This window comes from Lissotriton vulgaris, chromosome 6, assembly GCF_964263255.1.
Source record: "Lissotriton vulgaris chromosome 6, aLisVul1.2, whole genome shotgun sequence".
NCBI classification, from domain to species: Eukaryota; Metazoa; Chordata; class Amphibia; order Caudata; family Salamandridae; genus Lissotriton; species Lissotriton vulgaris.
The window spans coordinates 1234294603-1234582960 of record NC_141694.1 but is presented as its reverse complement, the minus strand read 5'-3'; the positions used below and the strand labels follow the sequence as shown (position 1 = coordinate 1234582960).

General features: G+C 45.7%; 1 protein-coding gene across 2 annotated transcripts; it reads right to left on the bottom strand.

Annotated features, from left to right (window-relative positions):
- Positions 1–68501: 68501 nt before the first annotated feature.
- LOC147708675 (E3 ubiquitin ligase TRAF3IP2-like) lies at positions 68502–288135 on the bottom strand. 2 transcript variants are annotated; one of them, XM_086925384.1, is made up of 7 exons: positions 287880–288135; positions 265780–266331; positions 195290–195378; positions 180157–180225; positions 147614–147730; positions 121448–121522; positions 68512–69211 (listed from the first exon to the last, which is right to left on the bottom strand). In XM_086925384.1, the coding sequence occupies exons 2-7, from the start codon at positions 266321–266323 to the stop codon at positions 69065–69067; spliced, it is 1041 nt and encodes a 346-aa protein (XP_086781510.1). In that variant the 5' UTR covers positions 266324–266331; positions 287880–288135; the 3' UTR covers positions 68512–69064. The 2 variants fall into 2 exon arrangements, with proteins under 2 accessions (XP_086781511.1, XP_086781510.1); XM_086925385.1 differs by lacking the exon at positions 195290–195378 and having other exon boundaries at positions 68502–69211; positions 287880–287981.
- Between the last annotated feature and the right edge of the window lie 223 nt (positions 288136–288358).

The window sequence follows — 288358 nt, the reverse complement described above, 5'->3', positions numbered from 1 at the left end:
CCATCCCCCTTAGGGGGGACATACAAGGGCGCAGCTTCACGCATAGGCATAACATGCACTTTAGAATTCTTATCTGAACCCCGAAGAGAACACTCCTTTGACTGCTCAGCGGACCCCGGCACGGACTCCTTATTCTTTTTCTGTTCTTCCCGTAACTTGGACGTCTCATCCCGCAGCTGGATCAGTTGCTTGAAAAAGGTATCGACATCTGCAAGGACAAATAAACCTTTATCCAAATTCTCACGATGAACCGACACAGCCTTAGGTTCTAAAGTCTCTGAATATTTACGAAATGTAGTAACAATTTCATCAGCAAGAGTAGTCAAAAAACACATCAATTCTCGTTCTGTCCATTTGCTCCTCTCGGCAACAATATCAGACACAGTTACATAATTTAAATTCAATTTACGAGCCCAACTACGCAAGTCCGCGGCTTTCTCCGCAGATAACCTGACACTGGACTTATCCCCTTTTCCCGACTTATCCTGTCCTTCATCATCAGAATCTGCAGTCGGAGCCGTAGGAAGAACATACGGAGGCGGTGATCGATCTAATAACGAAAAATCATCAATTTCATTATTAAGGACAGGATAAAGCGGACGACGAATAGGAAATTGACCGGTCGTTTGCAAATTACGTTCCCGTGCCTCCCTCTCTTTCTTCTCCTGCGCCTCCTTTTCCTCAAGCTGTAAAGCCTTATCCCGAGCAGCCTTGCGCTGCTCTTTGTCCGCCAAGGCAACCTCACGCTTCATACGCTCACGCACCGCTTTCTCCCACATTCGTACACAATCAAACATATCGTGTCTAGACCTGCGCTGAAACAAACATTGCTCCACAAACTGAACCTTTCGCAAATCAAACGACCCATGTAGTGGCCATTGCAACTCGGGATCGGTTCTGGTATACTTATGCCATAATTTACTGTATAGTATAGGGGGAAGGCCAAATTTTACATACATCTCACGGTTGGGAGTTCCCTCTGGAGGAGCCGGCTGAGATTCTGTTAACCTAATTATGGTACCATTTCCAAGACAGCACATCCCTCGGAGTGTGCTTAAAACAGGCATGTTCAAAAAGTATCACGAAAGCGTGATACCATATAAATGGCACTTACAGTACTTCACACAAATGTGCCGCTCAGAGTACAAAACAAAATTAGAGAAACATCTCTACATGCCTGCCTATGTGAAGTGCACTACACATATATCAAAGTTCACAAAATCAAAATGTTAGCTAACTCAAATCATAGACACAATCATAGAACTTCAGTAAGCGTCCGTAGACTACCTTACCGATCACAAATCGTAGAACTTCAGTAAGCGCCTGTAGACTACCTTACTGATCACAAATCTTACCCAATTTCAAATAGCCAGGTTCCAACTGCCAAGGTCTTTAATCGAATCAGCCAAACAGGCACTGTACAGCAACGCAGACGATCAAGATCTCAGTCGGAGACCGGCGCCACCTGGAAGGTCAGATCAGAAGGAAAGGAAGAAAACACCGTGGGTGCCAAGACTCGGGTCACTCGGTGGCAGCGTACGCGTCCATGGCGAGTTTCCAATCCTTCGTCACGACCTCTCGAGTCGCCGATGAGTCCCTTCGTGGTCGCCAATTTGTGGTATCGGGTTCCCAAGGCCTACATGCTCCGTAGATAACCCACTTACACCGAAAGAACTGTTGGCACGGAAACTGAAAAGTACAAAGGACAAGTTTATTAAGACCCCATGGGGTGGTGGTACATTCCTACAGCACCCTTCGGCAATGCAAGAAGTATCACACCGAACGTTGGTGCGAATCCTTCTTTTATACATTCTTACAGGTAATAAAAGGTAGGCGGTACGAGGTTACAGAGCTTTATGTACATATATGGTCATTTTTGGAGCACAGCCAACTCATGGGCGGGGTTACAACTCCACTGGTCAGTTTGGCGGAACATTCCTGAGGGGTGACTGGTCAGTTGGGACTGTGCATGTACAGGTTTGACCGTTACTAAAAATAGCCTGTTGCTGGGCAAACTCGAGTGGTCAGTGGTACGGACAACGGACTAAAGGGCATGCTGACCACGAGGTCGCTCATTCCCTAAAATGGCCGCCGTAACATACAAAATGGCGTTTTCTAATATGGCCAAGTTAAGGGAAATAACGTGTAGCAAAGCTAAGCGCTAACCCGGCCATTGTCAAATTACGACATGAGGAGTAGTTTACCTGGCACCAAGCGGGGTCGGGAGACACTGCCACTGTCCTGCCCTTACCACCGGTTATATTTTGTTTTATTAAAATAGGATGCCCATCCTGTATTTTTTTTTTTTTTTTTTTTTTTTTTTTTTTTGGTAGACCTTTATTGCACATTTTGAATAAACACAGCGGAGTGCCTACAACCCACTGGTAGGGCCGGCCGCAATCAGTGCATCATACAGTCACAGTGGATCTCAGTAACACACATCTTTGGTACAATTGCAGTCCCATACTGAGCTCCTGTAGGCACCATATATGTTCCAATTGCAGTGGTCAGAGCATACGATGATGTCGGCCGTATAGCCCTCATGTGATCTCGGTCTCATTTTCTGATTTTGTAGAACAAAGTCAACCGACTAACAATTCCAACACCCTCCCACCCCTCCCACTCCCGGTCTTAGTGAGCCTTACTATTGGACATACACAACGCTCAAGGTTTAGCTGTTGCAGGAAACGGCCCAGGGTGTGCGGCCATCGTAGGTAACGTATCGCTATTCTTACAGCGTATACTCGGATCCCAGCTGGGCAGCAGAAGGCAGTCTGGCCTGGTGAATCTATCACAGCAAATGTCCAGTACACATGAAGCACAACAGCACGAGCACATTGCACAACGCAGCCACCTTCACCGCTTTCGAACAACATTCAATCCGATACAAGATCATGTTCCGGTATTTCAGCAATCGTATTCCTTTCGCTATCTGAATCTTCTAGAGACAAGACATACAGCGTAAATGGAGCCCATATGTCTCGCGGGCGAGACCTCTCTGGCAGACCCTCATAATAACAGTGCAGTTGGTCTCTGCAGTAAGCCATATCCTTCAGCCATAGTTGCACGTCTGGTGCCCTCCTTCCCCCCCATCCCATAGCGACTCTCCTCTTAGCTAATTGGAGCGCCAGTACCACTAGTCGTCGTGATTGTGCTGCCACCCCAGAGGCTATACCCAACAGGCAGAGCCGCACATCAAGTTGAACCTCAACTGAAGTCATAACCGTCAGACACTCTGTTACCGCCCTCCAAAAGTCATACACTCGCGGGCAACCCCAGGCAAGATGTATAAAGTCAGCATCATCCGCACCGCATCTCACGCAACGTGCAGTAGTGCGAAGCCCACACCTCACTAGTTGAATCGGTGTGTAGTACCACTGATGCAGAAATTTATAATGTAAGAGCCGGAAGTTTCCATTTATCACATATCCTCCCGTCATGTTGCAACACTCATGCCATTCGTCATCATTAAGAGGGTCAGTAAGGCTTCTATCCCACCGTGCTCTTGCCAGGCCCGCCCCCCCTCCCTCATCCTCCTGCGCAGCCTTGTACAGTTTAGAGACCAATTTAGCCCTGTCCTTAGCTGTGTAAAGTAACTGCAATGCCCCGAGTGTTGGGGGCTCCTCTGGGTATGTTGGATACAAATCCTTTATCGCAGCCCGCAGCCGGGCATAAATAAAAGTAGGCATGCACGTGTTTGTCGATCCAGCCGTCATGGCCTGCAAAGAGAGAAACGACGCCCCGGGAAAAAGGTCCCCCATGGATTGTAATCCGGCTTCCCTCAGGACCTGCAACCCTCCGATCTCACCAGTTACTGAAATATCAGAGTGGTAGAGTAGCGGCATAGCCGGTGCATATAACGGCAGGCGGGCCGCTCTGCGACCAAGGTGTTCCCAAGCTGTCGCCGTAATCCGCACTGTGTCTATCTCTCCCTTCTCAAAAACCGAGTGTTCGTTTACTACCATGGCCCTCAGCGGATACGGCAGAACCGCACTCGCCTCAAGTGCCACGTGTGGGGTGTATGGCGGAGCATTCAACCAATAACTCGCAAAATGCGCCTGTGCGCAGAGAAAATACAGCCTCATGTCCGGCAGGGCGAACCCTCCCAGTGCATACGGTTTGGTCAGCACCTCCCAAGTCACTCTTGGTTTCTTGCCAGCCCATGTGAGAGTTATCAGGAGCGATCTGATCCTTGCAAAGAAATGCGACTTCAACAGGATAGGGATATTAATGAAAAGGTAGAGAAATTTTGGTAACACCACCATTTTAATTAAGGATATTCGGTCCGCTAGAGTCAACGGGAGTCGAGTCCAGCGCGCTACTTGATCTTCTAGTTTAGATACAGCCACACCATAGTTGGCCCGGATAACCTCCTGGCAGTCCCTGTGCACCCAGACCCCCAGATACCGAACTGACTCTGTTGCCCACTCCAGGGGGAACTCCAGCTGGGTCTGGCGGGTCGCCTCTGTGAGCGGCATGATCACAGATTTGTCCCAATTTATAGTGAGACCAGAGTGTCGACCAAACTTAATGAATTCGCGTAGGATGTTCTCCAGGTGGAGAGCCGGATCCCTAACATACAGGACCATGTCATCCGCGTACATTGACACCGCCAAAGCTCGAAGCGGGAATTTCAATGCAGCTTCAGCATATCGTTGACGCAAAATACAGGCCAGGGGTTCCATCATGATGGCAAACAGTAACGGAGACAGAGGGCACCCCTGTCTCGTTCCCCTCTGTATCGGGAACGAGGAAGATACGTGGCCGTTGACCCTGACTCTTGCCGTGGGTGCAGTATATAAGAGGGCGACGAGTGACGTGAAAAAGAACGGTACCCCCATCCGGTGCAGGACAGCCATCATGTATTTCCATGCCACCGAATCGAAGGCCTTAGCCGCGTCCAGCATGACCGCGGCTGCAGGCAGTTCAGGTTTAAGCAGGTGCAGAACGGCAAAGAGTGTCCTTAAATTATGTGTAGTGGATCTGAGTGGAATGAAACCTGATTGGTCCGGTAAGACCATGACAGGCAGCAGTAACCGTAACCGTGTGGCCAGGACTTTTGCAATTATCTTCACATCAGTGTTCATAAGTGAAAGGGGGCGGTATGAGTCACACTTATCAGGCGGTTTCCCTGGTTTAGGTAGTGCCACCAGCAGTGCCTCCCTCATGGTTGCCGGCAATTGTCCGCAGTCAAACGCTTCCTCCAACACCTGTGCCAGCTGCGGGATCAGTAAATCTGCATATGTTTTATAGAATTCGGAGGGTAAGCCATCCGTACCAGCCGCCTTACCACTAGGGAGGGCTGCTATTGCATCCCTGAATTCGGCCTCAGTTACGTGATGCATAAGGAATTCCTGCTGCCCCCTAGATAGCCATACCAAGGCTACATCTTCCAAATATTGATTCACTTCTTCCACATCCGCTGTATCCCTATGCGCATAGAGTTGCTCATAATGTTTGGAGAAGCAGGTCAGTATACCCTCTGTGCTAGTAACCACGTTCCCCTGATCCATAATTTCCTGCACTGTGCAGTGTCGTGCCCATGGCTCCCTGATCCGATCCGCCAGGCCCTTGCCTGGTCTGCCCCCTTCGCCATAATACCTAGCTGTGGCTTTCTTGGAGAGGAATTTTACCTCCTGCTCTGCCAGATCGTTATATTCGTCCACTTTCGTTCGAATGTCAGCAAGAACCGTGCCATTCACTCCCTCCTCTAGTTGCCGCTCCAGAATCAGTAACTCTCTTTCTAACCTGGTCATGGAGCCCCTAATGGACGTGAGCACCCCTGACCTCAGCCCAATGCACGCACCCCTCACCGTCACCTTGAAGGCCTCCCAGACCGTACCCATTTTGTCTACAGATCCCACGTTGTTAGTAAAAAACTCCTCAATTATCTGCCTCAGTTTCTCAGACAACACCTGGTCCGTCAGCACCCCAGAGGAAAGTCGCCAGGTGAAAGGAGTGGGGACATGAGATGGGAGCTGCAGCACCAGTGTGACGGGCGCATGATCAGAGATAGTACGAGGTAGATGGTCAACACTCACCACCCAACCACTGACATCTCGTGTCATTAGCCAGTAGTCCAATCGCGACCATGTATCATGTGCTGAGGTGTAGCAGGTGCCCTCCCGCTTAGTCGGGTTACGTAGTCTCCATACATCCAGCAGTCGCAACCCATCCATGCCCTCGCACACCGCATCCACTGCCTTCTTACGCACAGGAGTTCTGTCTTGCTTCCTATCTAGGTCTGAATCCAGAGTGACGTTCCAATCCCCCCCACATATGATAGCCGAAGGTGCAAGTGAATATAGCTTGTTCCAGAGAGTTACATAAAATTCAGGGTCATCCACATTTGGTCCATAAACATTGAGCAGAGTTACCAGTGTGCCACATAATTTACCCTGTACTATGATGTATCTACCATTCAGGTCAACGTTTTCATGCATAATTTCAAAGGGAACATTTCTCTTGATCAGGATCATCACCCCTCTTGCATAGGAAGAGTATTTCGTAGCCAGTCTCACCCCCGCCCATTGTTTGCCCACCTTTTCGGCCGCCTTACCCTGAAGGTGCGTTTCCTGAAGGAAGGCCACCTGTACGCCATGTCTATTCAAAAAGGCAAGCATTTGTCTAGTCTTTTGCGGCCTATTGAGTCCCCGCACATTCCAAGTAATGCATTTAATCTTACCCCCCCTCTCCATAACACCAATCCCGCAATCCACCCTCAATGCAATAGGCTTTCCCCGGCTTCCATCTCAGAGGCCCATCCACAGCCACCATCAGCACATAAAGGACATAAGATCCTCCACTACGAAGACCGATCCAGTACCAGAAATTCCAAGCACAGTCTAACAGCAACACAGGTCTCACTTCCCTGACCAGGTAAAAGAACAGTCCCCCAACATCCCCCAGAAACTCAGCCCCCATCCCTCCACCCACTTCAGCGTGCCCAAAATGCCAAAGCAATCCCATTGTCCCCCCTACCCCAAACCCCAACAATATCAACAACTGCATGTGGGGAGCTCCCGTCCTGGGGGGCGTAGTGGCACTCCACTCACGCCAGGTATTGACGAGAGCGTAGACCTAACATTTAGAACTACATCCCCATACCTGCAATCCTATTCCGTGAATAAAAAAGTAACAGATAATCGAGTAAACTCCAGCACATTGTTAGATTTGCTCCAGCCCGGGCCCTCAGCAAATAGATCAGAACTCATAGGCAAATGGGCGCCGCATGCGCACCGCAGCACGTGCACACAACGCTCAACGCTAGTGGCCCTCAGCCCGGCCTAGCAATGCTCACACAGGTGAAATGATCTATAAAGGGTCAGTGCCGCACAATCCACAGAGTCCCCATCAGTTAGCATGCCCCTCCGCCCACAATGTACATAGGCGCTGAGCAGGGCAAAGCAGACCCCATTGGACCCCGAGTCCCAGCAGCGATAACAGCCCAAGCAACAGTGGAGGTGGCATATCGCAGTGACTCGCAGCAAGTCCCCCTCCACAGACAACTGCACAGCTTCAGCTCAGGCGGCTTCTTCCTGCCCGCCATCGTCGTCGTCCCGACGGTCCCTCGGCCCTTTAGCTCTTCTTTTCAGTTGTTTGGCGTAGTCCATGGCCGCCTTTGGGGAGGAAAATATCTTATTGTCCGCAGGGGGCCCGATCCGCAGGCGTGCCGGATAAAGCATGGCATATGCCACGTCCTCAGTTCGCAGCATCTGCTTCACCGCAGCAAATTCTTTCCGAGCTGTCTGCACCGCCATGGTGAAGTCGGGGTAGAACTCGAGTTTGTTGCCCTGGTATTCGATAGCCCCTTTTTCCCTCGCAAGCCGAAGAATGGTATCTCGGTCCCTATAGTTTAGTATCCTGGCTACTATCGGGCGCGGTGGAGCTCCAGGCGGAGGCCGTTTGGCTAGAGAGCGATGGGCCCGCTCCACTATAAAGAGTCTGGACAGTTGATCAGCCCCGAATATATCAATAATCATACGTTCCATGAAGTCTTCCATACGACCCACATTTGTGGATTCCGGCAGGCCCGTGACCCTTACATTGTTCCTTCTGGACCTCCCTTCCAACTCCTCGTTTTTGGCCTGAATGACCGCCAACACCCTCTCCATGCTGAACACCTTAGAAGAGACTGTGGCCAGACCATCTTCCGTGGCAGAAACTCTCTGTTCCACCTCCCCCATGCGTTCGTTTTGGCGGTCGAATTGTGTCGCCATTTGATCGAGGCGGTGGTTGACAGACTCCATGGTGCCTTCAATTGATTGTAAGGTCTTTTGCATGGCCACCAGGGTGGATTCCAAGTTTGGGGCGCCCCCTACAGCCCCCCCCTGATCAGGGTCAGCAGGCGCCTGGGAAGATGTGTGCGCAGTCTTTTTATTTGCTTCAAACGTTATTTTTGGCTGAGTCCTGTCTGTCCTGCCCATGGTGGCGGTTAATTCAGCCCAAGAAGAGATGCCAAGCAGAGACGCAGCTATTTCAGGCTATGCTCACAGGTCAGGTCCAGAACACTGCCCAGTGCTATTCCCAGCCTCTTTCCGTGCACTACAGCATGGCGCTGGCAGGCTAACTGCCCTCCGTTGAAGGAAGCAGAAGTGCACCTCGTCGCAATTTCAGGCTCTCCGCAGCTTCATGTGCTACAACCAGCACAGTGTCCAATGGAGTTTAGCACAGCCCCACTACCGCGTGTACAGTCCGTACCGTCTGTGGCTTCGTTGTGTAAGGCTCCCCTCTAAGGCCAAGGTCTTCCGATCTGGTTGTCTGTCCCTGGAAATGGCGGACGCACCACAGGTCGCCAGTCCTTCAGCGCAGCTCAGGGCCCCAGCGGTTCCGCTGTACACAGGACGCTCTACCGTTACAGCCCAGGGCGATAAGAATACCCCTCAGGGTCACAGCTCCGCCATCTCCGCGCACCGTAGCTCCTCCGCCCTTCCCCCGCCAGCCCTAGCTCGCGCGGCGCGGCCCAACCATGCCCGGCGCCACCTCCGCAGCCCCGGGCTTGCGGAGTGCCCCGCCCCACTCACCAACGCCGGCAGGCCGGGTCCAGGCCGCTCCGCTGCTACTCCGGTGTCTCTCCGCTGCCGTGCTCCGCCGCCGACTCTCCTCCGCAGTCCGCCGACTCCACGCCTCCGGGACAGCTCACGCAGGAGGCAATGGTGTCCTCAGGTCGGACGGCAGCGGGGCGTCTCCTCCACGAGGTCCCCAGACCGCACTAGCGTGAACGCGGTGCAGAGCGTCCCGGCCCCCAGGGGCTCACCGAGTCACCGCAGGCGCCGGAAAAAAGCGTCGCATCCGACCCCCGATGGCAGTGAGGTTCTCTCGGCGTCTTTTCAGGGTGCAGGCATGAGAAATGTTAGGATAAATGGGCAAATATTACTAGGTCTCGACAGAGCCTCACGCAAGTGCGGCCATCTTGTCCGGCGCCCTCTAGCGCCCCCCCCGCCCATCCTGTATTACACCCCGCACAGCCCCACCTGGCGCTGTTCCACAACCGGATGCTTGAATACTATGGCACGTTGCCGCTTGCGACTTTAAGCACGGCATATGGATTATCGTTTCGATTTTCCTATTTTACTTGTGTCCAGCCTGTGTTTCATTGCCTGAGCTGCGATTTCGACTGGGCCCTTGATTTGTGTCTCTGCAAGACGGTGTCTCCTGACGTCGTTTTTAATCATCTGATGAGTCCCATAGTTGCTCACGAGGTGGTTTGTTTTGGCGGAGGGATTATGGCCATGGCAGCGATGCATGGAATAATGGGTCTTTGGAACATATTCGCAGCGGCGCAAGATTTCTTGGCACACAGCTTTATTGAGAACCCACCGAGTTGTCCTCTGATGATGCTAGAAGCTCCGGTACTTGAAGAGCACGTATGTTCTTCCCACTATTGAAGTGGATGGCTGAACTGTTTTCGGATGATGACAGTGACTTCATGCTGGAGGCTGTTGCTGCATATTTTGCATATTCAGTCCTGTCCTGAGTTAACTTCAAGACTATTAATTAATTGTCGTGTCTTTGGTTGCAGTGATTTTTTAAATTTTTTGGGAAATTATGCATGACTTTTTCGTTGCCCAGACCTATTGACTTGAGCAGAAATAAAAACTGGGTTGACGAGTTCTATTTTTTCTAAATTGACTTACAAGTGCATTTTTCATTGTATGTTTTTTAATTTGACCTGGCTCATTGTTCTTTAACTCAGTCTTCTTGATGTGCCCCGTGGCTTATCTTATCTTATCTTAGCCGTGCTCCGATCATGGGGGGATGTCATATTGTTACTGCTTACCTATATACCCTGTTAAGTTAGCATGAGCTTATTAAATTACCTTTATGCTGCTTCTGCACATGATACATAATTGTTGCTTTAGCTTTCAGCCTAGAAGAGCGTTGTGATTTATACGAGAATAATATGTTATTGCTCTGATAACATTGCTTAGCATAACGGTGTCTGTACAGTGAGTGCTGAAGCCTTGAAGGATGAGTAAACACGGTGTTATTGTAAGGTCTGATCTTCGCACTTCCCTAGACATAACATAAATGCAGCTGCTGGCAAATCTGACTTTAGGCGCGTTTTATATTGCTCTGCACAAGAACAGATAAACACACTTGATGGTGCTTCGCATGCAGAGAGCTGGTGGAAGATGATGTGAACCTCTGCCACTGAGAGATTGAGGTATGGGGTCGCCCTGCTAAGGCCCAAAGAGACCTTCTTAGATATAATATAATATGCTAGTTAGGGAGGGTGAGAATTAGGTGTTGTTAACTCCTATTCATTTCAACTTTTTAGCATGTTGTCACCTTTCGCTTTTTATGGACTAATAACTATGCTGATAACTTTGCTCGTTATAATATGTTTGCTTGTATTATCTAAGATACTGCGTTTGAGAACCCTGCATTAGTAAATAAATATTTCAAATATGCACGCGTCCTCATTTACTCCACGTTCTGTTTTGAAATGATTATATAACGAAAGAGTGTCTATGTGTTCCACGTGACCTGAGGTCTTCTAAGTTCATGTTCTGGTTTGTCTAAACATTGGGAGTTTGTTATGACCAATGAGACACTGTAGCTAGCTCGGTAAGGGGATTTTGGGTACTAAGGTGAGTTTTGGGCCATCCTAATTCACTGATGTTCCAAATCTCTATGCACAGTTCTATAGGAGAATGGAATCCCTGCTACACTCCTGCTGGCCGAGCAGGCCAGGTGGCATATGCTGGCGAGCATTGGGATCTCAAGTCCCAGTGGGCCCACCATCAAGGGGACATCTGCGACCACATTCTTAATTCAGAAGAGACTGCAAAAGATCTGCAGTAGTTGCTGGACTGCAATTGGGTCAGTGGAAGACCCCTCACTAGTTCCCATCCAGAGCTGACAGTGGTGATAGAGGACGCACTCCGCAGCGCTTAAGAGAAATGCTTAAACATTGAAAAGGTCCAGGAGGTGATCGAAGCTAAAAACGAGTACCTCAAAGCTAGATCAACAATGAACAACCTACAGATCATGGGAGTTCCAAAAACCACCAACACAGGAAATATCGAACTCTTCGTAGAGGGCCTGCTGAAGGAGGTCTTTGACAATGAGCAGTCCTCTAGCGTGCTGGCTGGTAGTAGAAAGAGCACACAGATCACAGATGGAGAGGACACCCCTGAGTCCTCTTCCGCACCCCATCATCGCACACCTTCTGAATTTTCGCAACCAAGATGTGGTGCTGCACCAGGCTAGACAACTGTAAGAGACTCGCTACCAAGGGAATGCTCTTTCTTTTTATCCAGACTTCACGGCATTGGTACAAGCTGCTTGCAGACAATACGTCCCAGTAAAGAAAAAACTGCAAAAAGAGGCATCAAGTATGTTATGTTATACCCAGCCATATTGAAAAATCGACTATATATGGGCATACAGAAAGTATGCACTACCCCTAAAGTGGCAACGGAATAAGTGAAGCAGATTACGGGGACTAAATGCCTCGTATAGGAGCAGGACTATGTGCAGAGCAAGATATTCCTGTTGGTCAACTTCATGACAGGATGAACTGTCCAAAAGCGGGGGAACTTCGAGATGGCCACACGGATCCTGTGAGAACAAAGGCCATCCCAAGGAAGATCAAAGAGGTCTGTAAGTACTGCAATGAATAGGCGGAATGCGGATGAACCAGAGCAAGAGCCGAAAGCGATAGTCCTGTGATAGACTGATACTGCAGACCGCTACACTACACACCCGCCCAACGTGATGGACTGCCTGCCTCAAAAGCAGACATTGCTGTATTAGCTCTCCAGTCACCTCCGACCACTTGGAGACTAAACGGGGCCCCTAGCTGCCCCCTAGGGAGTTCCCCTCTGAAATTGTCTGCGATATAGTCTAGTAATGCAATGTATTTGGTAAATTTGGTAGTTAGGGATGCTTTCTTTAGCATGATTGGGAGGCTGAAGTGGGAGGGTAAGTTATTGGTTTTATGTTGAATCCCACAAAAACATGACGCTTTCTCCAGTCAGACATGATAAGCAAAGCATACAGCAATACACACAGACAGGCAACTAAAGTGAATTGCTAAACCACCACAAGTTGAACCACTGCACTTGTTATTATGGAACGTGAAGGTGCTTAATAACCCCAAAAAATATTAGATAAGTGGTGGCGCACTTTGACAGGCATAAAGTGCACATAGCGTTATTACAGGAGACGCACCTCAAAGGGAAAATGACGGAAACTGCAGGGGCCAGATGGGCATGATATCGAATAGCCTCCTCCTCCTTTAACTTTGCAGGAGGGGTTATGCTGTTGATTAAAAAAGGGATCCCATTTGAGGTAATAGACTCGGAGGTTGGTGAGCATGGCCGATACATGATAGTACAAGGCGTGCTATGTGGCACAATGCTAACTATTATCAATTCCTACAGCCCAAATGTAGATGGATCTGAGTTTTATGCACACATCTTGGGCCGGTTTATGGCGTTACAAACGTCGGCGGTTCTTTGGGGAGGAGTCCTAAACCTACATCTCAATCCAAGCATGGATAGATCAGCGAAAGAGGAATCAAAGGCGAAGCAAGCAGCAAAGCTGATGCGCAATGAAATAGACAACCATGGGCTTATGGATGTGTGGAGACTCAGATGCCCGTATGGAAGGGAGGGCACCTACATTTTGACGCTCCATGACTCCTGGTCCCGCTTAGACTATTGGCTCGGGACAAGGAAGGTAAACACATGGGTGAAGAATATATGCCACTTGCTCAAAACACTCTCAGATCATGCACCAGTGATATTGACTCTGATCATTCAAACACTAATACCCAGACAGTTTCAATGGCGCTTGCACCCAATTGAGTACCTAGACTCAGTCTTCCTAGACACAGTGAGGAGAACTGTAGTGGACTACTTCGCTATAAACTCAGACAGCGATGGGACCCTCTGGGAAGCATTCAAAGCTAATAATCATGGGGTTTGTAAGGGAAAGAGCAGGGATTTTAAAAGACATCTGCACCCAGCTACAGAAGCTGGAAGACAACTTACAGAAACTGGAGTGAGAATATGAGAGGGACCCAAAAACCGCCACCCTGTCAAATATAAGAATACAGATCTCTGAAAACAAGGTGCAGGAAGAGCTCCTTAGAAGCCAGAAGTATGTTTAAATACGAGAGGTTCTCCTTGATGAATGCTTGACTACAAGAGACTCCCCGCTCAGGGATCCATTTGATCTATTTTTGTAACGAACAAGATCGTTACCAGCTTGTGGGTCCATAAGTAGGGCCATCTCACCACATGCACAGAACACCTTACCGTGTGTGCTGAAGATCACCCATTCACTCATGTGGCATCAAAACAGATTTTTCTGCCACATCATGGTTTATACTATCACGTCCTGAAGAAAGCCCCATTTAATTGTAGAGAGGCTGAAACATGTTGACCTATTTTTAGATAGAGATATAGAAGATCATTTTTATTTTCACAATATCTCACTTTGATTGTAATATGTCCTAAGGCCCTATAAATAAATCAATACTCGTTTGGGCACTTAAGAGACATTTTTAACTACACTATTGTTCTCAAGACAAGTTTTTACACTCACACATTCACTAAAATCCCGCCCGCTGTAAACGGGCGTTGTAGCACACAGCTGGGTTGCATTCGGCAGCCTAGCTGGGAACCCTATGATGAAGCATGCCACAAACCAGGTTGGTGGGTGAGGGTTCTTTTAACAACCTTAATGGTCTCCTAAACTCTTATACTTAATAACAAGTCTAAAGTTTTCCAAGGATAAACCTACAGGTCTATCCACGTTGTTGTATTTAGTTCTGATAAGGGGAAAAGGACGTACTCCTTTGTCTCCCTTGCTCTCTATCTTGTTCTTAGCAGAGCAGAAAGTGCGTCATATGTCCCGCAGACATGTGGCAAGAGCATATAGGGAGGTTCGTAGGTCAGGACGACACGTGGCTATGCCGCTGTAAGCTCCAGGGGCACAGTTTCATATCATTAAAGTGGATGAACCTAACAGAGAGTCCTGCTATGACACCCCCTCCATTGGGGCGAGATTCTCCGAGTACTATGCCCAGCTATACTACTCCAGTGAGGGTGCGGCAGAAACCAAAATCTCGCAATACCTAAATATGTGTCCATGGCGTGGCTCGAAATTCTGATCAACAGAGGTGAGTTCTCTCAGTGCACTCGTTTATCTAATACTAGCAGCCCGTCCCGACGTTGTCCAGGTATGAATTGCTGCCGGCCAGTAGTATATTGTTTTGTAGGATTTCGTTTTGATAGCATTTCTTATCTGTGACAGGCCTGTGAAACGCTACGATTCACAGTGCACTGCTGATGCACTTAAGAGTGCGCGCTCAGTAGTGTGTGAACTTGAGTTTCCCTACTTTATTTTTCCTTGCAATATTATATAGCGCAAACTCAACAACATGGCATGAGCACAATTTACATTACAGAAGAACAAATTCATTTGTGGTAGGCACGGGGAGACAAAGCGATTTGCCTGGAATCACAGGATGTTGAGCTGATGCCGAGATTCGAACGTAGCTCCCCAGCTCTAAAGTTCGCAATTCTAGAACTTGTGGCCGGAGGTGTGTCTAAAAGTGTATGTTGGTGCTGGCCATCAATGAGAGAGACCTGTGCATTTTTCAAATCGGTGGTGAAAAGATATGAGTATGTTGCTGGAGATGTGGGCCGCCATACCACCAATGTACTTACCGGGGGGAGGGTAAACACCCATTATTCTGCCACTTTCTTTCCACATACCATCACTCTGCATACTTTCATTACGAAAGTACCATGACTCCGCAATTCCATTATAACGCATGGCATTACATTTTATATGCTTTTACCACGCATACATTTACAACGAAATTCGTTGTAAATGCATGAATGGTAAAAGCATGTTTTTTTTTAATGTTTGGATAAGGTAAGTATGGGTATAGGGGTATATGTTTTGGGGTACTAAGGTATATGTTTTGGGGTGTTTGGGTATTTTAAGGGTTCAGATATAGTTTTGGGTTATGGGGTACAGGGATAGTTTTAGGGTTTAGGGATTGGTATGGGTTTTGGGGTACAGGGGTATTTTTAGGGTTCAGGGCTTGGTTTGGGTTTTGGGGTATAGGGGTATTTTTAGGGTTCAGGGGTAGGTTTGGGTTTTGGGGTACAGGGGTATTTTAAGGGTTCAGGGCTACGTTTGGGTTTTGGGGTACAGGGGTATTTTTAGGGTTCAGGGCTAGGTGTGGGTTTTGGGGTACAGGGGTATTTTAGGATTCAGGGGTAGGTTTGGGTTTTGGGGTACAGGGTTATTTTTAGGGTTCAGGGCTAGGTTTGGGTTTTGGGGTACATGGGCATTTTTAGGGTTCAGGGGTAGGTTTGGGTTTTGGGGTACAGGGGTATTTTAAGGGTTCAGGGCTAGGTTTGGGTTTTGTGGTACAGGGGTATTTTTAGGGTTCAGGGCTAGGTTTGGGTTTTGGGGTACAGGGTATATTTATAGGGTTAAGATGGGTTAGTGTTTAAGGGTGTTGGGGTATTTTAAGGAGTAAGGGTAGGTTATGATTATGGGGTGCAGGGTTTTTTAAAAGGAGCAGGGTGGACACCCGGAGCTGGAATGTAGAGAACCTGGGAAGAAAAAACAATGAAATATTGGGCACAACGTTCGCTTTTTTTCTGTAATCCCGCGCCCCGCACACGCCCACGCTCCCAGCACACGCCCACAGCACACAATATGAGACATGGCTTGAAGGGTGGAACGTACCACACGCCCACAGCGTTTGTCACGCCCCCAGCACACGCCCACAGCACAACGCAGACACGCCCACAAGGGACTACTTTGCTGGCACGGTTCTTTTACCTTTTAAATGTATATGGTGGGCATCTGCATAGCCTATGTCCTTCTGCTGCAACTGCCCTTTCCAACGCTGTATTGGGTGTTGTGATTGATGCTGTGGTTCCTGAGATTACCCGCCTCAAAGGTTTGGGCTCTCTCTTTATTATATTAGTATAGACTAGCAGCCCGTCCCGACGTTGTCCGGGTATGAATTGCTGCCAGCCAGTTGTATATTGTTTTGTAGGATTTTGTTTAGATAGCATTTCTTATCTGTGACAGGCCTGTAAAACGCTCTGATTCACAGTGCACTGATGATGCACTTAAGAGTGCGCGTTCAGTAGTGTGTGAACTCGAGTTTCCCTACTTTACTTTTCCTTGCAGTATTATATAGCGCGAACTCAACAACATGGCATGAGCACATTTTACATTACAGAAGAACACATTCATTTGTGGGAGGCACGGGGAGACAAAGCGATTTGCCTGGAATCACAGGATGTTGAGCTGATGCCGAGATTCGAACGTAGTTCCCCTGCTCTAAAGTTCGCAATTCTAGAACTTGTGGCGGGAGGTGTGTCTAAAAGTGTATGTCGGTGTTAGCCATCAATGAGAGAGACCTGTGCATTTTTCATATCGGTGGTGAAAAAATGTGAGTATGTTGCTGGAGATGTGGGCCGCCGTGCCACCAATGTACTTACCGGGGGAGGGTAAACACCCATTATTCTGCAACTTTCTTTCCGCATACTTTCAATACGAAAGTACCATGACTCCGCAATGCCATTATAACGCATGGCATTACATTGTATATGCTTTTACCACGCATACATTTACAACGAAATTCGTTGTAAATGCATGAATGGTAAAAGCATGTTTTTTTAAATGTTTGGATAAGGTAAGTATGGGTATAGGGGTATATGTTTTGGGGTACTGAGGTATATGTTTTGGGGTGTTTGGGTATTTTAAGGGTTCAGATATAGTTTTGGGTTATGGGGTACAGGGGTAGTTTTAGGTTTTAGGGATAGGTATGGGTTTTGGGGTACAGGGGTATATTTAGGGTTCAGGGCTAGGTTTGGGTTTTGGGATATAGGGGTATTTTTAGGGTTCAGGGGTAGGTTTGGGTTTTGGGGTACAGGGGTATTTTAGGGGTTCAGGACTAGGTTTGGGTTTTGGGGTACAGGGGTATTTTTAGGGTTCAGGGCTAGGTTTGGGTTTTGGGGTACAGGGGTATTTTCAGGTTCAGGGGAGGTTTTGTTTTTGGGGTACAGGGTTATTTTTATGATTCAGGGCTAGGTTTGGGTTTTGTGGTACAGGGGTATTTTTAGGGTTCAGGTCTAGGTTTGGGTTTTGGGGTATAGGGGTATTTTTAGGGTTCAGGGGTAGGTTTGGGTTTTGGGGTACAGGGGTATTTTAGGGGTTCAGGACTAGGTTTGGGTTTTGGGGTACAGGGGTATTTTTAGGGTTCAGGGCTAGGTTTGGGTTTTGGGGTACAGGGGTATTTTCGGGTTCAGGGGTAGGTTTTGTTTTTGGGGTACAGGGTTATTTTTATGGTTCAGGGCTAGGTTTGGGTTTTGGGGTACAGGGGTATTTTTAGGGTTCAGGGGTAGGTTTGGGTTTTGGGGTACAGGGGTATTTTTAGGGTTCAGGGCTAGGTTTGGGTTTTGGGGTACAGGGGTATTTTTAGGGTTCAGGGGTAGGTTTTGTTTTTGGGGTACGGGGTTATTTTTATGGTTCAGGGATAGGTTTGGGTTTTGGGGTACAGGGGTATTTTTAGGGTTCAGGGATAGGATTGGGTTTTGGGGTACAGGGTTATTTTAAGGGTTCAGGGCTAGGTTTGAGTTTTGGGATACAAGGGTATTTTAGGGTTCAGGGCTAGGTTTGGGTTTTGGGGTACAGGGGTATTTTTAGGGTTCAGGGCTAGGTTTGGGTTTTGGGGTACAGGGGTGTTTTTAGGGTTTAGGGATAGGTTTGGGTTTTGGGGTACAGGGTATATTTATAGGGTTAAGATGGGTTAGTGTTTAAGGGTGTTGGGGAATTTTAAGGAGTATGGGTGGGTTATGATTATGGGGTGCAGGGGTATTTAAAGGGAGCAGGGTGGACACCCGGAGCTGGAATGTACAGAACCTGGGAAGAAAAAACAATGAAATATTGGGCACAACGCACGCTTTTTTGTCTGTAATCCCGCGCCCCGCACACGCCCACGCCCTCAGCACATGATATGAGACATGGCATTAGGGTGGAACGTACCACACGCCCCCAGCTTTTGTCACGCCCCCAGCACACGCCCACAGCACAACGCAGACACGCCCACAAGGGACTACTTTGCTGGCACGGTTCTTTTACCTTTTAAATGTATATGGTGGGCATCTGCATAGCCTATGTCCTTCAGCTGCAACTGCCCTTTCCAACGCTGTATTGGGTGTTGTGATTGGTGCTGTGGTTCCTGAGATTACCCGCCTCAAAAGTTTGGGCTCTCTCTTTATTATATTAGTATAGATAGATATTCTTTTTATTCCTGATTAAGCTGTGTGCTACTCCATCTTCAATACAGTGTCTAGCCATGCCATGAAACGTAGTACAAATGTTTGTCAGGTTAGGCGAACCAATCCCTTGTGGATGGGTGCACTTTTTCTTTGAAACAGATTTGTTTCTCCTCAAAGGTTTAGGCAATCCTTTACCAAAAAATAATGATTTAGTAGCAATTTGTTCTGAATTTCATCATCATTGTATTGATTGCTATCTTTATTTCTTGTGATTGGTTTGCCTAACCTGACAACCATTTGTCCCTGGTGTGACTGTCAGATGGCCAGAGAGCGTATCTATCACAGCCCGTCACGGAGGAGGAGATTAAAGATATAATAAAACCGCTACCCAATAATAAAGCCCCGGGTCTAGATGGCCTAAGAGGTGAAATCTACAAGGAGTTTGCAGACCTCCTGGCCCCAAACTTGCTTAAGCTATACGCAGAGGCATATGACAGGAAAACACTCCCCTACTCACTCAGAGACCTGCTGTTGATGACAAATTTAAAGCCAAACCCCTGAACAAATGCTCTTCTTATCGGCCGATATCCCTAATTAACATAGACACCAAAATATTAGCGAAAATACTAACGACTAGGCTGCAACCACTACTTACCAATATGGTCCTGCCGGACCAGTCTGGCTTCATCCCCAATCGCTTCACAGCCCAGAACCTGTGCACCATATTTGCATTATTCTACAAATTAGACCGCTCCTTGAAGGCTGTGGCAATCTTCCTTGATGCCACGAAAGCATTTGATTCAATTGAATGGTCCTACATGTTCACCATACTACTCCGGATGACGATGCCTCCTGCCTTTCTACACAGGGTACGCTTACTATATACTTATCCGGTAGCATGTCTCAAGGTAAACGGGATCACATTTGGAGCCATACCCATACCCATACCCATAGGCACGAGACAAGGAAGTCCCTGTCACCGATCCACTTCACACTAGCATGGAACCCTTGGCTTGTGTAATACACCAGCGTTACATCACAGCAGCGCTGGGATTTAGACCCCGCCCAATAGCGTTCTCGATGTACGCAGATGATATGGTAATCTATGTCAGGGACCCGGAAATATACTTGGACCCAATCATCGGAGAATGCATATGATTTCAGTGACTGTCAAGGCTCAGTATAAATGGAGCAAAATCCTTTTTAGTGTCCCTCACCCAGTGCACACAACCCTACGTATTGGAATTCCCCTTGACGTGGCATAACAACCCAGTAAAGTCCCTGGCGATCTGGAGCCACAGGGCCTCTGATGTGGTGATACAATGCAACTTTGGCAGAATATTCTCTCAGCTCGATGAACAGGTCCGTAGATGGGCACATCTGCCACTCTCCGTGGCCGACAGAATAACCGCCACGAAAATGATAATATTGCCAAAATGTCTTTATCTATTTAACACGATCCCAATCACCATCACACAAGTGTTCTTTAAATCCCTCAACTCCCTCCTAACCACACTGATCTGGGCTGGCAAACAACCAAGAACAGCATGGGAGATGCTCACTCTCCCGTTTGCACAATGAGGATTTACAGCCCCGAACATGCGGCTCTACTATCTATGCCTCAAATGCAGTATGCACCCTACTTGGTCTCCCCCCTGGACTTCACCCTGCACCTAGCTATTGAATTTGAAGCTGCACATCCAAAACTACTCAGAGCCCTGATCCCACGGGATATTAATGTTATTGGGTTAACAGGAATCTCCACATTACACTGCAATACTAAGGCGTGGCAGCAGCTAAGTCAAAGAGCAGGCAAATCCCCACTGTTCGCGAGTTCATTACCACTGACTGTTCACCCAGCTATATCGGTCGCATCTGAACCAAAGGCGGTAAACTTACTAGCTCAGGAGAATGATGGGAGACCTGTTCCCGAATGGCCAGTTTATTGAATGGACAGTCGTGACTTAAAAGAGGACAAGGCTCTCCGCCGCTGCACTTTGTTTACCTGCGACTACTTGCCTCTATCCGTAGCTTATATTCACAATTTCTGGAAGAACCCCCAGTACTGTCAGCGCTGCAGATGCTTCTGAACATCCCAACCAGACAAGACTTGATAACTAAGTTCTATAACTCATCGCCTTGCGACAAAGTCCAGCTCAAAACCCCCCCTAGAGTCTATTGGAACGAGGTCCTAGATAATCCCCTTACACAAGCAGAGTGGGCGTTCTGCTGCACACAATCAAGGGAGCTTACCTCAAATGGGAGCCTGTGCATTATTCATTTTAAATACCTCCATCAAAAGTATTACACACCACTGTGACTCAGGAAATATGGTCTTCGAGAAGACGACAATTGCTGCAGATGTGGCTCCCCTGGGGCAGACTTCCTGCATCTGGCGTGGAGCTGCCCCGGGATATTCCATTTCTGGGAACAAGTATTGCATGTCCTCACTGAGGTGGTGGCAGAACCTGTGCACTGTACCCTGCTTACTAGGATATGTGAAAACATTGAAGCCAGCTTCCCATAAGCTCGTAGCGGTCAGTCTGCTGCTGGCTAAGTGAGGGGTTGCAAAACACAGGGGACAGCGGGCCTGTACTAAGGTGGAGATATGGTATAGAGATATTGCATACTGCAGAGACAAACTTTGCATATATGCGTTGGGCACTGCCAAATGCCTCTAGACCAAATAAATATTGGGTACCGATGACAGAGTATTTGCTTGCACTATATGGAAGCCCACCATTCACATGTAACGAATATTGCGATATATAGTGGTTAAGAAATAATGGCTCTTTTCTCTCTTCTATCTTTGTGGCTTAGGGGAAAACTGTGCTGACCATGTGGCAAGATTACAATGAATGTAATAAGATATGTGGGCAATTGTTGCTTTTTTTCTGGTCGGTAATGTGCGTTTATCTGAAATGCAATGAAACAAAAAAAAACTTCTGGCTGGGAGGCTATTCGCTTTGCGATTAAAGCCTCCCTCAATGGGAGGCTGGTTCAGGCGATCACAGACAACGCTAGCGCCTTGTGGTACTGCAACAAACAGTGTGGAGTGGGGTCATAGACTGTGCAACAAGGTTTTAGACCTCTGGTAATGGCTAGATCACCAAGGAATGTTCTTGGTGGTGAACCACGTGGCAGGTTCGTTGAATGCCAGGGCAATCAAACTCAGCCGTCAATGACTAGCGGCAGTTACAAAAAGAGGTGGTGCAAGGTCTCTTCCATGAATGTGGATAACCTTGGCTCAATCTGATTGCCACTGGCAGAAAAGCTCAATGTCAGCACTTCTGGACAGAGGAATTTACAATGCATCTCTTGCTTGGACACCCGTTCCACCTTGAGTGGTACTTGACACTCCTGTATGCTTTTCCACCAATGCCACTCCTACCCTGTGTTCTCAAGAAGATCAGGACAGTCTGGGTCTAAGTCATCCTATTGGCTCTGGATTGGGCACGGACAATATAGTGTCCAGATCACCTGGGCTTGAGCATCTGTCCTCTGATCAACCAGCCCATCCGGGGGGACGTACTGTTGCAGCAACAGGTAAGGGTTCTGCACCCAGGCATAAGCAATCTCCACCTTCATGCTTGAAGATTGAGTAGCGACAGCTGAACACCTTCCATTATCCTCCAGAAGTGGCTGATGCCATCTTAGCAGCCAGGCATCCCTCTACGAAAACTGTGTACATCTGGTGTTGGGATAAACTTGTGGCTTGGTGCAGCACATGCCTGATAGACCACCTCCAGGCCAAGTTAACTGAGATTCTGTTATTTGTTCTGTCGTTGGCCACTGTTATCTTTCTGTCCTTTCAGCCCTCTTATAGTTACCAGGTCAGCCCATTTTGTTTAAATCACCTGTTGTGATACTCTTTCTGAAAAGGCTTCAACACATGTTCCCCCGTCTTCTGTGGTCTTGCCCCAATCGGAACTCAATCTGGTCCTGACTTTTCTGCTGTTCACTCCTTTTGAGCCACTTCACAGCTGTCCCTTATGACTCCTCTTCATTAAGACTGTGTTCCTTGTCGCTATCACCTCAACATTGCGAGTCAGAGAGTTTCAAGCTGCTTGTGTAATTTCACCATGCACTACTGTTTCCAGGCCAACTGTTTCTGTGGACTTGTGTATCCTTCCTGCCTAAAGTTGTGATGCCTTTCCACGCTGTACAGTCCAACACCCTGCTGGTGCTCTGTGCTCTGCCTCACCACTCTGTGGAGGCAATCACAGGAGTGCTTGTTAACCAAATGTTTTGCATCACACACTGTGCTAAAATATAACATGTGCTTGCAAACAAAAGCTCAGCCGAGCTGTGGACAGCAATTACATTGAACACTGGTAGCTACCCCATCCTCAGATCCATCAACCGTATTTCATGTATCCTGATGCTTCAGAAGATCCTTTTAGGGCTTTCCATAACCTTTGGTAATGCTCCTTCTGGTAGAGACTCTATCTAGCTGCAGAGTCCTCACCTTTTTTAATATTCCCAAGGTATCAGATTGGATCCGGAAACTTCTTCAGCAGTACCTTGCATGCCGGAAAGCTCAGCACTGACATGGTTCCTCTCTGGAAATGACATGCAGGCCTATATAAGCGCCACTCCTGCACCCGGACGTCAATTGTTTTTAGACTGTCCATGCCGTCTAAAGCAAATTGTTTCATAGTGTGCAGATTGCTAGTCTTGGGATCTTATTAATGGATAGAGTCCAATTACAGAACGCAAAAGATGAGAGGATTGGTGAGGAATCTCCGGATAGATAGAGCCTCTCTAGAAAGAGAGATATCAAAGGTAAGTAAATTGTCCTTCTGATAGAGACTTCTAGCTGCAGATTATTCACCTTTTGAACATATACCAAAGTAGTACCTATTTGGAGGTGGGTCTGTGAATGGACCCAAACCAAAAAGTCCTGACGGACTGAGTGGGCAAAAAGCCTGTCTCGGTAAACCTGACTGTCCAGATAATTGTGCTTCCTGGACGTGTAGAAGAACGTCCATGTAGCTGCTCTGCAGATTTCTAGGGCTGGGACTTCCGTGCAGTGGCAGCAGCTTTGGCCCTGGAAGAATTAGCATGCACTCCCTCTGGAGGCTGTTTTTGTAGCCACTGTAAAGCAGATATTTATGCAGAGCACGACCAAGCAGGAGGTGATTCTTTTCTGAGCAGCCTTGCCTTTTTTTTAGTCAAGAGAACCCCACAAAGAGCTGATCATCCACTCAGTGTTCTTTGGTATGATCAGTGTAAAAGCCCAGTGCTCGTCTAGGGTCTAAGCAATGGAGTGTCTCCTCCTCCATAGAGGGGTGAGGCAGAGCACAGAAGACCAACAGGGTGTTGGACTGACCGGTGTGGAAAGGCATCACAACTTTAGGAAGGAAGGATACATGAGTTCACAGAACCAGTGTGCCTAGAAACAACGTATTGCATGGTGAAATTACACAAGCAGCTTGAAACTCTCTGACTACCGATGTCGAGGTGATAGCGACAAGGAACACAGAGGCATATTAGCAAGAACCTCGTTAACATCGCCATTTTAGCAGCAGAAAACTGCTGCTAAAACGGTGATAATGGGCTTTCTAATATGAGTTATAGAATTCCAATAGAAGCCCAGGTTAGATGTGCAGGGCATCTAACCTGGGCTTCTATTGGAATTCTATAACGCATATTAGCAAGCCCATTATCACATTTTAGCAACAGTTTCCTGCCGCTAAAACGGCGATCATTTTAACAAGGTTCTTTCTAATATGCCCCACAGTCTTAATGAAGACGAGTCATAAGGGACAGCTGTGAAGTGGCTCAAACAGAGTGTACATCAGAAAAGTCAGGACCAGATTGAGTTCCGATTGGGGCAAGACCAAAGAAGAAGGGGGGAACATGTGTTGAAGCCTTTTCAGAAAGAGTATCATAACAGGTGATTTAAACAAAAGGGGCTGACCTGGTAACTGTAAGAGGGCCGAAAGGGCAGAAAGACAACCCCTAACTTGGCCAAAACAAATCCTTGCCAGGCAACAGACAGAACAAACAACAGAATGTCAGTTAACTTGGCCTGGAGGTGGTCAATCAGGCATGTGCAGTACCAAGCCAAAAGTTTGCCCCAACAACAGATTTTCACAGTTTTCATAGAGGGATGCCTGGCTGCGAAGATGGCTTCAGCCATTTCTGGAGAAAAATGGAAGGTGTTCAGCTGTCGCTACTCAATCTTCAAGCATGAAGGTGGAGATTGCTTATGCCTGAGTGCAGAACCCTTCCCTGTTGCTGCAACAGTAGGTCCCCTCAGATGGGCTGGTTGATCAGAGGACATATACTGAAGCCCAGGAGATCTGGACACCATATTGTCCGTGCCCAATCCAGAGCCACTAGGATGACTCAGACCCAGGCTGTCCTAATCTTCTTGTGAACGCAGGACAGGAGTGGCATTGGTGGAAAAGCATACAGGAGTGTCAAGTACCACTCAAGGTGGTACGGGTGTCCGAGCAAGAGATGCATTGAAAGTTCCTCTGTCCAGAAGTGCTGACATTGAGCTTTTCTGGCGGTGGTGATCAGATTGAGACAAGGTTTTCCACATTCACGGAAGAGACCTTGCACCACCTCCTGGTGTAACTGCTGCTAGTCATTGACGGTTGGGTTTGATTGCCCTGGCATTCAAAGAACCTGCCAGGTGGTTCACCACCAAGAGTATTACTTGGTGATCCAGCCATTACCAGAGTTGCAAGACATTCTTGCACAGTCCATGACCCCACCCCACACTGTTTTTTGCAGTACCACAAGGCGCTGGCGTTATCTGTGAGCACCTGAACCAGCCTCCCAATGAGGGACCGCAGAAAGGTTTTCAACGCAAAACGAATGGCCATCAAGCCAGAAGGTTTTTTTTTGTTTAATTGTATTTCAGGTAAACGCATGTTACAGACCATTAAAAAAGCAACAATTGCCCACATATCTTATTACCTTCATTGTAATCTTCCCACATGGTCAGCACAGTTTTCCCCAAAGCTACAAAGATAGAAGAAGAGAGAAAAGAGCCATTATTTCTTAAGCACTATACATCGCAATAGTCGTTACATGTGAACGGGGGGCTTCCATGCTGAGCAAGCAAATACTCTGTCATCTGTACCCAATAATCCTTTGGTCTGGAGGCATTGGGTAGTTTCTCCGCATATATGGACAGTTGGTCTCTGCAGTATGCAATATCTCTATACCATACCTCCACCTTAGGATAAGCCCAATGCCCCCTGTATTTTACAACCCCTCACATAGCCAGCAGCAGACTGAGCGCTACGAGCTTACGGGAAGCTGGTTTCAATGTTTTCACATATCCTAGTAAGCAGGGTACTGTGTACAGGTTCTGCCACCACCTCAGTGAGGACATGCGTTACTTGTTCCCCGAAGTAGAATATCCCGGGGCAGCTCCACTGCCCCAGCGAAGCGACATTTACAGCAATTGTCGTCTTCTCGAAGACCATATTTCCTGAGTCGCAGTAGTGTGTGATACTTTGATGGAGGTATTTAAAATGAATAATACGCAGGTTCCCATTTGAGGTAAGCTCCCCTGTTTGTGTGCACCAGAACGCCCATTCTGCTTGTGTAAGGAGGTTATTTAGGACCTCGTTCCATTAGTCTCTAGGGGGATTTCTGAGCTGGACTTTGTCGGAAAACGCTGCTTTATAGAGCTTAGTAATCAAGTTCTGTCTGGTTGGGGTGGTAAGAAGCATTTGCAGCACTGACACTCCGGAAATTGTGAATATAAGCTATGGATAGAGGCAAGTAGTCGCAGTTATATAAAGTGCAATATTTAAAGAAAAAGGGGTAACCCTGTGTCCCTCAGAACCTGGGTAATTAATGGTTAATAAAACAAATGGTTCTGTCGGGTGAAAACCAAGAGTGATTTAGACAGTATTCTTAATTATGTCAGAAGAACCCCCTCTTATGACAACACAATACAATACCGAACCTCACAATTAATGACTCGAGGTCTTATTCATTTGCATTTTCATGTTTATATGAATTAAATTCATTCAGTTATTTCATGAGTACAAAAAAGACTGTCAAGGTGAATTATTGTGCAACAAAGTGACAATAGTGAATAGTGTTCCAATAGTGAGAGATTTGATATATATATACAGTGAGAGATACAAATCTATACAATCGATATATACATATATATACAGTTATTCTTTTCAGGCCATTTGTGACAATTATCTAGAGAGTTTCCACTGTTTCTTTAAGTTTTTGAGCTCCTAGATGTCAATGGCCTGGTGATGCGTGTCGACGTTTCGACCCTTCTGCGCCCGTGTCTAAGGTCGCGGCGGGTCTTTTTCAAGACAGAAGTACATTGCACAACAATCCACTCGATTAGCAGGTCATTTTGAATCGCCTGTTGGGACTGAGGCTACTTGGTCGGAATCCGCTTTCACTTAATGAGGGATTTGATCACTGGCTCGGAGTGCCCGGGGTCCGCTGCAGAACGTCAGCTTGATGGACAGAATGCAGAACAATGTCATACATTCACCCCAGTACAAAGATCTGGGCCTTGTTTCCGATCCAGGGACGGCATGGCTTGGCAGTTCGGGCTGGACTGTTCCCATGAGGCACAGGGTCAGACTGATTTGCATATGGCCATTTTTGAACTGGGGTGGTGTGAAGTGCAAAAAAAACGATGGATTTAGGCCCAGATCTCTGTACTGGGGGCGAATGTATGACATTGTTCTGCATTCTGTCCATCAACTGTGGTTTTTGCATTTGTCACCCCGAGTGGGATGGGTATGCTCAGACGTGAGTCCCATGCACTCTACACCACTGGGTTCAAGCAAGCCGGGCTGAAGACGGCTGGAATGCCAGAAACCGGTCCTCGGAAGCTTGTTTCCGGTCCAGGGAAGGCATGGCTTGGCAGTTCGGGCTGGACTGTTCCCATGAGGCACAGGGTCAGACTGATTTGCATATGGCCATGTTTGAACTGGGGTGGTGTGGAGTGCAAAAAAACGATGGATTTAGGCTCAGATCTCTGTACTGGGGTGAATGTATGACATTGTTCTGCATTCTGTCCATCTACTGTGGTTTTTGCATTTGTCACCCTGAGTGGGATGGGTATGCTCAGACGTGAGTCCCATGCTCTCCACACCACTGGATTCAAGCAAGCCGGGCTGAAGACGGCTGGAATGCCAGAAACCGGTCCTCGGAAGCTTGTTTCCGGTCCAGGGAAGGCATGGCTTGGCAGTTCGGGCTGGACTGTTCCCATGAGGCACAGGGTCAGACTGATTTGCATATGGCAATGTCTGAACTGGGGTGGTGTGGAGTGCAAAAAAAAGATGGATTTAGGCCCAGATCTCCGTACTGGGGTGAATGTATGACATTGTTCTGCATTCTGTCCATCAACTGTGGTTTTTGCATTTGTCACCCCGAGTGGGATGGGTATGCTCAGACGTGAGTCCCATGCTCTCCACACAACTGGATTCAAGCAAGTCGGGCTGAAGTCGCCTGGAATGCCAGAAACCGGTCCTCGGAAGCGTGTTTCCGGTCCAGGGAAGGCATGGCTTGGCAGTTCGGGCTGGACTGTTCGCATGAGGCGTAGGGTCAGACTGATTTGCATATGGCAATGTCTGAACTGGGGTGGTGTGGAGTGCAAAAAAACGATGGATTTAGGCCCAGATCTCTGTACTAGGGTGAATGTATGACATTGTTCTGCATTCTGTTCATCAACTGTGGTTTTTGCATTTGTCACCCCGAGTGGGATGGGTATGCTCAGACGTGAGTCTCATGGTCTCCACACCACTGGATTCAAGCAAGCCGGGCTGAAGACGGCTGGAATGACAGAAACCGGTCCTCGGAAGCTTGTTTCTGGTCCAGTGAAGGCATGGCTTGGCAGTTCGGGCTGGACTGTTCCCATGAGGCACAGGGTCAGACTGATTTGCATATGGCCATGTTTGAACTGGGGTGGTGTGGAGTGCAAAAAAACGATGGATTTAGGCTCAGATCTCTGTACTGGGGTGAATGTATGACATTGTTCTGGATTCTCTCCATCAACTGTGGTTTTTGCATTTGTCACCCCGAATGGGATGGGTATGCTCAGACGTGAGTCCCATGCTCTCCACACCACTGGATTCAAGCAAGCCGGGCTGAAGACGGCTGGAATGCCAGAAACCGGTCCTCGGAAGCTTGTTTCCGGTCCAGGGAAGGCATTGCTTGGCAGTTCGAGCTGGACTGTTCCCATGAGGTACAGGGTCAGACTGATTTGCATATGGCCATGTCTGAACTGGGGTGGTGTGGAGTGCAAAAAAAACGATGGATTTAGGCCCAGATCTCTGTACTGGGGTGAATGTATGACATTGTTCTGCATTCTGTCCATCAACTGTGGTTTTTGCATTAGTTGCATTGTATCACCACCTCAGCATCCCTGTGGCTTCCGATCACCAGGTACTTTACTGGGTTGCTATGCCACGTCAATGGGAATTCCAATTCGCTGGTTGTTGTGCATTGGATGAGGGGCACTACAAAGGAATTTGCTCAGTTTATACTGAGCCCTGACAGTCGCTCAAATCAAATGTATTCTCGGATGATTGGGTCCAAGTATATTTCCGGGTCCCTGATATAGATTACCATATCATCTGCATACATAGAGAACGCTATTGGGCGAGGTCTAAATTGCAACGCTGCTGTGGCGTGATGCTGGTGTATTACCCATGTCAAGGGTTCTATGTTAAGGTGAAGTGGATCGGTGACAGGGGCTTCCTTGTCTCGTGCTTATGGGTATGGGTATGGCTCCAAATGTGATCCGGTTTACCTGGAGACGTGCTACTGGTTAAGTATATAGTAAGCGTACCCAGTGGAGAAAGGCAGGAGGCATTCTCATCCAGAGTATTATGGTGAACATGTAGGACCATTCAATTTAATCAAATGCTTTCGTGGCATTAAGTAAGATTGCCGTGGCCTTCAAGGAGGGGTCTAATTGGTAGAAAAATGCAAGTATGATGCACAGCTTCTGGGCTGTGGAGCGATTGGGGGTGAAGCCAGACTGGTGCGGGAGGACCATATTAGTAAGTAGTGGTTGCAGGCTATTTGCTAGTATTTTCGCTAATATTATGGTGCCTATGTTAATTAGGGATATCGTCCGACATGAAGAGCATTGGTTTGGGGGTTTGTCTGGCTTTAAAATAGTCACCAACAGCACCTCTCTGAGCGAGTAGGGGAGCATTTGCCTGTCATATACCTCTGCGTATACCTTAAGCAAGTTCAGGGCCAGGAGGTCTGCAAACTCCTTGTAGATTTTGCCTGTTAGGCCTTCTAGACATGGGACTTTATTATTGGGTAGCGTGTTTATTATATCTTTAATCTCCTCCTCCATGACGGGCTGTGATAGATACTCTCTCTTGCCATCTGACAGCCACGCCAATGTCAAATGATTGTCAGGTTAGGCGAACCAATCCCTGGTGGATGGGTGCACTTTTTCTTTGAAACAGATTTGTTTCTCCTCAAAAGTTTAGGCAATGCTTTATCAAAAAATAATGCCTTAGTAGCGATTTGTTCTTAATTTCATCATCATTTTATTGTCATTGCAGGACTCTCTGTTAGGTTCATCCACCTGATATGAGACTGCGCCCATGGAGCTTACAGCGGCATAGCCAGGTGTCGTCCTGGCCTACCAACCTCCCTATATGCTCTTGCCACAAGTCTGCTGGACGTATGACGCTCTTCCTGCTCTGCTAAGAACAAGGTAGAGAGCAAGGGAGATAAGGGAGTATGTCCTCTTCCCCTTATTGCACAAGTTACTACTTGTGTAACGATATATCTGTAAGAGACATTAGTTAGTGATAGATTCCTTACCTTAGAATAACCCCAGGCATCAGACTGGATCTGGAAAGCTTTCGTCAGCAGTACCCCTGCACGTCGATAGGCGTCGTCGTACGGCTCCGCATGCGTCATTGGCGTCGTATTCGCCGAGATGAAGTCACTGGAGCTATTTAGTACATGAAGAACAGGGGGTCCCCGCAAGAGGAAAAATTAAAATAAGGTTTGGGAAAGTTATTTAAGTTATTACAACAACTTTCTCACAGTATTGCAATTTATTAACAAAACTGGATACATCCAAAATTGACATCTGTTCAAATGATCAATCAACAAGCTTAAGAGGCCCAAGGGGAAAAGGAGGAAGGAAAGGACAGGGGGTGCTCATTAGAGGAAATTACAGGAAAGTGATAGTCATATTGAGTCAGACCAATCACAACATTCAAAGGCAATTGAACATTTCAAATGTGACATCCTAAACATTGGGAGACTAAATTAGGTACAATTACAGGAAAAACATTCTCCGGTACAACCATGTCAATGGTAATGTCAGGGACTTGGAACCGGATGCCAGAAAAACCAAACAAAAGCCGTCGACGTTTCGACCCCTGTATTGTAGGTCAAGTGGATTCCTTAAATGGGGTCTTCATCAGGACTGGAAGGGTAGAACGGGCAGAGGGGAGGGGGCCAAGATCTGGAAATTAAAAGAAGGGTAGGACAAAAGTTAATTATTTAGGAGCTGAGTGTACTATAGTATCACAACCTATTTAATCACAGACGTCGAGGAACCGGCGTCAAAGTATGAATATGCGCAATTACCATGGGCAGCAGGCTACAACGTGCTCAGCTGGGGGAAATGGAGTATCCCAATCATTTGTAGAGGAATATCCAACGCGAAACCAAAGTCGCAAACTACAGAGGAATAATAAAACAGACAGAAGGAATGATAAGTAATACGTTTCTGAGGAGGAAACCAGTAGTATGGTATAAACTCTGGTACCACGCACAGCGTTCTTAAAACAGAGTTTTATGTGGTATCCCAAAGGGTGGAAAGGGGTCCAACCAGGAACTAATGTGGACCCAACAACTTTGAAAAGTACGGAACACCAGAGGAGATCAATTGAAGCTCACCTAGGTATAAGGTCACGTGGGGCCTTAAATCAGTGCAAAGCCAAGCTTATGCGTCCGGATAACCTGTATGACTTAAACAGGGAGCCGGAGTTTGAATAGAGGGGACACTGCAAACACAAAGAAAAAATACTTGATATATTAGAAAAAATAAAGGGTTTTTTTAAAAATGTAATTGGCGAGTGAAGGCCAAAGATTAGGGGACCATACTCACTAGATCAATCCAAAGTTCACAGGCTCCAAAGGAGTACTTTCAAATTAAAGGGTTGCGTACGAAGCTATAGGAAACAAATTCAAAACGACCTCAAAATCTAGTACTGGCTTTAAAGGTGTCTACAACATCACATATGACACAAAGCCACTTACTTGATCCTAAGCAGAAGTGATCAAAATATCAGGCTGGATCACGAGCTCGACGAATATTTGAGGAGCCTCGGAGCCACGATCACTATGGTAATGAAAACAAAAACAGAACAAGGGTCCGTAAGTCCGGATGCCACTAGGGCTGGAGATACTATTTGGAAAATAGCAGACTCATCTGCATGCGCAATAATGGCCAAACAAACTCACGATTAATGAGCCTGGAACAAAGACTTCCAGCGATGCAGCTCGGTGAGCCTTGGAAAACAGGTCAGAGCCTCAGAGCCACGATCACTATGATAATGGAAACAAAACGGAACAGAGGTCCGTAAGCCCGGGTGCAAATCGGGCAGGAATTACTGTTTAGAAAGTGGCAGACTCATCTGCGCTTATAGTGGTGGCGAGAACTCACGATTAATGGAACTCGGACAACGCCCTCCAGCGATGCACCTCCGTGAGCCACGGGAACAGGGTCGGATTATTCAGCCATGCACGCCATTCAACAGTGCAGCGGGAGCAGACGCGAAGTGAAACTGACACTACGCAGAGTTGAGCCTGAGAGGTCACGTGTCCCTCATATCGGAAAAAGTGAAGAAATACTTTACGCGTCCTGAAGTTCGAAATAGAGATGCTCAGGGGCAGACAAAATTTAGGGCATTATGTGGCAGTAGGTAATAGTTAAATTTTATGCACACAAACTCACAATTCCATAATAAATATAGTTACAAAGTAACCCATACTCTTGCATCTATTGCATGTTGGGAATACGGTCCGTGCAATTCTCAAAACATGAGTTTGTAAACGGATATATAATGAACCAACTAAGTTCAGCCACATTATTCATCTAAAAATAGACAGATGGATGGTAATACAGCACTCTGTAAAATTAAGCAGTCATGTAAATCCTCAGGCACTTCTCGCACAGGAGAGTGAGCCGGAAAATAAAAATAAAAGGGTGGTAATACCGCACTCTATTAAGTCAAGCAGTCATGTATATACTCGGGCACTTCTCGCACAGGAGGGTGAGCCGAGAAACAAGTTCTTAAATCTTACACAATACTAATCGCATCACAGTATTGTCAAAGAAATTAGCCTAGTGCTGCCATTTGGGACAGGCTACTATCTAGTTCATTGAGCACATTTTTGATGGTGTCCAAAAGGGACATCCATTTAGCTTCTCGTGTGTTGAGTATGGTGAGCAGGTTTCCACCCCTCCTACTCAGTGTGACTTTTTCTACAGCGAACCATCTTAGTTCGTTTACTTGATGGCCACTTTTCAACCAGTGGTCGACCAAAGGAGCCCCTGTCACTTTACATCTAAGTCTACTTCTATGTGAAGAGATCCTTGCTTTGATCTTTTGTTGTGTCTGGCCCACATATAGTAGATTACAAGGGCACCTGATAATGTAAATAACCCCTGCTGTGTTACAATTAGTATAGTGTTTGAGGTGAAATGTGCGTTGGCCATGTTGGAAACTCTTGGTTTGGATAGTTGTTTCGCAGGCAATGCATGTTCCGCATCTATAATGCCCTACTAGACTGGGTAGATTCCATAAGGTAGTAATGGAAGGTTGGCTGACTGGCTCCAAATAAGAGTGAACTACCATATCGCGAATGTTCTTAGCCCTTTTAAAAGAGTGGAGTGGTGGGTTTAAATGTCCGATTTCTTCGGCCACAAGGTGCCAATTCTTATTGATAATCCGTTTGATCTCGTTACTGCGAGTAGAGAATGTAGTCACACAGACAAGGCGATCTGTCTCCTCTTTATTTGTACATTCTGGCTTCAGTAGGATCTCCCGGGGGTTATACCAGGCCCTTTTCCGTGCCCGTTTAACCATCCGGGCAGGATAACCGCGGGTGATCAGGCGGTCACAGAGTACCTCAGATTCTTTGATGTAATCAGATCTGGTTGAACAATTTCGCCGCACCCTAAGGAATTGGCCAATAGGTAAATTGTCTTTAAGGCCTCTGGGGTGGTGGCTGCCATATTGCAGGAGGGAGTTGCGCTCTGTAGGTTTCCTGTACAACGTCGTCTGTAGATGATCTTCATTCACATATATTGTGATGTCCAGATATGGGATGCTTGCGTTACTGGATTCCATGGTGAACTGGATATTGGGATTACGCAAGTTCAACCATGAATGGAAAGCACACAGTTGTTCTTGACCACCATTCCAGATACATAGGACGTCGTCTATATATCTTACCCAAAGGGTAAGATTATTCTCAAATGGGTTGGTATTGGAAAATATAAACTGATGCTCAAAATAATCCATGTAAATGATAGCCAAGTTAGGGGCAAAAGTGGCCCCCATCGCCACTCCCTTTGTTTGCAAAAAGAAGTCATCTTGAAATATAAAGTAATTCTTCATCATAGCAATGGTAAGTAATTCAATAATGAAGTCAGTGGGCACCGCAACCGGGGCTGGTCTTTTATCCAACGCTAGGCGCATCACCTCCAATGCATCCATTTGCGGTATACTGGTGTATAATGACACTATGTCACAAGTGACCAAAAGTTCTTTTGTGGAGTCAAAGGGTCTATCATCAATCAAATTAATGGTTTGAGTGGTGTCACGTAGGTATGTTCTTGTCATGAGTGCAATGGGTTTTAAAAAGAAGTCGATATACTTGCACAGCGGTTCCAGCATAGATCCACATCCAGATACGATTGGCCTACCTGGGGGATGGGCTAAGTTCTTATGTACCTTGGGAAGTGTATATATTGTCGCTAGTCTTGGAAATTTTTTATTCCAAAATTTGAATTCTTGTTCACTCAGAAAACCTTCCTCCAAACCTTTCTGTGTAACAGTTAAGATGGTATTGGCGAGATCACGGGAGGGATCGCAGGTAAGTTTGCGATAGCTGATGCCATCATTCAGTTGTCTAAAAATCTCCTGTTTGTAAAGCTCCGGGTTTTGAATAACAATGGCGCCGCCCTTATCGGCGGGTTTTATAACCACATCTTTGTTGGCGCTGAGTCCAATGAGGGCTCTTTTTTCTGCTTTGCTGAGATTTGGTTTAGAAAACTTATGTGCATCCAAGGTTTTGTCCACTGTGCTGCTCACAATCTCTTCAAAGGCCAAAATTTTGTGGCTCATCGCGTAGGTAGGAGGGAAGAAAATGGATGGTTCCCTTAGACCAGTCGTGGATCCAGGTCTTTGGTTTGTCTGATTGCGAAAGAAAAATATGAGTCTTATTTTCCTGAAGAAACGATACAACTCCGTCTTTAGTAAAAACTTGTTAGTCGGAGAGGTCGGAACAAAGGAGAGACCTCTGCCTAGGACTTTCTCTTCCTCGTCTGTTAGATTGTAGTTTGAAATATTAATCACCGGATTGGTTTGGGGCAACCTAGGGTTGGAGGCCTCCGATGCTGGAATATTGTGAGAGGGAGAGGAGTTCACCATCGGTACGTGTTCCTGTGTGTGGATATTTCTCCGTGTACTTCGGGGCGGAAAGTTACTCGTTTCTGAGACTTGCCTCTGTTGCCCTCCCAACCTGCGGAGTTCTGTTGTTGCCCTCTCGCTTGTCCTCTGTTCCAGTTGCCACGTCCTCGAGGGGGCCGCCATTGTCCACGGCCCTGTTCTAAAAAATGAGGAGGATATTGTGGAGGATACTGTGGGTAACCGGATTCTTGTGGTGGATAGTTATAAGATGTACTGGCTCCAGGGTCACTCTCACTACCTGAGCTGTACGAGGAATCTGAGAAGGTTGTAAAGTTCCGTCTTTCACGATAACCTCCGCGGTTGCGGTTGATGAAGCGGCCCTGGTTATCTTGTTTAAAGTAGTCGGGCTGTAGGTAAGGATATACACTCTTTTTGTCGAAGTTTCTCAAGTTTCTGGCAAGCTTCTCCAATTTTTTTGTTTGGGCTGTGAGGTCAAAGTCCTTTACTGTGGTGGCCAAGGTGTCCAAAGCCTCTTTTGCATTAATGAGGGTGCTGTCCCCCAAGATTTCTGCTTTTAGATCTGCAAATTCCTTGCTGAGTGTGACAACTTGTTCAGCAGCTGTCTCCACCCCCAGCACCATCCAGTGCCGGGAGCAATTATTGGCCACGTAGCTGAAACCCTCTTTAAATTTCGGCACGTCTACAAAAATTGCGGGTTCGATCTTAATTTGTAGGCCAAACGGTATGATGTTTTCTTGTAAGTACCTCGTGAAAAGGTGTCCGTGTAGCCTAGTCCTGATCAGTTTCTTTTATAATCTCTCTAATCTAGATATTTTATCTTTCAGGGAAAAATCAATAGTTGGGACAGAGGTAGATAAAAATGTAGTGGATAAATCTGTAGTTAACTGATTAATGTATTCCTCTGTATAAGATCATAATTCACGTTCCGCCATGGTATGTAGAAATTTAATTCGAAAGAAAAACCTCGCAGGTGAGAACCTGCTCAGAATACATTACACAAAAGGGGGGTTTTACCCAGCAGTCGCGGGGACCTGGGCGCTATGTGGTACATGAAGAACAGGGGGTCCCCGCAAGAGGAAAAATTAAAATAAGGTTTGGGAAAGTTATTTAAGTTATTACAACAACTTTCTCACAGTATTGCAATTTATTAACAAAACTGGATACATCCAAAATTGACATCTGTTCAAATGATCAATCAACAAGCTTAAGAGGCCCAAGAGGAAAAGGAGGAAGGAAAGGACAGGGGGTGCTCATTAGAGGAAATTACAGGAAAGTGATAGTCATATTGAGTCAGACCAATCACAAAATTCAAAGGCAATTGAACATTTCAAATGTGACATCCTAAACATTGGGAGACTAAATTAGGTACAATTACAGGAAAAACATTCTCCGGTACAACCATGTCAATGGTAATGTCAGGGACTTGGAACTGGATGCCAGAAAAACCAAACAAAAGCCGTCGACGTTTCGACCCCTGTATTGTAGGTCAAGTGGATTCCTTAAATGGGGTCTTCATCAGGACTGGAAGGGTAGAACGGGGCAGAGGGGAGGGGGCCAAGATCTGGAAATTAAAAGAAGGGTAGGACAAAAGTTAATTATTTAGGAGCTGAGTGTACTATAGTATCACAACCTATTTAATCACAGACGTCGAGGAACCGGCGTCAAAGTATGAATATGCGCAATTACCATGGGCAGCAGGCTACAACGTGCTCAGCTGGGGGAAATGGAGTATCCCAATCAATCGTAGAGGAATATCCAACGCGAAACCAAAATCGCAAACTACAGAGGAATAATAAAACAGACAGAAGGAATGATAAGTAATAAGTTTCTGAGGAGGAAACCAGTAGTATGGTATAAACTCTGGTACCACGCAGAGCGTTCTTAAAACAGAGTTTTATGTGGTATCCCAAAGGGTGGAAAGGGGTCCAACCAGGAACTAATGTGGACCCAACAACTTTGAAAAGTACGGAACACCAGAGGAGATCAATTGAAGCTCACCTAGGTATAAGGTCACGTGGGGCCTTAAATCAGTGCAAAGCCAAGCTTATGCGTCCGGATAACCTGTATGACTTAAACAGGGAGCCGGAGTTTGAATAGAGGGGACACTGCAAACACAAAGAAAAAATACTTGATATATTAGAAAAAATAAAGGGTTTTTAAAAAAAATGTAATTGGCGAGTGAAGGCCAAAGATTAGGGGACCATACTCACTAGATCAATCCAAAGTTCACAGGCTCCAAAGGAGTACTTTCAAATTAAAGGGTTGCGTACGAAGCTATAGGAAACAAATTCAAAACGACCTCAAAATCTAGTACTGGCTTTAAAGGTGTCTACAACATCACATATGACACAAAGCCACTTACTTGATCCTAAGCAGAAGTGATCAAAATATCAGGCTGGATCACGAGCTCGACGAATATTTGAGGAGCCTCGGAGCCACGATCACTATGGTAATGAAAACAAAAACGGAACAAGGGTCCGTAAGTCCGGATGCCACTAGGGCTGGAGATACTATTTGGAAAATAGCAGACTCATCTGCATGCGCAATAATGGCCAAACAAACTCACGATTAATGAGCCTGGAACAAAGACTTCCAGCGATGCAGCTCGGTGAGCCTTTGGAAAACAGGTCAGAGCATCAGAGCCACGATCACTATGATAATGGAAACAAAACGGAACAGAGGTCCGTAAGCCCGGGTGCAAATCGGGCAGGAATTACTGTTTAGAAAGTGGCAGACTCATCTGCGCTTATAGTGGTGGCGAGAACTCACGATTAATGGAACCCGGACAACGCCCTCCAGCGATGCACCTCCGTGAGCCACGGGAACAGGGTCAGATTATTCAGCCATGCACGCCATTCAACAGTGCAGCGGGAGCAGACACGAAGTGAAACTGACACTACGCGGAGTTGAGCCTGAGAGGTCACGTGTCCCTCATATCGGAAAAAGTGAAGAAATACTTTACGCGTCCTGAAGTTCGAAATAGAGATGCTCAGGGGCAGACAAAATTTAGGGCATTATGTGGCAGTAGGTAATAGTTAAATTTTATGCACACAAACTCACAATTCCATAATAAATATAGTTACAAAGTAACCCATACTCTTGCATCTATTGCATGTTGGGAATACGGTCCGTGCAATTCTCAAAACATGAGTTTGTAAACGGATATATAATGAACCAACTAAGTTCAGCCACATTATTCATCTAAAAATAGACAGATGGATGGTAATACAGCACTCTGTAAAATTAAGCAGTCATGTAAATCCTCGGGCACTTCTCGCACAGGAGAGTGAGCCGGAAAATAAAAATAAAAGGGTGGTAATACCGCACTCTATTAAGTCAAGCAGTCATGTATATACTCGGTCACTTCTCGCACAGGAGGGTGAGCCGAGAAACAAGTTTTTAAATCTTACACAATACTAATCGCATCACAGTATTATCAAAGAAATTAGCCTAGTGCTGCCATTTGGGACAGGCTACTATCTAGTTCATTGAGCCCATTTTTGATGGTGTCCAAAAGGGACATCCATTTAGCTTCTCGTGTGTTGAGTATGGTCAGCAGGTTTCCACCCCTCCTACTCAGTGTGACTTTTTCTACAGCGAACCATCTTAGTTCGTTTACTTGATGGCCACTTTTCAACCAGTGGTCGACCAAAGGAGCCCCTGTCACTTTACATCTAAGTCTACTGGAGCTATTTAGACGTGCCCACGCGTTCTGACGTCAGTTCGGTACACAACTTTCCACGGCAGGAACGCAGAGCCATGTAAGATACTGACCACTGGTGCATAGAAACTAGGGCCCGAAAGGATGACCTTAACCCCAGTAATCAGTTCGCAGAATGGGGAGGATGGGTGGGGAGGTAAGGAATCCATCACTAACTAATGTCTCTTACAGCTATATCGTTACACAAGTAGTAACTTGTGCATCTGAAAGAGACACAATAGTGATAGATTCCTTACATTAGAATAGATACCCCAGCAATACCAACCCCGGTGGTGGGTCTGCGAATAAGTTTACACCAGAAAGCCACAGAGAACAGAACGGCCAAAGAAGCCGTCCCTCCAGACTTGACTGTCAAGGAAATAATGCTTTGTAAAGGTGTGCAGTGAAGCCCACGTGGCAGCCTGACAGATGTCCTGCAGGGCGACACCATGCCCCAATGCAGTAGTGGCTGCTGTTGCCTTGGTAGAATGGGCACGCAGCCCCACCAGAGGTTCCTTTTTAGCCATAGAATAATAGGCCTTGATACACAAGACGACCCAGCGGGAGATAGTCCTCTTGTGAACAGCCTGGCCTTTCTTGGCTACTGCGTAGCCAACAAAGAGCTGGTCATCCATCCGGAATGCTTGTGTGCGATTCAGATAAAAGAAGACCGCATTCTTTGGGTCCAGACGGTGGAGCCTCTCTTCCTCTCTGGAAGGATGCGGAGGCGGAAAGAAAGTGGACAAAGTGATAGTCTGCCCGATGTGGAAGGCAGTGACAACCTTTGGCAAGAAGGAAGGATGAGCGCGAAGTACAACCTTGTCCGGATGAACCGACAGAAAAGGAGGCTTACAAGAAAGAGCCTGAAGCTCACTCACTCTCCTGGCCGAGGTGATAGCCACCAGGAAGGCAGTTTTCAAAGTCAGAAGATGTAAGGGACAATTGTGAAGTGGCTCAAAGGGAGCGCACATGTGGTAGGTCAAAACAAGATTCAAGTCCCACTGAGGCATTATGAAAGGAACAGGAGGGAACATATGCGTAAAGCCTTTTAAGAATCTCTGTACAACAAGGGACTAGAAAAGAGAAGGCTGATCTGGAAGCCTTTGTAAGGCTAAAAGGTAGCCCTTGATAGTGCCCAGAGCAGAGCCCTGCCGGGCCAGAGAAAAAAGGAACAAAAGGACCTCAGAAAGAGGGACAGAAAGGGGATCCACAGTCTTGGCTGTGCACCATGCCACAAATGTGTTCCACCTGCAGGTGCATTCCAATTTAGTGGAGGGACGACTGGCTGCCAGAATGACATCACAGACTTCAGGAGGCAAGTCAAATGGAATCTCCACACAGAAGGTGGAGGCTGGGCAGGTTTGGGTGGAGAACCGTCCCTTGCTGCTGTGACAGAAGATCCTCCAGCAGAGTCAGTCGGATCGGGGCATCCAGGCTCATACTGAGTAGCTCGGGATACCAAACTCTTCGAGCCCAGTCCAGAGCCACAAGGATGACTTGGGCCCGGTCGCGTCTGATCTTCTTCAGAACTCTGGGCAGAAGTGGTATAGGCGGAAAGGCGTACAACAGACCGCAACTCCACTCGCGACGAAAAGGGTCGCTGAGCGAGTGCCGCCTTGAAAATTCCAAAGCACAGAACTGATGACATTGCGCGTTCTCTTTGGTCGTGAATAGATCTAGAAACATACAGAGTATTGGAGGGTCCTAGGGGAAATAGTTTATAGACAGAGAAGGTACCTTGTCCCCCAACTCATACAGCAAAAAAACACGAGAGGTACTCAAAGTCTGGGTAAGGAAAAGTGTTGGAACCTACTGGTGTCCAATGTGTGTGTTCAGATCACTCAGTTGATCTTGAACAAATGACACTATTATGTCAAAGAGGTGAAATAGAGAAGATACAAAGTCTGTGAGACTAGAAAACAGTACCCATCAGCCCACTCAAAAGTGGAGTATCGTCATCTGGGTAGTTGGAAAAAAAAGGTGTCCTATAGGCTTCTCCTCAGCGAAAGTCTGAGGTTGCCTAATCATGGACCCTTAGGTCGGGCATCCAACCCACCCACAGAAGACAGTGTGTGAGCAGACAGGGCAAAAAAGTTGCAGTGCAGAAAATAAAGACAAGAAAAGGAAAATAATCCTGGTGGTTAAAAATACCTACTTTGATGACATAAGAAAACTTTATTGGATTTGACCATCAAAGTGGTATCATTAAAAACAGTATGCTGATAGCGTGCAAGGAATTGCTATCTATCATGTGTGTTACTTGGTCTTTTTTAAAACAGTACCCATCAGCCCACTCAAAAGTGGAGTATCGTCATCTAGGTAGTTGGAAAAAAAAAGGTGTCCTATAGGCTTCTCCTCAGCGAAAGTCTGAGGTTGCCTAATCATGGACCCTTAGGTCGGGCATCCAACCCTCCCACAGAAGACAGTGTGTGAGCAGACAGGGCAAAAAAGTTGCAGTGCAGAAAATAAAGACAAGAAAAGGAAAATAATCCTGGTGGTTAAAAATACCTACTTTGATGACATAAGAAAACTTTATTGGATTTGACCATCAAAGTGGTATCATTAAAAACAGTATGCTGATAGCATGCAAGGAATTGCTATCTATCATGTGTGTTACTTGGTCGACATGTTTCAGCCTTTAACGGCTTTCTTCAGGACCTATGATATGCTACTGCAACACATACTTATCGTGAATAGCGACCAATCTCCCATGGATTCAAAGGATAAAGGTGTATCTTCTCCTGTATAAACAGTGTGGGAAACAAAAATTGAGACACAGTGTTTAAATACATACATAATGTAGTACATACCTCACACCTCAATAATGATATTAAAGTGTATCAAAATTATAATATAAACTCATCCTAAATGTGGGGAGAGAAAGCCTCACCTCGCCTGGCAACTGCTCAGCTAGGAAGGAGGCCACGCACTAGAAATAAGCGCATGAGATAGAGATTAGTTATCAAGTAACTGCTGATAACATGCGTTTCAAAAAGCAATACCATGGGGGCAGATGTGTAAGACCAGATCAGGAGAGTCAGAGACTACCAAAATCCTTCTCTGAACAGTTACAAATAGTTACAAAGGGCCAGCCAATGCCCGGGTAGTATCTAAAAGAAAAAGTATCTAAAAGAAAAAGGGACTGGGCACTACTTGTTAGCGCTGAGTCCGTGCAAAAGTAAGCATTCACATGGCTGAAGCCCTCAGAAGATGAAGCGCGAGTGGAGCGCTCAAAAAACCTACCTCTCCGTCGTTGCCTCGGGTCGAAAGACTGAGCCGAGGGGGAGGTAAAGAGCTCCCGTAGCGTGGATGTTTTTAGCAAGAAGTAGCGGACCTGAGAGAGAACTCTCCCTGAGTGCCTCGCTATTGGTTATGATGTGTAAGCCAATCAATTTCCGTGCCGGCTAAGCCAGCAGGAAATGTGCAAGTAACACACATGATAGATAGCAATTCCTTGCATGCTATCAGCATACTGTTTTTAATGATACCACTTTGATGGTCAAATCCAATAAAGTTTTCTTATGTCATCAAAGTAGGTATTTTTAACCACCAGGATTATTTTCCTTTTCTTGTCTTTATTTTCTGCACTGCAACTTTTTTGCCCTGTCTGCTCACACACTGTCTTCTGTGGGTTGGATGCCCGACCTAAGGGTCCATGATTAGGCAACCTCAGACTTTCGCTGAGGAGAAGCCTATAGGACACCTTTTTTTTCCAACTACCCAGATGACGATACTCCACTTTTGAGTGGGCTGATGGGTACTGTTTTCTAGTCTCACAGACTTTGTATCTTCTCTATTTCACCTCTTTGACATAATAGTGTCATTTGTTCAAGATCAACTGAGTGATCTGAACACACACATTGGACACCAGTAGGTTCCAACACTTTTCCTTACCCAGACTTTGAGTACCTCTCGTGTTTTTTCGTGAATAGATCTAACCAAGGCTCTGCCCACTGTTGAAAGAGACCTTGCATCACCTCAGAGTGAAGACGCCATTCATAATCCATCAGGCACTAGCAGCTGCGTTAGTCCGCCCTGGTTTTTAAAGAACCTGCCAGGTGTTGAACGGTCAAGGAAATGCAAGACGTTCCAACTATGTCTAGAGGCACAGAGCCTCCTGACATAGGGTCCACGACCCCACCCGCACTGCTTGTTGCAATACCACATGGCGGTGGTGTTGTCCATGAACACCAGCACTACCTTCCCCCTGACAGAGGGGAGGAATGCCTTCAGTGCAAGAAGAATCGCCCGAAGCTCCAGAAGGTTGATAAGGAGCTGGGACTACACCGGAGACCAGAGGACTCTGATCTCCGCCTCTCCCATGTGGCCGCTCCAACCCTGGAGGGGCGCATTTATCACCACTGTGTGCTCCAATTGGGGAAGGGAGAGTGATCTGCCGCTGACCCAATGCTGATGTGTGAGCCACCACTGCAATTGTTGTGCAGCACCCTCCGAGATCTGTACGTTATCGGATAGGTTTCCCCGATGCTGTGCCTACTGGAACTTCAGGTCCCACTGCAGAGCCCGCATATGCCACCTGGCATGGGTGGTCAGCAGGATGCAGGAGGCCATGAGTCCCAGCAGCCTCAAGGTCTTCCTGACCGAAACCCAGGACAAGGGCTAAAAGACTGGAATCATAGCCCAAATGTTCTGGACTCACTGTTCGGGAGGGTAAACCCGAAACTGTGCAGTGTCCAGAACCGCTCCAATGAAGAGGAGCTTCTGAGAGGGAATCAGGTGTGACTTCGGCACGTTGATGGAAAATCCCAGCAAATGCAGGAGGTCGGCCGTAGTCTGGAGGTGGGAGACGACTGTCTGAGGCGAGCCCGCTTTGAACAAACAGTCGTCGAGATAGGGGAAGACTGAAACCCCTGATCTGCGCAGATGAGCTGCGACTACTGCCATCACCTTCGTGAACACCTGAGGGGCGCTGGTAAGGCCAAAGGGGAGCACGGTGAACTGAAAATGCTCCGGGCCTACCGTGAATCGTAGGTAACGCCGATGGGCCAGCAGGACGGGAATATGAAAATAAGCATCCTACAGTTCCAATGCCACCATCCAGTCTTGTGGGTCGAGAGCAGACACGACCTGAGCCAGAGTGAGCATCTTGAACTTCTCCTTTCAGAGGAAGCGATTGACGTTCCGAAGGTCTACGATGGGACGTAGACCCTTGTCCTTCTTTGGAACCAAGAAGTAGTGGGAGTAACAACCACGACCTACTCATGGTTTTGGAACGCGCTCGATGACCCCCTTGGCCAAGAGGGCCACAACTTCCTGTTGGAGAAGTGCCAAATGATCCCCTGACATGCAGTGGAATTGCGGTGGCATGGTTGGGGGGGTATACTCGAAGGGGAAGGGGTAGCCCCTTCAAACAGTCTCCAGAACCCACCTGCCTGATGCAATGGTGCACCAGTGGGGAAGGTGATGACGAAGCCTGCCTCCCACTGGCATCTGGTGGGCCTGAAACATCGGACAAGGAAGCTGTGGAGGCACTGGCAGCAGGGGTGTTGGTGGACTGACCTGCACGCTGGCCCCGTGACCCGCCTCTGCAAGCCCCACTGCTGTGCTGGGACTGTTGCTGCACAGGTTTATTCTGGAAGGAACGTGTGTGCATGCCTCTTCCGGAGCTTCCAGAGCTTCGAAAGGAACGAAAGTTGGAAGTGGAAGGAGTACGTGCAGCCAAAAGGCCTAAGGACTTGGCCGTGGCCCGGGAGTCCCTAAAACACTCCAATGTGGAATCCGCCTTATCACCAAAGAGGCGGGTGCCATCGAAGGGCATTAATTAATTGTGGGTTTCTAACGCGCTAGAATCGACTCCCGAAGGAGTATCTCTGCGCAATAGACCACTGGGGAACCCGTCCTGGCTTTTCCTGTGAGATGGTCCCGACTGGGTATCTCCAAGGTGAAACCAGGCATCCCCGGCGTATGGTGGGGGGCCGTTGTGGAGATGAGGCAAGCTAATGCCCAGAGTTGCCGAGTGTGATCCCTGGTTAGAGTAGGCACCGAGGCGAGAATAATCGAGTCCGCTGACCCTGGTCCACGACCATGCCGCGTCGGGAATTGAACCCTGGTCCCGGGCCGTTCTCTGCTCCCGGGTCTGCCACCTCTAACCAGTGAGCCACACCACTCCCCATATGCCCATCAAAGTATACTGGACATCTGCAGAAAAGCCAGTCGTCCTCAACCAGGCATGACGACGTAACGCCACCGATGTGGAAATCACCCTACCCAGCGAATCAGCGTTATCAAGACCACAACGTAAAGTGATCTTGCCCGCATCTCTCTCCTCCATAAGAGCTCAGGAGAGAACTGGACACTGAGGTAGCACCTGCTCAACCGCATCCCATACAGAATGGGAATAGCGGCCCAAGAGACAGGCAGTGTTCACAGACCGCAGTCCAGAACTTGCAGAAGAATAAATCTTCTTGCCAAACTGCTCCAATTTCTTGGATTCCTTGTCTGGTGGACCAGAAGGAAACGTACTTGGAGACGCGGAGGCCTGAACCACCAAACTTTAAGGTGTGGGGTGCTGGGGGAGGAAGGCAGGGTCACCCGGAGCCGGGTGATGACGTTGACCCACACCCTTATCCACAGGAGCCCCTGTGTTGGGCCGGGACCAAGTGCCCAAAAGCACAACAGAAAGTGCCTCAGTAAATGGCAACAGCGGTTCTGTAGAAGAAGAAGCTGGCTGAAGCACTTCAGTCAGTAGGTTGGTCCTGACAGCCACTATAGGGAGCTCGAAGTCAAGGCCTCAGCCACCCTATGTAGCACCGTGAAAAAAGAACCACTCTCCTCCATAGTAGCTGAAGGGGATGGTGAACCAGGCGCCGGAGTGTAATCCAGCCCACCTGTCTCCGCCTCCTCATCCCAGTCGGAGATGGACTCGCACTGTGCTGCGAGAGGGTCTTCAAACCCTTCCCAATCCTCCCCTTCCTGGGCGAGGAAATGGGTGAATAAGAGGGTAAAAGTCCCCCATTGGCATTTGGATCGGCGCTGGAAGAAATCCCTCCGGCACCGTGCCGACGTCTGAAAAGAAGACGCGGCCAGTGTCAGCGACGCCGATGCCAGTGGGGGCCGTACCGGGTCCACCGGCAAGAACGGGGAGCCCAGGCCAGAGCCATGGAGGCCTCTGGGCGTCGACAACATCGGGGCCGGAGCTGGCGACGTTGAGGAACGCTGAACAGTGATCCCTGCGGGTCCCGAAGGCAATATGACGGGGCCGCACGGGCCGAAGATACGTGCCAATGCAGACACGAACTCTTGCAATTCGTCTGGAGTCGCCGATGGACCCAGGAAGGGTGGGTAAGCCAACACTAACTGCTCAGGCTCTGTCAGAGCCGCAGGGGCGGGCCACCTGCCACCTCAGCCGCGTCCCGCGACTGGTATGGAGATGACGAAGAGCGACAACGCTTCTTCGACTTTTTGTGCTTCACCTTATCTAACTCCAAGTGCGAAGACTTCGAATGATGGTGCTTGCTCCGCGACCGGGCCCTCGATGCAATCCTGGGTTGTTTACCAGCCCAGATAACAGTGGGCAGTTAGGGTAACAGCGACATTTAAAAAAAAGATAAAGAAATTTCAGGAGGACCATCATCTTAGTAATGGCTATACGACCAGCCAGTGACAGAGGGAGCCGGTTCCATTGGGGTCTTTTTGACTTGAGCCAGTCCACCGCACGTCCGAAGTTGGCCCTCCAAAGGTCATCCATGTCTCTGCTCAGCCAGATACCTAGATAGCGAGTAGGACCAGAAGCCCAAACGAAAGGATAGTCTGGGGTGAATGGCTTAGTGGCGTCAGTAAGGGGAAACAGGACTGACTTACTCCAGTTCACCTGGATACCGGAGTATCCACCATACCGTACTATCTTGCTTACAAGGGGACTGAGGTTTTCTTGGGGTTGGCGGACATATAACGTAATATCGTCCACGTACATGGAGACAAAAAGGGCGCGGGCCGAAAAGCCGATGCCCCTCTGAGTATGGTGTTGCCGAAGCTCGGCAGCAAGGAGCTCCATCGCGATGGCAAAGAGCATAGGGGAGAGCGGGTATCCCTGGCGGGTGCCGCGCACAGTAGGGATGGGATCAGAAATCTGTCCATTGAACTGAAGGCGGGCAGAGGGTAGAGTGTAAAGGAGCTAAATTTTATGAATGAAGATATTGCTGAAGCCGAGTCATGGTAGGAGAAAGAATAAGAAGGGCCACTCCAGGGTATCGAAGGCCTTGGTGGTGTCAAGAAGAGTTGCCACTGCGGGGAGGCTAGGGTTGATCTGATGGAGGATGGAGAATATGGTCCGAAGATTGTGGGAAGTAGCGCGTACAGGAATGAAACCGGACTGATCAGGAAGGGCAATGAGTGGCATGAAGAGGGGAGGATGCGAGGCGAGCAACTTTGCAAAGATTTTGTTGTCAGAATTAATTAGAGACAGGTGGTGGTAGGAATCATGGCATTCAGGGTTTTTGTTCGGCGTAAGGATGAGCGTTAACATAGCCTCAGGGAACGATGGTGGAAGGAGACCGCTTCCGAATGAGTCCTTATACATAGCTGGAAGATGCGGCACCAAAAGTGAAGCGAAGGTCGTATAGAACGAGACTGGGAGACCGTCTAATCCAGGGGCCTTATCGCCAGGCACACTGTTAATGGCAGAAAGTATTTCTTCTTTAGAGAAGGGCTCGTTAAGAAATTTATGATGGTAGTTTTTAAGCCATACAAGCTCGAGGGTGTCAAAGTATTGGTTGAAGACCTCACGCGAGGGGCGTGAGCCCGCGTAGTAGAGTTGCGTATAATCCGTGAAACACACCTTTATTTCCTCAGGGAAAGTGTTCCGAGTGGGGCCGCCGTCCTGAAGCGCTGTAATATATGATTAAGCATGGGCGAATTTTGCGAATTGGCAATTTGCGAATTTGCGGATTTGCGAATTGGCAATCCGCAAAATTCGCTAATTCTCGCGAATTTGCGGATTATTTTGTTTTTGCGTGTTCGCGAGGCGCTTTGCGTATTCGCGGGTGTTCGCGAGGCGCTTTGCAATTTCGCAGGGGTTTTTTTTTTGCCTGCCTAATCACTGCCATCGTCTTGTTTTTTTGCCCATCTGCCCTCTGACCACTTGTTTCTGTGCCCTTCTGCCCTCTGCCCCACTTATTTTTTGTCCCCTTCTGCCCTCTGTCCCACTTTGGTGCCCTTCTGCCCTCAGCCCCACTTAGAATGGCGCCGGCAAGCTGCCAGCGCCATTCTAAAATAGCTAGAAATAGCTTCAACAGGAAGCACTAATAGATAAAGTAAAGCAGCTGCTCCAGTTGAAGGTCAAATTAAGTTACACAATCATTAATCACCCCAAGTTTGGGGGTGATTAATGATTGTGTAACTGAATTTGAGCAGCACCTGCTTTACTTTATCTATTAGAGCTTCCTGTTGAAGCTGACTTTTGTTACTATTTTAGAATGCCTCTGGCAGCTTGCTGGCGCCATTCTAAAAGAGTTACAAAAGTCAGCTTGAACTTTTGACCCAATCCCCGTTTGCGGATTTCCTTTCGCGGATTTTGCGGGAAAGTCGCGAATCTCGCGGATTGCGAATTTACTGAAAATCTGCGAAATCCGCGAGCTGAACGGATTTTCCACCCATGCTTATATATGATGCAGCTCGGGGGGGAAGGAGGTTGGCCAGGGTCTTACCGGGCCGGTCACCCTCACCAAAACGGGGAACCTGGGCCTCTCTGCCAGGGAAAGAGAGCTCTCTATTGGCCTCCTCAGCAAAATCCAAATGTTTTTCGCGCTGGCGGGCGAGAGTATCAGATCTGGGGCGGATTGCATGGGCAGAGTCTAAGGACTTGATCTCCGATTCTAGTTTATCAAGAGTATTGCGAATGGAGCGTAGACCCCAGATTGTTTAGAAATGCATTCGCGACGAATCACAGCTTTAAAACCTTCCCACAGTGTGGAGGGCGAGTCCACAGAACCTTCATTCAATTCAAAGTAGCTGGTGATCGCGGTTTGAATTTCGTTACAGAAGACAGAGTCTCGGAGCGCATTCGAGGGAAGCCGCCAAGTAAAGGCCCACCGCGGGGAGTGAGGGAGACAAAGATTGAGCTGAACTGGTACGTGATCAGAGAGAGTACGCGCCATATGATCAGCGGAGATAAGCCAGGAGTGGACTTCTGGAGAGGTGATCCAGAGATCAAGACGGACCAGCAGCCTCGAGCACCAGTAACGCAAGTTCTCTCGCGGGCATCAGGCCGCATGTTGCACCAGGCGTCATACAGGGAGTTGTCGGCGAGTATGGACTTAAGGAGAGACGTGGAACGTGGGTGGGAGGTGTAGGGGCCGGAGTGGTCAAGGTCTGAAGAAAGTGTAACATTGAAGTCCCCCCCCCAGAGGAGTACAGCAGGGCCCAGGGACGAGATAAGGTTCCAGACATGCACGAAAAAATCTGGGTTGTCCGTGTTAGGGCCGTACACTGCCTCAATCGTCAATGGTTGGGTCAGCAAGGACCCTTGTATGATAACGTAGCGTCCTTCAGGGTCAATAAGGACCTGACTCGTGTGCCAAGGAAGCCCCTTACGTATCAGAATGGACACTACCCGAGAATAGTTGGAGCAAAAAGAGGAGTGTGATTCTACCCAGTATCGGGAATGAAGTCTGGCGGAGGTCGCAGGTAGCAGGTGGGTTTCTTGTAATAGGCAAATGTCCTTTTTGTGCCTGAGTAGGTGAGCGTGAATAAGTCGGGCTTTTGCAGTGGTCATTTAGACCGTGGATATTCCAGGTCCAATATATGGTGTCTGTCATGCTGTGTGGGTTTAGGGAAGAGAGGAGCGCAGAGTGGCGAATAAAGTCAGGAGCCAGGACTGGGGGTGCATGGCGGTGCAGGTCGCCTGGAGAAAGAGGGGGCGGAGCAGCCATGTAGGTTATGCGAAGGAGCCAACCGGCACCTGCAAATATGTATGGCTGAGCGAAATGGGGGAGCATTAATGATCGATAGAAGGATGGCAGGCGGGGCTGCACCCGGGAACACCACCTTAGGAATGGGCGCAGTGCGTTGCACAAAGGCGGTGCGGGGAGCATGTGTAACGATTATGTGATGCAAGCAGGAGGAGTACAAGAAGTCTAAATATGTAAACAATATCCCCTCGGAAGGAGACAGAAGAACCCAGAAAGCCCCCCACCCACACAAACCCACAACACGCAATGAAGTGTGGTAACATGGGTCGTACAAAATATAAGCAAAAGGCATACAGTCAGACACAAGAGCACCTCAGAAGGAGGACGCGTAACCAATAACCCTCCTACCCACCACCCACACCAACCCCCCAAACAGGTTGAGCAACCACCCACAGCCTCACCGTGGAACCACAACTTGGGGAGGGGAAGTTAATAACAGAGGTGGGAATCATCCCGTGGGGGCATGGCAGCGCACAGCGTATGCCCCTGCCAGAGAAGGCAGGGTGGCCAAGCTGAACATATCAGCAGACTTAAGAAAAACATCGCAACCTACAGGAAGAAGAACATGTGAGCCCGGCCTACTGGCGTCACAGCAGGAGGCATACAATTGGACAACCAAGGGGCAGAAATAAGAACATGTCAAATAGAAACACATGTAGCCATAGAAGAAGAGACAAATAGCCAAGAACAATCGAGATACACTTTTCAGTCGCTATCGCTAAGGTTGACTGCGTCAGAATCCTGAGAGTTAGGTGGGGTGGTATGATGGGTGCGTCCAGTTTCTTGGCGAAGGCGAGGCCACCCTTGGGGTCCGGTAAACCACAGTTTTGAGCCCTGCCTGACCCGCAGCTTGGGCGGATAAGCCAGAGAATAGGAGATCTCATGTTTTTGTAGAATGTGCATTGCGGGCAGGAATTTGCGGCGGGCAGCTTGCACCACCAGGTTGTAGTCAGGGTAGAATGACAGTGAGTTACACTGGTGCCGGACTTCACCTATTTCCCTGGCCGCCTGAAGAATTGTGCCTCGGTCCCGGAAGTTTAGAATTTTCGCAATAATCGGACGAGCTGGCAGTCCGGGGGCAGGACGAGGGCCAAGGGAGCGGTGCGCTCTTTCCACAATGAAGACCTGTGAGAGTGCATCGTCAAACAGTTCATGCAACAACTGTTCCACGTAGTCTTCCATCCGCAAAATGTTGGTGGACTCCGGCACCCCAGTGATGCGAAGGTTACTCCTACGAGACCGAGCCTCCAAATCTTTGTTCTTGGAGCGGATCAGTTAGAGGTTTTTGTCCATTTGAAGGATTTTTTCATATTCTTGAGTGGCAGCATCCTCAGCGTAGGAGACTCTTGACTCGACGTGCAGCAGGCGATTATCGTGTGAGTTCACCCTGGACGTGACCATGTCCAGGCGGGAGGATAACTGTTCTAGCTGGGTGGCGATCCCGGACACCGCAGAATTGACCTCCAACATGATGGCTTTGAGGTCATCTTCATATGCGGCAGCCATTTCCGTGGGGGCAGGCTGGGTGCTCCCGTCGACGTTGGCGCCCTCCTGGTGCATTTGTCTGCTTTGATCGAATGTGAGACGGGACAGCTATGGGGCAGCCTTACCCATGGCAACGGTCAGATGCAAGGAGCGCCAAAGGAGTGCTCAGCAGGGGCGAAGGAGCAGTGTCCAGGACAGCAGCAGCTCCGTTAAAGAATCTGTAGAGACGGGTGACAGAGCAGGTGAGGAATCCACAGGATGACCGGTCGGAGAGGCGATGAACGAAAAAGGTGTACCACCACTTCGGGAGAATGAGTCAGCAGAGGGGATCTGCGGCAGAGACCTGTCTGGGTATTTGTGTTTGAATGATCAGAGTCAATATCACTGGTGCATGATCTGAGAGTGTTTTGGGCAAGTGGCATATATTCTGCACCCATGTGTTTACCTCTACTCTTGGGCGGTAGGTATTGATAATAGTCAGCATTTGCCACATAGCAAGCCTTGTACTATCATATACGGGCCGTGCTCGCCACTCTCGGAGTCTATTACCTCAAATGGGATCCCCTTTTAAATCAACAGCATAACCCCTCTGGCATAGGTAGAGGAGCATGAGGCTATTCGATATCCTGCCCATCTAGCCCCAGCAGTTTCCGCCATTTTCCCTTTATGCCTGTTAAGGTGCACCAGCACTTGTCTAATATTTTTTGGGGTTGTTAAGCACCTACACGTTCCATGTTAATAAGCACAGTGGTTCAACTTGTGGTGGTTTAGCCATTCACTTTAGCTGCCTGTCTGTGTGTATGCCTGTCTGCTTTGCTCATCATGTCTGACAGTAGCAAGCGTCATGTTTTTGTGGGATTCAACATAAAACCAACAACATTCCCTTCCCCACTCCCACTTCAGCATCCCAATCATGCTGAAGACAGAGTCCCTAACTACCAAATTTACCCAAATACAATGCATTATTAGACTATATCGCAGTTTGAACAGACAATGTCAGAGGGGAACATCCTAGGGCCTAGAGGGACAGTTAGGGGCCCGGTTTAGCCTCCAAGAGGGCGGAGGTGACTGGGGAGCTAATACAGCAATGTCTGCTCTTGAGACCTGCAGTCCATCATGTTGGGCAGGTGTGTAGTGTGAGCGGTCTGCAGTATCAGTCTACCACAGGGCTATCGCTTTCGGCTCTTGCCCTAGTTCATCTGCATTCCGCCTACTCATTGCAGTACTTACAGACCTCTTTGATCTTCCCCGGGATGGCCTTTGTTCTCACAGGATCTGTGTGGCCATTTCGATGTTCCTCCGCTCATGGACAGTTCATCCTGTCTTGAAGTTGACCAACAGGAATTTCTTGCTCTGCATATAGTCCTCTTGCTCCTGTACGTGTCATTGGGTCCCCATAATTTGCTTCACTTATTCTGTTGCCACTTTAGGGGTAGTGCATACTTTCTGTATGCGCTTATAATCGATTTTTCAATTTGGCTGGGTATAACATAGCATACTTGATGCCTTCTTTTTGCAGTTTTTTCTTTACTGGGACGTATTCTCTGCAAGCAGCTTGAACCAATGCAGTGAAGTCTGGGTAAAAAGAAAGAGCATTCTCTTGGTAGTGAATCTCTTGCAGTTGTCTAGCCTGGTACAGCACATCTTGGTTGCGAAAATTCAGAGGGCGCGCGATGATGGGTGCGGAGGAGCACTAAGGGGTGGTCTCTCCATCAGTGATCTGTTCGCTCTTTCTACTACCAACCAGCATGCTTGAGAACTGCTCATTGTCAAGGACCTCCTTCAGCAGGCCCTCTACGAAGAGTTACATATTTCCTGTGTTGGTGGTTTCTGGAACTCCCATGATCCGGAGGTTGTTCATTGTTGATCTAGCTTTGAGGTACTCGTTTTTAGCTTGGATCACCTCCTGGACCTTTTCCATGTTTAAGCATTTCTCGTAAGGCGCTGCGGAGTGCTTCCTCTATCACAGAGATGCGCTGCTCTGTCTCCGTTATTATGGCCGACTGTTTTTCCAGTTTGGTCGCCAAATGGTCCATGCATAGGTTTAGCATATAGATCTTCCCATCAATAGGTAGTAGACTCTGCTGCATGGCTGCTAGCGTGCCGGGTTAGCGCTGGCGAGCTTTGGGATTGGGTGTCTTGCTCAGAGTCCGACATTGCATTCCTGCCGGGTTTGCCCACTCTCTTGGTCTTGAAGGAGAGTCGGGATTGCTGTTTGTCTGTTTTGCCCATGGTGAGTCTTTCTATACTCAGCAAATGAGCTTCCCAATGGAACGTGCACAGCAGTGTACGTGTTGGACCCCAGAAGTCCCCGTGCGTTGTGTTTCACTCGTCAGTCTCTGAGATGGGCCGGGTGTCCCTACCTGCAGCTGAGGCAGTGTGTGCAATGATGAGAGTCCAGTTGGGGTGGTACCAGTTTATTTGCTGTTAGCGGGTGGTAGAGTTGTGCCCTCTCTTGTTCTTTGTAGCTGCGTGTTGGTGGGGACCAGCCGATTATAGGGTGTCTGTTACTCCTCAGGTCGTTTGGGGCACATATATGGTCAGGGGGGACAGGGGAAGGCTGGGGGCTGTGTCCTAATGGAGCACTTCTCCGCAATGGGGCCCCCTAGGCAGGTACTTCTATGGGAGTTGACGGTTCATGTGCTCACAGTGCAGAGAGGTTTCATGGCTGCCCACTTTTGTGACTTGGCCTTAAGAGAGCACCCATACGCCATGGAGCTGCAGTGCGGCCTCCTACTGTAATGAGGGGGACTGGAGTGTTCAAGGCCCCTTGAGCCGCTGGTGCCCCAGGTTTTAAGCGCTCTCTGGTCCCAGGCAAGTCACGTGAGGTCCCAGAGCAGCTCAGCTGGGATCGCAAATGTTTCCTTTCCGCTCCTCATCTTGGGGCTGCTCCGCAAGCATTTCCAGACAGCTCCACCGCTAATAGCCAGAGCTGCCACTAATGATGGGAGCAGTCACTTCTTTCAGGCCGCCCACACTTGACCTGCGTTCAGGTCGTGCCTCGCTCCTCACTTCACCGGGGAACGGGCACTGCGGCCCCCGTCAACTTTTCATCAGGCTCTGCGTTCTTTCCATCTCTGCTATCTCCAAAGGGCAGCTGTCCCAGTAGCAATGGTTTTTTTGATCGCTGATCTCTTTGACCGGATTATTGGGTGGATGAAGCTCCCCGGTCTGCAGAGCCTCTTTTGGCTGCAGCCATCTTGCGTTGGGCTCTCTAGCGCCCATTCAAGCTAGAAGGTTGATGTGGAGTCAAGACTCACCAGAGGCCATAGGTCTCTGATCTCCACCTCTCCCAGATGGCCACCCCATTCCAGAAGTGATGCATCAGTCACCAATGTCAGCTCTGGGTGGGAACTAGTGAGGGGTCTGTCACTGACCCAATTGCGGTCCAACAACTACTGCAGATCTTTTGCATTCTCTTCTGAAATCTGAATGTGGTCGTAGATGTCCCCTTGATAGTGGGCCCACTGGGATTTGAGATCCCATTGCAGCACCTGCATATGCCACCTGGCCTGCTCAACCAGCAGGAGGCAGGAGGCAATCAGTCCCAACAGCCTCAGAGTCGACCTCACTGAAGTCCAGAACTGAGGCTTTAAGATTGGAATCATAAGCTGAATGACCCGGAATCTCTTTTCCAGAGAAAAGGTATGAAACTGAAAGTGTCCAGAATAGCTCAGATGAAGGAGAGTGCCTGAGAAAAAGTCAGGTGTGACTTCGGCATGTTGATATTAAACTGTAAGAATCACAAGGGGTTCTCCATAGTCTGGAGATGGCTGAAAAATACCTGGGGTGAACCTGCCTTCAACAGTCAGGTGCTTAGGTAGGGGAAGACTGGAAAAGGGAAGCACAGAAAACTGGAAATGCTCCTGACCACAATCTGTATGTTGCAACGATGTGCCGACAGGCTGTGAATATGAAAATCGGCATCCTGCAGGCCCTACGCCACCATCCAGTCTCCAGGGTCGTGGGCAGACAAGACCTGGGCCAGGGTGAGAAAGATAATGAGAGGGCCCAGGTCTTATATATGCTAAAGTCATCCGTCCTTCTTGGGCTCCAGAAAGTAGCAGGAATAATAAACATGCCCCACTTCTGGCACCAAGCAAAACCAAAGGGGATGATTGACGGAGTGTTGAACATTGCAAGCACTCACCCCCAGTCAACTGATCTGGGTTTAATCCATCATCATTCTTTAGCTCACTCGTCACCCCAGTTCAGACATGGCCATTTGCAAATCATTCTGACCCTGTGCCTCATGGGAACAGTCCAGCCCGAACTGCCAAGCCATGTCTTCCCTGGACAGGAAACAAGCATCCTGGGACCGGTTTCTAGCTAATCAGCCGTCATCGGGCAGGCTAGCTTGAATCCAGTGGCAAAGTGAGCAAGGGACTCACGTCTGGGCATACCCTGACAACTTAGGGTGAACAAAGCAAAACCAAAGGAGATGATGAACGGAGTGTTGAACATTTCAAGCACTCACCCCCAGTCAACTGATCTGGGTTTAATCCATCATCATTCTTTAGCTCACTCCGCCACCCTAGTTCAGACAAGGCTATATGCAAATCAGTCTGACCCTGTGCCTCATGGGAACAGTCCAGCCCGAACTGCCAAGCCATGTCTTCCCTGGACCAGAAACAAGCATCCTGAGACTGCTTTCTGTCTAATCAGCCGTCATCAGCCAGGCTAGCTTGAATCCAGTGGCAAAGTGAGCAAGGGACCCAACTTAGAACACAGGGTCAGACCGATTTGCATATGGCCATGTCTGAACTGGGGTGGCGGAGTGAGGTAAAGACTGATGATGGATTAAACCCAGATCAGTTGACTGGGGGTGAGGGCTTGCAATGTTCAACACTCCGTCCATCATCCCCTTTGGTTCCACTTCTGGCAGCAGCACCCTCTTGACATCCTTTTTGGGCAAAATGGCTGGCATCTCCTGCCTTAAAATAGAGATATTGTCCTCCGTCAGTCATTGGGGGGTCTATGAAAGGTGCTGTGGGGAAGAAATGAATGGGAGAGCATACCACTAGCGTAATATCTGCAGGGCCCACCTGTCCTAAGTGATTATCTGCCAACCCAGAAAGAATCATTTAATTCTGCCTTCCACCGGGTGGCTGTGCTTCATCAAGTGCCAGATAAAGAGGTTTGACAGGTGGAACTGCACGGACAATCGAGGATTGGGCACCATGTGGGCGGTGGACTCCTCGGTTTCAACTGTGAAATTGCTGGGTCCCCTTAGGGGACTGGCGGTAAGGGGTGCCTTGTTCAAAACCATAAAAGGAGCATTGGAACTGGTGCATTCGGTGAAGCGAAGAGAATGCGCAGTAGCCCTACTCTCTTTATATTGCTTGAGAGTGGAATCAGCCCATTCAAAGGGCATGTAGATCTGGGAGGACTGGACCTCCGCAGAATACTCAGTGGGTCCCAGTCATGCATGGCAGCAAATGGCAGCACTTATGCCTATAGCTTGTCCAAAGAAATCAGTGATGTCCATCGGGTCTTCCTCCTCCTCCAGTGCAGATGGAGTCGGCATAGACATCAAGAAATCTGGGGCTGACACAAGTCTTGAGGTTAGAAGCAGGGTCAACAGGAGAGCCGGAGGCAAGATGGGCTCAGAGAATCAAACTGGTGCGAGGGCGAACCTGCCAGCAGTACTCCAGATGGAGTTCCTCGAGGTTTCTATGGGCTCGGAGGTGCACCAGAGGGAGTCAGTAGGGTTTCAAAAAGCTGGGGCATGGCCGTGTGGAACTCTTTGATCTAAAGCAGGGGGCATATGGCACTGAAAACAGTGGTTGTGTTGGCACGAGTTGAGGGACTGACTCCAAAGTTGGCCGTCTTCGGGATCGAGAGGAGTGGAGCTGCCCCCAACTTCTCAGGTGAATGCGAATGGCGAGAGGGAGTAGAATCCTACCTCAACTTCTTACGTTTCTTTTTAGATGAACGTGAAGACTTGGAGTGAGACAAAGACCAGCATCTCAAGAGGCTCAGATGACTCCTTGAATGAACTTTGGATGCTGACCGCAATTTGGGGCAGCCCAGACACAGTCTTCTTATGCATGGTAAAGTAGATTTTCACCTTGCGTTCCCTGATCGCCTTCGGACTAATTGACACATACCTGATGCAGGCTTTGGAGTCGTGTCTCGACCCCAGGCAACACAAGCATACAAGGTGGAGATCTGTTACAAACATTAGTGAGAGCTTCAACAGGGCTTGAAACCTGTAGTGTTTGGGGTTGACATCCCTGGCACACTGGAAACATTTTAAGGTACAATGTCTGCGAGACCCAAAAAGGGAGATTTGACCTGCATATGGTGGTGCATATGGTGGTGCGGAAAGAAAAAGGAATTAACATCAGTGCATTGAAGTAGCACCTATATTATTTAATATCCATATGGTCCCACTGGGGCATATTGTCAGGTCATGCAGGTTCAAGATTGTGTCCTATCCCTATGACACCGTTCGTGAACTGCATGAAGAAAGTTGCTGACTGGATGACTAACAACTGCCTCCAATTGAATGGCGGAAAAACAGAGATAGCGCCAATAGGCAAGACTTAGGAGCACTGGTTGACAGACTGGTGGCCTGGTGAATTAGACCCAGCCCCTTGCTAAGAAAAGGTGGTGAAAAATCTTGGCATCAAACTGGATCAGGCTTTATCCGTGAAAGACCAGGTCAGCGCTATCTGTGGCACTTGTTTTTGCCATGAGTCTACTCAGGAAAGTCTTTCCATGGCTCCCCTATGCATCGAGAAAAATCCTAGTTCAAGCATTGAGTACGAGTAGTCCCTTTGACTATGCGCACACATTGCTAGTGGCAGCAAATGACTTACTGCTAGCCAAGCTTCAAGTTGTGCAGAACACAGCGGCTCAATTGATTTACAACCTCCCGTCATGCTGGTCCTCAGCTCTGACCTTGAAAGCCCTGCACTGGCTACTATGCCATTTTTAGGTCGAAGCCTACGTTGCAGCGCATGCGCTGCTGCAGGCAAAGAGATATTGTGAGCAGGGGATTTCAGTATGGCGTGAAGCCACACCCCTTTTTTCCATTGGCAGGCCTCTCGAAACGGAGGCCTGCTATTGGAAAAAGCTCCTGTTTAGCAGATTTGTCTGCTCTGGATCCCGCCTCTCGAGGACTCCATGACCTGCCTTACGGTAGCACGACAATATTTTTAGAAATATTGCCTTGGCAACCATGAGGCAGGTCAGGGAGTCCTGGAGGGGTGGGATTCAGTATCCTGTTCCTGCCCTTTTTTTTTTTTATAGAATGGGGAGACACACGGAGCCCCTTGCCGGTAATTCACTCTCCCCCGGAGTGGCGCCATCATGCCGGCTAAAACCTTCCCAAAAGTCTTGTGCCCCATTATGTGGGCCAGGACGTGTGTACAATGAGCGGTACGAGGAGTCAATAAAGGCGGGGGCTTACTGTGCATGTCCCGATGTGGCGTACCCCCTCCAGCCGCCGCCCTCCGGTGCCCGCTCCTCCAATGCTAGCTCCTCTCTCCTCCCCACACACATGCAGGTGCTCCGAGTCCCTCCTCCTCTCTGGATTGATCTGGTCTGGCTACCATCAGGGAGTCGGGGCCGCCCAGCCTCCAACACCACAGCCTCCTCCTCCTGGCAGTGCACGGCAGCGCCTCGCGCCGCAGGGATCCTCTGCAAGTTCCCTCGCTTTTCTCTGCGACTCGCTCCTCGTTTCTACCGGTAAGGGCCGCTCCTTGCAGGAGGAGGACCCGACCGGGAAGTGCCCCGGGACTCTCACTCCGCCACCGTAGCACGCACGACAAGGCCGCTCGTCCCCGGCCTGGAAGTGTCCCGAGAGCCCAGCTCTTCGCACAGCGCCTTCCGCATACTTTAGTATTTCTTCGCTGTTTTCCCAGGTTTGCTCACCCTTTTCTGTCCCATGCTTTACATGACTTTTCAAGGCTAGTGTGCTTGCGTTACTTTAACCTGAGGTTGACAGTCAACCAAGCTACTCAAATTATGCATCTCATCTATTATTCTTATTTTGAGTGCTAAGTCGTTAATGGTAACTAACTACAAATATAAATACAGTTCATAAAAGACGAGCTGTTGTCTAAGTACAGTGCACTGATTTTGAAATGGAAGCCAAACACGTAGCGCAGTGTTAAGCTTAGCAGGAACGTTACAAATTAATATTACATAGCGGTGACAGGTTTACTGTTTAGTAGCGGGTTTGACCTGCCAGCACACAACCTACGCCACTGATCCAAATGACCTACAATCATGACATAGCAAAATATCAGTTAATTGAATTCAAGCACTTTTTTACAATATTTGATTTAATTTTCATGTTTTTTAATATAGTACGACCCAGACCCACGAAAAGGGGCATTTAACAGAGAGAATTTTAAACAAGTATTGGCGTAGCCAATAGGTCTCGCCTTTGGGACCTTATAAGTGTTTAGCCATGCAACAGTTGATGTTACACCAAGGATATTGTGCTGCATAACTAAATACTTATAAGGTCCCAAAGGCGAGACCTATTGGCTATGCCAATGCTTGTTAAACTATGTTGTCTAGTCCTACATTAGACTCAGCCTCTACCAGCCTACACGATTGCTCAGGTCTGGAAATCGCGCTTTGCTAAGGATAGCTCATATATGCACTTCCAGATTTAATGGTAGATCCTTCTCATATCTTGCCCCACTTCACTGGAACAAGCTTCCTCTGCATATCCGGTGTGTCAGGATCGGTCCAAGTAAAAAAAAACTGCAAAAGACGTGGATGTTCGATCGGTTCTAAACTGCACTTTGCTGACTCTGAGTTGCAAAGCGCTGAAATACCCCTTCGGGTGGGAGTTGCTGCAATATAGCAAATGCCTACAACATTACGTAACATAACATATATTCTGGCATGCCATTTCCAGCGCAGAACAGCGTCAGAGTGGAGCTGTAAGGAGCCACTTTCAGGAGTGGAGAGGTACTGCTGAAACAGTTTGTGGATCTAGTCCGATGCCTGGGGAATATTCAAAAGGTGAGTTATCTGCGGCTAGAAACTCAATCAGAATGTTTGATTACAGTTTGTCATGTTCACTGCACATGCTCGTCCTATTCTGTGTAAAAAAGGAAAAGTGTTGTTCCTACATTTGTTCTAATAACTAAAAAAGAACTTTAGTTAGCAGATTCTTTTTTAATACCACTCATTCCTTAGTATACTATGTTGACACTTTAATAGTTTGAAACCTGATCAGAATACCTTCAAACCCAGACTCATGATTTGGCTCTTTTGGCAATTCTGTATTGTGTTATCCTTCCCCTCACCAAATTTACATTTTCGTACCTTTCTTTGTTTCTTCATCAGTATCAATACACTTATAAAAAACAATGTGATTTGTAAAAGATTTTCAACTGAGTCTTTAAATCGAAAGTTGTATCTGATGTTGAACCATGAAGTAATAGAATGCGCCTAATTTTATAAAAGTAGTGTCTATATTATTCCACTTATTTATTTTTCAAATATCAGTCAAAGTCTGAAAAAACAACATGTTCAATAGAGGAAAACATAATATTTAGGATAGTTGCAGGATAGACAGCTTCATGTAAACTGAATGATTTTGTTAGACAGATTTAGCGGACAGATGATTGGCCCTTCGAGAGAACAGTTAGGGTACTGGTACTAAGGGTAATATACATGTTGCTAAAACCTTCCACCATTTGCACATGGCAATACGTTTTAAAGCGAACAACATTCCATAGAAGTTTCAGCCTTGCAAATGTTCCTTCTTCAGGACTTCCACAAAAGCTTGTGGCCCATGTGATGCCCACTTCTGTGCAACCAAACCAAAGGGGACTGGTCCAAGAGACAACTCGGAACAGCAAGATGCAGCTATTTCACATAGGTGGTAAAAAGCAGGAAAAACAAAAAGAATACCTTTATTTAGTTTTGTAAAAACATATATTTATTGTAATTTAGGGTTATAGTTTAACAAAGCAATCTTAAGTTGTACATTATCTTTCAGGTCAAGAAGATCCCCAAATCACAATACCTATAAGAGAACTAGCTTTTTGGAAAATCTTTACAAGTAATATGTTATATTTCAAACCAATCTGCAGAGCCACAGAAATAGAATTACAGTAATCCTCAAAACCATTCCTGTTAGCAGTTAGGTGACACCCATTCCCACCCATACCTGTGCATCACTCAGGATGGTCTCAGGAGAGGAGGGACTCAACCAAACGCAATAGTCCTCTCTCTCCTATGCATTCAATTTCTGCGTAATGTCAAGTCTACCAAAGGTCTGGGCTTTTAAGTCATGAGTCCACAGTTCCGAATAGTAACTCCTAGTAGATTCACAAGCCGCTACATTTCTCATTTCTGTCAAAACAAATGCAAGCTTAGGGGCTTCCTTTGAATGCTTTGTGCAAAGACACAGCCCATTAAGGGCTCCCACATGGTTTGAGTCAAACCTTTACTGTTTACTTCTTGGACTTGCTTGGTGACCCTAACCCAAAATTCCTGTACTACACTCTTTGGTCTCACAAAGTACAATGTCACTCAGAGCATTAATGCCAAATAAGCCATAGTATCTACTGATAACTAGCCTTTCCATACAGTTAAGGGCTACATTGTAAGACAGATTATACACATAACAGGTGTCACAAAAAGAAAACTTTGTGCGCTGATGCCTAAGGATGATTTTGATGCACTGCAACAAAGTCAGAAAAACTTATCAGGAACTGAAAACTAGATTCGTTTTCTACAGTTCTGCAAAATAGACCAAATTAACATGAGAGAGATTTAATGTCAACATAGTAGAGGAAAGTGTGGAGATACCTAGCAGAAGGTTGAAGGAAACTGAGAAATTAATCAAAGTATGCAAGGAAGCATAGGATACAGGTTGAAACAAAAATAGAAAGACATATGCAATTTCTCCAAATATAATACTACCCATCGGAAGTTACTCTATTTTCACCTCAGGAATCTCATGTTGTGTGAAACCATTGATGGAACAAGATTCTTGTTACTGATAGATGAACATACAATGTTCACTGTACAAATAAGGGACAATGTGCAGAGAAGAGCCCACTATCAACTTCAGCTCTGAGGTGCACACTTTACCCGACCACGGACGCTTACACTACACACTGAAGAATGCTTTCTAGACAAAATAAAGCTCTGCAGAAGTATTCTTTGTAGGATTATAAAATGAGTTTGTGTTACTGGGGCATCGATTTTCCAGTCTGGGTGTGTTGAGTAATACCAGCTGGTTCCATTGTACCAAATAAATAGAACAACTCCTATGAGGCACTGATTTTGAAAATGAAAGGCCAGGACAGGAAATGTAGTGCCCATGTTACACAGAGCCCTCAGATAACTCTTCTTGTGTTTAACTCAAAATCATTTTACAATTGAGAAATAATACAATTTGTTTCACAACAGAGTACAAACTCATTCATGTTTCAATCCTGTCAGAAGAAGCCCACCTCACCATGAAAGTAAATTAAAATAACATCCAAACACCTTTGAAAAAGTAGCCTGTTAGGTAACGAGACCAGGCACAAATTTGCCTATTATATTTGACTCTTAAAGTGCTATTGCAAATGTACATTATTATTTAAATTTAAATTTAGGAAGATTAAAGATGCGCCCCAAAAATGTTTTAATTCATTTTAGGCAAAATATATTAGGTTCTACACATCAGGCTGGCCATACTCTTAGTTTAGGACTTATTTGTAGCTGGTGAATGTATCGGCTGCACTTAATGCACCCTATAAACACATTCAGCCCAGGCTGAGATATTAACCAGATGCTGTAAATACTTCCTATTTCAAGGTTTTAAATTAGAAATAAGGGTTAACATGTGGAATCAAAATACAACACACTGAATCCAGAATATTTTTTCTTTTTACCAGGCATTTTTCTCTGATAAATTTCAGAAGGTGTGACCTGCTGAAGTGTATCGGGGGAAGATTGTTGAAGTGCAGTGCTCATCACAACATCTGGAATTCTGATACCTATGCATAACCCTGTTTGTGCAGGGATAGGAATTTTCGGGCAAAGTTAGAACCAGGACCTTAATGTTGAGCCATAATTTGCCTTAGATCAATCTGTCAATAAAAACACAGGGTGCCTGGTAAATTACTGAGTATAACAGTCTTACTGAGTATAACAGCCTTCACTGGCTTAAGGTGCTCAGACTTATCTAACATAACAGGGGCTTAAAAAGCCGATGTTTATCTGCTCCAATTGATTATTCCTTATAGAAAGGATTCAGTCTCAGATTACAATTGCCTTAAATGTCCTTACACCGAGTCATCAAATCATGTTACACCTTTCTACAAAAGGAGCATGTGTTCAAACAGCCCCAAGATCCAAAAATGAAACTACCAAACATGAACGGGATATGGAGGAAATTCTTTTTTGCAGGTGACAAACCCTTTGTAAAAATGTACAAAAGATGTCTTATTAATTCAAAGAAATGGCTAAGGAGACATCCATATTGATGAGATTAGGAAAATATTTGCAGAACTTAAAGAGGCCACCAGTAAGCGATGTCACAATAGGCCTCAAAACCTAAGCTGTCAGAATCGAACAAGGATGATTCTGTAATACCTAGTGATAATGGTTGTTAGCAATGTAGCACTTGGTAAAGAGAACCTTTTTAGGTTGAGCCTAAATAGTGCATGCGCTGCTCTGCGAGGCATGCTGTATTCATGTAGGGAATTGAAGCTCTGCCCTTTCTCCACCCATATTTTTCATTGGCTTGTGTCACTGTCCGCTGTAAACTGTAGCTGTTCATTGGTCAATAGGCTCAGTAGTCTCTCCTTAGTACCGCCTTGTCTTATTTTGTAACCTCGCATGGTGAAACCCTGATACTTGTGTTGTTAATCGGTAGGCTTTAAATACAGCCTCAGAGAAAAAGGTTTCTCAAATAGGTTTGCCCTACCTGCTCTTGCAGGCAGGACATGCTCTCTCCTAAAGCTTTTAAAAAATGAATTTTATAGCACAAACGCATTTGCAATAGGTCTCCCATTTGCGAGAGTTTAAGCTTTTGCCATTGTCAATGACAATGCCTTTTATTTATCTGTTTTAAAAACAACACATTAATTGTCATTTTCAATGCCAATAGCTCAAACTCTCCTAAATGCGAGATGTATTGCATTGCAAATGCTTGTTTTCTACAGTGGATGGCCCCTTTAGAAGTGCCAAAATGGCAATCTTCCTCAAAGTATTCCCTCATTAACAATCTTCCTCTAGTTTTACGAAATAAAAAAGTAGTTTGAACCGCAGCAGAAGCTTTTAGAAAAGTGAAAATTAAATCCAAACTGTGGACTCTACTGTCAACTGTAATCTACAGAGAATTATTGAAGAAAATTTAGTCATCCCTACTTTTCTAGTCATGTAGTTTTAAAACCTGTCATTCAAAACTTTAAAAAAGTTAGTAATTTTTCATTCATTGGATCATATTTTTCCCTCTGGTTTGGTGGCCATAGGGTAAAGTGCATTATTGCTATTTTTTGGGATTCTGCATGGCTTTGTGGAACTGTGACACATTACATTTATAAGTTTTCTAGACAACAAATGTAAATGTTTTTCTTCATTACGTTTGACAAATATACAAGCCCACTGAGGGTTGACCAATTTACATCAGAATTGGGCTCTAATGTTGAGAGGGCAACCAAATGTCGCCCGCTCTGTGAGAATGACTACTAGTACTGCCCCCTCTACCAAGGATATATATGTGTGTGTGTGTATGTGCTGGTAGTAGTGGATGCATAATCAGTAGTCTGGGGACAAGCCTTAAGTGTTTCCTCGCGATAGCCAAGGAGGTTCTACACAGCAGTGTTGGAAGATCCTGTATAACCTCCGCTGACTGCTAATCTCTCTCAAACTGGGCAGAGGAAATATTGAGGAAGTGCACCGCTGCTATCCTGTGAAGAGAAGCGAACCTAGCTGACTGTGTGAGACATTTGTACGTAAGAGACCAAGGAAAACCCTGGGCTACCAGATGCACTGCTTGTGGGCTTAATGCCTTTACAAAAAATTACCTCCCAACATAGTCATATGAAGTGAGTAAATAATCACATTGTTTTTAATTCACAACATTATTTGATACTCTTCAAAAACATATTTAGAAACATTGTAGTGCCTTACTATTCACAATCAAGCACTAATTTTCTAAGTTTACTGAGAAACGTTAATAAACATTTTCAACAAATTGCATGAATTATGGAGTTGCATGAATAGATAAACTGAAATGTTTAAGCTAAGCTAAAGTGCCTGTTTCCCAATGCATTTCGGGTTCAATCGGAACCCTTCTTCAGGGGGTACACAATTTAGAAATGTACAGTAAAAAGTCTTGAGATGATGAGCTTCTGATTCAAAGTCTCTACGGGACAGTGCCTTAATAGACGCTGTTTGGCGCTGTACTCATCGGATCGTTCCTCGTGATCCACGCTATGCCCCAGTTCCGGCTCAAGTTTCTTTTCACTCATGCTTCCAACGTCCGGTTCGACGAGGAGCCTGCTGGAAAATCCTGGTTTCGACACCACTTCAATCGCAACCTCTTCCTCCGCGAGTCCGCCCAACCAGACTGGTTGGGCGGACTCGCTGGTACATTTCTAAATTGTGTATCCCCTGAAGAAGGGTTCAGATTGAACCCGAAATGCATTGGGAAACAGGCACTTTAGCTTAGCTTAAACATTCCAGTTTATCTATTCATGCAACTCCATAATTCATGCAATTTGTTGAAAATGTTTATTAACTTTTCTCAGTAAACTTAGAAAATTAGTGCTTGATTGTGAATAGTAAGGCACTACAATGTTTCTAAATATGTTTTTTGAAGAGTATCAAATAATGTTGTGAATTAAAAACAATGTGATTATTTACTCACTTCATATGACTATGTTGGGAGGTAATTTTTTGTAAAGGCATTAAGCCCACAAGCAGTGCATCTGGTAGCCCAGGGTTTTCCTTGGTCTCTTACGTACATTGTAGAACTTAGAGGGGAGGGGGCACTTTCCCTCATACCCAGAAGCACGCTAAGATTGTCAATTTATGAGAACATAAGACTATTGAAATTTAAATAGGTGTGCAGATCCACACTCTTGATGTGTGAGACATTTGACACCAATTCGCAATTCATCTACACTCTAAAGCCAGGTCCACTTCAGTGAGAGAAACAGTTGACAATAGCATGACCAAGCACGACTGACCAGGATCCACACTTTCACTCTTGGCAGCTTCCCCATCAACACCTAATAAAACACAACAAGATATAGGACCAGGAGAGACCTCATTGCCCCCAGACATCAGGAAAGGTGAGCAAGGTTCATACCAAGCCTCCTTGTAAGATGTCTGCACCTACCTCAAAAGTCATCCTCTGAGGCTGGGGAAATCCTGACTTTGACTTCTCGGCTGTCGTCATGTACCAATAACTAGATTTGGACCTAATTTTTTAAGAAACAAAAACTAATGACCCCCACATAATGGGAGTATGCTCCAATGGTGTGTCATTTAAAAGTTTTTACTCTCCCTTACAGCCATGTTTTTCATGCCAGTGAGAGTAAAATCTAGTCATTTGACCGCCCACTCTAAATCGGGCTGGAGGACCAATAGCAAAAACCTCCACCAGCTCTTACTCTTTTGGGCCGTTGGAGGAGTAGGTCAGCGATGGAATCGTAGTCTCCCATATGGACATACTTAAAGTACGCTCGTCTGTATATCAGGCGGGCGGACCTTCAGTTTGGTGGGGAGGGTTCTCCGTCGCTGTTGCATTGCAGACCCTTCTCCTCTAAACTCTTAATCAGCACTATTGTTTTCACTTGCCAAGTGTAGATGGGGATTTCACTGTTGGGGCAATTTATTGACTTCGTAGCAGGAGCATTTATTTCATAGTAGGATCACCAGGCGCACTTCAGAGCAAACACGGAAACTCCAATTGAAAATAAATCACCACTCTTTATAACCCCCAAAACCATTCCAATCAGTCTTCATAGTGACTCTTTGAAACAAACTACTGTGCTTTAGTGCTGAAGCTGCAGATCTAAGGATCCCTGAAACATCCCCCAAAGATGAAAATTATCCTTCAGGTTCAATGTTATTTCGATTTCTAGTGCGCATAGTAGATTTTAAGTCTACTTGGTATTACGTTTCTGGCCCAGAAGGTGGTAGGCCTTTCTAGTTTTCATTATTTTTCTTAATTCTACCTGTTATTATTGTCTCTATGTTTAATTAATCTTCTTGTGTTTTTAAAGTAAAGAGCTGCGTGGACATAAGCTTTACTATCCACCAGTACCTGCTATAATTTATTCCAACTGTCTAACTCTACAACGTCTTCTTGAGTATGCCTTGGTTCCTCAGCCTTACTACCTTATGAGAGTCAAGTGCTAAATGGAGTACCTGATCATCAAGTAGGACAGCGGAAGTATTGCGGCACCAGTAAATTACCTCAATTGTTGTAATTGATTTCCAGTAACCTCTGGCAGTCCTGGTGCCCCAATAAAAGGCCCTACAATAAAGTCCCTTTTCCTACAGCTCAGGATCAATTGTGTAACACTGGACATAAACCTACCTTAAGCATTATTCAAATTCACCCTCTTTTTGACATTCAGAATGCCCGGTGTGGATTACTGCATGCGTGCCAACAGCACCCAATTATTTCCGGGTCCTCTGGAGGGTATATATCATGGAAAGACCATGTCCCAACAGCACTACACTCAATTTAAGAATGAATTAACAAAAATAAATTATTCCCAAATCTTTCAATTATATAGGGGCTTAATTAGAGTAAGGAGGGGACTGGGAATCTTCCTACAGGAAAATTATTGAGGAGGAAATTTAGCAATGGATTCATATTTGGAGTTTCCTCCAGAAGTTGGTGGATCTTTGGTTCCCTCAAAACTCTAAATGAGGACCACAATTTTTAGCAAGCAAACCTAGGGAAGAAGTGTTATCTAATAAGTGTGTGGCACAAGAGTATGTGATTTAATTTTTATTTTTTAATAATATCTGAATAGTTTTATGATCTTTATGAAGGAATTTTGTTAAGAATGTAAAAGAACTGCAGGTGCTGAGGAATGATGCAGCTTGACGGGTGTCCTGGAATTCAGAGTGGTCACTCATGGAACCAATCCTAAAAAGACTACATTCACACCCTGTACAGGAGCGGTACCTAGATTCTCACTCTCATGCTTACAGCTCTATCATGGACCAGTTACTAACTATCTAACTATTATCTGGTAGTTTCAGGTGTATTCACAAAGATGACTCCTATTCTGTTAAGGTCCCAATGCTGTGCAGTCGTCTTCGCCAAAATCTGGTACTAAGAAGTTTCAGAGAGATAAAAAAAATGTACTCTTAAACACAGCATTTCGATAAATCTCCAAATTTGGTCTGCTGCCCCCTCATTCTTGTTGCATGGGTTAACTGCTTGGATGCCTGGAGATATTAATAATTTAATGCTGGATTAGATCACATCAAATCATACATATTTACCCCGGTGGTAATATGCAGTTCTCCCAAGCTCTGCCCATAGGTTCTATAATATTTATTTTCGACTGCTGCTCATATTGGCATGAATGTAAGTTTGGGCAAAGGTCCAATGGGAGGGGCAATTAGTTCCTCTTGTCTCAATAGTCTCAGTAAGATTTTATTTATGTTCTCAGGCCACATGTAAATGTGGGTGTTCCGGAGCCAAGTTGGGACGTCCTCCTGCAAACAAGAAAGAAAATAGTACATGGTCAAGTCACTTTTCTCAATGCTTCAGATTTAATATAAGCTTTTCACATGGCACACAGCTTTTTACGTTTCACAGATTAATAAATGAAGTACAATTATGTTATGATAGGAAACTGCAAATGAAAGGTAGCATCAGGCACTATGTAATAACAGACATCATGATCATGCTAACTAATCCCGGTGCTGTGACTGGAAATTATAAATGGTTATAGAAATAATTTCATATTTAAAAAGAAGAGGCGTTTCACACTCATAAACCCTTATTCTGAAAGCAATGCATGTAAGAAGCAAGCATTACCAAAACTAATAGGTCTCACCTGTAAACGACTGGCTCAGGAAATAGATTGTAGCCATGCTGTACAGTATCCAGAATGCTGTGCAGCGTGGCTTAAAAAAAAAAAGCCTTTGACTATGCCCACTGTGACATTTTGTAGGTGCACCACACATGTGCGTGCCTACAAAATGACGCAGGTGGTTTTTAGGTCTCGCGAAGCGCGTTCTCGCTGAGAGACTATAGTCGTCGGCTCAGCCGACAACGAGTGGAGACAAGAGATGGCCACGCGCGCATCATTGTCAATGGGATTTGGTCGCGCGTGTGAGTCAGTCTCCAATTCAGACTCGGAGCAGCCGATGTGCACGCTCACAGCGACGGCGTCTCGTGCGCTCCCATCACGCTTTCAGTTTCGCGGCCGACGATCCAGGGAGCTCTATGCACCACGGCCGCCGCCATGTTTCTTTAAGTTACCAGTCACAATGTCGTGAAGCTGCCGTTCTAAGACTCTCGTTTCCTGGTTATCTCCGTAAAATGAAATGGAAAACCGCTTGATATTCTTTGCAGAGAGGAAGCGCGTGCCTCAAATATGATATGAGTAAGCCTTTGTTTATAGCTTATTCATGCTTTCGGAATCCACCGGAAAGCCAAGCAAAGCTGCCCAAGGAGATATGTTATGGCGCTGGGGCTCACTTGTGCAATTAACGCCTGTCATTTAAATCTCTTACTCTATATGTGCGCTACACATCGCTAAATACAAATTAATATTTCTGTAGTTGTGAAGAGAGAGGTTGTAGCAACCATGAATGACATTGCAGTATTTTGCATGGCACTCTGTATGATTGTAGCCCAGTTCGCGAGCTCGCAGCTGAGCACAGAGTCCCCGGCCCCTTTCGACCCCCTCCCTCCCTCACTCACTTCCACTTTGCAGAAGTGGGAGTTAACAGCCTGCGGCAGGGGACGTTCCTGACTTGGCTGGTGAGTGAAGAGCCCTTACCTCAGCCAGCGCTGGGCGGGCATCAGCAGCTCTGAACCCCCGCCCCCACCTGCAGAGAGGCCTCCCCTCCTACTGCAGCCCGCTGCTTCCCATGCCTGCCCAGGCCTCACGCACTACCTGCTCCAGCCAGCGGCAGAAGGGATCCCGCCATCAGAATGGGCTCCCACACCGAAGCCATGGAGCTTAAGCATGGGCGAATTTTGCGAATTCGCGATTCGCGAATTTTCCGATTGCGAATTCACGATCCGCAAAATTCACGAATTTGAGTATTTTTTTATTTTTGCGTGTTTGCGGGGCGCTTTGCATGTTTGTGGGGCGCGTGTTCGCGGGGCGCTGTGCGTGTTCGCTGGTTTTTTTTTTCGTTTTTACTTTTTGTTCCCTTCTGCCCTCTGCCCTTCTGCCCTCTGCCCCACTCCTGTTTTATTTTAGGATGGCGCCGGCAAGCTGCCAGCGCCATCCTAAAACAGTTACTAAGTTATCAGGAAGCACTAATAGATCAAATAAAGCAGGTGCACCTGCTTAATTTTATCTATTAGTGCTTCCTGATAACTTAGTAACTGTTTAGGATGGCGCTGGCAGCTTGCTGGCGCCATCCTAAAATAGGTGCAAGCTTGAAGCTTGAACTTTTGCCCCCAGATCCGCTCGCTCGCGGATTTGCGGATTTTCGGCAAATTCGTGGGAGTTCGCGGATTGCGAATTTGCCGAAAATCTGCAAAATCCGCGAGCGGAACAGATTTTACGCTCACACTTAATGGAGCTGAACGGCAGGCACCCGGGGCGAGAGGACTTGGACTCGCCGGAGGAGGAAGAGGTACAGGGATGGAGGGAGCGGGAGCCGGGAGTGGCGGTGGACGAGATCTAGTGCACGGTGAGACAGGAGCCAGGGCGTGGGAAGAGGCATTTATTTATATGGCGAATCTCCATTTAGACATCTAATCGCATTCCCAAAGTAGCTTAGTTGTTTACAAAATCTGCCCCTTTGCCAGTGAGAGGCGGGCTCCGGCATCACAGACACTTGTGGCGGGTGGACATTGGCACACCGGCTGCGAGAAAGAAAGCTATAATGACATTCGCAGGTGAAGCACCCCCTCGCAGACACATTCCGGGCAGAGGATGGTCTGTGTGATGATGCGCGCCAGACAGTCTGTACACACAGCCGGAGCCATGCACTTGTCACCGTGCTGCCACTAAACTGCACACTCTCTGGGACGCCTGTGTGAGCGCCGTCACTCAAGCGGCAGCGGGCCCTCTGTGCCCAGCGGGCAGGACCATCTTTGTCTCGTCGTACAATGGCTGTTATTGGTTTTTTTTTCTCCGGCTGTGCACGGCAGAAGTCAGCACCTGACACACCGGTGTTTTGCCACAGATGTCTGGTATCCGCTCAGCGCGCACTTCCTGGCGGGCACGCACTTTCCTATTTTCTCATAAGTTAGAGAATGAGGCGCCCACCATGGTACGTTCCCGGCGTTGGATTTGGGCACGCACCCATCTTCCCTCACCTTCACTCAACACTTTAAAACGTTTTTGGCTTCTATGCTGTGGCTTTGAGGGCCCGGAATAAGAGAATCCTGCCTGCTCAGCTACTATTATTCATCTGGATCCGGGATTCAGTCCGGTGACAGGGAAATGTGCTAACGTTGTCCCAGCGTAGCTTGAAGAAACTGGAACAGATTCAGCAGCGACTACACAAAGTATGGGTTCACACCACCAACCTACAGTGGATGAGGAAGGTTTCTTATTTCATTTTGAGCCGGCTACAACGCAAATGCCTCACTTAAATGGCATATCTGCAATCCTCTTGTTCCTTTAGGCTAGGACCAGGCTGGTGCCTTGAACCTTGATGCCAATGTCTAGGAGGAAAGCAAAGACACTCAGCGTGCTGTCTCTTCACAAGTGCTTAAGAGACAAACTATGGTTGAGAGTCAGGGTTTTTACTTTTCCAACCCCTCTGTGTACATGTAAGAGGTATACATGCACTGTAAGACAAGGAGGGTTACGGTGTAGGTGTCTCATATCATACATGTCAGGAGGGAATGCATTAGAGAAACACAAAGTTCGGATTTAGAACGTCTGTGGGTTCCACAGAATATAGTGATTGCGATTGCCTATACTAAAATCTATATTCCTACTCAAAGCAGCCATTTTTTTGCTACCTTGTAGTAATGTGTACTGCCCTGTGTGCACGTCCCGTGTGCACTGCCCTGGATGCACCACCTCTGTGCACTGTCCTACGTGTCCTGTCCTGTGTGCACTTTCCCCACTGATAACAAAGCCTTGCTATTGTGTTCAAACTCGGGAGTGCTACTGTGGCAGGGCGATGCTCGAGTGCTTCTGTCTGTGATACTCCCTGCCCCCACAGTTGGCAACACTCCACAGGCACTTACAATATGTCCAACATACAACCACACACACACACACACAACCGCACACAAAACCACACATATAACCACACACATACAACCACAACCACACATACAACCACACCCATACAACTACAGACACACAACCACACACAACCACAACCACACACCCAAACACACACACAACCACACACACAACCACACACACCACACCCACACCACCACACCCACACCCACACCACCACACCAACACCCACACCCACAACCACACTCACAACCACACCCACAATCACACCCACAACCACACACACAACCACACATACAACCACACACAACCACAACCACAACCACACACACAAACACACACACAACACATACAACCACCCACACCACCACACCCACCCACATCACCACACCACCACACCCACACCACCACACCCACACCACCACACCCACAACCACACCCACACATACAACTAGACACATAACCACACAACCACAACGTCAGTGCACAATTTCACCAGACACAGACACCATCAGTCGTCATTGCACGCTTCCACCAGGCACAAAGCACCAGACGTCAATGCACGCTTTCACCAGGCACACACACATCACCAGCCGTCAGTGCACGTTTTCACCAGACACACCCCATCAGCCATCAGTGGACGCTTTCACCAGGCACACACCACCAGCCGTCAGTGCACACTTCCACCAGGCACACACACCACCAGCCGGCAGTGCACACTTCCACCAGGCACACACACCACCAGCCATCAGTGCACAATTTCTACAGGCACCCACACCACCAGCCATCAGTGCACACATCAATTGTTAACGCATCCACAATTAACTATTGAAGCAATCGCAGTATGACGCATTTTACTTTTAAAAATATTCATCTAAAGTGCAGCATGCCACCATTGCTACAAAAATAAATACACTTTTTTTGGCCTACAATTTATACACTTTTGTTGCAATTGGGGTTGCAATATTTAGCAGTGCCAATAGCTCAAACTTAATTAATGCAAGACCTATTGCATTGCAAATGCTTGTTCATTTTAGGTAATGATCCAAATCGGATTGATAACTAAAAATAAAATAAAATGTGCAAAGTGGGTTCAAAGGAAGCAACACAGGGATGATGGGGTAATGGCGAAGTGACACATGTGAGGGAGAACGGTGAAGCAACAGAGGGGTAGAGAGGGGGAGGGGGACCGAGAGAAACACAGGAGGGGACTTAAAATAAACAGTGGGGATGCAATAGCAACAGGGGGAGGGTGGGAGCAAAAGCAGCACAGGATTTAGGGGAAAGCAACACAGAGGGTATCGGTGGTGGATCAAACAGGTTAAAGAAATTGTGAAGAGGCAATAATCCATGGGAGGGACAAACACAAGATTGACAAGCTGGTTCAGGAATAAGAATGAGAGTGATAAGGAAAGCCTACCAATGATAATCAATGCACAGGCTTGTAGTCCCTCTTTAGGTCTCGCCTATTCTGTCCCGTGGGGATTGATAGGCGAGATTATAATAAGCAGTCCAAAAAGTCTACCTAGCTGCGGATCGCGTACAGTTCATGTGAGGCAGGCGCGTGCACATCATCGCCAGCCACATCCCACACCATGCCTCGGCATCAGGCTTCAAAGGAAGCCGCTCGCCCACCACCATTTGTCTGAACCTCGGCATCAGACTACAAAGGAATCCGCTCTCAAGCCGCTCCCCCGCCCCCCATCAGACTTCAAAGGAATGCGCTCCCGCTCCCCCGCCCCGCCACAGCAAAGTCTCAACCTTACTTTCCCATTTGGTGTACTCTAACATTGTTCTCATGATGATGTACCATGATGTTTCTGGTGTTGTGATGTGGTGGTGTGTGCAACGAACATATTGCTCCCACTCGCTTTTCTGTGAACCATCCCTTTTACGATCTGTCATAGTGCATCCCTACTCTATTGCGTCCCAAGCCGCTCCCCAGCCCCCCCTTAGAGACCTTCAAATGCACAACAATTGTCGTACTTTCACTCGCTCCCTTTCTCCTCCCACCCAGCATGTCTCTGTCTTGCTGCCCGCCCCACACCCCTCCATACCGTCACCACTGGACCCTACCCACAAGCTTTTCCAGCCTAAAGCTCCGAAGCTGCGCTGCGTTGTATTACCCACTCTATGCCAGTCCTATCGCAATTCAAATGCTTGTTTTTTTTAGGTTATGGCAGTCGCAGATGAACGGATGCCTTCAAGCATGCAGCGTCAGTTTGAGGCAAAGCTGCTGAAGGTGTGCTGCTGGCTACAGTGAAACAAAAACATCACGGAGACTTCTGTCTGCTTAGCTTGCAGAAGCAGCAGCCAAAAGCTTAAGGATTCATGTGACACCTCAGCCCTGAAGACAGTCGGGATGGAGTCAGACACAAAAGAGGGTCCAGTCCAACAACCACCAGCACTGACACTAGTTGTCACCGGGAATTATTATTGTGGGATGTATCATGGCACACAGGGAGCAGAGCACCGCTGCGTGGCTGCAGTACATTTACAAATTTTTATCATGATGACCGTCGCCCCACTGGGCGTTGTGAGAGCTAAAAGTTGTTTAATTTATAGTGCTGGAGGTGTACGCCACATTCGCCCCGCCCTGCCCCTCAAAGCGCTCTTTTTGTTGTCTTGTGTACTTGAGCATGTGTCGTGTTTCAGGTCTATGATGGGTATGCTGGCATGTCCCTAGCTCTTCAGTACATCACCACCAGCAAGGCTCCATTTAGTGGCGCTGTGCGTCTTAATCTCCATGTCTGTCCAGCTGCAGGGTTCACTGTGGCGTTACAACCAGAACTGCAAAATTTGGAATTTGAGAACAGTGATTAAATCTCGGCGTGCTCAAAATCCTGTGATTCTGGGCACATCAATTCTCCCCGTGCCTCAAGACATGAATGTGATCTTGTGTAATTTAACCGGTGCTCACGCACAGTGATCCAATTTCTTTGTGTGGAGTTTGCGCTATATAAAACTGCAATAAACGCTACTCCATCATGGTTTTACATTTGTTTTCATCTTGTTGGTTGGCCTGCTGGGGTTGCCTTCCATCCTGGCTAATCTTGCTTGTTACTTATGGAAATCGGCACAAGAGGATTTCTTGGAGTAAACTGTTTCTTATTCCTGATTGAAGTATTTACATTATTATATTTTTAAAAGTAGATTCCTTGCGTTTTTGTAGCTGATCAATTAATTACATCTTGTTTATTTCTTTTTTTGTTACCCTTTTTACATTGGACCGTAAGAAATTGGCTCTTTTGATGGGTCACCACTAGCGTTTTAGGTATATTAATAAGATAGTTGTTGAAACTGGGTAAAGTTCTGTGTATCTTTTTCCCCTCCCAATTCTTATCTTGGAAGGTTTTTCCTGATAATAGGGAGTTAAGCACCCCAATGCACTGCTTTCTTGTTGTGCTGGAAACAATACATTTGTGGAGACCCCAATCAACTCTACAACACTTCTTAAAGGAAACAATGAACTTGGCTCTCTACTGAAGACCTAATGGTGTTGAAAAGTTCCTCGCCCCCCATCCAAGGTCAGACCGACATGCAGCAGGGTATCCCTAATACCTGACTTTATCGTTTGTGCAGTGTGAATTTCCTGATGTCTCGAAGGTGCATGCTATTGTACTTCAAATGTTCCTCTGCAGAAGCGTCAGTAACACGTTAATTCTAGACATTGCTTTCCGATTATCACTGCTCGGAAGTAGTATAGCATTGTTACTAGTCAGCATTACAAACCAATTCAAGGTGCATTATGTGGCATAAATATGCGCTAGGTAGCTTTGTTTATGGGATGTTTTCATGGTATTTCTTACAGGGCACTCTTGATTAATCTAGTATAAAATTGAACACAAGTCCTCACACTTAATTTTTTTATGCTTCTGTTTATATATGTAAACTATAGTGCATATTTTGTTTTCGTCCTCACTCTATCTATCACCCTCACTCTATCTATACCCTGACTCTATCAATCTATCGCCCCTCACTCTATCAATCTATCTATCTATCTATCGCCCTCACTCTATCTATTGCTTCACTCTATCTATCGCCCTCACTCTATCACCCTTACTCTATCTATCACCCTCACTCTATCTATCGCCCTTACTCTATCTATCTATCGCCCTCACTCTATCTATCTATCGACCTCACTCTATCTATCTATCACCCTCACTCTATCTATCGCCCCACTCTATCCATCGCCCTCACTCTATCTATCTATCTAACGCCCTCTATCTATCTATCGCCCTCACTCTATCGCCCTCACTCTATCTATCTATCGCCCTCACTCTATCTATCTGTCTTTCTATCTATCGCCCTCACTCTATCTGTCTATCTATCGCACTCACTCTATCTATCGCCATCACTCTATCTATCTATCTATCTATCTATCTATCTATCTATCTATCTATCTATCTATCTATCTATCTATCTATCTATCTATCTATCTATCTATCTATCTATCTATCTATCGATCGCCCTCACTCTATCTATCTGTCTATCTATCGCCCGCCCTCTATCTATCACACTCACTCTATCTATCTATCGCATCACCACAGCATCACTCAGGTGCACCACCACAGATTCACTCAGGGGCACCACAACATCACTATGTGCTACCACAGCATCACTGAACGCCACAGCATCACTCGTTGCCACCACAACATCACTCAGCGCCACCTCAGCAATAATCTGTGCAACCATTCAACAACTGGTTCAAATATGTTCTATCAATGTTTCAAGCTTTATTACAAATGTCACAAAAAGATGTTAATATTTCAGTTCAGTTCTCGGATTTTCGTCACAATAAAATACACTGAACATAATCTTCACAAAAGTTATTTACAAAAGTTTAAGCTAATGCCATTATAAATTACAATAACTTTTATTCAAGTATTAATTATTTAAAAAAATTCAAAGCTATTGTTATTTGTAATATCAATACATCTAAGCCACGTAAATACAACACATATTGCATTACAAATGCTATATGTGTCACATTTGCGAAAGTTATAACTATTGGCATTGTAAATGACAAAGCTATTAATTTAACTATTTTCAAAACCAGCACCGAAATACAAAATTTGTCATTTACAATACCAATAGCTCAAACTTTCCTAATGCGAGACCTATTGCATTGCAAATGCTTGTTTTTCTAAGTGAGACACAATATGCCTTCCAACAGACAGCACATGCACTGTTTAGTAGGGCTTGAATTAAAACCTGTTAGACTGGGGGAATAGATTTGAAGTGGCTACAAATATCTGTCTTTAAATTAGTTTTGTTTCTTTTTATTTCATGATAGTTTACAACGTCAATAAGAGGTGCACAACGTACCTGTTCTTAGGGACCACTAATAGTCCAGGTTGTTTAGACAGATTGAGCTAAAAAAAATGTATGGGACATTTCTTCAATCAACGTGGCATTATTTGATAATTACTAAAGAGACTGAATATGCTGTAGGTCAGAGGAATTGAGACATGGGATCTCTGGACAGACTCTCTTAAAATGCATCTTAAGTCATGATCAATGGAACCAAGACTAAATGAGTTCGGGAAAAATTCTCACCAACTGCTGGAAACTCTCTGCTTAAGCCCACCTCCTAGAATTCTAACCCACCCTAAGCACCCGTAACCAATTTTAATGTCAGAATATTCGTACACAATAGTGAAAACCTCTTGATGCCATGCTCCAGATTCCACGTCAAGTAGGGTTGTGGCTGCGCCTTGCAGAATTGGACAATTTACACAAATACGTTTATGAAGTATCTGGAAAAGAACCCAGTAAGGCAATAAGGTTGTCCTTTGACCTTACCAAATGGACCACCTATTTTTAATGTAGAATTTCACTGTACATCAAGCTACAGTTATTCCATCAAGTCAAAGAGCATTTAGTTTGTGAATTATGAAAATCTGGTCATGCCAATTTGGTTGTAGAAAGAAGAAATGGCCTTTCAAGTATTCGTCAATTAAGTTTTCCATTTTAACTGATTTATATGTGGTGATTTATTTACATTACATTTACTCTTTGGTGATTTATTAGGAGCTGTGTGCCACTTCTAAGTTCCTTCAGATCTAATCTTCGCAACATTGTAATCCTGTCCAACATGCTATTGAGGAGTTACCCAGTCTTTGAAAGAATCCCCTATATGCCAAAAGTCACAAAATATGAATTTCACTACAAATGTATATTTTTCTAGGGAATATCCTTTTCCCACAAGGGGAAGAAATAGATCCCTAAAAGAGGCAGACTATTTTAGACTCTGTGTCTTCGCTAAATCCCATATGTCCTAACTAGTAGAACAGTTGCAGAAACATTCCAAATGCCATGCATTTACTTTATTTAATACACAATCTATCCAAAATAGATGTTTGTACTCAAACAGAAAAAGAAGCCAGAAAAAACAAGAAATGTGTAGCACCTCGCCCACTGAAGAGGGTAGCAATAGGAATGGAAAGACTTGCTGGAACCATGGGCAGCTGAACCCACCCTCACGATTATAGGCGATTTGAATTTTCACCTTGAAAATCACTCCGACACTGACACAAACACATTACTTTCAGATCTGGAAGCAATGGGCCTCTCACAACGAGTTTTGAACGCCACGCATATAGCTGGCCACACTTTAGATGGCCTATTTTCCAACTCTCAAGCGATCTTCTTAAAGAGTATTCTCCCTTTGGTATGGACCGACCATCACGCGATTACTTTTAACATTCAAATTGATAACAAATCTACCCATAGCACCCTATTAAACACGCCTGTCGTAATCAAAGCCTGGAAGAGCATAGACCACCAGCTTCTCAAGGCACACCTATCCGAAACTCAACCAGACGCCTCCTCAGATCCCAATCTTGCTACAGCAAATTGCTCTAATTGGCTGCATAATGCATTTATTTTGTTGGTGCCAAACAAAACACTCTCGAAAAATCATCAGTCTCCATCAGCCTCTTGGTTGTGTGAACCTCTCAGAGCCTGTGGTATTGGTTCGTATGTGTCGTGTTGTGCGCGTGGATTGTCTCGTGTGTATGATAGCGCGTGTTTGTGTGTGCACGTGTGGAGTGTGTGGAATGCATGGGTTGTGAGAATGTTGATGTCGTAGGGAAGGGAGTTGCTGAAGGAGGAGGGTTGGAGGTTGGAGTTGTGTTCGGTGCCGCTGTATTTATACTTCTTGAAATAAAGAAGTAAGGAACTGGATTTGCCTACGTTCTTCCTTTCAACACACGGTGACGAGCGGGATTCAGCGGCACTGAGCATATTTTCCTTGTGGATTTATTTTTATTTTCAAATTTTTTTTTATTTTTTTTACCACATTCGATTGACTACTAATTCAAATTGGTTATCGATTCCCAAAGAACTCTGTTAATTTCCTTAAGGCGCTCCTTAAGGTTCAACTCAAAAGAAACTCTGAAGTGGCAAAATTTTGCTAGGACCTTTTACCTTCAGTAACGTGTACGCATTGCCGTTACATCTTGCATTTTTCAAGAGGCCGACTTGACTTCATCAACGCGTGAGTAGATTGTCATCAAGGATGCGTGAGCGTACTATGACGCACGTTCATATTGCATCCTAGCAACTGGATGATGCGAAGGTCACGCCTTTGTTTTCAGGCTTCCGTAGTGTGTCATCAACGTGTGTGCATCACCACGTACTACTACGCAACGTGGCGGCCATTTTAAGTTTTGCTTAAAGGTATCCTAGCAACAAGTGCCGAGCATCTTATTAACTTTCACATTGTGTGTAGTATGGAGCTTTTATCGTCCAGTGCTTAATATATGGAAGTAAGTGCTTATTTTTCTTGATTGACTTTTCCCTGACTATTGAACATAACGTTTAATACTATTGGATTATTTGGACCTACAAGCAAATTTTTTTTTTGGGAAGGTTTGAAATAAAAACTGTGGTGAACTTTTTGCCCAAGTTGAAGTAGAACTAAGGATATAACTGGAACTTTGGTGAACTTTTTGAGCAAGAATTAAAAAAAAAAATGTATTTAAAAAAAATATATTTTGTTTATATATCAATTTTGGAGCACTTACATTGTATTTCTTTTACGTTTTTAAGATGTCTTCGATTCATCCACCGCCATTTTTCTTAGCAGAATCTGGTGAACCTCCTATTGCGTGGGATTTATGGGTTGACATGTTTGAAGCTTATGTAGAGGTTTTAGATGAAGAAGAATGTTCACAGGAAAGGAAAGTGTCTTTACTTAAACACAGACTAGGTGCAGTAGGTTTAAAAGAGTTTAAGAATTTACCTAAAATTGAGAATGCTGGCGATATGGGTGTTTATCAATGCGCAGTTAAACAAATGCAGGAAAGGGTTGGGAGGAAAATTAACGTTGTTTTGGAAAGGTTCAAGTTTTATTCGAGGGCTCAAAAAGTGGATGAGTCGATTGATCAGTATGTTTCAGTCTTGAGGGGTTTAGCTGTTACGTGTGAGTTTGAAAGTATGACATATGACCAGGTTTTACGTGACCAAATTCTTATGAAAACTAAATCTAAAAAAATTCAAGAAAAGTTATGGTCATCAGGTAGTACTTCATTAAAAAATGCCATTGAAGTGGCTAGAGGTGTAGAAATCTCGGACCAATGTATTCGTGAAGTTAGTCTAGTTCAGTCAATGTGATAAATAAGGATGACAAATCCAAGTACAAGAATGATGATAAGTCATTTAGTAATTACCCTAACAAGAAAAGTAATGAGAAAAGTTATGAAAAATGTAATGAGCAAAAGAAATTTGTATGCTATAGGTGCGGATCTAGCAACCATTTAGCAAATTATAAGTGGTGTCCTGCACTTGACAAAATATGCACCAATTGTAAAAAAAAAAGGGACATTTTACTAGAGTATGTCACAACTTTAAAGCTAAGGTCAATTGTGTCCAAGAAGATGATCAAGATGATATTTTTCACGTTGTAGGTGAAATTTCCAGTGTGCATGATGAGTCAATTAAGGGGGCGGGTAAAGTTAAAAAGCTACCATCATGTATCATCAACATAAACGGTCTGGAAGTTAAAGTAATGGTAGATTCTTGTGCATGGTATACCATTATGGGCATGGATTTATTTAAAACACTTTGGCCGAATAGATCATTATCTGAACCGGATGTACATCCTGGAAGTTATTCTGGACATAAAATAGCTTAAGAAGGTTTTATTTTCGCTAAGATTAGTTTTGGACATAATTCATGTCAAGGCAAAGTATATGTGGTTAACAAAGGTGCAACTATTTTGGGATGGCCACACATAACAGACTTGGGTATGAAAATTGATCCTAGTTTAGATTGTCCTGTTTATTCTATTCAGGATGACTGCTGTGAGATGAACAGCTATTCATTTCTTAAGGAAAAATTTCCTGATGTGTTTTCCGATGGCATCGGCAAGATGGTTGGATTTAAACATCGAATTATTCTAAGAGAAGGTGCGTGTCCCGTGAGACAAAAACTTAGGAACGTACCTATTAGTTACAGAGAGAAATTGAGTGAAATACTAAAAAAATTGTGCAAGGATGAAATTATTGAACCAGTAGAGAGTTCAGACTGGGTTTCTCCAGTGGTGATTTCCCTTAAATCCAATGGCGATTTGCGCTTATGTGTTGATTTAAGATGCCTAAATGAGGCCATTTGGGTCGATACATTTCCTCTTCCGAATCTACAAGAACTTACATCTTCTGTTGGTGGTTCCTCTTGGTTTTCCAAGATAGATTTGACAAGTGCGTATCACCAAATTGATTTGGATGAAGATTCTAAGCATTGTACTGCATTCATTACCACAGACGGAATGTTTAGATACAAAAGTATGCCGTTTGGCCTTGCAAGCACGTCTGCAGTATTTCAAAGAGAAATGTGTAGAATATTGCAAGGGATTAAAAATGCAAAGGTATTTCAAGATGATATTTTAATATATGGAAGGAATAAGGAATGTCATGATGAAAGTTTATATGCTGTCCTAGAAGCATTGAGGAGTAGTGGATTAACTATCAAAAATGAAAAGTGTGTCTTTGGAAAACCTGAAGTGGAGTATTTAGGACATGTCATATCCAAGGATGATATTCGACCAAAAATTAGTCATGTGGTGCTATTTTAGCTGTTCCTGAGCCTACAAATAAGGAACAATTAATGTCGTTCTTAGGATTAACAGAGTTTTAGTCACGTTTTATTGAAAATTATGCATCTAAAGTTGAACCATTAAGGTTATTGCTAAGAAGGGGTGTAGCATTTGCATGGGAAGAGCAACAAAAAATGTGTTTTGAAAGGGTGAAAAAAGAGATTCTTACAACACCGTGTTTGAAACCCTTCTTGCCAACTGCAGAATGTGTATTGTCTGTGGATGCGTCTGGGTATGGCATTGGTGCTGTGTTCTCTCAGCATATTAAATCAGAGAAGTGGGTAGTTGCGTATGCTTCACGCAAGTTAACAAAATCAGAACGCAATTATTCTGTAATAGAGAAGGAGTTATTGGCTGCTTCATGGGCTGCTGAGAGATTTAGGATGTATGTGTGGGGGAGGAAGTTCAAAATTTGTACTGATCATAAACCTTTGGTGAATATCTTGAGACCTGAAGGTGGGAAGAATTTAACTCCTAGGTTAGCTCGCTTAGCTTCAAAGTTGCAAATGTTCAGTTTTGACATAGAATATATTCCTGGTAAGGATAACGTGGTTGCGGATGGTCTTTCAAGATTACCAAATGTAGATTCGACAGGAACTGAAATCAACAGTGATTGCGAAATAGCTTTTACCATCAAGGATGTATTTTTGATTGATGAAAAGGATGTTAATAACATGTTATCCGAAGCGTCATGGATGTGCGAGATGGACAAGGATATTGTTTTGAAAGAGGTTAAACAATTCATAACAAATGGTTGGCCAAGAGAGTCTAACTTACGGGGTGAATGTGCTGCGTTTTGGAAAGTCAAAGAGGAATTGTGTGTTGTTAAAGATATTGTTTTAAGAGGGGACAGAATTGTGCCTCCATTTAGTTTAAGAGAGAATATTGTTGAGAAGAGTCACATGGGGCACGGTGGTATGTCCAGTACAAAAAGGAGAATTAAAGAATGGTTTTGGTGGCCAGGAGTTGATTCTATGGTGGATCGTTTAGTAAGGAATTGTAAAGTTTGTTGTACCAGCGATAAGGTGGCGAAGCCATTGAGTGTGCCTTTAACTATGGTGGAGTTACCTGAGTATCCATGGCAGAAAGTTGCTATTGATTTTATGGGTCCATTTTCAGCTTTATGGGTAAAGGATTGTTATGCCATTGTATTAGTCGATTATTATTCGAAGTGGCCTGAGGTGAGAATGGTAAATGGGATGACTACTGACGTGGTCATTGAGTTTTTAGAAGATGTGTTTTCAAGGGAAGGGGTTCCGGAAGTTCTTGTTTCGGATAATGGGCCTCAGTTTGTGTCACAAAAAACGGAAGAATTTTTAATGGTGATGGGCATCAAGCACATTAAATCATCACTATATCATCCCGAGGGTAATGGTCAAGTTGAGCGCTTCAATAGGGTGGTCAAGGAAGTGATTGAATTAGCATTGAGTGCAGGTTTACCCTGGAGGAAAGCTCTACAAGAAAGATTGACAGCATACCGTGTCACCCCGCATTCTGCTACAGGAAAAACACCTTTTGAGGTTTTGAGAGGTAGGAAACCATTCACTGGGTTAGTTCCATGGTGGTGAGGAAAAGGAATGGTAAAGTGCAGTGCAATAACAACAATATAGATAAAGAAATTAGGTCTGAGGTCAAAAAGTATCAGGATCGTAGTCAGCAGTATCATGGCGGTAGATGTAGTTGGCCGTTGGTTAAAATAGGTCAAATGGTTCGGGTAAAGAATCCTAGAATTGTGTTGAAGGGTGAAAGTCTATGGTAGAAACCCCTGAAAGTAATGAAAGTGTTTGGTAGTGCAGTAGAGTTGGAGGACGGTAGGAGATGGAATTTTCGCCAATTGAGTCTTTGCAATGGGAAGGATGGTGGGGTAGGTACACGATCTGGTGTTGATGAAGGAGTGTGTAGCGGATATATGTAAGGTGATGATTTTGGACTAATGAAGGAAGTGGTGTCAACTGGAAGTACGAGTAGTTGTAGTGTCAGATGTGACACATCTGGTCGTGATGAAATCAGGAGTAGGAGTGGTGTTAGTGATGTTATTGAATCTGGTTCCACTTGTACCAATATTGGTGTTGAAGGTGAGGCTTTACGCCGTGGTAATAGAACGAGGAAGTTGCCTGTCCGGTTTACTGATTTTAAGTTAGGGTAACTTTTTAGTTAGTGTCTTGTAAGTTGTTGAGGAGGAGGGTGTGTGGTATTGGTTCGTATGTGTTGTGTTGTGCGTGTGGATTGTCTCGTGTGTATGATAGCGCGTATTTGTGTGTGCACATGTGGAGTGTGTGGAATGCATGGGTTGTGAGAATGTTGATGTCGTAGGGAAGGGAGTTGCTGAAGGAGGAGGGTTGGAGGTTGGAGTTGTGTTCGGTGCCGCTGTATTTATACTTCATGAAATAAAGAAGTAAGGAACTGGATTTGCCTACGTTCTTCCTTTCAACAGAGCCCAGAAGAAAGTGTGCAGAAATCGTGAAAGACAATGGCATAAATTCTATATCAGTCGAGAAATTCCTTTATAAAGAAGCACTCACTAAATACAAATTAATGATTGCGCAAGAAAAAAGCAAATACTACAATGCACAGATTGACTCAGCACAAAACTCTAATAAACAGCTTTATCAAGTAGTCGCTAAACTATCAGGACAAACATCTACCTGTACCCTAGCCCCTTCACAAGCACTATGTGACTCTTTAGCGAACTATTTTTTTAAAAAGTGAATGACATTTATACTAAATTCTCATCCCAGACTAATACTATTAATCGGCCCTCAACTCATGATACTACTGATCATTCACTACTACAATTTGACAACACCACACTTGATCAGATTACTAAACTAATCTCCACTATCAAATCAGGTTCCGTCTTTGACCCTTGTCCCCCGTTTGTTCTTAAACCAGTCGCAGAATTGATAGCACCTACTCTAGCAAACATCTGTAATGCTATATTTAACTCAGGCATATATCCCACAATTTGGAAGAAAACCATCATTAAACAACTGTTAAAAAAACCTAACCTGAACTCGACTGACACAAAGAACTAGAGGCCGACAGCTAGTTTGCCTTTCCCGGCCAAAATCTTTGAAAAAGTGATCAACATTCAATTATCTAAGTATATTGAAGACCATAAATTACTAGATTAGACTCAATTTGGCTGCCGTAAGGGCCACAGAACAGAAACAGCGCTCATCAAAGCCTCTGAAGATATCAGAATCATCCTAGATCAGTTAGGGACGACTGTTCTTATATTGTTGGATCTCTCAGCAGCCTTTGACACGGTCGATCACACCACCTTGATCGACTGTGTCACAAAAATAGGCATCCAACACAAAGCTAGAGCCCTGCTAACTTCTTTTCTCACCAACCGCACACAGTCAGTAAATTTTGGCATTTTAAACTCTGCCCATTTGGCCCTCCTGTGTGGTGTTCCGCAAGGTTCATCCTTAAGTCCGACACTTTTTAACATCTAAGTATCGGACTTGACTAGAGTCATAAAAGCACAAGGGATGGGCCTTACATCGTATGCCGACGATACGCAACTAGTGCTTACCATACGCAAAGATGGTGAAAAAGTAGCAGCTAATTTTCAAATGGGTATGCTGGCCATTAGCAGTTGGATGACCAGCAACTGCCTCAAGTTGAACTCTGATAAAACAGAGGTAATGATATTCGGCAAACTGAGGTGCCGGGTTTTTAGGAACCCGGTGGTGCCAGGGGATAACACCCGAGGACCTCTGAGTTCTCCCTGTTCCGGACCACAGAAACCAAGAGTCTTCTAGGTGAAGTCAGAGATCGAGTTTGATTGGCTGCAACCAAGTAACATGTGTCCTAGAAGTACAACAGCACTCTGTGTATATTCTCAGGAGACTGTTCGTTTTTACAGAACCAGCCTTCTCCTTATATACAGAAATAACAGCTGTAGGCAAGAATTCTTGAGTTTATGATACGGCTATACACATATTTCTAAAACAAGGCAAAGAGCAAAGTCATGTCGGCCAACCCATATTTTAGATGTCCAGTTTGTGATAGATGGCCCAGCCAGGCCCAGAACTCCCATCAGATATCGATGAATCCCCAATAAAACAGGGCACCTCCTCGTCGTAAAAACTGGCCATAAACAAGGAACATGGACAGGTGTATGTGTGTAGAAAACATGGTCGGTATGTGGTGAATGGTTTATGGCATGTTATGCATTGATGCTATCTTATTCGGCCACTGGGCGAGGAGCTGCCCAAACAGGTTTGGCTGGGGGCAGTGGAGTTAGCTCGGCCGGGTCATGGAGGAGTCAGCTAAGGTGGACGTGTCCTTTCAGATCAAGCTCGGCCTTAATCAATTGACTTATATGAGGGCAAGCCATAAGATGGATGCCGTTAACAAAATGGAGTCCAAGGGTTCAGAACGGACACCACGATTTAAGGGTGTTAGCATCGCTCAATCATGACGCAAATGCATAGGGATAATATCCTAATCATTACCGGTCTGCCGACACCAAATTCGTCATGGTATGCCGACATTTTGTGACACGAGTGTTGGACCTCGGTACAGGTATTTACAGCAGGGTCCAGAATTTCGGAACCACAGACCCTCCTTTTGCCCTCATATCAGGCAATAAACTCATGCTAATCTGAGTCCAAATCTGTGTTAATGAATTCATGGAGATGCTGCTGTAGCATCATTCTGTTGCTCAATGTGTTCCTTGACACAGGCTTCCTTACACATGAAGTAGCGCAGAGGCCACATATTGCAGGAGCGCACTGCACAAACAGGCAGAACATAAACAGAATGGCTAAGATCATCCCAATGAAGATCAGGGTTTTCCATCCCCAGGCAGAGATCAGTTCCCAGAGCCACCCTAGCAGGGACCAATCCCCTTTCTCCACGTGAAGGGAATCAGAGATTTTGTGTAGCTGGGAGATGGCCTGGTACACTGTCGGTGCATTATCAGGGATGAAAATGCAGCAACTGGATTGGATCACTCTACATACACCACCACGGTCTGCAAGTATGACATCTAGGGCAACCCTGTTCTGAAGGGTCATAAGTTGATCCGACTGAAGCTCAGCTGTCAAATTGCTAAGGGCACGGCGGACTCAACTATCCTCGTCAACTGTCGAATGTTCCTGCTGTTCACCATAGGCCCCCAAAATGGCAGAAAACCCTTTGCGAAGTCCCCAAATTCTTGACCCGCAGTGTCGTCTTGACTCACGACACCCCTAACTGTCCTTGTCCGATGGTAATCTGCCCCGGCCGTGTAGGTGGGTGGCAGCAGAAACGAGATAAAACACGTGCCCGAGAAGTCAGGGGGCAACCATGTGTATGCCTTGTCGTGGCAAACGAAGTAGGTACCCGCAGCCGCTGAGAACGGAGGGGAATTTCGAGATGCAAACACATACGTTTCCGTGCATATGCTCTTTCCCAACTGTGCTTTGGGATCCCTGCCAATACCTTGCAGACATAGGTGACCTCGGTGGGGTACTATCCACACTGGGGAGTATTTCTTTGCTTTCTGGCTTTTATTCAAGGAGATCCCATATTTAGTTACGTTCCAACGACTGTATGGAGTGAGTTCATCTTTAGGGATTGTTCGATACGTGTCAATATCCCTGCTCATATTTCTTATTCTTGCCACCAGTGCCTTGTTGCTGGAATCGCTCTCTGTGGAACGGGGCGGGTATGGTTCTAGGGTGAACAGGAACATGGTCTGGAAAGCCCACAGAAAACCATAGTAACTAAATGGCAGAACGAAGTAAGGGATGCCCTTATCTGTTGTGTGTGGCATGAGTCCACATATCCAACAATTCGATGTGTTCATTATAGATTGGTGCTGGTGTAGGAGCTGGATGAATGAGTTATTTACAAATTCTAGTCTTCTGGCAGACTCGTGTTCAGGTAGAGGGTGAAAAGAATGTGGGAGGAGGTGTGGGCTGAGTGTTGTGTATAAAGGTGACTCAAAAGATGAACAGAGCATAGCCAATCAGAAACATCATTATGCTACATAACATTAAAATACATATGACTAAGAACTGTCTCCTTGCCATTATAGCGCATAGTCTCTTTTCAAAGTTCGCAGATCTAGTAGGTCTCTCTACCCTCGGAAACTCCATCCTCTGGTTGCTGCCCGCGGTGGGAGGTTGCTTCTGCCAGGGAGTGCTTTCTGTTCGGTCCGGGGTAATTCCCTCAGACCGACCAGAACCGTTGACATAAACGTCCCCAGCTGTAGCCCCCGGACTTCAACCGCGGCCCTAGCAGCAGAACCGGATGGCGGTTCGAAAAACAAAAATGAGCTAGTTCCCTGGGCGAGAGAGCTGTAAAATCAAAAATAGTTCATGGGGAAAAGGGACAATCGTATCAATATACGTTTATTTAGTTCTTTCGTCTGGCCCTCAGATTATATTGCTGTTTCCCAGGTACGGTGTGGTCTTCAAACAATGTTTCAGGTTCTGTAGTGTCCGACTGCATTGACGGTGGCACAAATCCTTGCAAAATACGATCACTCTCCTTGTCGGTACCAGTTCCTTTTAATCGTGCATCGCTGAAGGGGACAAAGCGGTGTACGGATTCAGTCTCAGAGTCAGCAATTCCCTCCTGGACCCACCGGTCATATGGAAGAGGCAGAGGGACCCGTTTACAATGGGTCCCGTGGATCCAGTTCTTCTTTCCTTCCACCCGGACGGCTGATCTAGTGGAAAGAAGGACGAGGTATGGCCCGGTCCACCTCGGCTGCTCGTTGTTAGTGCGCTGAAAATTCCGCACCAAAACCCAGGTGCCGGGTCCAATGGAGTGACCTGGATCGTCGGAGGCTGGCGGAGAGGAACTGTGAACCTGTTGGTGTAAAACACGCAATTTAGTTGTCAATTCGTGTAAATAGTCAAGCAGTACAGGGTGCTCTAACTCACTGAGCTTTCTGGGCCTCGGTACCCCCCATATATTTGCTGGGCGCCCGAACACGATTTCGTGGGGGCTAAGTCCCAGTCTAGAATGGACAATCATTCCGGTAGATAGGAGTGCTAAAGGCAAGGCGTCAGGCCACTTAAGACCTGTGCTGGCTTGGATCTTGGCCAATTTTAACTTTAACGTGCCGTTGTAGCACTCTACTAATCCTGCCGATTGGGGGTGATTTGCAGCATGGAATTTTTGGTGTATGCCTAGACATTCGCACACTCTCTTCATCACTCGTCCCACGAATTCACTTCCATTATCACTCCAGACAATTCTAGGCATACCGAATCTGGGGAAGAACTCCTTGACAAGGGCTTTGGCAGTTGACAAGGCAATGTTGTTTTTAAGGGGATATGCTTCCACCCACCTGGAGAAAGCGCAAACAACAACAAGCACGTATTTCAAATTGTTGCACCTTTCCATGTGGATGAAATCGAGCTGCAAGACCTCGAACGGATATGTTGGAGGCGCAAAATGACCAGCTGGAGTTAAGGTTCCCCTACCGGGATTGTACTTCAAACACACCATACAGTTCCTGACCAAATTCTCCGCGCATTTTGGGATGCCACTATTCTGCCATACTGGGGCCAACAGTTTACAGATTCCTTTCACACTGACGTGCGCCATTCCATGGGCCATTGTTACCACTGCAAGCACATATGCGTCAGGTAACAGCCATCGCTGATGTTCTGACAGTTCGACCCAACAACCATTCGCGTCTAATCTACCCTTGCTTCCTCTCCATTCATTCACCTCTTTCTCAGTGGCGTCAGCTTGTATAGATTTCACACTTTCAATGGTGTCTTCACACATACCCACATCGGTAATCCATCTAGCAGGACCTATAACATACATCCGACTCATTGTGTTCCTTGCAGTCTCTTTCGCAACCTCGTCGGCAAATGCATTCCCACGACCAACATCATCTTGAATCTTTCTGTGTGCACTGCATTTTACAATTGCGACTTGTAGGGGCAAGGTCAGTGACTCGAGAAGGTCGTGCACTAGCTGACCATGTTGAATTCTTGCGCCATGTGACGTCAGGAACCCACGTTCACGCCACAATCTTCCAAAACTGTGGGCCACGCCGAAGGCGTATTGGCTATCGGTATACACATTCACTCCCGTTCCTTTCGCCAACACACACGCTCTTGTAAGTGCAACTAACTCTGCTGCTTGCGCAGAGTTGTGGGGGATGCGAGCTGTCTCTACAATCGTGTGTAATGTTGTCACAGCATATGCTGCAGTCGCATCACCATTTGGCAACTTGAAACATGAACCATCAACCCATAAAGTGTCATTACATTCAGGAAGGGGAGTGTCCTGCAAGTCTACTCTCCCTTTTGTCTCTTCTTCTGTCCTAAAGCAGCAGTCATGTTTTTCAACCTCATCTGTCTCTGCCGGAATGGGTAATAACGTAGTGGGGTTGAGTGTATCACACCTCTTTATGTGTATGTGACTCGCTAACAGTGTCAGCTCATAGCTGGACAGTCGAGCGCTAGTTAAATGCTGTGTTTTCGTTCTGTTTAGTAAAATGTCTACTGCATGTGGGACCATAACGATCAGGGTATTATTCATGACTAACCCATCAGACTGTCGAATACAGACAGCTGCTGCAGCAGTGGCCCTCAAGCAACTTGGTAATGCCTTAGCTACAGGATCTAGAGTCGCTGAGAAATACGCGCATGGGCGCTGTTTGTCCCCAAGGTATTGGGTCAGGACTGATAATGCGCAACCTTCCTTGTCATGGACATATAATGTATAAGGCTTACTGTAGTCGGGGTTGCCCAACACAGGAGCCGAACATAATGCATCACGCAACTCGTGGAAACTTATCTGGAAATCTTCAGACCAGGGTATAGGATCGGGTGTGTCTTTACAGAGTAGTGCCAGCAAAGGTTTAGCCAATAGTGAGAAATTCGGTATCCACTGTCTGCAGTACGATGTAATGCCCAAGAAGGCCCGAACTTCTCTCTGTGTCCTTGGGGCACTCAATCTTGCGATTGCCTGTATTCTTTCTGGGGTCAGTCTCCTTCCCTCCTTCGATAAGATGTGACCTAAGTAGGTTACTTCTTGTCGACAAAATTGTAGTTTTGAGAGAGAGACTTTGTGTTTCATGTCACATAAATGACGCAATAACGACAATGTGGCTTTCTTGCAAATCTCTTCAGTGTCTGCAGCGATCAGTAGATCGTCCACATACTGAATGAGAGTTGCACCATCCTGCAGAACAATCGTGTCTAGTTGTGTTTTCAGAGCCTGACTGAATATAGACGGACTTTCGCAGTAGCCCTGAGGAGCGCGTTTGAAGCGGAAGCTTCGTCCTCCTAAATTGAAGCCAAAAATATCTCTGCTCTCCTCGGCAATCGGGATGCTGAAGAAGGCGTTCTTCAAATCAATCACCGAAAACCAAGTGGCTGAAGCTGGAACCATTGTCAATAAGGCAGTAATGTCGGGGACAACTGGAAACTGTGGTACAACGATCTTATTCACTTCTCTGAGATCAATCACAAATCTGTACACAGGGGGCTGTGAAGGATCGGTACGCTTCAAAACAGGCAAAATAGGACTGTTACAAATGTTGCCTGTCGTCTCTTCAATGACATCTTTCTCGATCAGATCGTAAATGATCGCTAACAGAGCTTTTTCACATTCGCTAGAGATCTTGTATTGGGGAATACGTGGCAACCTAACATTGGCTTTCAATGTTATGACATAGGGTGCTATCTCTAAACGACCTACATCATTAGAACCAGTAGCCCAAAGTATATCCGGAAGAGATGACAATTCAGTTGGAATATTTTCCTTTGACAAATACATTGGAAAAACCACTTTCTTACCAAGGGTAAGTTGTACTCCCGAAGGAGAACAGTACAAAGTTGCATATAATCTCTTTAACAAATCCAGACCTAACAAATTTTCGCCGCAACCTGTTGTAAGAATGAGGGGTGCTTCTAATTCGCATGGACCAACAGAAAGGGGCATAGGACTAGAGATCGGGTTCATAACGGGGGCGCCAGAGAAACCTACTGAAACATTCATTTCGCCAGACAAAGGTGCGCCAGGAAGTTTTGAGTGCGTAATCGAACTTTTTGTAGCACCAGTATCCAGCAGAAATGGCTCTGACACTCCTGATGTAATCACCTCAATATAAGGTCCATTCTGATCTACTGGAACTGAAACAACCATGGCTTTGTCCATGGCTGTCCTAGCAATTATTACCCTCATTCTCGTTTTCAGCGTAATAGTCATCAGCATAGTACTGAGCTGACCTGGAAGACGCATTATTCTGTTGATCAAAGCTATTCATGGAATTCTGAGGCGGAAAAGAAGTGGTATTCTGGGGGAAATTTCCACGGCCCCTACCCCTAGGAGCCTGTTGAACACCTCTACCTCTTGCACCGGAAACACCATTTAGACGTCGCGCCAAAGCTGGACAATTATTTTTGAAATGATCCTCTTCTTTGCAATATGCACATTGATTCGGGCCATACGGCAAACGCTGATGGGAAAACTCGTTTCCTTGCGCGTTTCTTGAATACTGCTGTGGTTGTTGATAATTGGGCTGACTAGGCGTGCGAGGCGGATAGGCTTGCTGGAGAAGAACTTTAGTTTTCAAATCTTTAGTCTTTTTGTCTGCCTTATCTAGTTCGTCTTTGCGCCTAATTTCGTAGTACTGGGCTGTGGCTAAAATCTGCGCTGACGTGGAAACAGCCCAAGCACTCTCTGAATCTTTCAATTTATTGCACAGCTCAGGAAGCAAATTATGTACAAACTTGTCTACAAACAATCTTTGGCCACCCTCGGTAGCCATATCCTGACCACTATGATCGACGAAAGTCTCTTCAAATCTCGTGAAAAAGTCAGACACATTCTCATCTTTCTTCTGCTTGCACGCAGATAACTTGTCCCAATTCACACGCAATTCAGGCATTAAGGTCTTCATGTACGTGGTAATTCTACCAGGAAGTTCTGCTACTAAAGGCTCAGGTTTAGAACCACCAACTTGTCTAGCATCTGTATCAGTAATATTAGCCCATGTGTCACCTAGTTCTTGATCATGATCTGTGTGACAAATTTTACTCCATAGAGGCTGCGGAACAACATTCCCAAACATGTCAACATCTGCTAAATTCATTATACATGAGCTGGCAGTCTGTGATAACTCCTTATAATACCCTGTTGGATTCTTACGTGGATCAGGTAGTGTCTGCTTGAGTGCTAAAACTTCAGATCTTTTCCAGGGGACATGTACCCATATACGCTGGAAATGTGGCAGAATTGGTGGATTTACATTCGCATCACCTTCCCTCCAAACTGGAGGAACCTCTCTCATTGGGTACTGTCGCGCCTTTTTCCTACCTGAGACGTCATCTTCGTACAATGATCTAGAGACGTTTCCCTTACTCCTATAAGATAACAAGAAATCTATTGCTTTTTTAACATCGGTACCTACAATCATACCTTCATAGAACTTAAAACGCATACGGAATAATTCCTTCATTTTGTGTTTCGGATCGTTCGTCTCCAAATCTTCACAAAGATATACACACATCTCTTCGAATACATATCTCTGAGTGGGTGCATCCCATTGACGGAAAACTTCCATAACAGACTAGACATCGTATCTTACAGTGTCAGTAACCCATTTGCGTGCTAATTCATTCAGCACTTCTCTTTCCTCGTAATCAGGCAGTTGACTACGCAATTGTCTACGTCCTGTTTTAGGCGACCCAAAGAAAGGTGAGAACAGACCAGTGACAGTACTTGCCACTCTCTGTCGAACAGAAGGAGAAGCTTGCGGAGAGGCAGATGCGCCAGAAAAGACAGGCTGATGTAAAGAGGAAGTCGAGGCAATAGCAGAGGAAGTCGAGGCAGTAGCAGAAGTAGTATCATAGTAAACAGTTGGAGCGGTAGGCAAAGTTGTAGAAGAAGTAGATGGAGTATGTAGCAAAGGCGGCGGCCCTTGAGAAGGCTGCGCCGGAGAAGTAGGAACCAGCTGAAGAGGAGCTGGTGCTTGTGCAAGAGCTGCATTTCGTGCGCCGGGGCACGATATAACAAAACGCTTCGGGGGTCCAGTAATACTCGATGTATACGGGGGTGGTGAATTCAATAAATGGGACATTAATGGATCTTTCTCGGGTGTTCCCTTCGAACCTTGTCCCTCATTTTTTTTTTTTTTAACATCATTTTTATTGCATCACCAATATAAAAGTACAGACAAGATATTCAGCAAAATGATTATGACATGGACCAGTTCAGTTGAATACATTCGTATTTCGTCCGGGGAGCACTCCCCGCTTGCGATGTGGGCTACTTCATCTCCGTCTTGGTCTCATACGTCTTACATTGTCTGACCGCTTCATTGTGCATAGAACCCTGGAATGCTTTTGTGATTTTCGCCCCTCCCCCTCCCCAGATTTCGGTACCCCAACATCCCTCCAAACCAGCTTCCTACCCGCTCTCCCCCGTGGTCGCGCTGCGCTTGAGTAACCATGTATCAGTGCCTGGTGTGTTGCAGGAGGAAGCAAACAATCGCTAAGGTGTGTTCTCCTGTATAGTGTTAGGGTCTGCTCCGGCTAGTTCGCTCTCGCCTTCCTGCCCCTCATCGTCCACATCCCTGAGCGCCTGCACCATCACCTCCCATGCAGTCGCCCTGTCCAGTGCTTTCTCATCATTCGACCTCCAGGCCATCTGGTATCGTAGGGTACTATCACACGCGGCCCATCTCAGACACTCCCCATACCATCTTTTATACGTGGGCCCCACTCTGGACTTCCAATTTCGTGTGATCTCCCGCTTGGCCAGGATAAGCCCTAAATCTATAAATTTACTTGACATCGTATTTCTAGGTGTGTGTGGGAACCAGTGAAGGATGCCAACTGCCTTGGTGTATTGGATATCCCTGTCCGTCGCCCCGTTAAGGGCCCGTCCAACTTCCTGCCAGTAGTCGCCTAAAGAGGGGCAATCCCACAGCATATGACAGAAATCCGCCCCCGCTGTATTACATCTGGGGCAAGCAGCGTCAGTCGCCCCAAAGTACTGTTGGATTTTCCCGGGTGTAAGGTAAGCCCTGTGGATAACATAGAAGTGGATTAATTGGAACCTGGCATTCCTCGAGCTCTTCCGCGCCCTCCTCAGCAGTTGGCCCCAGGTCGTGTCTGGTATCTCCACCTGGAGGTCCAGCTCCCACTTGGCCTTCAGGGCTGCCAGAGGTTGCAAGGACTCCCGCTGTATCCGCGAGTACAGGCATGTGACGGCCTTAAAGGTTCCCGCCGCCATCATGGCGTACTGGCAGGCCATCGAGGTACCTGGTTCCTGCAGCCCTTCTCCCCAGTGGGCTCGCATGGCGCCTGTGACTGCCGCGTGCAGCAGATAGTCACCCCTCGGTAGGTCAAATCTCTCCTGCAGGTCCCGAAACGGCAGCAGCACCCCATCTTCGTAGAGGTCACCCAGCACATGTACTCCCGCCTCCTCCCACCCGAGCAAGCGTGACCAGTCACCTCCATGTGGGAGGGCAGTGACCATTCCCAACGGAATTTCGGGGGCGTACATAAGGCGGACACCCGCCCGCTTACGGGCCCGGTCCCAACATAGACGGAACGTCTGCTCCTCGACCGTCAGGTCTCCCACTCGGAGTTTCTGGTGCAGCGTGATATAAGCCAGAACGTGTCGCGGGGTGCCTTCGACTCTCGCGTCCTCGGGACCTCTATAAACTCTTGCCACCTCCTGGGTAAAGGTCTGCAGCTGGGCAGCGAGGTAATATCCTTCGAAGTCCGGCACTGCCATACCTCCCTCATCTTTGGGGCGTAGCAGCGTGTCGAGCGCTATGCGTCTCCTACCCGTGCCCCACAGGAACGCTATAATCAGTGACCTCAGGCGTTTGAAAACCGAACTCGGGATCCATACCGGCAGTGTCCTAAAATAGTACAAAAGCCTGGGCAGGGCTATCATTTTAAGCAGGGAAATCCTACCAGCCAGAGAGAGCGGTAGAGTCGCCCAGAAATCCATAGATCCACGCAGGGCATTAATACTGCGAGTCACGTTGCCATCCAGCAGGTCGGACGGGGTGTGGTAAACATAAACCCCTAGATAATGTAGGCAGCGCGGCTCCCACCGGAGTTCCTGAGCAGTGAGTGGGCACGGCTCTCCCGGCCTCAGGGGAAACAGACAGGATTTAGGCCAGTTGACCCTCAGGCCCGATAACCTACCGAACTGCTCCAGTAGCCTCCGCGCCCCCTGTAGTTCGGCGCCGGCATTGGCCAAAAACATCAACAAGTCATCCGCGTAAAGGGAGATGAGGTGCGGCCTCCCCCTAAAAGGCAGCCCTGCGTAGTGGCGGCCCAGTCTGGCTACCGCAGCGAAGGGTTCCATCGCTAACGCAAACAGTAGCGGGGACAGGGAACAACCCTGTCTAGTGCCACGCCTGATCGGGTATTGTCTCGAGATAAGCGCACCCACCCGGACCCTCGCCACCGCCTCAGTATAGAGGACCTTGGTCCACTGTATATATCCGTCTCCCAACCCGAAGCGGCGCATCACCTCGTACAGGTATCCCCATTCGAGGCTGTCAAATGCCTTCTCAATGTCGATGGACAGGACAAATGGGGAGACGGAGTCTGGCCAGTCCACACCCATCAGTCTCGTGAGTCTGCGGATGTTATGAGTGGTGTTGCGTGTCGGTATGAAACCGCACTGGTCACCATGAACCAGGCTCGTCATGTGCACCAGCAATCTGTTGGCCAGAATTTTACTGAGGATTTTGTAATCCGTCGTCAACATAGATAACGGACGGTACGAGGACAGCGCCGCACCTTCTCTGCCCGGCTTCAAGAGTGGGATCATAAGGGCCTCGCACATAGAGCCCGGGAGTCGGCCCTTCTCCTGCGCCTCATTGTATACCTCGCGCAGCCGCGGAGCAAGATGCTCTAGGTATTTGCCATAAAATTCGATCGGTAGACCGTCAAGGCCCGGGGTCTTGTTTCTAGCCATCTGCTTTACAGCGCAACCTATTTCTCCGAGGGAGATTGGCCGCCCTAACTCTTCTGCCTCCGAGTCCTCCACTCGCGGCAACTCTAGCCCGTCCAAGAACTCCTCAAGCTCCTCCGTCCCTCCCGTGTCACCACTCAGATAGAGCCCCTCATAATAAGCTCGGAACTTGTTCAGGATCCCGGGTTGGGTGTGGCAAGGCTCCTCCCCTGGTTCCTGTATCCTCATGATCGGCCCTCCCCCCCGGATAGGGTTAGCAAGCCAAGCCAACATCGCCCCCGCCTTATCACCTTCCGCATGCGCCCTCGTCACGTACGCCTTGTGGTCGAAGCTACGCAGCCGCTCTAGCTCTACTGCCAGCCCCTCCCGCGCCCCGCTAAGCCCCTCCTGCAGTTCTGGGTGATTCGGGCGTCTCTTCTCAAGATCCCTCAGCCGTGTCTCAGCCTTGTCTAAGTCGTCCAACAAAGTCTTCCGTGCCCCTGCCGTGTGCCCAATACAGTGTCCCCGCACCACCACTTTGAAAGCATCCCACTCAACCGCCCTCGTGGAAGCCGAACCACTGTTCTCCTCAAAATACCTCTCGATACGGTCACTCAGGGCCTCCCTGAACAACAAGTCGTCCAGGGTGTCAGGTTGCAGGCGCCATGTTGGCACACAGTTAACAGTCACCATCCATTCCAGAGACATCAACAAGGGGTTGTGGTCCGATATCGTCCTTGCCAAGTATTCCGCCCCTCCCACCGCAGGGAGCACACATTCCGAACAAAGAAACGCATCCAGCCTCACATGTAAATCATGCAGGTGCGAGTGAAAGGAGTAATCCCTAGTGGTGGGGTGCAACGCCCTCCATGCATCCGTGAGGGCCCAGCTCTCCTGCCATTCTAATCTACGCTTGGCGATCCTATGTGCTGGGGACGCGCGTAGCGGGGGATGGGACCTATCTAGTAGCACATCCTCAACCGAGTTGAAGTCCCCCCCCAGGAGGACCGGCCCCGCCAAGTAACCCGCCAATTTGCCCGAGACGTTAGACAAGAAAGCGGGCAGGTCTACATTAGGAGCATACACATTGCAGAGCGATATCATCCTGCCTCTCAGCCTTCCTTCCACCGCCACATATCTGCCCTCTGGGTCTATCGATGACTTCGAGACTTGGAAGGGGACCCCCGCCCGTATCCAAATCAATGTCCCCCTCGCAAATGCTGAAAATGTCGTGTAGAATAACTGCCCCCTCCAGCGCCTTTGTAGAGCCGCCCCTTCCTGCTTATTTAGGTGCGTCTCCTGCAGGAACGCTATGTGAACCCCCCTACGCTTGAGGTACGCCTGAACCTTATGTCTGCGCGCCATGGACTGCATGCCCCGCACATTCCAGGTCACACATTGCAACGCTCCAGTACTAGCCATTCCCCCCTACACAACCGGACCATACAACAAAGAACAGTGTTCGCCTAATTCCCGCGACCACGGGCCCTCCCCCCCACCCTCTCCAAACAGGAAGCCAAACCCCTCCAACAACTACAACCCCTTGAGCAACCCCAACTGCTCGCAACTCCCACCCCCCCAGGACAGGCCCCCCCGCAACTGGAAGTACCCCCATCCAAACCAACACTCCCGACCACCCCTCAAGGAAAGGTGGTAATATTCGCAGTCCCCACTGCGATGACCTTAGGGGCCAGTAAGGCGCGGCTCAATGCTATAGAACCTCCAACAAATCAGCCCCGCGCGCTCCACCCCACAATCCCCACATTACAGATCCCCAAAACCTCAATCAATGTCCTTCCACTGCTGCGGGTCCATCGCCCCGGTGTCCAACCAACGAGTCCATTCCGCCAAACCAGTTCAACACGCCTCCAGTATCTCTCCCGAGGTCTGCGGCGTCACAATAGGGCCCCGGGCTCCACCAAATTCCGATTGTCCTGTCTCTGAGCCCGTTCCCGGGGCCTCCGAATCCGTGCCCTTCCCAGACTGAGTCCTGGCGGCTCTAGATAAGTCCACCACCGCCTGTAGGGCCGCCTGCCTCTCCGCCTCCGTCTGCGACATCGAGGGTTTCCCGGTCCTCCTGCGATTCTTTCTGATCCTTTGGGACTGTCTGACCGGTTTTTCCATCTTGGCCTCTTCCTCCCTGGCCTTAGCACCGTCCGTTCCTGCCTTATAAGTATCCCACCAGTCCCATGCATCCGCAGAAGTCGTAAAGAATAAAGACTTTTCGTCCACCACCACTCTTAGCTTGGCTGGAAACAACAGGGAGTACTTGATGCCTTCCTGGCGGAGCTCGCGCTTGAGGGACAAGAAGTTTGCCCGAAGTCGCTGAGTCTCAAACGTGTAGTCCGGGAACATGGTGACTCTGTTGTTTTCCACTTGAAAGGGCCCTGCTTCTCTCGCCCTCTGTAAAAGCCAGTCTCTGTCCCGGTAATGGAGCAACCTGAACACCACCGGGCGGGGAGGAAGGCCCAAGGCTGGCGGACGCGCCGGAACTCTATGTGCCCGCTCCAGGGAGAAGAAGGGGGACAGGCCTTCAGGTGCCACCTCCGTCCGCAGCCAGTTATCCAAGTAGCCCACCATGTCGTCGCCTTCAATTTTCTCCGGCAGGCCCACTAGGCGTACGTTGTTGCGCCTGTTCCTGTTTTCTGCATCCTCGGCCCTCCTTTCCAGTACCTTCAGACGGTCCATCACATCGGCCATCTGGGCCTTCACCGTTGCCTGGGCCGGGGCTAAGTCCTTAACCGTGGCCTCCACGGATTTCACCCTGTCCTTAAGTTTGTCGTGGTCGGCCTTCAGGAGGCCCAGGCCCGTTGCCACCTGAGCTATATCTTGCTGTAGGGCATCCTTTGTGGTGGCGATGGCTTCCAGGATGCGATCCTGCATCCGCTGTAGCGCCGCCTGGTCTCTCTCTGCTCCTTCCGCCGCCTCAGTGTCGGTCGCGCCATCCCCCTTCCCCTTCGGTTTCCCCATCTGGGCCGGGATGGGCGGTGGTCCTCAAATATGTTCCTGGTCGCCCTCCGAGCGTCGCCGGGCACCGTCCTCCGGCCGGGTTCGCAGGTCCAGAAATGTCACCAAGAGGCAGGAAGCACCGAGCGGTCGTGGCTCGGCCAGCGCCAGTTGCGCCTGAGATCCGGGGTTCTCGTCTCCGAGTCACTGTCGCACCGTCGTCGCCCCAATCAGGAGACTGTCCTCAACCACCGCCCAAGGGCGCGCCCAAAGGTCTACCAACACCTGGGGAGAGGCGCGACACGGCCGCCAGCACCCCTAGCGTGTCCGGGAGCGGTCTTCAGTGGGTCTCCGGGCAGATGTCTCCGTCATAAGCGATCTCATGCCATCGCCGCCATTTTGGGGTCCGCGACTTCTCGGCCGAGTTCAGCTCTGATAGTTAAGTTACTGCTGCTGGATGGCTCGGTGTCGTCTTCCGCGGGTCCCGGACCCTCCGCAGTACCGTCCAGTACCGGATAATGCCCTTTATCTCGGGGTTCGGATGAATTTCCAGGATATTTTCCGGGATCGGGCACGGAGCTCCGAGCTCACGCTGCCTACCTCCTCGGCATCCAAGCCACGCCCCCCCGAACCTTGTCCCTCATGTGGTAACATGGGGTAGCATTTATCTACCGCTAGTTTCTTACTTCTGAGCACTTGTTCACTTTCTTGCTCATCCTTATTATCCCTGTATGTGATGGCAGCTTGCACCATCGACATACCTCTTTTGTTTTTCTTTGCTAATTTTATTTCTTTCTGTTGGCTTCTTTGCGTCATAAGCGAAAAGAATCTAACATCGCCGGTCGGGCTTTTTTCTTGAACAATTTGACCTCGAGGTTATCTAAAATGTCTGAGTCAAAACTACCATATTGGGGCCATTTTAAAACACCATCCTTGCGGGTGTATTTTATCCACACTTCATTATACGTAATAGGACCAACTCCGTGCTTTATATATAACTCATATGTTGGAGTTCCAATCGGAGGAACCGGACAAGAATCCTCTAATCGGGAGTCCTTACTACAACCAAGACAAAACAAGTTTCCAAGTCTGCTAAAACCAGGCATCTTCGCTCTCTAGTCTAGCTTCAAACTTCAAAGGATTATAGATTACGATACTTCTCGTGAATACACGAGTCCTTCGGCTTTGGCGCTTGCAAGTTCCAAATCAAAGCGTATCTCAAGGATACCAAAACTAAGAATCAAACTAAGGACTGGGAGACGCTCCACTTATACTTAACTGAAGTATTGATGATCGATGACGTCACTAGAAGACTCGTCTATCGTTTCGCTCTACCAAGGATCACTGGGTCCAAAACAGGGCGATAGTCAGGGCAGCAGTCCTTCGTAGCCGTCGGGACGCGGGGAACCTCGCAGCAAAGACCTTTGGAACCACGTCGACATACAGGGGTCGCTGAAGTGGCTGGTCATCCTCTGGAATTTTCACACAAAGCTCCTCACGAACATCTGGCTTGGACCGATACCGCTTGATACCGCCCCGAGTTGGGCGCCAACTGAGGTGCCGGGTTTTTAGGAACCCGGTGGTGCCAGGGGATAACACCCGAGGACCTCTGAGTTCTCCCTGTTCCGGACCACAGAAACCAAGAATCTTCTAGGTGAAGTCAGAGATCGAGTTTTATTGGCTGCAACTAAGTAACATGTGTCCTAGAAGTACAACAGCACTCTGTGTATATTCTCAGGAGACTGTTCGTTTTTACAGAACCAGCCTTCTCCTTATATACAGAAATAACAGCTGTAGGCAAGAATTCTTGAGTTTATGATACGGCTATACACATATTTCTAAAACAAGGCAAAGAGCAAGGTCATGTCGGCCAACCCATATTTTAGATGTCCAGTTTGTGATAGATGGCCCAGCCAGGCTCAGAACTCCCATCAGATATCTATGAATCCCAAATAAAACAGGGCAGCTCCTCGTCGTAAAAACTGGCCATAAACAAGGAACATGGACAGGTGTATGTGTGTAGAAAACATGGTCGGTATGTGGTGAATGGTTTATGGCATGTTATGCATTGATGCTATCTTATTCGGCCACTGGGCGAGGAGCTGCCCAAACAGGTTTGGCTGAGGGCAGTGGAGTTAGCTCGGCCGGGTCATGGAGGAGTCAGCTAAGGTGGACGTGTCCTTTCAGATCAAGCTCGGCCTTAATCAATTGACTTATATGAGGGCAAGCCATAAGATGGATGCCGTTCACAAAATGGAGTCCAAGGGTTCAGAACGGAAACCACGATTTAAGGGTGTTAGCATCGCTCAATCATGACGCAAATGCATAGGGATAATGTCCTAATCATTACCGGTCTGCCGACACCAAATTCGTCATGGTATTCCGACATTTTGTGACACGAGTGCTGGACCTCGGTACAGGTATTTACAGCAGGGTCCAGAATTTCGGAACCACAAAACTATTCCCCATCTGGTCCTGGTGGCCTCCCTCATTGCCCCCCCCCCCATACCCAGTGACCAAGGTGAGGAATCTGGGTGTATTATTTGATGACAGGCTGATTTTTGTCCCTCATGCTAACTCTGTGGTTGCAACTTCTTTTCATAAATTGCGAATGATAAAGAAGATTCTACCATTTCTCCCCTTGAATGCGGGAAAAACATTAGTCATGGCCACCATGGACTACTGCAACGGGCTTCTATTGAATGCCCAAAGTAAGGTCATCCATAAATTGCAATCAGTCCAGAACGCAGGAGCCAGAATGCTATCATGAACCCCTAAATACAAGTATATCTCTCATGTCATCCAGCAGTACCATTGGCTCCCTGTGAGAAACCGTATAAAGTTCAAGGCCTTGTGCATTGCTTACAAGGCTTACCGCCACTCCAGGCCTGTGTTTCTAAACAGAGAGCTAGTGACCTATATTCCAACACGGGACCTGCGCTCTTCTATTGCACATCTCCTCAGGGTTCCTCGCACCAAAACTGCATCATTGGGCGACAAGCGCTTCATCAGCAAAACTCTGGAACTCTCTTCCAATTAAGATCAGATCCAGCCAGTCCTTACTAATTTTCAGGAACATGACAAAAACCTGGTTGTTTTATCAATAAGCCCGCTGTTATTTGGTATAAGTCCGTTGTCCTTAGCGCCAAGACACCCACGGGTATTTAAGCGCTTTACAAATCTACAAAAAAAAAGATAAAAATGAAGAGGTGGCAGGTTTGTAGTGGAAAAAAGAAAGATGGGACAAAATCAACTTTGAGATGGTAGGTATTGCAGGGAAGCAACGCTAAATAAACAAATTCTTGAAGGAACAGGGGAGAGGAAAGACGTGATTAAAGGCAGCATAATTAATGACATATTTACTGTGAAAAACATATTTTACAGTCAATATGCATTTAAAGGTAAATTGTGATTATTCTCTATAAAGGCCTCCAGGGATTTATTTTGTTAAATGGAATGTCACAGATTACCATAGTAGGTATGGATTTCGTTGCTTGTTTACCTCTTTGACAAAGCCTGGCTTTAGAAGATTTCCAATGTGATCCTTTTTGGGCCTTCACAGGAAAGATATTTTGCTATGGCAAGTGTAAATCTTTATACATTTGAAATTCTTTGGTTGTATGCCTGATCGTTGCCTTGGGGGACGCTTCTGTTCATTACAATAGGATTGAGTTGGCGTTGGTCGCAATGCATTGATAAGCGCTATAGACCTCTTTGGTTCACTGAGAAAGATTATGTGCATAGCCAAAGGTCTGATGCGTTTAATACAAAAACCTGTGAAAAATAAATTAGGCCTGGCTTATTTATTATGGGAAAGTTTTTTTCATTATTTTTTTTTCACAGAGGCAACGAAATAAAACAAAACACCACCATATTCCAGATATTAATAGCTGAATCTTCAGCGTAGACTTTTACAATTGCCTTCAGGGCATTGCTATTGCCATGGAGGAGCTGGACCTGGAGACCTGGTCTTTTCCTTATTCTCTCCCTCTCTTCCCCCGTGGCTGAACTCAACCCCAGCCTTCCACTGTCTCCAGCTATCCTGCTCCACCCAACATCTGTTGGGGCAGACCCATGTGCCATTATTGTGAGAAGGCTGCGTTACTTTAATAGTGGATTTATATCAATCTGTGTTACAGGCTGTGGACAGGTACATTAATACATGAAATCTCACAGAATACTTTAGTTTGCAACACTTTTGGTGCTGGTCATCCCATCTGACAAACCTTGGAGGTAGAGATGTTCACCAAGATAATCTTTGTTAGTATATTTTGAAAGAGGTTGTAGATTGTTTTGCCAACTGTAATTCTGTGCATATTTGTACTTTCATAACTGTATGCATGAAGGTTGCCAGCTCGTTTGCACTTGTGGTAGGTCTGTGTTGGTCATGGTGTCACGCCAGTGGTAAGAGCTATAGGCCGCATCAGTTCTTTGGAGAAGGTATATCAGATTCTATGGGTTTGATCTGTTTATTAAGAAACGTTATGACAATGGCAGTAGACCTGACTTGCTTATTGTGAAAAGTATGTGTTGAAAGCAATAGTGCTTTAAGGGTGGCTTGTTATTATAGTATGATAAAGCCTGTAGGAATTTATTTTGCTACGTGGAATCTTACAGATCACTATAATAGACAAGGGTTTTGTTGTCGCTGATCTATTTGGACAAATCATGGGAATAGAATATTTGGACTATGTTAATCCTTAAAAGGTTCTCTCAGAACTGAATCTCTATTGTTTTGACGCCTATTATTTTGTAAAATAAAATGTGTAATTTGATTGCGGCATACCAAAACATATTCTCAATACAGTAGATCTGAGTTGATTACAGTGAGAAGCCGATATGCCTGTTTGATTCATTGGGAAAAGTTATTTCAGATAACAATGGTCTGATCTGCTAATTATGAAAAGTTTGACAAAGGCAGGAGGCATGCTTTATTTTTTTATGAAATGTTTATGTTAAAGCAAGTAAGGTTTAAGGTTGGATTGTTACAACACTGTTTTGAAGTGTGAAGACATTTATTGTGTAGTGTAGTTCCTATTTTCCCTATAGGCCCTGCGCATTGGAATAACATAAACAGCAGTGTAGACGTAGAAGTGCGGTCTTCCAGGTCTCTACTGACTATGTTAGACTTAATTGTGTTTGTTACCAACTAGCTCAGAGGTCATTGGAAACTTTCTTGACTGAATAGGAAGTGATCAGCTTCCCTGGTACAGACAAGTAGGGATTCAGTTTTCCAACAACCGCATAAACACGACAACTTTGCTCCTCAGATAAGAGTCAATCTCTAGAGTCGTGTGAAACAATAGACAGTTATTTTACTCAGTCAGTTGTTCAGATTACTTTCACCAAGATGCAGAGAATAGAGAGACAGGCGTTTTCAAAAAAAGGTATTATTTATTGAACAGTCTTTCTTCTCATACAAGAGAAATGAATTGCCGCAATTGCAAGACTAGTTATTGTAAAAAGTGCGTACAGTAAAAGGAGGATTGCGAAATAATACTGTAAAAGCATTGATATGGTTTCTTAGCCATATAATGGTTAAAATGAATAAAATATATACATTCATATATACATTAGGCTAAAGTACTCAACTGGTGCTTCTAACTACGCCTACCCCAGTGTACCTGACCTAAGCCTAACACGTGGAAGGGAGTAAGTAAGTAGTTTAAGTTAAGTTGGTTTTGCCAAGGTTTGCTTCAAGAATTCTCTCTAAGGGTTTAGTCAACACCATACCTCTGGAATAGAATGTTGGAGGTCTTGTATCTCCTTCCAGGACTCGATATCCCAGTTACTCGCAAGAGTAGGCTGGAAACGCCGGAGCTGGATTTTCTCGGCAGGAGAAAAGACAGCGTCTCTCTCAGCGCGTCAAGGAGGAGGAGGGGCAGCATCCGTGGGCTGCTTGCTTCTGCTGGGCTCTGCAAGGGACAGCTGTTCGGCTCCTGTATTCACCACACCATCGTTCGCGCTTTGCTTAAGGCAACGCTGGTAATATTTATACCTGAAAAGTGCCTTGTTTGACATAAGTTTTTGGACATAAGACGTCAATGAAGATGTCACTAGGAAGTGATCGTCCTTTCAGTGCTCATTAGAGTTCTATTACTAATCAAAACATAGCAAGCGGGGCTTTCCCAGGTTGCTGGGTTTTATCTTGTTGAAGAACTCGGAGTGTAATCTAGGAATCTAAGATAGTGGCTTCTGCTGTGTCATGTACTGTAATGAGCTGCAGAGGCGAGTTTCTGAAATATGGCTGAAATATGGCTCTGATCGTTTATGCCATTATAGGGGTATGAATGGATTATAGCCGTATAGGGGCATAAGGTCACAGTATTGATCGGGGTCCTATATTAGAACACGACAATTGTGTTACATACAATCTCACAGATTACCTCTGTATGCAAGGATTTCTTAGTATTCTTTATCCACTTTCATAACCCTAAGGGTAGAAGATTTGCACTGTAATTGTTCTATCTAGAATCTCTTTAGAAGGCCCGAATGGCTACGTTGTCTGCCACGATCTTGAAATACACAAATGTACATAGATACATAGACAGGCTTTGACTCAGCCCTCTTCTACCATTTCAATGAGCATCATTTACATTCTCCTTCCATCCATGACAGCATATAGCATGAGGCAATGAGTCAACTAAATTACGCTATTGGATCTCTGGCCCTGTGAGTGAAGGCATTTGTCTGATAACATATGCACATGTGCCTGAAAATGAATCCGATTCAATGACAGAGCTGGTGCCCATTCCTTTAGTTTTCCATTTGTTTCCTTTTATAGGCCCCTTTCATTTCTTTCCTTCTCCTCTTTCTATATTTCAGACCATAGTATAGCTTCCCACACAGTACTTCCTGCTGCTTGCTTGCTGCTCATTTCAGCTGCAGTGCGCCTCATCCTACACAGCCACTGTCTCTAAATCTCTAAGACTGCCATGGCCATTTTTTAAGTTTATAGAACCAATCATTTATTCATTTTGAACGACAATCCTGCCGCATTAGTATTGCACAGCTGTATGCCTACAACCATAGAGGCCGGCAGCAAAGTCGCAGACACAATGCCTAAACAAAGCTTTTTGCCTACAACCCAGTGGCCGGCAGCGTAGTAGATTGTATGTACCAACATGATAACAGGAACAAAAATATATACAGATGCCCACAAGCAAAAGGAAAAATCCTTTCCTCCCTCCCAAAAAGAACAAGCATTTACAATGCAATGGTCTCGGCATTGTTAAAGTTAGAGCTATTGGCATTGCTCATGACATTATTTTTATTTATGTTTTGGTTTTTAAAACATATAAATAAACGGCATTGTCATTTACAATGCCAATAGCTTAATCTTTTGCAAATGCAAAATGTGCCATAAAAGCTTGGGTTCAAAGTGGGGGTATTTTAATTTACTGACTACTGCCTTGGTCAGGACACTCAGTAACAGAGGGATAGAGAGAGTCATTAGCTAGAGTCTTAAAATGGAAAATTATGGCGGTTCAGTGAGCCAGAGAAAAGAATACGAGAATAGATGGAGGGGTTCACGGAAATGGAGCACAGGTAGGTGACACAGACTCTGGATAGACAGCCCCAGGCAGAGAGAAAGGATAGGACTGATTAGAGGGAAACAGGAGCTAGAAGTGAACAGAGATAGTAGCAGAGGAAAGGGGTGTTGTAAGAGGAAGAAGGTGGGAAGAAATGGAGATAGAAAGAGCATGCAATCGAGATAAAGGCTGCGAGAGAATGAGTTGGAGATGTTAAGAGTGGGTGGGAGAACAAAAGAGATGAAGAAGTGAAAGGAGAATTGAACAAAAGAGAAACAGAGAGCAAGAGAAAAGAGAGAAAGGGAGGGGAAGAAAGAATAGAGATGGAGCGAATGTGAGACAGAGAGATATCTAGATAGAAAGGGCAAGGTAAAGGGCATTGCCAGATGAGATGGGGTCTAGGGGGATAGTGAGAGAGGGCAGAAAGCGAGCAGAAGGGGACGGTAAAAATGGTGATCGGGACACGAGAATGCTTTAAAGTGCAAGAGAACAAAAAGAGAGCGATTCAGACCAAGTTAACTCAATATAGTTAATGGAGGAAAGAGAGGGGAGCTCTTGGCATAAAGTTAATTATAATAGTGGGACTGTAAAGCGCAGCAGTGGGCGACAGAGTCACCACAGAGGCAGCGCGAGGGAGACACAGGAGATGGGACGTCAGTGAGCCGGGAGGGTCGGGGAGAGCTCTCACCTGGCCCCACCTCTCTGCTCTGCCCTCACTCACACAGAGCGCTCACCTGAGCCGGGAAGAATCCCCCGCGCCACCTCCTGAGGACTCCCCCCGGCAGGGGCTTCGCTTCAGCCGGTGCCCGCTCACCCTGGAAATCGCCTCAGAGGGACACCTCTCAAGGGCACCTCACCTGAGGGCGGAGATGGCAGCAGGAGGGGCCCGGGCGGCACGGGAGCCCCGGACAGGTAGCGACTAGAGCCCTGCGGACAGGTACAGAGTCTCTGACCCCGGGCTCACTGGACAGAGGGGGTCCAAAGACAGGACCCTGGCAGCAGGCAAGTGAGACAGGCACAGAGTGGAGAGACAGGGCCCGGGAGAGAAAGCGGTAAGCAGGGGCGACAGAGCATGACACCGGGGACGGGCAACGCGGCATGCCCCAGGATCACACGGCGTGGGGCAACATGGCCCGGGGGGGGGGGATATGAGAAACAGGGAAAGGAGTAACCCGGCAAAATCTGAGAGAAGCACAGCTGGTCACACAGAGGGGTAACAGGACATAACATGAGGCAGCAGGAGGCAGGGAGAGGGGCAACAAGACACAATGATGGGGCAGCAGGAAGGACACGGAGATGGGCAACTATGTGCGGGCATGGGGAGGGAGGGTACAGCGCCGGGAAGGGCCAACAACATAAAGCGCTGACATAGCTGCAAAATCACCGACACAGATAGGCAACATGACCAGAGACAGGCACAGAGACAGGAGAGTGAGGGGGGGGGTGAGGGCGCACGAGCCGCTGTCAGGAGCAGGGAGCGCTGGCGGACACTCCACGTTATTTCCTATTTACAGCGATGTGTGGGCGCTACCTGAGAAATGTGTGTGCATTTGCTTGCACTCTGTACTATCTGCACTGTGCATAGATTAAGTCAGGTATATGTGTGCAGTTTGAATGACACACATTTGTTTGGTGTGCGATCTGGGATACGTTTGCAAGCCTAAATTATATGTGCAATGTGACATGAACATGCCTGGTGTGCACATTGTGTTTTCGGCCGTGTTGTGTGCAATGCCCCGTCATGTGAGCATTTTGTGTGCTCCACTGACATGCAGTGAAATGGGCTGCGTGGTGTTTTATGTGTGGCCCGCCTGTCTCAGTGTGTCATGCACAATGTTACTTTCACAAGCTTGATGTGTGTGGCAGTGTCGCGTGTGACTTGGAGTTACTTGATGTGCACAATGCACAGCATCACGCGTGCAGCGCTGCCATGTGCATTGTGCCATGGTCATACTTTGTATGTGGCCGGGGATCACGCGCATATTGTCACGGATGCATAGGCAGGCTGGGGCCAGCAGGCCAGCCTTTACGGCTGTTTTACGGCGCACGAGCCCTTCACTGCCCCCAGTCTGCCCGTGCTCTCTCTTCAGTGCCTTTTGCAGAGGTTTATACTCGTGCTTGCCCTGCCTATAAGTGACCTTATTCTGTCCTCTTCAAACCCACCCGTTCACGAACATCGGAATGACCCTGCAGGGTTCATATATCTGCCCCTCATCACGCTATCAGTTGGCCCTCTGATTGGTTAATAAGGAACACCAATCAAAGAGCTGACTTGGGCGTGCAGGCAGCGTGATGAGGGGCGTGCTCTCTCCTGAGGACGTCAGGAAGAGAAAGAAGAGCAAAAACACACCCCTCTATCCCAAAAAGACGGGGCTTAAATGGAGTGACGCCCCTCTCCTCCAATGGCTGGCCAGCATTTACGAGGCCAGCCAATGGAGAAGAGGGGCGGATTTAAGCCCCCAATACTCTAAACATAAAATCTCAGCTGCACGACACTGCTGCGCAGTGTACGCTAGGCCGAGACCTAAAAAGGGGTATCTGCACCGGCGAGCATTCTACTTAATGCAGAAGCAATTCTCTACCCTGTTAAACCGTATCTCACGACCCGGCCCTTTCCTTGTGGGATGCGTCTTCCTTTGCAGGAAGCAAGTGCAGTATTTGGAGATATTTAGGGCATGTTACCTCTCAGAATTCTGTGGAAAATATGCGTATGAAAGGGGCCCATAGCTCTGCATATTTCTTTTTTTTTTTTTTTTTAAACCTTTATTTGGAGACAAACAGGTACAAGGGAAGTGTACATTCAAAACATACAATCACATTCGGCCATTACAGTGGTACGTCAGTGCCTAGAAAGCATACAAAAATAAACAAGGAGACACGAGGAAGTACAGGGCAGGGCACCAGTCAATACAAGGAGCAATAACGAAATGTGCAGTAGAGGTTAGAATACAATGATCCGGCATGGGCAGGCGAGCCAATAAGACAATGCAATATGAATACAGTACATTAGCGGAGAGCACGTGAGCCAGAGGGGACACAAATATGAGGAACACAGGAAATAAAGGTGCCGCACAGGGATACAATCTGGATTCCCGATAAAATACCAGTCCGAAGGGAGACTCCCACCCCCCAATAGCTCGCAGGAAAAGGAGACAGTCAGCCCCCCCCTCGATATCGGAAGAACAGCAGGTGTTGTGTAAAACCCAGCCCATCATGATGTCATTAACCTATCCCCTCGCGGTCCTCAGGTTCAGAATCAGAGTCCCGCACAGCCTTGGTCAGGAGGTACACCTGGAGCGGACTCCAAAAATCCTTTGGTCTGCATCGAACAGGCATCAAGTCAGAATAGATATTGTACTGATCCTGACAGTAAATGAGGTCAGTCACCCAGTCTTGAAAGCGCGGCACCCTACCACGACCCCAGCAACAAGCAACCCTACGCTTAGCCAGCAACAGGGCCACGTCAACAAATCTACGGTGAGAGGCAGGTACGTCCTTAGAGAAGCCAAGTAACATCACTAAGGGGTCAAACGCCACCCCGTCCTCCGCCATAACCTGCAGGGCTTCATGAACCTGAGTCCAATATTCCAAAACCCCCGCACAGCTCCAAGCCAAATGCAAAAAGTCAGCGCCTTCCGCCCGACACCTAACACACCTGTCATCCTCCGCCAAATGAAACCGTAGTTTCCTCGCCGGGGTATAGTAGTACCTCTGAACAAACTTGTAATGGATAATTTTAAGGCGACAACTAGAAGAGACATTGGCCGTGAGACCGCAACAATATTTCCACTGCTCGTCTGTAATAGAAGCACCCAATTCGGCAACCCACTGCTCGCGCACCCGATTGGTCGGGACCAATCGCTGTCGGGGAATAGCCCCGTATAACTTCGACACCAGGTGTCGCCCATCTGAAACCAGCAGCACGTGGAGGGGGAGGGTAACCCCAGGCTCCGAAGGGTAGTCTGGTAGCAGAGCACGCATGCCCTGCCGCAGGCGGACAAAGTAGAACAGGTCTAGAGGGGAGCAAGCAGCCGAACCGAAGAAATGAGCCTGCGTACGGAAGGCACCTTCATGAAACAAGTCGCCCCACGTAAGGATACCTAGCCGCTTGCACATGCGCTGAAACCCCGTCTCCAACAACAGCGACAAATCCGGATGATAAGACAGAGGCAAGGCCGGCGAGTAGAGAAAGGAAACTCCTAGCAAATGAGCCATCCGCTTCCAAGCATCCACCGTGCACGTCACCGTCGTGCGAGGCGTTTCCACATCTGACACCTTGCCCAAAACCATCCCCTCCAGTGGGAGCGGGTGGGCAACCCAATGCTCAGCAGCAATCTGGGGCATGAACGGCGTGGGGCGCATCCAATGATAGGCATAATGCGCCTGAGCGCTGAGATAATAAAGTTCAAAGTCAGGGACGTCGAAACCGCCATCAGCATAAGGCAACGTAAGGGTAGCCCAGGCCACCCGTGGCTGCCTGCCCCCCCAGAACAATCGCAGAAGCTCGGAACGAAGTCTACGAAAGAAATAAGCACCAGGATGATACGGGAGGTTTTGAAAGAGATAAAGAAAGCGGGGCAGGACTACCATCTTGATAAGAGACGCCCTGCCGGCCATGGAGAGAGGCAAAGATATCCACCTGGTGACATCATCCGCCAGTTTAGTAATGGCCACACCATAGTTGAGCTGAACCGCGTCTCCCCTGTCCAAGGATATGACAATACCAAGATATCGCAACTCCGAGTCACACCATTCCAGAGGGTAGTCAAGGGGAAACCTGGCCACCGCAGCTGTGAGGGGGAAAAATTGAGATTTCCGCCAGTTGATATGAACCCCGGAGACACCTCCAAAAGCGACCAGCTCCCGCAGGAGCGAATTAAGGTTGTTCTCAGGGTCCTTGACATAGAGTGTGACATCATCGGCGTATAAAGAAATGCCGACCTGCCGCTGAAGACAATTAAAGGCACTCTGCTGATGAAACTGACGAATCCTACAGGCTAGCGGCTCAATGGCGATAGCAAACAAGAGGGGTGCGAGGGGGCAGCCCTGTCGGGTCCCTCTCGTGAGAGGGAACGAGGGGGACAGCACCCCATTCACTACTACCCTCGCCATCGGATCAGTATATAAAAGCTTAACCCAAGAGATGAAAATCCTGGGGAAACCCATCCGACAAAGAAAATCAATAAGGTAGCCCCACTCTACAGAGTCAAACGCCTTAGTGGCATCAAGAAAGATAGCGGCAACCGGAACAGTGGGATCAATGGTCGACACAAGCGAAAACAAAGTGCGAAGATTGTGAGAGGTAGCGCGGCCGGGCACAAATCCCGACTGATCAGGCAACACGATAACGGGCATGAGTTCGGCTAATCTCACCGCCAAGACCTTCGCGAGAATTTTAACATCGCAATTGAGCAAAGAGAGGGGCCTGTAGGAGCCCACATCCAGTGGATCCTTACCCGGCTTGAGCAGCGACGTGATGGCGACCTCCCGCATGGAGCCCGGTAGGCGTCCCTCCTCCAGAGACTCCTCAAACACCTCACGGAGCACAGGGGCCATGATGTCAACATAACATTTATAAAATTCAGCAGGAAGGCCATCCAGCCCGGCGGCCTTCCCATTAGAAAGAGACATGATGGCATTCCTGACCTCCTCCACCTCTAGGGGCCTGCCTAAGAACTCCCGATGACCATCCGATAGCCAACAAAGCGCCAACTCATCGAGGAAGCCACCGTATCGAGTCTCGCCCGTCTGCTGTGTCGTGTAAAGGTGTGCATAGTGATCAATAAAAGTGCGCTGAATCTCCGAAGTGTCTCGACATCGAGTGCCATCCGGAGACACCAATTCCAACACGTCCGACCCATGCCTAGGATGTCTAATAAGGGCAGCGAGGACCTTACCGGGTCGCTCCCCCTCGCAGTATCGCCTCGCCGTCCAGTATTTCCCCCTATGCTTAGCCTCTCGAGCAGCCTCCTCCTCGTACTCGGAGAGCTTAGTGCGGAACTGGGCCAAAAGAGCGGGGTCCGAATTCACCTGCATCCTGCGCTCCAAGTCTCGCAAATCAGCCTCCAAACTCTCGATGGTCCGAACAATCAAACGGAGTACTCCACAACTTTTAGAAATAGTGACACCCCGGATCGTAACCTTGAATGCCTCCCAAATGACCTCAATGCTTTCCACAGAGCCCTTGTTTCTAGGGAAGAACGCCTCCACCTCCGCACCGAGTTCCTCCTTGAACACCGGGTCAAGCAAAGCAGTCGGAAACAAACGCCATGGCGGGCGCGGCCTATGTAACCCGGGGACGGATAAATCAACCTTCACCGGACAGTGATCTGAATACGTTCGAGCCAAATGTGTAGCCCCCCTTAGGCCAGCCATCAATCCTCTAGAGAGAAACACATAGTCCAGTCTTGCCCATGAGCGAGCATGTGTGGTGTAATGAGTGCCCTCCCTAGTGGCAGGGTGGGTGTACCTCCAGCTGTCAACCATCCCAGCCTCCTCCACTATTCCCCGCAGCACATCCCTAGCCTGTACATTGTACTGAGGGCTACCCTCCGACCTGTCCAACTGGGCCTGAAATGCAAAATTAAAATCACCCCCCCCCACACAATGTGAGTAGCATCCACTGCAAGGACATGACCCCACAGAGTGACAAAAAAGATTGGCGTATCAACATTGGGAGCATAGCAATTAACAAACAGTATAGTGTTCTGCCCAAGCCGTCCCCACAGCAGCACATAGCGCCCCTCAGGGTCCCCCAGAGATCCAAGTTCCTGAAATGCAAGCGACCTTTTAACAAGGATGACAACCCCACGAGCATAAGAAGAATATGAAGCAAACCCCCTGGCCGCAGCCCATCTCCCGCCGAAAGTGGGGGAGGGAGCGGGGCGCAGATGCGTCTCCTGGAGAAAAGCAACATGAATAGCATGCCTGTCCAAATACTGGATCACACTGCGACACTTCCTGGCATCATTAAGGCCCCGTACATTCCAGGACAAAATCGAAATCAGATCTACAACAGCAGTCGACATCACACAGAGTCAGGGCCCCACGGGACCCAATAACCAAATACAGGGCATCCAACTACCAGCAACAGCCAGCGACGGGTCCACGCCCCAGGGCACGGACAGACCCCCACATACACTCCACATAATTCCCAGTCATCTCCGAAACAATCAAACAAGAACACAACAACTCCCCCCCAACCGTCCCATCCATGCAGCAAGCACTCAGGACAGACTGCGCGCCGCGCGCCGCCAAGCCATCCCACGCGGTCCACAACTCGCACACGTGCCACGCTCGCAGAGTGCGCCCCGTCACGTGGCAACCTAAAATGGCGGCCGTCGCTCTCGGGCCCAAAATGGACGGGAGCACGGAACCCAGAACCAAACCCGTCAGATAGGAAAGTGGAACAGCCTGGATAGCGGGCGCCACAACACTTCCATGCACTCAAACAACAGTAGCAGCTCTCAAAGCAAACCAAAAATCCCAGGCAAACAGACATGGACAGCTTCATCCCCACCCCATCCACCCACCTGACACCACCCCAACTATCAGGCCACGCACACCCCCCCCCATCCCCCAACACACATCCAGTCAACCAACAGAGGACTAGAATCCAAACAAAAGGTAAACATGGGGCACACCCTCCGGGGAACCTTCCAGAGGTGCACGACGCCACTCCCTCACGCCACGCCAGTGTCCGCGCCAACGAGTATCAGGCGGCCCCAGGCGCAGCGCGGGGGGGTGGGTGCCCAGAGCGCGACATCACACATCACCATCCTGCGGTGCCACCCCAACCCCACAAAAATAGCAAAACGCACTCATTCATCACAATACAAACACGACCCACGCATCAGCAATAAATCAAAAACGGACAATAGCTAGGCCTCAAACACTGAGAAGGAAGCCAGCAGGTCTCAATGCAAAAGATACACGTCCCCAATACTCCAAAAACCGGGAAGAAGCGAGACAAAGTCCAAAGTCACCAGAATCAGGCGACCTCCTCCTCAGCCGCCGAATGTTCACCTTCCGGATCTCGATCGTCACCCCGATCCGCAGCAGCTCGCTCGCGCTGAAGGCGCTTCGCAAAGTCCTCAGCATGCTGTGGGTTGGTGAAAAAATGTTGTTTAGCCTGATGCGTCACTCTAAGTTTAGCCGGATAAAGCAAGGCGTAGTCCACTTGAAGGTCCCGAAGCTTCCTTTTCACCCCCAAGAACTTCCGACGCTGGTCCTGCACCATCGGCGTGAAGTCGGGGTACACGGTGAAAGACACCCCTTCGAAGGAGAGAGCCCTGTTAGTGCGGGCAGCCTGAAGAGCAGCGTCTCGATCACGATAATTCAGAAGGCGCGCAATGATGGGACGCGGTGCAGCCCCAGAGGCCGGACGAGGTCCCAATGTCCGATGCGCCCTCTCGACGATGAACTGGGACGAGAAAACTTCCGTCCCAATGGCGCCCACCAGTAGCCTCTCCACATAAGTCTCCATTTTGCCCACATTCGTGGACTCCGGTACACCTACAATGCGCACGTTGTTGCGCCTACTCCTCGCTTCCAACTCTTCGTTCTTGGCGGCAATGACACGCAAGATATTGTCCATTCTCGCCAGTTGGGTGGTATGGGTGGCCGCCGTGTCATCATGGTCCGAAATGCGCTGTTCTGCCGCCGTCAAGCGCTCCTCATGCACGTCCAATTTCTGAACGACCGCATCCATGCGCGACGATATCTTGTCCACTTTGTCCACTATAGTGGCGAACCCCTGCCTCATCTCCTGCATCATTTGGGCGAAGTCCGGTGGAGGTGGGTGCGGGACACTCTCAGCGACATTCGGGGGGGGGGACCGCGAAGGCCCAGCTTCCTGGAGCAAATGCGCCCCACGCCTGGCCCCTCCAGAGTCAAAGGACAATTTGGACTGTTTAGTGTCCGGCTTCCCCATGACGGTGGTACAGTAGGGGAACGAGGCAAATGGAAGTCAGGATACAGGTCGGACAAGGGACCCGGCCAAGCATAAAGCAGCTTGAATCGCGGGGGCACGAGCAGGCCAACAAGCCCCGCCACTCCCAACGACGAGTAATGGCCGTCTTCGATCCCAGCCCAAGGGGGCGAACCCTCAGAATCCAAGTAGAAAATCCGTTGCGCCTCCGTGGGCGATGGTATCTGGACAGGCAGATGGGAGAGCCGAGAGATAAGTCCGACAACAGGGAAGAGCCAAGCGTCTCGCCCGGCCAGTGAACGAACCTGGCGGAAAAGGGCGGAGCTAGGCCTACTCCCCACGTGCAGAGCCCCGGACTGGCATGAACAGTGACGCCGGGCAGGAGGGCATCAGACTTCCAGAGCGCGAGTCGGAGAAACTTTGGACCCTCGTAACTTCGGCCAGCAACCTTCGAATGGCTCAGGAGTTGGACCGTGGGTGGACAGCCGATATCCCAACCGATCCGTGGGGTCAGTTCAGGGCGCAGCGATGGTAATCAGGATACCTAGGCGGATAATAGCTCCGGGCAGCGGGAGCCTCACGGCAGTGCGGCCATTCCGCAGTGCGCCCTCTAGCGCCCCCCAGCTCTGCATATTTCTCCCCTTTGTGCTTCTGAATCAATGAAAGGCGTTCCAAGGCCAGAGTTAACCAAAGCCGAGGTAGCCATGCCGTACGCCAGGAACACTCGCGGTGCCCCACTGTGCCAAAAGTGTCTGTTGGGCTGCCAGTAACGCCAGCGCTATCTGCCTACCCCAGTGAACGCAGGGGAAATGCAAGTGCGTTTGAGAGACCCAGTAAGGCATACACCAGAAATCGTGGGATCTCCATCTCAAACGCGTTGCCTATGTCATTCCAACTCCTTCCCAGAAGCGTTCTAAACACGGCCAATGCCAAAGCTGATGTGCGAGAGCCAGTGAGACCACATCCCCGCCAACACTCCTCCGTGTGATTTTTGTCCCAGCTATGAATACGTGCCAGTGTGAGATACCAGTATGATGCGACTTTGAAAGCCAATTCGGTACCAGCTGTACTGTGCGCTGTGTGGTGAGCCCTATAATGGATATTCTCCCACTCTTTGTCCGTCAAGGCTCAACCTAATTCCTCCTCCCACCGGAGTTGTCCTTTCGTTCGTCCCACTCCCTGCCCTGTGGCCAACATGGTGTACAGGTCTGAGATAAGGTGCTTATCGTCCGTTTTGCTAACCAGCCATTTCTTGAAAGGAGTAAGCGGTCTGGAATTTTCTCTATGTATGATGAGGAGGTAACCCAGTGTTGGAGATAGTGGAATTCATCGGCTTTAGGCAAATCGTAGTCGTGTCTTAATTGCTTGTAAGGAATGATAACCTGGCTATCAAACAGCGAACCAACCCGCTTACACCCCGCTTCTCTCCATCTCTGGAATACCTCAGATTTACAGCCGGGTGGGAAGTCAGGTTGTCAATAATGGGGGACATTGGGGATGGAAAAGTCTTCAGCCCCCTTCTGAGCGCCACTGTGTCCCATACCTTCATCGTGGCTGCAGTGACTGGTTACGAGTAAAGACCCCATGCCCTCAATTTGAGCGGCAGCCAGGCCTCTCTCCAGATGTTAATCCCGGCAACCACCTGGTCCATGAAGGTCCAGTGCTTTTCAGAGAATGGTTGATTCCACTCCACAATATCTCTAAGGTCAGAGGCCTGTAGGTATCTTTGTATTTGATTGGTATTTGACATTTCAGAAAAAGGCAGGCGCAACTTTTTCCCTCCACAAACAAATGTATTAATGGCCAACTGGAGGGAGCGCAGTACCATCGTTGTCTGCTCTAACAGTGCAGAATAGTTTAGCTCCAGCGTCCTTGAGATCGTCCGGGCTAATAGAATACCCAGATATGTTATCGGCTGTGAAGCCCATTGTAGGGGGAATCTCTCCCATAGCGACTCCTCCTGCTCTGGCGGGGTAGTAAGGTTGAGCACCTGAGATTTGCCAGGTTAACTTTAAAACCTGAAAGGGTCCCAAAACTTTCCAGCTCTACCAAGAGAGCCGGAAGGGAGGTGAGTGGGTCCGCTAATGACAAAATCACATCATCTGCGTAAAGGCTTATTTTATGAGCGTCTCCTCCAAAGCACAGCCCTTTTATTTGGGGGTGAGCCCTGATTCCCTGGGCCAAGGGCTCCATATATAAGGCAAAGAGGAGGGGTGAAAGAGGACACCCTTGCCTCGTGCTATTAGAAAGGATGAGGAAGACGTCCCATTAACTCGAACAAAAGCTCGAGGTGTCTGGTATATACATCGGATCCACGTCATGAATCTCTCCCCAAAACCAAAATGACGTAAAGTATCGAACAGGTAACTCCACTGTACCCTGTCAATTGCCTTTCCCGCGTCTATTGAGGAATAGGGCTTCTCTCCCAGAGCGGCGCACGCTCTCCATAAGATCGAGGAGATGCTTCGTATTGTCTCCACCTTGCCTAGTGGGGATAAACCCTGCCTGGTCCGGGTCTATCAGCACTGCCATAATCGGACCAAAACGGGCAGCCAGCGCCCCCGTAAATAGCTTCACGTCTAGGTTAAGTAGGGAGATTGGACGGTAAGACCCGCATAGACTGGGGTCCTGCTGAGGCTTGGGGATCACGGAGATCACTGCTTCGGCCATAGAATCAGAGATCGTGCCACTATCCAGAAAGGAGTTAAACAGCCTCGTGAGGAGAGGGGCCTGTTCTACACAGAAGGTCTTGTGAAATAAGGCTGGGTACTCGTCAGGGCCTCTGGCCTTGTTTAACTTCAGCCGAGCAACGGCCAATATAACTTCTTCCAGGTGGATGGGCTCGTCCAGTTGGCTCGCCTGATCCTTGGGAAGAGGAGTGAGGTTGTATGTTTTGAGGTATTCACTCACGGCCGGCTGCCCGGTGTTTTCTACGGTGTACAAGGATTGATAAAACCGTTTAAATGTGTATGCTATCTGACTATCTGCGTAGATCTCCTCCCCGCCGATGTCTTTAGCATGGGTATCGCCTCTGCTAGTGTCGGAGCCCTCAACCGATGAGCCAGCATCCTCCCACATTTGTCGCTGCTTAAGTAAAACCTATGTCTATTTTTAAAGTTTAAACTTAAAAATGATCATACACTATCTACAAAACCGCTGCAAGATGGCCACCTGCTGCTATGTTAAATTTTATTTGTTACTGCTAGCATATACCTTCCATGTTTAAGCAGCAGCCTATTTTCTTTATGATACTATAATTCTTTTAATTGATCTTGCAAAATGTTGCTGAGTTTGGTGTGTGAGTGTGTGTGTGTTATTGTAGTTTTGTAAGTGAGTGCAAGCAAGAATGAGTTGGAGGGTGGATGAATGAATGCATGAGTGTGAGCATAAGTGACCGAGTGCAATAACTTAGTGCTTAAATCAATTAATGCCTGAAGAGGCACTTGTATTTATTGGCATTGTGAATGCTTATTAACACTATATGTTCCTGCTTGTTTATAGATTTGTAGGTTGACACCCAGCACAATGTGGTTCACGTATTTGTATTTTTAAAGGTATGATGGGCTCCGTTTGTGGTGTGTATTGTGGTAGTGCAAGAGAAATTATTACTATTGTTGACATAGTAAAGTTTACACTGGCTGCTAATGTCTTCACGGTTTGTGCCTCAACGTTATCTGCAACCACACAATGTTCACAATGATAGAACTTGAAGAACACTGCATTCACTACAGTACTGAATCAGTGACAGGTATTTTTCCTAGATGATTCAGGTCACACCTGCAGTTCCCTTGTATCACTGTTGCTGATATATGGCTGCTTGCCAGAGGTGTCAGGGGAAAAAAGTGATTTCAGAAATCATTATCCCTGTGACACCTACCTTAACATGACAAAGTTAAGGGACATTAAGGCACTTGACACCAAGCCAAATGTTACTTTTTTTTTATTTTAACACAATTATTTTTCTACATACTTTGAAGCTATATTTTGGAGATACAATTTTGTGTGAAGTGCGATTAAATCCATGTTCCTGCTGCACTGAGGCATTTTATGCACTGGCCCGAACAGGATAACTAATTTGCAAACCTCACCTTCAGTCTGAAAGGATATCAGGTACAAATGCTTACATACAAATAGAGCACATTAACAACTCACCTTGGTAGCGTTTGGCAACAGCACAGGTATAAATCTAAAGTGCATGCTTCCTTGATTTATGAATTCAATCTGCATCTAAAACCAGCAAAGAAACCGGGTTAGACCGTACAGTTATCACTGTTCAATGCAACATGGAGTGTTAAAGCTACTTTTTGAAATAACAACCTGGACTCATAGGTGTACTCCCACCATGTGTATACAAGCAAGGCCCTCAAAACTGAAAACAGGTGGCTCTATTCCACCCGGAGTGGTAACTATGGGTAGAATTCAGCCATTCTAAGCATACTGGGATTACCAGTTATGCAAATTCCTCACCTGAGTGGAGATATTGGACCCCGATTGACCAGGTGATGATGTGTACCCAATGAAACCAATGCAGGGGCTGAGGAGAGAAGCACAGCCCAGCCCTTGCCTTACCCCTGCAGCACAAGAGAGAGGGGAGTTCAACGAGGGGTTTGGGAGTGAGGAAAACAATGTGCTTCCCGGTCAGCCTCAGGTATACTTCTCTTCTCCCTCCCCGCAGCAAGGATGCACTAAGACATATACAGAGCCCTATGCCAGAGACTTTGGCCTGGGAGAGACATAGACCCCACCTAACTTCACCAGACTCCTCTACCCCAAGGAGGAACAGTAGAAGACCAGTACTAGAGTCCGGGGATGTGTGAACCCCCTCCTAATGTGCAACAATGCTCCTACGGCCTTGCCCCAGCATGCTCTAACCCGCCAACCACCTAACTCCCACCCCTGAACCACCACCGGCCCTTGCGCTAACATCTTCACACCTGCTCTGAGTCAATGGAAAATGTCAGTGGATTTTTACCTGTAAACAGAGAAAAACATTCTGAAAATTACTTGGTATTGCTGGGCCAGTGTGTGTACTCCACAATCGGGGAACTAAACTTGGAATAGCCAGAATTTGGTGTGGTGATACCGGCAAGAATCAAAGATTCCTACCCATGATATACTGGTACGAACCTACATCAAACTGGTAATGAAGGTCTGTGTGTCCCATAAATGATTTACAAAAGCAAGCCTTTATAAAGCCAGTATATTGGCTTTTGTGTAGCGATCACACGTGCGCACACACAGACACACAAACATGTGTGTGCGTGCACACACACACACACACAGACACATCCACACACACCCACACACACACACAGTGGAGGTACAGTATGGGCATCCATACTGTAAGCTCCCCTCATATACAGAGGAAAGGCACATAGTTGTCAGAGCAGTGCAAGCTTCCCTCCCACAGAGAACAGGACAATACCAACGGCAGCCGTGTAAACACCACCCAGGTAAGGTTCATTTGCAGAAAACCCCATACAGTGCAGGCAGCAGGACACGCTTCCCTGACATAAAGAACACCTACACTACTACCAACAACAGTAGTGCAAGCTTTCTTCACACACAGAAGTACACTACTAAGAGTGGCAGTGCAAACTTCAACTGAAGAACCGGGTTTTTAAACCCAGCGGCGCCAGGGGCACGCCCAAAGTCTTCAGATTCACCTGTCTTGGTATACAGAGACACGGAATACTTCTGGGTGGCGTCAAAGACCAAATTTCTTAGCTGCAGCTAGTAACAGAGATCCTAGATGTACAGCATGGTGTAAATTCTCGGGAGACTGCTCAATTTTGTAAGGCAAGACATCTCTTTTTATGCACAATATTCACATTAGATGCACACCCACTGCGCAAAACTCTAACCAATAAGGTACATTCTCAAACAAAGTATCACATGACAGAAAACTCAATTTGCAATACCCCAACCCAAAGTTAATTATTAGGAATGTCCCAAATTCGATCTCCACAAGCCGGACAAACCCATAATGGAAAGCACACTGCATGTAATAAAGGAGCATAGAAAAGGAGCAATGACAGATAACTAGCAAGATAAGGCATGTGTAAGGAAACTAAAAGTTAACGATGTCCTGAACATTGATTGGCAATCTCAGACAACAATCAACCAAGGAAATCGGCCTAGCAGGGTCAGTTTCAGGTGAAGGAGTCAGATCCTTATAGTTCACCTTAAAGTTAAGAAGGACCTAGTTAATGTGTACCAGTACGTGAAGGCCAGGCCGCTTTATTCGTTCGACCACATTCATCGGCCTACGTGATGGCAACACAAAATGGAAGCGCGGACAAAATGGAACCCATATTCGAGACGAAGTCTCTGAATACGTAATGAACTCGCTAGTTAACGTGACGAATTCACTCCATATTAGCCGAACTTACTAAATACGGTACAACATCACCAAAATCGTGACGGAACCATAACCTCACGGGACAAGATCGGATTTCACAGAACCTCAAACCCTCCTTTTGCCATTACGTAGGCAATAGCCCAAACTCGCGTTAATCTGAATCTAGGTCTAAATCAATATTCATCAGACCATCAAGATGTTGTTGGAGCATCATCCTGTTACTTTCTACTTCTCTCGAGACAGGTCTCCGCACACACATAGTAGCACAAAGACTACAAATGGCGGGAGCACACTGGATGCAAAGGCAACAAGAGAAGAGAATAGCTAAGACCATACCAAGGAACATCAGAATTTTCCATCCCCATTTGGACAGTAGTGCCCAAAACCATCTTGTCAATGACCAGTCTCCTTCGTCTACATGAATAGACTCAGAAACCTTATGCAATCTAGAGATGGCTTGGTACACTGTAGGGGCATTATCTGGTATGAAAACACAGCAACTGGATTGGATCAATTTACATACCCCTCCTCGATTTGCAAGTCTGACGTCTAACACCATACAGTTCTGCAACGTCATAAGGCGGTCCGCTTGAAGCTCAGCTGTAACATTACTAAGGGCACCTGCAGTTTCATTTATAGTGGCCTCAACCACTCTCGTAATTTGTCGTATATTCCTGCTAGTGGCCATAGGACCCCAAAACGGTAGGAAACCCTTGAAAAAGTCTCCTACTTCTTGTGCTGCAGTATCTTCCTGATCGAAGACACCTCTACCATATCTTGTTCTATGATAGTCCGGAGTAGTAGTGTATGTAGGGGGAAGCAAAAACGCCACATAACATGTTCCTGAAAAATCAGGTGGCAACCATGTGTAGGCTCTGTCGTGACAAACAAAATATGTGGCTTTAGCTGGTACAAACGGAGGAGAAGTCTGAGATGAATAGACATAGGTTTGAGCACACACACTCTTACCTAGCTGAGCTCTCGGATTTCGACCATTACCTTGCAAACAGAAGTGGCCTCGATGGGGTACAATCCAAATCGGAGGAGACCTTTTTCGTCTCTCCTTCTCTGTCAAACTAGTATTATATCCAGTCACGTTCCAACCAATATAGGCCTGTGCCTCATCATTAGGGATAGCATTATATGCATCAATATCTCGGATCATATCCACTATTCCCTTTATCAAGGCACTATTGCTCAGATTGTCTTTCATGGAACGTAAGAGATATACCTCATTTGCATAGATGAACATAGTCTGAAAAGCCCATACAGATCCATTGAAAGAAAAAGGCAAAACCAGATATGGCATACCTCTATCTGTTGTATGAGGCATAAGACCACAAACCCAACAATTAGTGGTATTTACTACCAACTGATGCTGATGCAACAGCTGTATAAACGAATTGTTGACAAATTCTGACCTCCTTGTCTGTTCATATTCAGGCAACGTATAGAATTGGTGCAAAGAAACAGTAGTAGAGGAAAGCATAGGTTGGGAGGTGGGTGCAGATATCAGTGGTGTAGCATAAACAATCCAACCCACACAAGCTAATGTGATACTTAAAAACATAAAAGAACACAATATAATAAAACATTTGTTACGGACCAATGTACAAAATCTTATCTTAAAATCTATTCTCTCAACAACTCTCTCAGTTACAAAAGACTCCATCCTCTAACGTGTTGCTCACGGCAATTTTCCTTCTTCACTTAAGTGTGCGTCCAGGCGTCCTAGACGTCCCTAGAACCGCAGACCTTCTGTCAATACACGGGTCACCCCTTAAGAACTTATACCGTGACCCTGCAGCTGAACCCGGATGGTGGCTCGAAAAAGAAAAAGAGAAAAAAAAGTCTCTTGTCTGAAAGAGTGTAACTCACAAAAAAAATTCAAATTTATTTGTCCATATTAGTCCGTAGATTATAGCGTTCTTTACCAGACACAGTCTGATCTTGGGAAAGTGTCTCTGGATCCGTAGTATCAAGTCTCAAATGCGACGGCACAGCTTCTTGCAAAACTTCGTCATCCGCACGTTCTGACTGAGTCCATTTCAAATGTGCGTCACTAAAAGGGACGAATTCCGGAACCCTTTCATTTTCAAAATCGGCAATACCATCCTTGACCCACTGATCGTATGGTAAGGGCAAGGGTACCCTTTTACAGTGGGTGCCGTGCACCCAGTTTTTCTTGCCGAAAACCTTGACAGCAGTCCGAGTCGCCAACAGGACTTGATAAGGACCAATCCACCTCGGCTCAAGATTCTTTGTCCTTTGGAAATTTCTCACGAGAGTCCAATCTCCAGGTTGAATCGAGTGACCTGCATCCACAGAAGTTGAAGGTAAGGTATCATACACCTGTTGGTGAAGAACACGCAATTTAGCAGTCAAGTCATGTAAGTAATCAACCAACATAGGGTACTCGATATCACTGTATTTATTTGGCCTCGGCACACCCCAAACATTTGCCGGGCGACCAAAAACAATCTTGTATGGGCTAAGTCCCACACGAGAATGTACTGTTGTTCTTGTGGACAAAAGTGCCAGTGGTAGAGCGTCCGGCCATGCAAGGCCAGCGCTCGCTTGTATCTTGGCCAATTTACGTTTAAGAGTGCCATTGTAGCATTCAACCAAACCAGCTGACTGGGGGTGATTCGCAGCATGAAATTTCTGCCTGATTCCCAAACCCGCACACACTTTCTTCATAATCTGACCCACAAATTCACTTCCATTGTCACTCCATACCATTCTTGGCAATCCATACCTAGGGAAAAACTCCTTTAGCAAAACCTTGGCTGTAGATAAAGCAGTATTATCCTTAAGGGGGTAGGCCTCTATCCATCTGGAAAAGGTGCAAACAACCACAAGTACGTATTTCAGGTTGTTGCATCTTTCCATGTGAATAAAATCCAACTGTAGCACCTCGAATGGATACGTTGGATGAGCAAAATGACCTGCTGGAGTTGGGGTTCCCTTGCCAGGATTATACATCAAGCAAATCATGCAGTTTTTAACCAGATTCTCAGCACATTTAGGAATTCCAGCATTCTGCCATACTGGAGCCACCAACTTACATATCCCTTTCGAACTGATATGAGCCAATCCATGCGCCATCGTAACCACTGGAAGCACATACGCATCATGCAACAACCATCGCTGGTGTTCTGACAACTCAACCCAACAGCCAGTCGAATCCAACAATCCCGTAGTCTCTCTCCACACGCTCAATTCTTTCTCAGTAGCTTCTGCCTGAATCGATTTCACACTTTCTATTGTGTCTTCACACATTCCTCCTTCCGTAACCCATCTAGCAGGACCTGCAACATACATACGACTCATCAAATCTTTTGCCGTTTCTCTCGCTACTTCATCTGCAAACGCATTGCCACGACCAACATCATCCGTGACCTTCCTATGTGCACTGCATTTCACAATCGCAACTTGTGTCGGCAAAGTAAGTGACTCAAGAAGTTCATTCACCAATTGTCCATGCTGAATTTTCGTACCATGGGAAGTAAGAAATCCTCTCTCTCTCCACAAACGCCCAAAACTATGAGCAACACCATATGCATATTGGCTATCAGTATACACATTCACTCTCTTTCCTTTCGACAACACACACGCTCTCGTCAGGGCAATCAACTCTGCTGCTTGAGCTGAATTCTGTGCAATACGTGCAGTTTCAACAATCGTGTGCAAAGTCGTAAACGCATACGCTGCAGTCGTATCGCCATTCGGAAGCTTAAAGCACGAACCATCTACCCATAAGGTACCATCTGGATTCGAAAGAGGAGTATCTTTCAGATCAACTCTACCCTTCGTTTCCTCCTCTGTCCGGAGAAAACAATCATGCTGTTCCTGAACATTTGTCTCTACAGAAATCGGCAACAATGTAGCTGGATTCAATGTGTTGCACCGCTTTATGTGCACATGACTAGCCAAAAGCGTCAACTCATAACCTGACAAACGCGCACTAGTAAGATGTTGAGTCTTTGTTTTATTCAATAAGGTATCCACTGCATGTGGGACCATCACAATCAATGTATTATCCAATACCAAACCAGCAGACTGTCGGATAGAAACAGCCGTTGCAGCTGTAGCTCTCAAACAACTAGGCAACGCCTTAGCTACCGGATCTAAAGTAGCTGAAAAATACGCACATGGGCGCTGCTTGTCTCCAAACTGTTGTGTCAACACTGACAACGCACAACCTTCTCTCTCGTGTACATAAAGTGTAAAAGGTTTACTGTAGTCGGGAGTACCCAACACCGGAGCAGAACACAACGCATCACGCAATTCAGAAAAACTTCTCTGACATTCGTCAGACCAAGGAAGAGGGTTTGATGTGTCCTTAAGAGTAAGTGCCAACAAAGGTTTCGCCAACAAAGAAAAATTCGGAATCCACTGTCTACAATACGTGGTGATACCTAGGAAAGCACGCACCTCTCTCTGTGTGCATGGTACAGTCATTTGAGCAATCCCTTGTATACGCTCTGGGGTCAATCATCTTCCCTCCTTCGACAAGAGATGACCTAAGTAGGTCACTTCTTGGTGGCAATACTGCAACTTCGAAGGTGACACTTTATGATGAAGGTCAGACAAGTGTTGTAACAAAGAAAGAGTAGCTTCTTTACAAATCTCTTCATCATCAGCAGCGACCAACAAATCGTCCACATACTGAATAAGAGTTGCACCAGAAGGCAAGACAAAAGTATCAAGTTGAGTTTTCAAAACCTGACTATAGCTGGAGGGACTTTTACAATAACCTTGAGGAGCGCGCTTAAACCGGAAACTTCGACCTCCTAAAGAGAAGCCAAAAATATCCCTACTTTCTTCGGCAATTGGAATACTAAAGAAAGCATTCTTCAGATCGATAACAGAAAACCAAGCAGCTGAGGCAGGGATCATAGTCAGTAAAGCAGTAATGTCCGGGACAACAGGAAACTGCGGGACAACAATCTTATTGACCTCTCGAAGGTCGATCACAAACGGATACACAGGTGGCTGGGAAGAGTCAGTACGCTTAAGGACAGGCAGAACAGGACTATTACATACATTACCTCTCGTTTCTTCAATCACACCTTTCTCAACCAAATCATAGATAATCGCTAAAAGAGCTCTTTCGCCATCACTAGAGATTCGGTATTGGGAAATGCGAGCTAACTTAGCATTCGACTTGAGGGTAACAACGTATGGTGGAATCTGCAAAAGGCCATCATCATTAGAACCTGTAGCCCCGAGAGTATCAGGGAGAGAACGCAATTCCAGTGGAAGCCGATCTTTAGACAAATACATCGGAGAAATCACTTTCTTACCCAACGTAAGATGTACTCCCGAAGGAGAACAATATAATGTTGCATGCAATCTTTTCAACAAATCCAAACCCAACAAATTCTCACCACAACCTGTCGTTAGAATAAGGGGTGCTTCCAATTCACAAGGCCCAATAGAAAGAGGCAAAGGACAAGAAATCGGGTTACGAACTGGGGCGCCAGAAAATCCTACCGAAACATTTGTCAAGCCAGACAAAGGTGCGGCAGGGAGTTTAGAGTGCATGATAGAACTCTTTGCTGCACCAGTATCCAAAAGAAAAGGTTCTGCCACACCTGATGTAATTACTTCAACATAAGGTCCACTCTGGTCTACTGGAACTGACACTACTCCCTCTCTTTGTCCATGGCTGTCCTAGCTATCATTAAAATCAGCCCTCTCGCTTTCAACATAATAATCATCAGTGTAATATTGAGCAGACTGAACAGACGGAACATTCTGTTGATCAAAACAATTCATAGAATTCTGAGAGGGAAAGAAACGTTCATTCTGGGTAAACGCACCACGTCCCCTACCCCTAGGTACTTGCTGGACCCCACGACCTCTCAAACCAGACATACCATTCGCACGCTGTAGCAGAATCGGGCAACTATTCTTGAAGTGACCTTCCTCTCTACAATAAGCACACTGATTAGGGCCTAGCGGGAGTCGCGGAGGAAAAGACTCAGGCTTCTGCAACAATCGCTGAAACTGTGGGGGTTGCTGAAATTGGGAAGGTTGCTGAAACTGGCGCTGATTAGGGCCAGGCGGATACGCCTGTTGTAGAAGAACCTTCGTTTTTAATTCTTTAGTCTTCTTCTCTACTTTATCCTTCTCCTCTTTATCTCTGTTCTCATAGTATTGTGCAGTAGCCAATATCTGGGCCGAAGAAGAAACAGCCCATGAACTCTCAGAGTCCTTTAACTTATTAGAAAGCTCGGGAAGCAAATTATAGACAAGCTTATCTACAAACAACCTTTGACCACCTTCTGTACTCATGTCCTGATCACTATGATCAATGAATGTTTCCTCAAACCTGGTGAAGAAATCAGACACACTCTCGTCTTTCTTTTGTTTGCCTGCTGCTAACTTGTCCCAATTCACTTGCATAGGAGGCATCAAAGTTTTCATTAATTTAATAATCCTACCGGGTAGATCTGCAACTAAAGGCTCAGGTTTGGCCCCTCCTACTTGCCGACCATCTGCAGCAACAATATTAACCCACGTATCTCCCAACTCTGCCGCATGATCCTCGTGACGGATCTTCACCCACAAAGGTTGAGGGACTACATTACCCAACAACATATCTATGTCAGCTAAATTCATAACACACGCATCAACTGTCTGGGACAACTCCTTATAATAACCAGCAGGATTTTTACGGGGGTCAGGCAAAGTCTGCTTAAGAGCCAGGACCTCTGCTCTCTTCCAAGGAACATGTACCCACACTCGCTGAAAATGAGCCGGTACTGCCTGAATACCCTGATTAAGATTAGCCACAACTTCCTCTCTACATAAAGGGGGAACCTCTCTCATCGGGTACTGCTTCACTTTTCTCCTAACAGAAGGGTCAGGTTCAAACAACGACTGAGAACAAAGTCTACATCTAAAGGCAAGAAGCGTCTTTACCGCTCCCTCAACATCGGGACCCACTATTGTCCCTTTAGCAAATTCAGACTAAACATTAAGTAGTTCCAATGGAATTGGACCCAATTCATTATCTTCCCATTCTTCACGGAGAAAGGTACACATAACATCAAAAACATACCTTTGCGTTGATGTCTCCCACTGTAGGAAGACATCCATAACCATTTGTAGATTATACTTGGAGGCATTTGAAACCCATCTACGAGCAAGGAGATCTAACACTGTCCGCTCCTTGGAACTAGGGAGCTGACTACGCGGTTGTTTACGTGCAGAAACAGGGGTCATATTCAGTGACCCAAAGAGAGGAGACAAAAGGCTAGTGACAGTCTCAGTCATTCGTTGTCGAGCAGAAGGAGAAGAAGTCGACATGAGGACAGGAGACAAAGTATTTTGAGGCGACAGAGACATAGGGTCAGTAGCAAAGGAAGTTGAAGGCAAAGGAGAGTAAGGCAAAGAAGTTTGAGGCAGAACTGTTAGCAAAGCTGGCGGCCCTAGAAGGGGCTGCGCAGGGGGAGGAAGAACCAATTGTGGAGGAACGGGTGGTTGGAGAACAACAGGGGGTTGAACAACTGGGGGTCGCGGAGGTGCCGTAGCACTCTGCACATAAGGGGGTGGTAATCTTAACAAATGCGACATCAAAGGATCCTTTTCAGGGTCATTAGTCACATTTGGAAGAAGAGGTGGCAAAGCGGGGTAACATTTGTCAATGGCCATGCAATGTTGTCTATCTGACACCTCAATCGCACAATCTTCTTCGTCTTCCTTAAACTGCCTAGCAGCTTGTATTATCGATATATTCTTTTCTTTCCTATCTCTCTTAGCTTGCTTAATTTCTCGCTGTTTGGCTTCCTTACGCCAGAGGCGGAAAGAGTCAAACATCGCCGGCCGGGCTTTCTTCCTAAATAACGCAACTTCTAGATTGTCTAAAACATCTGATTCGAAACTACCATGGTGGGGCCATCGTAAGACACCATCTTTCTTCGTATAGCGGACCCATACTTCATTAAACGTAATGGGACCCACGCCATGCTTTGAATAGAGCTCATAAGTCGGAGTTCCAACCGGAGGTATCGGACACGAGTCCTCCAATCGGGAATCCCTGTTACAACTACAACAAAGCCATTTCCTACGTTTGCTAAGACTAGGCATCTTATAACTCACTAATCTAGCTTCAAACTTCAAGGGGTTATCAAAAACGATATACTCGCAAATATACGAGCCCCTCGGCTTCGGTATTTGCAAAGACCGAATCAAAGAAACCCAAGAAACAAAACAAAGTCGTGGGAGCGACCCACTTATACTTAACCAAAATGTCTGTCACGCCACCAGAAGACCGTCTAACGTCTCGCCTTACAACTCATCACAAAAGGGTCCAAGACAGGGCGACAGTCAGGGCAGCAGTCCATCGTAGCCGTCGGAAAGGGGAAGCCTCGCAGTAAAAACCTTCAGTCCACATTCGACATGCAGGGGTCAATGAAGTGGGGGCCCTCCTCCAGAATTTCCTCACAAAGCTCCTCACAATCTTGGGGCTTGGACCGGTACCGCTGAAGTCGCCCAACGTTGGGCGCCAACTGAAGAACCGGGTTTTTAAACCCAGCGGCGCCAGGGGCACGCCCAAAGTCTTCGGATTCACCTGTCTTGGTATACAGAGACACGGAATACTTCTGGGTGGCGTCAAAGACCAAATTTATAAGCTGCAGCAAGTAACAGAGATCCTAGAAGTACAGCATGGTGTAAGTTCTCAGGAGACTGCTCAATTTTGTAAGGCAAGACATCTCTTTTTATGCACAATATTCACATTAGATGCACACCCACTGCGCAAAATTCTAACCAATAAGGTACATTCTCAAACAAAGTATCACATGACAGAAAACTCAATTTGCAATACCCCAACCCAAAGTTAATTATTAGGAATGTCCCAAATTCGATCTCCACAAGCCGGACAAACCCATAATTGAAAGCACAATGCATGTAATAAAGGAGCATAGAAAACAAACAATGACAGATAACGAGCAAGATAAGGCATGTGCAAGGAAACTAAAAGTTAACGATGTCCTGAACATTGATTGGCAATCTCAGACAACAATCAACCAAGGAAATTGGCCTAGCAGGGTCAGTTTCAGGTGAAGGAGTCAGATCCTTATAGTTCATCTTAGAGTCAAGAAGGACCTAGTTAATGTGTACCAGTACGTGAAGGCCAGGCCGCTTTATTCGTTCGACCACATTCATCGGCCTACGTGATGGCAACACAAAATGGAAGCGCGGACAAAATGGAACCCATATTCGAGACGAAGTCTCTGAATACGTAATGAACTCGCTAGTTAGCGTGATGAATTCACTCCATATTAGCCGAACTTACTAAATACGGTACAACATCACCAAAATCGTGACGGAACCATAACCTCACGGGACAAGATCGGATTTCACAGAACCTCACAACACCATGCTCAATAGGTACAACACGGGCCAGGGTTGTAGTGGGTCTAAAGTAGAAGAAACCAACAAAGGCTCAGTGCAGGCAGCAGCATTGAGAAACACACACACATTTATAACACCAAGATTTTATCTGGCTGCATCATAGCCAACTAAAACTTACCAGACACTTTACGGGGGATTATTCTCATTATCATTCCTCTCCCTCCGAAGCACCACATGAAGCCCTCCCCAGCCCCATCCTTGCTACTTTCTCCTCGGAAAGATGTTTCCCATGATGTCTTCCACACCACAAGCATTCTAAGCAATGAGGTACCTAGCAGAAATCAAAACCCTGAACTACACTCAATTTGTCCTGTGCTGTTTTACAATGGACTCTTACACTCCCACTTCTGCTTCACATTTGGCTCCTACAATCTCGCCTCTTCTATCACTGTGAAGTGCAAAAGGCATCTTGAAAGGTCAAAAATACATTTACTACATGTGTAATGATGCACGTCATTGTCGAACCACTAGGACTGGCTTTCTACAGTGAAACATAGTATATGATACTTGTTCTTGAGATTGAAACGCTTGCAGTCTTATACTCCTGTCATGACTAAAGGAGGTAAATAGATAATGGGTAACCCAATTGACCCTTGTAGGTATGGGCAATGAACAATTCAAAGTAGGGAAAAGCTACAAGGGATTTGGCTTGTTTACTGAGTTAAATTAATTTGATGGCATCAGTCAATAGAGTTAGTTCTAAAGAATCTAACTAGAATATACCCATAGGGTAACAATACAGTTATTTTCAATAGGGGAAACATTCAATATCAAAAACAAAAAGATACAAGAAGCACACAGAAAAGTAATTATATCTGAAAAGGTATTTATATTGAATTGATCAAAAGATTATTTCATGGGGAATCAAATACAAATAAATGTGAGCAAAGCAAGTTATGAACAGATGTACGCGTGGGTCAACAAATCAGTACATAACAATTCATCAACTCCTTTCTTTGGAACAGTGTAACCAAGTCATTTCATGAACAAAGGTGTACTCTTGAAGCAATGTTTAGCTTTGGAGATGATGATTTGGTCGACGTTTCGGTCTTGAGTGCTGTTGTCTATAAGACCATCATCAGGACTAATATTTATGCACAATGGTTGCCCCTTTGCAGTGTGGCAAAGAGTGATCAGGCCAGAGGAACAATAAGAAGACTTGGATACCGCAAGTATATATGCTGATATAGGTATGTTGTATCAGGGCGTCTGAAATGTAAATGGTTGGTCCACTAAATGAAACCCCAAGTTCGCCAATTGGTTGCTTATCAGTCTGCAGACAGCGCTTCGGGAAGACAACTTCCCGAAGCGCTGTCTGCAGACTGATTTATTTTTTTTTAAACTTGTTTTATTGGCATTTCGTCATTAAACATTACAGATCATGTAGTCAGACATAGAAACAATACAAGGTGCTGTATTCACACGAGTCCGTAATGACAGCAGTGGCATGTGGAGCGGATCTGTATGCTGTATGCAACAGTATTATTTAAAACTGGGGTGTTGGACAGGCCTCATGGCATGCCCGACCCCTCCCCGCATGGCGGGTCTCGAACTACTACTACCCCTGTTCCCCGGACAAGAACCACACCTGCGGCCCTCCGGGTCAACCCCCGGCTCTTCCCCGACGGAACCCAGACTCGTACCGCAACATCCACGGCTGGCCCGGACCCCTTTCCCGAACCACCGTCCCCGTCGCCATCTTGGACACCGCCACGAGCAGGCCTCGTGGCCTCGGGTCGAACCTCAGCCTCAGGACCAGCCAAGCCCCGACATCGAGGCACCACCATCCACCCAGGGGGTAAAGAGACCACTTGGCGAGTCAATGGAAGAAGGAGTGTCGATGGCTCCCCTCCGCCGGGTTTCGATCGCCCCCAGCCTCCCTGGGCGCTGGCTCCAACCCCCTGCTGGGTGTCTGGACTCCCTCATCCCGGACCCCCCGACCTCCAAGTGCGAGGGTCCGGACATCAAAGGGCGCCAGACCTATAACTGGGGTAGTCCCAGAGCAGGAAGGCAGTTGTATCCTGGAGTCGAGAGACACCGAGACAAACTCATCTTTGAAGGCCTGCTGGCACTGCCGTGGCTCATCCTCGGGAACCATCTTTGAAGGCCTGCTGGCGCTGCCGCGGCTCATCCTCGTGAACCATCTTTGAAGGACTACAGGCGCTGCCGCGGCTCATCCTTGTGAACCATCTTTGAAGGCCTGCTGGCGCTGCCACGGCTCATCCTCGTGAACCATCTTTGAAGGCCTGCTGGCGCTGCCGCGGCTCATCCTTGTGAACCATCTTTGAAGGCCTGCTGGCGCTGCCGCAGCAAATCCTCGTGAACCATCTTTGAAGGCCTGCTGGCACTGCCGCGGCTCATCCTCGTGAACCATCTCTGAAGGCCTGCTGGCACTGCCGCGGCCCCTACTTGCGAACCCTCCAGTTCGAGGATTGAGAGCTATACACCAGCTACCCCGGTACCAGCCCGGTACTGAGACTGTCCCGCTACCCCCTTTCCCCCAGAGACTAGAATTGAAGGGATCATCGTATCCTGGTCCTGCTGTATCGTCAAGTTTAACCTGCCTAAGAATACCGATAAAAGTGTACAGAACCTATCTTTGTGTGGCGTCCATCTGTGGGGGAGGTAGTTGCTCGTCCGTACGATCCAAGGAGAGGGCCCTCGCCAGGAGGCTTCTCCCCCTTGCTCGGCCGACCCTCCGGGTCCCCGTCTAACATGGGGTGTAAACCAGGGAGAGGGGCATGTAAGTGCAGAGTGCGGGCATAGGAGTTATTGTGCGGGTCTGGGTGACATATGATTCGCTGAATGTTATGCCAGAAGAGAAGGGGCTACATTGGGCCATTGGCAGGGGTCAATAGTCTAATATGACCTGGTGTGAGACACACCTGTCGGCAGCATACCTGTGCCATCAGGGGGGGTTCAAGACCTGCGGTCGTGCCTGCGTTGGTGGGTGGTGAGTGATGGGGTTAGACGGGCCAGCGTCTGGCGCCTCATTGCATGTTGCTTGTTTAAACCGGTGTAATAGCACGGCCCACTCCATGGAAATAGGGTGTTTTCGGGTTCCCTTGACCTCTTCTTCGCGTACTTGCATACCGCTCCCACCCATGCCGCTGAAGAGGGACCCGTGGGCGATCGTTAGTGCATAGCTATACTCCGTTTTGTCAGCAATAGCGCTAGTGAGATGAAACTCTTGAGTGCTTTAAGATGTTTCTGTACCTTGAATATGCCCAGCGCGCTAGCCTCCCATGTGTCCAGGGTTGTGAGTCCCGTGAGGTCTCTCAGCGTGTCATGGACAGTTTGCCATAAGGAACGAAGAGCGGAGCAGCTCCAGAACATGTGGTGAAAGTCCGCTTCTGGGGAGTGGCATCTGGGACAGAGGAATTGGGTGTCTGGGTAGAATTTTTGTAAGCGTGCCGGTGTCAAATACGCCCTATGGAGTATATAAAATTGTGTATTTTTAAATCGGGCATTCCTAGACACCTTTTTAGGAAATTCGAGGGCTTTAGCCCATTCCGTCTCATGTAGTGGAAGTCCAATTTCGTCCTCCCATGTGGCACGCAGGGTCGTTAGGGGTGTGTTTGCGAGTTCACATAGTGCCTTGTATAGCCAGGTGATCAGATGGCGTCCACCCCCAATGTGTAAAACCGTATGTATGACTGGATGTGTGTTTGGTTCTCCGGCCTGAAGGTTGTGATGGGGACGGAAGCCTTCGAGGAGTTGGTGATACCGTAGGAACTGACCTGGGGGGAGACCGTATTCGTCCACAAGACGTTGAAACTGTTTAATCTGCCCGTCTTCGAAAAGGGATTCCATGTCAGTGATCCCACATGTAGTCCATGCCGTCAGCATGTCGGCCGTATAGTATGTTTCGAGCCTAGGCCAGCCGACCAGCGGGAGTAATGGGGAGTATGGGGGTGTTCCAGGCGACATGCGGTGAACTCGTAGCATACACTGGCGCGCCACCGTTACCTGTAGAGGGTATGTACGATGCGGTTTGGTGCCGGGGAGGAGGAGACGGGTGAAATCTGGAGTGGGGAATCTACCCGTCTGGGTGTGTGTCTCATTCGTGTGCCGACCCGCAGTCCAGTAAGACAGCCATTGAAGTTGTGTTGCTAGAAAGTAAGGCTCGAAGGATGGTGCTCCTAGGCCTCCCTGAGTGGTAGGCAATTGTAGTGTCTTCAGCGCTATTCTACGTCTGCCCGACGCTGTCTGCAGACTGATGATGGTCTTATAGACAACAGCACTCAAGGCCGAAACGTCGACCAAATCATCATCTCCAAAGCTAAACATCGCTTCAAGAGTACACCTTTGTTCATGAAATGACTTGCTTACACTGTTCCAAAGAAAGGAGTTGATGAATTGTTATGCACTGATTTGTTGACCCACGCGTACATCTGTTCATAACTTGCTTTGCTCACATTTATTTGTTTTTGATTCCCCGTGAAATAATCTTTTTATCAATTCAATATAAATACCTTTTCAGATATAATTACTTTTCCGTGTGCTTCTTGTATCTTTTTGTTTTTGATATTGAATGTTTTCCCTATTGAAAATAACTGTATTGTTACCCTATGGGTATATTCTAGTTAGATTCTTTAGAACTAACTCTATTGACTGATGCCATCAAATTAATTTAACTCAGTAAACAAACCAAATCCCTTGTAGCTTTTCCCTACTTTGAATGACTAAAGGAGGGCAAATGGGCAAATAGGCAAATCGTTAAATACTGTAAATGCTGTGACCACTAAACACTTGGCTAAGGAATGTAATGCACAAGGTAAAATGGATACTGTTAGTCATGGAAGACAGCTATGTCTAGGGCCTGCAGAGAGGACTTAATCACACATCAAATGTTAACGGTATGAGAAGGTCTTTTGCACCACTAATTGTTCGTATGCTGCAAGGTCAACAATAAAAGATAAAAGGAGTAGCTTTGGCAATCAACAAGATGTAAACAAAATAATAATAGGCATTTGGCTTAATGGCCTGATAGAGGAAGTGTAGTGAGATAGATAAAGTGAAATAATCTTAGAAGGGAGCATTAAAAATAGAAAGATTTACTGACCTCTATTTAATGAGATCTTCCCTTTTTATATAAAATGATCCATTAAGTAAAGAATATTTTAAAAAAAAATAAAGCATATGGCATTTGAGCATCCAAGCATTTGATCCACTGTACTAGGTTTCAGGCTGCACTGCGTCAACTGCTTGAATTAAATCAAGGACTGTTTTGCGTGTGGAAAGGTGTGCAGGGCTGTATTGCTGTTAATACCGGGCCCATGTGGTCTCAATGGTGAAGAAGCCACTACAGCGTCTTTGGCTTCAACATGTGTCCACAGCGTCTACAAGTCTTAATACTTTGCTTCCTTATGCTCTTTCTTTCCGTGCAGGACGTTAACATATTCAGGGATGGACAAGTAACAAAACTCAGTGGCCAAAGCATGGTATAAACAGGTTCGGTAAAGCCAAGAAGTCTGGCCTTGTGGGGGGGGGGCATGCAAGGATTGTTTTTTTTGCAACCCTCTACAATGCAGATTGAAAGTAAAATGATGTCGCCAAAGGTGGCATATACTTTCGAAGGGAAAAAAACCTGCTTAAACAACCACTACAGAGCTTGGCTGCCAGCTCTGGCACTGAAGCACACTATTTTTAGGTGGATGTGCACATCTGATCAGGCTAAATGACGCAACTCAAAATGCAATACAGCCAATCACTGAAGTGTGCTGGGGAGACGCTTCGCCTGAGAAGCAAGGCGCAACGCTGGGGGAAAGATAAACTTACTTTGTTGGTGCACTGAGGCCCAGGAGACGCAGGGCCAACACCGGAACGAGGCTCCGCCCCCTTATCGTCACTTCTTTATAGGTAACAATATCCTCCAGCATCGCGGGACGCGCGGGGGCTAAGCCCGGGCAAAGGGCGGGCCCTCTTTGGCCCTCAGTGGCCGGAAGAGGACGGGCCACGGACCCTGGCTCTTCGGAAACTGATCTTACAAGTAAGACTCTGATGATCCAATTCTCATTAATTGTAGTGCTGTAGTGCTGCAGGGTAACTGTTGCTCGAGACTGGAATAACATAGTTGTCCTGCTTTTTGTTATTTGTTATCATGCCCACCATCACTATGGACCCCGCATCATCGGGACTACGCACCATGGATAACTTCGTGGTGAAAAAAGTCACCCAAATTAATAATGAACGCAGAGCCTCTTTGGGCAGTAAAAGTCTTCCTCCTGCCATGGACATAGTGCACAATGAGATCATAGAAGTGCCAGATGGCACCACAGGACATGCTGCACACAGTACAGAGGCCTCCAGTGTAGTAGCACAGGCACAGGTGCACTCTGAGAAACCAGTGGACCTGCTCGTCACCTCAGAGGAAGATTCAGCTGTAGAAGAGCCAGCAGAGGTCCCTTCTACACAAAGACCAGTGAGGAAGTGTAGAAAAACTCAGGGGAGGCGTGGGGGAAAGACTGAAAAATCCGAATCTAACATCAACCAGTCTAATAACCCTAAAGACACTAATATTAGGAGTGTAAGCAATCAGGGTGTGGAAGAATCTAATAAAGAGGGCAGTAATAATGAAGGAAGTGTGATCATGTCTGACACTAAGCTAGAAGCACTAATAAATACAATAGTAGGTAAATTGGAGGCCAAAATTGTAGACTTAATCACCCCAATAATGTGTAAACTAGACATAGTGGCCTCTGAGGTAGAAAGATTAGGCAGTTTAGTGGCGGGATATATGACCCCTGCACCAGCCCCAGCCCTAGCCCCAGCCGTGATAATTCCTACATCTGTCCCTGTTGGGGGTGGGAAAGAGCAGATGGCTAGGGGACAGAGTGTACAGCAGAAGAGGCAATCAAACCCAGAAACTTCGGTTGGCGCTGTGGCCATGGTTCCCACAGCTCCAGCAAGCCAGCCGATCCAACAGGCCCCTGCCTCTGCCATCCTAGGTAATTATTCAGCGGTTCCACAGAGGGCCAGACTAAGGAATGTAAATCTCCCCCTGAATGTGTCCCTTTTGTGGTTGTGCTTACTAATGTCCCGCGTTATGAGGAAGTTCCAGCACAACCTCACGGAGAATCCCATGACTCACTAAAAAATAAAACGATGGCATGGCTAAATAAAAACTGTGGCTTTCCACCTAACTTTTATGATCAAATTATATCTACTGTAAGAGTAAATTGGGTTGGACCCTCAAGGAAATCAACTACGGGGGACTGTGTGATCGTTAATTTCCAGCACCCCCAACATGTTGCAACAGTTTTGTTACGCGCATCTTCACTGGTTTATAACGCAAATAGTGTCTGTGTGCGACCTTTGGGATATTTTTACGCGCCTGATCAGAATTTACCTAAAAATCCCCCTAATAATCCTCGTGGGTACAGACTTATATCACAAACTCATTCATCAAGCCCAGTAGCACCATATATGTATAACAACGATATTAGTGGGCTGTTTGGTTGGCAAACGCCAGCACCAAATGTTAATGGCTGGCGGATACCATCAGTAAATCCTAATGCCGACAATCAGAACAATAGAGGGTACAACATTCCAATACATAATCGTTTTGATATGCTTTCAGGGCTGGATGCCTGCGACTGACTGAGGGTCTCGGAGGGTCAGAAAAACGACCAGTCGCCCGTAGCACACCAGTTAGAGGTAACTCCATCAATCACAACAAAAAATAATGTTATATGTTGGAATGTGGCGGGCCTAGAAAATAAAATGCAGGATGATAGTTGGTTAGCCTACATTAGGGGTTTCCAAATCATCTGTCTACAAGAGATCTGGGCAGTAAAATGTGATATTCATATGGAAGGCTACAAGGCTTACTTTGTACCTGCTGTGTCAGTAACCCGGGGGAGACCAAAGGGGGGTATGGTAATGTTTATATCGGTAGCGTTGAAATGTATAATTGATAGAAGGCCATCAAGTAACCTTGGTATACAAGGTTGAGTTTTATCTGCGGGCAATTGTAAGGTTGGTCTGATCAATTTTTATAATTCTACTAATAATGTTACAAGCTATGGCAGTTTAGAAACTTTAAGTGAGTATATAGGTACCTCAATGAGGGATTGCGCACACAATTTGTTGATCATGGGCGATTTTATTATTCACCCCTATTGCGATCCCCTAGGTAAAAACCTACTGGCACTGCACTGTCCCAGATTAAACAGTTTACATCTGGAACACACCGTGGAGGGGGCTTCTTTTAACAACCTACTTAACGAACATGGCCTTACGATCGCAATGACACTATGTGAACCCTCAAAGCGCTTTCTCACCCCAACTTTTAAAGGGCACGGGAAGGGAACGTTTATTGACTACATGCTGTTAACCGCCCCCATGCAGGTGTTCGTGCGTTCATTCTCCATAGATAATAACTTTGTTAGTGACCATAACCCTCTGACTATTCATCTAAGGGGGCCTTGGGTGGTAAGAGAAAAAAGTAATTTAGGTAAGGGTAGGGTTACAGCAACAGATGGTAGACGTCGTTTAAAATGGTCTATGTGCACCCCGGCCCTCATATATCAGAACATCCAAACTAATTGTAGTGATATTATTGCTAGATGTTCTCACACTGATTCTGACCCATCCCAGGTCCTTTCGGATTTCAAAAGCTTAACTGATAAAACAGCTATTATAATGACAGAGCCTCTAACATCTAGAAGGAGAGAGGGCCCGAGGTGTTTCAATAAGGAATGCTCTAAAGCAGCCCGTGATCTCAGATCAGCCTTGATGTTAAAACCCCGTAACAAGGAATTAGTGCAGAGATCACGCAAAGAGTACAAATCAGTCATTATAACAAGAAAGGAGGCATTGAAGAATGAGGCCTGGGCTGAGATTCTGGAACCACAAACACTGAAAAACAGTGCCAGATTCTGGGTGGTGATAAAGAAGCCCTTCCTGGTGAAAGATTTAGGGGAAGGGTTAGAATGTGTCATTACAAAAGAAGAATGGACTGCACATTTTAAACAACTGTATGGAGGGGGCGAAACTAGCGTGGTACCCTTTGAACGTCTTGAGGGGGGTTCTTGTATGAAGGTTAGCTTAGGAGAAGTTGTGTTGGGAATAGAGGGGCTTACAGCAGGCAAATCACCTGGCCCGGATGGGATACCCCCGGATCTCTTTAAATCAGATCCTAACTTTTGGGCACCTATTATTGCGGCGGTTATCAACGCAGCCGCAATGGTAGGGTGCCCAACATCATGGGGACTCTCCACCATTGTGCCCATATTTAAAAAGGGGGACAGGGACAGCCCTCTTTGTTACAGGCCCATCTCCCTGATCAACTCTATGGCTAAATTGGTGGGAAGAATAGTATTGCGGCGACTGCTAGACTGGACTCGGGAGAATGATATAATGTCCATCGCCCAATATGGATTCTGTAATGGTCGCTCGACCACAACACAATGTCTGAACCTTTTCCTATTAAGCAAATATACCATTGTCCAAAAAGGCACAGTTCACTTGGCCTTCATGGACCTTTCCTCAGCCTTCGACTGTGTCAACAGGGGGAAGCTGTGGGGGTCCATGAGGGACAAGGGAGTGGACAATGATATTATAAATTTTTTGGTTGATCTTCATAACAATACTAGCGCAAATGTAAGGTACTGCCAAAACTTAGATGTAACCGATGATTTTACAACTGGGAAGGGGGTTCGGCAAGGTTGCATACTGGCCCCTTTCCTTTTTAACTTTTATATAAATGAGCTGGACGGTGTTTTACGGGAGGTGAATTCAAATAGCCCAAGAGTGAGGAATAGAAGCATCCCGGTTCTGTTATACGCAGATGATGCGGTACTGCTAGCAAGAACGGAAAAAGGCCTTCAATTGCTACTTAATGCATTTAAAAAGTTTATGGAAGATAGGGACTTGTTAGTGAACAATTCCAAATCTTTCATTATGCAGGTGGGAAAACAGCCAAAGAGACAATATACTTTCAAACTAGATAAGGCAGTCATACCATATTCAAGTACATTCTCCTATCTAGGAGTACTCTTTGACTCTAAATTATCTTGGGCCCCGCAACTTGCAAAAAAAAATTTGATGTGTCTAAGGTCAATGCTTCCATTTTTAACTTTGCGTCAAAGCTTGGTAAAAAACCGACGGCTGCTATGATTAAATTATATGATGCAAAATCTGTAGCAACCGCAGCATATGGGAGTGAGCTCTGGGGCTATATGGTTGGGGAACAACTCCAGACCACAGAAAATTTGTTCTACAAACGGCTCTTATGTGTCTCGGCCTCTACTTCCAACTTCATGGCACATGAGGAACTAGGAGTGGGGTATTTGAGCGATACCCTGTCCCTACGACCTCTATTATGTTGGTTGAAAATGTGGTTATGTGAGGAAATCCCCCTAACACACTTAATTGTTAATGACTTTATGGCTCTTGAGAACGCTTTACGTACTCCCTGGCTGAAGTATTTAAAAACATGTTTTACTGAGATGGGCCGCCCTGACTTGTTTGAACATCCATCAGGAATTGGTAAGGCGGATATTGATCTAGTTAAGCAGGTGTTTTTTCAGCGGAAGAAGGCTGTGAGGGAGGGTGTTGAGCTGCAAAAAACTAGTGTAAGAAAATTTATTATGGTTAAAACATGTCTGACCACAGAGCCTTATTTACTCAGCAATTTCAGCACTCATGACAAGTTCTTGCTTACAAGATTTAGATTTAATCAGTTTCAACATCTGCTTTTCAGACCCAAAAAGGAGAGCTTTTGTAAAAATCCTCTGTCCTGTGGCTGCGACGGAAAGTCTCCACAGGACATGATGCATTTTATGTTTCTATGTAAATATTATGAATTCCCCCGTAAACGCTTTTTAATCGCTCTTTTAAAAGAATTGAATTTTAAACAGATACGACCAGCCTTTTTATATTTACAACTGCTATATAGCAACAGTGTCCTTCAAGTTCTTGAATTTTTTTAATTGGCTCTTAAATTGCGACTTTGTCTGGACCAATGATGAATTATTGTATGTAATGCACACAGCTTTTTACCCTCTGAATTTATATTGTAATCAGATGTATGTACTGTATGTTTTTATTGTACTTTTATGGTTGAAATATTACCGAATAAAGTCTGTTTTGAATTTGAAGTGTGCTGACCCCCTGGCTCATGCTGAATGCTGTTGTGGATGGAAGGAAAATGTGAATGCCTCTTAAACAGACCAATGGATGAAGAGGGTTCACTCAAATGCCTCTATGTACGTATTTTTTATTTATGACTTTTTTGATTGCACAAGTAAGGCAAAACTACTAATTCTGCTGCTAGGCAATGCAAAACACACAATTGCTTTTTCTGTGGCTTTGCAATCTGGCTGGGTCAAAGCTGGACATAAGGCATCCTCCCAGCCTGCCCCATCAGCTCATACTCTCTTAGCACTGTCCCCTTTATTCTGCTTTCTGTGGCTTCCAACGGCATACCAGTATAGCTGCAGGCGCTGTATGCTGTAATGTTAAAGTGATGGCAGAACCAGCTCCCTCCTCTGTCATATACAAACAAGCACTGGCATAGCCAATAGGTCTCGCTTTTGGACCTTATAAGTATTTAGTTATGCAGCACAATATCCTTGGTGCAACAACACCAACCGTTGCATGGCTAAACACTTATAAGGTCCCAAAGGCGAGACCTATTGGCTATGACAATGCTTGCTTTTCTGTGTATCAACAAACAAAGGACTTGTAACAAATGATGCATGTGCATATCTAAAATGAAGTTGCAGCATCATTGCGCTCTTTTCCCTTTTGATGATACTGTACAGCATCAGCGTTTTTTACAGATGCTGTGAAGGAAGAAGAAAAGGGCCTGGCGGAGACAATAGTTTCCAATGCAAAACCTATTGCGTTTACCAGTGCTTGTCGACTTGGGAATCGCCCTACAAGTCTTGTCACTAAGAAAAAGTCCCTTATGGAAAACCCTGCGACCACTGCTCGAAGTGGTTTAGTGCAACTCCAACAGGCGAGATGTCAACGCTGGTCCTGCGCAAGTATAAACCCTGCTACTAAAAAATACAACTTAAACTGCACGCTCTGGAAACATGTGAAAATACGAGGCGTACGAAGCCTACATTTTATGCTTCAAAGAATGTAACTAAAATTAAGAAAACGCATATTGATCCAACCCTCTGTATAAATAAATCACTGCATCTGAAATGTCCAATTAAGATTACGATAGGAGCATCCTGTCGAGGGGGTGTCCCGTGGAGATGAGGTAACGTCTGGGGCGGTACCTGCAGATGGCGCAGTGCAGGCTGCTTCTTGGGGCTGGCCCAGCAGGGAAGGGGGCTCTGCGAGTGGCCGGTGAGAGGATGGTCTGTGCAGTTACTTATGTGTGTTTCAGGGTGCTCGATCTGCAATTGAGTAAGGGGGACTTACTCTTCGTACTAAGGTGGCATTGTCTCTGCAGGCGGTACTTGTCATGGGAGGACGCAGGGTGGTTTGTAAGGATTGAGAGAAGATGTAAAATTGTGTCTGGACACAAGAACTGAAGCATTTTCAATATTATATACAACGACGCTGTAGTTGTTGCTTATTTATCCTATGCAACTAACAACCATTGACAAAGCCAACAGTCCGGACTAGTTGTAGGTGTAATGTTACTTGTATTAAATATCTGGATGCATTGACAGAAACAGCAAAATAGCAGTCAAACTGCACATTATGCTAAGCACATTTTTTTGCTTACCTATTTTTAAGCCACGCCCTTCATTACATCAGACACACCCTTTGAGAGACCTGACCTCCCACCCCCCGTTTTTTGCATCCCACTTAAAGACCTGAACACTCCTCTTAGACGATCCTTAATGGTGATGTGTGTTGGGCATGTGTTAATAACTGATAAGAGCCTCGGATGGGTGCTGGGCCAGGGACGCGGTGCGAACAGCGCCCCTCTTCGGCGCCCGTCCTGAGTGTGCCTGTTGCTGCAGAGTGAGCTGGGTGTTAGCCGCCACCAGCCGAGTGCACCTGGCTCGTTGACTCCTCTTACCCGGGCTGATTTCCTGCGCGAAGGCCAGCGAGATGAGCGGGATCGGTAGCCCAACGGACATGCAGCTGATGATCTTGTCCACGGCCAGCTCCTGCTGCAGCCCCTTGTACTTGTTCTTGGTCGAGACCTTCAGCAGAAAGTACGAGAAGACATACCGGGCGGCGGTGCGCGATGGCCATGGCTGCGGGTCAAGCGCGACTGCCTGTCCGAGGGGTTGTGGGTCAAGCGCACCTGCCTGTCCGGGGGGCTGTGGGTCAAGCGCGCCTGCCTGTCCTGGGGGCTGGGGGTCAGGTGCGCCTGCCTGTCCGACGGGCTGCGGGTTGACTGCGCCTGCCTGTCCCGGGGCTGCGGGTGAAGCGCGCCTGCCGGTCCTAGGGCTGCGGGTCGGGCGTGCCTGCCAGTCCCAGGGCTGCCGGTGTGCTGCGCCTGCCTGTCCCAGGGGCAGACTGGGTACTTCTGAGAGGGGATGTTGCGGACTTTGGCTGCGGGGCACTGACAGAGCACGTGTATGTCCCATACACGCTCAGTGGCTCACCGCTCTCCGCCCCAAGATTTCACTTTCACCTCAGCTTCCCTCTCGTCGCGGTCTGTACATCTTTGACTGCCGTCTGTGCTGCTTACAAACCAGCACAAATCAGTGTCGGTAACACCAATGCTCAGCTCTCTCTGCCAAAAATGCCCCCTAAAAAGTCCAGACGCCGACACAGGGTGATGTAGAGACCAGAACACAATTACCTCAACAAAACCTTGTTCTGAACACTCAATTGATAGTCGAATATAAATTCAGTTTCCACCCTTTTATCTCATGTGCATGGCAGAATCATGTCAACAAAGCACAATGGTTTAATTATATTCAATCGAACTTTACAAATTGAAATGACGATTTATATAAAGGTGCAGCCAAAGTTAATACAAGGATTATAATCAAGGACCAACAAAGCAGGATCGGTACCCATAGTATTAAAGAAAACTCACACGCTCGCGCGACTCGCGCTAAAGAAGGAGGCAGAAGGGGGAGGGAAGACAGGAGGGGGCATGTGCCTGTCTCGCTTCCGGAAACAAGCAGGGACACCATATGTTTGCAAGTCAATTACAAACATATGGTGTCAAAGCTTGCTCCTGCAAGGGAATCGCCAGACGTGCACGCGTTGCCATTGAAAGCAATGCAACGCTTGCACGTTTTTGGCTGAAAAGGCACATCGATGGCTAAAGGTCTCTCTCCTAAGCAGCGCATGCGCGCTGCATAGGCGAGACCTAAAAAGTAAGTTTTCAAATAGAGGGTTTTAGATTAACTTTACCATTCCTGAGGCACAAATGCTTGAAATGGGGGGGTTGACACAGATAAGAAGTGACACATATGTAGCTACCACTGTAAAGGGATTTACCACCAGTACAACCACCTCACCACAGACCATTCACCTTTTAAACTGCCATTCAATAGCCCAAAAAGACAAGGCAGTCACAATGCTTCTATTTCTTGGTCAGAAGACCTTGCTGTTCTTTATTTTCTTTTAAGAATAATCTGCCCACTTACCATCCTGTGAATGTACTTTGTATGCAAACCATGTTCATCCTTTAGCAGCATGGCGCCTTCACCTTCAACATCCTGTTTATATTTCGGACTAATAGCAATGAATATCATCACAGCTTTCTGTAAAAAGCAGAGAAATAAACATATATGAAAACCATACAACGTTTTCTTATTTTGATAATGAAAATTGTACACACATTTATAAAAACAAAAACATTCTAGTATTTTGGTTTGTGCTGACATTAAGGGGAGACATGAAAAACCAAACTATCCAATACTATGGATAATACTGGGTCTATAGTGCCAAAACGGAATATAGCCAGAAGGTGGGGGGCTTCGGTGGCTACAGAGGTAACGGAATGGGAAAATGACAGGGGCTGCTGCACGAAAACCGAGGGTGGTCTATGAGGGAAGAGGCTGCTCCAAAAAATGGGAGAAATTATGGTCTGCATGGGGGTCCTTTCGGGGGCCTTAAATTAGGCCTGCGCCACTGACACCTACAAAAAGAAGTACTCCAGGTTTCATAACTCCAAATGTGCAAGTGGTGATACATTGTTATTGTACCGTTTACTAAAACGTAATAAAAATATATTTTTTAAAACATTCTATTATAAGGATCAGCATGAAAAAAGAATAGAGTGACTATGCAATGATTAGCCTCTTCATGTCATGGGTGCAAAGTGATGGATGGGTGAAAAGAGTGAGGCAGGGGCTATGGGTATCAGCAGAGTGATTTGTACAGGTGGTTGAAGCTGGGGCGCACCAGCACTGAGTTTTGGGGACCAGGACACATTTTTCACCACCAAACTTTAATCCAGACGAAGAGAAAGAAAGGCATGAAAAGGAGTAAAAAGATAGGAACCTGTGACGAGGGGAGAAAGGAGGGATGAAAAAGAACCTCCAGAGGTAAAATAAGGACAGGAAGTGTAAGTTGGTGTAAGAAAGAGGCACGAGGTGGAATCAAGCCTAAGCAGCCTTGGAATTCAGCACCCCAGCATTGGGAAGACCTGGCGACGGGCTCCTAGGAAAAACTTTGGCCTCCCAAACTTAGGGGCATATTACCAACAACTAGCGATAATTATCGCTATGTTGGTTTAGCGGCAATATTTTTATCGCCTAACTGGGGCGATTTTTATCACTTAGGAACCTTGCTATTATCAAGGTTTATCTCCTAAGTGATAAAAATCGGCCGAAATGCATGAATATCGCTGTAAAGTCAGCGATATTCATGCATTACCGAGCAAATGCTCTTAGCCATGTTATCCACCTACCATTAGATAACATGGCTAAGAACTGCTCAGGGGCAGGTGTTAGCTTTTGGAGATATTCGCGCTTAGCGCGAATATCTCCAAAAGTTGGTAATAGGAGATAGCGATGTTAGCGACTGTTTCCAGTCGCTAACATCTTGGCACGCCTACTTTGCATGTCATTAGTGATAAATATCACTGACATGCAAAGCGGGGCCCAAGATGGTCGCTATCTCCTACTAGCTGTCGCTAACTGGTGTTAGCGACAGCTAGGTAATAGGGAGATAATTTTATCTCTGCTTTCTTGGCTTTTAAAGTAAAAAAGCGGAGATAAACGCCCTTGATAATATGCCCCTTATTTTTTTCATTTAGCACTGAATACAAAGTTGTGTGAGAAAAATAACTGGAGGTCAAAAACAGTTCAAAATCTAAGACAATTGCTTACAGATGCAATGCACAAGAGAACTAGGCCTGCTGACCTGAAAGTATCAGCGCTGAAGAGGTTTTGCCTACATGGCGAGTGGGCCTAGAGTCCACAGTGCATTTCTCCCCTTGCGGAGTCTGTGGGATATGGCACCCAGCGTGACAGTATTGGCAAACCCATGGATCTTCTCAAAATATTTTACACTCCCCTCAGAAAACGTTTTTTTGATGTGGTTTATTGGAGCCCTAACATGCAATAATCGATGGAGCTAGGCCACAATACAGCTCTCCTGGGGTATCTCTGCAGACTATAATTGTAATTGAGCGAGGGTAAGGCTTAGTTAGGGATTAGTCGCTTTTAATGTAGTGCCTAATTGATGTATCCTGTCTTTTGTTCTAGCCTGGTGATCTTCTATGCTAGCCTGGTGTGGAGTATTGAGTGATGGGGAATGTGTGATGTCATTAGGGTGAGTGTTCTATCCTTGACATTTGGAGTGTATAATTACAGCTGGGGTCTGAGCTTGTTACATTATAGCTCCGGGTGGGGTTCCCTTATGTCTAACTTGCTCTTCACTGAAGTAACTGGACATGTAACTGCCTGCTTCCTTAGTCTCCTTAGCAACCTGCAAACCCAAATGTAACACTAGCCAAGGAGTTGAATGGGTGTCTAATATACTTTATTCATAGTATCAAGACTCATTTTCCCCATAGGATACTTATAACAAACACAATATACAGTATATGCACCAGTGGAGTACAAAACACAATTGCTATTTTCAATTATGATGCTTGATGAAATCTTGGAAATGGACTCAGTACAGCTAAACCTTGTGAATCTATTAAGTATGAGAATCCATTTAGGGGAGCATTACTATGGATCAGAGAGGGCACCCCATTTCAGATCCTGCCCTCGAGCATCGACAAAGACGGTTGATACGCCCTCCTCCCTGGAAACCTAGAAGGTTCCCCCATCGTCCTTGCCTGTGTCTATGCCGCTCATATGGACCAAGCCTTGTATTGGGCCTCCCTATCCTTACAGATGGCGCAATGAGCCACTTCACCTTGGATCGTGGTGGGGATTTTAACTGTGTATGAGATACTGTACTTGACAGATCCTTCTCCCCCTTCCACAGGGCCCTAAGGTGTATATGGCTGAAGACCTGGTACACTTGCTCACACATTGGACCCTAACAGATGCTTGGCGCCTCCGCTATCCCAGCCATAGGGTATCTTCTTTCTACCCACGCTCTCCATGATCTGTATGCACGGCGCAATTATCCCCACAAGGCGCATGCAGCCTGAGATGCTTGAAGATGTGACATTCTGCTCCTGGCTGAGTTCAGTGCTCAACGAGTTCTTTTACTACTAGAGCCACAGAATGGGAGCTTTTAAGGTCTTCATCAGGGGTAAAGCATAGTAGCCAGGGTGGGTGCGCAGCACAGGCTAGAGGCGTAGCTAAAAGGTTTAGAGGACTCCCTAGCATCCCTTGAGAAGGTGCAATTGGGTCTGTGCACTGTACATCTCCCCCTAGAGCAGGCACACACTTATCATACGGAACCTTTGTTGCACTAATCTTAAGGCATATATGGAGCACACACACGTCGTGGCAGGGAAGCCTTACTAGCCTAGCTCGTGAGACAAGATCAAACCCAGCACCCCATCACGCCCATCAGAGCAGGCCCGACTCACTACGCCTCATAGCACAGAAGATTCTCTCTGACTTTATTACTCATTATGGGGGCCTGTACGCTTCATCTAATCCCACAGCGGGATCCTCAGAGGCTTGCTACCTCGATAGTGTCCCCTTGGCATGCATCACCCCTAAGCAGCAGCTGGCTTTGTATACCCCGATCTCTGCAGATGAAATTAGAGAACCATTTGTTCGCTAGTCATCCGTAAAACTCCTGGCCCATATGGACTCCTTTAGAATTTTACAGTACAGCTGCCAACATGCTAGCACTGCGTCTAGAAACAATGTACAATGCTGTGCTTGACCAGGAGACACTTCCCGCCACCTTGCATGAAGTGGCTTTAGTTTCCATCCTCAAGCCGAGCAAAGACCCCACAGACCCACCATCCTTACGAACGCTGGTGATAGTAAACACAGAGTATAAAATTTTGAGTCGGCTCCCGGCGGACAAACTCACCCCCCTTTTCACCCACCTGATTCACCCAGACCAAAATGGCTTATTATCTGGATGCAGCACACATCTTTAAATATTCGCTGTATGTTTCAGGTCATGCAGTTCGACCCAGATCTGCATGCCTTCTATTGGACCTGGATAAGGCCATTGATTCGTTTGACTGGATATACCGGTTTACCCTCCTTCATTGTTATGGCTTTGGTGGTTGGCTGATTGCCTTATTCAACTGCTTTATGCACAACCAGTGATGCGGGTGCGCATTTTCCGGTATATATCTGATGTTCTCCCAATTCAGAGGTTATGCAGGAACACTGTTAACTCTACCCTCTTCTCTATGCCTTGGTGATGGAACCTGTAGCAATAAGGGTGCGCCTGGGTGGAGAGAGTTGGGGTATTTTACTGGGTGACAGATGAAGAACCGGGTATTTAAACCCAGCGGCGCCAGGGAACAACGCCCGAAGTCTTCGGATTCACCTGTCTTAGAGTACAGAGACACGGGATACTTCTTTGTGACGTCAAAGATCAAATTTATTGGCTGCAACCAGGAACAGAGGTCTACGAAGCACAACACGGGTGGTTCGCTAGAGACTGCACAAATTCAATGAGCGGAGCATGGTCTTTTATGCCAAAAATCACATTCCTGGCTAGCATCAATTACTTACAAACTAGCCAATGACAAAGTAACATTTCAGAAGTATCATGTAACGAAAAACTGACTTTCAGTTGTCCAGCCCACCAGAAATGACCAAGCACATTCCAATGTTTCTGTTCGATCAGGCCGTACAAATCCATCATAAAACCTCAACCCAAGTCAGTGATTATGTCGTAAAGGAAGGAGCAGAAACAGATTGGAAACAAGATAGGGGGTGTGTGCATGTGCAATAAAAGCAGCAATATCCTGCTCTTTGATCTCTATCTGACCAGCTGCCTAACAGGGAACTGGTTTAGCCTCAGGCAACAGAGTCAGTTAGGCCAGGTCACACAGAAGTCAACTAAGATGTACGTGTCTTAGAGACTTGCTTGGCCACAGTCATCCTGTAGTCATCAGCCTATGTGAGGGCAATTACAAAATGGCTGCCATGCACAAAATGGAACCCAAGGGTTCAAAACGAAATCGTCAAATGCACAGTGAATCCATTGGCGTAACATGACGAAAACACTCATGCATACCGCACTCATCATTTGCGGTTCGCTGATACCAAAATCATCTATTTCCGACAACCTTTATTGAACGGGTTCGGAACACTGAACCACAGACCCTCAAACTACAGAACTACACAGAACACAAGCTGTCTTCCTTAATGCAGACAATATGCTTCTATACTTATGTGATGTCTCCGTGGCCTGGCGGAACATAAATCTGCCCTACAGGAGTTTTATGCAGTCTTGGGGTTGCATGTAAACTGAAAAGTCATGCCTCTTTCCACTTTGCCAGAATGCACCTGCAGTGTAGCAAGCTCTAGGCCAATATATAGTGCCCTGGAAGCTCCACACCTTTTGCTACATAAGAATACACGTTTATCATTCCAAATGGGACCTACTAGATTGACAAATTATGCACACAGTCACGACCCTTTTGGTGCTCTTTACCACTGTCACTGGCAGGTAGGATTGCTCTGTCTAAAATAATTATGCTTCATCGTCTACTTCGCTAACCCTCTTTATCTTCCCGCCAAATTCCTCCACCACCTATATTTGCTGCTTGGAAGCTAATTTGGAATAAGAGTCAGTGCTGGGTAGCACAAGCAAAACTCCAGCGCACTCCTGAGTACGGTGGACGGGGCGCCCCCTAACTTTGAGTATTATTACCTTGCCTCCCAGCTACAGTGGTTGACTCACTGGCTTGCTGCTAACAAGTTAGATGACACCATCTCTGCGGACAGGGCATGGAGTCTAATAGAAGTGCTCCGAACTTTTTGCCCAGTAGGCCCCTCTCCACGCCCCTCCCTCGAGCATGTGCGGGTAGCTCATCAATGTTACAAGCGAGACCTGTGTATCCATCTTCTTATGCACCAACGATACTACCGCAAGGATTGCAACACCTCGAAACTCATGAGGCCCTCGCCCCTATTCAGCAGTGGCGTGCGCTGGATTCCAAAACCTAGGAGATCTCTTTCAGGACACCTTGAGCCCTTCTGACTCACTTGTGGACATTTTTAGATTGTCCAGAGGTCTCTTCATAGCATATAATGCACTATTACATGTGCTGCGCCGCTACTGACAGATTACCACCAATGAACAATCAACGCATGGCGGGCTTCAGATGCTTTCTTCTCAGGGCAATGACCGCCATCTTATACGATGAATTGCCTCCTCATTGCGTCTCACACTTTGGCACCTCTGGCTGCCTTACTTGTCGCATTGTAGAAGGAGCTGGGGAGCGTGTTCAGTGATGCGGAGTGGAAACGGGTTCCTGCATACCCATCTACAGTGACCAGGAACACCTGTCTGAAGCTCATACAATTTTACATGGTATCCAGGGCCTATATGACCCCAGAGAAAATAAACACTCTTATTCTGGGAGCTGACTATTCTTGCGCACGTTGCCACCACATCACTGCAACACATGATCTGGTAATTCCCGAACTTCAGCAATTTCTGGGCTGAAGTTACTAACCAACACTGTGACTCTTCTGGGCAGACAGACCTCCAAAGATGGGATGCAGGTGCCTAAGGCCGCTTAACCCCGGTCCAGGCTCCACAGGGCCCTCTTGTTTTCTCAGCTTGACCTTCATGACTCACCTTTCATAGAACTGAAGCCTGTCAGTTGGGGATCATCGCATGGGCAGGGGCAGAGGATGAACTGTAGTGTGAAGAAGTTTGTGTACTTCGCAAATATCTGCTGTTGATGAGTTGGGATGTTCTCCTTGAGGCGTTCAGTGCCCAGCACGATAAAGTTCTCCCGCCATAGCGATCACCCCGTTTGTCCCCCCCCCCCCCGCAGCTGGCAACTACCAGCATTACTGCACAAAGTGCCCTGACCACCCCTCCCCGCATTGTTTGTCTTACGGAGGCAAGAGATAGCTGGAAAGACGCTACTCCTCCCCACTATTGTTGTATGTGGCACGAATAATCACTTATGCTCATCGCCTTATCCTGCTCAACAGTGGCACATGTGAAAGTGGCACAGATCCCCTGACAATACTCCATACATACTAATCCTATACTTACTTCCCAACATGCTTGGCTGCCCCCTGCTTCCTCTAGTGCAAGTTACACAGACATACCTTCTGAGTTACCTTGCCGTCCTTCCCGATAGTTCCCCTAGCTGGTCCTGATTACTGTTCGTATCATAATTCTTGCTTCATCGTCGCACTGGCTCTGGACTCTATTGCACGAACATACTGATGACTTTGATTGCATTGTCCTGGTCTGTCTTTGCCATTTCTTAGCTATGCTGTGATTTTCTATCTGAGTGTACGGAGCACTGTATTTACTGTTATTTTTTATGAAGTTAATAAAAGATTAAAAGAATGATAACCGTTAAGTACAAGAAACAGCATGTATGGAAATAAAGAATATGTGTTCACAAAAACTAAATATTGCACGAAGTTCTAGAGTCATTAATAATCAAAATTGAAAATAGCAACTGTGGTTAGTATTGAGAGGTAGATAAGAGTAATCAGTTAAGTCTCCCTGCGCTTCAGCATGAGAGGAGGATGAGGGGCTCCCTTGCCTTGGGGCAGTAAGGAAGCTTAGGAGGCAAAAAGTGCAGGGATTAGACAAAAGTACATTTTAAGACGGTGGCAGATGGCATCTGCAATTTGTCCTCAAACAGGCCAAAAGTTTCTTTTTTATTTTGTTTTTATAAATCTGTTTATTGGGTTTTCATCAATATATTTATATTTGAAACAGCATAACAATGCATAAATAATGCAACTCTTGCCCAAAATAGTTTTTGGCATGACTCAAAGATAGCTTATAGGTAATCAACCAGAGAGAGAGGGAGAAGTATAAGGAGTCACTCTTGATCCCCCTAATAATAATGTCAAATAAACAACTGATGAGTGCATACAAAATACAAGACGAAACGGCAAGAAATATCACACTTGTTTGTTAAAAGAACCCTCACTCACCAACCTAGTTGGTGACATGCTTCATCATTGGGTTCCCACCAGAGAGGCTGAGTGCCTCTCTGGTGTGCTACGACTAACCCTGGGCATAGGACTACGCTACGCTCGCATAGTTTGTGCAACTACGTAAATTGCACATAGCACAGTGCAAAAACGCGTAGTGGGCATTTTTTGCTTGCTCGCGGCCCTCAGCGTCATGTTGGCGACCGCGAGCGAGCAAAGAAACATCCCAGCGAGACATTTTCCTCGTTCGCGATCAGCAACATCAAGTAGCCAATCGCGAGCCTGGAAAAGAAACCTCCCGGCGAGATGCTCAACGCGGGAAGGTCAGGTTTCTCATTGCTTGTGGTCGCGTATGCTCGCGACCGGTCACGATGAGAAACTACCAGTCTGCGTTGAGCAAGCTGCCGCTCGAGTAGAAATCTACTCGAGCGGCAGAAAACGACCGCTTGCACTGTGCAAGATGCGGTTTGCAATGATTGCACAGTGCGGACAAGCATCCGGCACTGTGGGGGGCGTGGCCAGCGACATGGACGAGTGAGACGTGTCTCAGCTCGGCTCCCGGCCCGCTGCAAACATCCGACGATATATCCTACCCCAAACCTCATTAAATGACCCCAAAACCTTAGCCTGAGGCTCCGCAGATGCACTGGCCGCGGTGACCTAGATCGTCTGGCCGGACGGGGCTCTGAAACAGCCGGGGAAGAGGCGGCGGCCGAGGCGGCGTACTAGAGGCAAAATGGCGGCTGGTGGACAATAAGCGGCCCAGCCCAGACTCGGACACGGACTCGGCACACCGGTGCGGAGGACCCCCCAACAACCAGAGCCGGGAGGCAGGCGGCCCCGGCAAGTCAGGAGGCCGGGGCTTGCGCGGCGCCTGCACACCCGGTGAGTGCTTGGCAGAGCGGCGCTGAGGATTGGCCCCGCTCCGGCTGTGGAGACCCGCCCGGAGGCTTCTACCCCGGGATACGGGAGCTGGACTTGGTCCCCCCGGTGAGATCGCGGCGGTGCGGAGCTCCCCAGGCCCCCCCCGTGGCTGACTGTGGTGATTGAGCGGGGGTGGGGAAAGAGACGGCAACTGCCCCCAGCCCACTGGGCTATCCTGGGCCTGGCGACCAAGAATCCGATGTGGACACGGACTCGGCGCATCGACCTGGGGGCCCCCCAACACCAGCAAACTGAGCCGTGAGACAGGCGGTCCCGGCGAGCGTGGAGGGGGGCGCATTCGGCGCCTGCACACCCGATGAGAGCCTGAGGACCGGCCTTGTGCTGGCTGAAGAGATCCGCCCGGAGGCTTCCGCTCCAAGATACGGGCGCTTAGACTTGGTACCGGTGACGGAGCCGGTGGGGACAAGGTGGCGCGGCACTCCCCCCCTCCCCCGTGGTTGAATGAAGCGATTGAGCGGGGGTGCGGGAGAGTGAAGGCAGCAGCCCCCAGCAGTGCCTGTTGGAGCTCCAGATGCACAAGTACTGCCTACGAACGTAGTAGCTGTAGAGCGCCCTTCCCTGCCTGAGACCCTCTCCCTAATCCTTCCGCTCTGACTGGAGGCACCCTGCTGGACAATTTGTGCGGAAAACGGGACGCCTTGCAGGAGACTCCTGGCCCTACCCCACTACAGCGAGCCATACTCCCCTCTGGCGCATTAGACCTGATACACGGGAAGACATGGGAAAGAGGGACCCACCCTCTCGGGCTGCTAGACAGGAGTCCATTGAGCACTATGCTACTACGAGGACGCACAGGGAGATGCCCCAGAATCCCCCGGAGGCACACCCTGATATGGCCATGCTCCTGGAGGCAATTCAGGCCTCCAGAAACGATATCAAAGACTCCAGGGCTGCGTTGGAGACCAAAATAGGTGAAGTGGGCTCCGAAGTCCTGCTATTGCGCCAAGACTTTCGAAACCTCACGGAGAGGGTGACCACGGCGGAATCCAGAATCAGTGAGGCGGAGGATTCTGTCTCAACTCTCCGCAAAGAAATGGCGGAACTACAGGCGTCCCACAGGCAACTGCAGTGGAGAGTGGATGACGCCGAAAATCGGGCAAGACGGAACAACCTCCGCTTCGTGGGTTTTAGAGAGGGCATTGAGCGGACGGACACGGCGGCCTTCCTCCTGGACTGGTTGCGCTCCACGTTCCCGAGTGCCCAGTTCTCTAACTGTTTTATCGTTGAAAGAGCACATAGGGCACTGCTAGCGAAACCGCCGGAGGGGGCAGGGCCGCGACCGATCATCACACGTTTTTTGAACTATGCGAATAGGGACCTTATCCTCCGTGAAGCCAGAAAGGCGGGTGAGTTAAAATTCGAGAACACGCACATCATGATCTTCCCTGACTACAGCCAGGATGTCCAAAAGCTGAGAAGATCCTATGACTCGGTCAAGGCGAAACTCCGAGATCTCCATATCTCATACATGCTGCTCTTCCCGGCGAAACTGAAAGTGATATTCAAAGGCAAGTCGCATTTCTTCAGCCGCCCGGAGGAGGCCTGGCAGTGGCTTGAGGAAAGACCCTTGCTTCGCGAGGCTGAGGAAGAGGGACGCAGGATCCGAACGGAGCTGGCGGCGGCTAACTTTCGGAGAAACTCTCCTAACCCTCCCAGATCACAGATCCCGCGAATGCGGCGAGGCCCGCACCCGTCACCATATCCGGACCCTCACGTGGCTGGCCGATGGAGAGAAGACTGCGACGCCTCCCCCGCCGCCACTGGAAATCTGGTGCCAAGGACTGAGGGACGAGACCAACTGCATGGAACAGACAAGGAAGACTTGAACACTGACATGCTATCGGATGTGGATGAATCAACGGTCCGGTCAACGCATCCACTAGAGGTGATGATCCGGGAGATGGAGCAGGGAGCAACCGGCAGAATAGAGGAGCAGGACATTGATACGCAAGACTCGCACTCATGAAGAGGTTGGGGGCCAACACCCGTATCCGCAGCATGCCGCTGCCGGTACCACGCAAGTTATAATTATCTTTTCTCCTTTTCTTATTTTGACTCAGACTGTTGTGTGCGGGCTGCTGCTATGGGACCTGGGGACTGGTTCACTCCAGACACGAAGGAACTCGGAGCACAGCACACCCACTGAGATGATACCCCCTGTGGAACTCACTTTTGAGCCCTGGGAATAGTTTGCTTTGGGAACCTGTGGGGGGGGGGGGGCGACAGACCTTTCTTGCCTGAAAGTCCTAGTTGTTAATGGTTACATGGATGGGCTGGACGGGGGGAAAGGTGGGGAGGGGGGTGGCAGGGGAGGGGCAGTTGAAACAGTTTTTTGCGGGGGGGTCCTGGTTGGGGGGGAAGAGGGACAAGTTGGTTATTTGCAGTCGAATGGTATGGTGTCCTGTGCAGCGCTTCCCGACCTTTCTGCCCGGATGGCAAGTACATTGTTGGCATGATCTATGGCCTCAGAGAAACTGCATGTCCTGACATGGAATGTGAATGGTCTGGGTAATAAGATAAAGCGGGGGCTGGTGAACAATTTTCTCAAGAGAGTGGGGCCTGACGTCGTTTTCCTGCAAGAGACACACCTTAGGGGTACGGCCTGTGCATTCATAGCGAGGGGCAGATATAAATGCTGGGACATGCGGGATACACGACGGACTCCAGGGGGGTAGCGATTCTTGTTAACAACACGTGCCCTTTCCGTATCACCCGCACATGGGGGGACCCAATGGGGACATGTTTGGGAGTGCAGGGGACCTGGCGTAGATGCACCTATACTCTTGTTTCAGTATATGCACCTCCAAAACTACAAGCGATGACGCTGAAGAAGCTAGCGACTATCCTCCTAGACACCTCGGACACCATACAGTTAGTGGGTGGAGATTTTAATGACGTGATGGATAGAGGTCTAGATAGATCAGGGACGCCCAGCGCACGAGGAACTCAGACTCCCCTTGCCCAAATAGTGTCCGACATAGGCCTCACCGATGTCTGGAGACTGCTACACCCAGACGCTACTGCATACTCCTTCTACTCAGCTGCACACAAGGTGTTCTCCAGGCTGGATTATATATTCATGCCCAGGCAGGAAATAACCATGGAAGACACGGCAGAATACCTGGCGAGAGGTCTCTCTGACCACTCGCCGCTTCTGGTGTCGTTGGGCCGCTCTGGCTGCAGAAGGGGGGCCACATGGCGCCTTGCCGCTTGGGACCTAACAAATAAAACTTTACTTAAGGGCATCAGCGCGGATGCACAGGTTTACCTGGCCGAAAACAAGGGGTCGGTGGACTCGTCAGTGACCTTGTGGGAAGCACTGAAACCAGTAATGAGAGACAAAATAAATGGGAGGTTAGGGGAGGAGAAGAGAAAGCGAAAGGAAGAGGTGGGAAATGTTGAACGGGACTTAGTGCAGCTGGAGAATGAATACCTACGTACAAAGTGCACCACAACCCTGTGTAAACTTCTGGACTTCCAGAGGCTTTATCGGGAACTAGTGTCGGAGGAGGCGAGGACGCAAAACCTGGCCACACTCCACCGACTGTATGACGTGGGGGATAAATCGGGCAAACTTTTGGCATGGCTCAGCCGTAAAGAGAGGGCGGCGCGATGGGTAGATGAAGTCCTGGATGAGAGGGGGAGGACTGTGTGTTCAGATCCCCACATTGCGGACACGTTTGCGGCCTACTATGAACGCTTCTACGAAACCAGGCAATTGGGCACGTGCGAAGACTCTCTTCGCTATCTGGCACGGGTTACACTGCCGGTGGTGGCTGTGGAGGCTCTACCTGCGCTAGAGGCCGACATATCGCTGGACGAAGTGCAGGCTGCCATTACTGGGCTAAAACTGGGTAAAGTACCGGGACCGAACGATTTCCCTCCGGAATTCTTTAAGGGCACGGCTGATATACTAGCTCCCCACCTAAAAAATCTTTTCTCCGCAGCATGCCAGGAAGGAGGCCTGCCTGCTGACCTCGCCATGGCAACCATTATTCCCATACATAAAGAGGGCAAACCACGTGAGGATTGTGCCTCATACCGACCCATCTCCCTGCTGAGAAGTGTGGTTCACTGGTTAGAGGAGGCAGACCTGGAAGCAGAGGTCAGCCCGGGACGAGGGTTCAATTCCCGGCTCGGCGGGGTCTTGAGTCCTAAAATGTCCATGGACTCGACAATTCTCGCTCTGGTGCCTACTTGATTCACAGGTTCACACTCTGCAACTCTGGGCAATAGCTTGCTTAATCTCCAAAACGGCCCCTCGCGGCGGGATGCCTGTCTTTCACCTTGCGGATACCCTGCCGGGGTTATCTCACAGGGGAAAACCAGGACGGGTTCCCTAAGCAAGCGCTTAGAAACCACTCGGTGATTTGCGCTATATAAATTCCTGTACATTTACATTTGAACACGGAGGTGAAGCTCCTTGCCACGGTTCTGGCGAGATGGCTGAGGGAGGTCATCCCAGACTTGATACATTTAGATCAAACTGGCTTCTTGCCAGACAGGGCCACGAAATTTAACCTCAGGCGCACACATAACTGGCTACAGGAGGTGTGAGACAGGGAGCCGCCACACTGGTTCCTCTCCTTGGATGCCGAAAAGGCCTTTGACTCAGTGCATTGGCCATTCCTAGAGGCCGTCCTACAAACCTTTGGGTTCGGCCCGAAATTCCGAACGTGGGTGTGCCTTCTCTATACTAACCCGCGCGCCAGGGTGAGGGTTAACGGTAGGCTCTCTTGCGAAATTTCGATCCAAAGAGGCACCCGACAGGGCTGCCCTCTATCGCCGCTGCTTTTCACATTAACAATTGAAGTATTGGCGGCCAGGATTAGACAAAACCATAACATCTCAGGATTCCGGATCGCAGAATCAGACGAGTCGCAGGAAAAATTGTCCCTATATGCGGACGACGTCCTTCTTTATATCACTGACCCGAAACACACAGTGCCCGAACTGTTCGGGGAGTTGGACCGCTATGGCAGCTACTCCGGGTATGCTATAAACTGGCACAAGTCGGTCCTTTTTGACCCCAGAGGGGATGCACGTGGGGAGACACTTCCTGAGAGGCTGGTGGTGTCCTGTGAGGGCTTCCAATACTTGGGAGTGTACATTACGCTAGATAGGGTACTGTCGCGTCGGAAAAATGTGGAGGGAATACTCGTGAACTCCGCTTTAGATATGGACCGCTGGCGCCAACTCCCCTTGGCACTCCTGGGCAGAGCGGCGATGTATAAAATGATAGTACTACCCAAGTATCTTTACGCCCTGCAAAATGAATATTATCTAATTCCAGACAGCCTAATACGTAAAATCCACGCCCACCTCCGAGCTTTTATATGGTTGGGTAAGCAGCCGAGAATAGCACTGGCCACTCTCCAACGACATCAATATAGTGGTGGGATCTCGCTTCCGAATCTTGAAGCCTACTATTGGGCAGAGCACTTGTCCCCCATTAACGACTGGTTTCATGCCCCGGCGGACCACCCTACGTATGCGCTGGAACGTAACAAGCTGTCCCCGCATAACCTGTTGACATATTTATATGGCAGATCGGCGAGAAGGTCACTGCTCCCGACCACGAGCATCACGCTCAGGGCCTGGAAACTGGCCACAAGACGTACTGGGTGGGATGAGAAGCCCACCCGGCAGACTCCACTCTGGCACTGTAAATGGCTCGCTGAGTTGCACAAGCTTACTGGCTTTAAGCGGTGGGACGATATTGGAATATCCACAATAGGAGATGTCATTACTAAGGGAGAATTGAAACCCTTCGCGTCCTTGTGGGCAGAATATGGGCTCCACCGCTCGCAGTTTTTCAAATACATTCAATTCCGCCATGCATGGCGGGCACAGGCATTGACTCTAGAGGGTCTTCCTGAGTATGCCCCATTGGAAGGAAGACTATTGCAGGAACAGATACCGAACAAGGCTGTATCACTCACATATAAAACACTTACCAATAACATGCTGGGAGATCTGGCGCGACTTAGGGACATTTGGGAGAGGGATCTAGGCACATTTGAAGAAATCGACTGGGACATGGTTCTCATGCATCCGAGGGAGGTGGCCATTAAATCCCGGCTCCGCCTTATCCAGTACAATGTGCTACATAGAGCCTACTTCGATAGGGTACGATTATACAAAATGGGGAGAATATTAGATGATCAATGCTTGCGCTGTCAGCTTGAGGGAGGGGATTTCTTCCATACAATGTGGACCTGTGATAGAATACAATCCTACTGGACCCTCATCTTTACTGAACTTAGGGATGTCTTGTCAGTGCCGCTTGAACAGGAACCCAAATTGGCTATCCTGGGAATGACTAACGATGTTGATCTCCCTCGCCCCTTGCTGGTGTTCTTGACGCTGGCTCTGGTAGTGGCGAAACGGGACATTGCAAAATATTGGGGGCAGTGACCGTCCCCACTGTGGAGGAGTGGAGGAGAGGGCTAGACCTTTACATGGCGGCGGAGCGGGTGACGTATAAATCAAGAGGCTGCCCGAGAAAGTTTAAAAAGGTCTGGTCAAAATGGAGACATTACCACGGGCTAGATGGCGGGTTGGGGGCGGGTGGCCCATGATTGCGCCTGATGTTGGGGAGGGGGCTGAGATGGAGCTGAAATGCACGCCCTGAGTTGACCCTGCTGTGATAGTACCACGTTGAGGGGCGAACATTGTTGTACCAATTGTCTACCGGGGGGAGGTGGGGATAGGGACTGTAGGAAATGTATGATACCTTTACCATGACTGCACAGTTAAGTTCTGAACAAAGTGTTATTTAGCTAATTTTCCGTACATAGTGAATGTTTGTTCTGGGGGGGGGGAGGGGGGGGGGGGGAAATAGCAGAAAATGCGGATACCTGGATGGGTTTCATGGATGCCCCCTATGTCGGACTGCTGCTGAATAGAGAGAGACTCACCGTTCTTGATAGATGGACTTTTTGGTGTTTGTACGGAAGAGTAACGGGGGGCTACATGATCTTTACCCTGAGGTGCATCACTGTTGTATTTGATTGTGTATGCTAACACTGACCTTATCTCGTCTGAGTATCTGCAATAAAAATAATTTAAAAAAAAAAAAGCATCCGGCACTGTGCAATCAGTGCGAAAAGCATTTTGCATAGTGCACTACGCAGTTCGCGTAGCTCGCGTAGTGCGAAGTGCACTTCGCGTAGCTACGCGTAGCGCTACTACGCAAACTACGCCCAGGGTTAACTATGACGCCTGATTACAGCGGAGCAGGTTTTTCTTGGTGATGCAAGTGTGAAAAATGTGAAGGTGATTTAAAAAGTGCTTAGTTCTTCAGTGAACAACTTTATTTGTGGAGAACTGGGCCCCACTTAAAAACAGTGTGGTGGAAGTTTCAGAAACTGGCTAAATTGACCAGATACATCCGTAGAGCAGAAAAAAGGGGTGGGGTCAACATGTTTCTGCCTCCATTCGTTTTTGCAAGGCTTTCGTCAGGACCATAGCACCACGGCGGTATGCGCACGCTAAGGCGCACCCTAACCTGTGGTGTAGAAAAAACGATACAACTTACGGTTTGAGTAGAGCCTTCAGCATTATTGAAAGCCGTATGTATCTGTGAAGAGAAAAAACATACAAAAAGACAGCTCAAATCACATAACAGTACATACATTGTGGTTAGCGTACTTGGATGATCCCAATGTGCCTATGCTCATGCCGTGTGTAAGGTGTTCGTCATACTGCCACTACAAGCTCCAATCTGCAAGACTATTGTGCCTAACTGTGCTCGTGATGTATATGTAGTTAGCTCTGGCACGTTGTTTTGTTCACATGCTATATTAAGGTACCAGGCTGTAATTCGTGCGCTAGTTCCTGTGTGGTGTTCGTAATCACAAAACTAGCTATAGTTCTGCGCGCCAACACAGGCATTGCCAGTCATTAAAAGTAAAGTGTAATGACATGACTGAAATATTAAAATCATAGGATACATGCGAACATGAAGCTCGTGATATCCTTGGGCTAGGCAGACTAAAAATACAGAGAAAATTGGGCTTACTCAAGGTATCCGGTAACCTTGCACCATGGGTCCTGTTGGGGGGCGGTGGCTTATCGTCACACGCTGTAGAGATAAAATTAAGTAAAAAAAGATGTTTACTCAACTCGCAACCATCATTTTACCTTCACAACAGCTAAAGAGAAATGTGAATCGGTACTCACTACCCCAAAGCTCAGCGCCCGTATGGTACCTGAATACTCCCTTCTTGAGGACCCATTAGATATCACAATGTAGGGTCTGGGAGTTTTGGATTCCCCTTCTTTATATCTGTCCTACCTCACGAGCACTTTCCTTTTTCACACTCCCCTTGGAGCAACTTCTTTCTCTATTTTGAGCATTGAATATGGTGATCTGTAATAAAAGTAACTAAATAATAAACAGTCACTATTAGAGCGATATTTTGTGCCTTTGTGTCTTTTGAGAATATACGTGTTTGCATTGTAAAGGAAATGGCGGTACATTATCGATACAATGCTAATTCTATGTGTACCGGATGCCCTTTGACTAATGAATGTTTTTCATAACTGAATTGTAGCTTTATAGAAGTCTAGGACCATTGTTTCCTATACCACACTACAGGGGACAGCTCATGTCGATGCCCATTGTGCTCGGCGAGTCGGTTATCGGGAATATAGCTGATTTTTGCCAGTTAACTCTGAGGCTGGAGTCTTTCCCATATTTTTTTTTTAAATCATAAAGCAGGGAATTGAGTATTAAGGGTGTGCTACATACAACATACCTTGTCTTTGTATAGAGCTATGTGGTCTTCGTGATCCTGGTGCACATGCAGGCCCCCATACCTGCACATCGTGTCGCACCTGTCCTCCCAAGGGTCTATTGCGAGCACAAAGAGGAGTGGGGATAGGAGGCAGCCCTGCCTTGTACCTCTTTGTATTGGGAAAGGAGACAAAGTTACCCCACGGACTCTTGCCACCGCCCAGGAGGTTTACATACGCCCTAAACACCAGGCTGATGTAAATTTCTCTCCAAGTCTATAGCGACCTGAAGCTGTCGGATGCAATGCTCAGATCACTTCCATCAATTGATTGGCCAATACTTAAGCCAGGATCTCTCTTGAGTGTTTATCAGAGAGATGGTTTACCTTGTTTGTGTATGACACAATAGCAGCCCCGAGACAGTATGGGAGGGTTCCCACCAGAAGTGCCTCCTCGAACGGAAGTTTCAGCTGTGGGAAAAGATGGGAGGCGTAGAACTTAAAAACTCTGTGGGGTATCCATTGAGACTGCTGATGGCTCCCGGAATTCTCTCCTCCGCAATCAGGAAGCCCAGTGTCAGCCTATCTCCGGGCCAGTAACTAGGGCAGGGGGAGGCCTTTGATAGTAGTTCGGGCTAGCATCTGGGGAGCCATGTCCTTCTTTGCATATAATTTTGCATAGAATGATACAAAAACTTATGCGACACACTGGGAGTCTGTCAACGGACCTCGCTGTGGTAGAAGGAAGCACAAACACATCTAGATTTGGATTCTGTAAATTATCTTTTTATTTTGTTTTAAGTAAGAAAGAAACATATAAAACAACATAACATTGAGCAGCGTACAGAGATTCAAGACTTAAAGACATGTCTCATCAGATAAAACAACATTGATAGTAAATACATAGGAGAGAATGATCTAAGTTAGACATAGCCTGTATAGAGGTGTCACCTTAGGCGTCTAGGCAACAGATATATCTCATTCTCAGTCCACTCTCGGTGGGGAAGATCCCATATCAAAGCCCCTGTAGGAGCGCCATCCCGTCCAAATCCTCTCCCACTTGCGAGGGCAATTGATTGGTGAGCTAATAAAGGAGGTTGCCCACCTTATTTCCTGCCACGTATATTCTATATTTGGAGGCTAAGATGGTTATTTTGGCCTGTTTCCATAACGTAGTTTCCAGAGCCTCCCTAGCTATTTCCAAAGATAAAGACACTTGTGCCCCAGGGCTCCAGTCCTCATTCCCCTCTTAGGCGCCAATTTTGTATTCCATGGCAATGTATTCCCTCAGTTTTCTTTTTTACGCTCTTTGGCATAGGAAATATTCTCTCTTCTCTGGATTTTTTTCAGTGATTCCCTTTTTGTGTCCTCAGAGGGGAACAAATGTTTGTTCAATTCAAAGAACTGAACTTCGGCCTAATGGAAACTTTCTTGAAAGACTTTCTCGGCCAGAAGCCAAGTATTTATGCTCCAGTTTACCTAGTTTTGTCTCTTAGGGCTGACCATGAGCAACTCAATAGGGGAGTGATCCGACAAACAATTAGGGAGGATGTTTGAATTTATGACCTCGGGGAGGAGTCCAGATAAGGCAAAGAGGTAGTCCAGCTGAGATTGGGTGCAGTGTCCATATGAGTAGTATATGTACCTATTGTCTAGGAGGTGCATAAGTCTCCAGACATCACAGAGGGCATAAGACTGTACCCAGCTTTTAGGTGCTGCTTACCTAGCGTGGGCAGAGGAGCTGTTGTCCAAAGTAAAATCTAAAACAGAACTGAAGTGCCCCCCTCTCCCCCCATCAGCAAGGATGTATGTCATTACAACGCATACTTTTACAATGCATGCCATTACAACAAAACTTTTACAATGCAACATCCATTACAATGCATTCCATTACAAAGCATGCCATTACAACGCATTTCACAAAACTACCATTACAACGCATTCCATTACAACGCATACTACCTTTACAACGCATACCATTACAACGCATACCATTACATAGCATGTATGGTAAGTATTGGATAGTGTAGGGGTAAAATTCACTATTCAAACTCCAGGGGGTGCAACAGTAGGGTAAGTGTTGGATAGTGTAGGGGTAAAAATTACTATTCTAACTCCAGGAGGTGCAACAGTAGGGTAAGTGTTGGATAGTGTAAGGGTACTATGCGTTGTAATGGTATGCGTTATAATGACTGCGTTGTACGACATGCGTTATAGTGGTATGCGTTGTAGTGTCATGCTTTGTAATGGTTGCGTTGTAATGGCATGCGTTGTAATGGATGTTGCGTTGTTAAAGTTTTGTTGTAATGGTAGTGCGTTGTAAAAGTTGTGTTGTAAAGGTTGCTTCCCCATCAGCAACATTCCTGGTTGGGTTCAAAGTAGAACAGCACAGTTGGGTCCTATCTAGAACAGATACTCCCAACAGTGTGTCACTTGAACATACACACTGGCAATGTGCCATAGTTTGCCTTCCAAGAACTCCATAATCAACACCCAGCAACCCAAGGGGTCATTGATCACAGTTTTCATATTGAAGAAAGATCTGAGGATTAATAAAGCCACTCCCTAGAGTCCCTCATGCTTTTGGAGCGAAATACCCAGTGCATCTGCGTTTGCCCAGGAATAGGCATTTTGTGCCAAGTAGATCTGTCTCCTTTAACAAGATGGCTGGGGCCCATTTCTTGGCACATGCCAGGATCGCCCCCCTTATCCAGGTTATTCAACCCACTTAAGTTTATAAAGCAAGTATATCATTTATAAAGAGATCTATACAAATGTCATACGATTCCCACCACACTCTTAGACTGTGAAAGTATGTCCTTTTCGCTAGAGTTTTCTCCGATAAACACCTTCTCAGGTCTTCTAATTTATCGACCGCCAGGAGCTTTAGGTCACTTCATCTCTAACCTCGTTGACCTAGCTGCCAATTTAGCGCTTACCTCTGCCAACTTCACTGTGTTGGGCGACTTAAATATACACCTAGACAACTCTCTTGATCTCTCAGTCAATAATCTTCGGCTGAGCCTTCAAGCGATTGACCTGGTACAAAAAGGGTTTTCCCCGACACATAACAAAGGCCATCTCTTAGATCATGTGTTCAGTAACATCGAAACCCTGACCACTGAAACGCCCATGCCCCTTCCCTGGACAGACCATTACTTAATACCTTTGACTTGGGCAACTGGGAGATCCCCATCTGCCCAAGAACCCAAAAAACAGTGGGGTAGAAAGTGGTCCAAACTCTCCTCTAATCAATGGGAAACTGCTCTTGCTGACCTTAAACCCACAAAGGTACTTAATCCCAATATGGCCAGCAGTAATTTTAATAACGTTTGCTGGAGGTGGTGGCAGCACCTCGATATTTCGCTCTGTGAAGGCGAGCAGATTGCGAGGGCTCTCCTCTGCTCCCTTCTAGCTCCCACTGATTTACCGAGTTTCTTATGATTACCTGCATTTAATTTCTAAAATACTGTGTGCTATAATCCCTGTGCTTTTTAAAACTTTTAAATACTGGTACTTGCTGTAGCGCTTGTCATTTGGACCCCCTGTGCCTCGTTCCACCGCGGCTGGTGCCAATTATTGTGGAGGGCTAGACGGGCGCCATCTTGAGTTAGGCTCGGACCCGGCTGGACCCGAGTTAGCGGTCCAGCGGAGGGAGGGGCTGTGACCATAAATAGAATTCGAATAGGTGGGTCTGAGCGTTTGCTGGAGGTGGTGGCAGCACCTCGATATTTCGCTCTGTGAAGGCGAGCAGATTGCGAGGGCTCTCCTCTGCTCCCTTCTAGCTCCCACTGATTTACCGAGTTTCTTATGATTACCTGCATTTAATTTCTAAAATACTGTGTGCTATAATCCCTGTGCTTTTTAAAACTTTTAAATACTGGTACTTGCTGTAGCGCTTGTCATTTGGACCCCCTGTGCCTCGTTCCACCGCGGCTGGTGCCGATTGTTGTGGAGGGCTAGACGGGCGCCATCTTGAGTTAGGCTCGGACCCGGCTGGACCCGAGTTAGCGGTCCAGCGGAGGGAGGGGCTGTGACCATAAATAAACATGCACTCTAAGACGCGCAGCGGCCACGCGCAGCGGGCGCGCCGTCTGGGCGCCGAAGGAGCGCCAAAGGAGGGCCCGTCTGTGCCCGTCCGTGCCTCGGACGGGCCCAGGGCTAACCCTCTTACCAATATTCCCCGACACCCTGTTATCACACCCATTCGGTACTCTCGTGGTCTCCTCATGTCGCTGAAATCCTGCTCCTGTCTGTGCTATGCCTCATGGGAGGTGGCAAACAGTGTTACCCGGGTCTGCCAGGTGTGTAAATACCGTTTTCAGCCCACGCTTAATCCTTTGCCTCCCCGCCCTGTGGCCCCTTCACTGGTCCACGCCGGTTTGATCAATGCTAGGTCACTGGTCAAACATGCAGCTGACATTTTTGAGCTGCTGAGTGACAATCAGCTGGATCTCCTTTTCATCACGGAAACCTGGCTCAATGATACCTGCGCCCCCTCTGTTGAATTGGCCGTTCCACGCGGTTTTAAAATCGTCAGATCTGACCGCCCTCTAGGTCGAGGCGGGGGGATAGCAGTTGTCTTTCGAGAACATTGGTCTTTTTCTTATGACTCCCAACAACAATTGCCTGAAGCCGAGATGCTCCATTTTTCCCTAATCTTTAACGCCCACTCTTCCATAGGCGGCACGCTGGTCTATCGCCCTCCAGGTCACGTTGGTAACTTTGTGCAGGCCCTAGAAGAATTGATAGTCCCTCGGATTTTATGCCATTCCCGGTATCTTCTCCTAGGGGATTTTAACATTTATGTTGATAGCCCGGACCTACCAGAGGTAGCTCGCCTTGCTGAAGCTCTCTCTATGGCCCAACTAAGGCAATGGGTAGCTGACCCTACCCATTTAGGAGGCCATATTCTCGATCTGGTATGCTCTAATTATGATATCACTATGACTCATCCTGAGCCAGTAACCTGGTCGGACCACAAGCTTATCAGATTTTCTTGGCCTCTGATAACTGCTGCTATGATCCACCCCCAAACTGCCCATACACAGAAAATTAATCTTAACTCCCTCTCTGAGGGTCTTGCTGCTTCTCGCCCTACGCTACCTTCTGATATCGAGGCCGCAGCCAACGTATTTAACTCATGGGTGGAATGCGCTACTGCTGCCTCAATTAATAGTAGTCGGGTCTGCAGACTCCGTTCTACCCCCTCCAAACCCTGGTTTTCCCCTGCCCTCCGAGACCTTAAATCAGACTGTAAAAAGCTGGAGAGGCTGTGGAGACAAGCCTATCTTCCCGAGGCAAAAAAGGATCTGCGGGTTGCTCAAAAAAAGTATTATGCAGCCATCAGATCGGCCAAACGCAGCTATTTTGCAGGACGCATTAATAAAGCCAACAACAACAGTAGGGAAATCTTTACGATTGTAAAAAGTTTTGTGTCCCCCTGTGCATCACAACCTTTGTTGCCTGCTTCGAAGGAATGGTGCGAAGAACTATCTGAGTTCTTTATTGAAAAAATCGCAAAAATTCAGGAGGACCTACAAAGTGTTTGCAATGGCCCCACACCACCTCTAACCACTCTGCGTCCCTCAATGCCCACACGTACTGAGCAATTGGTTACGTTTACTCCCCAATTAAAATCTGACATCACTTCTATTGTGGCTACTCTAAAATCAGGATCCCCCTCTGACCCCTGCCCGGCTAGAGTATTTGCGGGATTAGCGGAAACATTGGGAAATGAGGTTACTCAGCTGATCAACCTTTCGCTCCTTACAGCTACGGTTCCTGCATGCTGGAAGCAAGCCAAATTGCTTCCATTGCTAAAAAAAAATGGATTAGATCCGGCCACGCCGTCTAATTACCGGCCTATATCTTTGCTCCCAGCTCTTGCAAAGATTTGTGAAAAGACTGTCTTTAAGCAGCTGGATAAATTCGTTGAGTCAACTGAGGCCCTACATCCAGCTCAATCCGGATTCCGGGCCTCCTATAGCACCGAGACGGCCTTGGTCGAAATCTCAGAAGCTATTCGGGAGTGCCTTGACGGAGGTGGCAGAGCGGCTCTGATTTTATTGGACCTCTCTGCTGCCTTCGATACGGTGCCTCACTCCCTACTACTCGCCAGATTAGCAGATATTGGTGTCACTGGTCCAGCATTTGACTGGCTGACTTCTTATTTGAATAATCGTACTCAACAGATCTGGCTGCCCCCATTTGCCTCCACCCCTAAACAACTTTCCACAGGTGTTCCCCAGGGGTCCATTTTAAGCCCCCTGCTTTTTAATATCTACCTCACTCCGCTGATTTATCTCGCTGAACAACTAGGGGCAAAAATTATGGCGTATGCCGACGATACGCAGCTTTTGTTCACCTGGCCTAAAGATAATTTAGATACGTCGGATGCCCAACTCTGTCTGTCCTCTGTTTTTCAATGGCTGGCACATGCACAATTAAAATGCAACGAGAGTAAATCCGAGGTTCTGCTGTACGGCTCTTTTCCTGAGGATTTTAGTGAGCGTCTTTGGCCTGCTGATCTCCCCCCCCCAAAAGCCACATCTGGCCCAGTGAAAAACTTGGGAGTCTGGTTTGGCAAGAACCTTAAGTTCGAGGACCATATAAAGAAACTCACGGGGGTTTGTTTTGCCACCCTAAAAACCCTACGTAGGTTCTTCCCTCTTCTACCACAAGAAGCAAAAGAGACAGTCATCCGTGCCTTAATTCTCTCTAGGCTAGACTACTCCAACGGACTGTTCTGTGGATTGCCGGCATACCTGATTCACCGCCTTCAGGTCATTCAGAACGCCGCCGCCAGACTCCTGTTTAATGCACCTAGGCGCTCCAGTGCCCGTCCCCTGCTTTGTGCTCTCCACTGGCTCCCGATTGCCCACAGGATTTTGTTCAAAATTCTAGTGTTGGCCTTCCGAGCCATTTATCAAACTGGCCCTGTCTATCTGAGAAAAAGGTTCTGTTTGTATGTACCTAACCGCCCTCTACGATCGGCCAACTTGTGCCAGATGTCTGTCCCCAAATTTAAATATTGCAGACTTGGCGGCCAATCAATCTCGGTAAAAGCAGCAAAATCCTGGAATGCCCTTCCCTTCCACTTAAAAACTGCACCGTCTCTCAATATTTTTAAGAAAGGACTGAAAACTCACCTTTTTAATATTAAAGTCTAATTCTTTCTGCTATGTTTCTTAATATTTGACCTTTCCCAGTCTGCTCCGCCTTTACCGCGCCAGGATACTATTTTTTAGTAATAGAGCGCGTTATAAAAGCCTTTAATAATAATAATATTAATAATAATAATAATTCAAAACTCCCTTGATTTAGTTCTTCCTAGGGAATCTATTCACTGCATAAAGAGGCAAAAAGTAGCCCCATGGTTCACATCCAAATTGAGGGACTTAAAACAATCTTGTCGCAGGCTCGAGAGGAATTGGAGACAAGACATCTCTCATAGTAGGAAGGTAGAATATAGGATAGCAATTAGGCTTTACAAAACTGAAATCAAGGCAGCACAAGCTCTCTTCTATGAAACAAAAATTAATACAGCTGCAAACTCACCAAAGGAAATCTTTCAGATAGCAAAATCATTGATTACTCTTCCTCAAGAAGCAGTACCTTTAGAAGGAGCACCCACACGTTGTAACAACTTAGCAACTTTCTTTTACCAGAAGATTCAAACTGTTTATGCCTCTTTTGCCCCCAATAATTCTGAGCTAGATGCAGCTGCAATAGTTAGCCCTAGCTCCCCGCCTACCTGCATGCTGAAACAATTCACTCTCCTAGACACTGCTTCTCTGGATAAAATAATCTCCAAAGTCACCTCAGGCTCTCCCATGGATCCGGCACCTCCACAATACCTTACTTCGGTCATTGACTTGATCTATCCAGCTATCCTCGATGTCCTTAACACCTTGATCACCTCGGGTGTAGTTCCCACATCTTGGAAATGTGCAATGGTCAGGGCTCTTCTAAAGAAACCCAATTTGGACCAATGCAATATATCCAACTATCTCCCTCCTGCCCTGGATGAACAAATTGGTTGAGAAGTATATAAATAACATCCTAGTTGAGTATCTAGAGTCCAACAACCTGCTGTGTACTTCTCAGACGGGCTTCCGCCCCCAACATGGGACCAAGATAGCCCTGCTGGCAGTGACAGAGGAAACAAGGAGTTTGCTGGACCAGGGAGGGAAGGCAGCTATTATTTTGTTAGATCTCAGCGCTGCGTTCGACACGGTTAACCATGCCATTCTAGCCCATCGACTAAGTGGCATGGGAGTGTGGGGCGCAGCGCTGACATGGCTTGTCTCCTTTCTTGATGAGCGTTTCTTTCAGGTCTTTGAGGGAGAGGTTGTTTCCACCAAGCTGCCACTCAGCTGTGGGGTTCCTCAGGGCTCTGCCCTGAGCCCCACACTTTTTAATGTCTATATGAGACCTCTGGCGGGGCTAGTCCATCCATTTGGCATTAAAATTATCACCTATGCAGACGACACTCAGCTTGTGGTCTCACTAATTCAAGCTGAGGGGTCCTCTAGCACTCTGGGTCCCTGCCTAGAGGCAGTAGCCAGAAGGATGGAACTTCCCTGCCTCAGACTAAATGGGGGAAAAACAGAAATCATGTTGCTAGGCAATCCATCGCCCAACATTCTTGCCACCCAATGGCCCATCTGTCTGGGACCTCCCCCTCCCCCTAAGACACAGATAAAGAGCCTGGGAATTTGGTTGGACAGTTCTCTTGATTTCACTTTTCAGGCCACCAAAACCTCATCTACCTGTTATGGTTTGATGAGAATGCTCCGGAAGATTCTTCCCTTACTCCCGTTCCAGGCAAGGAGAGTCATGGTCCAGGCCTTGATACTCTCTCGTCTGGACTATGGTAACGCTCTCTATCTGGGAGCCCCCCTGGCTGCAATTAACAAGCTTCAGGTAACTCAGAACTGTGCAGCTCGACTGCTTTACCAAATTCCACGCTGGCAGTCTGCCAAACCCGCTCGGAGGAAATTGCATTGGCTCCCTATTGCAGCCAGGATACAGTTCAAAGCCATGTGTCTGACCCAGAAAGCTATATGGAGGACCAGTCCAGCCATAATGCATCCTCTAGTCACTCTCCCCCACAGAACTTTGCGCTCAAGCACATTACACCTGGCCACCTCCAATAAGATAAATAAGGCCCTCTGAGGTGGCCGTTCGTTCTCATTCAATGCCGCAAAGATCTGGAACTCCCTTCCCCTTACCCTCAGAGAGAATAGCAATCTGTTGGCATTTAGAAAGCTCTTAAAAGCTCATTTGTTTGGATCTATCTGCTAGCACCTTGTACTGTTGTTTCTCTGATTCTAGTCACAAGCGCTGCGAGGCCTCAGGGTAGTTTATGCGCTATATAAATATAATTTTCATTTCATTTCATTTAGTTCTAGGAGACCACCTTATATAGCCAATTGATGATCTTAGGTGACAGGTAGGACAGCATACAGCAATGAATCATAGTTTTCAAAAATACAGGTGACTAGCATATTAACAATTAAATATAACCCCAAATGTTCCCAACACCCCTACCCCACACTTTGAGAATCGAAGTATCTGTCGCCCATTAAAAAACTAGCTAACCAACTGGGGGGTGGCTTAAGCCTGTCATGCCATTGTGCACACTAGATAGACAAGAAATCAACAACGGGCAGCAATAAGTACAGAGATCAGGAGTTGTAGCACTCTCTTATCTGTTCAGGATAGAGCGCCCCATGGCAGGTCACCCAAACAGCTAACATCCAGTGCCTTCGATAAAGACAGGGCGTCCACCAGAGTGGACCCTACGTTGTCATACTGAACAGGCTATCCCCATCACTGGCATCAAAAGAAGAAGCTGCCCCCTGTATGTCAGAGGTGTTCATTCTCTGCCTTGTGCATTAGCAGCCACCCCTCCCCAGGCTGTCTTCTCGGTCTGGTCCCCCACCCCCGCCCAACCAGCTCTGGTAAAAAAAAAATGAGGACTGCTGCAGTGGGAGAAGAACGTTTTCCTCAATCCCTGCCCATGCAGCCTCAGGAGTGTCAAAGAACAACAATTACCCCCGAACAGAACCTCAGCCTGGCTGGGAATAACAGCATGAAGGAAATGTACATCGCCCTCAGCTTTGCTGTACTCCCATGAAGGTTCTGCATTGCTGTTGAACTTCGGTGGTGTAGTCTGGGAAAAGGAGGACTTTGACCGAGTCAAATAGGAGGTCTTTATTTTGTCGAGTCACACAGAGGACCATATCTCTATTCACATAATTGAGCCACATAACTTGGCACGGGAGAGGCCCCAAGCGAAGTTTTGGGTGCCAGGGAGCAATGTGCTTGAACCAGTCAGAAGAATGGAGATAGTGCTTTTTAGGAATGCAGAATTTTAGCAAAGTGGCAAGGAAGTTGCAATCCAGGTCCTCCTGGACCATACAGATGTTATTTCTGCTAGATTTTCCCTCCGCATTTCGGCTCTCATCTCCTGGGTGTGTACAGTTTGCTTGAGCTGTCAAAGTATCTTTTTGAGCATTGTAACATCTTCAACCTCAAAGACCCAGGATTTGATCTCTGTTGTTCGTTTCGTCAGTTTAAACAGTTCTTGATGAAGGAGTAACACCTCAAGCCCCACACCTCCAATTTTATCTTCCATTGCCATCTTAGAGTACTGCTTATTTATTTATTTATTATGAAGTTTTATATAGCGCTAGCCAGACCCAGGGGTATAGGAGCGCTTCACAACCGTTCAGATCACTACTGTATCACTTTTAAGATGAAGAAGGCCCAGCTGCGTCACGGCGGTCCACCGGTGAAGTACACGTTGTCATTGGCAATCCTTGGTGAGGGACTTTGAAGTTTTGGTATATCTGTCAATCTTCCCCTACCCAGTAGTGGCTAGGCCCTGTCCTTCCCCATTACTGGTTCATACTCCAGCCCCAGAGGGGCCACAAGACAGGTCATCAGATGATGGGAGAGGCGGGTCTGGAGGACTGAGACTTAACCTCGGTGTGGCCCATCAAAGGCAACCACCATCAGAGATTGGTGCAGTTCTCCCACAAGATGCAAGCCCAGGTGACAGTCAGCCCTCTCACACTTAAGAAATTGAGGGAGGGGTACCAGGTCTAAGCATCTCTCTCGTACTCGTCCCGCATTCGTATATCAGGGCAAGTCGCAGCAGTCCAATGGGGCCTCTGATCAGGTGTCTTCCGCACCGGGCTGTGCATCCTGCCTGCCAATTCTAAGGGATATTCAGGCTCAGCCCTGGCTGCGCTACAGCCCACCTGGCTCAGGTCCAGGCCCAGTTAGCAGGCCCACGCTGTTCCCTATGCAACGGCCCGGAGCAGGCCAGTGAGGCGTGCTTTACTGCTGTCCCCTGAACAGTTTTCTCTGCAGTGACAGGGAGCGCTCACTCTGTCTGTGTTCTGGGGCGTGCTGGGACCAACCAGCCGCACTCCAAAAGCTGCTTTACCCGCGTTGGGCTAACTCACCCTCTGGCATAGAAGAAATTAATCTGGCATGACGACCCCCTTGATCGTGAAAGAGTGCCGGTGTAAGGAACTACTTGTTGCTGCCCAGTAAAAGAAAGTTTTAGATTAATTTCGAACGACCAAGGAACTGAATATACAACAGAATAATAAACTGGTGAAAAAAACATGGTCTACCTTTTTAGTGGCAAAGTCACTTATAAAAGACTACAGAGAGAGGTTCTACCATTAGGAGTCCTTTCTCCCTGTTCTGAACAAGTGAAACAGAGAAAATAAAGAAATTAATCATGGGTGGGGTGCTTGATTTATTCTCAGACACTTATTTACTCTGGGCTGCTTTCTAGTCCTTTAATTGTTTTTCATTTGTTGCCACTTGAGACAACCTTCCCTATGAAAATGAGGCTTGGCACTGCCCCAACAGGAACAGTATAGCTACAATTACTGGGCTAGGTCCTCTCTAGATGGCAATGCAAGCAACTCCAGACTGGGTGCAGTCTATTTGGGACTCATCAGTGAGGTGCAGTTTGATTACTATAGTACAGTGTGTATAGGGCTCATGTCTGGGCATACTCGTCACCAAAAAGGTGGTGAATGGAATGCTTGAAATAATCTCAGCTACTGCTAATTACACCCACCGCATTCCAGTTCATTTTTTTTATTTTGCCCATTTGCATCTCCAGACAAGAACCACCCTCATACAAATCAGGCTTGGTCCTGCTCCAACAAGAATAGTACTGCTCAAACTGCCAGATGTTACACTTGGGACATCACACTGAGAAAACAAAAGGATGATTCCCTTTCAGAAGGGACCTGGGAATTCAGGATGCAAATTACTACTTTGTTGTTAATGCAAATACAGGTGGCTTGCATTTAATTATATCTCCATTTACTAAGGAGTCATGCCCCTCATTTTAACTGGATAGGCTAGCAAGGTCATCTGCATTCACTGGCAATTTGTAATTACTCTTAAATTTGTAATCAAAACTACCATGAACAAATGCTAGCCGTTTCCAAAGTAGAAGCCCTCCATGATGGCACAATTTTATTATGAATGGTGGTGGACACCTGGGACAGACGTTAGTGGTCCCAATGAACAATATGGGGCAACTGGTTGTTTCCTGTGTCTTAAAGTATCACATGTCCCTGACATGTTCTCTTAAGTTACAAACCAATTTATATCACATGCCTGTCTGAGAGCGCCTTCACATATAAAAATCTAATCGAGATCTTCCTCAGAGAAGCAACGGTCACAATCGAGGCTGCAGTGCAATGTGAATGTATGCAAGCGATGCCTAGAGCACTCGTCGGTCCCCAAATTTGGTACAGAAGGGGCTGCAAACTGTCTATTGACTATTAATTATGAGTGTTGGCTGTGACGCTTTGCATGTGACCTGCCTGAGAAAAGGCCAATCTATGGATTCAGAGAATGGCAAACAACATTTACAGCTGCATTGCAATCATTTCCAATCACAGTGTTGGGCTGTGATAAGGACAATACTGGTTAATGTGGCTCTCAGATAAGATCCAATTGTAAAACGTCCCCTTGCAGAATGAGTCTGTCAGTTTGAGTACAGATCCGCTCTTTCAGTCACAATCAGAACCATTGGTCATTTTTTCCAAGGGACATTTACTCACGGGATATTCAGTAAAGATTTTATGTTTTCTTTTCAAACTATAAACTTAACAAACTGGCAATCAAGATATCAGGGCTGTCAAGGTGGACACTGCAACCAATCAATCAAGCAAGCTATATTCGACAAAATGTCATAAAAGCACAAAATACATAAAATTCATCTCACAATTTAAAACTGCACATTATAATAAATTCATAATATTATACAGTATAAAATCAAGACTAAAAGTTGCAGATGCATGGAATTCATGATACCTAAAATACACAATATAATACAAAACCATAATATGGACGAGTCAACCCCTTATCACTTTACTCCTAATGGTCCAAGACCACCCTAAATACTTTGCCACTGCTATGTACACCAGAGAATTGGTGTTTGTACAGATAATTCTAGCTGCGGCCATGCCACTCCTAGTACCTAGTAATTTACACATTGGGCGCAACCAAGCCCTGCACGGGGCAGAATACGCTGGGCACCCAAATAGCATGTGGATAATTGATTCCATAGGGGCTGGACAACACGGACAAGTGACCTTTCCACCATTTGACCACCTAGATGTAAATGCTCTAATCGGCAAACTACCACTGCACTGCAACATAAATGTAAAAAATAATGACTGACACGCTTAGTGTTATAACAGCATTGAGGGGTTATGTTCAGGCAGAGCAAACCTACTTCATGGTTTAGTGTAGCCTCAAAAGTATTTGTTAACCAGAGGTTATTTGAACATTAAAACGGCATGACTTTTAGCCATTGGCCCACATGCATCAATATGGGCTTTTGCGATTTCTAATTTGCGAAAATTAGGGATTCGCAAATTAGAAATCGCAAAAGCCTATGCATGATTTTTTTTGCATTTTTTTTGCAATTCGGTAAAAATCGCTATTTTTACCGAATCGCATAAAAAATGCGATTTTTCAATTGCGATTTCGCCATCCCCATTCATTCCTATGGGCTAAAATGCCCATAGGAATGAATGGGAATTGCGAATTCGCAATTTGAAATTGCAATTCATCAAAGCATTTCAAGGGTGGAGAGGGGGATCCAAGTGACCCCCCCTGCACCCATGAAATGTACTTTTAAGTATAATTTACATACACACATGTCCTAAGGACATGTGTGTATGTAAATTAACAGTTTAAAAAATGCATTTTTGTGCATTTTTAAACAATTTCACAAATTACCACGAGGTTCAACTTCGTGGTAATTTGCACTTGCAATTTAAAATTTCGCAATTTGAAATCAAATGATGCATAGCATTTCAGAAATCGCAAAATTGCGATTTCTGAAATGCTATCGCAATTTTAGAAATCGCAAAAAAGATGCAATTTCTAAAATAGCATGATGCATCTCAAAAAGCATTTTTGGAATCGCAAACGGCCGATTTTAAGGAATCGCACCGTTTGCAACTCCAAAAATGCTTGATGCATGTGGGCCTATGTTACTGTACATAATTTGACACACCGTATGGTAAAAGACACATTATGAAGGTCACATCTTCTGATTGTGAGGTTAGTATCCAAATGATAATTTTTTTGGATTTTTTCTCTTGAATTGCCATTAAATATTGTGCTTGCATTATAAATACCACAAATTAATGAGGCCTGTGTTCCTTTATTCTCAATTTTTTAGTAGGCAATTTTCTATTCTTTTCTATTCTTGGCATGGCACTTGTGATTTCTGACCTGCAGCCACTTAGTCTCAGAGGTACTTTCTTAGTCACAAAGGATCGTTTTAGCCAGTAATGTAGACAAAACGTCTCAATGCAGCATGTAGACATAAGAAAGATAAACACATAACCAGATAACACAAAAGCAGATAAAGAAGATTTGTAAACAATACACTTGTCCATCACTTACGTCTCCGAGGTAGCCGTCCATCCACTTGATGTTGTCGATGCCCCGTAGAGTGCCCTCAAACATGTCCATCTGAAAGAAAGTTAAGGTCTGAAATGTAACTGTGGATCACTTGGCACCTTGGACTTGTATATCATTACTCCACTAGGGTGTCAGTAAGAGGATATGGTTGCAATTGAACAAATATGAAAATAACCACAGAGCGGTGACACACACAATAACAGTGTCCCAACACTTCATTTGTAGAAATAATAGTACAGGGGTTTCATTTACCACATTCAGTAGTGTGAATATGCCTTCAAGAATTCATTTGCGATGAACACTGGCTTAACAATGTTGCTGAGCGGTTCTGTTTCTCACATATAAAGATATGTCACCAATAAGCAATTAACCACTTTGGCACATATCCTCATTATAACAGCGTTTTAATAGCAACGGGTATGAATAGGAACAGTCCTTCTAACCAGAAATATATAAAATACTAAACAACATTTCCCACAAAATGACTTCAAGTTACTTTTAAAGTCCTTCGAGAATAGGGCTTTGAGGGATGCGGCCAAACGGCGGGACGCCTGCACCCAAAATTTTTTGCCTAGGTTTTAGCTAGTTTTCAACTTAGTTGGCCTTGGATCCTGCTAATCAGGGCCCCAGGCTATCTGCTCTCTCTGTAAAATGGACTCCATGTACTTTAGGTACATCTCCAATTGGGTATTTCGTCACCTTATGAGCCCTAGTACAGTGTACTATAGGTACCCAGGGCATAGGCGCATCCAAGGCCTACCAGGGGCTGCAGCATATATTATGCCACCTCTGGCTGGCCACTCACATTGACACAACTGGCTGATCCCTCAGCTGGGGCAAGGTCGTGTAATCACCCCTTGCTTAGATATACTATTCCTATATCTAACCCTATATCTAGACACATATACCTATAAGTCACTCCTATGGCAGGCCTTAACAATCCTGGAGGCAGAGTGCTTTGTTTTATGTCAGCTGGTGCTCTAGCATGAGCTGAGCCTGTCTGCAGCTTTCGGAACCATGTCCTTATAGCTGTTCTAGGATATTGCCATACCATATACTCTTAAGTGCATTATGAACCTCGCAGTTAAATGCTAACTCTGGTTTGGCTTTATCAAAATATGTCGAGTAAGGTGTCATACATTTTGGAATACTACCCCCTCGCCAGTTCTGGTGACGGGGGTAGCATTCCACCCTTCTAGAGGGAGAAGACATGTTGTTCCTACTAATCCCGGTTAAAGTTAACCAGAGCCTCAGCATCACAAAATGGATGCTGCTGCCACAGACACAAGTCTGACCTCCTGCTGCTGGGAGTCCTTCCAGCGAGGGAGGCTTGGACAATAGGTTTCCTGTCTTGTGAGGTGCTAACACCACCCTAGACAGGCTCTTGTGTATTAGGGCAGGGAGGGCTGAAAGAAATGAGACACTTCCTGGGGCACACTAGGTGTCCCATGCATAGTCCAGTTCAAACCGGTGCTGGGGCACACCAGCCCCAGCTCTGGCGCGAAACTGGACAAAGGGAAAGGGGTGTAACCGCCCCCTTCCCTGGTCCCACCCATAGGAGGGACCTAGCAGGTAATCCAGCCCCTAGATTTGGTATATAGGTAGGAGCTGAGTCCCAAGACTTTAGATTTATCCTGACTGAAACTCTGAAATGAAACTCTGGACCTTCGACGATCTACTTTGCAAGAAGACGACTGAAGAATCTCCCTTGTGGTCAAGGAGTGACAACCCTGCACAAGCAGGCACCATCCAGCAATCAACGGCTTGCTTTGTCGACGCTCCAGCTGGAGCCCGAGCACAGAGCCTGACAAGAACCAAACTTCCAGACTTCCTTCAGCCCGATCCACAGCCCCAGCAAAGCTGAGACCCGTGGAAGTGACGCGAGACGTGGGACCGGCCATCTTGAAAAGTCAGTGACTTGCTTACCGTGCAGCTTCTGAGGCACTCTCGAAGCTGTGCATTGGGGATTGAGAAGCCCTAGCCCCGAGCATCATCTGCATCGAAGATCAGCCCTGCACACTCCACGAGTTCTGCGTGGGGCCCTTCTGCATTTTCCTGCTTAACGCGTCTGCCCGGTCACTTGCCCGTTGGCTAGTGGCCATCTTGGCGACGAATCTTTGAATTTACACCACTGTTCTGTTTGCTCCAGACTGGCCCCTGCTTCCCTGAAAAGAAGCAGCCCATCAGACCTTGCTGGTCTGATTAAGAAGCCAACTTCGATTCCTGCGTGGGTTGCCTTTGCCAAGGCTTGTTGACTCCAATCAGGAAGCCATCACCGCCGACAGCTAGAGCCTTCATGGGACAGTCCGTGCCTGACTCCTGGTTGTCGTCGACGCCTCCTGGTCCACGTGGCTGCAGAGACAAGCTTCATGACATCACCTGATTATTTTGCGACATCGCCTGGTTCCTTCCTGGTCACTGGCTAGTGACCCAGACTCTGTCCCCTTTCAGGTACTCTTCATCCTCGATCCGCCCTTGGATCCACCCGGACACTTCTCTCCTTGTCGCCTGCAGCATCTTTCTTCAAGGCTCCATAGGATTCAGCGACGAAACCCGACACACTTTGACACCTATGCACCCGCTTCCTGTGGGTGAGGTAACGCAAGTACTCCGGTGCTCCTGTGGGTATTGACTATCCAACTGTCTAGGTTTCAAGTAACTTTCATTGAGTCCAGTCAGAAGTGCCCTAAAGGAACCAGTTTCCCTCTTTTACGTTCCCATTCATTCTCTATGGTAACTTGCGTGTGAGTAAAGACTCTGCATACGCCTCACGTGGGCCTTCTGCTTCCTAACTCTTGGTAGTACAGCGTAGCCCCAGCGATTCCCTAGGCCCTAGGCATATTCACTTTCCGTGTAGTGGTCCTTATACCACTATTTTAGTATATGGTTTAGCGTGCCCCTAGGGCCCTACTGTATTTTGAGCAACTTATAGTATTTTAATTAAGTATCTTGTTATGTGCTTGTGCCTTTGACCTCATAAAGAGTTCAGAGGGATTGTCTAGAAATAAATACATATATATTTTATATATATCCTGTGTGGTGTCCTTTCAATTGGTATTTAAAGGGGTTACATATGGTAAAACAGCTGGCTTCACATGCCCTCTTGAGTTTAGCCTAAGACTGCTTTGTCCATGCTACCACTAGGATAGCTGGTCTATAAGGTACAACTTTACAACCATCACCATAAGGTTTGTTTGGACTGGTGCAAGGTGCTCACTAGAATAGTGAACATCATATACCAGGCCAACTTCTCACACATGCCACCCCCGGGGGTTTTGGGGCCGAGGGGGGGCGGGGGGGGGGGGGACAGCCAGCACCGTAAGAGGGCTGGTTTTGGGCTTGTTAGTAGCTTTGGGCTGGGGTGGGCTGCTGTTGGGCTAGTTTTGGGCTGGTTAGGGATATAACCGGCCATTTTAGGTCACGAACCACCATTTCAGTGGCAGTGACACAGCAGCCGGACAGGGTGGTTTCTGTGGGGCTCTCACTTCTTTTTTCCCTCCCACCCGCCCTCCCTTTGTTTTGGTATCTTGCTGGGTTTTGCACGGTTGTCGGTAAAGGGGTTGGTGTGAAATTGTGTCTTGGAAGGGTTTTCTTGGGAGCCAGTGCATCGGGTGGGGTTTCATTTATGGGGGTTTTTGTCGCTGGAACAGGTGCTGGTGTGTTGGTCAGTCGTTTGGGTGGCGGTTTTTCTAAGTACTGGGGAAATTTTAGGAGGTCTGGTTTTACCGGGGGGTGGGGGGGAGGGGTTAAGTACAAGAAGTTATTTAGCTAGGTAGAGAGGCAAGTTGAAAATTGCAAATTGGTTTCATGTTTGTTGTTTGGGGGGAACCATGTTTAGAGGAGGGGGTGGGGGGTTTGTTAGGAAAAATTATATTTAGCGAGGTTTCGTTTTCTACGGCACAGGCCAAGGGAGTTTTTCTTTATAAGGTGCACCTGCTTCCAATAAAGCGGCCTTTGATACTCCATAAAACGAGTCTGTGGTCGGTGCTGCCCCCTTCCCGGTGGGCCCCAAAGGACATGTTGCTCACTGCTCTAAGAAGGATACTCTTGGGGCTTCATTTAGAGGTTGGATGACACGGGTATCCACTGAAAAGCACAAATGCCTCTTCTGCCAAATCTGCTGTTCTCCACCCCATTTATAGTTGGGGGAACTGCAGGGTTTTCACAGGCAAATTATCAGCTGTCTCTGGCAGTGGAAACTCTTGACCTAGCTGCCTGTCTGACAGCAGGCAGCCAGATCATAGTCACAGCGACCCTGGCCACCTCAGTGTGAGTGTGTGGGTGTAAGGGGGGGTGGAGGGGGGGGGTGTTAATAGATTTTCCTTACCTGAGACAGTATATGAGGACTCGCCGTTCCAGGCAAGGAAAACAAACAATGGCCCTGACAAGCAAGGAGAAATATCAATGGGCATCAGTGCCACTGATTTTTGTTTTATTGAAAAATATCCTTCTTTGGGACTTCCCCCAAATTCATCAAAGTCATGTTTTGCGAGTCCTTAATAGCGAATTTTAAGGAATCGCTATTAAAGACTCGCAAAACGGGATGCATATAGAAATCGCAATATTTTTTGCGATTTCTACTGCTTCCTTATTTGCGATTCGATAATTGCTAACCACAAATAAGGAATGGCTTTCCCATTCATTCCTATGGGCCTAAAGGCCCATAGGAATGAAAGGGGTTTGTCTAGGATATCTGACTTAGCATGAAAAATATGGACACCATAGTAGTGGAATGTGTCCTGTTCCCATCTAATTGTGCAACCTGATGATATTGCAATAATGTCACTGAGATCAAGAATACACAGGACATAGACCAGTTCACATGAAGATCAGAAAATGTCCAAATTACTCCATCACCTTAATTGATAGATTCAGTCCAGGATCAATATTTCTCAAATACAGTAATACATTTTCTGCATATTACAATATGATATGCACAGTGCTTGCAATAGATATGCCTCTGCCCCAGTTCTCAAGTCTCAGGACGTTAATAAGGGGTTTAATGAGGGGTTTCATAGCCAAGCCAAAGATCAAAGAGGCGAGGGGGCATACATGTCGAGGCCCACTCTCAATATTATGAAGACTCAATATCACTAGGCCAATGCAAAACCATAACTGTAGGTAGAGTTCTTAGTAGAGTGATCCATTTCAACACATTTTTGCCCAGGACCAATAATCTAAAAAATGCAAAAGTTCACTTAAAAATGATTGTACCACATGCTTTTTGCAAATTAATTGCTGTCAATACAGGGCAAGTCAATGTAATGTATGTTCCCTGAAGCATATGGAAGAGACATTTTACGGTATTGGAAGTGTGGCGCCCAAGTATTAAACCACTTTGAATAACAGAGGGTGAAAATCTAACGATGCGACTGCCGATAAGGTTGCTAGATTTTGGCTCACAGGCAGGATATTGACCACCCATATCCGGTTCTACATTTCTCCACTAAGTCCAAGACCTCATTAAGATCCTTCAAGATGTATCACTTATCATCAGTTATCACATTCAGCTTTGCTGGTAACAGGACCATATATAGCATCTCCATTAACCACAGCTTGCGTTTTATTACTAGAAGGAACAGCATGGATGATGCATTGCCATAGAACATTCCACAAAATTATGACCTCGTGTTAGAAAACAAGGCTCTTTGAAGCTGCCCCCCACCCCACTTTTTTGCTTTCTTTTAGACTACTAGATGCTGGTTTTCAACACTGACGTTGAACTGAAGCCTACCAACTAGTAAAACTGTTTTATGCAACTCTGCCCCCTTATAAGCCCCTACGGCCCCAGCACAGGTTCGTGACACCCTGGGTGACCCAAGTAAACTACTAACAGCATCACTGCCATTGCAGACTGCAGAGCAATGCAAACTGCTCAAAGTCGACTGTGCCCTCACCATGTGTGGCACTGTTAATACTCTATCTTTTTATATGTAAGGCAAGGAGTGAGAATTGGTGGCCGGACACCCTTGGGAGTGCTCCTCCCCATAAGGTGGTTGTGAAGAACCTGCTTCGGTCTATTACGAGGATTGAAACCCCTTTTAGGCCATTTTGATACATCTACTAGACAATTGATTGTCCAGGCAGCCATTTTGTCTAGGCTATACAACTCGCTCTTTTTGGGGGCAAATAAAGCAGAGATCATGCGTTCACAGAAGGTCCAAAATGCTGTGGCTAGAGCCCAGTTAGGACTGCCGAGAAGACATCCCACCTCAGGCGCAATTCGGCACCTACATTGGCTGCCTGTAGCCAGGCATATAGAATTTAAAGCTCTCTGCCTGGCTTTTAAAATCCTGAAACTCTCCTCCCCCAGTATTTTGACCAGCGTACTGGTACTATATACAACTAATCGCCACTTGCGCTCTCTGTGGTCTTGTCTTGCTGTTGTTCCGCGGGTAAAACGCATGCGTGCTGGGTGACGCAGCAGTTTGGTGGCTAAACTGCAGAATTCCCTCCCCTTGCACATTTCCGCAGCCTGGAGAATTATTTGACGTTTAAGAAGGCTATAAAAACTCATCTTTTTCCTGCGGTTTAGGCTCTAGTGTTTGGTCTGCCTGTAGTAAGTGCCGGGATGCCTCTTTGCTGAGGCAGCTGTTGCGCTATACAAGTCGGTCTAATTTAACATAACATAACCCAGAAGGAATGCCTCCTCAGCCCAGAAGGCAGGGTGCACTATATTATTGGTGAAGACATATAGATATAAGCCTATAAGTCTCTACAGTGGGGTTCCCCATTGGAAACTATAATAAGTGTTACTGGTCCATAGGATAATATCGGCTGCCACCCGGGCATTCTTGAGGATGGCAGCTCTATTATGGTACCACCAAAATATGTCATGTTTGGTATCAAACTACGTGACTACTCACCCCTGACACAAATGTCATGCCCTGGGTCACATGGCCTGCAACCATGTGGCTGCCCTAGAGTTTTTCCCACCTGGTTGCCCCAGCTTGTCTGTGCTCTGACTGGCAAGCAAGAGTTTCCCACATCAGCTGCCACCAAGGCAAGTTTCTGACCTCCTACCAGGCAGTGTGATCACTCCCAGGAGTCAGGAGCAAATGATTAGACAGAAGGAGGTCACACTTCCCTCCTCCCAAGCAGGCGAGTGAAGTGGCACATCAAGGTTGTGAGCTTTAAAGCCTGCCCGCCTCTGATATGTATTAGGGTGACTCCCAGTGGACGAAACAGCCCTCCTCCTGCTTCAGGCCCATTTGCAACCGGGCAGGCTGGAAATTAGTTATGCAATGAGGTGTACACTCTTGGAAGGCTAGCCACACCTTCAGTGTGAGCAGCCTGGTCTGTACACTAAATTTTGATTCCTGCCACCTCTATGAGTGGCATAATAGAGGATTCTGGGTAGAAAAGGTGACCCACACCCCACATGTGGTCACCTCAGTGGCGGACTAGCTAGGGACTAGCTGCACATTGGCTACTAGCTCCTAAACCCCTAAGTCCCCTAAATCTCAGATTTAAAGGACCCCCCCTGACACTAGGACCTCAGTTCCGAACAACTTATATCAAAGAGGACAGAAGAAGAGCCCTGCACCAGACACAACAAGACTTGGCCAAAGCAGAGGAGGGATGCCCTGCACCAGTGGCAATGCTCGCAGAAATGCCTAATCTCTCGTTCTCCACCCCCAGCTAGAGGGACCCCTCTGGAAGCCTGAGGCATCCTCAGACTTCCCTGGACTAGTGGCACTAGTCCCCAGCAAACTGCAGGTTAAAACAATGCTCTGAATCAGAAGAATTGCTAGTCATCAGGTCCTCCGTGGGATCACCCAATTCCAGATGGTCTAGTGCATTGTGGGAACAGTAGTCCTGCCTTTCACGAAGTTACAGGCACCTACCGCGTTCTCCTGGGCCATCGGACGCAGAAGTTACTTTCAGCACTGCTTACCGCTGCCAAGGCTTGTTGGTTGCCATTCTTGCAACTGACCCGTTTACTCAACCTTACATCAAGATAAATTCCATTGGACCTTTGACCGGCATCAGCAACCATACTGTTGTTGTCTTTTTGCATTTTATTTCCATCACAGCACCATATCAGTGGTAAAAGCAGCTTTCCCATGGCAACAGCTCAGCATCAAGGACAGCCAGGACAACTCTGCTCCCAGGCTCCATGGGCCAGGTAAAATTGAACTGACTGCTGTGGCTTGGTCCTGGGATACACATCACCATTACCCTGCAAGGGTACAATGCATCTCGACATGCAAGTGACTGATTGTCACTAGTGATTTGTCCCATTGAATGCAATGTAACATTTTTGCTGTATTATTTTGCATTGATTTTCTATGACTTCTAAATTCTATAACTACGGTTGTATGCATGCAATTCCATTTGTTTTGGCGTCTAAATAAAGATACAAATACACTTTATTTGTATAAATTGATGTTGGATCTCAATTACTTATCGTCCATGCTGGTGCTCTGAAATGCTTAACACATGTTCCTCTAGTAAAGCGTTACTGCTCTCTGTCACACTATCAGGACTGAGCTAAGGATTTATTAGTGTCAATCCCAGGACCATCTTTGGGGTATCATGATAATATTACATGGTGAGGACAAACACCCACACCACATAATACTCCACTTTCACTCACCTTGTTACTGTCAAACAAGTAAATGTCCCTGTCTCTGTAAATAATGAGTCAGATCACTACTTGCCTTGGAGGTGACACTGACAGCAGCAGACACACTGGCACCCTTTACACTGCATATAAATTAAAGAAACTGTGAGGTGCGATAGTTCGAGGAAGTAACACAGTGGTTCCCAAACTTTTTCAACCTGTGGCCCTCTTGATCCATTGGCCATTGCCTGTGGCTTCCCAAAGTTAATTTTTGGAGAGAATGGGGGGGAGGGGTGTAAGCCCTGCCTTGGGTGTACTTGCATTTTTCTTTCTGAAAATAATTGAGATGGAGCTGATAAAGGTTTTATGATCATATACACAGGGTGTTTCGTATTACTAAGGCGGCGCCTCTAATAAAATATTCCTAGTTACCCTTCTTTGCCGATGCTTTTTTAAGAGTAACTTCTCAAACATTTTTATCCACTTACAGTGCTAGATAGAACCCCTATGCATGTAGAACCCTCGGCTTGGTCCTGGGATACACATCACCATTACCCTGCAAGGGTACAATGCATCTCGACCTGCAAGTGACCGATTGTCACTAGTGGTTTGTCCCATTGACTGCAATGTTACATTTTCGCTGTATTATTTTGCATTGATTTTCTATTACTTCTAAATTCTATAACTACGGTTGTATGCATGCAATTCCATTTGTTTTGGCATCAAAATTAAGATACAAATACACTATATTTTCATAAATTGATGTTGGACCTCAATTACTTATCGTCCATGCTGGTGCTCTGAAATATTTAACACATGTTCCTCTAGTAAAGCCTGACTGCTCTTTGTCACACTATCAGGACTGAGCTAAGGATTTATTAGTGTGAATCCAAGGACCATCTTTGGGGTATCATGATAATATTACATGGTGAGGACAAACGCCCACACCACATAATACTCCACTTTCACTCACCTTGTTACTGTCAAACAAGTAAAAGTCCCAGTCTCTGTAAATAATGAGTCCGATCACTACTTGCCTTGGAGGTGATACTGACAGCAGCAGACACACTGGCACCCTTTACACTGCGTATAAATTAAAGAAACTGTGAGGTGCGATACTTTGAGGAAGTTAACACAGTGATTCCCAAACTTTTTCAACCCGAGGGTCTCATGACCCATTGGCCATTGCCTGTGGCTTCCCAAAGTTAATTTTTGGGGAGGATGGGGGGAGGGGGGTAAGCCCTGCTTTGGGAGTACTTACATTTTTGTTTCTGAAAATAATTGGGATGGAGCTGATAAAGGTTTTATCATCATATACGTAGGGTGTTTCGTATCACTAAAGCGTTGCCTCTAATAAAATATTCCTAGTTACCCTTCTTTGCCGATGCTTTTTTAAGAGTACCTTCTCAAACATTTTTATCCCACTTACACTGCTAGATATCACCCCTATGCATGTAGGACCCATTGCCAAAGTGTTTCAGCACTTGAAGAATATTTGCATGCACTTCCATTTCTACCCATGTCATACGTGCCAACACACCTATCTCAGCAGGGTGACTCACGATCTTTTAAACCACATACAGCTTTATTTTTGTTGTCTCCTCCCTAAAATTGCCTCCAAATCAATGCAAGCAAAATAAAATCCTCAGATTTTTTTTATTTAAATGTCCCTCTTTCTTGCTGCCAAATGTTGGCATTATGCTGTATATGGTGTTTTACTTCCCTGTGCTCAAGGAGAGAGCAGGCCTATCTGGAAGTGTGTGTACTGAAAGAAGTGTGTACTGGACGTACCTATGGTTCAAGTACAAATGTCAATACTTAATAATACTTAGTGTGTTTAATAGACAGGACAACTATCGACAATCAACTTCACCTTAATCTCTGCATCCCATGTAGGGACAGTGGCTACCTGGGAAATGGGTAAGGCTCTTCACTCCGACCATTACCCTATAGTCTTTAGTATCAGAGTTACAAACCCAACATATAGGACAGTGGCGAATATTGTATATACCCCAGAAATAAGATTAGCCTCAAAAAACGGATACACTATCAAATGGGAAAAATAAACCTGACCGGCTTTCTGGCCCAACTTGTCACTTCTAATTATGAAGACATACTGACCTGCTTATCCCTCGAAGAGACACCGAATAATGTAATGAAATCCTTTTCTAAAATATCAACTACAGCCAAATCCCTACTGACAAGAAAATATCATAAGGGAATTCTTAAGCCCCAAAGGTGGTTTGACAGCAAGTGCACTAAAGCACTAACTGCCCTTAAAAAGGCATTGCATTCAATTCCAAAAAATCCGGTTCTTATCCGTAGTGCCAGAAAATCTATAAAAGCACTATAAAGTCGAGAAAAGCCACCCTAAAGAATAAGGTATGGGCAGCCCTCAAAGAAGCCTCGAATAATAGAGACCACAGGGCTTTCAGGAAGGTGGTAAACGACCCGTTTCTACAGTCTAATGAAGTAAACTGCATTGATCAGGCAATCACAGCCGAACAATGGGTATCCCATTTCAAACAATTATACTGTAGAGTGACCGGTAATGAAGGAGGAATTTTTCCAAATGATGAGGTTAATACCTCCTTGGTATGCAAACAGCTCACTTCTTTTCCCTTACCTGTAACCTTTGATTACGATGAAGTTTTAAAAGCCATCAGGGACAGCTCGTCGGGCAAGGCACCGGGCCCGGACGGTGTCCCTATAGATACCTACAAGGCTGAAATGGATCTCTGGGCCCCAATAATAACTAATGTTTTAAACAAAGCGAACCAGGAAGGTTTTATACCCACCTGGTCAGACGCTATAGTTATTCCTATTTTTAAAAAGGGCAAGAGGAATGATCCAACCTGCTACCGGCCCATTTCTCTGCTGGACGCCCTAGCAAAGGTAGCAGGTCGCATCATCCTAAACAGAATACAAACGTGGGGGGAGGAAAATCAAATCTTTTCTGAGTTACAGTATGGCTTCAGACCAGGAAAAGGGACATTGGAACAATGTTTAAATTTGTCCCTTCTTATAGCCAAATACACAGAGGCCAAGAGCGGCAACCTTTTCATTTCTTTTATAGATTTAAGTTCTGCCTTTGACTGTGTAGATCATCAATTCCTATGGCTGACTTTAACCGACATGGAGATCGACAGTCATATTTTATCTTACATTAGGGAACTCTATAGAGAGGCAGGTGCAAGGGTTAGATATGGCCCCAGGCGTGAATGCACCGACAAATTCCCCATAGACAGGGGTGTCAGACAGGGGTGCATTTTGGCACCTCTGCTATTCACTCTATATATTAATTCAATTGGACATTATTTGAGGAACTTTCAATTTGACTACCCCACTATTAAAAGAACCCATATCCCCCTTTTATTATATGCCGACGGACCAGACTCGGGATACAAAGAACTATAAACAAATTTAACACCTATATGAAGCTTCGTGGCCTTAGTATAAATATTTCTAAAACTTTTACAATGGTCTGCGGGAAGGGTAGGGAAAAACCACATTGCCCCATATTTTTGGACAACAAGAGAATTGAAACCATAGACTCTTTTACCTATTCAGGGGTAAATTTCCAGAGAGGGAGCTCCTGGCAAGCAGCGATCAATGCCAGAAAACTGGCATTCTTGCGCTCGATTGGTGCCTTGAGAAATTTTTCAAATAAATTGGGGGGGGAAACCAATTAATGAATTAATTTATATCTATAAAGCCAAGTGCATCTCAACTGGAACCTATGGAGCTGGTATATGGGGCATCGAACAAGCACCAGGGCTACAAAGTTATGAAAACCAGTTCCTAGCTTACCTGTTGGGGGTATCTAAGACTACATCCCCATACATCTCGCACATAGAAGTGGGCCTTTCCCATATAACGGATACAGTAAGGACTTCCCCGATCCTTCTTTGGCATAAGATATCGGTTACCCTAGAAACCCTATTAAATAGGGATCTAATAACTGATTGCTTATTGCTTGACGGGGTGTCCAAAATCAAATGGCTACGCTATGTTAGAAACATGTTAAGCGAGCTCGGTCACCCGGAATATTTCATAAAACCTAGCACAATGGAGAAGGTATCCAGAACTCTAATTAAAAAGATGGCTTTACATCACCTTGTTACACAGAGGTGAAACGCAGTAAAAAGAAAACAATCTATCCTTAGATACCAGCAAATCACCCCTCACGAAGGGCTACAAAAATACCTAACTCGAGTGATTAGCCCTTATGCTCGTTCATTGCTTACCCGTTTGAGGTTTGGCCTTTTCTTTCGACTTGTTACTTTCCCCCAACCTAACACCTGGACCATGTCTAATCTTGTATGTCCCTGCGATGATTCTTCGTATCAATCTGATATTCATTGCGTTTTATTCTGCAAGTACTATCAGGCACCACGCAGGGCATACCTACTACCAATCTTAAGGACATGGGGGATTCGAACATGTAAACAAGCTTTTATAAAATTGCAACAACTGGAGGAAGACAATGTTATTCATGCACTGAGTTGCTTCTTAAAACTTATAGTAAAGTTCCGTACTTCAATGAACTGATTATAGATATACCCTATGCATGCATTTTTTTTAATTTTTTTACTGGATACATTTCGAATGTCTTCGATTTGGATATGTGTATTTTAGCAATGACTATCTGTTTTTAACTGTTCTTAACATGTTCGCTTTTATGGTTTGTATTTCTAAATCGAATAAAGCATGATTGAATTGAATTGAATTGACAGGACAACTATACTTTCCTATAAACTTGCATTGGTGTGAAATGCATTTGGGAATAAACAAAACTATTAACGAGTCTAACAAAATAAATCAGGCATCTTCCGCTTACTTTGGGAGTGTTGGAACGTGGTCATAAAGTGAAATATGGAGGTCCTCTCCCTCGACATGCCATCAATTAAGCACTACATTTACAGCTTTAGGCATGTCACTTACAAATCATCGACATCATGCGTTTAAGTCTAATTAGTTAAACTGAGCCAACTGACCCTTCAACATTAATGCATTAAAGTGCTTTTGGAGCGGCTCCCCTGGATAGGTTTGACGGGTCCCCAGGGAGCCATGGTGCATAGTTTGGGAACCACTGAAGTAACAGTACAATGAAGGTAAGGATGGCTTATTCTTCAATGTTTTGGGAGAGGTCAATCACTTGCGCATCATTTCACAAAAAAGCAGCCTTCCGAATCTTTCAACCTATATTTACAAAATCCTACCTGTTCAGCGAGGTCTGGTACTTGTTTCTGCAGTTTGTTAGAGCTCTGAGACAATTCACCCATGTGGCTTTAACTTTTCTAAACGTGCTCAGCGAGCTGCTTCTCATCAATCTTCAGGAACCCCATACCCCAATTACTGAATATTTTTTTACTACTTCTATGTGCCTCTTTAGTGTTAACAATGACATACCGAATACTGTTCAGTTTAGCATGTGGGGCACTTTGTCTCGCTTCATCATTCCAACTGGCAGCTCCTATCAGTGCTCTCAATCAAATACTGTTTGTTTAGCGTTTCCAGTGGCTTACTTCATTTTTGTGCCACTGTTGCCTTTCTAGCAGGTGCCACACCAGGGTTCAGCTCGCTCCTCCTCTTCTTTCGACAGACACACTGCCTGCGCATGGACACTGAATCAACTCAAACTGTGCTAAAATCATATATCTTCTTATATGTTATAGGTTTCCAAATTACCTCCCTTCCTTCACTTACTGCCCACACCTTTCCTCTCTGCAGGAGGCCGTCTAATGAGCCACAGTTGCTCCTCTTCTGTAGAATGCTTACCTCCGCCCTCTCTTGAACATTATACAACTCTAACACCCCTTTTACTACAACTATGCTGATGGCACCCAAATAATTCTCAACCTGAAAATGTTTTCAGACCTAGATTCTTTCTCCCATGATCCTTGGGAAAGAAGTAATGGATGTCACACAATCATCTTAATTTCAATTCTTCAACATTAGGATGCTCGTTTACAAAAAATATGTCTTTGCATCACGGTAGTGCTCAATGACCACCGGAACTAAGACATTCCTCGTCCACTACCTGCAAAGTGAAGCATGTTGATGTGATTATGGACTTTTATATCTCTGTCTTATTTCAGTAAACCAGGTCACCAAAGCCTCCTTTGACACGAGGATCTTGTGATTCATGTAGTTCAGGACACCATCACTTTTGTTCTCTCTTGCCCAAGTGATGTTAATGGGCTGTACCTTGGTGCTGCAGTCGAGCTCAGGGTAGCAAATCATGCTGTCAGCAGAGCATCTAAAAGTGTTCCAGTTTTGAGTTATTTATTTTTAGAACTAAAAATGGAGAAGTGTTATTTTTAGAAGTTTTATTTTCAATGTTTCGAGGTAACACCGATCAAAACCTGGATTAGTGCAAAGATCTGTATTCTTAGCTAGTTTGTCAATCCGCTGGGTTCTCCTGATATTTCTGTGTGATATTTTCCAAAAACAATCAGTCAATGAAGACATAACAATATGTTGCAAACTATGCACTCTAAATCTTGCCTCTATAATTAGCACAACATTTTGCAGAGTCGTACTTACTACAGCTGGAAATCCATTGGCGCGGAGTACACAATACACATTTCTCACTTCACGCGCTGCGTCCCCAGAATATGTGATGAAGACCTTGCCTGTGAGATGAATGCAAGTCATAAAGGTTAGCACTACATTGAAAATTGACTAATAGTTAAGCATGGGCGAATTTTGCGAATCTCGCGTTCGCGAATTTTGCGGATTTGCGAACTCGCAATCCGCAAAATCCGCGAATTCTCGCGAATTTGCAGATTTGTTTTTTTTTGTGTTCGCGCGGGTTTCTGCCAGTTCGCGAGGGTTTTGTACAATTTCGCAAACGCGAACTTACCTGTCGGGTCGCAAGTTTTGCGAACTTGTTGTTTGTACGTGTCCAGCCTGTTTGGGACACTCTTCTTCATCACTGCCACTCTCTGTCACCACTGCCACTCTCTGACTACTCATGCCACCCTCTGGCCCACCCATGCCACCCTCTGTTTCATCACAGCACCCTCTGGTTGTCCAGTGTACATTATTGTGGCAAAGCAAAGCACACCTTCCCTGCCTCAAGTGACCTGAATTAATTTGGGGCTGATTAATGTGTCACAGAATATTTTTTTAGCTGGCACCTGCTTCCTTAGTGCTTCCTGATTAGTGATCTTTTGCACTTGCTAAGTGCTTTCATTGTTGCAAAATTAGTTACAACACCTGCCCTGCCCCAACTGACAATAATGAATTAGGGGCTGATTAATGTGTCACTGGATTTGAACTTCCAGCCTGGCTCCTGCTTGTCTGCCTTAGCTGTAATTCAGGAGCTTTGTGTAACTATTCTGAGGGTCAGAGCAGGGTCACATAATAGTTGAAAGTAGGCAACTGAACTCTGGAGGGGCCCCTCAGGAAGCACTACAGGAAATGGCTACTAATGATGAGCTTGAACTTTTGAACCTGGTAAGTAGTTTCAGTTTTGCTAAGATCGTATTTCTGCAATTTAGCGCTTATTCGCGGGGCGCGAAGTTGAACTGGGAAGCCGCGAACTCAAGCGAACAGTGCGAGCAAGCCATAAAATCCGCTGATCGCGGATTTGCGGATTTTGCGGGAAATTCACGAATCTCGCGGATTGCGAATTTACAGAAAATCCGCAAAATCCGCGAGCGTAACGGATTTTCCGCCCATGCTTACTAATAGTTCTTTTCTAAAATTGATTTAACACTCAACTCGCATGACTGAGAGTCAAATGGTAGGAACTTATGAGACGACCAATAATGGGGCAAGACAGAATGGACACCTCTTTTTCTTTTACTATGAGAACTCTAGAATGTTGAGAGCTGGAGTGAAGACTCTTGGCCAATAATGGCTGTTACAAACCGTCTGCTCCAAAGTTTCAACGGTGCTGTTTCTGGTTCTACTGGTTTACTTTTTTACAAAAGTCTATACTAGTGGGTCTAATATTCAAAAAGGATTACAACTCTTATCACAGATTATACCAGTTGAGAAAGGCTCTCTCCCCTGTATAGGCCCTCACCTATGACTTAAGCCTATAACTGAGGAAGAGGCCTCAAAACTACCATACAGCACTGTGTAGCAAGTCATAATGCTACATTACGGCATGACCCCCTTACCTTCTGGACACAATGTAATAACTGAAGACCTAAAGGCTCCTGTTGTGATTGCTCTTCGCCGTCCAGCGTGCCACAATAAACACTTTCTATACCACACACTTTTCTTCGAGAACACTGATGAGTGCTCCTGAACATGTAACACCCCATAACAGCTAGGACAACTTAACACATTATTACGATTCGGGGGAGGAAACGACACGAGTATTAAAAAAAAAAAACTGTATCCTCCAAAGAATGGAGCAAAATGGGTGTTGATATTTAATTTTATTGGAACCATACGCCCTTTATTCATGGGATCAAAGCACATCTAGACATTTTGTTGTCTACATTTATGTTGTACATGCTTCTTTGTAGAGATTTTCATAGGTTTATTATTATTTTCTATTAATGTTTTGCAGTGGGAGTATTTCACTCCGTTTTTGCAAGCGTCAGATAATATGATTTCTTATGTAGCAAAAAGATTAATTCTCATTCTTAATGGGAGTATGGTTAAGCATGTTAAAAAAAATTCCTCCACCAAATCCCCTTTACAGATCAAGTAGGAAGACTTGCATGGCATCTATCGGCCTGCCTGCCTGTCTGTCTCTCTACCGTATGTTTATACCAAGGCAGTGAATTGACAGAGCTTATGAGTCCACAAGGCTTTACCTGTAGGCTGTTATCTTTCTGGCATCACCCCTGAAAGACTACCTTCTACAGGGCTATTAGCCTGGATTTTGACTTTACATCCCAGGAATCATGTTGGAGCTAGAAAAATGATTAGCCAAGTTGACAGTTTGCTTGTGTCTGCCTTTGCAGTATTTCCAGTGCTTGCAATGTGCCTAATTTAGCATTTTCATGTTTGCAATGAGACATATCCATGCCTGCCATGTGTCCAAGTGTGGCATTTCCATGCTTGCAGTATGTTTATGGTCAAACTGCCAAGGCTTGCAGTTTATCTACGTGGTATTTTCATGCCTGCATTGTGACTGTGGGTAAATCATCCGTGCTTGAGTGAGTTTATGCGTGACACTTTCGTCCTAGCGGTGTGTCTATGTGGTGTTTCAATGCCTATTATGTGTAACATGAGAATGCTTTCAGTGTGTCTAAGTGTGGCATTTCCATGGTTGTTGTGTGTCTATGTGTGGATTTTCCATACTAGAGGTGTGTTTATGTGACACTGCCATGCATACAGTGGGTTTTAGGTATGACCCCATAAGTGACACGGCAGAACTAGCAGAGCCAAAGCCTTTATGGCCACGTAATGTTGTTCATTTTAGAACCTACCTCTGTTTTTGCAATATTGTTTTCTACAGAAAGAAATACATAGTTGTGACAACCCTAAAATGCTTTAATATTGTGCATATTGCAGACAATATGAGCATCTGCTGACCAAGAGTCTATGAAACATCTTGGCTTGGAGCACTATCAATAATTGCCAGCTGGTTGGGGTGATTGGTGAACAAAAATTAGTTTATTTTTACAACTTCAAATATGATTTTTTTAATTTCCTTTCCTCACATACTGTATGTATTCACTCTATAGCCACTTTTAAGTCCAAGGAATAGCACTATCCAACAGATGGACAGTTTTAGAAGTATGGGGAATGAAGGTCTTCCTTCTCTTTTCCACATGTATTTCACTCCAGTACTCACAAGGACCACGAAAATCAGGTGCTCCTCTTACCTGTAAGTACAAAGAGGGGGCATCAGGGAATGGACCCTATTGCCAGCACATCTACCTTCCATCATTATTCCTCTTTTTCTTCACCCGACACCAGTAGCCCTTTTGCAAATAAGTAAAAATAGGTGTCAGTGCATGGACCTAGATCCCATGCACTGAAGCTAGGACAGGAAGGCTTATGTGGGTAAGTTTGAGGTCTAAATCCCACCCATTATCTTATTTCAGGGTGCTGAATGGTTAATTACTGACTCAGCCTCAGCCAATGCCACACCTCACAAGGTGTGCTAGCCTTGCTCCATATAAAAGCAGGAACTCGCCATTCTTCAAAATTGTAGTCACGTCATTTGGAATCTGTAAAAAAGATTATTCAAAAAGCAAGTCGGAAAATTAATATTGTTGGCAAGTATTTGAGAGGCCTTAAGGGCAAAGGGGCTGGCTAGGCAGAGTGTGCCCATGAGCATACTCAATGGGCTACGAAGTCCCATGCGGCATGTGGTCTTCAAATGGTAGCTTCTGCTGGCTCTACCTCGACCGTAATAAGAAGGAAAGAGAGTGCCAAATCTTGTCTAGGATGACCATGAAGAAAGAGAGTCAGGGGGAGACGCCATGTTGGATAGGGCACAGTACCAAAGAAGAGTATACTTACTGATGTGTGCACCATATTCTCGTTGCAATAGGCACTGACTAAAAAACACGGATATGATAAAGGTGACATACGGATCAACGGAGAATCATTGACAATTGTCCTTTTAGAGGAGGCTGTTACAAATGGAAGTGCAGGAAGCAGGGATGATACATAAAAAGAGAGGGGAGTGCCATTTCGAAGCGATGAGTCAAAACTTGGTGCAGTCATTATCGCTCCAAATAAAAGGTTGGCAACAAAAGAGATCGGAAGGACCTATGGTTCTGTAAATTAGGCAGGTTATTTGGTTCTTTGAGAGACTACTAAGGGAGAGCGAAGGACGGGAGCTATGCAGTGGCCTTTATGTAAAAAGATGGTATAAGCTAAATAGATAGAGGAGAACAGGTGCGGAATAATGCTAATTGCATAGAGGAAGTCCTCGTGTCATTGAAAACAGTTTCTGAGTACAGATGGCAAACAACTGCTTAATTATCTTTAAAAATAAGATTTTAGGAAACCATGGGGCATATTACAAGGGTATTGCACCACCGGCGCAACACTTTTTCAGGCACTCTGGTGGCACAGTGCCATGCTCCATATTTACAAGGTAGCGCTGAGCCACTTTGCGTGAATTAACGCCATCTTGTAAATATGGTCCTTCTCGGCACAATTTTCTGCAGAAAATGGGTGTGCAATGGGTGTTGCTGTGGGCATTCCCACACAACACCCATTGCTTTTTGACGCTGCCCCAGATTTACAAGGATCTGTAAATCTGAGGCAGCGCCAAAACCTAATGCCTTTGAAAGAAGGCGTTAATGTAGAGCTCCGAGGAGAAATACTTTTGTTTTCCCCTGTTTCTTGCTCCTTTTATGTGTGCTGCAGAATGTTCTATTTCTATTAACTCAAAGCTCCTGTTGTATTCATGTCCTCTTAAACAAGTATTTGCAATGCAATAGGTCTCGCCTTTGTGAGAGTTTGAGCTATTGTCATTGTAAATGACAATGCCTTTCATTTATGTGTTTTGAAAACCTGTAAGCGATCCGTAAACACACACTTTGTACTAATAGCTGGCAGACTGTTAGTACAAAGTGTGTGTTTAAGCACCGCTTGCAGGTTTTCAAAACACATAAATAAAAGGCATTGTCATTTACAATGTCAATAGCTCAAACTCTCGCAAAGGCGAGACCTATTGCATTGCAAATGCTTGTTGTTTTTGTGTGATTGCCACCTATTCTTTTTATTTTACTTTTTCAACTTTCCCATTTGTATCCGTATTGTGTAAGTTGGTAAAGTTCCTCATGTATCTTACTTGGTTCTATTGTGAAGAGCTCTGACTTTTTTGGGTATAGTCCACGCTATATTAAAATGCATTAAATAAATAAATAAATCTTTCTATATATGTCCCTTTCCCAGAGCTCACGCTAGCTCTGTCCTTTCACGTTAGCACTACCTATGCCCCTTTTTCACTCCATCACATTAACACATTACAAAAATAAATAATGATTTCTCGAATGTGTAGCAAACATACTACAATCTAAGGTTATCAATGACACCAGACCCAGGGTAAACTGCCGTCGGAGCTGAACACGAGGGAGGCTGGTGGGGAGATTTGGTGGCTGTGCTGAACGTGAGCACAGAATAAAGACATCTTTATGTAGCAGTTCACGTTTATCTTAATGGCACTCATTTTATGGGCCTCATAAGGATGACATGCTGAGATGGCTTTGCCAGGATTCACACCGCAGCACTGAAGTTCCCCCCCCCAAATGTCAGCTACAGTTGTAAGGGACAGGTTGTAGCAGGATCTAAAACATCTGTGAGAGGAACAGAGGAGGTGTGAAGTCATCTTTTACCTGACACAAATGAGTTAGACGTGATTAAAAATTATTAGAGTTTTCACAGCTGTGAAGATGTGCATGCAGGGACTGCCTTTACTGGTGCGGAAAAAAAAAGTCTCCAGAGTATCACGCTGCCAGTAAAGCATCCAATACCCGCGTGCACATCTTCTGTCTCTTCTGTCTCCCTGCGTGCACACTTTGGAATCAGTATTGATTCCAAAAAACCTTCGTCATGGCGAGACAGGGCATGCGCGCTGCTAATGCCAGCCGAGACCTAAACATTTTCTACAAGAGGTTGTTTCGTATCCGGCCTATAGATATCATGAAAATGCTCCTGAATATGAATCTTGAAAGTGCAAATGGTGTTACCTAAGTAGAATTTTTGGCATGGCCATATGATTGCATAGATAGTGACTGTTCTGTTGCAGTGAGTAGATGATTGAGTATTGACATCCATTTCTTAAAATAATCTCTTTTGTTGTATTCATGCCCAATTTGCAGATTGAATGGTCTCTGCATATGAAGAAGCCCTTTATGGATTCATTGGGCTTAATCTGGTTATTGGGTTTGCAGTTGCAATGTGAAGGGTATAGTATTTGTTTGAGATTGCGAGCTTTTCTAAAACCCATGTGTGGGTGGAACGCAGCACACATAAAGGAGCAAAATACCACTAATGATTGTTTTTATGCAGGAAGGTGTCCCTTCCTGCACAAACACAATCATCCCTTCAAAGCAGGCACCGTTGCACCATGGTTGAAGGGTGCCTGCACTGGTGCTAGGTAGCTTCTTTTGTGCAGGCGCAAGGGAGAGCACAGGGGTATGCCTATTCTTGTTAATATGGCACATCCATGCATGTTTTTTAAATGGTGCGGCTCGGCGCAGCTAAATGGCTTGCTGCACCATTTCATTGTAAATAAGCTCCACTGATTCTAATTTTAAGACAACAAGGTTTGAGTACAGATTGCAAACAATTGCTCATTTATCTTTGAAAATAAGGTTTTAGTAAACTATGATTTGAATTATAAAACAACGAGTCTTTACGACATTGGTAACATTTCAAAGGACATATTGCAATGATGAGCGTACATGCAGGAACTATTGCAAAGTTCTGAGTAATCATCTGACGAAATGAATACAGAAATCAAAAATTCCATTAGTCAGTACCAATGATGATGAAAGTAATGCTGCAGAGAACCTCTATTAGTTCCAGTGGTTATTAAACATGAGACATGAGCTGATTGCATTTTCATCTCAAATTCCAGTTGCTAACCAACTGAATACTACATTCTCTTCCAAAATACTGGGAAAAATGGTAGTGTTCTCTCAGCGCATCGTGGTTTACTAACAGACGCCAGTGTTTTTTAGGACATTCCTGATTCTTGGATGACCACTGTGGAGATTAGTTATGAAACAGATGGACTCATGTTTTAAATTTTTGATTGATCCCAGTATAGTTGCCCAATCAATCTTGCGCACTGTATGGTATGCCCTGCCATGTTTTTGCAGGATGTAACCCCTGACTATAAGGCGTTGTTTGATTTCCTTGCTAGTGGGATACTTTGCCCAGCACATTTATTCATTAGTTCTCAACCTGGAAAACGTTCTAAGATTTAAGTGATTTGAATAGAACTGTCTATTTGACTGCTGGATTCTCCTCAACATCTATATATGTCTTAAGGCATTCTTGCTTCTGGTACCTTACTTGGTTGAATGAATATGATTCACTTCAAGCATAGTAAGGAATGGGGTCAAGGTTAACCGCTCACATCTGTCTCATGCCTTGACATACTGGGGGGAAACAATAGGGTCAGACAAGATAAAGAATCAGGGCGAGTCAGCACAGTGATACAGGGGACATTCTGTCCTAACAGATCTCTTTTCAGAGCAGCGTGACTGTGTACTATTTATGGGTAGTAGAGGCTTGACCAGCTGGCTGAGAAAGCCAGTTTGAAATATCGTCTTAATTTCTATGCAATGGATTTGCCTTGGGCTCAACAATGACATTGCAAATGGACTACTGGAGCAAGTTCATCTTTTTGCCCTTCATAGGCATCAGCCACTTTACTAGGTGAGATCTGTCTTGACCACACATTTAGCCCTAAAATATAGGGGCCTGACACTTCAGAAGGCCCAAACAATGGAAAAGTGCTCTTTCTCAATAGCAAGTATGATATTACAGGAGTAAGACCCATAAACCACATTGGGATCAGGGTGAGAAGGTAGTATAAATGAACAATATCCCAACAGGTATTATTGTGGAGACAATTAAGCATGTATGCTGAAAGCATTACTGGTGCAGAAATAAGGAGACTGGAGTCATTGTTAGTTAATGTGCATTTGCATCATATAATAAAACAAATTTGGGAATACAGTTAAAGCAGCACTGTATAAAATAAATCAAGAAACAACAACCCTAATTGTACTTGGTGCTCGGTGTGTGCAGGTGACATAGGTGGCGACGTAAGTGACAATTATAGACAGCATGGACGGCGCGAGAAGTGGAAGTGCGTACAATATACAGTGAGTTCAGATACACAATGTGACTCAAGGGTGGTTCAAAGAGTACGGTTTTTATGGATTGCACTTCAAATGAGCAATTATAGGAGCTGCGCCATGAATTACGCTATGTTGTTGACGACGTTTCGATCCCCGTGACTTGGGATCGTCTTCAGGACGGGGTTGTGTGGTTTGTTAGGTGCTGTAGGCTGGACAAATGAGGAGCAGCGATCAAGCGGATGGTGCAGGAATAAATCGCTCGGGGTAGGTTCCAGGATCTGTAAGAAGCAGGCGTCTCTGATGGCAATTTTGCATCATGAAAGGACGTCTGGGCAGCCGGGAAATGCGGCTTGAGGTGCTGGGATCGGGAATCTGAATGAATCAGCGGGTGCTCGTCGGGGGAACGAGTCCGGTGGCCGTGTAAGTTGCAGCTTCTCAATAGCAGTCAGCTCTCCTCCTATGGAGCAGTTGGTGGCTAATATAGGCCACAGATTCCCCTTCCTTTTTTATTTTGCTGGGCAAGAACTGCCTCAACACAAATATCTGAAACATTTTCCTGGACAGTGAGGACCTGATGCTAATTAGGGGGCTTCAGAATAGGTGAATGACACAATTCACTTTCTTGGGATGTTTTGTGGGAAGTTAATGCAATCAAAGAGGTGACTATGGCTGCATAGATAGCTAAATTGTTTCTGTAGAACACAGTGAAGCTGAAAAAAAACTCTCACGTGGATCTAGGTAGTGGGATCCTCTCTGTCCATAAGTGCTTGCATTATACCTCCAGGGGTAGACTTTTCCTGCAATCCATTTGATGGGAAAGCTAAATGCAAGGACTCACCAACACTGCCCTATCTTTCGAAATGGCCAGTTTAGATCCCTGGATCATGTCTAGTGCCTGCTCCAGGTGGCCGGGGTGATCTTCCCATGAAATGCTCAACACAGCTGTCCAGGTAAGCCTCTCCCAAACTCTTCCAGCCAGAAAAAGCATGTTTGACAAGGCACTGAAACGTATAGAATCATTATTGAACATAACAGATATAACCTTAAACTGGAAGTGGTTGGGTGGAGACAGACACAATTATTGAGTTAGATACTATAAATGGTATTCCGGTTTCATATTATGAAACTTATTATTTGTTTCGCTTTTACTTGGCCTTGAGCAGTCGGATAAGGAAATAACTGAAATTGGAAATAAAGAAACAGTGTCATGACGTACGCACAGTCTAGCATGATGGTTAATGACACGCAACACAATTGGCATGATTCACAAAGAGCTTTGGAAATTTACACTCACAGCTTTACACCTACGCTTCAGTGCAGATTGACAAGTTTCTGGAAGCCTGAGAGGTTGGCAGATGCCTTCCTGGAAAACTGTAATTCTGGCCTATAACACCTGGAAAACTTTTCAAAATTCCTACTTACCCTAAAACAATGCATTTCTGCTTGTGAACAATCTTGCATGAGCACAACTACGCATTTTAATTTAGTTTTTCTTGTTGGCTTCATGAGACAAAAATATTTCCCAAGGAGAAATCTCTCCTAACACACCTTCCACAATTATATGGGTCTTCCCTTCCCACTTACTTCAAAGACATGAATTCCCACGAATAGGAGTAAAATTATCAACCATTTCAAGAGGGGGAATATATGTTTGTGAATCCCTAAAAACTCAGATTTGTGGGTGGGCACAAACCTTCCAGGTCACCCCCCACATTGGAGCTCCCCACTCTTCACCTTTGGGAGCAGATGTTATTACAAGACCCCAGGCTCCTATTATGCAGTCTATCCTCACTGCTTGTATTGTAGTTGGCAATATTTAAAGCAAAAAAACATAACCCACAGTGCTGCTCTCCTGAGCAGGAAGTAGAAAAACAAAAGGCTGCCAACCGATTATAAACAGAAGGTGTGACAAGATAAACGCTTTGCTTTTTACTGCTGAAAGTAGATAATCATTGCTGATATGTTTCTTTCCCTCCTTGTCTTCAAGCCTGGCTGCTTTGTTTATTCAGTGGGCAGCTTGATGCATTGTATTGGACTGCTCACTGTGTCTCATATCCCTCAGGCTGCAGATTGATGTTGAAAGAGAATTCTGTATATTTCAGCTCTTGGAGCTCGAGAAATGAGGGTGGGGTGGGGGGAGCAGGGTTGTAATCACCTATGTGCCTAATTCTGTAATTTGAAATTAACTTTGTTATATGTTTCCGCTTTGTACATTTGAAGAATATGGAGGGGAAATATATAACTACAAGTTGGGGTGCTGAGTTAGGCAAATAATTCATAAGGAAAAAGTTATGTGATTCTTATTCAGATGTCTTGGTTTCTAATGCAATACAAAAGGCATTGTTGTCATTTTCGTAAAATGTGGCCTCTGGTTTGAGCACTTCTGTTTACACACCAAGAGGGGTAGAGAGGAAAAACAATACTAGACAAAGAATGCAGAGGCACAAATAAAGTTAGTAAAACTGCCCTCACTCACACATAGGCCTGTGTGTGACATGCTTCATCATCGGGTCTGCTTACAAAACAAGAACACATTGGGTGAGTGCAAAGTGCTACCAACCCTGACTGGGAACCGTGATGGAAATAAGTACAGTGAGAAGTAAATCTAAAACTGCCTTGTGGGTACCCTATCAAACCTTTTAATCCTGGGTCTCACGGACAGGATTAAAAATAAGAAGGATGAGCTTATTTGTGAGAATGTTAAGAACTCGCATCAACCCTCCTAGGACTGCCAAAGTCAACATGCTTCGACCGAATTTCATGTGCCCAAATTGACGAGTCACGACGGTCTTCTTCAGGACTCCTACCAGTCACAGTCAAGTCCCCTGTTACCTTATTCAGGTTAATAACCAGGGTTCATACATGCAGCAGTTCTTGGTGTGTAGGTAATTCCCCTGACACCGGATACATGTACTGTAAAACAAAACACATATATCAAGGGGTATATTAAAAGATTTCCATTTAGATTCGTCAAACCCCTTTCATTATTAAAACACACCAAACTACAGGGACAGACATCCATCTCCTAAATACAGGGTGTATATGTCAATCCCCCTCCTCCATATTAGCAGGGAGCAACCGGACACATACCAAATCCACATCAAGTCTCCAAATGCAAAGATAGGTACTCAACCATTCATACTTAATAATCAGAGAGAGCCCTTGTCACATAACTTAAAAGTCCTCCATCAACACAACTCATAAACTCTTAAAATCCTCCTTTGGATGTCTCATCATAATTTTCAAAACATGCCCCACTCACCGAGTTTATTAGTGTTACACGCTTGAAATGGCGGCGGGCAAGGAGAACCCCTAATGACACAACCTGTAATGTAGGCAGAAAGGAGGAAGACGTTACTGCCCCGTCGTAGGTGGTTCTAGCCCAATTAGCTTGCCTTGGACCCGCCGTGTAGTCAGCCCGCGCAGCGCCAAGGCCACCGTTTAAATCACGTACTTCCGCTTACACCCCCCTGATCACGTGGGGAGGCGTATGCGTCAGAGTTGTCCGTCCGCAAGTGTACCGGTGACCTCATCGTTGGCCTGCCCCCTCTCCAGGCTACAAACCGCCGTGCAGTGTCAGAGGATAAACAATCCAAAAGGAGATTGTATATAAATATGATCTCACGCATTTTTGTCAGAAGATCGTGCGGGCCATATCTTAAAACAGAATGTGCTCAGCACTTCTCTTGCCAAACAGATTTCCAATTTTATTTGCGTCAGCCTGCTGGTAGTAGCAGGTTGCATCACCAATAAATAGCCAGGTGTCTGTGGGAATAACCTCTGGCTGTGGGTGACTGGAAAGTATGCCCAAGCTTTCTGCGCCCTTTACAAAGCAAACTCCTCTCTAGCCTGAGTCTTTGGCAGGCAGATCTCTACGAGTGCAGTAGATACAGATTTCCACTTGGCCATTCCCTGTACAACAGCAGGTTCATACAACATGGCGACAGAATGGTAAGCGAGACTAATTTCAGACTACCGTGATTGGCATCTACATTTGCAGGTCTTTTCAGCCCTCAGCGAGTATTGAGGCTCCGTTTTGAGAGATTTTATGCTCCCTGCTTGACAACTCACCTGCTTCAATTTTTCAGTTGGAAGCCAGATCCGGGAGCATTAGCAACAGATGCTTTTTTGTAAGACGACTCAATGCATTTCCTCCTTTTCAAAAAGATATTCATGACTCTTGCTCAGGTTTGCAGGTAGGCTGCTCAAGCTGTTCTAAGAGCGCCGCTGTGGACGACGCCACCGGGGTACCCCTCACTTCTGGAATTGTTGATAGATTTCCCTGTTCTGAATTCCAGCCAAAAGGAAAGTGGCAGTCTGTTTGCTATAGCTTATATTTGTACCCTACTGGTAACCTTTCTTTTTATTTCTACATAAAATATAGGAGAGTAGTATTATGGGTTATGCAGTTTTGCTTTAAATATTAGGCTACAGAAATAAAAAAGCACGAAAAGAACTGCATAATAGTCACCTCCATGTCTTTAATAAAATCAGAACTCTCCTTCACTAATCAGATAGGTGGTCTTACAATGCACATTTTAGGGGTGACTGATAAATACATAAAAATATGCTTTTTCCATATGGCCAAGGCACTTTTTGCTATTTTTGTTTAATTTAATGTGCTTTTCTATATGCTGCTTCACCAAGTGTTACTGGAGGATTTTAGAGTTTAACAACATTTACATAGTACAATAACATAATATGAGTGCAATTAACATTGTTTATCAAAACAATAAACATGAAGCAGGAGGGGAAATGGGAAGGGGGAGTATACTACCCAAAAGCAGTACATCAATGACTCATAATGGGTAGTAAGCACTATGTAAATGAAATAACAATATTAGCGGCTGTATCTCTTTACTGCGAGCAATGGGAGGAACTTGAGAAAGAGGATGTGTCTCTGCAGTGGAGTTAAACTGCAGTTTAGCCAGAGCACAATGGTGCACCAAAGAGAGATGTGGAATTCATATAGCCCAAAGCCTGGGACATATTGTTTGGGGTCAAAGGCAATAAGTTTTCATGTGTATTTTGTCCTTGGGACAAGTAGGCCCAACCCTCTACAGTACAAACCTGTGGCTGCCAGATTACAGTGCCACATTATGGATCAGAGAAGGGCACTGTCTGCAGTGAAGGCAATATTTGAGTCCATGTGTTGATGCTGTTCAAAATTGTATTTATGGCTCATTCATGCAATGTCTTTATTATTAGGGTGAGCGCTTTAAGTAAATGTTTTAAACTCCGACTGCAATACTGACAGTGGTTCTGGTATAAAAATGTGCACAGACGTTTTCAATATTTAGAAATATAAGGCCATGTATAATGCTCCCAGAATGCTCTCTGATTAGATGCAGATATTTGCAGAAGCTTGAAATCAAGATTGAGGATTCTTTGCTTTCAAAATAAAATGTTCACGAAAAAAGCAAAAACATTTTGCTAAACTACTGTAAACTTTTAGGTACCATTTCTTTGTAGGATCATTTAGTAAAATGTGTTGATGTATGCTAGTATTTCCCAAACAATATTCATAATGAAAATCAGTGCAGCAAGTTTTAATAAATTCATGGAAAACATATAAATAAACAAGCACTGGTAAATCCAGTAGGTCTGAAATTGTTGGTGAGGCTTTTGGTTTTGAAAATTTGTGACTTGTTTTGGCATGGCTTTTGTAAAACCATATTGATGTGGGAGCTGTTGGGCCCTCACCATAATAACAAACATTGGCAAATTCAGAACTAGTTTTGGTCTCAGAAAGCACACATTGCCACAGTAATTCCTGGCAATTAATACAATGACTGTGTCGAAATGCTCCTTGTGAAAGAACAGAATGCTGTCACTCACAGTGAAGGTAGCTAATAGACAGAGAGAGACAGCATTTTAATAAACACAAAAGGTCATGGTTAACGTCAAACCTAATTAGGGGCCCAATTATTAAATAAAATCTCAAAAATGCACCTATGTCCTTGTATTAAGTGCAGATATACAGCTTTTGTGAATTCACAAGACTTTACAGAAGTAGGCAAAGAAATGGTACTACTAGAAAGTATTTGTGAACTGCATATCAGCATGAGCAAATATGTAGGTGTAGATTTGCTAATGCGAAAATCTGAGTGTTTCCCTCCAACCACTTTTTCCCCATTCCTGAAAGAAGTTATATGTCAGCCATTGTCCAACCTTTCTCACTATGGGAATAAATTAGAGAAGAGTTGGTGAAAACCCTTGAAACAAGCAAGTTAGTAGGTTTGTAATAAACAAAATAGATGCCTTTCTGTGTAACTCAATTCAAGCTATTCTATATTCATGACCATCTCAGAAATTACAGTAAAGACTTCACATATAATTACAACAACACATAAAAATTCATATGTTATCTTGATTATTATTTTCTTAAAAGCAAGCTCATTGCCTAAATTAAAAAAACTTTCAATTACTACAAATACATTCAAATACATTAATTCTTCATGATGCTTTCACCACAAAAGATCATTATATCTTTCTTTTCCAATTGATTTGTGTACCATTCAGTACCTTCTTTTGTATACAGCACATAAACAAAATTTGCACATAAATTCATACAATAAAGATTAAAAACAGTAATAAAATTGAGTCCTTATGTCGATGCGTTTCGGTGTCTTGTTTTGATTGTATCAACACCTTTTTCAGGACAGAACAATATAAGACAACATATCTTCCATCTGGAAATAAATACATACAATTAATACCTAGTAGTTTTTATGTGTTATCTCAAGCTAATTGTAATATATGTGAATCTGCTGTGAAGGTCATTGGAAATCTTACATTCAGTGTTTTTGACTTCCCACTGTTCATATAATTGACCAATGATCGACTTATGGTCCTTCTTTCAGGAGTTCAGAGAGACGTCCTCCTACTATTCTAAAATATAAAGTAGGGATTTACAGTTACTATGTTGGTCAACTCTATTACAACCCTCTCCATTTGTTTCAATTAATAACGCACTTACTTCGTGCACACCAGTGTTACATCATCTCATTAGTTTCTTTTAACAGGTAGATCATCTGTTTCCCTATTCCTGTTAGAACTTGTTTCCCGGCGCGGTGTTCTTTTCAATTCACCTACGTCCGAACTGTGCCACCTCTTTATGTAGGTCATATGGTACTTCTTGGCACCTACTGTAATAAGATAATCTTATTGTGAGCATGTCTAATCTAATAGATATGCTTCTTAATTAGAGCATCGCCTGTATATTTAGCACTGTTCTTTCATCGCATCCTTGCCTGGATTACTGTGTCCACATTGCTAATTTACTTAATATCAAGCAATATTGATTTGCCTCTATTAATATTGGGCTCTATACACACGAGTCTAAGCTTAAGGCTTGCTTCACATTTATCACTTGTACCCTGCCTGGTATTATTGCGGGACTATTTTGTTAGAGTTTAAGCCATTGGCATGAGAGCCATTCCTCCCATGTATATAAACTGAATCCTCAGACACCGCTTTTCTAGATACCAACACCCATTAGGATTGTCATGTGAAGCGTATTGTTTTACCAAAAGGTGCGCTACACTGGAAAACCACATTTCCCCACATTTCAAGTATCTACCGGTCCCCCAGCCTTCAGACCAACATTATGTCTGGGTTAAATCCTTATCTGTTAAGGACCCTCTCCCATAACGGAGCCTCGATAAACCCGTTGGGTCAGCATATTCCCTTACCTACAAGTCACAACGTGCGTCCGCTTCCTTCGTCTCCCGAGTCTCCTGTGGTGTAAATACACCGGTTCTGTCGACCCAATATATATGCAAATGCCCGCCTGCTCATTACATAATTGTCGTCTATTAGTCTTTTTAATAAAATAATTAACTACTATCCCACCATGTTTGTAGTTCCAAATTTGTAGTTCTTCAGATATTTCCGCACCACGTGACTGCTATTATGCGAAACATCTCGAGATAAGTGTATGATTCACGGAGTAGCGGTATTCGCCCACCATTTTTGTAGTCTCTTCATTAGTTTTTTCGATACGCGCCCGGCATCTTTTTCTTCATTTACAACCGCCGCATTACAAGTGTTAATCTATCTATGCCCATTATCTTTATAATTCTTTAAGATAGGATTCTATTAAATACCGGCTCATCTATGTTCAATCACCATTGGTTAATTATATGCGAATACCATCTTTGACCTGATAACAGTGGCCATGTTTGTAGTTGTTTCATATATCTCTGTATCTGCCACGAAATTATGTAAACTCGCAACAATCAAGGTGAGTTATGTGGTTTCTGTATATATATATACATAGAGAGACTACAGCCTAATGTTTTCTCGATTTTCTTTCAGAGCAATGGCTCATTGTATGCTCCTATGTATGTCTGTTCTCAACTAATGATATTGACATTGGAGAAATACGGCTATAGATGAGAATCCTATTATTATACTCATTTTCTAGCAGTGCACTCTACACATCTTTGCCCAAATATGTGTCATGGTTGACAAAACAAACATTTACATTAATTTCGCACTCATTAGATATTTTTACATTACAAATAGTGCTCGTCATATCGCATTGTTGTTACAACTTAAAGCAACAACCTATTGTCTTATTGATATTCTATCGGTGAGATGACTCGTTCTATACTCCTATGTGTGTCCATTCTCATCTCAAGATACTAGCGCTGAGGCAGTACGGCTATCGATCAAAAACGTATTGTTGTACTCGTATGTGGGCAGTGCAGTATACACATCTATGCTCCTATACATGTCATGATTGATATAACAAACATTTATATTGATATCATAATCATTAGGCATTTAAACATTCCATTTACTGCTCAACATCACATCATTATTACAGCTTTGAGTAGGATTTAAACAATAATGCAATCCACTTATGTTACACATGGTACCATTATCTATACTACTATTATAAAGCAAGAACTTTGAACCTTTGAGGCGGGTAAACTCGGGAACCACAGCGCCAATCTACGCCCAAATACGCTGGGGGCCAAATGGACAAAAGACCTCAAGAATAGAGGTGAACAGAGGTGTGCGGCAGGGCTGCGTTCTTGCCCCAACCCTATTCTCCCTTTATGTAAATGGGGTGGTGGACTTCCTGACCCAGATTCCAGCAGATGCCCCCCGTCAGGCAGGTCGCTTAATTCCTACTCTGCTCTTTGCCGACGATACTTTACTTCTGTCAAAATCTCCAATGGGCCTCCAGCAGCTTCTCTCCGATTTTGACAACTTCTGTAAGCAGAGAGGTCTCAGTATTAATACAGATAAAACCAAGTACCTCATCTTGAACCCCCCACAAAAACTCGGCCCCCCTCCGACACTGGGGTCCGTTGCACTGGAAAGGACCAAGATGTTCGACTACCTGGGTATTCGCTTGGTGGACTCCATGAAATGGGATTGTCATTTGATTAAAATGCTGTTGAGTCTGAAAAGAGTGACTGGGGCCCTGTTGAAAGAGCAGAGAGCTGCATCTTCTAGACCAATAGCGGCAGTAATGGACATTTATTCGGCCAGAGGAGTGAGCGCAGCACTTTATGGGGCAGAGCTCTGGGGGATGTCTAACACGAAAGAGCTAACCCGAGCCGAGAATGCCTTCCTGAGAAGCCTAATGTCCCTCGGACCATCTGTCCCTATCCTACCCCTGCAACTGGACATGGGCTGTAGGGCGATCGAAGATCAAGCGAAGTTGCGCCCCCTGTTACTGTGGGCCCGCATCTGGAGAGTACCTGAGCTCTCGAGTTATGCGGATGGCCTACGGGAGATAATTAAATCCACAGGTTGGGCAAAAATAAAATGGCTAAGGGACATCAAGGCTCTACTTGCCAACCTGGGGCTGGAAGAAGCATGGCACCAACAGTCGGCCCTGCCTAAATCTAAGTTAAAACAACTCTATTGGGCATGGGTGGCAAACAAAAGAAACTCCTCTTCAGTGACCTGCAAGTCGACCAGAAATTTCCTGGAATCTAAAGATGTCCCCATCAGAGAATTGTACCTGGACATTATCTCTGCCCCCTGGGAAAGATCCTTATATTTTAAATTTAGAGTAGGTCTCCTCCCAGTAATGGAGCTCACAAGCCACTGGAAAATTCCTTACCAGACTGCTCCGTGGTGTCCTTTCTGCCCTCAGCGCCGTGAATCAATCCCTCATCTGTTATTTGAGTGCCCTGCCTACAAGGTTCCTCGTATGAAATGGATTAAACCAATGTGTCTTACCTTGGGCACCAGACATTGCAATGTGGCACTTAGAATATTACTTACAGACACTCGTTCATTCTTCGCATGCGCCACCTCGAAATATCTAGGGTGGGCATGGCGGATACGGTCAAAAAGGCTTAGGCAAATTGTTTAATCATGATTTCAAAACTTATGGTCTGTTTTTGGCCTATCTTTTTTAGTTAATTTAACTAACTCCCCCTCTAGAAATTGTAGGAAAAAACGTTGAGTCCTAGTATGTATGGGGTTTTTTATGCTTTTTATCTAGTAATGTTTAAAAATTAAATTTACCATGTATGTACGCTTTTTAAGATATTTTTTTATGTCGAAATAAAGCCTATTTGACTTTGACTTTGACTTTGTAAATGTTTGTTTTGTCAACCATGACACGTATTTGGGCATAGATGTGTAGAGTGCACTGCTAGAACATGAGTATAATAAATTATAGGCTTCTGATCTATAGCCGTATTTCTCCAATGTCAATATTATTAGTTGAGAACAGACATACATAGGAGCATACAATGAGCCATTGCACTGATAGAAAATCGAGAAAACATTAGGCTGTGGTCTCTCTCTATATATATATATATATATATATATATACAGAAACCACATATCTAACCTTGATTGTTGCGAGTTTACGTAATTTCGTGGCAGATACAGAGATACATGAAACAACTACAAACATGGCCACTGTTATCAGGTCTGAGATGGTATTCGCATATAATTAACCAATGGTGATTGAACATAGATGAGCCGATATTTAATAGAATCCTGTCTTAAAGAATTATAAAGATAATGGGCATAGATAGATTAACACTTGTAATGAGGCGGTTGTAAATGAAGAAAAAGATGCCGGGTGCGTATAATGTATCGAAAAAACCAATGAAGAAACTACAAAAATGGTGGGCGAATACCGCTCCTCCGTGAATCATACACTGATCTCGAGATGTTTTGCATAATAGCAGTCACGTGGTGCAGAAATATCTGAAGAACTACAAATTTGGAACTACAAACATGGTGGGATAGTAGTTAATCATTTTATTAAAAAGACTAATAGATGCCAATTATGTAATTAGCAGGCTGGCGTTTGCATATATATTGGGTCAACAGAACCGGTGTATTTACACCACAGGAGACTCGGGAGACGAAAGAAGCAGACGCACGTTGTGACTTGTAGGTAAGGGAATATGCTGACCCAATGCGTTTATCAAGGGTCTTTTATGGGAGAGGGTCCTTAACAGCTAAGGATTTAACCCAGACATAATGTTGGTCTGAAGGCCGGGGGACCGGTAGATACTTGAAATGTGGGGAAATGTGGTTTTCCCGTTTAGCACACCTTTTGGGTGTTGGTATCTAGAAAAGCAGTGTCTGAGGATTCAGCTTATATACATGGGAGGAATGGCTCTCATGCTAATGGCTTAAACTCTAACAAAATAGTCCCTCAATAATACCAGGCAGGGTACAAGTGATAAATGCGAAGCAAGCCTTAAGCTGAGACTCGTGTGAATAGAGCCCAATATTAATAGAGGCAAACCAATATTGCTTGAAATTAAGTAAATTAGCAATGTGGACACAGTAATCCAGGCAAGGATGCGATGAAAGAACAGTGCTAAACAGGGGCGGTGGGTGACATTTTAAAGTGGTGGGGCGCAAAAGGATTAGCATACTGCACCGTAGCGAGCGAGCGCAGCGAGCGAGCCTGAACCCCAAAAGGGGGGTTGGGGGGGATAACCCCCCCAAAAATTTTGGAAAAAAAGGAAAAATCGTGCATTTTCAAGCAAATTTGAGAAAGCAGGAAGGTTAATAAAGCAATTGTGAAAGTGCAGTTATTACATTAATAGATGGCATAACATAGGTAGCTGCTTATTCTGTATAACGACAGAATGACCATGCACGGTTCTACAGCATATTCTAAATCAGAACAAAACAAATGTAAATGTAAATGTAGTATACTTGTAAAGCGCACAGCTGCCCCAGCAACAAGGCGTGCCGGCGCTGTATAACTCTGGGGAACCCGTCCTGGCTTTCCCTGTGGGAAGGTCCTTTGCTGGGGGTCCCCAAGGTGGAGCCAGGCATCCCCGGAATTGGTGGGGCCATTGTGGAGATTAGGCAAGCTAATGCCCAGAGTTGCCGAGTGGAACCCCTGATTAGAGTAAGCACCGAAGCGAGAATTATCGAGTCCGCTGACCAAGGTCCACAACCCTGCCCCGTCGGGAATTGAACCCTGGTCCCGGGCCGACTTCTGCTCTCGGGCCTGCCGCCTCTAACCAGTGAGCCACACTACTCCACTAGTAGAACTACCCCTCCCATAAACCATACAAAAGAGGATGAATGAACTAGTCAAATAACAAAAAACAGGGGAGGAATAGGAAACATACAAGGGCAAAAAAGCCAAATGACAGAGCAAAATTTACAGCGTGATAAAAAACCAGTAAAATTAATAAAATATCAGATATGCATGTAATAGCAACCCAGCGGTAGGCTGCTCTCCCTCCTAGAGAGGGTAGAAGAACTACAAGGGCTGGCTACAGAGCCATGAACACAGTTGGACGGCTCTCCGGAAGAACCAGTGCACAAATCTGGGGGAGACCCTAAGATTATGTGGTTTTAATGCATTCACCGCCATGTAACTGCAGCAGAAATGCTCTGGGTCTGAGAGAAGCACTGGCTTTTGAGAGATTTTGTTGCTGCAGACTCTTGCTCAGGAATGTGTGTGTTCTCTTGCTCTCTCCTCTGTGTGCTGCTTCCCCCTTAGTTTCCCCCACCTCGTCACTTTCATTGTTGCTTCCCTCTACTCGTCCATAGCTTCCTCCGCTCGTCCCCATCCCGCTCAACTTATTATAAAATATTTCACCTTTTCCCCATTAGCCCCTAGCCATTTGTTGCCTGGCACACCTTCCCATGCCTTCTAACCCTTTCCCAACACTCCTCTTCCAATTTTTTCAAACCTTTCAGTGCCTCCTGCACTATCTCTGAGTTTTTTGTTGTTTTTATTTCCATTTCGAGGTTGCTGTGTGCGGGTGTGCTTGCACAACCAGGAGCCGGGGGCACTTAGGAATACTTTGGTAATACTTTAGCATATCCCATTAAAAGCGTACATCCATCCATCCCATTAAAAACCACATCCACTTTGGGAACTGATGCTTGTCACACAAGTCCTTTCAGCCAGTGAGAGATCAGTGGTCGTTCAATACTCAAGAGGCAAACTTGAGGCAAAGTTGGCAGGGTATGCTCAGACGTGAGTCCCTTGCTCACTTTGCCACTGGAGTCAAGCAAGCCCGGCTGAAGACGGCTGTAATGCCAAACCGGTCCTGGGAAGCTTGATTCCAGTCCAGGGAAGACATGGCTTGGCAGTTCGGGCTGGACTGTTCCCATGAGGCACAGGGTCAGACTGATTTGCATATGGCCATGTCTGAACTGGGGTGGCGGAGTGAGCTAAAAAACTGTGATGGATTAAACCCAGATCAGTTGACTGGGGGTGAGTGTTTGTATTGTCAACGCTCCGTCCATCACCACCTTTGGTTTTTCTTCATAAATGAAGGGAAGCATTTTTTAAATACAAAACACTCACAATTGAATGTTCACATGGAACCTGTGTTGCACAAACTACCTTTAGATGTATGTCCTGTTTTTTCATAACTCACATTACCAGAAAGACATGGGGGAGGTGTATTTTCTTAAAGAATGTGACTGGGCTGCAGATGGCTACTAATTTAAAGAGACCTGTAATTTTCAATGTACACATGATTGTGTTTTGCCTCCTTTGGGTCGTCTTACTCTCAAAAATAGCCAACAACTTTCAAAAGCAAGATCAAAGTCCTGAACTACTCTCCTAGACTGCAGTGGTTCTAAAATATCACTTTCAGCTGTGGGCCTCAGAAATATTCTTAAACCTGCTGGTTGATGTTTTATTACTGAGTCACCTGCTTTACTTCCTATGCCCTTATGGGACTCTAACAAGTCCAGGAGGCAGTCTGGCTCTCCACTCCGATCTCAGGCCTATGAAATGTAGAGTTGAGTGATTGCAAGCGGCATCCTGCACAGTTATTGCCTTACACTGACTTTTATCACAACAGCTAACATTTTACACACTGAAGTAGTCAGACTTTCAAAACTAGGCTCCCTTCCAATTTCAGTCTTAGCATTTTTCTCACAAACTGATTAATTCTGGAACTATGTTAGAAAACAGGTACCGCTGTCAATAACATCAAAGAGTAATTATTAAATGTATGGATATTCTCTCCAGGGCCACCTCAAAGGAATTTATACATGTTACTAATATGATGTGATCATTCAGTACAGCGAAATTGCAAAGGACTGTTGTGGACGTGGTAAATATCAAGATGTACAGGCAACATGTCAACATTAATTGGAGACCCGTGGTTTTGTTTGGCAAAAAATGATGATAGTCTAGATTTTACTGTCTTAAAACTTTCTTCATGTCAGTGAAAGTTAATTTGTAAAAATACACATTTCCCACTATCCCATTCGCTAAATTCACAATTCCAGATTCTGGCAAACACAGATCACAGCCTACATTTACAGATATCAGCTTGCCCCATGTCAGTGAGTAGGCCTTGCCTTGATTTGAGTTTTAGTAGTTGTAACCTTGCACTTATAAATGTAAGATAACTAAAATTACATTCAAGTGTTTCAAAATGCAAAGTGAAGTAAACAGCCTTTCCTTGGTTTTTAATGTGCTCGCAGATCTATTGTGTTGCATTTATCCAGTTCATACCCAAATACCAAATACCAAAGCTGGGATCCGATTTAGAAACATTGTGGTTCTTGTCAAGCAGCATGTTAATCTAATTCTATTGTAATATAATGAGAATTTGCATAACTTCACATATGATCAGGCAGGTAAGCCAGAACTACATGCTCTACATTTATATTCCCTTGCCACCTTCCTATTTTTTATAACTATAAATCGACAACTCACTGGATATATTTCATAAATTTAACTGTAGCAGCTCATGTAAAGCGCTCTGATACCCATACCGGGTCTAGTTCGCGCTCTAAAAAACTCTATTAAGGTAAACACAAGTCCTTAGTAAATCTGTCCCCTACTGCTTAGTTCCTGAATTGAAACTCGAAGCTTCCCAAAGGTAAGCATAATTCGCTAATTGTTTGAATTTGAAATGCTTACATGGCATCTGTGGGGTGTGTGCTATGATTCTTCTTTGATTTTGTGATGTGTTATATCCTGTTACAAAAAATAAAGAGAAATATCAAGAAGCAAGTAAATCCATTTGTGTTTGGCTTCCCACTCCTCATATCAGTGGAGATTTGAAAACTTCAACAGGACATAAATCAGCCTGGCTTGCTTTGCTACAGGCACCCCCAAATAATTCTCCAAGGCACTACGAGGCAATACAAATTACACATTTCTTTTATACTCCCACTGCTTCAAGGGGTCAGAGCATAGATGAAATATTTAAAATGCACGTTGTCTTTTAGTCATTGTCCTGCACCAGGAAGTAAATAATCATTACACTAGAGAAAGCTATGAAGCGCCGTGAAGCAGTTGATGTGCGATATTGTGCCTGGGAGGGGTTTAAAAAAAAGTGTAAACGGTATCAGCGCTTTTCAGCATTTAAAGGGCAGATTGAGGGATCTGGGCTTTGTGTCAGTATTAAACATGAAAGCCCTAACCGAAAATCCTATAAACCCAGAGGAAATTCATAGAAAGTTTTACTCGGGAAAATACACAAGGCAAGGTTCAGACTGCAACCACTGAAGGTTTAATAAAAATTTCGGAATCAACACAGAAGGCAAATGGCATTAGTCGCTCATTTCAAAATGCAAATAAATATAAAATCATTGGCAGCGAAACTTAGCCCTAATTTAGTCACAAGTCAGCATCGAATATAGTCCATCACATGGCAATGAAAACCAAGGAGCACTTATCTTTAAAGACTGCGCTATTAGTCAGGAGAGAAGACATATGGAAAGTATTCCAAGTTTTATTTTTTTTAGTTAACAAAAAAAAAAAGCAGACAACTAAGAGCAGGAGCCGGTGACATTTGCAGGCCTGCTAACGAGAAGTGCACATGTCCTGAGCGTCTCTCAGCGTGGAGCTGCCGGGCGCCCCCAGGCTCGCAGTAATCACTGCCAGATTCGGGGGGGGGGGGCCATGTCACTTTTATAAACACTGCAGTTTAATTTCCAGATGGCCGCTGTCCCCACCACCAATGCTGTGCCCGTCTCCCCCCCCCCCATGATTTAATGACCCCGGTCCGCATCTCAAACAGTGCCCATATCTTTATGTACTTCTCAATCCCGTGCCTCACCACTCACCCTGTGACCCTCGTCAGCCGACAGAGTGACTCACCATATTCCAGGAACTCTTCCTCAGCATGTTAAGGCCGAAATCTGAAGCACACGACACGAAAGAGATGCCAACCCTGGCCGCGACAGAGCTCTTTGCTGGACAGGATGTCCCACCTAAGCATGGGCGAATTTTGCGAATCTCGCGTTCGCGAATTTTGCGGATTTGCGAACTCGCAATCCGCAAAATCCGCGAATTCCCGCGAATTTGCGGATTTTTTTTTTTTTGTGTTCGCCCGTGTTTCTGCCAGTTCGCGAGGGTTTTTACAATTTCGCAATTTGCGAACTTACCTGTCGGGTCGCAAGTTTTGCGAACTTGTTGTTTCTACGTGTCCAGCCTGTTTGGGACACTCTTCTTCATTACTGCCACTCTTTGTCACCACTGCCACTCTCTGACTACTCATGCCACCCTCTGGCCCACCCATGCCACCCTCTGTTTCATCACCACACCCTCTGGTTGTCCAGTGTACATTATTTTCGGCAAAGCAAAGCACACCTTCCCTGCCTCAAGTGACCTGAATTAATTTGGGGCTGATTAATGTGTCACAGAATATTTTTTTAGCTGGCACCTGCTTCCTTAGTGCGCCCTGATTAGTGATCTTTTGCACTTGCTAAGTGCTTTCATTGTTGCAAAATTAGTTACAACACCTGCCCTGCCCCAACTGACAATAATGAATTAGGGGCTGATTAATGGATTTTAACTTCCAGCCTGGCTCCTGCTTGTCTCCCTTAGCTGTAATTCAGGACCTTTGTGGCATATGTGTAACTATTCTGAGGTTCAGAGCAGGGTCACATAATAGTTGCAACTGGCAACTGAACTCTGGAAGGGCCCCTCAGGAAGCACTACAGGAAATGGCTACTAATGATGAGCCTGAACTTTTGAACCTGGTTTCAGTTTTGCTAAGATCGTATTTCTGCAATTTAGCACTTATTCGCGGGGCGCGAAGTTGTACTGGGAAGCCGCGAACTCACGCGAACAGTGCGAGCAGTGCGAGCAAAATCCGCTGCTCGCGGATTTGCGGATTTTGCGGGAGATGCGCGAATCTCGCGGATTGCGAATTTCCCGAAAATCCGCAAAATCCGCGAGCGAAACGGATTTTCCGCCCATGCTTAGTCCCACCCCCCCCCCCCCCACACGCGGCATCCAATGGGATGCTGCGTGCCGGTGGACCAGCCAATCATGGCGCTGCGGGGGGCCCATTTGCTGCTCGCCCTGTCGCCCCTTGTAAACCCGGGCTGTGTCAGGCGAGCAAGGTCCCGCTGGGGACCTTACAGTGCGGTGAGTGCGCATGCTTGTGCAAGTTGCACACAAACTTGCACTTGCGCACTACGGTCTGCTGCAGCCTGAGTGTGTGGACTGTGTCACTCAAGCTGCAGCAGGCCACCACCCTGCGCAATTCCCGGCGGCTGCCGCTGGTATTATGTTACAGTCACAGTAATTTATGTAGATAGGAATGGAATGGATTGCGGCCGGCGGCCGCGATGCGGGTCCATGTGGCTGGTAGGGCTACGCCCCTACGCCCCAATGGACGCACTGCGGCTGGTGCTAAATATACAGGCGATGCTCTAATTAGGAAGCATATCTATTAGATTAGACATGCTCACAATAAGATTATCTTATTACAATAGGTGCCAAGAAGTACCATATGACCTACATAAAGAGGTGGCACAGTTCGGACGTAGGTGAATTGAAAAGAACACCGCGCCGGGAAACAAGTCTCTAAAAGGAATAGGGAAACAGATGATCTACCTGTTGAAAGAAACTAATGGGATGATATAACACCGGTGTGCACGAAGTAAGTGCGTTATTAATTGAAACAATAAATGGAGAGGGTTGTAATAGAGTTGACCAACATAGTAACTGTAAATCCCTATTTTATATTTTAGAATAATAGGAGGACGTCTCTCTGAACTCCTGAAAGAAGGACCATAAGTCGATCATTGGTCAATTATATGAACAGTGGGAAGTCAAAAACACTGAATTTAAGATTTCCAATGACCTTCACAGCAGACTCCCCTATATTAAAATTAGTTTGAGATAACACATAAAAACTACTAGGTATTAAATGTATGTATTTATTTCCAGATGGAAGATATGTTGTCTTATATTGTTCTGTCCCGAAGAAGGTGTTGATACAATCAAAACAAGACACCGAAACACGTCGACATAAGGACTCAATTTTATTACTGTTTTTAATCTTTATTGTATGAATTTATGCGCAAATATTGTTTATGTGCTGTATACAAAAGAAAGTACTTAATGGTATACAAATCAATTGGAAAAGGAAGATATAATCATCTTTTGTAGTGAAAGCAACATGAAGAATTAATGTATTTGTAGTAATTGAAAGTTTTTTTAATTTAGGCAATGAGCTTGCTTTTAAGAAACTAAAATCAAGATAACTTATGAATTTGTATGTGTTGTTGTAATTATATGTGAAGTCTTTACTGTAATTTCTGAGATGGTCATAAATTTTGAATAGCTTGAATTGGGTAACACAGAAAGGAATCTTTTTTGTTTATTACTTGTATTACCCAGTCCTTTCTGTTTTTTTTTGGGAAACTCTCTCTTTTTGGAAGTTAGTAGGTTTTAAGGGTGGACGTAAAATCCATTTCGCAGGCGAATTTGCGGATTTTCCGCGATTTCGCGATCCGTGAATCTCGCGAAATCGCGGTAAAATCCGCGAATCAGCGGGGACGAATTTTCAGCCAAGCAAGGGTTACAGCAGCAGGTGCAAAAGTTGAACCTAATTTCTTTGTAACCTTTTACAAAAGGGTTACAAACAAATTAACTTCAACTTGGACACCTGCTGCTAATTGCTTCCTGGCGCCTCGTTGCCTACTTGCAACTATTCTCTGACCCTGCTCTGACCCTTGAAGCAGGGTCAGAGAATAGTTACAAGTAGGCAACAAGGCACCTGTCCAAGGAATTAAACCTCATCAGGAAGCACTTACAGATATAAAAAACAGGAAGAAGGGAGAGGATGGCAAATACACTCATTTTGAGTTGTCAGGAGGGATTAAACTAAAAGAGACCTTTAAAGCACCATTTTCATATGCATTTTGCTAAAAATAAAAAGCATGTTCTGTAGGGGCAACTCAGGAATCTGGCCCTTCAGAGATCCGGCCTCTCTTTCTTTCTCTCGTTCTCTCTCTCCCTCTCTCTTTCCCTCTCTTTCTCTCTCTTTCTATCTATCTATCGATCTATCTCTCTCTCCCTCCCTCTCCCATAAACGACTGCATGGGTAACTTCGCTATGAAAGCGGCTTGCGAAGACGCAAAAAGCCCCGCGAACACGCAAAAAACCCAGCGAACACGCAAAAAACCCAGCGAACACGCAAAAAAGCTAAAAATTCGCACAAATTCGCGAATTTTGCGGATCGCAACTTCGCAAATCCGCAAATCCGCGGATCGTGAAATCGCAAAATTCGCCCATGCTTAGTAGGTTTGCACAGACTCAAAAAGGGCATTGCAACCCAGGAGCAGTTGCTTACCATTGTCTTCAGCCCCAGTATGTAGATTTGCGGAAAAGTAGCAACATAATGGTTACCTATGATGCCAAGGTTCATTTTAAGCACCATTCACAATAACATTTGCAAAGCTAAATAGGCCAAACAGGGAGTTCCAATGTACAGCACATGTTTAAGGTGTGGAATACAGGTGGTTTACTACTGTGTTAAAGAGGCCTAAAGACAGCGAAATAATGAATAAATGGGGGGTGGGTGGAGACCACGTCAATAGCTATATGACTTCTCACAATTTGGAAACAATGCCTGGGAGGATGAGGGAGTGATCTGATAAAGTTCTAGGTAGTATCTGACCATCTGCTACATATGAGACAATGGCTCCAGATAAAATCTATGTTGCATGCTCCCTGCACTTTCCTTATCCTCTATGTCTAGTAAGTCTAAATCGTCTATTGATTGTCACAAGGAACCCACAGCTGCTCCACAGGCTAGACAAAGTACTTTCGCTCTGTTCAGGGGCAGCCCACTAGCTAAGTTAAAGTGCCTACCCTGTAAAAACATATTTATATCTATCTGGATCTATGAAAGATAGGGATGTTAACATATGATCCAAAAATATTAACAAAATAGATAGATCTGTCACAAAAGAAAGCTTAACCAGTACCATAATGGGTCAAGTGTTGGTGAGTTTGAAATCGAACTTTTTTCAAACACAATACAGATACTCCCCTAGAACAGGAACTAAATGAAGCATCAAATCTTAGGGATCCCACTAAGACGAAAACGTATTATGTTTCTCATGGTTCTGTTGAATTTTTCTGGAGCAGGTTGATGTCCACTTACTATCTATCGAGACGATATAATGCAAGCCTAACCATCTTCTGTACTTTTCCTAACATAGCTATTTCCTGACCCAGTCCTGAGGCGGAAGCCGGGAGCTGGTGGTACGAGTGATCAAATTTACATTGCTTTTTAAAACTTGTGTGGTGTCACTTACTTACTTGTGTACTTTTTAAAACTGCTCTGCTAATCAGCAATATACGCTTCTTAGCGCACAGCCGATCTAAACGCTGTCGCGCCTTCTTCCCTCTTGAGCGGCCGCCATCAGCCCAGGCGTGCGCGCTGACCATGCCCACTTTAGGCCACGCCCCCCAACCTGCCCATATATACGCTGAAAACTAGCGTCTTACTCGATTTCCTGACCCAGTCCTGAGGCGGAAGCCGGGAGCTGGTGGTACGAGTGATCAGATTTATATTGCTTTTTAAAACTTGTGTGGTGTCACTTACTTACTTGTGTACTTTTTAAAACTGCTCTGCTAATCAGCAATATACGTTTCTTAGCGCACAGCCGATCTAAACGCTGTCGCGCCTTCTTCCCTCTTGAGCGGCCGCCATCAGCCCAGGCGTGCGCGCTGACCACGCCCACTTTAGGCCACGCCCCCTCAGCTAGAAATGTGCATGCACAGGAAGCGCAGCGGACGAGCGCAGCGGGAGCGCCTAAGGCAAGCCCGTCTGCGCCCGTCCGCGCCAAGACCGCGACAGGCGCAGGAACCTCTGCCCAAATCACCACCCACATCAGGTATCCTTCTGGAGACCTTCTCCTACTACGTAGTCAGAACAATTGCTCCTGCAAACTTGACATGTCGAACCTCACCGGCTCGTTCAGCTGTATACTTTGCCGTTGGTCCTCCATCAAAACTCCAGCCCATTCGCTCAACCCCATATCCCTCCCCAAGGCTAGCCAGCAGCCCTTCAAAGGTGGGCTGATAAATGCCCGCTCTATGTGTAAGCATAGCCAAGACATACGAGACCTCATTCTCGATTTAGATCTCGACTGCCTTCTGATAACGGAAACCTGGCTAACGGAAGACAGCAATCCGGACTTGGCCATTGCCCTTCCCCAGGGTTTTTCCATTTTCAGACAAGATAGACAGAAAGGGAGAGGCGGAGGAGTTGCAATAATACAGAAAAATTGCTTCACCTGTCACACATTTAACTTAGACCCCTTAAAAGACACTGAAGGCCTCGGCTTCTCAATCAAACTTAACGAATCCTTGTCCTTCACAGGTGGCCTAATCTATCGCCCATCCGGTAATGCCTCCAAGTTCCTAGACACATTGACCGACTCTCTGGGACATCTTTTACTTAGATACCCTCATTTTACCCTCCTCGGGGATTTTAACTTACATCTGGAGTCCAAATCCGACTCACAGACCAACAACTTTCTACAGACTTTAGAAATATTCAACCTGCAGCAAAGTATCATACTGCCCACTCATTCACTAGGACATACACTCGACGGTATTTGCACCAACTTTCCCCCTCTAACTACCCTACCCCCTATCCCTCAAATTTGGACAGATCATAGCCTGATCCTGTTCCACATCAATAACGTACGCCCACAAACCTCCAGCAAAACCAACCCACATTGTGACAACCCAGTCAACTGGAAAAAAGTTCAAGAAATTCTTGCACTTAATCCCATCCTCCAATCTCAGGCCCCCACTCTTTCCGGAGACACCGAACAAGACGCAAATCTCTTCCACAACTGGATCTCCCAAGAAATCAGAACGCGGAACCCTACCAACCGCCCTCGCAAAACAGATAATAAACCCAAAACCAATGCCCCCTGGTTCACCCCCGACCTAGCCACATCTCATCTATTGTGCAGAAAAGCCGAACGTAAATGGCGTAGTACATACGAAATTGCCGACCGTCTCTCATACATCCAATTAAGGAAAAACTACCTTTCCAACATTAAATCTGCCAAAAAAACCTATGTCAACGCTATTAAGGAGTCTAATCAGCAACAAAAAACTCTGTTCTCGATAGTGAAATCCTTCACCCAGCCCAAGGCGCTACAACCCGAAATCCCCCATCCCAAGATCTTTGTAATAAAATTGCTGACTACTTTGAGGAAAATATCAACGCCATTCAAAAAAATTTCCCCCCTCCACTAACAACTCAAGGCGCATGCAATCCACCTCGGATACTATCTCCAGCTGGTAGCCTTAAGAACTTTACACCGGTCACCTTGGATCAAACCAGAGAGGTCATCCTAGCGTGCAAATCTGGTTCTCCATCTGACCCCTGCCCACCCAAAATACTCCACCAATTCATTGACGTGGTCAACCCAATCATTAACGATATCGTTAACCCTTCGCTCCGCACTGGATCTGTCCCCCGCCTGTGGAAACAGGGAATAGTCAAACCCCTCATGAAAAAAGCTAATAAATCCCCGTCAGACCTCACCAATCTTCGTCCGATCTCACTCCTCCCAGCTTTGGGAAAAATTACCGAACAAGTGTTTTACAGAGAACTCAAACGTTATCTGGAAGCTCACCATGTACTCCACCCGCAACAATCTGGTTTTCGCCCCAATCATTCGACCGAAACAGCACTGATCGAACTTTCCGACTCAATAAAGATGCTGCAAGACCAGAGGAAGAATGTCATCCTCATTCTTCTCGACCTCACTGCGGCCTTCGATACCATCTCCCACTCCATCCTGATCAGTAGATTGACGGACATAGGATTTCAGAAGTGGCTTTATCCTGGATAAAATCATTTTTATCCGACAGGTCTCAAACTGTCGTTCTTGGCCCCTTCCACTCCAAAGAGAAGAGGGTATCCTCCGGCGTACCCCAGGGGTCCATTTTGAGCCCCCTCCTTTTTAACATTTACCTTATCCCTCTCTTATCCCTGATTAAGTCATTCGGCATACCTGTAACATCGTATGCCGATGACACACAACTCGTCGTACCCCTTGAAGAAAACTCGACCATGGCAGAGCTTAACCTCAAAAATTGTCTGACGGCGGTCCTCCAATGGATGGAGACTAACCTTCTCAAATGCAACTCCAGCAAAACAGAGATCCTCCCCATTGGAAGAAACACCACCTTCTGCCCAGCCCTTTGGTGGCCGGAAAACTCAGCTGGTCCCCCCCCCATCCCCCCCCCAGACCGCAACATCTGCAAGGAATCTTGGCGTCCTATTCGATTCAGACCTATCCTTCGACCAACACGTCAGGACCGTAGCTGGCCGATGTTTCGGAATTATAAAATCCCTAAAAAAATCCTTCGACTTCCTACCACTAGACTCTAGGAAAACAGTAACAGTGGCCCTAATTATTTCACGCTTGGACTACTGTAACGGCCTCCTTGCTGGTGCAAAAAAGTCCACCCTGACCAAGCTCCAAAGTGTACTTCACACCGCTGCCTGTCTGGTCCTAAAGCTGCCCAGAAAATCATCTGTATCCGCAGCTCTAAGATCCCTACACTGGCTCCTACTCCACAAAAGAATATTCTTTAAGATATTGATCGTCGCCTTTCGGGCTTTCAACAAATCCGGCCCTAAATACCTTACCAGACGCTTCCCACACTACAACCCGAGTAGATCCCTCCGCTCCTCCCATGACAACCTCATCCTCCCAGTCAGGTTCAATTTGAAGACTAAAGGTGGAAAAACCCTAAGCTCCCTGGCCACAAAAGCCTGGAACCTCATGCCCAAAAATCTTAGATGTCAAGTTCAAGAAAAGCCCTTCAGAAAAATGCTAAAAACCTGGACTTTTAACCTTCCTGATGACTACACCAAGGCAGCCATCTAACTCCCACAGCTTCTGTGATGTGTCTTCGATCCTCTAACCGGAAATTTAGCGCCAAGATGCTCCTTCCGGAGCGAACGCTGCGCTTTATAAACACCCCCACAAATTCCACAAATAATGGCTAAGAGGGAAGAGGCACTTCCTTGTGGTTAGACATTTGTCAAGGAAAGTAGCCGCCAACTGTAGCTACTAATACTCTCCACAGCCGTGCTAGACCGAAGAGGGTTTGTAATAATGCAGGGACATGATTAGCCCTGAAGAAACCTGGAGACTCTTATGGGCTTATTAGAAACAGCCAAGCACTGTAAGCAAGTAACAACATATGATGGATGCATTAGATAGACCTCTTGGAAGAGGGGGGGGTCTGGCAATTATTTTAAAGGATTCATGGACCCTTCAGGTGGAGCCCTTGGAGGAGCTGGGAGTTGGGGAAGTTATGAATTTTTTCCTGGTCCTCTCTCCTCATCTCACCTTGGGGGGCTCGTTAATCTATAGGCCCCCAGGACATGCAGGAGCATTTCTGGCAGCACTGCTCGAGACTATGGTTCCTCGAGCTTTGAGATTCCCCCATTTCTTATTGCTTGGCGATTTTAATATCCACACTGAGGTAGTGGCTCTCCCTGAATGCAAAGTTCTGTATGATTTCTTGGATCTTGCACATCTCTCCCAGTGGGTTTCTCTTCCTACGCACTCAGGGGGTCACACTTTGGATGTCATTTGTTCCAACTTTCCCCTACAAGTGAAAGCCCCTCAAGCTCTGACGTGGTCGGACCATCAGCTGATCAGATTTGCGTGGTCAGCTCTGAAAACTGCCACCGGGGGGGGCTAAAACTACCTGTGCCAAGAAAATTAACATACAGACTTTGGGTACCACCCTGACCGAGTGCAGGCCCGTGTTAGGATCTGAGCTTGCTGAAGCGGTGCTGAACTTTAGAGAGTGGGTGGAAGCGGGGGTGACTGCGTCATCTAAAGGGGGGAGTAACGGTAGAACTAGATCCACCCCATCTAAGCCTTGGTTCTCCCCCGAACTACGCATTCACAAGCTGGCCTGTAAAAAGCTCGAACGGGCTTGGCGTCATTCGTATTGCCCCTTAGCTAAGGCTGCTTTACGGAAGGAGCAGAGAATCTACTATGCCAGCATTAAAACAGCTAAGGGAGAATATTTTACTAGCCGGATTGACAAAGCTAACAACAGCAGTCGCGAGATCTTTGCGATTGTTAACAGTTTCCTTTCTCCCTGTGCTGAGCAAAGGGCGGTTCCAGCTTCCGCAGTATGGTGTGAGAGCTTGTCCGGGTTCTTTGAGCAAAAAATAGCGGCTATTCAGGCGAGTTTTTGTTCTAGCCACTTTCCGGATGGCTTTTCCCATCTTTCCCCTCCCTCGGAGGGTTCATCTCCCCGGATAGTGGAGCTCACGCCCCCCACTGCTACCGACACGCTAGCCGTGATTAAATCCTTGAAATCTGGATCACCTTCTGACCCGTGTCCAGCGCGGGTGTTGGCAGGGGTTGCGGAAGTGGTGGTGCAGGAAGTGACGCATATCGTCAGCCTTTCATTTAAAACAGCCACAGTTCCTGCTGAGTGGAAACAAGCTAAGCTACTTCCCCTGCTGAAAAAGGCTGGAGCAGACCCTGAAGTGCTGGCCAATTATCGCCCAATTTCCCTGCTCCCGGCTATGGCAAAAATAGGAGAAAAACTGGCTTTCCGGCAGCTCAATGAGTTTGTGGAATCATCTGGGGCTCTCCATCCAGCTCAATCTGGTTTCCGTGCTGCGCACAGCACGGAATCTGCTTTGGTGGAGATCTCTGAGGCAGTTAGGGAGTGTCTGGACGGTGGCGGCAGAGCAGCTCTAATTTTATTGGACCTCCACTGCCGCGTTCGACACGGTGCCGCACCAACGCCTCCTCACTAGACTTGCGGACATTGGGGTTGCTGGCCTCCCTTTGGACTGGCTGTGCTCCTTTCTTTCATCTCGATCACAACAGGTTTGGCTCCCTCCTTTTTCTTCTTCGGCTAAGCCCCTCATGACTGGGGTCCCACAGGGCTCCACCCTGAGCCCTCTTCTTTTTAATGTATATCTGACCCCCCTGATTGAGCTTGCCGAACATTTGGGGGCTAAAATCATCGCATACGCCGATGATACGCAGCTGCTGTTCACCTGGCCTAGTGATGTCTTAGATACCGAGCGGATCTAGTTTTGTTTATCCGCGGTTTTCAACTGGTTAGCCTCCGCACAATTGAAGTGCAACGAGGATAAGACGGAAATACTGCTCTACGGTCAATTCCCCCCCCAATTTTAGAGAAGCACTGTGGCCGGCCGGTTTCCCGATGCCCAGTTCAGTCAATGTCCTCGTCAAGAATCTAGGGGTCTGGTTCGGGGAAGACCTCCGGTTTGAGGGGCATATCAAGAAGCTGGCAGGAGGCTGTTTCGGGACCCTTAAGGCGTTGCGGAAGTTTTTTCCCTATTTGCCTGCCTCAGCAAGAGAGTCAGTGGCCAGAGCTTTAATTCTCTCGCGACTTGACTATGCCAACGGCCTGCTGAGTGGATCCCCGGCTTATATGGTGAGACATCTCCAGGTGATCCAAAACGCAACCGTCAGACTGTTGGGTAATATCCCCAGTCGGGTTAGCGCTAGGAATCACCTGCAGAGCCTGCACTGGCTGCCCGTCTCCCAGAGGATTACTTTTAAAATCCTGACCCTGGCCCACAAAGCCATTTATGGACAAGGTCCCGCCTACCTGATGAAACGATTCAGGCGCTACTCTCCTAAGCGACCTTTGCGCTCTGCCGCCCAAAATCTGCTTCAGGTCCCGCGCATCCGGCTTTCTCGCCTGGGAGGGCAATCAGTGGCGGTGAAGGCCGCTTTGGCTTGGAATGAGCTCCCTCTATCCTTGCGAGCTACGGTGAATTTTATCTCTTTTAAAAAAGGGCTGAAAACCCATTTGTTTCGACTAGCCTTTTAGTTCTGTTCCGTGTAGGGTAGGCTGTTTATTCTGCTTTTCTTTTTCGCGCCAGGATACTCCGGCAGTAATAGAGCGCGTTATAAAACTGCATAATAATAATAATAATTAATCATTGTTCTTCATGATGCATCCCAATTTCATAATCACTTTTTAACCATAGCATGGGTACCCATGGAATAAAGAAAGAACTTAAGGGGATACTCATAGTAAATTTTATTTAAACTGGATTCTTGTACATATCCAGAGAAAGAAACTTTATCAGAAGCTCCCAACTAGTAGTAGAGCCCACCCAAGTGCTATCCATCTATTTGAGTGAAGCAAAGAAACCTGCGTTGAAGAATGCCACTATGAATTGTGGATGCGGGCCTTCTCTTTTAATAGAAATATAACTGTAGAGAGATGGGTCGTTCTGCAAGGTGGTAACCTGTGGCTAAGAGCTCAAGCACTCCTGTGTGTTCATAGGTTTTATCATGCATGCTTTGGCTTACTTTTCTGACTATCTGATGCATGTAAAATTTTACTTTAACTGCCCAGGTTGTTAATCTATGAAATATTGTTCATTCTGCCGTTCACATTACCGTGTCAAGATGTCCAACATTAAACCCAGCCTCGATATTCCATAGATGTTGAACCACAAAGCATTCTCCGCTCCACTGCCCACCTCACTAAGGGCCCCATTAGGATGGCGGGCGGATTGTCCCCCGCCAGGCTGGCGGTAGTCACCTCCGGCCTGGCCGGGGCGGACTAACAGGGTGTTTACGCAGTAATTGTTTATTCTAGTTGGATAGCATTATCGCCTTTCAGACAACATAAAAAACATTTACACAGTGAACTTTATCCCTTGTACTGAATGTGCAAGGTATTGTGTTAGAGTGCCTACAAAGTTGAAAAGAAAGCCATGCAGATTCAGAAAATGTATCCTACATTGACACGCATGCAAATGTATATTAAAAGTCATCGTGTATAAAAGAGAAGGTAACTTAAGAAACGTAAGCATGTAAATGGCAGTGGTTCTTCTAGGCCTATCCTGACCACGCGACATCACAAAGCCCTTTCCATTTTATACACTACATAAGAACACCGTCAGTTGAACATTGTTGGGTGAACATAAAAAAACGGTCTGTCATTCTAATGAGATTTCTCATTTTATGAAGACATGAGCCCTGCCTGCCTCTCTCATATAAAAGTATCTGGGAAGTTATTGCTGCTAGTATCAACCTTATAGTTTGAAACTCTATCGGGGAGTGCTAGCAGAGATGACAATTGACCTTTGATTCTTATTAGGGTGACCCGATATCATGCAGGTCTGTACTAAAGGTGCGATGCAACACAAACAGCTCCTCTCACTAGACTGCATCCTTGGAGCCTCACCTTGATTTGAGGAATTCTTTGTGTTCTTTTTATTGTCTTTAACCGAATGCAAGGAATTTAAGCCACTACTTGAAAGCATTAGAGAACAAGGTACCATGGTCATCAGGACCAATGTTAGCAGTCTGTCCTTTTGCTCTAAATGCCAATTTGACTAGAACCATCAAATAGTTTTCAATCTTGTTGATTTTGCAAAAACAATACTGAAACATTTTTAATTATGGTGCATCTTGCAATGACCATTATAATAGTGATCATCTCCCTAGTGTAAAGATTCCTTAGACAAGCATTTGGTGGTGACAGACCAAATGTGAAAGCAATGCATTTTTAGGTTGTTTGTTCTCCAAAGTACCTGGTTTGGAAATGATTGTGTACAAGGGTCAATGGAACCTCAGCTGAGGGGATCCAGAACCACAAACCCATTTGCCATTGTAAGTTACAATTTCAGTCACTTTTGGGTTCCTCTGTTCCTCATGAGCAAGATGGATAATTTGGGAGATTAAACTGTGATAATATTGTGCCCAAAATTCCACTTCAGTGTTCCAAAAAGATTAGGCCTATTCCTCCTAGGTCCAGTCAACCTGAGTTAGGGCAGGAGAATGTATGATTGATTTTGGTCCATGCTTGCAGACTCTTCCTTGGGGCCAAAACCACTCTGCAAAGTACAACCTCCCTTCTGTAATAGGTGACACTGAGAACACCACAGTACTGGTCTTTATCTTCTTTCATTGCTGTGTTTTATTGTTGCTGTTGGGATCCATTTGACACTTTCTCGAGTTTGAGACTTTTCTCTTCTTGTGAACCAAACTTTTATGTAAAGGTCTTTGAATCTGGAAATTTAAGGCACAGGACTTGGGTGGAATCTGGTGAAGGGAAGAGACCTTTTACTGAATATAGCACAGCAACAACACCTCTGTTTGATGTATCTCATATATCTACTGTTCTAATTCCCAGCCAACTTCAAAGACAATCTGAGAAGTAAAGGGGAAGCCTTGGCAGTATAAGAGGCAGAGAAACTTCTTGGCAGAGAACAATATAATTCCATCAAGTGAAGACCAACCCTGGATTTGGGAGAGTATTCGTAATTCTGTTTCACATTTACTAATCATATAGTCAGCTAAGAATCTCCCTTGGGTAGTCACCAACACACAGAGTCTCTGTGACCTTAGTGGAACTGTAAGGATATTGGGGTTTTGTATTTGTGGTGGTGGCTTAACACAAACCACTAATGACAGGATCCCCAGACAGATGTATCAGCAGTTGCTGGATTCCAGCAGGCTTTCAGTTGCTAGCTGATTCATAATACAGCAAACATACTTGCATCAATGATGTCCTCGGAATGTTGCTGACAAAATTAAGTTGTTTAAGTGCAGGCCTTCAACCCTATCTTTTATCATTCATGGTTTACATAATGGTTTTAAACATCAGACATATGAATTTAACTTCTGGGCAAACCACACAGAAGCCTCTGTCCCAAAGGCCACACCATTAAGGTCTGCCTCTTTAAAAATTAATATTGTTTTGCTGAGTGACACCATCTCTTATTGTCCTGTGTGAAATCATAGCCTTCTGTGTCCTTGTTTAGATACCATTTAAAATCAAGCATTTGCAATGCAATAGGTCTCCCATTTGTGAGAGTTTAAAGCTATTGGCATTGTAAATAAAAATGCCTTTTATTTATCTGTTTGATAATTAACACATAAATAAAATGCATTGTCATTTACAATGCCAACAGCTCAAACTCTTGTAAATTCGAGACCTGTTGCATTTCAAAGAAACAGCTGGTTGGAAAGTGAAAGCGCGCATGTTGCAGGAAAGCATGCCGTGCCTGCAGTAGGAGAAATTCATTAAAGAAAATAGTGCTTGCAGATTAAATAAGACATACGAAGTAAAAGGGCCAGTCCTCATGGGAGGTTACAAATGAAGACAAGGCGGTACTAAGGAGGGACGAACAAGCCTATTAATGAATCAGAAGCCAGTATTTACGAAGGACCATGACACAAGCCAATGACAAATATGAGCGGGGAGTGGGTGGGGCTACAAGTACATACTCAAATACATCATGCCTCGCAGTGCATGCGCTGCCCAGGTTCGACCTAATCAGCTCATGCAGGAGGCTCTATTGTACTATGGTGTCATCAAACAGCAATTTGCCTTTTTTTTTCACTGGTGCCAACAAAGAGGCTTATTCCCCATCGAGCTATGACTCTCTATTACGTCGGCATTTAATCTTTTATTCCTTAGTATTAAACATTTATCTCCTCCAATCTGTCAGATTTTCAGCTAATTTCTCATCACTTCGGGTCAATTTGATGTCTAGTTCCTCCATAAATGCACATCTCTACATATCCCTCAGTAAGGTTCTGAATCGGGGTCTCTATGTATGTAACAAGTGAACTGCTATTCTTATCTTGGCTACCTACAGCCTCAGCATCGTAAACTTTCCTTTCATTTTAATCATGTTCACTCATGTGATAGGGCCCAGTGTCAGGCTCCTTAAGTATAGTGTAAGTATGGAATCCACATGGAAGTCCACCAATCCTCTTCTCTCAGAGAACTAGATGAGGTAGAAAATCGAACACAGGTTGTTGTGATATCCCCGGCATAAAATGGGCGTAAGGCCAGAAAAAAAGAGATATACACTGGCTTCAATGCGAACATTCGCACCCACAGGTGAACAGCTGCTCCCAGAAAATGCATTGAGAAATGTATGGTAGAGTCTTTCAATACAAAGATAGAGGGACTCAGGCTATTTGTAAGATCCAGCACACACGTCCCTACAGCAATGAAGAAGAAGTGTGCAATTCCTGTGTAGGTATCTAGGTCTGGTAATGTGGTAAGGGAAGGGGAGTGCTCCTTTTAGGAGAAAGGGCCCTCACACACCCCAGGGGGTATCATGCTTCATCATCAGGCAGCTGCTTGTTGGGCCGGCTCTTCAATGCCCAACGGGCCCTTCGAGGGGATCTTTTCTGTTTTACCGATGTGAAGGTGAGTGGGGAAAAGTGAGTAGAATTCTACTCACTTTTAATAACTGCCCTCACCATTCACATTGGCAACTGGAATGTAATGTTGCTATCCAATTTTATGTAAGACGGATCACTGAGGTAACTGTAGGCTTATTTCGGATAAAGACTCTTTGATGTCCCCACTACATTTCCACTTTTATCTGGAGCCTTTATGACAATTGTGTTATTTGTGTAGCGATTCCTTAGGACTAAATTCTCTTCTGCTTTTATGTTAGATTGGTATCTATATGTAGCTTGAATGGAGTTCGTAAATATGCTAAGACAATCTTGCCACATAGATTGTTTGAAGGCAGAGACGAGGCTGTCCTGAACCTGTGGATAAAAAGCAGATATCAATTTCAGCCCCCTTACCACTGTTCCAATCTCAATATCTCAATCCTCAAGAACCAAGCAACCCGATCTTGTTGATCATGCCGGGGGAGCAGGACTCCAAGCCCCAGGGAGCCCAGGACCAACAGTCGCATCATTCCTGTGCCCGGAGGCGCTTATTAGGCGTGTGGGCTTCTCGCTGCGCAGGACACGTCGATCTTGCTGGGGGCAGGTCTCCAAGCCCCAGGGAGCTCAGGATCAACTGCCACATCATTTCTGTGCCCGGAGGCGCTTATTGGGTGTATGGTCTTTCAGCAGCACGGGACATGCTGATCTTATTGGTGGGCAGAATTCTAAGTCCCAGGGAGCTCAGGACCAACAGCCACATAATTCCTGCACCTGGCGGCGCCTATTAGGTGCGTGGGCTTCCAGCAGCGTGGGACACGCATGCGACCGGTCCAGGCCAAGAGCGGGCATGCCTTCGAGCGCCATCGACCGGAAGAGGCCGGGCTGGGCTTACTCTCCTAGACTCATCTTGTAGCAATTGTAACTTTTATTCATCTTGTTTTTTGGCCTTTGTCAAGTACTGTGTGTTTGCTTAAAACATGGGTAAACCGTAAAGCTGGGGACCAGGTAAAAACGGAGTCTAATGCAAAAAAACCACGAAAACCGATGAAGAGCAAACCTGAGCTTTCTTCTATTAATACGAACACACTTTCTGACTTTGACTCACGAATAGAGGAGGTGGAGACTCTCCTGACCTCTGAAGCTCCAAAAGAGAAGATATCAAAAAAGTCCCCGATATATTTATGAAATATAAGCCAGCAACCATTTCATCTGTTGATGCTGGTATCATAACGCTGAGTACCCAAGTTTTAGACAATCTAGGTCTATAGAACCCACCCTGCTCCAGCCCTATGAGATATTATCCATTGAAACAAGCAATCCAGCTTCATATCCGCTATCACGTGAAATCAGCATTATTGCTTATGTAATTTGCGAGAACCGCTTTGCTTTATTGAGATTGATTGATGATAATAGCGAGCCGTTTGTTTATGACTGACTACTATGACCAACTACTACTACTCAAATGGAAAGAGTCTCAGATGGGGCAACAGAGGAAGTTAGTCTTTCACAAACTGTAAACGACAAGCTTACTGTTTTAACTGATCAGGGAAACAGCTTGCAACGCTGCTGTGGATATGTGTGTAACAATGGACCATTAGATAATCAATCAAAGCTCAATCAGGGCCTGGACCCCAAAGACCTGGTGCCAGGGAGCAAAGGCAGTAAAGGTACAGCTGTGAGACCAGGCCCCACGACGGAAATCCAACATGACGGACCAGAGGCAGCTAAAAAACAGCCTTTAAGACTTCGCTCTCAGACAACCTCTCATAAACCTTACTGCTCCAGTCCAACAAGTCACAGGAATGCTGGTCCTTTGTTTACTAACCAGCGCTACTTACCTGCTTAGGACTCTTCTGCATTTGGTCACAACATTGACCAGGGAACACTGAATGGCAAGACAGCACTATTTTCAAATAAATTCCATTCCTCATCTAGCGACGCAATCCTCCTCGAATTCCTTTCTTCCTATAACACCCGGCATTTTCTAGCCCTATCCTAGACACATGATCTACATGACCCAGGTCCCAAGATTAAAACCGGGCTTTTATGAGGACATGGACGCTCTGACCAATGAAATGATCTATTGGCTTAGGATGAAACGGAATTGCCTTTCTGTTATCAGAATCCATATTATGCATTCCAAAAGATACTCCCCTGGCACATCCTCCTACGACTATAGTTTGATTAGATTGTGTTCAAATTGGATGGCAAAAGTCTCATAAATTTTGAATTGTGAACTTGCCATCTTCTAGAGGACAACTCATGGGAATAAGGCTAAACTAATTTCTTCCTACCAAAGGAAGTTATGGCATGTTGTCTTTTAATTCAAACAAACAGTCCAATACTATGCCCAGTGATGTCTCTAACTTAAACGTAATAGACTGAGTGTCCACGCTCCTTTGGCTTTGTTTTTTTTTGTTGACAATGCACTCTATAGAGCCAATAGGGATGTCACTAATGCTGTGCCTTGCGGTAATCAAAATTTAAATAAGCTGGCTACAAATCTTTGCACTGATGTACCTTTGCAAGAGAATGACTTGTTTCTGACCACTGTAACAGAACCCAGTAGTACTGGGGCAGGTTGTGCAGACACAGAGGGTGAAATCACAACTGCCTTCGGGTCTAGGGTAAATGCAGAAATTATTTCTAGTAGTGGGGATGATGGGTTATCATTCTATGGTACCGAGGTTATTCGTACACATTTAGATGATCCGCTAAACCTGTCAAAACTCCCTGGACTATAGGAAGCCCAGGAAATGTCATTCATCTATTACCCTACTTTCTTGGAATGTGGCTGGTATAATGTCGAAGCTGGTTGACCCTGACTGGACATCATATATTGGGGATCATGATGTGTTTATGTTCCAAGAGACTTGGGCTACCGAGAAAGTGGCTCTAAATGGGTTTACCACATTTAGTGTACAGGTGAAACCACCAGTTACATTTGGGAGGGCTATAGGTGGTCTTTTAATCATGATTAAGAATGACCGTCCAGGTTCCTATATCACATTGCAAATAAATTGCCCAGATTTACTGGGTATTGTTGTCACCTTCCCAACTGGTCTCTGCATGGCTATATTAAACATCTATGTAAGATCTTCTAAGGCAAGTTTTGAACACCCCAACTTTATTACTTCTAGAAGAGGTCTTGGACTGAAAATCACACAACCTGAAGGGGGAGAAGTAACATCCCTACTCCGACCTCCCCAATCAGTAACTATAACACACCGAAAGGAGTAGGAAAGTGTTTTTCAGAAGGTGGCACATGCTCAGTGAGAAAAAACTACCCTCACTCACAAAATTGTGACATGCTTCATCATTGGGCTTGCTTACTAACACCCCTGCGCAGACCAATGCCTGGGGTGCAGCAAAAGGGACGGGAAAACTAAGTTATGGGACTACAGAAGAAAAGTGCAGCCAGTGCAGGTTAAAACTAGCTCGAATGTGTCCATCTCGCAATTTTATTCCAGGGCCATCCAGCTAGGTTTAAAAATGCGAAGGATGTAGTGATAGAAGTAAATTAAGATTTCTTCACCTACACATATTGGAAAGAATATATTCCACAGATACCTAAACCAGGATCAGAGAGTAATTTAGCTAATAATTGTCGTTATGTGGCATGGCCAATTGTTTTATCAAACAAACAATAATTCACAAATATATGAGCTGAGAAGATAAGGGTTCAACTACGCCTGCAAACAGGCCAAGACATGCTTGAGAACAGGCGTTATAGGAGTTGATAGGAAACAAATGTGGAAGCCAGTCGCAACTACCACACAACTATGAATATCACTAGGAAAAACTGGGGTGATCAAATTTGGCCGCTTCCAAAATTAACGACTCTTGGTCTTTGTGGCGGGCTGCAGCCCAGGTTAACTCGGGAAGAACGACAACCTATCATTACCACATTTAACTGGGCAGATGGGTGTCGAACTTTGCAGCTCTGTATGCTGCAAAGGATAAGAGTGGATCAGGCCACAGTTACAGATCCACAACCCATAGCTTGCTCAGAACTAGTAAATCCAGTTTCTTTTAGCATTGAAGACACAGCCAGAGCAATCAACCTTTTAAAATCAGCCAAGCAACCAGGACCAGATAAAATTACAAGGGATTTATACAAGACTTGTTTGGACTTCATATAAAAACTTATTGTCAAATGCAATATCAACAGGGGGTGAGATACTGGAATCATGGAGAGGAGCCGAAATCATCTGCATTCACAAAAAAGGTAATGCATGCACATATTCCAACTACAGGCCGATCAGTTTAATTGAAAACCTGCCAAAGGTCTATGCACGACAAGTGCTGGATAAATTACTAGACTGGGCTGAATCTAATAATATCACGACTCCCCTCTAGTACCTGCGACCAGATTTTCAGATTTGCTATGTCACAATACTCAAACAAAAGCTATATGTGGCCTTTGCAGATCTCAGGGCTGCTTTTGATCTCCTTCCACGAAACATTCGGTGGCAGGTTTTGTCATCCATGGGGTCCCCACTAACCTTATTCAGCTTATGACCAGGTTCCATACTAAGAACTTTGCTCAAGTTCGATATGGCAGCCAGGGTGAACTAACTGAACGCACCCCTGTCAATCGTGGTGTTCGCCGGGGGTGCATTCTCCCTCCTATATTATTCCCGCTTTACATGAATGATGTAGTGGATGTATTGTTAAATTGTAAAAACGATTCCCCTAATCTGAGTAAGAGGAAGATTCCTATTCTTTTATTTGTGAATTACTCTTTGCTTATCTATAAAATCCAGATGGGGCATTAAATCTTTAATTACAGGCTCCAAGGGGTTTGAAGGTCAAGGGGCCTAGAGCTCAATGTAAATAAAACAAAATATATGGTGTTTGGAACAGGCCATGTCAAAAACTTTCATTCATGAGGGCGGGGAAGCACTGGAGAGGGTGCATAGTTTTGATTATCTTGGGATCATGCTAATGGAGAGCTTTAAATGGTCGGGACAAATCACCACGAGTGCTGTGTTAATAGAACAGAGATCAAATGTTATTAACAGGTTACAAAAGCAAATAAGTTCTCGCCTTGTTTCACCAGCCTGAGAGGTCTAGCGCGAAAAAGCACAGGGCGCTGCTCTTTACGGTGCTGAGATTTGGAGCTATACAGATGTCCATCTGCTAACATTTGCCGAAAACAAATTTGCAAGAAAGCTAGTTTCTGTCCCCACAGCGCCACTCTAATTTTACTATATTTTGAATTGGGATTGAAGAGAATTAATGACCAGGCAGTGCTTAAACCCCTTATGCATTGGGTTTGTCTCTGGCCTACACCAGAGTTAAGTGATTACAAAGATGGGCTCAAAGATTTACTAAATTTATTGGGCACAAAGGCAGTTCCCTGGTTTAAATGTGTTTCCCATTGGCTCAAGAGGCTGGGTCTTTAAAGGTTATGGGATGCACCAAATGCCATATCACGATCCGACATTGCCAACTTGAAAATTTGCTACTGTGCACACATACATTAATGCTACATAAGAAGTGGATCAAATGGATCGTTGACTAACATGTACCTTGATTTTAAATTGGTCCCTTATTTTGAAACATTTTTAGATTCAATATCTCCTTCCCTAGCTAAAAGCCTGTATGTCCGTTTTCATTTAAGTACTCTCCCATTGAGATCCTTTACTGATAAATGGAATACGGATCCGGTCACAAGCCTATGTCCTGCTTATGCCACAGACAATGACACCGAGATGCACATATTTTATTTTGTCCAGCATACCTAGGGCCTCGCCTTAAATGGATCCACCCAATATGTCGGCCCCTGGGCTTGACAAGATATTTAGTGGCCCATAGAAATTTAAAAAGTGATCTGTCCCTGGCTATTGTTTTTGCGGTTAGCAAATTTTTACAAGCTGTCTGGCATAGTTGCAGTAAAATTTTAAAGGAAATACTACGTCAAAACATGCTGTACACTAATTATAAATACAACCTCTGGACTATATATTAATGCACAATTAACGTTTTTAAACTTCTTTAGGTTTTAATGTCCAAATAATTAATTACTTGCACTCAGTTTTCTGCAATTCTGTATTGATTGATTACTTGGAGGAATTAATTGTATATTTATTGAGATTTTATAGTTGTACAGATAGGGGCAAAATTTAAACCGACTTGAACATGTGCAATCATATTTATTAATTTACTTATATATATATTTTTAGACATATTTTATTATATTACCGTATGTTTGTTTTGAAGTTTCGGGGTAACCGAAGTAAAGTATTCTACTATATAAAAATAAAAATTCTACATCCAGTATTGATTCACGATTACCTGTATCTTGTTCAAGACTGAACAAAGTAACCAAATTGTCTACGTCCCTAATAAACAGATGACTATAAATTTTATTCTCCTCAAATGCGTCTCTCGATTTAGGCTTCACAATATAATACGTTTGGAGCTGTAGTAAATAGGTAACGTTTAGTAAATCAAAACAAACGGATGGTAAAATAAATATTGGATATAGTACAAAAAGATAGGCCTTTGATTTCCGTTTTGGTTAAAATGTCATCAGATATATTGATAATACTAAATTGATAACAACCCAATTACTATCTTTCATTTGATTTTCTTTTATTTCTTGGCAAGACATTTTAGATATAAATTGATTGACTGCTCCCTGGGTCAACTTCTAGGTTTTTTTGTTTCTTTTTATCCTTTCTTGAACCTGAAATCTGATCTTGTTGGGTGACCCCTTACTACCTAACGTGCATTTCCCTGAAGACAAACCTGTGTTTGTTTCAATTGTCTGAAGAATCAATTTCTGAGCATCTGGGTAGGTGTTCTATCAAACAATATGTTTGTTTGCGCAACCAATTTTTAATTTGTATACACATAATCATACTTCTCATGAAAGGTATACACTCTCCCACATTCATAATTAGATTTACATTGTTTCCTTAAACTTTTTTAATCCGGATAGTGCTTCGGATCTTTATAGATTTTATCACATAACTCAGGGATATCTTTGCCCAATTGAAAAGAGTTCAATGATTTTTGTAGTTGTTTTATCTCAGAAGTCAATTTCAGTCAAACAATATGAGCATGCTAACCAATGTTTTCATTATTTGTTGTGGGGATTCTCTCAAGTCTATTTCCCAGTCTGTATACAATGCATAACTAACTTCAGTATGATTAGGAAAAATTAAAAGTTGTGACTCCTCATTTATCACTTTTTACTGTAGGCTAACAACTAATTTAATCATTAAGTTGTGCACCGTCCTGCTTTACTTTGTAATTTGTGTAAAATCCTCTACTGCTTCCAAGTGCCAAGAAGACAATGATGTGATTCTACAGAGAATTTTTCGAGGTCTTTGTGTTGTTTTTTTCTGGTGGGAACACATAATACCACCCATTCCTTATGCGTCATAGTTTCCGGAACATTATCATCACATTTATCTTTATCATCATTGTAGGTCAAGGTTTTCATTTCATAACACTGTACATAATATAGAAATCTGTGTACACTCCCTACAAGGGCAAGTGTTTATGTTTGGGTTGTTGCCTCCTCTAGCTAGTCTGCATAGTGAACTGTCCCGTGCTAACCTTAAATAAACTATGCCCACATCTCTTCAAAAGCAGGAACTTTATCCTCAGAAAACAGATCCTCCACTTTCATGCCCCCAGCCCCATCACCATATTCTATTCTATTCTATGGCGACATACACGTATGGCATTTTTTAACTTCCAAAAAAATGTCCTTCAGGTACTCTCAGATGTGTGTCTCTTCCAATAGAATTGTTCCCTACTGCAGTTTCTCAGTTAACCATCTTTCCACATGCTTTGGCGGTGAGGCTGAATATCACGATTCAAAATAAGGAGTCAGAAGATCTCCCTTACTGAAGTTTAAACCTTCAATAAAGTCCACATCATTCTTCTAAGTCTACAACATCATCTTTATCAAATCCATGTTTTGCACAAACCTGATGTTGCGGTTTCTGCCTGTAAACTGGACAATGATGCCAAGAGAGCTCCTGAAGCAACTGTTTTCCCCTGTGGCCGTTCGAACAGACTCACAGACACTGGCAAAGACAGCTTTATTAATTTATATGAGCGCTTCTTCTGAATCGTCTTTCGATAGTATGGGAGTGGCGTGTCTTTCTCTTCTGCCAGTCGATCCAGGCGTTTTAGTGCTCCGATTCTTCGGTGTTCCCGGGGAGTTCTGGGACTTGTAGGCCGCCTCTCCTCGTGATGCCGCGTTGTCCCATCCAGCGTACCGGGGAAGAAAGAAAGTAGGATTAGGACGGGGCCGTGGTTCGTGCACAGGGAAGGGAGTGAGAAACACACGTGCAGTTAATCGACCCAGGATCAAGTGAAGGGCTCGTGAGGGTAGGGGTTTAGCACTAGAAAAATGGTTGGTGGTTCAGGGAGGCTTGACCCACCTACGACCCGCCCAGCCCACAAAGCGTGACCGTACCTGCTCAGCCACACTTCCCGTGAAGCGTGGCAGGGCGAAGCGCCTCTCCGTTGGCCTCCTGGCTTGTCGCGGACGTCTCGTCCCGGTCTCCGCTCTTCCCCGCTCTTCCCCTTGTCTCCTCGACCTGCCTTCTCCGCCTCCCGCTGGTCTCCACTCACCTCCTCCTTCCTCCGATGGTCTCTGCTCACCTCCTCCTTCCTCAGATGGTCTCCGCTCGCCTCCTCCTTCCTCCGATGGTCTCCGCTCGCCTCCTCCTCTCCGGTCTCTCGCCAACCTTCCTCACTTGCTCTGTACTCCCAATCCGCTCCGTCCTCACGCCAATCACCTCCGGGTGTAAAACACACCTGCTGGTTCTCTGGGCTGGGTTTTACCTCTGATGGGAGGGCGTGGTCCTGGTCCAGTTCCGCCCAGTTAAAGAAACATTGTTCCGCCGTTGTCTCTGGTCTGGGGTTGTACACGGCGTCCGGTGTCTTCCAGGTCTCGGTGTGCTGTTTAAAGAGAGGGGACACAGGTGAGCCTGGTGAGTCTGGGTCCCCCTCGTTACATCCCCCAAGACGCATCAGCAATGGAACAGCTCTTGGTAGAAGGTCACATGACAGCATGTGCATTTTTTGTACCACGGACAAAGTTAAAACCTATCCTCTGGAGACACGGCTGTATGTTAGATGGTCTCCCAGTTCACAGGAGATAGCAGAATCGATTACAAAGTCATACAGTGTTATGGACACAGACTGACGAGACTGAATCCTGAAAACCTGTTAAAGAGACTCCCCAAGTACTTCTTCACAGGTTATAGTCAAAGTGGAATCCAGTGGCCTCCGACGAAGCAGTGCAGGTCCTCGAAAGTTCCAGGTCTATGATTATCAGTGAAGAAGAACATGTTTTCCAACTGGAAAAAGGTGAAAGATGCATTCAATATGCTTAGGGGCCTTCAGTCACCAAGACCAATCAGAGGCCAACGCGCGGCTAAATTGGCAAGCAGGTGACCAAGAAGTATGTGAACAAAAAAGGGGACATCTGTTTGGAGCATCAAGCCGAGACTTCCCTTTTGTATCATGGGGGCAAAGGAACAATTTTGGTTTCTAGCTGCAGCCTGCACTGCATATTATGGGAGCTGACGATAGCTAAGTAAATAGGAACTCAGCAAGGTATGTCCCTCCCCCTATGAAGATTCTGAGAATCAGAATGTGTTCAGCATCATCTAGCAGAGATTCAAAACCCTGGTTCTAGATCTTTATGCAACAGAGGAATTCATCCGACTGTCATTGTTCTGCAGAAGTCCTGAATCCCAGCACCAATCCTTCACAAAGCCGAGTAATTAGATTTATGTCTTCCAACTCTTTCCACACTCTGCCAAAGATCTGACCAAGACCTTGGAGGAAGAAGCAGATTTACATTTAGTAATACCCTACTGGACATGATGGGATGTGGATTATTTTGCTTTGCTAGATGGTGGAAACATCTATGAAAATCCACCATTTTCTCCCTCCTCCTGTGTCACTAGAAATAGTTGATTGTCTTTTTGAAATGTGAGCCTATCAGTATTAAGGTTGAGTAGTATGACTTGCAATTTTTGGGCACTGATAGCGAGTTGGCCAAGGAAATGAATTAATTTTAGTGATTTTCTGCATTGCATAGTTATAAAGAGTACTGAAAGGTCATCTAGGGTGTTGCTTGAAAGAGGGTCTTCTGTGAGATCTTGCTGTCAAATACTTCTTGCGGGATAGGTTCTCATCGGGCCTATCTGTAGCTTCTGTTCATCAAAGGAAGTCAGAAATCCGCTCAATCTGGCAGACTTGTGCGAAATAATTACATGGGTGAGTCTTGTGGTACAACTATCTCAAGGGCTCTTGCGCCCACAAGGGGCATTTCTTTAGTGCTAGAAGCTCTGTAAGGACCTTTTGAGCCACTGGAGTCTGTGGATCTAAAGTTGTTTGCCATGAAGCTGAGGTTCTTGGTTTCAATAAAGTCAACAATGCTTGTGTGTGAGTAAGGGTCTCTGCAGCATACAGAGCCCTTTTTGAAGATGCTTTAGTTTTTGGATCTAAGAAGGCTTCCAGCCAAACATTCTGTCTATGTTTCTTTCACCCCGGGATATTATTCTGCTAGCTGCGTGCCATCTATGTTGTCTCCAGATGAAGCAAAAGGTTATTGTTTCAATGTAAGTAGGACAGTACTGACATATTTATAGAAATACGTTTCTGTCTGGAAATCGGGATGTATCTTGTTTGCAACAATTGGTGTTTCAGGACAGGAAAGAAAATAATCCGCAATAATGTCATATTTTATGTCATATAGAATATTTCAGTAAAGAGAAATAATGTTGCACATACTTTATGAGGGATCTCCATTATATATTTTTTTGTTAATATTCAAGACAAGATATACACTCTTCGCTGACATGTCAAAGAACAGAATATAACAGAATATGATTGAAAATGTGTTGTTACTGGCGGAGAGACTCCAGCAATCAAGCAATCATACAAAACAAACGAAATATGGCAGCTAATATAACAAGGAACATATTAACCTGTAATAATGTGCTAGAATCTGTTGGAGGAATATGGTTAAAGACCAGTGTGCACACTGATGAGAGGCATGTGAATCGAGGACAGTGTCTCCTATGAATGAGCAGCGCGGACCCTGAGTAACAGTCTCTTAATCGTGCAGTTTTGCCATCTGCACTAGTCCTGTTATCATCAGCGTTATTCTTATTGTTGTCATCGGCACTAGTCTCGATGTCATCGGCACTAGTCTTGTTGTCATCGGCACTAGTCTCATTGTTATCATCAGCGCTATTTTCGTAGTTGTCATTGTTGTTATCAGCACTAGTCTCATTGTTGGCATCAGCGCTATTCTCACTGTCCTCGTTAGCACTAGTCCCACTGTTATCATCAGAGCTATAGTCATTGTTATCATCAGTGCTATTCTCATTGTTGTCATGAGTACTAGTCCCATTGTTATCATCAGAGCTATTTTCATTGTTATCATCACCACTAGTCCCGTTGTCATCATCAGGGCTATTCTCATTGTTGTCATGGGCACTAACCCCATTGTTATCAGTGCTATTCTCATTGCTGTCATGATCAATAGTCCCATTGTTATCATCAGTGCTATTCTCATTGTTGGTATCGGCACTAGTACCATTGTTATCATCAGTGCTATTCTCATTGTTGGCATCGACACTAATCCCATTGGTATCATCAGTGCTATTCTCATTGTTGTCATGGGCACTAGTCCCATGGTTACCAGTGCTATTCTCATTGTTGGCATCGGCACTAGTACCACTGTTATCAGCGCTACTCTCATTGTTGTCATGGGCACTAGTCCCATGGCTATCAGTGCTATTCTCATTGTTGGCATCAGCACTAGTCTCATTGTTATCATCAGTGCTATTCTCATTGTTGTCATGGGTACTAGTCCCATTGTTATCATCAATGCTATTCTCATTGTTGGCATTGCCACTAGTCCCATTGGTATCATCAGCGCTATTCTCATTGTTGTAATGGGCACTAGTCCCATGGTTATCAGTGCTATTCTCATTGCTGTCATGAGCAATAGTCCCATTGTTATCATCAAAGCTATTCTCATTGTTGGCATTGGCGCTAGTCCCATTGTTATCATCAGTGCTATTCTCATTGTTGGCATCTGCACTTGTTCCATTGTTATCATCAGCGCTATTCTCATTGTTGTCATGGGCACTAGTCCCATGGTTATCAGTGCTATTCTCATTGTTGGCACCTGCACTAGTCCCATTGTTATCATCAGTGCTATTCTCATTGTTGTCATGGGCACTAGTCCCATTGTTATCATCATTGTTGGCATCGGCACTAGCCCCATTGGTATCATCAGCGATATTCTCATTGTTGTCATGGGCACTAGTCCCATGGTTATCAGTGCTATTCTCATTGCTGTCATGAGCAATAGTCCCATTGTTATTATCAGTTCTATTCTCTTTGTTGGCATCGGCACTAGTCCCATTGTTATCATCAGAGCTATTCTCATTGTTGGCATCGGCACTAGTCCCATTGGTATCATCAGTGCTATTCTCATTGTTGTCCTGGGCACTAGTCCCATGGTTATCAGTGCTATTCTCATTGTTGATATCGGCACTAGTCCTATTGTTATCATCAGTGCTATTCTCATTGTTGGCATCGGCACTATTCCCATTGTTATTATCAGTGCTATTCTTGTTGTTGTCATGGACACTAGTCCCATGGTTATCAGTGCTATTCTCGTTGTTGTCATGGGCACTAGTCCCATTGGTATCATCAGTGCTATTCTCATTGTTGTAATGTAATGTAATGTATGTATACTTGTAAAGCGCACTGTTACCTCGTTAGGTGGCGTCCTGGTGCTGTATACCGCTGGGGAACCTGTCCTGGCTTTCCCTGTGAGAGGGCAACCCCAAGGTGAAGCCAGGCATTGTTGGCATGAGCACTAGTCCCATTGTTATAATCAGTGCTATTCTCATTGTTGGCATCGGCACTAGTCCCATTGTTGTCATCAGCGCTATTCTTATTGTTGGCATCAGCACTAGTCCAATTGGTATCATCAGCTCTATTCTAATTGTTGACATCAGCACTAGTTCCATTGCTATCATCAGCGCTATTCTCATTGTTGTCATGGGCACTAGTCCCATTGTTATCATCAGTGCTATTCTCATTGTTGGCATCGGCACTAGTCCCATGGTTATCAGTGCTATTCTCATTGTTGGCATCGGCACTAGTCCCATTGTTATCATCAGTGCTATTCTCATTGTTGGCATCGGCACTAGTCCCATTGTTGTCATCAGCGCTATTCTTATTGTTGGCATCGGCACTAGTCCCATTGGTATCATCAGCGCTATTCTCATTGTTGACATCAGCAGTAGTTCCATTGTTATCATCAGCGTTATTCTCATTGTTGGCATCGGCACTAGTCCCATTGGTATCATCAGTGCTATTCTCGTTGTTGTCATGGGCACTAGTCCCATGGTTATCAGTGCTATTCTCACTGTTATCGGCATTAGTCCCATTGTTATCATCAGTGCTATTCTCATTGTTGGCATCAGCACTAGTCCCATTGTTATCATCAGTGCTATTCTCATTGTTGGCATCAGCACTAGTCCCATTGTTATCATCAGTGCTATTCTCATTGTTGGCATCAGCACTAGTCTCATTGTTATCATCAGTGCTATTCTCATTGTTGTCATCAGCACAAATCCCATTGTTATCATCAGTGCTATCTCATTGGTTTCAGGAGCACTAGTCCCATTGTTATCATCAGTACTATTCTCATTTTGCATTGGCACTAGTCCCATTGTTATCATCAGTGCTATTCTCATAGTTGTCATGTGCGCTAGTCCCATTGTCATGGGCACTAGTCCCATTGTTATCATCAGTGCCATTATCATTGTTGGCATTGGCACTAGTCCTATTGTTATCAGTGCTATGCTCATCGTTGTCAGGAGCACTAGTCCCATTGGTATCATCAGCGCTATTTTTATTATCATCAGCACTAGTCCCATTGCTGTCATCAAGGTTACACCTATTCACTTAGAACAGGTCTTGAAAACACTGAAATATGGTGCCTGTTGTGGTTGCTGTTGTCTTCCTGCAGATTTTGAAAAGCCCTTGCTGTTGACTTTACTGAAAGAGCAGATATGCCTTCCAAAGAATCAGACACAGTCTGGGTATCTGCTATAGGTGATTCTGGAAGGAACCCAGGCGTTGACTAAAGCAACCTCCATGGGTGAGAATGTATATGCTAAGAATGTTGTCTGCTGTGAAGCTTAACGATTTCACTGTCTGCCAACCACATAAAAATAGGCAGTCTTTGTTTTATAAACATCAGTATCCTGGCAGGTGTTAAAGTGGTGTCGAACAAAACATGGCTTCTTTCATTTAGTTGCTTCCCTGAGAAATGGATCCAAAAAAAAGAACAAGCCTGCGAGTGGTGCGCGCGCCACTGCGAGCCATGTGGTTTCAATTGTTGCGCCCATGTCTGGGCATGATAATTGAAACCACATGACGGCCGGTGCGCGTACTAGACACCAATAGGCCAGGGGCGGAGCAATGCGCCCACCTTTGGCCTTTTGCGTGCTCTCTTTGTAAAAAACATGCATGCAAAGCCCAATAGTATGCCACAAAAGGAAAAGCACACGCTCGTGCGTGTGCCATTCCTAGGTCAGCTTCTGAAACCCCATTTTTACCTACTAAATGTCTTGCACTGCAACGCTAGGCGCAAGACCTAAAAATGAAACAAATAATACAATGCACAAATCCTGAGTAGACCATGATCACCGAAGAAAAGGGTGAGAGTTGACATGAACAATGCAGGTCCTTCATAGGCATATTCTTGCCCAGTGATGATATGATCCAATGCCTAACACACACATTGGCGACCTCAGGCCACCACACACCAAGTTCACAACAACATTGCACATGCTAGCATTAGGCTCATTTGGCAATTTAATGTAGGCTGAAGAGAGACGTATTACCAAACCCAAGAACAAGACAAGAAATGGAAAATACCAGTGAATAAGAGGTTAGCTCACAATTGAATAACTCATTTGGTACATCACTAGAAGGATGTACATAAGACTCTTGAATGTTATTTTTAGCTGTATAATAATTTACAAGAAATATGTCAAGATTTAGGCTAACAGAGTGGTATCTCAGTTCAGTTGCTACCTTCAACATTCAACCCATAATTCTGGAAAAAGATATGCTTTTCTCCAAATTCTTGAAACAACAAGCCTTTCCTGTCACTATAAATCCCACTCAGGTGCTTAAAGATTGTGCAACTACAGAAAAGCTCTTCCGCCTCAAACATCATGAAGCACTATTTTAACCAAAGACAGTGCTAAAAATTTTTGAACATCTACATATATTAAAGGCTGTATCTCCACAAGTGTTTATGTGGTTCCTAGCAACCTTAATTAATAGTGACAGTATTGTCAAATCACATCACTCCCAAATGACTCTTAAAAAACACTTTGTTTCTCCAAGATAAGGACAAGAAATTAGTTGTAGGCCATCTCACCAACAGCTGTCTACTACCCCAAAGTCATATGCATTAATATCCTACACAAAACCATACATTGCCTGCAAACAATTCAAAACTATGATGTCAGACTTGTGGGAAAACAAAAAACAAGCAATCACATCACTGCAACATGCACAATATTTCAGTGCCAAATTACCCCAAATCAGAAAAATATGCACATACAGTTCATCTGCTACATATCTGAACAGCTAAACCAACTCTACACACCCAACTGCAAAACTGCATTCTCCTAACCAGAACATTCCTCCATCCCAAAAGCATGACTAACTTCAACAGGAGGCCTATATTTTCTGTTTTAGGTCTAATTCAGTGGCACTGTCTTCCAATACCCATCATAATATGAAACCTTTACTTACTCTGAAAACATGAGAAAAAGTTATCTATTCCAGTGAACAGTGCACAAAATACTGGCGATGCCACACTCAAAATGTGATTGTTTCACATATACATTTTCATTTTTACTATTCAAGAATGTGATAGCAGCCCAGATTTAAAACTCCGTCCAATATATTTCACCATCGTAAGCACTGTGCAGGACGATTATTATCTTATAACTGAATCCTCTAGTTTTTGCACATTCCTAATTGTCCTGTTGTTCATTCTCAAACATAAAAAACCTTCATAGAAAAAGGTGCAGTAAAAAATAGTCCAGCAATATTCCATTAACAAGTATGGCTGTTTGCTAAGGTCTGTGAATGTAAATGAGCATTTTGTTTTATAATACTATGCAATGTATATCAGGAGGTGAATGCTAAGACAACTGGCTCACGGAAATGTAGACAGTATGAATGCAATAAGTCTTTAGTGCAGTGATACAAGTGAATGCATTTAAAACGTGGTGTTGTCCACTACAGCTTGGCAGGCCTCCATCTTCAAACGCCAAGATGTGGCCGAACCAAAACATTTAGAGCTCTCCACAAGGTTGATGGCTTTATTTCCATTTAATCCACTTCAGTAATAAGAAAGTGACAGCGACTGAACACCAGGGAGATTTTTGCAATTTCCTGCTCAGGACTGCCATTGTGCACTGGGTGGATCCTGAAAGGAAAAACTGATGGACATGGCATTAGAAGGACTGTACTAAATAAGAAAGACGATCTGGCATTCTAACCATCTGCACCTTGCCCTTTTTGTCGGTTGTTCACTCCCATGGAGCAGTTCGCATTACTAGTAGCCTTACACTTGTCACATTTTTGGCAACCATTTCTGGGCCTTCTTTTTCCTTGTTGCTCCGAGCACTTTTTGAGCTGGAGGCTATGTTGTTGTCTCCTCCAAGCTTGTGGTCATCCTCCTTCCCTGCGTTCCTTCAGAGTTACTTATTTCTAATTATATTACGAAATCACTTCATCACCTCGTGCCATGCCGCCACTACCACCCCCTGTAGGTTTCTGCTTCCATTTTATTGCATCTTCCTTAATCTCCCTGTGCTGTACCCCCACCCCCACCTCCCACTTATCGCTGCTTGTCCCCCCCCCTACATTGTTTTAAACATTTTCTTAATAAGCAATTACTCTCTTTCCATTCAGCCCTTTGCCCTCTGTGGCATGGGCCCATGTTACCTCTTTAAGTATACACAGCACGCTATGATAGTAAGGCTCAGTTTATTCTTATCACCGAACAATATTCTTGTAGAAAACCATAGATTTCTGACACACCAGCGGTACAGAGTTGGAATGTTTAGGTTCATTGGAGTGGGGAACCTTTTGATGCAAGTGTGACTACAAAGGACATCACCCCCTCCACCTGACCAGCCTACCAGTATCCCCTAGGTCTAGGGTTTTCTACGAGAATTATTTGAGAAAAAAAACAGGTAGGACTCACTTGAGTGAGTATATTGTTTGGTGATGCACCTGCATCACCCAGAAGAATAAAATGAGCCTTGTGGAGATCTTTATAGGAATCCTTGAGCCCTGATGAATGCCCCAGACCAGATAGTCTAATTATTGAGGGCAGAAACATGTTGGTGACTAACAGATGGGTCTGAGCCATTGTGCTCTACCAACCCGCCGACCTGAGTGTTTTTAGTCACGCCTAAAGTCTTCGAGAATAAAGGTGACAACCGAGGAACCTTGAGGTATTTTTAGATTTTCTGGATCCCGCCTTGTCTAGTAAGCTTTATGTAAGAACTCCCTCCTATCGCCAAGTCTTCGCGGAGGTCGAGTCTGCACTGGTAGTACCATCTTACCGGGGTGGGGAGAGGATGCCGATGATGAAGATTGACACTATTATGTGTGTGAGACATTTTCTTCCACGAAGTATGGCCTTCCCATTCGATTCTGACCTCCACTGAATTTAGTGCCATTGGATGACCCCTTTGGTAACTTAGGCCGTGGTTGTCTCCATGAATCTGTGATTTTCCCTGCAGGCACCCTACTTATATGCGATATATGGGTACTGCTTACAGCCCCCAGAAGATCGAACCCAGGGACACCAAGTAAACCCTAGACTTCACTGCAGTACCCCCTACACACACAAACTATATGCACTGATACCCTCGACACAGCTTACTGCCCCAAACTGCCCAATTCTGCATGCACAGCTCCCAGGATACTGCCTACAGCCCCAAGAAGACTGTGCCCCAGGGACCACTAGGTACACTTCACTGCAGCACTCCCTCTGCTGCCTCCTACACACAATACAGGCAATTGTACCCTGGACACAGTCTACTGCTCCCCTATTCCTCGATACTACATATACAGCCCCCAGGATACTGTCTCCTGCTCCCTAGAAGACAAGACTACCCCATAACTCCAGTTCTACATGCACAGCACCCAGGAGACTACATATTGCCCATGAAGGACAAACCAGAGGGACCCCTTAGAAATAATACACTGTACTTCAAAACACCTTCTACCACCCACTCCACACACATATACTGCATGTACAGGTACCCTTGACACAGTCTACTGCCTACCTACTCCTGGATACTGAATGGACAGCACCCAGGAAACTGTCTCCTGCTCCCTAGAAGACAAGAGTACCCCATAAATTCACTATTTCATGCATAGTTCCTAAAATGCTTTCTACTAAAGAAGACCGGCCCCTACCTCCTGACAACACACAGTCTCTTAACTCTCAATACCTCATACACAACACCCCAAGTCACAGACTACAGCTCCGCTCCACATAAAAGTCCACCTTGCCCCCCTAGAATACAGTGCACTGTTCCCTAACCCAGTATGTCAAGGGAAGCCCTAGGGGACTATATTTCTCACAACCCCCGCACAGCCCCTCGATCAGAGTACTGCCTCTGAAAGGCTACACAGCCTCTATGTTACTGTTAATGTTAATATAAATTTGTTAAGCGCTCGTACGCCCGGGGGCTTCATGGCGCTATAGGAAGGAACACAACGCATCGGTTAGAATTAGAGATTAAGCGGCTCAGCAATACGCCTGGGAGAAAAGCCAGGTTTTAAGGGAGTGTCTGAAACTCAGGATGTTATCGCTCAGTTTTAGTTGAAGAGGAAGGGAGTTCCAGAAGGTGGCTGCAAGATGGTCAAAGCAGCAGCCTCCGAGACGCTTCCTCTTATAAGAGGGAACGATCAGAAGGGATTTGTGAGTGGACCGGAGATTGCGGGAAGGGTCATATCTGTTGAATAGATCTCTGATAAACTGAGGGCCAGAGTCATGTAGGGACTTAAATAAAATGCACCCAGTTTTAAAAGCTACTCGCTGCTCAACAGGCAGCCAGTGTAGCTGTTTCAACCCTGATCTGACAGACTGCCTTTTAGATAGATTCAGGATAAGTCTGGCTGCCTGGTTTTGAACCAGCTGGAGGCGTTTTAACTCTCCAGCTTGGAGCCCAAGGTAAAGGCTGTTGGAAAAGTCTAGTCTAGACAGGACCAGGGAAATGACGATCTGAGTAAGGGCAGCCGGAGGAAAAAAACAGGCAATTTTCTTAATTTTCTTCAGTTGAAAGAAGCTGGAAGACACAACTGCGCCTACCTGTCTTTTCAGGGAGAGATCCTCGCTGATAAAAATTCCCAAGCTCTTAACTGAAGATGACTTGGACGGAGGGGCTCCCATGCTAGATGGCCAGAAGCTAGGGTTCCAACTAAGTGCACTCTGCCCAGGCAAGACCAGTTCAGTCTTGCCTGGGTTGAGTTTCAAATGATTGCAGCTCATCCAACTCAGGATGTGAGACATGGTGTTTTGAAAATCTTCCACTGAGTCCTTGGTGTTTAAAGGAAAGATGAGCTGCAAATCATCTGCATAGTTGAAGATGGTAACTTTCGCTTTCCTAAGAGAATACAGAAGGGGACGTAGGTATAAATTAAAAAGCAAAGGTGACAATGATGAGCCCAGTGCTTAATTTGTGCCGGTGCTTGCCGGTGCTTAGCACCAGCACTTAATTATCAGGGCCGGGTCTACAGTACAGCCACGCATTTAGTGCACCGCATGTCAGTAATTGATAATTAGCACTGGCGCAGAGAGTGTGTGCTCCTGTAAACGTCCGTAAATGCTGCCTGCGGTCAGTGTGGTCGCTTTACTGTTCGTTCTCATGTTCAAGAACTACACTCACTTTTACGTGGCTGACTCGCAGTCCCTGATTCTTCTCACTAAGTTTTGTTTTCTGCTCTTCTCACTCCGCAGGCCCAGCGGCGGCCGCGGATCAGTGTTGTTGGGCCGGCCCAGTGGGCGGGACACTACTGCGCAGGGCTTCGCCTGGGCTGCAGGGCTGGTCTTATTCTGCGGGGGCTGCACGTAATTCGTAATTTAAATGCGCTCGCATCAGTTCGCCGCTTTCATGTTGCCACGGCCGCACCAACCCACCGGGACCGGCATTGTGTCAAACACCGAGTATCCATTGTGACTGGTGGTTGAACTTCAACGGCACCAGCGGACCCGGTGAGGGCGCGGCATGGCTTGGGATAGGCGGGCGGCGTAATCATGATTTATAATCATCATTGATGAGTTAAATAAAGTTGCGCAGCAGGTGAGGCAGGGCAGGGCCTGGTAGGCGCTGTGATTATTGGTTTTTATTTTATGTTGAGTCGATTGATTCATTGGTCTGTCTGAAATAATGTGTGATGATGAGTGGCCGTGCGGCCCTTAGACTACTGCTTCCACTGCATTCGGCAGTACATAAGAGTTAAGCGCCACCAGGTGAGGCCTGGCCCTGGGCTAGTAGTCCGGCCGCGGCGGGCGGCGTAATCATCAGGAGTCAGTTAACTTAAAAATAAACCTGCGCAGGTGAGGCAGGGCCTGGTAGGCGCAATGATGATATGTTTATTTAATATATTGATTGATGCAGCAGTGTAGTGTACTGGTCTGACTCTGATCATGATGAGTGGCGGCAGCGGCCTTTAGTTTTGATGATGTCTGCACTACTGGGAATCCCGGATGGATTCAGTTTCGGTTCTTCAGCGAGGGCCAGGCTGACTGAGGCTCAAATCGGCAAGGGTTAGGGCTGTGCGCGGCAAATAGCGTGTACAAATTTTTTAACATTGTAATTGCGCGCGCATTCGCTGCTTTGCCACACACACCCCAGCACTCACGCTCCCCACCACCACCGTCCGATTCGGAATCGTGGCCAACAATGCCATTGTTTGCGATGCCAATCCCTTATGTTTGAAACTGGGTCCTATGTAAAGCGCTCTGACACCTTCGGGTAAAGTTTGCGCTATATAAAATCGCATAAATAAAATAAATAAAATAAAATTGACCATTCACATTCAGGCCTTCAGGGGTGAAATGGCAGGCTGCAGGCAGCGCCTGGCAGCAGGGCCCTGGCCAAGTACTGAGCAGGCTTAATCAGTTAAAAAAAATAATGCTGCACAGCAGCCTAAGTAAGGCTGCAGCAGGCTCTGTCTGTCTGCACTAGCACCGCAGTGAGTCTGAGTCAGTTTGGCAGTATATTCCTATTTTAAAAGCACCTGCCGAGTTCCTGGGCTTCTCCAGTAATATTCAGTCATACAATAAACTGGTGATTAATCGTCTTCCTGGAGAGAGAGGAGTTTTGTCTAGGGAAGCTGTGACTGTTTAAAAGGTAGTACAGGGTTATATACCTGCTGCAAGAACGTTTACCATGCAGATCAAAAAGTGCGTGCATATAATGTAAAATAGGTCGGTGTGTGTCACTGCTTCTATCGGAGAGATCCTTTTTTTGCTATTTGCTGTTTGTAAGTTAAAATACCATCATAGAACAGCAATCTATTAACAAGTCTGCCATCAAACAGCGGCATGCAAACGGGAAGTTATTATATATTAGAGCTATATGTTTTTTTTGCCCAATCTTTCATCATCCTAATCTTGCAAAAAGGGTTAATTTGGGTAAAAAATAAATTAATTCTCTTTGAAGAGAACACCTAACAATGCTGTTATGTTTTAAATTCTGAATTTGCGCTTTTCCAGACTTTGAACTCTTAAACTATATTGTCTACAGTGACAATCATGGAAGACATGTGACTCCTATACCTTGTAGTCCTGTCTGATGTAGTATTCCCTATATACTGAATTACACACGTAGGATTGTATCTATGCGATGTGTGAATGATGCACAGTGCTCTGACACCTTACATTGGTATGAGAGCCGCTATAAAACTAAATTAATCAAAGACAGTGGTTATAGAGACTTGAAGCCAAGGGCACTGTTAAAGGGTGGTACTGAGGGAATGTGTGTGAGGGGTGGTCATTGGGGGTCGCACCAGTGTCGGGTATATATTACAACAGACTTTTAGCAGTGCCAGTTGAAGATGTGGGTGGAGCGAATATAGTAAGTGGGTGGAGCCAGTGGAGGAAGTGGGTGGAGCCAGAGAAAAGTAGGTGCGGCCTCCGACAAACATTTCAGCACCTGCACTTCATATTTTACAAATTAAGCACTGGATGAGCCCTGAGGTACTCCACAGGTGGTGGGGATAGTGGGAGCTGTGAAAGAACCCAATCTAACATATTGAGTGCGGCCAGTAATGAATGAGCGAATCCAGCCCAGCGCAGGGCCCCTGAGACCTGCTTGCTCGACACGGTTGACCAAGATGGTATAGTCAACCGTGTCGAACGCAGCCGAAAGGTCCAGTAGCACCAGAGCCTGGTGGATCCCCTCATCCGCATTCCGCCTCAAAGTATTTTGTACCGAAAGGATAACTGCCTCAGTTGAATGACATGGGCGGAAACCCGCCTGGTTGGGTGCGAGATACTCTGATTCTTCAACGAATTTAGAGATACTGTCGCAGACGTGAGCCTCCAATAATTTGGCACAATAAGGGAGCAGTGATATAGGCCTATAGTTGAGCGGGTCCAGCGGGTTAGCTCCGACTTTTTTTATCAAGGGAATGAGGAGGGTTTTTTTTAAGGTTGTCAGGGACTTTACCCTGTGAGAGAGATCCATTCAGCATGGAAAGCATGCCCTCAGGAATATTAGTTCCCACCTCTCTCAAAATATGTGGGGGGCAGATATCATCAGGTGAGCCTGATTTGACCCTGGCGAGAAGCTTAGATAGAGTGGCGCCGTTAATGAGGGGAAAAGATTCCAGGGTTGAAGGGTTGTAATAGGTGTCAGCCAAAAGGGAGGGGGACAGAGTGGTGAGGATGCTTTGTTTTATAGTGCAGATTTTATTAAAGAAAAAAGAATTCAATGAATTGCAAAGGTCCCGGGTGGGGGCCACAGGTTGAGAAGTTCTGTCACTGCCACTAAGACTTTCCACAATGTTGAACAGTTCTTTTGATTTATTGCGGGATTTAAGGATTTTTTCCGAAAAATAATCAGTTTTGTGTTTTTGGATAAGTTTCTGATAATCCTTTCGGGCCCTACAATAGTTGGCTTTATCTAATTCGACAGAATAATTCGCACCAGGGCACAGTGTACTATCTGTACTCCATTCACTCCTCTTACCCAATGTAAAAGTACACTACCTTTCCTAAGTACTATACATTGTCCTGGGACACGTGACCCCTTCGTTTCAGTTGCCCTTCACTCACTCGTTCTCACCCCAATCCTGAAATAGTTACAAAACTCAGAAAGACATCATAACGGGCTTGTTGGTTACTAAGTAAACAGGCTGAGGGAAGGGCTTCTTTCAATTGATTGGATGGTCATTGTAAAGCGACACATGCCACCAACTGCCGTGCTAGAAGCTGGAGTGCATCTGTATAGTAAGAGTTTTGTGGTTTAGAATACAGCGCACAGTACATTGTGATATTGGTAATAGCTCCACCACAGAGGACATGCAGCCAGAGTAAATTCTACAGTGCTTTTATTATTTTAACAAATCCCTATGTCCAAAAGAGCGCCGAGCGTCTAACTGTGACCTGCTCCGGTCGCTTCCCAGTCTCCTCTGCTTCGCGCGCTTTCCCTGCCGGTCACTGCACATGCGCTAGTGTTCCGCTCTTGCTCCGGCGCACCACGTCATCACGTTGGGCGTCGGAGACTAGAGCGCAACACTACATATCTCCTCCTTTTCCAACAAGACAGCAACTATAGTCCCGCTTTCAATAGTCACTCATTTCATAGTCTTTAAATCGAGAGGGCCGGGTGACCGCCCTCCCGGCACGGGTTCGTCTTACCGGGGTGAGCTCTTCTCTGGTACCTTCACTGGCAAGACTCTTCACTCCTCTCAGTATGCCAGCTTCCTTCTCCGCAGCCGGGGTCATGTTCACCACTGTTCTTTCATCTGCCCGTGCTTCCTCATTCTCCTCATTGTCAACCTGGACCGGTCCTTCATTCTTTATCTCACTTCCTACCATCGCCTCTTCTTATCCACTGGCTTGCCTCTTATCCTCTGTTTCCTCTTCCTTGCCTGCCGGCGACTGCATTATCCTGTTGACTTTCACCATGCGGTCTTGGGACCACACTCTTCCATCACAGAGCAAGGCCGCTCTTCCATACACTTCTTTAACCTGCAGGGGTTTGCTGTACTTGCTTTGGCCTTTTCTTTGGAATGTCGCAAGTTTAACTCTAACCCATTCCCCTTTTTCCAGATCAGTGTCCTTAGTATTGTGCCTTCTGTTGTAATGTGCGGTGTACACCTTCTGGGCCCTTTCCAGGTTGTGCTGTACCACCGCAGGCCACCACTTGCTCGTCACTGTCTTTTCTCTCCACACGACATTGTCTCTCGTAAAGGGGAGTCTGCCTCTTAGAATTTGGAAGGGGCTGTAGCCTAACGCTGTCGGAGTGATTCTGTAGGCCCACAGCATGCTCTGCACTTCAGCTTCCCAATCCTTTCCTTGCATTATGGCGGCCTGTATGGACCCTATCAGCACACGGTTAAACCGTTCCACTTGTCCATTGCATGCGGGATGATACACTGCTGTGTGTTTGGACTTTATACCGTTCCTCTCCATGTACTTGGTCCATTTCTCCGAGGTAAATTGTGGCCCGTTGTCACTTAATATCGTCCTCGGTATTCCTTCATGCAAGAACACTGAAGTGAGAAATCTCAACACCGTGTCCGAGTCCATGACCTCTTGCACGTCTACTTCCGGCCATTTGGAGTATTTGTCTATTACCACACACAGGTATTTGGCTGTACCTCTGCAGTCGAGCACAGGACCTAATATGTCCACTGCTATGTCTTCCCAGGGATTGTGGGGTTGCTCAAATGTACCTAACGCAGGCCTCAATGGTCTCAGGATTTTATCTGCTCTCTGGCACTGGACACATTCTCTCACTTGTTTTTCTATTTGGTTGTCCATTCCCGGCCACCAGTATGTTTGTTTCACCCTCATCTTCGTCTTCACAATGCCGAGGTGGCCTTCATGAAGTTGATTTAACAGCAGGGGGATCAATGTCGCTGGAGGGACTACCTTATCTCCCCGGTACATGAAGAGGCCTGAATCACTCATTGATAGCTCCTCGCGCACTTCGTAGAACTTCCTCAAGCTATCCTTGAGATGCCTTTTTTCTGGCCACCCAGAGATCAGATATTGTTTGACTTCTTTCATTTCGCTGTCACTTTCATAGGCCTGGGCCCATTCTTGTCTGCTGATTGTCCTCTCCGAGTCAGCCATTTCCGCCACCATTTCATCTGTGCCAGGCGGGACTGCAGGCGCTTCTTCCATGGCTGAGGCCTTGCTCAAATAATCAGCCACTTTATTCTGTGTTCCTGGCAAGTATTCCACATCGTAGGTGTAGTCTAGCAACTTGAGTGTCATTTTTGCGATGCGTGGTGTAGCTGTATCGTGGCCGCTGGAGGTTAGCACCTTGACTAGTGGTTTATGGTCCGTCTGTAGTTTGAAGCGGGTGCCCCATAGAAACTGTCTGAATTTGCCCATGGCCCATGTGACCGCCAGCATCTCCTTTTCAATGACACTAAATTTCTGTTCGGTGGGGGACAACACTCGGGATGCGAAACTGAGTGTCTCCACTGTGCCATCATTTCTTTCCTGTGCCAGCACCGCTCCTAAGCCTTTTTCACTGGCGTCGGTTGTTAAGATGGTGTTGCCCTCCGGATCATATCCATGCAGGGGTATTGCCCGACTTATATCTTTCTTCAGATCCTCAAATTCACTCTGTGCCTCTTCGTCCCACTGAAACGTCAACTTGTCTCTGATTAGTTGTCTGAGTTTGTGAGTCTTGGTGGCGAAGTGTCTTACAAATTTGCTATAGTACTCCGCCATTCCGAGGAATGACCTCACTTCTTCCTTGTTGACTGGGGCTCTGGCATCGCAAATGGCTTTTACGTTTTGTCTTTTGGGGGTGATTCTTTGACTCCCAATCTCATGTCCAAGATAGGTGACAGCCGACATGCCCAGCTTACACCTACTCCACTCGGCGGTGAGGCCTTTCTCCTGTAGCACAGTCAGCACCTTAGTCAGTTTCTTGTCATGGGCTTCCTGGTTGGTTCCCATTATCAGGATGTCGTCCTGAAAGTACTGAACGCCTTGTAGGTCCTTGAATAGGCGGTGCATTAACTTCTGGAATACTGCGGCTGCAGATGCCAGCCCAAACGGCATGCGGCGGAACTGATAACACCCAAAGGGTGTGATGAAAGATGTCAGTTTTCTGCTCGCTGGGTGCAGGTCAATCTGATGGTACGCTGAGGTGAGGTCAATGGTGGAAAACCAGGTCACTCCCCTCGTTCTTGCCAACATTTCCTCAATTCTCGGTAAGGGAAACTTTTCCACTATCAGGCATTTGTTGAGTTCGCGGAGGTCCACACATAAGCGTACCTTGCCATTGGGCTTCCTGGCTACGACCAAGGGGGCCAGCCATTCTGAGCTGTCAATTGGCTCTATTATTCCCTGCTCCTCTAACCTCTGGAGTTCCTGCTGGACTGCATCCTTGATGGCGATAGGGATGTTCCTGACCTAGTGGGATACCGGACGAGCATCCTCTCTGAGGAGTATTTTGTGCACTAACTTGTCCAATTTTCCGACCGTGCCTCCAAACACCTTGGGGAAGTCTTGCTTCAGCTTCTCTAGCTTAGGCCAGTGGCTATCTTCCGTGAGAAGAATTTGTTCCTTTCCCCCTGGGTCTAATTTTATTCCCAGGTCACCCTGGTCTCTCCAGCCTAGTACTGAGGGCCCTCGCTCCGCCACGTATAGCTTGCATATCGCAGATCTTCCTCTGAATTCGAATTTCAGGGCGCGGAACCCTACCATGGGAATTGCGTTGCTGGTGTACGAAATCGGTCGTCGGTCTGGTGGGTTTAACTGCGGACCCAGGGTGGGCACAAAGTCTTCCTCCCATACAGATCTTTGTACTATGGAGTATGGTGACCCCGAGTCAATTGCTATGTGAACTTTCACTCCCCCTATCAGCATGTCTGTGCGTGGTTTGTCCGAGCGTTTGCCCGTCACCTCCAACACCTGTTCTTCGACGCATAAGACCATGGCATCTTCCTCCTGGTCTTCTTCGATCAGGTCCTCTGACTGGGACTGCTCGAAGCATTTCACCATGGACTTCTTCCCTTTCTTGCGGCACACTTTCTCATAATGGCCTACCAGGCCACAGAACGAACATCTGGCGCGAAAAGTCAGGCACCGTTTGTCCTGTGCTGAGTGAGCCGCACTCCCGCACCTGTAGCACGAGAACTTGTTGTCCGTGGACTGCCTCCCTGGTGAGGCCTGTTTCCCTGTCCACCTGGGTTCATGTCTCCCTTCTCCAGTGGTTCTCCTTTGCCTGTTAGACGATTGTGCCTCCTCTATTTTGTTGACCATTTGTCTTTGAGGATTCTCCTTCTTGGCTACTTCTGCGCAGCGTTTTGAAAGTTCGGCTTTCTTCACCATTGCGATCACGTCTTTGAGCGGCGCTTCTCCCTGCGCCCACAGCTTGTCCTGGACTGACTTGTTCGTGGTGTGCATGACTATTTGGTCCTTGATGTACTCGTCCTGCAGTTGTCCATATTTACACTTGATGGCAAGCCGTCTCAGTGCTGCCACATAATCATCTATCGATTCTCCTTCTTCTTGCTTCCTTTGTTGGAAGTTGTACCGGTCAATAGATACACATACCGCCGGGCCATAGTGATTATCTAAATCTTCTAGGGCGTGTTTGAAGACATCATCGTCTGCAGCTTGTCTCGCTGCTGGCACAATGTTCGCAAATACCCGTACACCTTCCGGGCCCAGGTTATGCAGTTATAACCGCTTCTTCCTAGCGCTGGGAAATGGCTCACCATTTTCATCCTCCAAGGCCTCCACATAGTTCTTGAAATATTCCCTCCAGTCCTCCCACTTCATCAAGGGCTCACCTGGCCTGGGTAGGAAGGGGATGGGCGCTGTGAGAGATGTCATCTGATTCCTCATTCTGGGCGCTGTTTCAGGTTCTCCGTCTCGATTCCCTGGGCTGCCTGGTGTGCTGGGGTTCTCTTCTCGGTCCGTGTCGTCTCCCTGACTTTTGGGGCTGCCGGGTGCACCGGTATTTCCACCTTGTGCTTCGCCGGGGAGGCGTTGTTTTCCTTCCCCCGTATCACTGTCCCTTCTTTCTGCCAGGGTCTCAGCTGCGTGCTCCCCTTCGCGTTTGTGCTGGCCTAGGACTGTGTTGGTTAGGCTTGGGGCCACGTGTATGTGGGCTGCTGAGGTCGTGCGCTGCTGCCACGCTCTCTTGTGAATAGCGCTGTTTCCTTGGGCGTGCTCACTATGTGGTGCCAACTTCTACAATCTCTGACCTGCTTGTCTCCTTGTGCCACTTTGCTGCAGCTCCGTTTTCTGCGTTGTTGTGGTGGAGTTGGTGGGGTGATCCCAGTCCTCGTCGCCACTGTGTTGTTGGTAATAGCTCCCCCACAGAGGACATGCAGCCAGAGTAAATTCTACAGTGCTTTTATTATTTTAATAAATCGCTATGTCCAAAAGAGCGCCGAGCGTCTAACTGTGACCTGCTCCGGTCGCTTCCCTGTCTCCTCTGCTTCGCGCGCTTTCACTGCCAGTCACTGCGCATGCGCTAGTGTTCCGCTCTTGCTCCGCCGCACCACGTCATCACGTTGGGCGTCGGAGACTAGAGCGCAACACTACATACATAAGCAAGCACATGGTTTGTTATGGTGCAGAATTACAGGTTAAAAGCAAATAATCAGCAAAAGGCTTATCGCAAGATAAAATAAACAAAGCTATTTTCAACAGAAAGCACTCCTACTTTGACATGTAGGTTTGGTAAATGCTGATGTCAGCACCCAAGTAAATTCACATTTTGAAAACAGCAACCGACCAGGGGCACCAAAGAGCCACTTTGCATGTGTAAGATCCCTAAGCCCAAACAACAAAACTGGTAAAAAAAAGAATACTATACTATTACATAACACTTTAAAGTGGATATATCCAAGTACTGCAAGAATTTGTTTTTGTTACACACATTAACAGGATTAATTTTATCAACCTCAGAAAGTCCAAAGGTCAAGTTAGCCATGCCAGGATCCGGTCACGTGACCCAGTGATAACAGTACAGAGGCCTAATAAGCTGGCTTCCCACTTTATTGCAATGACCTTGACATCTAGGTTTGTTGTTGTAAATCCAGTTCACTCACTGGAAAGGAGGTATGGTCAGATTATACAATTTTATGTCAAACCAGATAGACACAACAGTGAACCACAAAACAACAGGTAGCAGGAAGAGGAAATAGATTTAATAAAGGATTCCTAAATTTGATTCTACGCATCAAATGATCTTTGCATTTTGATGATTGTTGGCCGTTATTCTTCTAACCAGTTGGACAGCTCAGTGAGCTGAGTGCCTTCAGCAGGCATGTGTGTGGAACATGCAAGTCATAAGTATGAATTACACTAAGACAGACAGTACCTTCTGTATTTGAGAGGTGAATAAATAAAGTACAATTTTTTACTAATTAATTTTAGTAAATCTCATTAAAGGGAATTGCCATATTTATTATTGTGTTTTGCTCCCTATCAAACTGTAAATTTAATTTGGAATGCTTTGTTCATGTGTGCCCATAGTTACACAAAGGAGTAAAGGTTCATCAGCTGCAGGCACTTGGATGCTGCATCTGCCTAAGGAACACTTACGAACTGGCCATGCAATGTTGAAACACATTGACATTGACAAAGCCAATAGCTCTTGCATTGCTGAGACCGATTGGCTTTACCAATGCTTGTTTAGCTTATACGTGTAGTCAGTATCCTCAAATGACATCTACTGCACCTTGAAACATATCATTGATGAGAGGACTCCAGTACAATACTTAACACTACTAAGTGAAATCTTAACTTCAAGAAGCATTGCTGTTTTTAATAAACAATGCTGTAAGACAACCTATGTTCAAATAAATAAACCAGAGTCAAGAGGCACATTATTTACACACATACAACAGGAAAACATATTATAAATATTTTAATACAACTAGATAAAAACAAGAAAACATAATTTGACACTTATTATGCGAGTCAATATTATCAGCTTCAATAATAAACAAAGTTTGAACCAAAATTGCCTGCATTTTACATTTCTACCTGGAGCATGGTACTGCCTAAAGCAGCTGTCTAGTCATCAAGAAAGTACTTACATGAATTTTGTAGGCGTGGGTCAACAGGACAGGAGCAGAGTGGATACCTTTCCGGTTCTGTGGACCTTAAGGAGCACGGAGGTTCAAGCTGATTAATTGCGAAAGGATCCGGAGGTTGTGAACCATTGCCAGTATCTTTACTTTGCATTTGTAGCTTTTGGCTACTACCTGGAGGCTCACAGGGCTGTAATATATCCATGTTGGGCTCTCGAGAAACATTCTCAATGCTTTTGTTTGACTGCATTGAGTTATGTCCAGCGTCAGAAGAACCTGGGGAGAACAAGCCAGCATCCCGGCTCGGGGTATGCATCAATATATTATAGTCCATAGAGTGCGAGTGTGCTTCGCCACCTCCGCTGTAAGGATGGGAGTCGGAAAACTCAGAATCTGAATTTCCTGGATGAAATGTGTGACAATGTTGGCCCAGGTTGGCATGATGTGATACATGGCCAGATTCTCCACCTTCCACATCTTCATTTTTGTAATTGCGATTTTCCAGACAGACCTGAGATTCATCATTGTCTTCAGGTAAACTTTTACTCATTTCAGTAGCTAAAAAGCAAATTGACAAAATATGAGGATACTGATAAAAATGAAGGTTTTGTAGAGTTGTGCAAACGTTTTTAAAAAGAGAAGCATAGAGAAAGAGATTGAGGGTGAGAGAGAGAGAGCTGGGCAGTGGCGGCTGGTGGAATTTGAAACTGGTGAGGCGTATGAAGAATGAATCAACGTATGCGAGCTAGCAAGGTCAACAGCAATAAGAGGGGTTCGGGGGTGGTTCTCCCCCTGTGAAGAATTTTTTTTTTAATTGGCATCTTTTTGGTGCGATTTTCAGCACTATTTCTGCAATAAATGGACTAAAAATTCAGTTTTTTTAGGCATTCATAAAAGAAAACTAATAATTTCTTATGTAATGTGGATATATATTTATATGCTGTATGACGTTTATTTTATGTAACATTTATGTATAGTAATATCTGTTTTTTAACTTGAAAAACTATTAAAAGTGATATATATATTTTTTTTTTATAATTTGTTAGAATTCCTTTTTTGCAACACCCTCAATATTGTTTCATGAATTTTATGTACACATTGATAAAAGAAAACTCATACATTATTTCAGAGAAAGAATTTCTGGGTGGCCAAGCAAATCGGACTTCTGAAGAGGACTAGGGTACTAAGCAAGACTGCTTTGGCTCTACCCTTTCCAATAGATAACACTAGTTAGGGATGTGAACAAGTTCAATGGACAAACAGGGGTCTAGGGAGAGTCCCTCTCCTGAGATAGAAATGTAAAAAAGATTGGCAAATGGTGCATTTGAAAGCAAATTAATACAGCTATAAAGCAAGACTTATTAAGCAGTGGGAACGTATAGTTTTGAAATAATAAGCACATTAAAAACTGTCCTTTATCTTCTTGTATTAATTTGTTCAACAGTTACAGTAATATGTAAATTGTTCTGCATGACAACTTTAGCCCTTTAAAATGTATGCTTGCCCAGTGTCTTGCACTGCATGCAGCATTCACTTTGGAAAAATATGCTCTCCTTCTTGAACTAACAGGGGGGACCAGTAGTTAATGTATAACTGCGGCGGCCTAGTGGTAAGTTCTCACTTGGGTTGCAAATGAAAAAAAACACAATCAGACATAGAAGGATTCTGTTGCTGTTATATATTCCCCTCCGATATATAAGCAAATGACAGTGCAACTCATATCAAAACAGTGCAGCCGATGCAGTGCCTAAATGTGTGCATAAATACATAAAATAGCTAAACGCACAACAAAAGTGTATTTAATAAATGTATCAACCCTCTCTCAGTTTCAAACTGCCCACCAGCGCGAGTGAAACCGGTCCTGGCTGGTGATAGGATCTGACTGACCATTCCGTCCATGACCTCTCTGCTGGAACCAGCAAACAGAGGTGCAATGCTTTGCCACTGACCCATCACACATCCAGCTGTAAATGGAAAGAACACAGGGCTCTAGGAGCTATTTGGCACAGACACGCCACGCCGTCTGTGTACAACCCACATATGTAATGGCATGCCTAAAATATGTTCACAAGAACTGCGTCTAACATCATGTTTATAGGCAATTTCCACACACAGCTCAAAATGTTTGTTGGACAATTCGCACAGCCGGGGCTGGCAGATATATACGGCTCATCTGCTCCTGTTTCATTATGCAGTAAATCCGTCATCCAGTGAAAGTGATGCTGAAACAGCCATCTGCAGCGGCACCGCCGCAACAGCATGCCACAATGACGTCCTGCTGCAGCAAAGCCCATGGCGTGAATAATTGCACATTTCTTTAATTGAATTGAATTGAAAAGCTTTTATAGAGCGCATGGCTACCAGAAGGCCTTGCAGCTCTAGAGACAAAAGTCCTCACCGAACTAAGAAATGGAAGTCATCGAAACAAAAAGGTTTTTAGCAGTTTCCGGAAGGACATATAGTTGTTTTCTAGATGAATGTTAATGGGAAGCCGGTTCCAGCATTTAGCGGCAATATATGTGAACCGGCGACCCCCACTCCGGGCTTTGTTTATCCTGGGGACATCTACAAGACCCTTATTTTCCGAGCACAGGGATCTGTTGGGAAGATAAGGGGGAATGATGGATCGTAGAATTTGTGGGCCCGTAGCTGAGAGGGATCTATGGACCAGGCACATTGCCTTAAACTGAATACGTTCAGCCACTGGAAGCCAGTGGAGAGAGGCCATGAGCGGCCCGCAGATTCCCGGCTATGGACCTGCATAAGGAGGCGTGCAGCACAGTTTTGAACGGTTTGTAGTCTTTTAATAGTTGAACAATGAGCACCTAGGTACAGCACATTAGCGTAATCAAGTCTAGACCGAATCAGGGCTTGAATCATCAGTCTCCTTGCTCTAAATGGTACCAGAGGTATTATTTTTCTGAGCATCTTCAGGATTCCATAACAGGTGCCTGCCACCTTTTGTGCTTGCTCTTTAAATTTAAGGTTCTGGTCTAGCCAGACACCAAGACTTTTTATCTGCTCTTTAGGGGGAGGCATATCCCCTAAGCAGTTGGGCCAGAAAATATTGGCATCCAGGATAGTAGGTTTTCCCAGAAACATCAACTCAGTTTTTGCTCCGTTGAGTTTTAAAAAAGATCCTTCCATCCATGTGGAAACCTTGACCAGACAGTTAGCCAAATTAGACCCTGCTTTGTCAGATTGATTAAGGGATACGATCAGCTGAGTGTCATCACGCTGTTTATGAGAGACGCGCTGCACGTCTGGTGGGGATGGATTTCTATCTAGTGTTTTGGTGTGTCTGAATCAACACACGTTTTCCAGGGTACTGTTGTGAAGAAAAACATATTCACTTGTTCGACTTTAGTATTTATCCGAAAAACAATTTGACCTGCTACATGTGTGCTGTTTCAAAAGATTACTGCATGCTTGGACTGTCGGACTTGTAACCAAGCACTACAAAAGTAACACAATAACTTTCTTTTATATAGAGCTCACTGTCACCGTTTACCTGTTTTGCAGCACTACAAAATTGTTAGCAACACACCTGCATTTAACACTTTTTACGACAATGAACTATCTTTAACAAACGTTCTGTTCATGCACAGGGTGCACAGTCTAAATATCGACTTTTATATATCGACCTACAAAAATATTGAGTTGGAAATATCGAAGGTATAGAATATCTAGGTGAGGAATATCGTTGGACACAATATTGACCCTAAGGTAAGTATATCAATTTTTTTTATATCGATGTAAGTAATATCGAAGTTAGTAATATCGATATTTGTATTATTGTTATATAAATGTACATCATTTACAAACAATTAATAAATATTAAAGTGAAGTGAAGTGTAGTTCCTATATTCCCAATAGGCTCTGCGCATTGGAATAGTGTATCCTATAGTTTAGACGTAGGACTGAGGTCGACTAGGTCTCTATTGAATATACTAAACTTAATAGTGAGTGCCAGCTAGCTCAGAGGTCACTAGAAACTTTCTCGAATACACAAGAAGGGATTTGTTTCTAACAACCACATCAACATGACAACTTTGTTTCCCCAAGAATAAACGTATCTTCAGAGTTGTGGAAACAATAGATAAATATTTTACTCAGTCAATTGTGCATGCTTCGTTTCAACAGAGGTGCATAGAAATAGAGAGATGGGCGTTTTCAATAAAAGAATTTATTGAACAGTCTTCTTTCTCATGCAAGAATAGTGAACTGCTACAATCGTAATGCAGGCTGCAAAGTATAATGCGTACAGCGAGAATAGAATTATAAAATAATACTGTAACAGCATTGTATGGTTTCTAAGCCATATAAAAGTACATACATAAATACACAGACTAAAATACTCAACTAGTGCTATTTAAAATACGCCTACTGCAATGTACCTAACCTTAGTCTAGTACGTGGGAGGGAATAAGTATTTGTGTAGCATAGGTTTGGTTTTCTTTGCCAAGAATCTATCCAAGATTTCTCTTAGGGTCTAATCAGCTCCATACCTTAGTTTAGAATGAAGGAGGTCTAGTAGCTCTGTCTCGGGACTCGATTTCCCAACACCCCGCGAGGGGAGCTTGGAAACACTGGAGCTGGATTCTCGCTGAGAGAAATGCAGCCTCTTGATCAGTGCATCAGCTGGAGGGTCGGCTTCCTTCGGCACTTGCTGTAGCGAGCTGCGTCGCGCAAGTAGATTGTCGAGCTGCTCCGAACCACCGTGTCTTGCTAGAGCAAGTGAAGGCCTATTTATACCTTGAAGGTGCCTAGTTTGACGTAAAGTCAGGCATGATAACCTCAGGAAAGAACCCCAAGGGAATAGTAGTTCTTTGTAAAGTGCATGAGTCCTTGGACAAATCAATATTCAAGCAAGGGGAGGTCCCTGACTGCTTAAGCCGATTTTCCAAGAAATCGTTGTGACGTTTTGGTACGGGTGAAAGTAGCCATGCCTGTATTTGGACTGCATGGGCTATGTCTAAATATGGGTATGATTTCTATGTCTATAATAGCGTAATGTGAATTGTACCTATATAAGGGCATGAATCGGGAAATTTCGCTCTGATCCTAAAACCCAATACAACACCCACTCCACCTTATTATGTTCGACATTACTAAGTTATAAACACATAAAACATATCTAAAGCATGATCTGTTAAAAAACACTACTTAAATACAGAGAAATGCATTTGAAATGAGTTGTACATAAAAAGAGCATTTTGCTGTATGCATTTTAAAAGCAATGTTTTCAATCAAAGCATATAGTATGATTTTGGAAATGCTATCTGAATGAATCATAAAAAATACATTTATGAAATGGCTCTTAAATACAGAAAAAAAAATTTGAGACCATTCCATGGCAGATTATGTAAGCTGTTTGTATTAGGACAAGGTCAAATATTGTCTCTGGGAAGTATTCAAAGAATTCTTGTTCTCTAAGAATAGTTCTACTTTAAGCAGAGTACTTTGTGCCCCCCAAAAAATTCAATTTTGGAAAAAAGTCAAATTTTAGAAAAATATAGTTCCAAAGTTAGAAGCTTGTTTTGAAAAGTGAAGGTCGAATACAGAGTCCCATAGAACACTGTGTGCTAACTTCAAAAGTCAGTCTTATTGTTTGGAGAAAACATCAAATCTTCTAAGCTTGTAAACAATTTGTCTACTACAGTAGGTGAAAGTTGGACTACCTCGTTAAGCAGATCGATTGCACAAAAAGGAGAGGCATCGCCATCAGCGTCAGCCGCATTAGCAATGTTCGATAGAGATGGTACCTGTGTGCCTGTCGCTCAATGTATCTCACCGTCAGCAGTTTGCATCTGTGAGACCTCAATGAATACCATCATCAGGATTGGTAGCCGCTGGGGACAACAAAATGCATGAGCCGTTACCGATCCAAGCAAAGTATCAACATCCGTTGGCAGGCCTGATGGAAGTGTCAGACAGATGTCTAAGTAGTATACAAAAATGAGAGGGATCGAATGGGCAATGTATGAAAGGGTCCAGCGTACGCACCCTGATAATGAAACAACAAATAGAAGTATGCAGTTCCCCATAAGTGCGGGGAGAAATTAACCAAGCTGATGTGAGACAGTGAAGGGGGTGGGGGGATCCCCCTTTCAGAACTAAAACCCTCACACATCCAGCAAGCTAGGTGTCATGCTTCATCATATGGGTTCTGCTCCTCGTCAGACTGGCGCTGCAATGTCTGACGGGCTCCCAATGATGGGGCTCTTTATCAGAGATCTTCTGTTCCTGCCAGTTGGTGCATGTGGGTGTGAGGGCCTAGGGGAAAGTGTAGACAAGAAGTCAGTGTAGGAATATTAAAAAAGGTTAGCAAGTCCACGGTGGTAAATTTAATGATGTGGTATACTACCTTATTAAAAACAGTGAGTAGACACTAAACAGGCTGGTGCAAGGATCCAGCAAAGTTCAGTCTACCTAGCGGTCGACATGTTTCATGCAAAAGTGCACTTCGTCAGGACCTAAGGTGAAGTGAGTGCTACACTAGGAGGAAGGGGAATACTACCTTCCACCTTGGAATGATAGGCAGGCCGGATGGTCCTGCTCAGTCTTAGTGTAACCTGTAAAAAACCAACACAAGAAATGGGAAGAATTACCACCAGTTTAATCTAGTAACAGGTCACCACTGCTTGGTTACTAAATGCTGTCAACAGGGGAGGGGGAAGAGTGACAAGATGACAGCCGCACAGTGGATATAGGGTTAAAAAACATGGCGAAGCTAATGTTAGGGTATGGTGAGGCAATCAACAACATAAGAAAAGGGGTCTCACCCTACTTCTAAGCTAGTAAAGAATTCGTCTATTACAGTAGGTGAAAGTTGGACTACCTCGTTAAGCAGATCGATTGCACAAAAAGGAGAAGCATCGCCGTCAGCGTCAGCCGCATTAGCAATGTACGAAGGAGATGGTACCTGTGTGCCTGTTGCTCCACGTATCTCACCGTCAGCAGTTTGCGTCTGTGAGACCTCAATAAATGCCATCATCAGGATTGGTAGCCGCTGGGGACAACAAAATGCATGAGCCGTTACCGATCCAAGCAAAGTATCAACATCCGTTGGCAGGACTGATGGAAGTGTCAGACAGATGTCTAACACACATTCTTCTCCACATAGCAGGCATCGTAGAACAGGTAAGATGCAATCTTGCCAGACTGGTCGGAATGATAGAAACCACGTGGTATTCAGATCTCGTAAACGAGCCAAGCCCAGAATCTGTATCATGCGCTCATGACACTTCATTGTCAGTAGAGTGTTCTCTAAAGTAATCTGGGTGTCGCTGGTGGCTTGACTTGCCATATCGGAGCAGAAGGAACAAAAATAGTATTCCTGCTACGAGTCCCAAAATGAGAGGCAGGCCGCCGAACACAGAGTGCACGAAGTTTGGAAATATGCCGAGGAGTGCTTCAAACGGTGATAACAGTCCCGAAAAAACTGTCTTAAATGCATGTACAATACCACTGGTATCAGACATGTTTAAGATACGTTCTAACATTTCTACGAAATGTATAGGGCAGTTTGTTGATAAAAGGGCATGTATCTCTGCAGAAGACCTTGGAACTTGTAGTTCATACGTCTCTTTGGATGAGGTCAGTGGCACAGTTTTTTGTAAAAGAATGGTTTTCATTCTGCTTAAAGTACCAATTCGTATAGAAGAGATGTTCAGTGAAGGCCATAAAGGCGACTCTCCGTCTGTATTAGTTTTAGGAAACAATACTTGCATACAACAAGTAACCCTGGCTGACACAGTTACAAGATAGGCTATTCCTGGCAACATTTCACAGCAGCTGTGATCATTCAACATAATATAGCTTCCATTAAAAAGCTGCCTAAAAATTGGATCAATCACTGCAGCTGGAGAAACTTGCAGGTGGCCAACTTATCCTGCCACCTTGCAGGTGGCAGGATAAGTTGGCCGAAGAATCATCGCAGGCTCCGTGTAAGTTAATACCCTGACATAAAAGTGTACCGCTTAGTGAGTTTTTACAATTTGTACCACTAAGAAATACTTCTTTTACCCCAATCCAACATCTGTGTGTATATGGTAATTCCCAGGTTGACTTGATGTATTCTTTACCCAACCTTTCATATACGCCAGCTGGTATATGTTTCAAACAATACTGAAAATGGAAAATTGTGACAGGCAGAGTGATTGTCCCGTGTATTAGCCATTCTGTTGCTGGTTTTTCTGAAACAGTTAATGGTAATCTTTCCAGTTTTTCAATGCTCAGCACCGTATAGCCTGCTCCTCTTTGTGCCAAAGTGATTTGTTTATCTGTAAGGTTAAATACAGAAAACAATGACGTGGTGTTGATTAGACGCCATGGCACATATCCAGAACAAAGATTTTGTAACGTCCAGCCTAAAAGCATTAGAGAACGCAATTGTGACTGTCCATGCTGTAGCATGAGCAAGTCCTGTTCCATTATGTCTATGGCAGAGGAGACTATGCTGTCCAAAGAATAAATTCTGGATGACAGAGTCGTTAACCCATTATCAACTACAGAGAGAGATTTCTCTAAATTAATACGCTCAATTTTTCATATTCGTTCTGCAGTGTCTGCTTGTGTCGCTTTCCAAGCTTCATTATAAATGGCATATATACCAGCGTATATAAAACATTTATGACGCGGTTTTGCAGATTCTTGTAAGAAGTCCCTTAAATCAACGCCATCTTTAAGTAAAGATAAGTGTTGTTTTACCTATGTTAGTGTGGATTTTTGTAGCCAATAAAGGCACAGTTTTCCTACACTGTATGTTGCTACTATCCCTGGATGTTGTCTCTGGACATATCTTGGATCTGGCCCAGGGAATGTAAACCCTTGTGTCTTATTTAGGAATCTATCTTGACAGTTATTTGTTTCTGTGGGCCAGATTAACCATTTTTTCCAATCAGGATCAGTTCTGTTCTTAAGTGAAATTGTTTTTACGTCGACCACCCCCTCTGTAGTGTTTTTACTATCAGGTGTAGGTATGGACGGTTTTTTCAAGTCCTTTATCTTAGGTAGGCCAAGACAGGATGTCTGTTGGACAGTGTCGTTCAAAACCATTATTTGTTCAGGGATAATGCAGGCTCGAAATAAAGCTTCTATTCCCTGCACCTGCCAGTCTTTTGTGCCCCAGACAGTTTTTGTCTCAATGTTGTCTCTCCAAAAGTCAAAACCTAACGAGGAAAGCTGGGCATAAAAGGCTGCAGAATAAATTTGCTTAGTATTAGTCAACATACTTTTCATTCCTGTCTTATTAACATTTTAAAAGTAAAATGTTTCTGCATTTGAGACATTAAAACCTGAGAAGTATGGAAAATCTTTGTAGAATGTTTTTGAGCTACCCTTTGGTGGTGTTGGACAATGTTCCCATTGATTATAATTATGAACATTTGTAGGGTTTGCAGTTTGTGCAAATAATGATGACCATAGTGATTATAACAGTACATTTGTTCATAATACGATGAACCTTCTAAGTATTCATGTTTTGTAAATTTTGCAGACATCTCTAAGTCTCACATCATATTATTAACAGTCTCAAAATCCCAATCATCAGAAAATGTGCTTGGTGAAATAAAGTCACTCAAGGAAACCTTGAATTGGTGTAGAATCTTCAACAGCTCTGCAGGACCAATGATGTCATAATCAGTTTTGTCCCAGGCTATACCATCAGGTATAGGAACGGCTGTGATGTTCACTGATGTCAAGTCTCTTTGTTCACGATGAGATGATTTGTGTGGCTTGAGGAGTAAGTTGATGTTCTTACTTGCTGTGTCCATTTTACTATATCTTCCATTTATCAGCATTCCCAAACTTAATACAATAATTAGCCAAAGTAGGAGAAAAAGTGCACCTAGCACAATCCGTAGTTCAACCCATGGAGAAACCAGATAAGTTTTTTCAAGTTGATGAAAAAGTTCTGTTGCTTGTTCTTTAAAAGGTTTATTTGCTGGCATTGTTTCAGGTTCACTGGGATCCTCAGAAAACGTATCAAAGTTAATGAAATAGCCAGATGCAGTTCTGTCAATTGTAGGTATTGCATCAGGATTACTTGAAATCACTGGAGCTACTGGATCCCTTGTCATATTAGCATAGTTAGATGCTATATCATTATAGACAGGTGTTTCTTGATGAACTGTTATTTGGGTCTCAAGAGGCACAAGTTCCATGGCTTTGTTGCTTAGTCCTTCTTTTCGCACTGCAGATTCCTCAATGATGAGTCTTTCAGTTTGAACCTCTTGGATAGTAACCAGATTTGGTCGTCTGCTACATCTTTGGAGTCTGCTTGGCCTACTACTTATAATTAGCCACATGATGTGGTTTTACCAGGTCGGTAGATACAAACCTGTTCTCTTTTCTTCCAGCAAGGGGCGGCAGTAACACTGTTCTTGATCCGTGGATTGCTACAGGTACTGGTTGTCTATAAGAAGGCCCAAATTCCTTCTTATCTGCGATCTTTTATCTGACTAGATCCCCAATCTTGGGTATCCAGGCAGGCCTTGCTGGGACGGGTGGTTCCCTTTCAGTGGTGTGTTGCTTTGACTTCTTGTTTCATTTAAGTCCTGCAAAACAGCCAAACGGTGTTTGATATCAAAAGGTTTTGTTCTACCACTGAAGTGTGACGATCAAGGTCCTGGACAATCATTCTAGTACCAAAAAGGATTTAATATGGAGTGATTCCACCCAGAGAAGTTCTTGGCAGATTGTTTAGACTACATTGGACACTTATTAGATGTTTGACCCACCCATCACCCGACCCTAATACCCTAGCTGTTATAGATTGCTTTATGTCCCAGTTTTTTCTCTCCACTACCGAATTTCAGTCAGGATGGAATGGACTAGAATACCGCAATGTGACGCCCAGATTGACCATGGCCTCCTTGTAAGCTTTTGAGCTAAAAGCAGGACCAGAATGTAGCGTGCCGACTGCGTATGTGCCGATAAAGACTCGCAAATCTTTTCTACAGTTCGGGCGTCAGCCGAGCGCTGAGGCCACATCCAAATAAATCTTGAGCATGAATCCACTGCGACCATGATATATTTATAGATACCATTCCTCTGTAAGGGACCGCAGTTATCCAGGTAAACGCAAGCTAATGGTTTAACTGAAATTAACATGGGCGTCTGCGCCGGGCGTTTCACTGTTGAGACTTTCATCTTTTGGCAGATTTCACATTCCAAAACATAGTTTCTGGTCTGTTTCCTCATGCGTAGCCACCAGTATCTTTGCTTTAATAACGATACTGTGGTGGAAACCCCTGCATGTGCAGAGGCAAGCCCTTCATGTGCTGCTAAAATTAGTCCTAATCTATGTTCCATGTTTGGAATTACTTTATCCCCCGCTCCAGGGATTCGAGCAAACAGAACATTATTTGCATCAGTTTTATACGAGTATTTGAGTGGAAAGCCTTTGGGTAATGTTTTACCGCTGTCTTTGTTGGAAGCGGTGACAGCTTGCATTGTTTCGCTGTTTATTTTTGTTTTTGAACGAGTGATTGCAGCTACGGAAGCTGTTTGCACAGCTGCCTCAGTGGCTACATCAGCCAATGAATTCCCTGCAACGTGAACGCCATCACATTGATGACTCAGTGTATGGATCACGTGAGTCTTTTGTAGTTCTTTCTGTAATTGAACTACTTGTTCCAAAAGCAACTTATGCCTGATTGTGCCACCTTTTGCGTCTTTGGAACCGTTTTGAATCCAGTTCTGCAAGTATTCATTGTAAGATTGAACGCAGTAATACGTATCGCACACTATGAGTGTGGGGAATTTGCGATCAGTGTTTTCAAGCGCCATCTTGAATGCTTGTAATTCAGCTCGCTGAGCTGTACAATCTCCGAGAGATTGCGTTTTTGTGACCATAGGTCGGAATTTACCATCGCGCCAACGACCTTCATTGATAGCGCACGCAGCACTATAAGCTTGTTTACCCCCAATTGCGGGCTGTGCTGATCCGTCTGTATAAATGATACATTTGTACTGTTCTAGAGGCAGAATCTCAGTAGGCAGAGGACATTCTTGTTCATATTGTAGAAATTCTTGTGTTTTCAAATAGGGGTCAAAAACGTATTCAACGTCTGTTGCAGCAAGAGAGTTAACCCATTGTATCCATCTCGGATGTAAAGCTTTTGCATTTGGAATGCTTGCTTTTGTCACTGCCTCTAAGGCAGGTACATGTGTAACGACCATAATGCGCTTACCCTGTGCGAGGGCTCTCTCTTTTGCTACTACAGTTTGAACCGCTGCCAGAATTTTCTCTGTTGAAGTGAATTTCATTTCAGCTCGTGTGTACAAGTATGATTTATAATTGGTACTTTTTCCCCTTCATTAAAGGTTAAGCTTGTAATCCGCATCTTCCTGGGATGATTCGGATGACAAGGTTGCGTACGTTTACGGGAGTCTGTAAATGTGTTGTTGCTAACATGTCTGTTTGCACTGAACGCAAAATTTCTCTGTGTTTTAGTCCAATTAGTTGTTTTTAAGTCAGGTTTGATTAATTCATAGAGGTTTAACCCTTTCTGTGTAGTTTAGAATGTATGTTCTTCCGAAATTTAGGAAGCCTAGAATTGACTACGTTTTTCCGCGTTTTTGGAGGTTGGAGCAGCGCACACTTTTCTAAAAAGTTGGCTGCCAGGCTTTTTCCTTCTCTTGATAACTCGTATCCTAGAAAAAGGACGCTGAGGTGGGAAATTCTTGATTTTCTTAAATTTAATTTATACCCTTCAGAGGCGAATCCAAGTATAATGGTATTCACTCTGTTCAAGTGCCTGTCCAAGTCATCGTCTGTTAGATAGATGTCATCGACATAAGATAATGCCTCATCATCATATGTTTGTAGTAACTCTGTTACTTTGGCTGAAAATAACCTTGGACTATTCTTGAATCCCTGGGAGAGACGACAGAAGTGACGCTGTGTCCCTTTTATTGAGAAAGCAGTCAAGTACCTGCTTTCAGGTGCAATTTTTGACAGAAGAAACCGTTAGAAATATCTAATGTGGTTTTATATATTTTAAGCACAATGTTATTCATTAGTGCTGCACTGTGTGCGTTTTGTACTGCAAAAGTTTTGCAACAAGAGTTTAGATGTCTGTAATCCAAAACTAGACAATATGTATTGTCTGGTTTGGAGACAGGAAACAAAGGATTGTTCATTGACGAGGTGCATGTTTCAATCACCCCTTGGTATTCAAGTTGATCTAATATCTCCCTGACCTGTTTCTTAGCTTCTTGCTTAACTGGATACTGCCTTTGTGCAGTTGGTTGAGTTTTTAACTGGATTTTATGGTGAGGGGAATCCTCATCCCATCCTACATGATTTTTATATAATGCCGGAGCCTGGGCTACAGCCCATTTTCTGGCATAGGTGTATTTTAAATTAATTGGAATGTGATTGGAGAAGGCTGGCATAATGATGTCTTCGCCATGTGAGCACTCCCTGACAAATTTTGGTAGCCAGTCTTTTTCAGCTAGAAGAATGTCATAACCCTTTGAGAGCTTCTTCCAAAAGAGTGCTCTTATTTTCCTAGTTATGTCCCCCTCCATTCGGAGCATTACTTCATATAACTTATGTGGTACACTAACCCTAGTATCAGCTGTTTCAACTTGGATGTACTCATTCAAGTCCACTGTCTCCAGATGATCCTTCAAGATCTTGCGAGCTACGGTTACTTCTGCTGCGCTGTCCAGCATTGTCTGGGCCCACTCACCGTTCTTGAGTTGTGTCTTCAAGATCCTCGGCATGTCTGATTTTTAGACCTGCTACCTTCTTTTTGATGAATTGGGTGTTCTTATTTTTTGGAACGTGTTGATCGTCTTTGGACTTCACGCGTTCTTCTTTGTGTTCTGACCGTCCTCTTCTTTCCGATTTCTGTGAGGAAGTCTGAAAGGTACGAGAGGAACGTGTATCAGTATCTTGATATCTATCAGGTTTTTTCAAATTATCCCTGTTCCTGAGGTTATACCTCTTTTGAGAGGGCTCCTTTTAAGGAGACCTATCTCGGGATTGAGAACGCTTCTCTTTCGAAGTTTGTTTAGTGTTCTCCCACTTCTTTTTGGGAATAGTGAGAGCGTTTTTAATAAAGACCTTTTCAGGACTTTCAGTTAGTTGGGGTTTAACCTGTTTCCCACCCAAACTATCTCTACCTAGTTCTGCATAGGATTTCTCAATTATTCTGGCCAGCTCATATGGTTGCTCAGTTACATCAAATTCTCTTAACTTTTGGCGGATCACGACGGATGCTGCCTCACCTTTAATATTGCCAAATATTATAGTTGAGACCCATTTGAAATCTTTCAGTAGTTTCATACCCATGTTTAAAGCAGGCTCTGCCCCGTATTAATTTTGAACCTGTTTCAGGACATCTGGTATTACCGCCATAGACGGCACACCATGTGTTTTTGTATAGATTGCAGCAAAGACTGTACCCCAAGTGCCAAAGTCCTCCAGGTGTGGTGCTATCCCCATTGGTAAACAGATTGTTAGAATCCTGTGTTTCTCATGAGGGGTAGTATCGGGAAATACTGCCTCTATTTGAGTAATTTTTTGAGTTATCCAGAATGGAATTTGTTCCCTTTTTGCGGGCAGTTTACCAATGACTGATTGTATAGTCTGTGGTGTGATTTTATTTGTGTTCCCCTGGTAAGGGGTTTAGGGCCAGATGTAGGTATCCAAATACCGGTCGGAAACAGCCGAAAATACCAATTTTCTGCCGTTTCCGACCGGTATTTGGATATTGAGATGTAGGGGCATGTTAAATTACAAAATCGGTAATTTTACCAAATTTGTAATTTTTCCAATTCGGTAAAATACCGAATTGGTAAAATTACCGATTCTGTAATTCAACATGTAGGTAGCATTGTAATCAGTGCTACAAGGGTTTAAGGATTTGTTATTTACCACCAACTAGAAGTTGGTGGTAAATAATGAAAACCCTTCGAAAAGCATTTTTTTTGCAATTTACAATTGAGGGGTGCAACAGGGTGTCAAAGTGACACCCTGTCCCCCTTGCAAATTCGGTAATTTTACCGAATCAGTATTTACCGATTCGGTAATTGGCATTGATTCCTATGGGCCTCAAGGCCCATAGGAATCAATGGCTATTACCGAATCGGTAAATACCGATTCGGTAATTACCGAATCATTCCGATTCGGTAATTTCAAAAGTGAAATTACCTACATCCCATTTACCTACTCTTAAATACCGAATCGGTATGATTCGGTATTTAAGAGTAGGTAAATCGAGATTACCTACATCTGGTCCTTAATGTGGAATCCTTGAGGTTGGACTGTTAGAGTCCGCATGACATATTCAGTGCTTAATTTGTAAAATATGAAGTCCAGGTGCTCAAATATTTGTCAAAGGCCACACCCACTTTCCCCTGGCTCCGCCCACTTCCTCCACAGTGGGCCCTTACCTCCCCATACCACCTCTGTTCCCTCCACCAGACCTGCAAACGCCCTTACATCTCCCTCCCTCCTGCTGTCGCCACACACCTGCGCACTTTACCCTCTTGCGCTCAGCCTCTATCTAGGCAAACTCTAACCCCCCCCCCACCACCTTCTAATGTCTCCAAGGCCTGTAAACTCACCCTCTTCTGCGGCGTGTCCCCATCTCTTCTGATATCTATTTAAGGCCTCCTCTCCCTTAGCCCTGATTAGGACTCCGCTCCCCCATGTCAAATTCTCACCTGGTTGTCCCCTACTTTCCTTCGGGTCTTTTCGCTATGCCTGACACCTCCCCATCTTACACACCCTTCTAATCCCTCCCTCCCGCAGGCCTGCACACTTGCTCCTCTCTTCTGCTTTTTAAACATAAACTCGCCCCTCTTTCCTGCTCTCTTCTACAGGGCTGTCTTGCCCCCCCTTCTGGTCTTCAGTCTCCTGACATCACCTACCCTCCTCAGCCCTCTCCAGGCAGGCCTCCAAACTACCATTTCTCCCGCTCTCTCCTCTGTCCATACTGAGAGGGATTTCCGGGACCGCCCCACCCCAGCTTTTCAACCTTCCCTAGGAATGCACTGCATACCCCCTTGCAGGGAGGTGCCCCAGTGTGACGTCAACTCGCCGCCTCACTCTACAAACTAACCACTCACAAGCAAGGACATCATGTACCAGGACATGCCTGCCAACAAGCCTTTCACCTCCACCGGCCCTCAAACTCCCCTGGAAGGCTGCAGCCAGGTCCGTGGACTGAGTCCTCGTGATACTTGCACTGTTCTTCACACCTCCCATATCGTGCAAATTACCTTAACAAAAAGATTATCACACCTTTTATTCCTTTCATGGATTTTTTTTTTCTTAGCCCAGCCAAATAAAAGTAAAGTATGTCAAACATTTACCAGAACATGCCTGCCAACAAACCTTTCATCCCCACAACCCCTCAAACTTCCCTGGGGGGCGGCAGCCACGTCTGTGGGCTGAGGCCTCGTGATTCTTGCACTGTTCTTTAGATTAAATATTGTGCCATGAACATTCTTGCATGGCTAGCCCTCCTGACCCCGTGCACACTATGGATGTTGGGTGTATGCTTGTGAAAAGTTCAGTTGGAGTGATATTTAGGTTTATTTCCTTTGCCTTCCTTGCAACCTGATTATCGCCACTTAGGTTTGAAAGTGTACACGTTAGACTGTACATTTCGGTATGCTTAACAGTGTTCTTTACTGTATTTGATGTGGCACAAATGGATTTACAGCTAGCTGCAGGGGGATGTGCAGGGATTATTCTTTTTTCGAAAGGTCATATCGACCAGGGAGTGCTGTACATAAAAGAGTGCATTAGGGACATAGGAAATCGGAAATTAGGGATGAGTGAGACGGGATTTGGCTGCACACGGTTTGTGTCATATGTGCAATGTCACCAGAAAGATTCTTTGCGCTGTGACATATGAATGCACACGGTGCCCCGCCCGACGCCGTTGGCATGATTGCTGGGGCGGTGGGCCTCTCTAACTCGGTTCAAGTGACTGTCACCACGAGCCAGTAAAAGCAGCATTGTTTTTTTATTATTTACTGCCTGTGCCACGGTTACTGCTGGCGGCTCTTCAAACACAGGACAAATCATATTACAGAAAGACTATCGCACCTTTTTTTTAACCGTTTTGTCTTTAATGGATTTTTTCATTTCTTGTGAGCACAGCCAGCTAAGCGAAGGTATGTATGTCATAGTAGAGATTATACCATTTAGAGTAGCCAGGGTTAAAATTCAGCAGCCTCGTAGCATAGCAATGCACAACGTTCCCCGCCCGATGCCAGTGGCAATTGCTGGCACCTCTGACTCGGTTTAGGTGACGGGCCCCACGCGCCAGTAAAAGGAGCAGCATTGTTTTTTTTTCACTTACTGAGGTTACTGCTGGTGGCACTGACTTACTAAGAGGCCTGCTACTGCTCCAAAGTTCCCGCCTCGATGTTGTGGTAACGGATGCCGGAGTACGTGTGCGCTGGGGTGTGGAGGTGTGGTCATGTGCTCCACCATCCCTGGAATGAAAAAAGGTTACGCACACACGGCACGCTCACGCAGTCCCCTACACTATAGAACTAAATACAGCCCAATCAGGGGCCCGCCCACCTCCGGCAAAACTGAAAGCAAATGAATTTGCATCAAGGAAACGAAGTAATCGGGCTCGCTCTCTCAGCAGCACTGCAGTCTGCAGAGAAACACTCTTCTTCACCGAGGAGAGGACTCTGGAGACTGTCTGAAGTGAACAACTTGGCAGTACGGCAATTATATTTTATTTACTTTGACCATGACGTGCAGACTGCAGTACAGTCGTTTTGGTGAAGTGAGTTGTCAGTGGCAGTGTAGACCCGGCCCTGATAAAAAGGTGCCGGTGCTAAGCACCGGCAAGCACCGGCACGAATTAAGCCCTGGACATATTGAACCAATTATCTATGGATTTTGATTAGTTGTTTTAGTTGAACTAATAGTTCAGCACCTGTCATTTCTTCAATGTCGGGATGTGGTGTATAGCTGGCTAGTACCGCCATGTTGCTCCTGGTCTACCTAGTGGACCGAGTCTGGTAATATGATTTTGATGTTGTAGGGCACCTTTAAACCAGAGCGCATGCTCTTGGTATGTTAGTGGAATCTCAACATCCTCGAAAGGAGTGTATTCCGTTGGATGTTCCTCTACTTTGTAGAAGTGAAACACATGTGATACTGGATTTGCTTCAGGGAAGAAAATCCATGAATAGAATACCTCTGTCTGCCGATATTCATGTGCCTCTATGACAAAAATTACTCTACCACCTCTTGGTGACAGGTCATTTGTTATAAGCTTTATAGTGATTGTTTTTCTTAAGTTTTCCGGGATGATTATAGCATCCATGTCGTCTTGTTGGAAACCTGTAACGTTTAAGCCTGGTTGGGCTGCAGTTGCTGCAGCTCCACCGTTCCCGTTTTCAGTCATTTTGTTGGCTGAAAGTTTTTAGAGCGAGTTTCAAGGAAACAAAGATAAGGTGCACAATATTTTGGAACACTGTATCCTTCAACGTTGAACAAACCAAAAAACTAATACATAGGATTTTTCGTCCTACTCAGTTATGGTGGATATTTTATCCTTTTACCCACTCCAGGCGTCTATTGGAGTATTTTACTGGAAAAAGGGGTCTCTGTGAAAAGCACGACTGAGTTACTCTAGTCACCAGTCGGTCTTTAGACGGACTTCCTTTAGTCTCTCCTTGTTGTTTCTTCCCTTATCCTCCCTTTCTCACCTCCCCTGCCCCCTCCACTACTTTTCTCTCCTCTTTCTCTCCTCTCCCAATGTATTGCCTATTGTTTGATGTATTGTATAATTGTTGACCTTTTCTGTTACATTGTTGATTCTCATGTAAAGCGCTCTGATACCTTCGGGTCTAGCCAACGCTATATAAAACTCTTTAAATAAATAAATGTAGTGTTGTTCCTCTATTCCCAATAGGCTCTGCGCATTGGAATAGTATATCCTATAGTTTAGACGTAGGACTGAGGTCGACTAGGTCTCTATAGAATATACTAAACTTAATAGTGAGTGCCAGCTAGCTCAGAGGTCACTAGAAACTTTCTCGAATACACAAGAAGGGATTTGTTTCTAACAACCGCATCAACATGACAACTTTGTTTCCCCAAGAATAAACTAGTCGTGGAAACAATAGATAAATATTTTACTCAGTCAATTGTGCATGCTTCGTTTCAACAGAGGTGCAGAGAAATAGAGACAGGCGTTTTTAATAAAAGGATTTATTGAACAGTCTTCTTTCTCATGCAAGAAAAGTGAACTGCTACAATCGTAATGCAGGCTGCAAAGTATAATTCGTACAGCGAGAATAGAATTATAAAATAATACTGTAACAGCATTGTATGAAAGTACAAAAAAAGCCATATAAAAGTACATACATAAATACACAGACTAAAATACTCAACTAGTGCTATCTAAAATACGCCTACCCCAATGTACCTAACCTAAGTCTAGTACGTGGGAGGGAGTAAGTATTTGTGTAGCATAGGGTTGGTTTTCTTTGCCAAGAATCTGTCCAAAATTTCTCTTAGGGTCTAATCAGCTCCATACCTTAATTTAGAATGAAGGAGGCCTGGTATCTCTGTCTCGGGACTCGATTTCCCAACACGCCGCGAGGGGAGCTTGGAAACACTGGAGCTGGATTCTCGCTGAGAGAAATGCAGCCTCTTGATCAGTGCGTCAGCTGGAGGGTCGGCTTCCTTCGGCACTAGCTGTAGCGAGCTGCGTCGGGCAAGTAGATGGTCGAGCTGCTCCGAACCACTGTGTCTTGCTAGAGCAAGTGAAGGCATATTTATAGCATGAAGGTGCCTAGTTTGACGTAAAGTGGGGCATGATAACGCCAGGAAAGAACCCCAAGATAATAGTAATTCTTTGTTAAGTCCATGGGTTCTTGGACAAATCAATATTCAAGCAAGGGGAGGTCCCTGACTGCTTAAGCAGATTTTCCAAGAAATCGTTGTGACGTTTTGGTATGGGTGGAAGTAGCCATGCCTGTATTTGGACTGCACAGGCTATGTCTAAATAAGGGTATGATTTCTATGCCTATATTAGGGCAATGTGAATTTTACCTATATAAGGGCATGAATCGGCAAATTTCGCTCAGATCCTAAAATGCCATACAACAGTTTCTTCAGTCTTGATCTTAACAAGTTGTTTATTGTGATTCCAATGGCTCTTTCCCATAATTCTGCACAGTAATTGCAGCCAACACGTGTTTCGTCGCAATCACGGCTTCATCAGGGCTACAAATATCACGAAACATAACAGAAAAGAACTATCTAATCTAAAATAAATTGGAATAAAATAAAATAAGGCACTGATAACCATCACCAGTGACTTAGATGTGCAACGTGTCTAGCAAGCAAACACGGTGAGCTGTGGGAAAAAGATGTCAGATCACCATATAGTATTTACAGATATTTGGTCAGTTACATTTTTCATCACCAAATCGATGGAGGAGGGCAGCATATTGGATAAACGAAAAGTAACTAGTTACAAGAAAGTGATGAGAACATTCTTTATGGTGCGTTAAAGTACCATTATGATAACTACTGACAAGAAGCACAGTGACACTCTGAAGTATCGGTCAGCCATTGAGTACCTGCTCACCCTACCTGCATCCTGATCCCGGTAGCAAGAGCACATCTTGACCAGGACCCATCTACCCATGTGGTTGCATGAGCGACTATGTAGTGGCTCCTTAGTGGTCTTGCATCGGCCCAGATGTGGCACATATGTAGCCACAAAACAGTCCAATGGCAACCCAACCAAGGGGCCTCCGCAAGCGCGAAAGATGGACTTGACCCTGCCACACCGATAGATGCCAGGAGCTAGCGGGCCTGAAAGAGGAGACTTCTACAGATGGTAGCACGCCAAGAATATCTTCAAGGAGTCAAGCAACACCACAAATGCAGGCTTTGCGATGTACTCCAAAAAAACTCCAAGCGCACCCTGTTTTTGAACCGTTGACACCAACCACAAATCATCTGGAGCATCAGCAGAGTGGACCAACTCCAAACAGTTGACGTGGCTCCAGCTGGTGTGCAGCGAGAAGGTTTTGGACATCCTTGAACCAGTGTTTGTGTCCTGTCTCACACAAGTTAAAGTATGAAAGCGAGCAGAGATGTCCGGTCGCAGCTAGCTTCATCAGTCCATGCATCCACTGGTGCTCTGCTGATTGACTCTAGAGACTGATGGAGTACATGGTATCCAGTTTATGGTTGTTTTGTTTCAACAGGTTGGACTTGTTGGCCTTTCTTTTGGATTTTAGAAGAAATGCACTGTCCTGCTACATATGTCATGCCGCAGCTTCTCACCAACCTCAGACCCATCCAACACAGGCGCCACCAGTCAGGGGACCCTGATGATAAAAGGGTCGTGGGCACACGTGCTTGTGGCAAATTAAACACCAACCCCACTAGTGTCTGTGTCATTACTTTAATTGGCATGTAAGCGGGCCCAGGACCAGCTATTTTCCATTAACCTAACCTTTTACAATTAACCTTGTGTTTTTTCGATAGTACAATGTCCAGAAATGCTCCAAATGTATCCTACAGAAACCATGTACAACTAGTCACATTTCTACCAGAAAATTGTGGTTTATATCACTTCCCGTCCCTCCTCGAGGCTTCTGTGCTGAAGAAAAATGCTGATCGCCATGCACAAGTCACTGTTTGAAATCAGTGTACACAGAGCGCAGTACACTGTCCAGCTCTCCGTTCTGGTAAGCCACCGCGGAGCCTGGAGAGCAAGTCATGTTGCGCAACTAGTACACCCTTCCGGAGCACTCCAGTCAACATTCAGAATAAGGTCTTAGACAGATAGGACGACAAACACAAATTTCAACTCCCCCCTGCCGTGCTCCGAGCAGAAATAATGGGACCTAGGTAGCGGCAAGCAGAGAAAGGTAAGAAGAAGCACGAACAACTGACAGGCTTCAAACTCCGCAAGACTTACAAAAACGGCCGGGATGTGACAGGTAGATAAATAAACGTCGTTGAAACGCAGCGATAAATTATTGTGTGCGCTGGTCAATTAAAAAAAAAACGCGACAACGAAAAAAGAACTACAACGCCATGACAGGTGAAAGTAAGAGTCCTTATCTCTCAGGTGACTTACCTCTAGAAGCAAGGTACTGAAGCCGTAAGAAGCACGGATTTAGATAGCCCCTGTGACAGATGAGGGCACCCGTCTCTCGGTGCGTAGCTCGTTCGCTTCCGCGCCCCTTTGGCCAACTACGTCAAGGTGTACAGCCTTACAGGAAGTGACCCGGCTCTGCAAGTGCGACACGACAGCAGCGCAACTGTAACTACGAAGCAGCTGCATGCAGACGGACTTATCCCTGCCCTCCCTGCTCTCTGCCCCGGGCAAGAGGGATTGAACCAGGAAGAGAGAGGTCTCCTCGGCGGCCTGGAAGCATCCACGCTTTCGCTGCAGCCAGGAAGTGGCGTGCGATGAATTCTGGTAAGTGTTCTCACAGCGCACTGTATACAAGGCAGGGAAATCCCCGACCTTTGAAGCCAGCGCACCAGAGTGTGCACAATTCAAATTACGTCACTACTAATTTACTTAGAAACTAAAAAATTGATGGGAAGGCA

Excerpts from the sequence above, each read along its gene's own strand:
- LOC147708675 (XM_086925384.1), bottom strand. The coding sequence starts at position 266,323 with ATGAGTAAAAGTTTACCTGAAGACAATGATGAATCTCAGGTCTGTCTG. Across the intron at positions 195,379-265,779 it reads CCCACGCCTACAAAATTCAT|GCAAGGTCTTCATCACATAT; the intron begins GTAAGTACTTTC and ends TTCATCTCACAG. Across the intron at positions 147,731-180,156 it reads TGGACGGCTACCTCGGAGAC|AAAGCTGTGATGATATTCAT; the intron begins GTAAGTGATGGA and ends TGCTTTTTACAG.